The sequence below is a fragment of the Hippopotamus amphibius genome, chromosome 14, assembly GCF_030028045.1.
Source record: "Hippopotamus amphibius kiboko isolate mHipAmp2 chromosome 14, mHipAmp2.hap2, whole genome shotgun sequence".
NCBI lineage: Eukaryota > Metazoa > Chordata > Mammalia > Artiodactyla > Hippopotamidae > Hippopotamus > Hippopotamus amphibius.
In genome coordinates this window covers 75,435,753-75,680,227 of record NC_080199.1, presented here as the reverse complement: position 1 = coordinate 75,680,227, position 244,475 = coordinate 75,435,753, and the positions used below count along the sequence as shown (strand labels likewise).

General features: G+C 43.3%; 3 protein-coding genes across 9 annotated transcripts; 2 read left to right on the top strand and 1 right to left on the bottom strand.

Moving 5' to 3' along the window:
* Positions 1 to 65,607: 65,607 nt before the first annotated feature.
* LNX2 (ligand of numb-protein X 2) lies at positions 65,608 to 149,449 on the bottom strand. 7 transcript variants are annotated; one of them, XR_009049069.1, is made up of 11 exons: positions 148,192 to 148,330; positions 109,315 to 109,836; positions 98,700 to 98,926; positions 97,590 to 97,789; positions 92,105 to 92,473; positions 88,651 to 88,791; positions 84,835 to 85,012; positions 79,337 to 79,568; positions 69,757 to 69,915; positions 67,460 to 68,045; positions 65,608 to 65,849 (listed from the first exon to the last, which is right to left on the bottom strand). XR_009049069.1 is itself a non-coding variant. In XM_057707855.1 (11 exons), the coding sequence occupies exons 2-10, from the start codon at positions 109,719 to 109,721 to the stop codon at positions 67,910 to 67,912; spliced, it is 2,049 nt and encodes a 682-aa protein (XP_057563838.1). In that variant the 5' UTR covers positions 109,722 to 109,836; positions 148,192 to 148,330; the 3' UTR covers positions 65,876 to 66,808; positions 67,902 to 67,909. The 7 variants fall into 7 exon arrangements, 4 of the variants coding, with proteins under 4 accessions (XP_057563838.1, XP_057563836.1, XP_057563837.1 ...); XR_009049068.1 differs by having other exon boundaries at positions 65,806 to 65,846; XR_009049067.1 differs by lacking the exon at positions 65,608 to 65,849 and adding an exon at positions 65,876 to 66,808.
* Positions 149,450 to 149,550: 101 nt separating this feature from the next.
* On the top strand, positions 149,551 to 151,115 carry LOC130835945 (DNA-directed RNA polymerases I and III subunit RPAC2). The gene is made up of 2 exons (XM_057707856.1): positions 149,551 to 149,683; positions 150,541 to 151,115. The coding sequence occupies exons 1-2, from the start codon at positions 149,658 to 149,660 to the stop codon at positions 150,914 to 150,916; spliced, it is 402 nt and encodes a 133-aa protein (XP_057563839.1). The 5' UTR covers positions 149,551 to 149,657; the 3' UTR covers positions 150,917 to 151,115.
* On the top strand, positions 149,553 to 190,932 carry LOC130835947 (protein POLR1D-like). Its single transcript, XM_057707857.1, has 3 exons — positions 149,553 to 149,683; positions 173,497 to 173,571; positions 189,408 to 190,932. Exons 1-3 carry the CDS (start codon positions 149,658 to 149,660, stop codon positions 189,673 to 189,675), a joined length of 369 nt encoding a protein of 122 aa, XP_057563840.1. The 5' UTR covers positions 149,553 to 149,657; the 3' UTR covers positions 189,676 to 190,932.
* Positions 190,933 to 244,475: the final 53,543 nt, after the last annotated feature.

Sequence of the window (244,475 nt, the reverse complement as noted above, 5' to 3'; positions counted from 1 at the left end):
GCTACCTGCCAGCATCCGTTTTGCAGCCCCTCTTGGAAGGTATGTGTGGCCAGAGTAGATGATTTGGGGTGTTTTCTAGACTGCCATTGTGAGATGCCTCAACGAGAGAGGGGCTTTAACTGTTCCTGGAAGGAGAAGAGCAGAAAAGGGTGGGTGTCACAGAAACCCCTCAGAGAGAGAAGCAGGTTCTTTTCATCTCTTCTTTTGAACTCTGCTTTGACCTCCAGCTAAAATGGGACCGGGTAGCTTTTAAAGAATCGTTGAGAGTCTTGGGCTCAGCTCCAGTGGGGGCCGACTTTGAAGACCCTTGAATAAAGATAGTAAAGCAGGCAAGTGGCTCTTCCAGGACCCCTCCCTGTGTTTATGGCCTCTGCTTGCCAAGACACCCTTCTTGGTTTGGGGAGGGAGTAGACTGCGCCCCAAAGCCCCTGTAGACTGACTGATGCGGTATGTGCGTAGAAGAGGACTCTCAGAAGTGTATAGAGCTTTCCCAGTTGTTACTGTTTCTACCTATAATTTACCAAAAAGACAAAGCCCAGAATGTTAAGGTGAAGCTCCATGATATGACTCGAATCCTGGTGACTCTAAAACGTCTACATTTTCCACCACAGGGTAGTTTCCACGGTATTTTTCCTGGTTGGTCACTGAGCGACACATTTCCTCACACAATGCAGGCATGGATGTTTTTGCTCTGTTGAAGGATTGAAGGAGATATTCTGCCCCTCTCCTTGCCCGTTAGCTTTCAAAGTCCGCTCTCCCCACTGATGGGGAGGGAGGCACAGTTACTTAGCCCAGGTCACTGAGGTTCAACGTATCCGTGCCACAGTCGTTACTCTGGGGGTGATTTCTCTAAAAGTTGTTAACACTAGGCCGTGTCTTCATGTTGCCACAGTGACCGCAACAAATTATGAACCTAAACTGATAACAGTCCTGTGTTTATTTTGAAGGGATGTGGGTGTGGCAAAGCCTGTGTGGGGTCAAATACATGGCCTGTTCTTCAACAAGTAGTTGTTAACGGATGGTAGGTAGTTTACATACCCCTCCCCTTCCTCCATTAGGCTGTAAACTCCTGCCAGGACAGTTTTGCTAAAACAAAGGAATGGGCGTCTATTAGGTGTGAGAGCCTCTGCAGTGCAGACTAAATCCAGTGAGCGCTTTGTCTTAAGTGGCAGCCACTTTCTTGTCATGGTGCCGTTTAAAGTGGAGAGGGCCCATGCTCTGCTCTCCAGGGTAGGTGTTTACAAACTCGGCGAAAGGGACAGAAAGCAAGTGTGTGGGGGGCTTTGGCCGATGTGGGGTGACTTCAGAACCTCCTGAAGATGCTCTCAGCTCAACACTGTGTGTCTGTTCCCATAACACATGAAAGCTGGACGCTTTCTTGCGGAATCGCTACCCACATCCCCAGGCAGAACTGTGATTAATCCGTTCTAAATAAGTAAACGTCTGTACACTTAAAAAACAAAACTCTAGGCAAGGAGGTTCAGCCCTCCATCAGTGTCTCATTTCATTGTTTGAAAGGACTGACGGAATCTTCCTTTAAGTAACCTAAACCCATCGTGCAGCTGCTTCTGCTGCTTACTCAGAAGAGCTGAAACATCTGGTGACCAAATCTGTGTTAAAGCCCTTCACATACTCTCAAACTGTTATTAGATTCAGAACAAATGTATCATGTGTAAAATTTCCCATAACATTAGACTCTTTATTAATCATTTATCAAAAGTGATGGCACCAATGATTTAAACCTGACAGTCGTTGGAAATGAGCAAAACAAGTTTGTCTAAAATGAATGACGTGATGATTTTTTTAAAAAATTGCTCGGTCTGCTAAATAAAAGGATATATACCAGAGATCCATTTATCTTCAGTGAAAAGTCTCTCGTGCAATGGAATGAAGCAGAAAACAGGTTCAGAAGTCTCCCTGGGAAAAATAACAGGGCCATATGTTTCCATTTCAAAGATGTTAAGTTCGAGAGTGAGTCAGTTAACTTTGGTCATTTTCAAACACTTAATGAAAATAATTTCCGTTACCATCATAAGACGTCACACAGAAATACAAAGAGCTGGTACAGGAGACCTTACGAGTCGTGCACTGTTTCCTGCTGTGTAAATCAAAGCGAAGCAGGACCCAGTCATTAGTGTTCTGCATTATAAAGAAAACCCAATAATGTTTTGAAACACCCTCATGAGATCTTCTAGTTGCAAGGCTATTTAAGGAAGGCAGGACTAAGAGCAAAGATAATGTTAGTGACGAAACAAATTTTGTACTCTCACTGTTCCCCATCTTTGAGGGAAATGGAATTAAAAGCAAATCACTCCATCTTAGAAAGTTGTCAGATGTGGAGTTTCACGTTTACTGTGCAGGGAGGACTTTCCGCTGTGCATTTCCGTCATTATTTGGCTGCGTTCCGCCCTGGAAGTTGCTAGGCTCCACTGCAAAGATTTTAAAGGCTGTTCTGCGGGCAGCCTCGGACGTATCCGTTGACCTTGCCGAAGTGGAAACGAAAGCTCTCAGTTTTTCTTTTTTTTTTTGCAACAGTAAATCTGCCAATTTTACAGTCAGTTGAACAGCAATAGATGAATTTGTTTAAAGTCTGCATTCACAAAGAAAACCTGAACTTCAGTGGCTTGAATGCCTGAAGCTGCAGCGCGATCGTGGAAGGGCAGACACTCTTACAACTTGCTCTCGGCCACTGTCACCTGCTTCTCCGCACAGGTGCTGACCCCTCGGGCAATCTGGGGCCTCCTGATGGGGGAGCAGGAAGCCTGGGCCTTTGTGTGCTACAGAGAACGCTTTTCCAAGGACTGGGCCAGTTTTCTCCAGCAGCCACAGGAAGCAGAAGAAAGAAGAGGTTAAGGGCCAGCACCAGGGTCAGAATGGGTTAAATTTGGTTAACATCAGAGGTTATAGCTTTTAACAAGAGCTTCAAGAAAACTTATTCGAAGATGCAATTTGTTTCTTCTTTGTCAACTGTCATTTTTTTTTATCCTATTGATAGTGACAGCTTAACAAAGTTTTTATGTGCTAGAGGTTTTCATCCTTTAGAGGATAAAAGGACTGTTCCTAAAAAGAGATGCAGGTGGAGAACTTTATAAAGCTTCCATGACTTTCACATTGAGAGCTTTAAAATAGACTCCCTGCTTGGCTAAGTCAAAAATAATCCGTGAGGGATATTTTAAAAAATCCCTATTAGAAATGGAGGACTGCTTCAGCAGTCAGGTGCGGAGGCTCAGATTTCTAGAAGTTTCTTTGTGTGAATTTTGCTTTCAGCCATTCTAGGACAGTTTTCCCAGTTATACGAAATTACCAAAGAGGCCTCCTCTGAACTTCCCATACATGTATTTCTTTAGAGCACCATACTGGGCAGAACTGGTTGTTTGTTGTATTTCTGTGGGAGCAAAAGAGATGGCCACAGATTTCTGTACATGCCCTATAAGTTCCTATCATTCAGTTAGTCCATGTTTTCCATTCAAGGGCTGAAATGTTCTGGAAATTGGTCTTTCAAAGGAGGGTCATGTAAGCTCTAGCTTTTCAGTCGGAAACCCATACCTTTCAATAGGGATGATTACCCAGGACCGATGCTGAGCATCCTGCATCGTACGAAGGCGTTGTGTATTATTTAGCTGCAATTCTGCCATAAACAAGAGGCTTGACTTTCTTTGAATGAGTTTTATATATTTATTTAGTGGAGGTTTTTTGTTTGTTTGTTTTGGGGGGCCGCACTGTGTGGCACGTGGGATCTTAGTTCCCCCATCAGAAATCAAACTCATGCCCCCTGCATTGGGAGGGCGGAGTCTTAACCACTGGACCACCAGGGAGGTCCCTAGCGGTGGTTTTAAAATGCTCAACTTGGGTCTGCAGAGCCGGGCTTTCTGTGCGATGTTCGGCAGGGTAAACGTAACCTACACATCCAAGTGCTGTCCTGTAACATGCATTTGACAGCAGGACAGTTTCAGGTATGGTGAGGACTCATTTTATTTTTTGGGAAATTAGATGTTTTGTATGAGAGAATCTTCCAGATACCTAAGCTTACCTCTCAGATGAACACAAAACTTCTTACTACTATGAATAAAAGTATTTTATATAATGTATTACAAACTTTATTGCTTTCTGAAACATGGTGTAATGAATATTGTTTTCAAGAATGGGAGTATCATTGTGACTATACCTCGTCATACGGTGGTATATCAGACAGTCCCATTGTACTCAGTGCCACTACCTACATGGTCCTAAAGAGATTTGTGATTTTCCTCTCTATAGATTTTCTTACTCCTCTCTTGTCAGTAAACTGCCGGCTACCCCTTGTTGCTCTAAGTGCCTACCAAGCTTTAATAGTCCTCCCTACCTCCTAAAGTTCTGCTCAAGGTCAAGTTTGATCTCACCTGGCCTAATGCAGGGGTTACTTAAGGGGACCTGTAGCTCCCCATCCCACCTTATTCCAAATCAGCCCACACACTGCGGCCAGTATAACCTTGCTTCAGTAAAGCTCCATGCACACCAGCCTTCTAGCAAGGCTGCCAGAGAAACTGCTGGCAATTCCTCATGGCCTGCGTGCTGAATCGGCTGCTCTGCCCAGGTCCCTTTCTCAGTCTCTGCTCCTGGACACGACCCCTGAGAGGGGAGCCCTATGTCCAAAAGTCCCACCCACGTGCCCTCTCCTGTTCACAGCTGATTGGACCAGGGCAGGAGCCTGACCTACGGGCCAGCCGTCCACACACCATGACAACTTGCAAGGTCAAATTGGGAGATTTGTTGGCTATCAGAGGGCACTTGGGCAGAGACACTAATTGGATATCCTCTTTCCCAGGTTTTAGCTGAGCACATAGCTGCCCAGGATAAAGACAGAGTGTGCAGCCTCCCTAATAGACAGGTGTGGCCACATAAGCAAGTTCTGGCCAATGGAATATATGCATATATATTTATTGCCTGTGAGTCCTGGGAAAGTCCTAGTTTTTGCCTGTTATCCTGGTATAATTATTAACAGCATCCTCTTTCACTCTCACAAGCGTTCCAGTGTAGACAACATATGACATGGTCACCCCAAATAAGCAGATGTGATATGCACAACTTCCAGAAAGTTCTCTCAGGTGGAGACGTGTGCTCTTCTCCCCTTCCTCCCTTCTGCGGGCTCGGAGGTGCACATGACAGATGGAGCTTGCATGGCCTCCTGGAGCATGGAAACCGTGCATGGTGGAGCTCGGGCCCTGATTACGTGGCACCCCGTGTCTCTGGATTCCTGACTGTGAGGGAGAAACTAACAAGCTTTTACACTGCAGCTGAACCTACTCTTAACCAACATGCTGCTTGACCTAAAAAGCCTCATAAAATTTATTTCACGATGCAGGCCAATGCCACGTGCACACTGGAGTCTTCATGCGGATGAGTCGCCCTGCAGAGAGAAGTAGGACCATGAACTAGACACGCACCAAGGCCAGACTGCGGGGCCCTGTGAGGAATGGGGTAGGAGCCTTCATTTCTAACCTTCCACCTCCTGTCCCCCGGGGGCCACTGGGCTTCATTTCCTGTCTTCAGATTAGGTGGATTTTCTCATGGTAACTGTTGGTTGCTTGAAACCAGACATCTTTACAGCTTTAACCCTCTTCACCCACCTCTGCTGATCAGCCAGACGACGACTTGCTGTTCCCTGTGTTTGTGTTTCTCTGCCTCTGCCGGTTCGTGCCCCACCCTTTGCCTGGAATCCAGCCCAAGTACCCCTCTTCGTGAAGCCTTCCCTTAGTTTCTCCCTTCTTCGAACCCTGTCATTTCACGTGTGTTTATTCTGTGCCATTTGTTTTTCTCTGCCTCCTAATGTCGTTACATGAAGGTTGGCATATCCTGTCCTCTGCAGGGTCAGGGCCTCAAAGGCACGGGCCTTTTCTCCTTGTGTCCTGCAGAGAGGCCAGCATTTGTTTAATGCACATTAGGTATTTGTTGTGGGCTGTGAAACACACAACCAAGCCTTTTCAGATGGTCTCTGAATAAACTGTAGGCGCTTTGGTGCAGGATTTCATGTCTTCTAGAGGCTTCTCTGTCCTCTGCTGGCTTGGAGTTGACAGTACTTAATAGGAGACCACTAGGTGTTGGATTACAGTTTTAGGAGAAAACTTTCTAGACCACTTGGGAAGTTCTCTGTGGTTGGCATCTTTTGTTGAAGTAAACTTCAGTGCTAAGTAGCATGCCTACTACTGTAGTAATTTTCAGCTGCTGAACTAGAAGCGCAAAAAGTCTAAACAATTTATGAAGAAAATCACAGAGAAAGGGTCTATAAGGGAGTAACAACGAGGTCTCTGGATTTCCTTGTGTTAATCACCATGTTATGGACTCTATAATTGCAACTGATATTCTGTATAATCAGCATAAGAATTGTCAAAGGATTGTTAAATGATCACACATGCGGGCTGGCCTTGCTGCCTGTCACACAGAAAGTTCACAACGAAGTAGAACTCCCAGTCTCACCACCTCTCTGATTTTCTGGACGTGACTGATGGATTTTTACGACGGATGTGATCAAATGTTTTGGTATTAATGCTCACAGTAGAAAACAGACAGCATACGACGGATGCATTGTAATTATAACCGCATCTTTAAATGGTCACTGTGAGAGCGTGCGACAGAGTCATGGGGACTGATGAAGAGTGTGTGCACCTCCCATTTCTGATGCATCATTTATAGGCTGTAATTGATGGCCTTTGACAATTTTTAGTGCCCTTTTCACACTCAACCATCACGTCAGGACCCACCGGTGTGGGTGAGTCTTTTACACTAATAATAAATTACATCATAAAAGTTGCCACCGGTTTTACTTTACTGTTTACAAATTAGAATGGATTTGAAGTTCCTCCTTTCGTAATTGGCCTCCAGCTCGCCTGCTCTCTTGAGTTGGGGCGAGATGGCTGCCGAGTTACAGCTGGTACCACAGCGGCTGCATCTAACCCCAAACCTGGTCAGGCCAGGCCCTCGCCTCTCCCTGGACGCCCCGAGCGTGGCCAAGGCCTCACACGGGGGCTTCATCATGTGTGCATGTGGGGGGGCTGTCCCAGAGGGTGACACCTGCTTTCCCAGGCAAAGGCACAGGCGTGGAGGAAAGGACACAACTGGACTGAGAAACATTCATACTGTGAACGTGACAGAGTCAGAGAAGAAGACGCAGGACAGTGTGGATTCTGTGTGGGTAGGAGGCCTGGGGAGCCCGGTGGCAGGCGGCTGGGCCAGGAGGCTGAGCAGCGGGAGGGCAGACCTGGGCGCAGGTGACAGGTGGGCTGGTCTGACTCCTTGGGAACCTCAGAAGCATTGTGGTCAGTGAAAGAAAAGACACTTGTTTTTCCATTCATAAGAAATATCCCCAAATGACAACTATATGGAGACAAAAAGCAGGCAGTGCGTGTTTAGAGCAGGGGTGGCAATGGGAGATAATTGTAAATAGGAAGAGTTTTTTTTTAAGTGATGGAAACGTTCTAAAATTAGCTTGTGGTGCTGGTTGCACAGCTCTGTAAACTTACTAAAACCCGCTGAATTGCACACGTAAAATGGGTTTATTTTATAGTACTTAAATTTTATAGTATGCATTGATATAGATCAATAAGGCTCTTTTTTAAAAGCCAAAGGAAATGTTATTTTAATAATAATTAGAAAAATCTAATTATATAAAAAGATCATTTTACCAAATTTCTATTCTTAGTATCTCAATGACCTGTTAAATGCCCATTGGGATGTTAAATTTCAACTGCATTTTTATTTTCCTAAAATTATTATTATGCAAAAAAAGCAGCTTGTATTTATTTCAATTTATGTGGTATTAGATAGGAATATATTTTTTCCCCAGTGAGTCAGTATTCCATGAAATTGAGGGTGCTCAGATTTTATACTTTTGCCTTAACAATTACAACATACAGTTGTAGCAGAATTTTGATAACGTTTATGTTTAAAAAGTATCATAACTTGAAAGCATCATTGGGTTACTGCTGACAGACTACTTTTATTAAGTAAAATTTTGCATTAGGTCTTGAATCAGTTTCAGTGAGAGAGATTTTATAAATTCAGCCTGTGTGTAAATAGAATTTCTTTTATAAATTAACCTGTGTAAACAGTAATGCACGAATATAGATTTCTTGTTTTTCTCAGCAATTGTCTAAGATAGTCTCGTGAGAGGAGGCTGTGCTAGAGCTGACCCTTCATATTCAAAGTGTCTGAGTGTCCAAGGTGCTCTGTAGAGAAGCCGGATCTGGACGTCAGTCTTGCAGATCCCACGAGGATTTCTGCCCTGTCTCCACACTCGTTGGGGAGAGTCTTGTCTCGCCGGCTGGAGGGTCTTCCTTGTGGTGTTACTGCTGAACCATTCTCACGTGCCCTGAGGACCCCATGCTGAAAGGCAGCCAGGCTTCCGAGGACAGGAACTCAGCGGTGTAGTGAATTGTGTCCCTAGTTCCGCGACAGACGACCCGTGGGCTTCCTGAGGGGGGCAGCACACACAACCGGTAGCAAAGCTGCACGCGAGAAACCGTGCGGGAGGGCCTCTGGCCGCAGAAAGGATTTGTCAGCCAAGCACCAGCAGTCAGAAGAAGGCCCGGGACAAGGGAGGTGCACCGGGGTCTAACAACCCTGGAAGCAACTTCCCAAAGCCCAGCACCTGGAGTTAATGCCACCGCCCCTCCCCGCGCCCCCGCCCCAGGCCAGGGGATGCCCTTGGGGCGGCCCTGGACGTGGTGCTGTATTCACGGGCCATCTAACCTGCAGCTTCAGCTCCTTCTTGGAAACGACACTGTAACTCAGCCCCACCCGGGGGACCCAGCCATGTGTACAAATCCGGGAGGGGCCTGAGTGCCAGCCAGCTGGGGGCCCACAGCAAGGACTGCCCGGCCTTTCCCATCCTGCTCCTCCTGGCTGTCCCGGGGTGCTGCCCCCCCCGGGCACCTTGGCTTTTCCTGCCTCCGAGACAAGGGCTGGGTGCGAAGTGCTCTGCGAATCCTTCCTTGACGTTCCTTTTCGAGGATGCCTCCTCGCTGGTCTTACTGAGGGAGTGATTCTGTTTGTTCCTGTTTTTTTTTAAGCTCTTAATTGGAGTATACTTGCTTTACACTGTTATGCCAGTTTTTGCTGTGCAACAAAGTGAATCCGCTGTATTTATACATATATGCCCTCATCCCCTCCCTCTCGTGACTTCTTCCCACCCTCCCTATCCCAGCCCTCTAAGGCATCCCCCATCATCGAGTTGATCTCCCTGGGTTATGCAGCAGCGTCCCGCTAGCCATCTGTTTCACTGGGAGCTGGGATCTGTTCTGTTTCTGAGAAAGAGAATTCTGAGTCAGAGAACTGAGCCTCGACAGCCAGGCGTCCTGGTCTGGATGAAGGCCTCCTGCAGATCCCACCCGGCCCTCGCCTGAAGCCTGAATGGCTTCAGGGCTCTGTGACTACTCATGAGATACTACCTGGTGTGTATACACACGTGCGTATGTTTGCAGCTTACTGTGTGTGCCAGCCACTCCTCTAAGCACGTTACATCTATCGACTCATGTAGTTCTCATAAAAACTCTAAGTACTATTCTTATTCTTATGTATTCTTTCCTAAATAAGGATGCTGAGACAAGAGAGGTTAAGTAACTTGCCGAAGGTCCCACAGCTAATTAACAGCAGAGCTGAGATTAGAACCCAGGAAGTCTGTCTCCAGAGTTCATACTCTTACCTGCTGTGCTACAAATGAGAGTTAAAATAATACTGTGATGTGTTGTTTATGGGATAATAATCATAGTGACATTATTATTAGCATCAAATTGAATAGATACCTAGGTCTTACTTAGAGTTATAATCCCAGAACTTCCTGCACGTCTCAGAAACACTATAGGGAGGGGATACTAAAAGTCATCTACTAGAGAGGAATATCTATAAGTACTTTATATTTTATTTTCAAAATTCTTTGTTTTCCGTGTGGAGGGCAGAGCTCCAGTGTGAGGTGTATTTGCTAACTCCATCTTTTACCTCCCATGGCTCCTTGAGCAATTAGCTTTGGCTCTCTGGACCCTTGCCTCTTCATCCTTAAAATGGGGTGATATTGTCACAGAGGCACAAGGGTCAAACAAGATAAATTAAAATATTTTGGAAACTATAAAGCAATATAGAACGATAAGATATTATTCATCTTCCGATCCCAGGTCCCTCGGAACACGTATTTCTGAGAATTTTCAGGCTTCTGCACATAAACTGGAGAGGAGGGAAACTCCGTAAACCAGTGCTGCTCGCGGTGTGGTCTGCGGTCCAACCGTGCCGGCAGCACCTGGAAGCGTGTTAGAAACGACACTTCTCCATCTGCTCTCAGAGGTGCTGATTCAGTAACTGACGGTGGGCCAGGAGCCCACCAATCGTGCCTACCAAGCCCTCCAGGTGACTTCAATGCAGCCAGGGTTTGAGCAGCACTGTCGTGGGGCTTTTTCTTTCCCTCTTCAGCAGATATTCATGGAGCATCTCTGGAAGGGGCCAGTGGCCGTGTTGGGAGGAACAGACACAGGCGCTCTCCTCGAGGAGAGCAGGTCCTTCTTGATGAACCTCTTCTCATCCTTCACGATGCTGTTCAAGTCCCCCAGGGGAACCCCACAGCCCTCAGAAGGTAGACCGACGCCTTGTGGCCATACTGGCGGGGCCCGCATCTTCACCTGCACCCCCATGCCTGTCCTCCCACCTGGGGGCCCGGCCTGCGGGTTGCTCTTCGCAGCCGTCCCGTGTTCCGTGTGGCCTCCGGGCTCCTGTGCCCGCTGGTCTCTGCCCGTGAGGCCTTCCCTCCTTCTCTTTGTCCTCCACACGGTCGGTCACGTGTCCGTCCCTCTGCAGCCCCTGTGTGCCTCCACTGGGCCTCTCTCGGGTCAGGGTGAGATGTTTTATGTCTGATTTTCCCCCAAACAAGAAATCTGTATTTTAAATTTCTAGAACTCCAGAGCTTGATAACGTTCCCTGAGGGAAGACGGGAGCGACGTGAGGGAGGGGGCAACGGGGGTGGGGGCCTTTGCCTTTTTTCTTCGGAAGGCGTCCCCTCTGTTCACCTCTTGTGCAAACAGGATGATTTTGTGTTTGTGGGGAAGTGACTTTTGAAAGCCTGACTCTTGAAACGACCTGCAAATGTAATTAAACTCAGTAACTACTTCTTGCGTGTCTGCTACACGTACGGCAGAGTGGTGGCTGCAGTGAATGGTCCTGAGAGCAGAAAGACACAGCGCCCAGCACCCCCAGTGAAGCCAGGTGACCACCGCTTCACCAGGGTCACGAGACTCAGCGGGAAGGTCAGGAGGGCAGTGCCGGGAGAGGCAACAGAACGCGGGTGATGAAGGGAGGGCCCCAAATGGGAGCCGTTCCAAGTCCAGGTGGAGATGGGTGTCTGCCCAGGCCTCCTGGGAGGGAAGGGGAGGTGACCGTCTACCCGGGCGGCCTCGTCTGTGTAGGGTCAGTTTCCCTGGAGCAGGCTGCCCAGCACACAGGAGCTTCGGTCTATAGTGCAGGAAAACCCTGCCCCCCCAGCCCATCCTTACCCTCCTGAGGGTTGATAACAGTTGTTCATGCAAGTTGATGTCCGCCTCTGTGATTGCTGGACGTTCAGAATCTGGGGCCCAGAGCCAGGAACGCGGGATGGCACCCTTTCAGAACGCGGCTTTGAGAGAGGCTGGTTTTGACAGTGGGCCCTTTTCACAGCTGCTTGCTCTGGAAGTGTCTGCAGTGTCTGCTGCTGCCCCTGGGACGGGGACAGACTCAAATGAGAGGCTGTAACCTCTGTCCTAGGAGGGGGACACCACGCGTTTCTCCCTGGGCGGTCTCTACTGGGTGTTTTCTTACCCGAGGGCAGCTGCCTGGCAAAGTGGGAGAGGGCGTGCATTTCACCCGTGGGTGAAACAGGGCTTAGGCCCTGACCTTGCCATTTGTATGCTGTCACCTTGGGCGAATTGCGGACCTTCTCTGTTTTCTTACTCCTTTGCAAAATGAGGGTAATGATTTTAGTTGGCAGCTGGCATGTCTCCTGTATATTAAGTGCAACAGTGTCACCGCTGTCACTGCTTTAGGATAAACTATTACATGAAGTGCGGCAGGATGGTCCGGATCAGGGTTTCCGTGAACTGGTGTTGTTAGAACCACCCTCGTAAAATCGTTAACCTTGGGTCGGCCCCATGGCAGCCCAGGTTGGGGGGGCGAGACGAGGGCGGGGCTGAGAGGGAGGTGCATTCACACCTGGCGTCCCTGTCGCCGCCTCTCCCCATCTTCACGCTGCCTTCCCCTGTAATTCTCCCCTCCCCCCCACCTTCTCCTCTCTCTGCACGTCTATACCCAGGGAGCATTTCAGGTCAGTGTCCGGGGAGAAGGTTTTTTGATTAGTTGATCACTTGGAACCCTCCGGAAGACATTCTTAAGCCTTTGCAGCCCTCCTAAACGTAGGGCTGGTGCTGCGGCCCTCTGCGAAGTCCCCTGTTCCTTCTGGAAGTTCGCAGCTGGGAGCCGTGGCTTGGCGTGCAGCCCTGTAACAGTGCAGTCCTGTTTGTGCTGTTTGGGGCTGCTCTTTTGTTTGGAGGTGGGAAGCGGGTGGAGGCTGGTCGGGGGGAGGTGTGGTGTGTGGAGGAAACGGGGGAGGCAGGAGGGGCTGGGGTTGTGTGATAAGAGAGAATTATATTTCCAGAAGCACTGAGGCTCGTTTGAAATATTGATTCCTTCAGGGAGGTCACAGCCCAGCCTTTGTGATGCTTTCAGAGGGGCTATTTATACACTTTGGTCTCTGTTTCAGAGTTGCCTCCTCTGCTGGTGACACTCTGGCTTTGCTGAAGTAGTATTTAAAAAAGAAAGTATAATTACTAACGTCACACTCAGAACAAAGGCTTTCACATAAGCGTCTACGCCTGCTGCTCTGAGGGGAAGCTGGAAACCTCTTCATCTCTAGGGAAAGCACGGTTCTTGGAATAAAGTAAATAAGGACTTTCGTGCCCTTGAAACCCATCATATCTTGAGTTTTGGGGCCCATATAACAACTTTTATCCCTCATCCTTCTCACACACCTGGGGAGAAGATGTAGATGGAAATGTTGGATCTTAGAGCAACCTTTCCTTCTCACGCTCCTGAACTCTCTGCCTTCCTCCCCATGCCTTGCTCAGCAGTTGATTTGCCAGAAACCTGGAGATTTAATATCAGATTCTCCGAACATGCTCTGTCGCTCTCTGACTGCAGCCAAACAGGAGACCCCAAGTGACATCAGCATAAGAACCGTCCAGCAGAGCCCTGATCGACCCTTAGAACCAGGAGAAACAGTGAAAGGCTGGTCATTGGAAGCCACCAAATTATGTGATTAGACAAATATTAAGGAAGCAGAAATACTGCTCTTTTCAGAAAGCAGAAAGGTAATAGTTATCAAAACCTAAAACGCTATTTATATCCTTTGAAGCAGAAATCCTACTCCTCTAATATCCTAAAAGAGTTATTCAACAGGGCTTCCTAGGTGGTGCAGTGGTTGGGAATCCGCCTGCCAGTGCAGGGGACGCAGGTTCGATCTGTGCCCCAGGAAAATCCCACATGCTCCAGGAGGATCCCACATGCCACGGAGCAGCTGGGCCAGTGCACCGCAACTATTGAGTCTGCGCTTTAGAGCCTGTGAGCCACAACTATTGAGCCCATGTGCTGCAACTACTGAAGCCCATGCACCTAGAGCCCATGCTCTGCAACAAGAGAAGTCACAGAAATGAGGAGCCCGTGCACCACAACGAAGAGTGGCCCCTATGCGCTGCAACTAAAAGCCTGGGCACAGCAAAAAAGACCCAAACAGCCAATAAAATAAATAAATAAATAAATAAATAAATGTTATTTAACAAACAAAAAACTGTGTGCCTGCAGTGTCTTCATTGTAGCATTATTGTTTTTTAAAAACTTACAATGTAATGCAGCAAAAATTAATGCAGGCTCACTACATTATGATACACCAATACAAGGGGATGTTGGTCTGCTTTCTAAAATGACGCAGTAGCATCCCTGATGCAACTCAGTTGGAACTGGCAATAAAAAAATTACATACATTTTTGAAATGTTTATTTCTACTTAATATATCGTTACATGTATTTGCTGGCCTTTTGCTGTAGAGCCTGAGCCTTTTTTGAGTGTGAACCTGCCGCCTGTATCTATTTCAACGGCCTTTATTTTTAGGGACTTGCTCTTTTGGAGATTTGCAGCTTGGTTTTTACTCTCTGCATTCACATATCAGTGGTTTATTTACTATTTAGTTCAATTATGTAATTATGGTATCAGGTATGACTGGCAAGAACAGATCTGAGGATAAGCCAACTGCCTTTGGGTCAGAGAACCATCCCGGGAAGGGCTGAGGAGCCCAGCCGCTGACCCCGCTGTGGGCTCGTGTGTGGCCATCAGGGAGCAGGCGCGGCGTGGAGCACGGCCGGGCAGTGATGCTGGTTAAGTGGAGGGCAGGAAAGAGGCCTCTGCTCTAAGTGTGAGCCGTACATAAGCATCGTACATAACAGTACCCAGGAGCACCTCAGTGTTGAGTTAAGAAATTTTAGAAAGTGTGAGTATACGATAGCAAAAAATAAGTAAAAATGTGATCATGTGGACAACGACTGTGACAGCATCTCTCAGTAACCCAGTTCCAGGGGCAAGGCAGAGCAAGAATGCTCGTCTGTGTGCAGTTCATCAGAGCTGAGGACGTGGAGGACTTCAGAGCAAAGCCAAGGGAGAACAGTGCTCACAGGTCTGTTAGGACCTTAGGAAATGAAGTCATGAAGGTCCTAGAGGTAGTTTCCTTAGTGAATCTTTATTTTGCGAAGCATCAATGTGGCGAGATTTCTTTAGGTAACAATGCCTTTTCCCCTAGCTTTCTGGGTTTGTAAAGTGTAATGTTTCAGTATCCCCTAAACAAACGTTACATCCCTTTCTGACATCTAATTAATCACAGGACTTATTCCTGGTGATGCATTGTATCTTTTTATACTTTTTGATAAAGGAGAGAAACTAGTAGAGTCTAGATCATCTTTGCGATGAAATAAGGATGGTCAGGATGGAACTTATAGTTTGACTTTGGAGGGTATTTTTATGTTTCAAAATAAATTTTTTTAATGTTTGGATAAATCACTACCTTTAAGCCAAATGGTGAAAATAAAATCATTCAACACTGAATTCATGGGCACCCACTAAGTGCCAAACGCTGTACTAGAAGCTGGGCACATGGCACAGAGGGCTGTCACGGGCCCCGCCCAGGCATGTCAGCTGCCCCACCCCACATTTATGGGCGGGGAGACTGACGCTTGAAGAGGATGAGTAAGTGTCTCAAGGTCGCGCCAGCTGGCATCTGCCGTTTCATTGTGATTCCTGACATCACATTAGGAAGGTTAGTTAGTCAGGGAAGCAGGGAGGAGTTGATTCCAGCCGTACAGCATCCTGGAAAAAGCAAACTATGGAGACAGTGAAAGGGGAAGTGGTGCCAGGGGTTCAGGGGAGGAAGGGATGGATAGCGGAGCTCAGAGCATGCTTAGGGCAGTGAGAATACTCCGTGACACTGTGATGGTGGAGCCATGCCATTTACATATGACCAAACCCATAGAACGTACACCACCAAGAGTGAACCCTAATTAACCTGTGGACTTTGGGTGATGACGAGGTCAGTGTAGGTTCATTGATTGTAACATGTGCACGGCTCTGGGGGGTGGGTGTTGACAGTGGGGGAGGCTCTGCCTGCGTCGGGACCGGGAAGGTACGGGAATTCTCCTGTACTTTCTGCTCAGTTTTGCTGTGAATCTAAAACTGCTCTAAAAATAGTCTATTAAAAAAAACCCAAGTGTGGAGTTTGAGTGAAATTAGTCAAGTCAATGTTTTAAGTTTGGGTTAGAATCTTCTGTGTTTATTTTTTTTTTTAATAAATTTATTTGCTGCCTTGGGTCTTTGTTGCTATGCGCAGGCTTTCTCTAGTTGCGGCGAGTGGGGGCTACTCTTCGTTGTGGTGCACGGGCTTCTCATTGTGGTGGCTTCTCTTGTTGCAGAGCACAGGATCTAGGCACGTGGGCTTCAGTAGTTGCAGCACATGGGCTCAGTAGTTGTGGCTCACGGGCTCTAGAGTGCAGGCTCGGTAGTTGTGGCTCACAGGCTCAGTTGCTCTGCAGCATGTGGGATCTTCCTGGACCAGGGCTTGAACCCGTGTCCCCTGCATTGGCAGGAGGATTCTCAACCACTGTGCCACCAGGGAAGCCCTGTGTTTATTATTTATGCTCAAACATACATGTATGACATGTGACATTCTCAATCAAAATAATCAACAAAAGAGGAAACAATTCAGAAAAGATGAGACCGCAAGCCACCCTACTCTATGGAATAACACAGATCTGAATTCGGCTACCCACCCACTGCCACCAGCATAGGGCCAGAGGGAGAGGCATCTGTCTGAATACAGAGAGCTGAGGCCCTGAGTGTGACTGGAGCCCCGCGGAGGACTTGAAGTCTGGGCCAGGGTTCTTGGCACGGTCTCTGCATTGTGGCGGAGGGAACTCTAGGGGCTTCCTGGGTCACCTAGTACTTCGTGGGAGCCTCAAGGAAGAGCAGGCCTCCCGGTGAGATCCCTGGGTCCCGCAGCGTGGGCATCCCTGGGGGCTTGTTGGATGCAGGGACTCAGGCTGTACCCCAGACCTGCATGATCAGTCTGCATGAAGTGTGAGCCGCTCTGCTCAGGACTCACCAGGAGCAAAGCAGAGCCTGCAGGTAAGGGCTAGACCAGCATCCCCCACGGTGCTCCCTGACCTTCCACAGCGCCCATCTCCATGGGGCCCGATGACCAGGTGGCGTTAACCACTGGGCGTCCCTGTGGACGGCCGCTCTGGGGGCGCAGGAGGCCCTGGATTTCAACACTGCCCTGTTTATTGGAAGCCACATCATCCTTCTTGCAGTGGCTGCTGTGAGACTTACCCCTGGAGCCTGGCTTTGTGTGGGCACAGAACCCAGGAGCTGAAACAATCTTATCGTAAGACACTGAGATTGTTGGGTGAAAGGAGCTTTTGATCTTATCTGAAGAAGGCTCGTCTGAGTAAACTGCTACTACTAGAGATGTCTGCTCCTTTAGATTAAGTTTCCTGTGGCCCTAATTTGCAACTCAGAGCTCTGTAGTGCATCGTGGTTTACGGCTACGTTCCTCAAAACCCTCCTGAAAACAAGAAGCCCCTCTTAACCTGTACACGTAGCTCGAATCCCTCCCCAAATCACCTCTAATAATAATTATGCCTCTTATTAGTGCTTGCCAAAGATCTCACAGCTAGACGTGATGGAAGTGGATTTAAAGCCAAGTCCGACCCCAGAGCTTTTGACCATTACGCTGTAATGCGTCCGTGCATGTGTACCTGGCACTGTGCTAGGGTCAGAACAGGTTTGCTCCCGTAAGTGCCCCAGGTTGTCCTGCCTCTTGTGTGCAGTGGTGCTTCTCGGGGAGAGAAGGATGGTGGGAAGGTCCTGAGGCTCTGGGTACCTCATGCCTTTGTGACCCTGAACCCCCACCTCACCTCCATCAGCAGCCCCCCCCCGACCTCATTCTCAGCCGTAGATGCTGATATTAACAGGAGCAAGCGTGCAGAGGCAGAGGGTGGGGCAGCAGCTGGCAATCCTCCCAAGAGGATTTGGCATTGAACGTGGCCCCTGAACTGCTCCCACCATGAGGAAGGCCCATGTGATGGTGGAAAGTCACCAGTGGTTTGGGGCCTCCGCTCCCGTTCTCCCCGGCACTGTTCTCCGCAGGCTGAATTCAGAGCCCAGCACATCTGACCAGGCTCCACAGAGAGCCCTGGGGCGTTACCGGGCAATACGAGAGCAAACACTAGTATCTATGCAAACACGCAGGTGACTGAAGGATGATGGTTGTGATTGGAGACGCTGGTATGGAGCTTGCAAGCGTTGGCCGGCGAGGGAGAAACCGGGAACTTGTTTTTCTAGATTCAGACACTTCGTTCAGATTCAGGTCTGACAAAGGAAGGCTAGCTATGTGGGGCATCTCCTCTGGGATTTCCTCTTCAAATATCAGCCAGCCAGCTTCCTTCTATGCAAATCATTTTGAGCATTTGTCCTGCTTTTCATTAGCATAATCTCTCCCGGGCCATCACCCAGGCCGCTCTCCTCCGAAACATTTCACAGGCAAGAAAAGCTCAACAGGGGTGGGGGAAACACTGCACCTTTGTGAAGAAGGTAGAGTTTTTATTCTGTCTCCTCTGGCTGATATTATATTATTATATGCTGTGTCCAGATACAAGAAGCTTTTTCAGTAAAGAACAAAATTAACAGAGTCACAGATGTAGAGAACGGACTTGTGGTTGCCAAGGGGGAGAGGGATGGGGGAGAGATGGAGTGGGAGTTTGGGGTTAGCAGATGCAAACTGTTGTATATAGGATGGCTTAACAACAAGGTCCTACTGTAGAGCACAGGGAACTACATTCAATACCCTGTAATAATCCATAATGGAAAGGAATGTGGAGGAAAAAAGGACAAAATAAAGCTGAGATTAACTACTTCTAGATTAAAAATCCCAGAATCTCAAGGGAGAGCTGAATTCTCTCTGCAGCGTGCTCTACACGAAGCTATGTTTGTTATCCCGGTGATGGGCCAGATACCAGGTAACACAGAAAGATAAATTGTGCAGGAGATGTGCTCACTGCAAAAGACACATGTTACTGAGGACCTGTGTCTTCCAGATGGAGGATTTATTCCAGTTGGAGAGGGCTGGAGGGGTGGTTTCCACCACTACCGTCTCTCCCGGGAGAGTGTGTTTTATTTCTCCACCAGGTAAGGTAGAGATGGACGAGGGGTGGGCACCCCACAGCCCTCTTCTGCTGCTGCCCACTTCCCCCAAATGCCACCTTTTCACAGTTTGTCACTCACTTCATGTGCACACATGGGCCACTCTTTTGGATTCTGTATGTGATACCCATCAGCCTGTCTCCAAACCCGTTTGTTCTTTGTACCAGTGCAATACCAGCTCTTAGTAGACAGATGTGAGACACTCAATCAGCATGCCTTAAATGGAATTAATTTCATGCTCTGAGGTGGGAGGTACAGATTTTCTGATTTTGGAGAGCCTTTGTTTCTCAAATGATGAAAGCGAGGGTACAGAACCACATACCAGATAGAAGCTCAGCTATGAACACACACACACACACACACGCACACATACACACACACACATGCTTGTGCACACATGCAATTAAAAAAAAAAGGCTGCAGACTATTGGTGTTAAAAAAGATTATCTCCGGGTAGTTGGAATCTAGCTTCTTTCTCATATTTTTTCAAAATGGCTATGGGAATCTACATTACTTTTGTAATCAGAAAAAAATAAACATTTTATTTCTTCTATAAAAGTACCCTTGACACCGGTTAATTACGTAATCAGGCAACATTTTCAGAGGATTTAATGAACAGCTTAGAGCAAAACCTCGGAGAAATAGCACATGAGGTCAATACTTGAGGTTTGGGAAGAGACACGGTGACAGGGCAGAAGAGAGGACCACGGCCCTGTAGGACAGTGTCACAGATACCACAGCTTTCTTACTGTGTGTTGAGCTAAAGAAGCCAGACACGAGAGTGTACATGGTCTGTGGTTTCATTTATGTGAAACTCTAAAACATGCTACAGTAAGCTATGGTCACAGAAATCACTAGTGGTTTCTGGGGAGGGCTGTGAAATGACTGGGAAGAGGTGCAAGGAACTTTCTGAGGGGCTGGAAAGGCTTTTCTGTCTTGACTGAGTGGCTTATGGGTTATAGGTTATTAGCATTTGCTAAAACGCAACCATAGCCATAAAGAGTTAAAAAGGGAATTTTAAAGTGTGTATTTTGTGTGAATGTGATACAGCAAGTTTTAAAAAGGACATAAAATTAACATGGACACCTGTCTCAAAAAGGGAAAAAAACCCCAAACCCCACCTGAATAGACATCCTGACTTGTAATTCACCTGAAAACTGCATCAGTGAATTAAAGGAAAAGCTATGGGAACCAGAATCCAGAGTAACCAATACTTGAATATTAGGACTTTCACGAGGAGAGAGAAAAGAATGAATAGAAGAAAAAGAATCAATGAAAATATGTCATTAATTTTTTTATAAGCAGAAAGGTCCCATTGAGTGCCAAGTAGGAATAATTTTTTTAAAAAAACCAAACACCTAGATATAGTCTTATGAAATCTCTCAATTCTGAGGTCAAAGAGAAAAATTTACAATATAGAACCCTCCACCCCAAAAAGCAATGACCCTCATAGAAAAGAGAATCAGGCTTCTTACCTGCAACGTCAAGTGCTAGAAGAGAGTGAAACAGTATTCCCAGGGCCCTGAGAAAGAACTGTGGGTTAGACTCCATTCTACCCAGTTTGGCCTCACGTGTGAGGGTAAGAGTCACGGTTGCTGGACCACCCACACATCTCCTGTGCTAACAGCCAAACACAGTTATTGAGAGTAGATCTTAAAAGTTCTCGTCACAAGAAAAAAAATGCAACTATGTTTGCTGACAGATGTTAACTAGACTTACAGTGGTGATCACTTTGCAATGTATAGAAATACCGAATCATTATGTTGTGCACCTGAAACTAATACAACAGTATCTGTCAATTATGCCTCAGTAAAAAACTAAACGAAACTAAACAACCTCCAGGAAGTAAGTGAAAATGCACCAAAATAAATAATTCAGGAAAGAATGAAAGTAAGAAATAGCGATTAACAATAAAAGCTGTCATTGAGTTTAAATCATTATTGATAAACAAGGTTAAGTTCAGTAGATTTTTTAAAGCATTCTTAAAATAGAAGGGGCATAATATAAAAATTAATAATAGCATAAACTCAAACCTTTAGATGATTTCAACAGAGGTATTTCAACCCAGGGAGGGAGGTAGAAAAGAGTAAAAGTATGTTAAATATTGCACCTTTTATGAAATTGGAGGAATTATATACAGATTGTTTAATTCTTGACATTGATAAAAAATACATGTTCATATATATTTGTTAGAATAGAAATAGCATTAAAAAAACTTCCAAAAACTGGGGCTCAGGGGAGAAGGCTGCATTAGATACTTTTCTAAATTTAAATAATTATTTACACTGAGTCTACATTATTTCTGTAAAAATAGTTTTGATTCTTTTTTTGCTCTTAAGATTCTTCTAAAGGCTTTTAATGAGTTGTTAATTACAAAAGTAACACATGCCCACTGGAAGGATGTGAATTTCTTTTATCTAGGTAAAAAGTATAAAGATATTTTCATTTAAAAAATTGTGAAAAATATTTTTTGGTTGTATGCATAAAAATTGGAATGTGTCTCTGATTATTTTATTAGGAGAAATTCCTGGAAGTGTTATCAGTGAGGTCAAAAGGCAGGGACAGTTTTAAGGCTCTTGAAAAAAATTGACAAGTTGTCTTCCTGAAACATTGTACCAATGCATGTTTTAATCAGCAGTGTGTAATAATTATTTCATTGACTCTTCACCAATATTGCATATTTTAAGTTTTAAAAACTTACCCAACTTGCAGAAAAGAAGGGTATTTGAGGGTAGAATTTCATTAATGAGAAAGTCAAACATTTTTTTCCAGATGCTTGTTTTGGCTATTATGAATCCATTTATCTGAAACTGTAAAATAGCTTTTGGCTATTGATATTATTTCCATACGTTGTTGTACTCTGTAAATCCTTTGCTCATTTTTCTAACAGAAACTTAATATTTTTCTTATTGATTTTTATGAGCTCTTCATATGTGAAAGATACTAACTCCTTATCCTAGTTAATTCAAGTATGCTCCCAGTTTTCCATTTGCTTTTCAATTGTGCTTTTTGACATGCATTCACAATCATTTCTCTTAAAATTTTCTTTCTTTATGCTTCAATAATTAAAACAAATTTTTAATTTCCAAAAATTAAAGTAAAAACATTTTTAATTGTCAAAAATAATTTGTTTTAAAATTAATTATTTTATGCTTAAATGTTTTCCTGCTTTATTGAGATATTATTAATGTAAAAGATATATAAGTTTAAGGTGTACAATGTGATAATTTGACACACATTTATTGTGAAATGATTACAACAATGTTAACACCTCCATCGCCTCACATGATTACCGTGTGTGTGTGTGTGTGTGTGTGTGTGTGTGTGTGTGTGTGTGGTGATAACATTTTTAAGATCTACTCTCTTAACTTTCCAGTATATCATACAGTATTGTTAATTATAGTTGCCATTAAATGTTTTTATCCATTTAGAAATCAGATATGTATATTTCTCATGTCTGTTTGTTTGTATCTTATTCCATATTTCCCCCAAAATAAGTAATAAATTTTACAACACTGAAACAGATAGTCCTGAGCTCACATCCTGGCCCAGACATGAATTCTGGTGTGACCCTGGGCAAGTTACTTCATCTCTCTCTCCCTTACATAGTGGTGTGTATCTGTTACTCCCAAATTCCCAAGTCATCCCTCCCCTCTTCCTCCTCTGGTAACCATAAATTTGTTTTCTATATCTGTGAGTCTATTTCAGTTTTGTAAATAAGTTCATTTGTATCTTTTTTTTTATATTTCACATGCAAGTGATATCATACATGTATTTCTCTGACTTCACTTAGTGTCATAATCTCTAGGTCCATCCATGTTGCTGCAAATGGCATCATTTCATTCTTTTTATGGCTGAGTAGTATTCCATTGTGCGTGTGTGTGCATGTGTGTGTGTGTGTGTGTATGTACCACATCTTCTTTATCCATTCTTCTGTTGATGAATATTTAGGTTGTTTCCATGTCTTGGCTATTGTGAATAGTGCTGCTGTGAAATTTGGGGTGCATGTGTCTTTCTGAATTAGAGCTTTGTCTGGATGTATGCCCAGGAGTGGGATTGCTGGATCATATGGTAATTCTATTTTTAGTTTTTTGAGGAACCTCCATACTGTTCTCCATAGCAGCTACACCAATTTACATTCCCACTAACAGTGTAGGAGGGTTCCCTTTTCTCCACATCAGGGGCTGTATCTTTAATAAGTTCACAAAATGGAAACCCCTGGCCACAAATACCTATTCTAAGTTTTGATCGCAAATATCTTCACAAATAAGACAATTTTAAAATGTTTTATAACATGGTATAACACTGTTATTCTGGTGCTTACCAGGAAGTGGAGCTGACACTTCAAATTGTAGTTTATTCACCAGAAATGAGGACTTCTTTTTGCCTCCTGTGAGGATCTGTGACATGGTGACAAGACACCTCAGCACTGGCCAGAACCACAAAGCTCCACATTTTTGGATCCATGTGGATATTTTAAGAATAATCCCCGACCTTAAAAACCTTCCCTCCTCCAGGCCCAGCTCCTGTGGCCCTCCACGCCCTCCAGTACCCTCTGCTGTTCTGCACTCATGTCGTTTCCTCTGGCTCCACCTTGGTGAACTCCTTGTACCTGAGACCCAGCACCATGTGGAGGAGCAGGCGCTCCCAGAGGTATGTCTCCTGACATCCCTTTGAACCTTTCTGTGTCCCAGGCCTGTATGTCTCTTTGGCTGCAAATAATAGAATATTTACTGAATGGTTCTTTTTTTTTTAAGCTTTTTATTGGAGTATAATTGCTTTACACTGTTGTGCTAGTTTCTGCTGTACAACAGAGTGTATCAGCTCTGTTTATACACATATCCCCTCCCTCCCGTGACTCCTTTCCACCTTCCCTCTCCCAGCCCTCTAAATCATCACCCATCATCGAGTTGATCGCCCTGTGTTATGCAGCAGCTTCCCACTAGCTGTCTATTTTACATTTGGTAGTGTATATATGTCAGTGCTACTCTCTCACTTCCACCCAGCTTAAACCAGAAAGATAAGTAGTTTCCTTAAGAAGCAGCAAGGTGCGCAGCATGGGGATTGGTTGGCAACTCAATGACGTCATCAAGGACCCCTTCAGCCATCCGTGGTAGGTCAGGTGCATTTTGCTTCGTGGGCCCCGCCCCTTCAGCCATCCGTGGTAGGTCAGGTGCATTTTGCTTCGTGGACGCAAGCATCATTTTCTCATTATAACATCCAAGCACGAAGGACGGGGGTCAAAGGTTTTATCTCCTTCCACCTCTCTCTCTTATAGAAGCGCTCCCCCCGCGCTCCCCCCACCCTCCCGATAAATTTCTCCTTATCTCTCACTGCCGGCCTTAGGCCACGTGCTCCCCTTTAGATTAAATGATGGCAAAAAGAAGAGCAGATGGGCAATGGAGGCTCTTAGAACAATGGCCCGAGCCCACCATTGACTAGACAACCTGGTTTCGTGTGCAGGAAGAGGGGGATGGTTACCTGGGAGGTAGGTCACCAACAGCACCAGTCATTGCCCGTTAGCTGTGAGTCACTTTCCTTCATGCCTTTTCCTTGCAGGTGGACCAAGCTTCCTGAGGGCAGCAGAGGTCCTGCCTTCTGTGTCTTTATTGTCCCTTCTTGGATTGGCCTGTCCAAAGGGAGACTAAATAGATGTTATAAAAAATAGTAGTGTTCTGGACTTCCTAGGTGGTGCAGTGGTTAAGAATCCACCTGCCAATGCAGGGGACACGGGTTTGATCCCTGCTCTGGGAAGATCCCACATGTTGTGGAGCAACTAAGCCTGTGCGCCACAACTGTTGAGCCTGTGTGCCGCATCTACTGAAGCCCACGTGCCTAGAGCCCATGCTCCACAACAAGAGAAGCCAGCTTGATGAGGAGCCCGTGCACCACAATGAAGAGTAGCCCCTGCTGGCGGCGACTAGAGGAAGCCTGTGTGCAGCAACGAAGACCCAACACAGCAAATAAATAAATAAATTAATTAATTAATTAAAAAAAAGTAGTGTTCTGATGGAATACTACTCAGCAATAAAAAAGACAAATTATTGATAGACAGAATGACATGGATGGATGTCACAGATGATGTTATATTGAGTGAAAGAACCAGACACCAAAGAGTACATTCTGCATCGTTCCACTTACATGAAGATCTAGAACAAGCAGAAGTATTTTTAGGGGAAAAAACTCAGAACAATGGTTACCTCTGAGGAGTGTGGGGATTACCCAGGAGGGGATACAAGGAAGTGTTCTGGGAGAAGGGACGGTTCTGTCTCGTGACAAGGTGTGGGTTGCAGGCTGCGTTCACTCCAGCCGATGCACGCTTCACCGTGGTCCTGAGTGGGAGGAGTGGGGGACGTACAGATGAAGCAAGCACGGCAGATGCTGCCCATCATTGGAGCTGGTGGACAGGAACACGAGGTCATCATCTTTATTCTGTTTATTTTATACGTTGAGTTTTTGAACAATTTTAAAGTATTTTTTCCTATTTCCCTCGTTCCAACTAGGTCTTTAGTTTGCATTTCCTCTCTCTGAGGCTTTTCTCCAGAAAAGGGGCTGGTCAGCAGCCCTTTGCTGCCTCTGGCATCCACGGACAGGAGCCTGGTGTTCTAACCATGCGCGTCTGGGCTGCTGGGCAGAGGCCAGGGTGCAGACTGCCTCCAGCACACCCTGAACTCTGCCTGTGCAACTTGCAGTCCGTGGTCAGCTTGAGGCAGAGATGGTGGCTCCTCCATGTGCCCAGGCCCCGAGCACAGAGCCCTGCCAGAGGGTGTGCCTGCCAAATGCTTGGGGAATGAATAACTTAGTAAGTTAACAGGAGAGTTAAGCCAATAAGTTATCACTGTAACAGGCTATAGACTTTTCAAAAATTAAGTGTGTTGTAGGCAGAACCCAGGTTATAGATGGACTGTACTCCAGAGATTCATTTGTCAACTGTTCGGATTTCTTGATTAATTTCTCCTGAGTGGTGGAGTTTCTAGATCAGTTACAAAAGATGGTGGCCTATAGGTCACAACATGTAACATCATCTCCATTGAAAAATGCATTTGAAATCCAACTCTGGAAGAGTTTGCTGCCAATGTACAAATATTCAGTATTTACTGAGAGGCAATGGATCCAAGCAAGCAGACGAAAGAGCCTGCGAGAAGCTTCTCCTCTCCCAGCCTGGGTAGATGTTCTGTCTCGTGCTCCCTTGGTGCCCTGTCCCTCTCATCACTGGGAGGAGGGAGTCTTCAGAATTTCTACGCAGAACACGGCTAGGAGGCCTTGTCTAAAGCAGTATTAGTTTATTTTAGATCGCAGGTGTATTTGGAGTTGCTTGCAGGGGGTTGCAGAAGCCCCCTACTGCACACCTTGGTGCTGTCACTACTCGTATATGGCAGTTGTTATGATTGCTTTAAAAATATCTATCTTCCCCAGCAAAACGCCTTTCTGGTGGGACAAGTATGGTGTCTAGTTTTCCCGCCACACTGGGAGAGCATTCAGGAGCTACTGTTGCACGCTGAATAAGGCACTGCTGCCTGAGGGGGGCCTGCAGGGGCTTCTGGGTTCCCAGCAAGATGCGCGGCTGGCGGCTGGGCTGGGCCTCATGCAGGGGGCACTGGTATTAAAGGAACGCTCTCCAGGTGATGGAGGGGGACCTGTAGCCCCCTGAATAGTCGCCATGTGCTACGAGCTAAAGGTCTAATGGATGTTATCTCATTTTACTCTTACAAATTATATAAGGGAGAATTACATAAATATCCCCATTCTACAGCGGAGCAAGCGCAGGCTTGGAGTATGGCCCTGCTTGGAGAGAATAAAGTCCATGAACTCACTTAAGATACCTAATACGAAGTGTCAGTCGACACTTTCAATGGAGAGCTTTAGAAATATGTCTAAGCCTTGCTGATCCTTTGCAGTCCCTTTGCTTCCTGCAGGATGAAAAGGGCATGTAGGAGCCATGTGGATGGTGGGGAAGAGAAGAGAAAGTCAGTGTATCAGAGGAAACTGTGAACAGACGCTAGGCTGTGTTTCATTCTATATTTATTTCCTAACTCATCCCAGCCCAGCAGCTGAGCTATTAAAAGCCTGCAGTGTTGGCTGGACGCTTGGGCCTCTCTTACACTGGAAGTATTTCTTGGTAAAATAGCAGCTGTACATGCTTCCCACAGAGAAGGACAAGACTGCCAGCCTGGGAGCGGCCTGAAAGTTTATTCAATTCCTGCATCCGAGGGTTCTTCCGCCTCTGCCATTTTCTCTTTTCAAATCCTATAAAGGTAAGGTAGGAGCAAATGTTACTGTAATAGGGAAAAACCCACCACAGCCCAACCCTTGGGCCTGTGGTTTCAATAATTAGCTCAATGTGTTAATGAGAGTCTTCAGGGAGAACTGCATTAATTAATGGGTGAATTTCACTGTAATAAATGTATAGGCAATTTGCTAAATGCAAATGGCAGAGTCCACCCTGATGGTCTACCTAGAGCCACTCAATATGGTAAGTGTCGGAGGAAAGTGGTTAATTTGTAAAATGCTCCATGATCCTGATTAGGAGAGAAATCATGCCGATGTTTGCTTTCCAATGCATGATGCGGCTCTCCCCGGCTGAGACCTGTCCTGCCCCCACCTCCATCCGGTCCTAAGGCTTTTTTTGCTCCTATTGTCCTGAATGGGGAGACACCTCTCTCCCTCCTGGCGGGGCTGGGCAGGACCTCCCCTATTTGTGGGCTTTCTCTCCTGGTTTCTAACCCCCAGCCCAGCCCAGGGGTCTTTACCTCCTATTTCTCTGAACACTGTAAATGGTCAGAATGTGGTCCAGGCGAGATCAAAACACTGTTTTAGAAAAGATGCCTTCCAGGATATGTGACACTGTCCAAAGCCACCATTTCCTTAAGAAATCATTTGCTAGTAGTTGGTTACAGACATTTCAAAACACCAGGAAGGAGAGGGCACTAAGAGAAGAACTGAATTTCTCTCTCCTTTTAATTAAGCCTCTGGGTCAGGTTTGCATTTAGGCATCTCGGTCAGGCAAACCGGGGCTCCGATTTGGAAGTGTGTTTGCAGGCCTTCGGAAGTGGCTCCCTCCACAGCACTTAGTGAGCACTTTCTCGGACACACCACTAGGAAGTCACGACTACAACACAGTCTGACTGCTCTCCATCAGTAAACTCGAAAAATTACAAGGAGTCAAAATTCATTGCCACCATTATCTCGATGATAAATCCTCTCTGAGCGAGACTCAAATTAATCAGAAAACTCAGTTAAGAGGAAGTGGCTTGTGATTCGACGTTTTGAAAATCAAACTGCTGGGCCGTCACTGCCATTGCTTAGGGAAAAGGCCGCATGTTTGTACCTGGACCAACTGCTGCTTCACTGGGCGTTTCCCACGCTCCCTGGACACACTCAGTCCCCGTCGTGTGCCCTGTAAACCTGGGAGGATGTTCAGGAGACTGACTCGGAGGGGCTGTGAGAGCCTCCAAATGGACCCCACCAGCACATCTTTGTCTGACATCCCCCGGAGGAGAGGTGAAGCACCACATTCTGGGACACTTTTATGTACATGAGGTGGGACTCCCCCCGCCCCCCCCCCCACCACCCCCCACAATGAGTGGCAAACTAAGGCAACCAGATGTTATATTCTGATAAATAGATTCTGAAAACAGCACAAAAATCCAGGACAGTCACAGAACCTATGTGGTCCTGGAGTCAAAGGATTTTTTTTAAGAACTGAAATGGAATTTGGGATTCTGGAGTGTTCACAGCCCAGACGAGAAGAGGTGGCCTGGAGGGGTAGGGATACTTGCTCCAAGTCAGCTGGATAGAGTGGAAGGAGGCCCAGACCCAGGCCCCAACCTCCAGAGGAACGCAGCCATCTCCCTGACCCGGGAGGGGGCCGAGGCTGCCCGCTTGCTTTTTTCTCACCAGCCCGGCGGGGTGCACACTTCTGGGGCCTGGCCCTTCGTGCACTGGCCTCATGGCTCTAGGCCTGGCCGGAGTCCAGTGTTTGGAGGCTGCTAACTTTAGACAAGAGCAGCAGATTTAGCGAAGTGAAGAAACCAGAATGGCCACGCCAGGCCCCCAGTGGCTTAACCAGCTGTAGTTCGCGTGTCCACTGCAGCCGCCCTCCTAACGCGTGGATCCTGGGGAGGCCGGAAAGTAGCCGGCCACATCTCATTTTATTGATGCATGTGCGCTGAGAAGAGAGGTGCATGCCTGACTCCATTCCGTGACACGGGTTATCGGGAGTTGAACACTTCAAAAAGCAGCGCTAAGGAAAGTCTTGCCAAGAGTTAGAAGAGAGAGTGTGTGAAGGGCTGCGGGCCCATCACCCCTCCTCCTTCCCCCTGGACCCTCCCACCGACAGGAACCAGATGTGCCCTGTCTTCTGTGCTATGAGAAAGCAAGGACCACTGACGCTCAGCCTCCAAGCGGGGGCTGTGTCACATGCTGGGTGGTCTGTTCTGAAAAGCCCTGGGGCCCGTGTGAGCGCTGAGAGGGAGACGATTGCTGTCCCACGCCTGGGCCGTGTTCAGACACCACGGAAACAGCATGGACCGTGTACACGGCTGCACTGGGTGCCCAACAGGAGATCTTCATCTCTTAGGTAATTCATTCACTTATTCAACAAATTTGTAACTGACCACCTTCTTTCCAACAGGCACTAGCGCTGGGGATAAGACAGTGAGGAATGTGGATGTGGTTCCTGACCTCACCGAGCATGCGGTCCGCTGGCGGAGAGCAAGGAAAGCAATAGTCTCCGCGGTAAACTGACTAAGTTGTCAGGTCCCCTTTGCCTCGTGCAGTCCACATACCCAGCACTTTGTTACGGTGGCTCTTGGGTGATAAGGGGACAGGTCAGTCTTGCCGAGGCCAGGACCAGGAGTCCAGCCAGGCCTCGGGCTCTAGGTGGCAGAGCGATCAAGGGTGGCTTACGGAGGCAGACTGCCCAGCTTACCATCTCATCCCTGTCCCTCACCAGCTGTGTGACCTTGGACGGGTCAACTGCGCATGTCTGAGCCTGCTTCCTCGCCGGGCCTCTGACGGGGCAATGCCTGCACTGGTGCCAGTGTCTGGCACACAGGGAATGGTGGCTGTTGGCTTGCCAAGAGTCCTTGGACAGAAATTTAGTTTGTTGAGGGCATTTCTGTTTATTTGATTAACAGTAAGAACAGTCTAGGCAGCTAGAGGGCCTGGGAGGCTGTGGGGGAATATGGTAGCAGAGTTCAAAAAGGAAGGCTGGTCTCAGGCAGGAAGGGCAGGCAGGGCAGTGGCTGCAGCACACGGAGGGGTGGCCTCGGACCCCAGGGCTGCCGCTGAGACTCTGTTCTGAGTTTCCTGAGACCACAGGCTGGGGGCGCACAGAGCATCAGGAGAGAGGGGCCTGTGTTGGAAGCTATTGTGAGTTCTGAAATCAGAGAGCTTTCCTGACTTTTCTGTCTTGTTCACCTTGAGGCAGAAAAACTAAACCGAGGTCACACTTACTCCTGTGTCTGAGCCTGACTATCCAGAGGAAGACAGGACTGAATGATTTTCTCTAATTTTCACTGGAAGCCATAAGGAGTGAGGATGCCTGTCCTGGGCATGTCTGTGGGAGAGTTTAAGTTCATAGTTTAGGTTTTAAAACTGCAATTTGAGCCCATTAGAGAGAGATTGGGCTACTGACATGCACAGGAAAACAGTGCATTAGCCTATTTCCTTCCCGTAAAGACCTGTAAAAGCCAGTGTGATTTTTGCAGAATGAGGTTATTGCAGCCAATAATCGGCTCGGGCAGCACCAGAAGCCCTGAAATCAAGCAGAGGAGGGTCACAGCAGGGCTGTGTGCCTGAGAGTGGGAGCTGGGAGCAAGGCTCTGTGCCTGCTGTGGAAGCTGAACGGATTTGTTTGGATACTGTCACCGGATGGGGTCAGGATCAACCCCATTTTATGGATGGGGAAGCTGAGGCTCAGGCCTCTGGGATTCAGCTCCCCAGCATTGGGAATGGAGCAGCTTGAAAGAGGGAAAGTTTCCTCCCAAACGAGATGACCCGGGTTTGAATTCCACCTCTGCACCCACTGGCCAGGTGACCTTGGGCATGTTCTTGACTTGTGGGACCTCAGGTTCCTCATATAAGTAGGCCTGCCTTGCGGGGCAGCGGAGAAGGTTAAAACAGAAAATGCACCAGCGTGCTCAGCCCTGCTCCTGTGTCTTGACCTCAGAGCTTCTCCTGCTGCCCTTAGCGCAGTGACCTGGAGGGGACCTCAGTGTGCTCAGCACAGGTACAGGCACAGCTGCAGGAGGCCGGCGGCGGGGCTGCCACATCCGCACACTCGGGGTGGCGCCTCCCAGGCAGAAGGGGATGCGAGTTGCTGATGCTGCGCCAGGACTCTCCTGGCCCCTCCACAAAACAGCTGGGCGGGCTCGCCGTCTCCGCCTGAGCGTCCCCCACTGTTCTCACCTCCCAGCAGTACAGCTCCCCGCTAACACCACGCCAGTGGGTGGACCATCCAGGCAGCAGCACTTGCAGCCCACTTCCTGGACTTTCGCCTTTGGATCACTCGGCTTCCTCATCTGGAAGCAGAGGTCATGAAGTGGGGCTCACCCTTTCGGGAAACTTTGAGAATAATTAATCTAATTGTTTAGAGTGCCTTGAACTCTTGGGGGTTACCGTTTATCATGATCCCAACTGGGACAGTGGACGTAATTAACTCCCCATATAGTTTCCCCAGGAACCATGTTTTTGAAAACCATTATTTGTAGTTTTACAAGTTGGATGGCCCCATGCTGGTCAGCAGCCAGCAGGGGACTCTTGAAGCAAGCCCAGGGGGTCCTGGACTGGTGTCTCTGAGCATCCCAAAGGGGAACGGGGACATCCCGCCTCCTTGAGGGCCCTTCTCCCCCGTCAGTAAAACCATGGCAGCACAGACTTCAGAATTAAAGCGGGATCCTGTCTCAAAATCGCTCTTTCTTTTTTCTTTCTTTTTTTTGGGGGGGCTGCCTCGGGTCTTAGTTGTGGCACGCGCCGTCTTCATTGAGGCATGCAGAATCTTTTAGTGCAGCATGCAGGCTCTCTAATTGAGGCATGTGAGCTCAGTAGTTGTGGCATGAGGGCTTAGTTGCCTGGAAGCACATGGGATCTTAGTTCCCTGACCAGGGATGGAACCCGTGTCCCCTACACTGTAAGACGGATTCTTTATGGACCACCAGGGAAGTCCCCAAATCACGCTTCTTAAGTTGCCAATACCAGATGGCAACTGCACCCACAGGAAGCCCCCTTCTCTCCTTTTTCCAGGCCCGGGGCCCACCTGCATTTCACCTTTTCCCAAATCACTGTGGTCAGAAAACCAATTTTGATATTCTTTGAAAGAGCATTTATTTATTGAATGCTAACTCTGTTCTAGGTACAAAGGAAATGAGACATTATCTCTGGCTTTCATGTAGTCGGTTGTGGCTGTGGTCGCAGAGGGGGAAGCAGCAGACCATTTGGGGTGGGAGATGGGGGGGATGAGAGACGGGAGGGTCGCTTTGGAGACTAGGGTGTGGGTTTTAAGGGGATGCTGAGACCATCTTGCCTCCCTTGCAAAGTCTCGTGGCCCCCTGAGGGATGTCATGCCTTTTCTTAGAGGGGTCCGGGTTTTTCAGTCCTGATGCTGAAGAGAGCTATCAGTGACATTGAAGTTAGAAAGGCGAAGGATGCTCGCGGGGAGAGGGAGGCGGGAAAACGCACGCGCACGCTCGCACGCACGCGCACGGACCCTGAGTAGCAGCTCAGGTGTGGAGCCGCGAACTGGTCCAGTGGGAAGGGTACAGACGAGGGTATCAAGACACCAGTGATGGGCTGTCACCTCTGCCACGTGGACTCTGCTTCCCAGCCCACCGTCAGAAGAGTTCGTCTCCCAGGTCCCTTCTGCCTGATTCCATATTTTACGCTCCTCGGCAGGTATCACGTTTTGAAGCTCATGCAATCGCAGGTCTCATGTAACGTGGTTTGCTGTGCGCACTGCTCCTCTTCCTTTCTGGGTCCTCTTCGCAGCCGCTTCTGAATCGTTCTGTTATTGCTTGAACGCCTCACGTGCTCCGAGTTCTGTAGAGATCCGGCAGATGTGCGTGTGTCTCGTGTGTTGGAATCCTGAACGCCCGCGCCTCGTCTCGGCTGGGAGAGGGGAAAGGTGGCTGGGCCCGGCCAAGGGGCAGCTCGTGGGCGGTGTCCACGGAGCAGTGTGCGCACGTGCCGGGTAGCAGGAGGCCCCGCGGCTGCGGGAGGCCGGCCGCTGCCCTGGGAGGCCTCGTGGATCCCCTCCTGTGTGGTAACTGAGGGCACGCGGCTCCTGGCCAGGCCTCTGCCCAGGCAGAGCGTTCCGCTTGCCTCAGGCAACGAGGGGCTCGAGGGAGCGCGGTTGTGTGACTGTTTCTTCTTAATAAATCACTCAGTGCAATTGTCAGGGACGTTCTTCCCCATGACGTCTGATTTAGGGAAAGCAGACCTGGGCTGTGCACAGCCTTGGGCTCATTTGGTCCTGAAACAATGCCCCAGAAGCGATCCGTGACATAGCTGTGCTAGGGAGAGGGGCCTTCCGCGGTGCGGCTTTGGAGCAGTGGAAGAAGGATGCGGGGGCTCAGACCGACAAGGTATTCTTAACACCTCCGGCTGGCACTCCTCCGAGTCCAAGGATGCCGCTGCAGAAGGCTTCGCTGGCTGACGTCCCTGGCGGGGACGGGGGTGCCCTCCAGTGCCGTCCAGCTGGTGACTGTCCAGCTCATGGGAGGGTGCTCTCCGCAGAGCGGTTCACCTACGTGGTGTATTGTCCTGTTTGGAGCTCCTTTAAATGAACACAATCCGTGCCAGCACGGTTCTCTCATTGTTGCCCCGGGTCTGTTTACTCGCGCAGCTCTCTTTAGGGAGGAAAAGGCTGGAAACTGCATCCTAATGGCCCAATTAGTCCTGATGCTGTGCGGTGTTGACTGTTTAGTTACCACCATATTGTGTACAGAACTAATTGTGGTGAAAGCAAATGAATGGTCAGGAAACAAACAGGCTACTAGAAAATAATTACTTGGAGTGTTTCTCTTTAGTGCCTGTGCTGCAGATTTCATTATAGTCAACAGCCTCTAAGCTGCCCGAAATAGTGGTACTTGTCATTGTCATAGAAACTTGATAATGGCATTAATTTATCTTAATGGCCTGTTCTATTGTTATAAATAGTAAAATTAGCTTAAATTGTCTTGCTTTTGCTGGTTTTGGATGGCTGCGGAGGGCCCCACAGCAGCCGAGGAGCAGATAATTTGGTGTACTTGACAGATTTCCAATAATTGGTGATGTGGAACATGAGTAATGCTAGTACCATTAATGTTCATTTTCCCCTAACTTCATCACTGCCCTTTTCCCTTTTATCTTTTTTAATGTCCGGGCCATTTTTCTATATTTCAAGTGGAGCCACAGAGCCTATTCACATTCAGCCAGCTATTAACATTCTGCACATAGTGAACATCCCATAGAAAACAACTCTTTATGAAATGATGAGCCTGGTCGCTGTTTATGACAGAAAAACAGGCAGAAATGGGGGGCTTACTGGTATCAGGGCCTGGGTGTAATTAAGCCAAATGTAATTTTAAAGAAATTTAAATGTTTTCATTTTATGGCAAAGGTAAAATATGCTCCAGGGAGAATCAAAGAAGGTGTAAATGCATTCACCACACTTACTGCTCCCTTCCGCATCCCTCCTGTTTCAACTTCCCGGGGGCGTTTTATCAAAGGTGAGCAGGCAGCGTTCCCTAGCAATTCAATTCTAATTAATCCCTAAGAGATGTTACAATGGATTTCATTTCTGTAAGCAGATATGTTGACATAATATCTGGAACAAATGCACAGGCTATTTATTTATCATCAGAAAAACCCCTGTGATTTTGTTTGTTTGCTGTTAGTTCCAGATCTTTGTCTGTGTTTCCCCCATTCACTGGGAAAGACCACAGAATGAGTTGCTTCTGTCCCTCAGCATTTTCTAAGTGCATGTCCTCTTCTTTTGTGTCAGGGTGTGAAGACTCACGAGCAATAGTCTGATTAGAGCTTTTTACCATTTTACTAATGTACGTGTTATGGCTAACATGAAAAAAAAAGTGTGCACTGTTTATCCTGTTTAAGAAAAAGGCCACTGCAACTCCAGGTAGGTTTCTTTTTACAACCTGGGCAGAATAGGCACTAATTCTTAGCCTGAGTGCCGCAACCCATCCCAGGTTGAAACACCCATGTGGGTACAGTGAAAACATGAGCATGTTTGGTGAGAAATCAGCTTTTATATTATAAGCTGCATCTTTTAAAAAAGGGAACTTAACCAAAGAGAAAGATTGACTTTCTTAGGATGCTTGGTTCTCAAGATAAGGGAGATACTCCTTCCTGTCTCCATGCAAAACTCATCCCAGGATTGCATGGTTCTGTTGGGAGTGCCAAGGAGAGAAGATGCACTGAATTTTAAAAAATGAGACCCTGGGCATGTCTGACAAACCAGAAGTCCCCAAGATGATGACTTTCACACTGAAATAGCAAATCAACATTTAAAGAAATTTTCCTGTCCGTGAGACAAAATTATTTCTTTTCTCCACAGATACAAAGAGATTTTGTAAGTAGCCTGTTCAGTAAAATCACCCAAATGTACTCCTGAGTGTATATATGCCCAGGCCCTGCAAACTGTGGGGAGGAATGCAGGATAATGTACTAATAATGTGATGTATCAGAGGGGCAATTCAAAAAATATTTATCCTAAAGCAGAAAATGTGTCTATCTGCCTTGTTCATTTATGAAATAATAGTTTGGGGGAATTAGGTACCAGCTAAATCCCTTAGTCAATGTGGTTGGTTTCACCCAGAGTCCATTAGACTAGGTTATGTATCTGCTAAGGAAGACACAGCCTGTCAGCAGTGCATAATGGATCATGAAAGATAAATGGAATTAGGCAATTGAATAATTAGAGTAGTGTCCACCAGAGCGGCTCTAAGTAAAGGGCTGCAGGGATTTCCATTAGAAACCTCCATTTCAATGGTTAGAAATCCATCTGGGAAAATTTGGCTGGTGCTGAAAAGTTAGAGCCTGGTGGGGAACTAAGGGGAAAGAATCTCCCCCGGGAACGTCCTGGTACCCAAAAGCTGGTGTTGGGTGATTTAGGAGCCAAGATGCTGGAGAGACTTGAGCCTTGCCCCCTTCCTCCAGCTAAGTAAGTCTCCCAAGCACAAGATTCGTTGGAAATGAACATTTCGCTGCGGAGGGGGAAGTCTGGTCTGCTCCTCTGTCCTCAGGCTTGGAGCCCTCAGAGATGCCTTAGGGAAAAGTTGTGCTGTGAAAGATGTACCCTGGGATTGTACAGTAGACAACCTACACAACCGTGCTGTGCCACCATCCAAGGGCCACACCTCCAGCAGTTAGCAGGGTGGCTGGCACGTAGAGGCTGCTCAAAAATATCTGATGAATGAACAATGGATGATTTTGACCTTTGCTGAATTCAGTGAGAGACAAGAGAAGACAAATTGCAAACAGAGGTGGCCCCAGCCTTGACAGACGAGTAGATTTTCTGCAGATGCAGTATGAGAAGAGAGTAAAGTCTCTGGGCTGTTTTTAAGAAACCCAGAATGCATTTCCTCACTCAGGATTTATTGAGCAGCTACAAGGTGCTGAGGTACAAGATGAAATGCAGGCTCTTGTCTAAGGAGCTTTATGTCCACTGGGGGGACATCATGCTGGAAGAGGGGACTGTCCCCAGCCCAGGGAGTCTATGCAGGAGCCCAGTTGGCCTGAAGGCCCTGAGGAGTCCAGGCACATTTGTGTGCACTGGAATCTGCACAAACATTCAAATGCCTTTTTTGTCCAGCAGGATCTAGCTCTATTCTGAAAACTATTGCTGGAAGCAAAGATGGTTTTTATTAAAGGTGTGAATACGTATGGAGGGAAACACAGAATCCCCTGGCCTGGCTTGGCCTTTGATTGCCTGGGGAGCCTTGGGCAAGTCACTGACCATCCTTAAGCCCAGTTTTCTCCGCCTCTGTGGAGTTGACAACAGCCAGCTCTCAGGGTCCCGGGATCTAGTGAAGGACGAGGAGCCAAAGGGTGGCATGAACGTGGACTCTGAGTGGATTAGGTCTGGTTATACCCATTACCGTCCACTGGACACTCACACACGTCCATGCAGCTCTCAGTCGTCAAACACACACGCATCTTATTGTCCACCGCACGTGTTTGAATTTGGTCATGTTGCCCTATTTTATAGAGAATGAGACTTAAGAAGGTGCAGGAATTTGCGCCAGTCTGACAGCTAGAAACTGATGATACGGGTAGGACTTGAACTCAGGCCTGCCCAGCACAGAGGCCCTTGGGCCTTGGGTTTGTTTGGCCTGCACAGAGGGGAGGTCCTGCACGACAGGGGATGTGCTGGCTGCCTGCACACAGCAGCGTCCACGTGCAGAGCCCCACCCCACTGGAGGTACCCCCAGGCACGGTGCTCCCGGGGAGACGCTGCTGGGGGGACGTTCTCAGTGTGCGCGATCAGTCTTCTGCACGCTCTTCATCCCGCAAAACCCAAACCCTGCCATTCCCCATTCCCTTCCCCCCGACCCCCGGTACCCGCCATTCTGCTTTCTGCCTCTTATGAACTTGCCCACTCTAGGGACCTCATATGAGCGTGATCACACAGCATTTGTCTTTTTGTGTCCGGCTTATTTCACTGAGCATAATGTCCTCAAGGCAGACCCATGGTGTAGCCTGTGTCCAAATCTCCCTCCTTTCTGAGGCCGAGAAATGGCCCGTGGTGTGTTCCCACCACGGTTTGCTTATCCGTTCACCCACCGACGAACGCTCAGTTTGCTTCTACTTCTTGATTTTTGTGAACAGTGCTGCTGAGAACGTGGGTGTGCAGTTCTCTCTTCAAGACCCCACTTTCCGTTCTTTTGGGTATGTGCCCAGAAGTGGCATTGCTGGATCGTATTGTAACTCTATTTTCAATTTTTTGAGGAGCCTCTGTACGGTTTTCCATAGAGGCTGCACCGTTTTGCGTTCCCACCAACAGGGCACAAGAGTTCCAATTTTTCCACATCCTCACCAATACTTGTTATCTTGGTTTTTTGATTGTAGCCATGCTAATGGGGGTGAGTGGCATCTCATTGTGGTTCTATTTGTCTTTTTTTTTAATATAAATTTATTTATTTATTTATTTATTGGCTGCGTTGGGTCTCCCTTGCTGTGCCTGGGCTTTCTCTAGTTGCAGCGAGCGGGGGCTACTCTTCATTGTGGTGCACAGACTCCTCATTGAGCTGGCTTCTCTTGCTGTGGAGCATGGGCTCTAGGCATGCGGGCTTCAGTAGTTGCAGCACGCAGCCTCAGTGGTTGTGGCTCAGGGGCTCTAGTGTGCAGGCTCAGTAGTTGTGGCACACAGGCTTAGCTGCTTCAAGGCATGTGGGATCTTCCTGGACCAGGGATGGAACCCGTATCCCCTGCATTAGTGGGTGGATTCTTAACCACTGCACCACCAGGGAAGCCCTACTCATCTTTTAATACCTAGGTTAAACCTCTTCTCTCCTGCCAAAATTCCCCCACCTTCTTCAGGCAGAGTGAGCATCCTGGGTGCACCCCGACACCTGTCCCTGACTCAATCAGGTTTTATGAGGGTCAGTACTTATTTGCTGTATTTATCTGCACCCCGCGCAGGATGTTGAGTTCCTAGATGGTGGTCCCATTAGATCAATGAGGTGTTTTCAGTGTCCTGTACACAATAGGTATTCTAGAAATATTTGCTGAATGAATTAAAAAATGTTTTGTCACTCATATTTAGTATAACATTTTGTTAATTCACTGGTTTTAATTTTTTATAGAGCTACACCTTACATAAAGTACACACATCTTAAGTGTACAGCTCGATGGATTTTTAAATATGTTTATACCCAGGTAACCATCTGTCCACATCAAGACAGAACATCCCTAGTCCCTGGAAAGTTCCCTTGGGTCCCTTACCAGTCAGATGCCCACTCTGCAGAGTAACTCCTGGTTTTATTTTTTAACGCTCGATTGCCCTGCCTGTTCTTAAATGCATATAAATGGAACCACAGGGTACCTACTCCGTCTTCAGTGTCTGACGGTCTCAGTCAACCGAGCATCTGGAGATTCGTGCTTGTCGCTGTGTGTCAGTGATGCATCCCTTCTCACTGCCGAGGAGTGTCCCATCGTGTGAATAACTGTGGTTCACTTAGCCATTCTCTTGTTGATGGACATTTGGGTTGTTTCCAGTTTTCGGCTGTTGTGATTAAAGCTGTTACAGACATTCTTGGGCATTGCAAATAGAGATGCTGTAAATGTCTTACACACATCTTTTTTTTATTTTATTTTTTATTTTTTTGGGGGGTACAGCAAGTTCAATCGTCTGTTTTTATACACATATCCCCGTATTCCCTCCCTCCCTCAACTCCCCCCCACCCTCCCTCGAGTCCCCCCCACCCTCCCCGTCCCAGTCCTCTAAGGCATCTTCCATCCGCAAGTTGGACTCCCTTTGTTATACAACAACTACCCACTGGCTATCTATTTTACAGTTGGTAGTATATATATGTCTGTGCTACTCTCTCGCTTCGTCTCAGCTTCCCCTTCACCCCCCGCCCCCTCCCAAACCTCGAGTTCTCCAGTCCATTCTCTGCATCTGCATCCTTGTTCTTGTCACTGAGTTCATCAGTACCATTTTTAGATTCCGTATATTACACACATCTTTTGAGGGATGCTTCTCTTGTGTTCTTATTTCTCGTGTGTCTGTGCCTTCGAGTGGAACTGCAGGGCCACCTTGTACACACATGTACAGCATTAGCAGTTTTTCAAAGTGCTTGAATGAATATACACCCCCCAAACAACGTACGAGAGACCCAGGTGTTCCCTAGCCTCACTACACCTGACAGTGTGAGTCTTTTGACTTCAGGGATTCTGGTGGTTACACATAGCTTTTTCGTGATCTTTTCCCTAATTTCAATTTTTTCTTTGTTACCAGAATTTGATTTTTATAGTTAAAAATATATTTGTCACAATTCTGAAAAAGAATATATTCTTTTCCCTTATAGGTGGTTACAAAACATTGAGTAGAGTTCCCTGTGCTAGACAGTTAGTCCTTGTTTGTCTGTTTTGTATATAGTAGTGCATCTGTTAATCCCATCCTTCTAATTTCTCCCTCCCCCTCTTCCCCTTTGGTAACCATCAGTTTGTTTTCTATGTCTGTGGGTTGCAGCAGGGCTTTTGAAGCATACCTATCCAGCACTGGGGCGAAGCCCTGTCCTCACTGCAGGGTGAGTGGAGCAGCTGCGTAGGGTCAGGAGGCTGGGTGGGCATGGGCTGATGCTCTGGGGGGGGATCCCACCTCTGCCACCAAAGCTGCTGTGTCGCTTTGGGCATGTTCTTTAAAGCTTTTGTGAATGGGATTGCCTCATTCGCCCTGTTTTCTGTTTCTCTCTTGTATATGAGAAGGTCATTGCTTGTGGTGGATTTCTGTCACAGCATGTCACTTTTGGAAACCTGTTGATTATCTCCAGTAGTTTTCTGTTTGGTGAGGGAGATAGCAAATTATAGTGGGTCGAACATGGGCTCTGGAGCAGACAAGCCAAGCTGTAAATATATCTCCTCTTGTGACTCATGTGAGACACTTGGGGCAAATTGCCATCATCTCTGAGCGATGGGGGTAGTAAAAGCTAGGGAGGACTTGTGCTGGAACTCTGAAACTTCTTTCTTTCTAAAAAATCACACAAGCCGCTGGGTAGATACCCAAACGAATTAAAAGCAGAGTCTCAGAGATGTTTGTACCTGATCTTCACAACAGCATCACTCATGGTGACCAAGAGGTGGGAGAGCTCGTGTCCATGGATGATGGATAAACGAGGTGTGGTCCATCCACACAATGGAATATTGTTCAGCTTTGAAAAGGAAGGAAAAGCATGGACGAAGCCTGAGGACATTGTGCTCAGTGAAATAAGCCAGTCACAAGAGATGAATACTGTATGATTCCACTTACATGAGGTACCTAGAGTCATCAGATTTGTAGAGAAGGAAAGTAGAGTTGTGGCTGCCAGGGGCTCGCGGTGAGGGGGGTGGGAAGGAGGGCTGTGTTTAACGGGGACAGAGTTTCACTTTTGCAAGATGAAAGCATTCAGACATGGATGGTGGTGACGGTTACACAACAATATGAATGTACTTAAGGCCACTGAACTGTACACTTAAAAGTGGTCAAGATGGGAAACTTCCTTATGTGTATTTTATCACAATTTAAAAAATAATTCTTTTTTAAAAAATCATACAAGCTGGCGTTGGCGTTCTGGAAACACACCCTTAGCAGATGGGAGTTAGCGCAATGAAACGCATGCCATGCATCCAAAAAATGCAGGGCTCAAGTCCACGAACAAACGTGTGATTGTGCATGTCTGATATTGCCTGGTCTGTAACAAAAAGAATGGTATTGACATTTGCTTCTTCCTTAAGTTAGTAGGCTGGGGGGGACGTCAGTCCTTCCACGGCCCACAATGGGGTGGGGTGAGGGGTACCGTGTGAGGAAAAGGAGGGTAAGAAGCTGCAAGTGTAGGATAACTGTGTTTTTGACATTAACAATGGCAATATGAACAGGCAGCGCTTAATGAATCTTTGTGCTAAATGTTTTGAAATCATCATTTTATTTACTGTTCACAGCAACCCATGGGGTAAGAATTATTCCAATTTCCCCAGCAAGAGGCTTAGGACATCAGAGAGAAGAAAGCAGTGGTATATTTGCTGTTCCTGCAAACAGGCCTCTTCACCCTGCAGGGGACCCGACGTTGTTATTTCTGAGAAATTCTTACTGTTTTCCAGTTAAAGAGGACAGAAGGGGTTATTCTCTCCCAGATTCCATGGGACAGATGCCATTGAAGAAGGGCCTGGCTTGGGTCACACATCCTGTCCTGAAGCAATCACTACAGTCAGGGGAGCCAGAGTGAGATGTGGCCCAGTGAGAGATGGGGCCCTTCAAACACCTTCGTCTTGTTCCTGATTTTAAGGGAGGTATGTCTGGCACTTCAGCGATGGCCACAAAAAGGAAGCTATTTTAAAAGACCAGAACACATGGAGACAAAGTGAAGTTCATGGGTATAAAATCTCAGTACTGTAAAGATGTCAGTTCTCTCTGAATGAGCTCAATGCAGTTCCATTCAAAATCCCAACAGTCTTTTTCAAGGAACTTAGCAAGCTGAATCTAAAATTTTATGTAGGAGTAAAGAACCAAGAATAGACAAAGAATTCCTGAAGAAGAAAAACACAGAGGGACTTTCATATCAAATATAAAGTCTCATTATATGGCTGTTACCGTAGGAACAAAAATGAAATCGCATCCTTGTCTGACACCATGCACAAAGATTACTCCTGATGAAGAAAGACTTAATTGTGAGAGGCAAAACCTAAATAAATGAGTGCATCATTGTAACACAGGTGAGGAAGAATTCCCTCCAAAAGTTCCCCAAAGTACTAATTATAGATGAAAAGATCGGTAAATGCAACTACATTAAAATTAAGACCTCCATTCATCAAAAGACAACATAAAGGAAATTTATATGAGATTCACAGTGGCATCCTGGCTCCGCTCTTGAAATGGACAAAAGGACATTGCTGGGAAAAGTGGTGAAATCTGAATGAACTCTAGAATTTAGTTAATAGTAGCATATACCCATGTTTGTTTCTTCATTGTGACAAATGCTGCTTGGTAATGTAAGATGTGAGCATTAGGGGAAATTGGGTGAGGAGCAGATGGTAATTCCTCTGCGACTCTCCTGCAGATCTAAATTATTTTAAAACAAAAAGTTTACTCACAACCTGGGAATTGGTTTTTATGACATATGTAGTTAAATAAAGGATTGATTTTTTTTTAAAGATTGATTTTAAAGAACCACAAAAAATCATTCAGAAAAAATCATACCACCCAACAATAAAATAGGCAAAAGTCAAGAACAGGTATTTTTCAGAAAAAGACAAGTAAACAGTAAATAAATTTAAGGCAAGATGACAATCTCATCTTAGTAAGCAGATGATTGTCAATTAGTGCTACAGTGACATCTCATCTCAACCAGCTTCTTGTAAACTGCTGGTGGGAATGTAAAATGCTACAGCCACTCAGCAAACGAGCTGGCAGCCCAGCAATTCCTTTTCCAAGCACATGCCCTAGAGTCACTCTTGCTTTTGCACCTGGATGCCAAGAGGCAACTGGAAGGATGTTTGCAGCAGCACTGCTCCTGATAGACAAAAACTAGAAACAAATGGAAGGTCTGTCAATGGCAGAATGGATAAGTAAATCACCCAGTGGAATATTATACAGCAGTGAAAATGGAGGACTGTCAAGAATATGCAAAAATAAGGATGAACCTTAGAAACAATGCTGAATCCAAAAAAGGCTCAGATGAGACAACATATGGTATAATATTTTATGAAGTTCAAAATCAAGCAAAACTAAACTTCATATTATAAAACTGTATAATAAAAAGTAGAGAGTTGATAAACAGAAAATTTAGGATGGTGGTTACTCCAGAGCTGAGGATGAGGCAGGAGGATGGGTTCAGGGAGGAACACTGAAGTGCTTTTAGTGACTTTGGTGACAGTCTGGTTTTGAGGTCAGGTGGGTTCATGGTGTTCATTTATTATTATGTCTCATGTGATCATATGCATTATTTTGTAGCTATTAAATGTTACCAATTTTTAAAAATGTAGAGATAGGTTAGGGACTTTGTGGTGGTGCAGTGGTTAAGAATTCACCTGCCAACGCAAGGGACATGGGTTTGAGCCCTGTTCCAGGAAACTCCCACATGCTGAGGAGCAACTAAACCCGTGTGCCACAACTACTGAGCCTGTGGTCTAGAGCCTGCGAGCCACAACTATTGAGACCATGCTCCGCAACAAGAGAAGCCACCGCAACGAGAAGCCCTCACACCGCAGCGAAGAGTAGCTCCTGCTTGCTGCAACCAGAGAAAGCCCGCGTGCAGCAATGAAGACCCAACTCAGCCAATAAATAAATAAATAAAATTTTTTAAAAAGTAAAGATAGGTTAAAGAAAACAAACAATGGACACAGCAAGCATGTTTGCCAAGATTCATGGTGACAAGGCTTTTTTCTTTTTTTTTGTTTTTAAACTCTAGCGTTTCTAGAGGAAAATGGAATCTTTGAAAGTCTTTGAGAGACAGTGGAATATCCACGTCTTCTCAGCTGGGACTGATGCGAAGAATGTAGAAAAGACGGCTGATCTTAATGTGTCTAGAGGGCAGGGTGGGTGGATGCATGTGAAAATGCTATTCCGCTTCCCAGCTAGCCTTCACTAAGAATGGTGAGTGCCTTGGGGATGCCGAGGGGGGGAGGGACACTGCCCTGCACACAAGGGGCTGGTAGGGAGCAGAGGACACCCTCCACTAGGGAAAGAGCCAACAGAGCCAGAGACAATCATTTTGGAACACAGGGAGGTGATGTTGTGCCCTTTGCTTATCCCTCAGGGCTTTCCCTCAGCCTGGGATCAAGCTCACTTCTCTGGTCCTGGTCCCCTTCTGTCTGGGGCAGCTTGGCCACTGTGCCTCCATTCTTCATGTGACTCTCATCGGGAAGTTCCTTGGTTCCTGGACCTTACCTGAGCTCTCCTCTCATTTGGGCTTTTTCATACTCGGTCTGGAATGTGTCCCAGCACATGCTCTGTCCTGCCCACTCACTCAGTCTCCTTCAAAAAGGAGCGCTCCAGGGACCCTGGGCTGCATTAACTTCTGGCGGCATGCCTCTGATGGGGGCTGCACTCCCATCAGCTCCAGGGTGACAGTATCTGTCCTGTCACCCGTGGGATCCCCAGCAGGGCCTGGAGCACAGCAGGGGCCTCATCAGTGTTTGCTGGATTAACTGCATGTGTGTCTTAAGAGTTTCATGCAGTTACAGAGGGAGGGGTGATAACCTGTACTTGGAGGGAAGAGGTGGAGGCCTTCCTGGAGGAAGCGTGAGATGTGAGGACACGTCCGTGACTTGCGTTAGCTCCCAGTTACCAGCGCGCTTGGCCCGAACTGCAGGTTGTCCTCAGTGGCTGGGCTGTGTCTACCTGTGGTTGCCACAGTTTCTTTATCCACTCATCCATTAATGGGCACTTAATCGGTTGCACCAATTTACATCCCCACTAACAGCTTACAGGGGTTCCCGTTTCTCCACATCTTCACTGATTCTTGTCTTTTCCGTATCAGCCATTTTCCGTGTGAGGTAATACCTTGTTGTGATTTGGATTTGCTTTTTCCTGCTGCTTAGTGATCTTGGGCATATTTTCGTGTACCTGTTGGCCAGCTGTAAGGAGGGTTATTCTTACTAAAGCATCTGCACTGTGCCAAATGCCTGCTGCAGTCAAACCTTGGGGAAATTCATAACCACCTCTCACTAATTTCTCCAGAATCTTCTACGGTGTTCTAGGTGACCTGTTTCTGTGTCACTCACCCTCTTCCTAGAGTCACGTGGCAAGTGCAATTCAGGGTGAAAGTGTGTGAAAAGACACAAGGAAGGTGGCTTGTATGACTGAGCTTCTTGAGGAGAGGAGGGGAGAGTTTTCTCCTCTTACGCCTTTGTCTTAAGATGACATGTTCTTTTAGTCTTTATCCCTCTTTGCTTTCTTTTAACCACCAGTGCCTTGTCTAACCTAATTTTGAAATTTCTCCCTTATGCCTAGACCCTGTAAATATAAAATCCATCCTCCCTCCCTCCAAAAGTGGGCAATTCGGATTTGGTGGAGAAGTCAGAACTGCATATGCTGAACCAGAGCCCCCTCCCAGCTGGTGATACAGACACAGGGGCTTGGCAGCAGGGGTGGGAGGTGACAACTGATGGGAGAAAGGGCGGAGACACCCCCATCACGAACCTGTAAGTTCCATTCCCGAGTCTCTTGGGGCGGGGCCACCTAACCCGCAGGTCAAGGTCAAGTTACTTAATTCTACATCTGTCAAATGGGAGAGAGAATACTTACTTGCAGGGTTCGCTTTGCTCTGGGTCAGTAGATTGAATTCCGCTTTTATCTCTGTTGCTTTGCAGCTTAGTGTCTGTAGAGAACCCAGCCTCACTGAACTTGAGCTTCTTCATCCTCAGATGAGGAGGTCCATCTATATGCGGTGCCGAGTCCCACGTGCGAGGTGATTTACCTGCGCTGTCCGTCAGAGGAACGTGCGGACTGAGGTACGGTTAATCATTTGTTAAATAGTTGAGTTTTTGTTTTGGAGAAACACCAACTGCACAGAGTGTATATGAGAAAGGTTTGCATTGCATGAATTATTTCCCCATTTGAAACCCGGAATCTCGCTCAAATGGCTTCCCAACCCACATTGTACTGAAGTATCCTGTTTGTTGCATTAACTATTCACAGAGTCAACTGGGGAACCGCTGTTATTAATTTCAAGGGAAAGCTAAAATGCAGTTCATTTTCTATAATTGCAGGCCCGCGGTCTAAAGAGCCAGCAAAAGCTTTTAATCTGAGGCATTTTTAGAGGAGTATGATCAGAATTACATCGAACATCTTTTGAAGGTACATAATTATGAGAACCTCAATAACACTGACATTCAAAGAGCCCGAAGCATGGATGCGGGGAGCTCGCAGGCGGAGAGCAAGGCAAATTGCCGTCTTAGTTACTGGTGATGGAGAAACGCCCACGGGGAAGGTCGGCAGTGCTTGCACACCTTGCTTTTCTATTTTACTCCAAAGATGGGAGCTCGTCATCCCGCATGGGAGGGGGACATAGCACGGTCGTCCTATCTGTAAGGTGGTTGCAGCCTCGGAGAGCCTGCTGGTGGGGCTGCAGCCGGCCTCGCACCCTTCCCGCGGGGCGGGCGCAGGCCCAGGGCGCACGGGCGCGGGCGGGCGCGGCGCGCGGCCGCCAGGAGGCGCCAGAGCGTCTCTCCGGGAGCGGCCGCCCCGCAGCCCCGCCGCCCGGCTGCGCGCGCACCGCCCGGCCAGCCCCCTCCGCGGCTGCCCGCGTCCAGACCTCGCCGGGGTCGCGGCGTGTGGGCAGGGCTGGCGTCCGCTGGCCGCAGTTCCGCGAGGACAGCGCTCCCCTCCCCTTCCGCCACAGGAGGAAGGGCACTAAGAGGGCAGGGACGGGGGTCAGGCCCCAGAGGCAGCTCGGGGCCAGCAAGTGATGGGTCCCCGTAAACCTACAGTCCGGAATGAATGAATGAAGTGGCCTGAGGAACCAGAGCAGTTTTGGGGCTGGGGAGCGATCGCACTGCTCCAGCCTGGCCTCGGCTGTCACCGCGGCTGGACGGGTAGGAGGGGGCATTTTACCACCCTGCCGCCCGGGAGCTAGGAGGCAGACACTCACCCCCCACGGGTGCTCAGGGGAACATGTTTTCCAGGTTGAGATGCCGCATTGCTGCAGTTCTCCAGATCTTTTACTGAATTTCAGTGTCAGGGTCTCAACGTGCACATCTCGGAGTTCTGAAGTACACTTGAGGCCTTCTGCCAAGACATGCAACATCAGCACCAGGCGCAGGAGCTGAGAAGAGGCCTCCAAGGACGTTCTATTCAGAAATGAAAATGGAAAAATTTGACAGCAGAGAGCTCAGATGCAAAGGATGAGGTGGCCTTAGCTGGCTTGACTACGAACCAAGAACACCACTCTTTTTCAAAACCAAGGATGAGAGTAGATCACAACATAGATTTAGCATAGTTTGCAATTTTGCAGCATTCCTACTTGGTAGAGCTTTAACTCCTGGCCTTTCCAAGGTCCAGCAGAATACGATAATATTTTAACTTTTCTTCTGACTTGGCACCTTATGCTGTAAATATCCCACAGGGCAAGGCTGTCTTCCTCATCCTCATGTTTGTTGAGTGAATGTTGACCACCACGAAGCACTCCCCATGAGGAAGGCAGATGTAAAAGGACGTCGAGAGCAATTATTTCTCCTATGTCCAAGTTGCTAATGCAACGCACGGAGGTGGAGTCTGTAGCAGGCCTTGGGCAGGGACAGCCGGGTGGGGCTTCTGGTTTCTGGTGTGTATTTTTCCATTTGCCAGTTTTGTGCAAATAAGTAAGCCACTTAACCTGTTTTCTTCACCTGTCATGTGGGAATAATCTATACTGAACAGACCTTCTAAGGTTATTATGAGGATCAAAGGGAAAATTTGTAATGAACACAAAAAGTGTGAAAGTAAAGCTGTTGGTTGTATGCAGTGCTGCTGGACAGATGTGTGGGCTTATGCCATGGAGCAGCTAAGCCCATGCGCCACCACTATTGAGCCTGAGCTTTAGAGCCCGTGAGCCACAACTGTTGAGCCCATGTGCTGCAACTACTGAAGCCCACGTGCCTAGAGCCCATGCTCCGCAACAAGAGAAGCCACAGCAATGAGGAGCCGGTGCACCACTACGAAGAGTAGCCCCCACTCACCGCAACTAAAGAAAGCCCGCACACAGCAAAAAAGGTCCAACACAGCCAATAAGATAAATAAATAAATTTATTTAAAAAAAAGAAAAAGTAAAAGAAAAAGAAATGATGCCCAAATAGGTAAGCGAAAGTAAAGAAATCACACTTTTGTCTGTCAGTCTTTTTTTCTCTCTCTTTATCTTTCTGTTGGCTGTGTTGGGTCTTCATTGCTGCGTGCAGGCTTTCTCTAGTTGTGGCACACAGGCTTCTCATTGTGGTGGCTTCTCTTATTGTGGAGCACAGGCTCTAGGCACACAGGCTTCAGTAGTTGTAGCATGCAGGCTCAGTAATTGTGGCTCGTGGGCTCTAGAGCACAGGCTCAGTAGTTGTGGTGCACAGGCTTAGTTGCTCCAAGGCATGTGGGATCTTCCTGGAGCAGGGATCAAACCCGTGTCCCCTGCATTGGCAGGCGGATTCTTAACCACTGTGCCACCAAGGAAGCCCTCTTGTGGTTTGTGTACAGCCTCCTCGTACTGATTTCAAACCACAGGGGTCTGGCCAATGACACCTTTTTTTGTCACCTCCAAACTCGGTTGGTTGGTTTGTTGCTATTGTGCTATTTCTATTATGGAACGTTTCAGACATGCCCTCACTCCCTTCTGTTCCCTTATTCCCATTTGCCCTTTGTTGGCCGGAGGGTCCCATTCGTCATCATTTCACCCATGAGTGCTTACACATCTGCCAGACGTCTTGCAAGAGCAGCTTCCTCAGCGGCCTGCACCGACTGACTCCCTCATCCTCGGCCGCTGGTCTTCCCAGTCCTGCCCCGCCGCGGAGCCTAGTTTCTTCAGAGTCACAGAGGACGGCATCCAGAGACCGCTTCACAGTCTCATCCTCAGCCCCCGACCCTGCGGGATGGAGCCCGGTGAGCCAGGCACCGTCGGATGTGGCGGCCGATCCCCAGACCCGAAGGCGCTCACGGCCGCTGGGCACGCGGCCCGAGGAGGAGCCTGCGGTCAGAGGGCGCAGCCAGGGGCAGGCGGGGCCGCGGCGGCGGGGGTCAGCACTGGGACGAGCGGTGCTGGGAGGCTGGCTGCCGCTGGCGCTTGCGCTGGGCTGGAAGGGTCGGCAGGGCTCGAGAGGCTGGGTGCGCCTGGCGAGCAGGGCGCCCGGCGTGGGGGAGCTCAGCGCCGCGTCTGCGGGAGGTGCCACGGGTCTGCGTGACTAAGGTGCGTGAGAGGACCTGCCGATTCGTGCATCGTGTGTAGGGAAACACGCACGGTATGGAGAGTAAACAAAAGCTTGAGTTCAGGGGACCCTCTGCCATAGATAACTCACTTGGAACGCGCTTCTTGACAATTCCCCGGGCGAGTGAGGGGAGCCCGCATCTCTTGGCATCTGCCCATAACTGCAGCCATCGCCTCAGCACGGTGTGCCAGCCGCCTCATAGGCCCCACCTCCAGAGCTGGCGGCCACCTAGCCAGCTGAGGAGTCTTCTCCTTTTACAGATGAGGGGCTGAGGTCCCAGGTTAAATGAACTGCCCCTGCTCTTCCTGGCTGGTTAGAGGCTGCCGCAGATCCAGGCCTCTCTGGCTCCATCCCCTGTGCCAGGCAGCCGGCCTCCCTCGAGATTAGTGTCCTGTACCAGCGCCTCTCTCGGTGCTCCTGTTACAGAGCCCCAGAAAAGGAGCGGGGGTCCAGCGAGCGTGCCACGAGCCCGGCCGTTGTCCTAGAGTGAGATCACCGGTGAATGGGACGGGAGCGTCTGGTAGTCGGTAAACAGTCGACACACACACAATCCGACCTGCAACAGCGACCGTGTCTTGCCTCTTGTGCCTCCTTAGAGAGACCTTCCCTGACCGCCTCTCCCACCCAGTTCATTTCCATCACACATTCTCCATGTACCTGGCTTTATTTTCTTCACAGCATTTATCACCATCTAAATTTATGTTCTTTCTTATTCCCCTCTGTATGATGTCAGCTCAGGAGGCAGCGTCGTCCTGGTGACTGATGGGTTCCGAGCACAGTACCTGGCACATGGCAGATGCTCAATAAATATTCTCTGGGTGAAGAGAGGAATCATTGAGTGTTTTGTGTATTGTACTTGCCTGATATTCATTTAGATATTAAAAGTAACAAATGAAGAGATCCCCCCTTCCAAACTTTCACACTGTACTTGGGAAAAGGGACAGGGGCAAACTACTAAAAAAAAAAAAAATCATTTACACTTAGAAATGAAGTAGTGAAGTCCCTGTCATGGGAGCATTCAAGCAGGAGTTAGATGACCATTTTATAGAAGTGATTCCCATACCAGAAACATGGATAAGGACCTTCCAAATTCCAAGGTTCTATAATTTGCAGTCAGTGGTGGGGACGGTGTGGGTACTTGGTTGTCACAAGATCACATTCTTTGGAATGACTTTATGGATGAGAGTGAAACGGTGGGTAACCACTCATTAGATCCATTTCACCTGTAACCTGTCTTCTCGCATCAAGATCCTTTTAATTGTTGCAGCAAAAGACTTGCGTGTCCTCCATGTGGCTCTATCCTGAACAGTAAGATGTTTGCCTGAGTTGTTTTCTAGGACCTTGGAGTCAGCTGAGTCTAGTTCAGACGGAGCCTGTTAAGACTAGGTAGGACCACTGACCGCCCAACCAGGTAGGCGTGAGTGTCCGCTGGGAGACTTGTTGCAGTGAGAGGTCGGGAAACCCCACCCTCAGCTGGGCCAGGTGCCTCCAGGTTTGAGTGCAGAGGACTGAAGCTTAGTTACGCCTGCGCAGAACCGAGATGACGCATCTTCTTCCAATCACCTGTCCCCGCCCCCCACGCCCTCCGCTCCCCCAGGCCCAGGGCGCCTGCGTCTTCATCCCTCATCCCATAAATACCCCCGCCCCTCGCCCACCCGCGAGCAGGTTTGAGGATTGTGCCGTGGGCCCTGCGCTTGGCTGCTTGTGAGTAAACCCTCTTTGCTGCAAACCTCGGTGTCCCCCGAGTTGTGGCTCCTGGTGGTGGGCAAGTGGACCCGGTTCCTTCCGCAGCAAGGTGAGCCATGACCTCCTTTTTCCTCAGACATTCACTGATTATCCGCAGGACAAGCTTTGCTCCCTGAGCACCCACCGCTGTCCGCAGGCTGGGGCCTCGGGAGCAGGAGGCCAGCCCGGGCCCAGGGAGGGCGTGACTCTGCACAAACTGCCCTGGGAGAGGCGGGGTGCGGGGCGCCCACCCCATCCCACGACCTCACACACGCTTGGGTTGGTTCCGAGTCGTGGGCAACAGAGGACTTTTTCGTAGCGTCTACGCAAAATAACTCTATTTTTAACAGCTGCGTCCGCCCTCAGACCCTCCACGTTGGGTAATGGTTGCTTCTCTTCCATCGCAGTCTTAGGCGGTGGGTCTCGCCAGACCTCCCTGCAACGAGTGGTCAGTCTGCGGGCCGCCCAAGGAAGGGTGGTGGTTGGATTCACCCTGAAACCCAAAGCTCTCGAGGAAGCAGGTGAGAGCTGGTGGGAGTTCGCAACGAGCCCCCCTTCAAGCGGGCCTTGCAGGTGAGCCAGTGGACAGAGCCGGGGGGAGCCTCTGTGCTCGCAGGCGGCGCGGGGGGTGCCCCGGGCCGCGGGCAGGTGGTGGCAGGGCCCCCGCGGGCTGGGCTGCTCGTCGACTTCTGCGCTGGTGATGTTTCCGCGTCTCTTACTGAGCACATCCCTCCTAGAGCGCTTCCCTGTTGCCATAGAAACTAATTGGTATCGCCGTTAAATGGCATAGATTTACACTGTAAAATGGCAAAAGAGCTTTCTAATAAGGACCCCGGAGAGCTGAAACCTTCCCTTCAGCAGGCAGAGAGACTGAAGAGAAAAAGCTCACTTCCTGAACTCTCAGCCCCTAACCGGGCAGCGGGGCACCAGGCCGGTGTCACCTCTACGGCGTCGTTTATCGCTACGTGTGGACAAACAGCCGAGAGCCTGGGTTATGAAAGACGAAGTCAGGTGTTATCAGGCAGTGACCCAGAGCCCATCTCTCTCTCATGCACACAGTAGGTGCTGGATAAATTCTTGTTTAAACGACCACATGGAAAGGAAACACGTCCATTGCTTGAACGTGCTTGGATATTTTTTTAAGGCAACTTAAATAGTATACGTCAGCATGCAGCTTAAACACCCCACCCTCCACTTATTTAATACCTTGACTTCACTTGGCACTTTAGAATAGTTATCTTACTTAAACTGTTAGCTTTTTTAAAAGAAAATAAATTTATTTATTGGCTGCGTAGCGTCTTTGTTGCTCGCGGGCTTTCTGTGGTTGCAGCGAGCAGGGGCTACTCCTGGTTGTGGTGCCTGGGCTTCTCTTGTTGGGGAGCACGGGACTCTAGGCACCTGGGCATTAGTAGTTGCAGCACATGGGCTTAGTAGTTGTGGCTCACAGGCTCTAGAGAGCAGGCTCAGTAGTTGTGGCACATGGGCTTAGTTGCTCCATGGTATGTGGGACCTTCCTGGCCCAGGGATTGAACCTGTGTCCCCTGCATTGGCAAGCGGATTCTTAACCACCACGCCACCAAGGAAGTCTCACTCTTAGCTTTAATATTGCAAATTAGTTAAATCTGAACGAATGGGGAGGCACTTCCCTGGCAGTCCAGTAGTTAGGACTCCACAGTTCCACTGCAGAGAGCACAGGTTCAATCCTTGGTCAGGGAACTAAGATCCTGCATGCCCTGTGGTGGGAGCCAAAAAAAAAGTGAGATGGAGAGAGGGAGAGATTTACTCTGAACAAATGGGGTTTACTCTACCATACTGTGAGAGCTTCAGGCGTGATGAATGCAGTGATGTAGCCTTAGAAGCTATCCAGGTTGGTTAACTTCAAGTTTAATTTTAACCATCCATTTATCTGACTAAAGACTCAAATATTTGAGAAATAAAGCAACAACCCACTTTAATACACAAAAGAATGGAAATCAGGAAGTTGTAGCAATGGAAGTTGGAGGCACTGTGATCTTGTAGGGAGAAAACTGCAACAGCTGTGACAGAGCGAGGGCTCCGCTGTCTGAAAACCTGCTCATATGGCGCAATGTCCTGAGAAAAGGAACCCTCCAGATATGCCTCCCAGCTCTTCCTATGGGAGCTGTCTCTGGGTTTAACACAAGCTGTATTTGCTCTGAACAAGTTGCTGACAGTGATCTCTGCAACTGCCTTTTTTTCCTCCTCTGGAAAATGAAAAACTGCTTTAGTGACTCCAGACAGCTTGAAAACTGGCGACATGATGGTGACAGTGACACTGCATCCCACGCTGTCATGAAATCTCCCCTGACATCTGGGCTGCAGTGCCAGCCTCCCAGATCGTCTAGGTCAGTACGTTGCCTTTAATCCCACTCTGGTTTGTTTCCCACTTTTTTTTGTTTTTTTGAGTATAATTGCTTTACAATGTTGCGTACACAGCAGAAGTGAATCAGCTGTACACATACACACATCCCTTCCCTCTTGGACCTGCTCCCTGCCCCTCATCCCACCCAACTAGGTCATCACAGAGCACTGAGCTGAGCTCCCTGTGCTGTACAGCAGGTTCCCACTAGGTATCTGTTTTACACATGGTAGTGTATTTATGTTGAACCTAATCTCTCAATTCATCCCACACTCCCCACCCCACCCTGTGTCCACATAACCCTTCTCTATGTCTGCTCTTCTATTCCTGCCTGCAAATGGGTTCATCTGTACCATTTTTCTAGATTCCGCATATATGCGTTAATGTACGATATTTGTTTTTCTCTTTCTGACTTACTTCACTCTGTATGACAAACTCTAGGTCCATCCATGTCTCTACAAATGACCTAATTTCATTCTTTTTATGGCTAAGTAATATTCCATTATATATATGTACCACATCTTCTTTATCCATTCCTCTGTTGATGGACATTTAGGTTGATTCCACGACCTGGCTATTGTAAATAGTGCTGCAGTGAACGTTGGAGTGCATGTGTCTTTTTGAATTATGGTGTTCTCAGGGTATATGCCCAGCAGTGGGATTGCTGGGTCATATGGTAACTCTATTTTTAGTTTTTTAAGGGACCTCTATACTGTTCTCCACAGTGGCTGTATCAATTTACATTCCCACCAACAGTGCAAGAGGGTGGTTCCCTTTTCTCCACACCCTCTCCAGAATTTATTGTTTGTCGATTTTCTGATGATGCCCATTCTGACCAGTGTGAGGTGATACCTCATTGTGGATTTTATATACATTTCTCTAATAATTAGTGATGTTGAGCAGCTTTTTATGTGCCTCTTGGCCATCTGTATGTCTTCTTTGTTGAAATGTCTATTTAAGTCTTCTGCCCATTTTTTGATTGTGTTGTTTGTTTTTTTTTGATATTGAGCTGCATGAGCTGTTTGTATATTTTGGAGATTAATCCTTTGTTGCTTCATTTGCAAATATTTTCTCCCATTCTGTGGGTTGTCTTTTTTTGTCTTGTTTATGGTTTCTTTTTGCTGTGCAAAAGTTTTGACATTTAGTTAGATCCCATTTGCTTATTTTTGTTTTTATTTTCATTCCTCTAGGAGGTGGGTCATAAAAGATCTTGCTGTGATTTATGTCAAAGAGTGTTTTTCTATGTTTTCCTCTAAGTTTTTATAATGTCTGGTCTTATAGTTAGGTCTTTAATCCATTTTGAGTTTATTTTTGTTTATGGTATTGGGTAGTGTTCTAATTTCATTCTTTTACATGTAGCTGTCCAGTTTTCCTAGCACTATTTATTGAAGAGGCTGTCTTGTCTGCATTGTATATTCTTGCCTCCTTTGTCATAGATATGGTGACCATAGGTGTGTGGGTTTATCTCTGGACTTTCTATTCTGTACCAGTGCTCTATTCTCTTCCATTGATCTATATTTCTGTTTTTGTGCCAGTACCATACTGTCTTGATTACTGTAGCTTTGCAGTGTAGTCTGAAGTCAGGGTGCCTGATTCCTCCAGCTCTGTTTTTCTTTCTCAGGGTTGCTTTGGCTATTCGGGGTCTTTTGTGTTTCCCTACAAATTGTATAATTTTTTTGTTCTAATTCTGTGAAAAATGCCATTGGTAATTTGATAGGTATTGCATTGAACCTGTAGATTGTTTTGGGTAGTACAGTCATTTTCACAATATTGATTCTTCCAGTCCAAGAGCATGGTATATTCCTCTGTGTCATCTTTGATTTCTTTCATCAGTGTTTTATAGTTTTCTGAGTACTGGTCTTTTGCCTCCTTAGGTAGGTTATTCCAAGGTATTTTATTCTTTTTGTTGCGATGGTAAATGGGATTGATTCCTCTTTCTGATCTTTCATTGTTAGTTTCTGGGAATGCAAGAGATTTCTGTGCATTAATTTTGTATCCTGCAACCTTACCAAATTCATTGATTAGTTATAGTAGTTTTCTGGTGGTATCTTTAGGATTTTCTATGTATACTATTGTGTCATCTGCAAACCGTGACGGTTTTACTTCTTTTCCAATTTGTATTCCTTTTATTTCTTTACTGATTGCCATGGCTAGGACTTCCAACACTCTGTTGAATGATAGTGATGAGAGTGGACATCCTTGTCTTGTTCCTGATCTTAGAGGAGATGCTTTCAGTTTTTCACCATTGAGAATAATGTTTGCTGTGGGTTTGTTGTATATGGCCTTTATTATGTTGAGGTAGGTGGGAACTCTGCCTATTTTGGAGAGTTTTTATCATAAATGTGTGTTGAATTTTGTCAAAAGCTTTTTCTGCATCTAATGAGATGATCATATGTTTTTTTCTAAGCTCTTTATTGGAATGTAATTGCTTTACACTCTTGTACTAGTTTTTGAGGTACACCAAAGTGAATCAGCTGTATTTATACATATATCCCCATATCCCCTCCCTCCCGTGACTCCCTTCCACCCTCCCTGTCCTGGCCCTCTAAGGCATCACCCATCATCAAGTTGATCTCCCTTTGTTATACAGCAACTTCCCACTAGCTATCTATTTTACAGTTGGTAGTATATCTGCGTCAAAGCTACTCTCTCACTTCATCCCAGCTTTCCCTTTGCCCCCCCCCAACCCCGTGTCCTCCAGTCCATTCTCTGCATCTGCATCTTTATTCTTGCCCTGTTGCTGGGTTCATCAGTACCATTTTTTTAGATTCCATATATATGAGTTAGCATATGGTATTTGTTTTTCTCTTTCTGGCTTACTTCACTCTGTATGACAGTCTCTAGGTCTATCCACCTCATTACATATAGCTCAATTTCATTCCTTTTTATGGCTAAGTAATATTCCATTGTACATATGTGCCACATCTTTATCCATTCATCTGTTGTTGGGCATTTAGGTTGCTTCCATGTCCTGGCTGTCGTAAATAGCGCTGCAATGAACATTATGGTACGTGTTTCTTTTTGGATTATGGTTTTTTCTGGGTATATGCCCAGTAGTGGGATTACTGGGTCATATGGTAGTTCCATTTTTAGTTTTTTAAGGAACCTCTAAACTGTTTTCCATAGTGGCTGTACCAACTTACATTCCCACCAACAGTGCAGGAGAGTTCCCTTTTCTCCACACCCTCTCCAACATTTATTGTTTCCAGATGTTTTGATGATGGCCATTCTGACTGGAGTGAGGTGATACCTCATTGTGGCTTTGACTTGCATTTCTCTAATGATTAGTGTTGTTGAGCATCTTTTCATGTGTTTGTTAGCCATCTATATGTCTTCTTTGGAGAAATGTCTATTTAGGTCTTCTGCCCATTTGTGGATTGGGTTATTTGCTTTTTTGGTATTAAGCTGCAAGAGCTGCTTATATATTTTGGAGATTAATCCTTTGTCCATTGCTTTGTTGGCAAGTATTTTCTCCCATTCTGGGGGTTGTCTTCTTGTCTCGTTTATGGTTTCTTTCGCTGTGCAAAAGGTTTTAAGTTTCATTAGGTCCCATTTGCTCTTTTTATTTTTTTATTTTTTTGGGGGTACACCAGGTTCAATCATCTATTTTTATACACATATCCCTGTATTCCCTCCCTTCCTTGACTCCCCCCACCTCGAGTCCCCCCCACCCTCCCTGCCCCAGTCCTCTAAGGCATGTTCCATCCTCGAGTTGGACTCCCTTTGTTATACAACAACTTCCCACTGACTTTTTTTACAGTTGGTAGTATATATGTCTGTGCTACTCTCTCGCTTCCTCTCAGTTTCCCCTTCACCCCCCGCCCCCTCCCATACCTCGAGTTCTCCAGTCCATACTCTGTATCTGCATCCTTGTTCTTGTCACTGAGTTCATCAGTACCCTTTTTAGATTCCGTATATGTGAGTTAGCATACAATATTTGTCCTTCTCTTTCTGACTTACTTCACTCTGTATGACAGATTGTAGTTCTATCCACCTCATGACATATAGCTCCATCTCATCCCTTTTTATAGCTGAGTAATATTCCATTGTATATATATGCCACATCTTCTGTATCCATTCATTTGTTGATGGGCATTTAGGTTGCTTCCATGTCCTGGCTATTGTAAATAGTGCTGCAATAAACATTATGGTACAAGTTTCTTTTGGGATTATGGTTTTCTTTGGGTATATGCCCAGGAGTGGGATGACTGGATGATATGGTAGTTCTATTTGTAGTTTTTTAAGGAACCTCCAAATTGTTTTCCATAGTGGCTGTACCAACTTACAGTCCCACCAACAGTGCAGGAGAGTTCCCTTTTCTCCACACCCTCTCCAACATTTGTGGTTTCCAGATTTTGTGATGATGGCCATTCTGATCGGTGTGAGGTGATACCTCATTGTGGCTTTGATTTGCATTTCTCTGATGATTAGTGATGTTGAGCATCTTTTCATGTGTTTGTTGGCCATCTGTATGTCTTCTTTGGAGAAATGTCTCTTTAGGTCTTCTGCCCATTTGTGGATTGGGTTATTTGCTTTTTTGGTATTAAGCTGCATGAGCTGCTTGTATATTTTGGAGGTTAATCCTTTGTCCGTTGTTTCATAGGCAATTATTTTTTCCCATTCTGAGGATTGCCTTTTAGTCTTGTTTATGGTTTCTTTTGCTGTGCAAAAGCTTTTAAGTTTCATGAGGTCCCATTTGTTTATTCTTGATTTTATTTCCATTATTCTAGGAGGTGGGTCAAAAAGGATGTTGCTTTGATGTATGTCATAGAGTGTTCTGCCTATGTTTTCCTCTAGGAGTTTGATAGTGTCTGTCCTTACATGTAGGTCTTTAATCCATTTGGAGTTTATTTTTGTGTATGGTGTTAGGAATTGTTCTAATTTCTTTCTTTTACATATAGCTGTCCAATCTCCCTAGCACCACTTATTGAAGAGGCTGTCTTTTTTTGCATTGTATATTCTTGCTTCCTTTGTCAAAGATAAGGTGCCCATATGTGCTTGGGTTTACCTCTGGGTTCTCTATTCTGTTCCATTGATCTACCTTTCTATTTTTGTGCCAGTGCCATACTGTCTTGATCACTGTAGCCTTGTAGTATAGTTTGAAGTCAGGAAGGCTAATTCCGCCAACTCCATCTTTCCTTTCCAAGATTGCTTTGGCTATTCAGGATCTTCTGCGTTTCCCTACAAATCATAAAATTTCTTGTTCTAGTTCTGTGAAAAATGCTGTTAGTAATTTGATAGGGATTGCATTGAATCTGTAAATTGCTTTGGGTAGTATAGTCATTTTCACAGTACTCATTCTTCCAATCCAAGAACATGGTATGTCCCTCATCTATTTGTTTCATCTTTGATTTCTTTCATCACTGTCTTACAGTTTTCTGCATACAGGTCTTTTGCCTCCTTAGACAGGTTTATTCCTAGGTATTTTATTCTTTTCTTTGCAATGGTAAATGGGAGAGTTTCTTTAATTTCTCTTTCTGCTCTTTTGTTGTTAGTGTATAGGAATGCAAGAGATTTCTGTGCATTAATTTTATATTCTGCTACATTACTAAATTCATTGATTAGTGCTGGCAGTTTTCTGGTAGAATCTTTACGGTTTTCTATGTATAATATCATGTCATCTGCAAAGAGTGACAATTTTATTTTTTTTCCAATTTGGATTCCTTTATTTCATTTTCTTCTCTGATTGCTGTGGCTAAAACTTCCAAAACTATGTTGAGTAATAATGGTGAGAGTGGGCTCCCTTGTCTTGCTCCTGTCCTTGGAGGGAATGCTTTCAGTTTTTCACCACTTAGAACAATGTTGGCTGTTGGTTTGTCATATGTGGCTTTTATTGTGTTGAGGTAATTTCCTTCTATGCCCATTTCCTGGAGAGTTTTTTTTTTTTATCATAAATGGATGTTGAATTTTGTCAAAAGCTTTTTCTGCATTTATTGAGATTATCATATGGTTTTTATTCTTCAGTTTGTTAATATGATGTATCACATTGATTAATTTGCGTATATTGAAGAATCCTTGTATACCAGGGATAAACCCCACTTGATCATGGTGTATGATCTTTTTAATATGCTGTTGGATCCTGTTAGCTAGTATTTTGTTGGAGATTTTTGCATCTATATTCATCAGTGATATTGGCCTGTAATTTTCTTTTTTTTGTGACATCTTTGCCTGGTTTTGGTATCAGGGTGATGGTGGCCTTGTAGGATGAGTTTGGGAGTGTTCCTCCTTCTGCTATATTTGGGAAGAGTTTGAAAAGGATAGGTGTTAGCTCTTCTGTAAATGTTTGATAGAATTCGCCTGTGAAGCCACCTGGCCCTGGGCTTTTGTTTGTTGGGAGATTTTTAATCAGTCTCAATTTCCATACTTGTGATTCGTCTGTTCATATGTTCTATTTCTTCCTGGTTCAGTCTTAGAGGATTGTACTTTTCTAAGAATTTAGCCATTTCTTCCAGGTTATCCAATTTATTGGCATATAGTTGCTTGTAGTAGTCTCTCATGGTCTTTTGTATTTCTGTGGTGTCAGTTGTTACTTCTCCTTTTTCATTTCTAATTCTGCTGATTTGCATCTTCTCCCTTTGTTTCCTGATAAGTTTGGCTAATGGTTTATCAATTTTGTTTATTTTCTCAAAGGAACAGCTTTTAGTTTTATTAATATTTGCTATTGTTTCTGTCATTTCTTTTTCATTTATTTCTGATCTGATCTTTATGATTTCTTTCCTTCTGATCACTTTGGGGTTTTTTTGTTCTTTCTCTAATTGTTTTAGGTGTAAGGTTAGGTTGTTTATTCGATATTTTTCTTGTTTCTTGAGGTAGGACTGTATTGCTATAAACTTCCCTCTTAGAACTGCTTTTGCTGCATCCCATAGGGTTTGGGTTGCTGTGTTTTCATTGTCATTTATTTCTAGGTATTTTTTGATTTCCTCTTTGATTTCTTCAATGATTTCTTTGTTGTTTAATAGTGTATTGTTTAGTCTCCATGTGTTTGTATTTTTTACAGTTTTTTTCAGGTAATTGATGTCTAGTCTCATAGCATTGTGCTTGGAGAAGATTCTTGATACAATTTCAGTTTTTTTGAATTTACCGAGGCTTGATTTGTGAGTCAAGATGTGATCTATCCTGGAGAATGTTCCGTGTGCACTTGAGAAGAAAGTGTATTCTGTAGTTTTTGGATGGAATGTCCTATAAATATCAATTAAGTTGAGATGGTCTAATGTGTCATTTAAAGCTTGTGTGTCCTTATTTATTTTGTTTGGATGATCTGTCCATTGATGTAAGTGGGGTTTTCAAGTCGCCTACTATTATTGTGTTCCTGTCGATTTCCCCTTTTTTGGCTGTTAGCATTTACCTTATGTATTGAGGTGCTCCTATGTTGGGTGCATAGATATTTACAATTGTTGTATCTTCTTCTTGGATCGCTCCCTTGATCATTATGTAGTATCCTTCCTTGTCTCTTGTAGTGGTCTTTACTTTAAATTCTAATTTGTCTGATATGAGTATTGCTACTCCAGCTTTCTTTTGACTTCCATTTGCATGGAATATCTTTTTCCATCCCCTCACTTTCAGTTTATATGTGTCCCTTGGTTTGAAGTGGGTTTCTTTTATACAGCATATATGAGGGTCTTGTTTTTGTATCATTCAACCAGTCTGTGTTTTTTGGCTGGTGCGTTTAATCCATTTACATTTAAGGTGATTATTGACATGTATGTTCCTATTACCATTTTCTTAATTGTTTTGGGTTTGTTTTTGTAGGTCTTTTCCTTCTCTTGTGTTTCCTGCTTAGAAAAGTTCCTTTAGCAATTGTTGTAAGGCTGGTTTGGTGGTGCTGAATTCTCTTAACTTTTGCTTGTCTGTAAAGCTTTTGATTTCTCTGTCAAACCTGAATGAGATCCTTGCTGGGTAATCTTGGTTGTAGATTTTCCCCTTTCATCATTTTAAATATATCCTGCCACTCCCTTCTGGCCTGCAAAGTTTCTGCTGAGAAATCAGCTGATAACCTTATGGGGATTCCCTTGTATGTTATTTGTTGCTTTTCTCTGGCTGCTTTTAATATTTTTTCCTTGAATTTAATTTTTGTTAGTTTGATTAATATGTGTCTTGGTGTGTTTCTCCTAGGGTTTATCCTGTATGAGACTCTGCTTCCTGGACTTGGGTGGCTATTTCTTTTCCCACATTAGGGAAGTTTTTGACTATAATCTCTTCAGATATTTTCTCAGACCCTTTCCCTTTCTCTTCTTCTTCTGGGACTCTTATAATTCTAATGTTGATGTGTTTAATGTTGTTCCAAAGGTTGCTGAGACTGTCCTCAATTCTTTTCATTATTTATTTTGCTTCACAGCAGTTATTTCCACCATTTTATCTTCCAGCTCACTTACCTGTTCTTCTACCTCAGTTATTCGGCTATTGATTCCTTCTAGAGTATTTTTAATTTCAGTTTTTGTGTTGTTCATCACTGTTTGCTCTTTAGTTCTTCTAGGTCCTTGTTAAATGTTTCTTGTGTTTTCTCCATTCTATTTCTGAGATTTTGGATCACCTTTTAAAATAGTTAGATGAAAAAATACATTAGGAAAAATAAAAATATAATTGAAACAACTACAATAAGGTAAAACAAACCATAATAGAAAAAAGGAAAAAAAAAAAAAGGGAACAAGCCAAAAGGAGCAGAACAAGAAGTATAAAGAGTAAAATAAAATTAGAAAAAAGATTAGAAAAAATAAAAATATAAGTGAATTAGCAAGGTAAAACAGAACCACAACCTAAAAGAAGAAAAAAAAGAAAAAAAAAAAAAAAGAAAAAGGGCTGGAAGAGGGAGGGGATATGGGGATATATGTATAAATACAGCTGATTCACTTTGGTGTACCTTGAAAGCTTGTACAAGAGTGTAAAGCAATTATATTCCAATAAAGAGCTTCAAAAAAAAAAAAAAAAAAAAGAAAAGAAAAAAGCGCTGGAAGAGGCCTTGGCTGTGGGGGGCAGAGCTTAGAGGGGTGGGACTTAGGCAGGGGTAGGGCCTAGGCTCAGGACCTGAGAAAGGCAGGTTGGCCTGAGGGGGGCTGGGTGTGGAGTTCCAGAGTTTGGAGGTGAGGCAGGAGGCGAGGGTGTCGGCTGGGTTTAGGCCCAGGGTAGTTGCAGGGGGCCTGGAGGGTCACGAGTGGAGGTGGGGCCCTGGGTGGGGGTGTAGGGGCGGGGCTTAGGCTCTGCGGAGGGAGCCTCCAAGGGCAGAGGGTTAGGCCCCAGTGGTCCTGGAAGTTGCTGGTCAGGCTCCCTTCCGTTCCTGCGCTCCGCCAGCCTCCCCTCAGGGGTGCTGGTTCCATCTGTCTGGCCTTTACCTTTGCTCCCCCATCCTTCCCTCCCTCTCCCTCAGGATCCATGGGGCTGGAAGGGGCCTGGGGGCAGGGGCTGCAGAGATCAGGCCCGGGTGCTCAGCAGGCTCCTGGGGGCCCAAGAGGGCAGGGGGAACGCTGGCCGTGCCCCCTTCTGATCCTCTGCCCTCCCAGTGGTGCCCCATTCCCCTCCCCGGCTGTGGGACCCCTTCCCTCCGCCAGCCCCCTCAGGGGCGCCAGTCCCGTCTGGCCTCCATGTCTCCCTCCCTTCACTCCCCCCCCACCTCCTACCCAGTCGCTGGGGATTCCTCCTGTGCCCCACCAGGGCCTGGTAGGTGCCCTAGCTGTGCAGAGCCGGGGACTCTGTGTCCTCCTAGTCTTCCATCTGGACTCCGCCGCACCCATATTTTTTTGAGGGTATAATTGACTTACAACATGAGCTTCGGTTGTACAAGATTTGATATTTTTATACATCCAGAATGACTACAGTAAGTATAGTTAATGTCACCATACAGAGTTACATTTTTTTCTTGTGATAAGAACTGTAAGATATAGTCTCCCAGTAACTTTCAAATATGGTGCAGTATCAACTGCAGTCACCATGCTGTCATTCACATCTGCATGACTTATAACTTGAAGGTTGTACCTTTTGATCCCCTTCACCTATTCCGCCCCCCACCCCAAACCCTCTGGCAATGTTTTGAGATCCCACATATGAGAAGGTTTGGTATTTCTCTCAGACTTCTCTCACTTAGCATGACGCCCTCCAGGTCTGTCCGTGTCATCCCATAGGGCAGCATTTCTGTTGTTTACATACACCACAGTTTTATACACTCATGGTTGTTTCCAGATCTTGGCTACTGAGAACAATGCGGCAGTGAACACGGGGGTGTCAGTAACTTTGCTCCATGTGTCCCTTGTGGGATGTTATCGTAATAAGAACTACTACGGACTGTGCTGGTGTCAGTTTTTCTGTATTTCACATAGTTCAGAAACTAAATCTAAACAAGTCTTGAGTTTTCAAAACAATCCTAATGACTAACTGGAGAAGATGACAAGGAGGAATGACAGCACTGGTCGCCACATGAGACGGCAGGGGTGGCCAGAGTTGACAGTGCAGAGGGGACAGAGCTTTTGGGTGGAGAGGGAGGTTAGAGGGAAGAGTACCTCATTGTGAAGAAGCCAGACACACGTGGGTTAGGTGGTCAGAGGCAGCATCAACAGTCATAAATCCTGTGGGTTTTTTTTTTTTTTTTAATTTTTAGTATTTATTTATTTGGCTGTGTTGGTTGCAGCACGTGGGATCTTAGTTCCCTGACCAGGGATTAAACCCACGTCCCCTGTATTGGAAGGTCGTTCTTAACTACTGGACCACCAGGGGAAGTCCCCATAAATCCTGTTGACTGTACGTACCCTCGAAAGGACACGAGGGAAATGGCACGTGGTGCTTTTCCTACCCTAAACCCATAACCCCAATCTAATCATGAGGAACAGCAAATGCCGATAGAGGGCGTCCTACAAGGTCCTTGACCATCCTCTGCAACACTGTCAAGATCCTCATAAACAAGGAAAGTCTGAGAAAGTGGCCTCACAGCCAAAGAAAGCCTAAGGAGACAGGACAGCTGGTGGTCACGTGTCCTGGATGGGACCCTGAACAGAAAAGCACAGGAGGCCTTGCTCCTCTCTCTGGAGTACCTTGGGTTCTTCAGAAGGTACAGAATGTGATAGTTAATGTCCCGTCTTAAAAACTGCTTGAAACAGTGGTAACCAAGCATCTACCTGACAAGCTTTCCTAGTGTACATTCATGACCATAAAAATGCAATGTAATTAACTCTTCTAGAAGAAAGGTGCTTGCCCTGAGAGGTTGATTACGATTTCTCAAGCTGCTGTCACTTGAGCCAAGCCAGGGCACAGAGACACAGGAGGGCGGGGTTTAGAAAAGAGGCTGGGCAGGCAGAGGCAGGGCCTTAGGAGCCTCTCAGGTGGTGCTAGGCCCGTTCTCAGACACGCGGAATGGCTGAAGACTCGTAAATAGTGAGGGTGTGGTCAGTGATGACTAGGCTTGGGGTTTAGAAAGGCTACTCTGATGGCACGAGAGTCTGGACTGAGTGGAAGTAGGCAAATACACGGGAAAAAACACCAGTTTTGGAGGACTGAGATTTAGGGGCCCTAAAGCAACAGGACGCTGAGTCTACAGACTGTGGGAGCTCAGACTCAGGGCACTGGGGGTGTTCAGAATGGTAAGGTGGCAACCAAAGACGGTGCTTAAAACTATGACAGCAAGTAGTTGACTGGAGCCAAAATAAAGTCCAATATAAAGGCCTGCCTGAGATTCATCTCAGGGAGGGTGATTCTCTTGAAAGTGGAGAGGGGAGGTGAGACTGGGCAGTGTTCAAGCGATGCCTGCAAATATGGGCCCACGTGCACGTGCAGAGAGGGGAAAGCACGACGGGGTCACCGCAGGGCACACTGCCGGCAAGCGTGGAAGTGGGCCTGCGGGCGGGTGAGGCTGCAGAGCCGCCAAGGTCCTGACTGGGGCTGGACCACAGGCCTTGGTTTGAGCTTAACTTATCAGGAAATCAGGAGCTAACTTTCAACTAAAAAAAAAACCTTAAAAAAAGAAAAACCCCAAAACACGGAGTGAGCACAGCTCTACAAGAATACAGATCCCCGCGTTAAGACTGCCTGACAGGTGCTGTGACAGGAAGGGGTGAGGAAACCAGCGCTGTTGTCCAACAGAAATGCAAGGTGAGCCACACAGGTGCAGTAGTTTCCTAGTAACCACAGTAAAAGAGTAAAACGCTGGTGAGATTAACTTTATATAACCCAATATATTCAAGGTATCAGCATTTCCGCACGTGACACTAGTCACACTTGTGGTGCTCAGAGGCCACCATCTGGAGGTCCCTGCACAGGCTGACGTTCCGACAGCCAGTGGGGAAGGCACGTCTCCGGCCTGCACCAGTGAGAACGAGAAGATGGAGTCGTGATCCCGAGGCTTCACGCCTGGGCCAGTGCGGTGATGACACAATGCCATGAGTGGAAAAAAGGAGCACGTGTGAGTCAGCTTCTGCTGTGCAAGAAAAGAGACAGTGTCGCTTTTAAGGAAAGGATGATTTTTATTTCCATCCTAGATGATTATCACACCATTATTTAAACAATCTGAAAAATCCTGAAGTAATTTAAACTGAAGGCACAGAACAAATCAAAATGTTTAACAAAGCTTGAAATGAGAGAATTCAAATATTTCAACAATGACAGTAACTTATGAACAAGTTTCCATCACCAAATACCGTTCTGACCAAAAGCTATAGTCTTCTGTAATAAAACCAAATTAGCTTAAGCTGATTTTCACGATAAAAATGTTGGAAAAAGTTGTCTTTCAAAGTACTCATACACTGCCGGGTTTGCTGTAAGCATTTTATCTCTAACAAAGTGGCAGTCAGGATATTTGCTGATGGAGGCCCACTCCCCAGAATGATGCATTCTTACAAAATGTTTCCAAAAAACCCAGCAAAGTAGGCTACAAAATTCTACTCGGGGAGCAGGAGAAAAAACGTGTTCCGCGTCAGTTAGAATAACAAAGCACTTCAATACCAAACGGGTTCACAAGCCAGCCCTCACACAGCGCTGACGTGCTGCGCAGGGCCGGCCGCCGTGCCTCGCCTCACTGCTGATCACGTGGTGTCGCCAAGGGGTGAACAAGGCCGGAACGATTATCGTCGCCGTTCCTTATTTAGTCGAGATATGTTTTTAAAAAATCATTAAAAAACTAACTGGAATAATCTGTGACACGTTACAGAAACAACCCCAGCAATGCAATTGCTAAGTTTTAAAATAAAGCAGTCACGCTTCATAGTATACTGTAGTATCCTGAAATACATTCTCTCATCAACACCATTTATTACTAGAGGTCACTCGTAAATTAGCTCGGATTCTGAACTAGGTTTCTAAGTGAAACTTTTTTCAAGTATGTGTAACATTCACAAGGTAAAGACGTCTCTTCCTTCTTTGCGTTCTTGCCATGAATAGCTGATGATTAAAGGACAAACAAAACAGGCTGGTCAGTTTGCAAAAACATGAGACAGTCGAGTGACCAAGGACAGACTGGAAAGTTTTTTTAAAATCTGGAATAGTAGCTTTCAGATGTTAATATCTTTCACACTTTTTCCTGAAATAACTAAGTAGAGAAATAAAGGGGAAAAAAAGCGTTTCTAAAACACTCAAAAAAAAAGGTCTATCCTCTACTTAGCTGTGATATATATATGAGTGTGCATTTAACAGCAATATGGTTTTATTTTTATCATCTAATATAATTGCATAAATCACAAAAACACTTCCAGCCAAGTTTGCTGATAGGAGTATAATACAAACTCTAGAAAAACGATTTCTTAGCAAAAACTGCTTCAAAATTTTCCTACATAACAAAACATTCCTTTAGATATGAACTTTAATGCTTTTGGACTGTTCAAGTAAATGCAGCTTTTAGCATCTCCAGCACTAAACTATAATTACCTCCGAAATTCCTTTGTCACTGGATAGATAACATTATCTTTTATTCTCTACTGTTCTAATAATGGTGCATTATTTTTAAAAAAATCTCTTTAATGGTCTCAGACTTATGTCTTCATCTATGAGTACTGAGATTAAAGTAGAAATAAAATAAGCCAGAAAAAAAATCACCTTATGAACAGTACGAAGTTTTGAAATGTGGCACCGATGTAAACTGGGAAAGGCTTATCCAAACTAAGAATGCATCCGTTCACAGCACACTGCAGTCTTGGGCACGTGGAACTCATTCTATGACTCAGTTATTGAATACAGAGCCACCGGAAGTCGTTCGACAGCCGGCTGGCTCACAGTCTGGGCAGACTTCATTGTTTATTACAGCTCACAACCGAGGATCCGAATTCTAAAAATGTGATCTCACAGGGGTTATTGGAAGATCAGTTCTGAGCTGAAAGAAACGTGGCAAACTGGAGGAAACCTTCTAAATAACAAAAGGACAAGCCTAGTGGTTTTGGCCCTGTGTATACCGGCTGTGTCAGCAGCCCTAGCAAACAGAAACCAAAGGGTTTTCTTTCCAAGACCTGAAAAATGAAGATGTGTTTGACTTAAAACCAACTTTGAAATCTACACCAGGCTGCCAGGCCAGCAGATGACGGTCAGCGTGACTTTGTTCCTCTGCTCCTTCAGCATGGGGACCAGCGCCGAGTGGCTCATGCCCACAGTGGACAGCCCGTTTACGGCCACGATCATGTCTCCACACCTGGGCAACGACAGACAGAAACCGTCAGTATTTTCACAGCGTTGAAGACTTATCCTGAGGTTTGTTTAGCATGAAACCCACACTTAACCATTAACTGTCAATGATGAGCCTGTGTTATTTACTTTGAGAAACACCCGGGGTGATTTCTAAGCCTGTCCTGGCTTTCCCTTGCCAGTCACGGACCTCGTGTGCCAGCCTCGCCTGTATTGGTGGATGGTTTCAAGGGCAAGCAGAATTTTCATCTGAGCTTAAGCAGTATGTGGTTCAGAGAATACACCTGCTGCCTCTTTTAAAAATACCAAGTGATACATTTGGAGGGGGCGGCTTATTTTCATTGTTCATTTTTACCGCTCATACACTCGAGGGGTCAATTAAATTGGAAGAAGACTGCCTCCTCTTCCAGCTCCGGATGCTCACTGTCCTCCAGGCTGAGTCACCACAAACGCATGATGACTCTGGACCTTTCTATGCTTGGAGATTTTTAGTCTTTAGTTTGAATATGAACATGCTGCTTTATTGTGAGCTACTTCAATTTCTTTTTGGAGTAAGTGGAAGTTAATTAGTTTATAATTTGCTTGAGACCCAGAGTGGTTGAGTACTTTGGCTAAGAGAAAAGTTAATCCCCCCCCCCGCCCCCGTCTTTCCTCCTAAAATAATGATTTTTTTCCCCATCTGTCAGGATAAGACTGACCTGTAGCACACTACCCCTGATCAGCTTGTCCCAGTACTCTGGGGCTGTCACTTGGTGTTTGCAAACAGTGTAACTCCCTGTTTGTGCAGCACTCTGACTAGGATGTCAGCATCCACGTTTTTCCAGGTTTCTTTCATCCAAAACTAGGCACTTGTATAATCTCTTCCTATAACACCTGTTTCTTCTCATGGTGCCTGAGCTTTCAAAAAAAGGTGGCACAGAGGTCGAGAGTGCTTTCTGCCCAGTGGTGACAGCAGCAGGGGGGGAGTGGCTGAGGCTCTGAGCCACACAGTCCTGCTTTAAACCGCTGTGAGCCACTTCCCGCTGTTTGACTGTGGGCAGGGTTTTAACCTGTTGAAGCCTCAGTTATCTTGCTTATTAAATAGGAACAACAACAGCCCTGAGCTCAAAGGTTGCTGAGAAGGTTCAGTGACCTGTGCCCAGCACCTAGCCCTGTGCGTGGCGTGCACAGCACCCATGCAGTGTTGATGAAGACTTGACACACATGCAAGGCCCTGTGACAGCTGCCAGGGGATAACAAGAAACATGTCCTCCCACGCGGACCTGCACAAATTCAGTGTTAGGCTGACTTAAGTGCTGTAGAGAAAAAGTTGCCTAATGACAGGCCTGGACCCAAGTGCTCAGAGCAAGTTGTTACATCACAATGTGTCCAAATGACTCAACTTTATTTTATTAATCTAATAACAGGCACTAAACCTATGCGTGCCAAGATGGTAGAGGTAATGCTTCAGTCTAGCTCAGGGCTGGCAAACTGCTTCTGTAAATGGCCAGGTAGTGGATAAGGTCCTCAGGCTCTGTGAATCACTGGTCTCTGTCACAGCCACTCAGCTCTGCCATCGTGGCTCAGAGGCGGCCACGGGCGATATGCAAACGAGTGAGTGTGGGCATGTTCCCTGAAAACTTTATTTACAAGAAGAGCTGGATTTGGAGCTGACCCTGGTCTAGACCGTGTCCGTCACAATAAACACGAAGCACATAATTAAACATAACAAGACTCACTTTAATCTTCCATCATAATAAGCAGGAGTTCCCAAGACAATGGTTTTAATGAAGAAAGGCTGATTGGTGTGGTTCTCTTCATATCCGCCAACAATGCTGAAGCCCCAACTTCCCAAGTAACTTCTTCGTAAAACTATGTCATGGCAGCTGTGAAGGGTACTATAAACAAACACAGACATCAATAAAAATTAGTGTGAAGGCTTTTTATAGCCTGTTCATCTTTGTTATAACTCCACACCATGTCATGTGCATCACTGCTGGGGAGCAACACACAACATGCGGCAACTTCTCATCTGGTCTAGTTTCTCAGCTCAGCGATAAGCATTAAGAAAGGCTTCTGGGATGGAGAAGAGGCCTGCGCACTGGCCTGGTATCTTAGGACAGTGTAGGTGATTTTCATTATTCTGAACCTTCTGCAAAAAACAAAACACAAAACAAGCAGTTGTCTGGTTCACCCCAGCAAATTATGGTGGAAGGGCCTCCCTCTTTAGGAAAAGCAGAGATGCTACCCTAGCTTACAGACCTTCTGACCCACAACTGTTGAATATAGGTTTGCATACAACAGAGACCTCTGTGAATCCACAAAACAGTGGCTGTTTATTGACAGGTATTCTTTTGACACAGGTGGGCTCAAAAATAGATTTTACTATCCTGTGTAGTTTTTAATTTTTTTATTTTTATATCGGGGTATAGTTGATTTACAATGTTGTGTTTCAGGTGTACAGCTAAGTGATTCAGTTATACATACACATCTATTCTTTTTCAGATTTTTTTCCCATATAGGTTATTATAGAATATTGCAGTTTCCTGTGGTATACAGTAGGTCCTCACTGATCATCTATTTTATACATAGTGGCGTGTTTGTTAATCCTAAACTTCTAATTTATCACTCCCTCCAAACTTTCCCCTTTGGTAACTATAAGTTTGTTTTCGAAGTCTGTGAGTCTATTTCTGTTTTGTAAATAAGTTGATTTGTATCATATTTTTTTTTTAGATTCCACATATAAGTTGATATCATATGGTAATTATTTCCCTACCTGACTTCACTTAGTATGACAATATCTAGGTCCATCCATGCTGCTGTAAAAGGCATTACTTCACTGTTTTTATGGCTGAGTAGTATTCCATTGTGTATATGTACCACATCTTTACCCACTCCTCTCTCGATGGACATTTACAATGTCTTGGCTATATGGGTTTATCACTGGGCTTTCTATCCCGTTCCACTGATCTATATTTCTGTTTTTGTGGCAGTACTGTAGTGTTTTGATGACCGTAGCTTTGTAGTACAGGCTGAAGTCAGGGAGTCTGAGTCTTCTGGATCCTTTTTTATTTATCAATATAATTTTAAATTGAAGTATAGTTGATTTACAATGTGTTAATTTCTGCTGTACAGCAAAGTGATTCAGTTTTACATATATACATTCTTTTTCATATTCTTTTCCATTACGGTTTATCACAGGATATTGACTATAGTTCCCTGTGCTCTACAGTAGGACCTTGATGTTTATCCGTTCTAAGTATAAAAAGTTACATCTGCTCACCCCAACCTCCCACTCCCCACCCCCACAACCACCAGTCTGTTCTCTGTGTCTGTGATTATGTTTCATAGATAGGTTCATTTGTGTCATATTTTACAACAGATTAGTATGATAATCTCTAGGTCCAGCCACATTGCTGCAAATAGCATTATTTCATTCTTTTTTATGGCTGAGTAGGATTCCACTGTATATATGTGCCACATCTTCTTTATCCATTCATCTGTTGGTGGACATTTAGGTTGTTTCCCTGTCTTAACTATTGTGACTAGTGCTGCTATGAACATAGGGGTGCGTGTATCCTTTTGAATTACAGTTTTGTCTGGATATATCCCAGGAGTGGGATTGCTGGATCATATGGTAGCTCTATTTTTAGTTTTTACAGGAACTTCCATACTGTTCTCCATAATGGATGTAACCAATATACATTCCCACCAAACAGTGTAGTTGGGTTCCCTTCTCTCCACACCCTCTTCAGCATTTATTGTTTGTAGACTTTTTGATGATGGCCATTCTGACTGGTGTGAGGTGATACCTCATTGTAGTTTGATTTGCATTTCTCTAATAATTAGTGATGTTGAGTATCTTTTCATGTGCCTATTGGCCATCTGTATGTTGTCTTTGAAGAAATGTCTATTTAGGTTTTCTGCCCATTTTTAAATTGGATTGTCTGGGGTTTTTTGTTGTTGACTTGTAAGAGCTGCTTATATATTTTGGAAGTTAAACCCTTGTAGGTCACATCGTTTGTAATTATTTTCTCCCACTCTGTAGGGAGAAAATTTTCATTTTATGGTTTCCTTTGCTGTGCAAAAATTCGTAAGTTTAATTAGGTCCCATTTGTTTTGATTTCTATTGCCTTGGGAGACTGACCTAAGAAAACACTGGTATGATTTATGTCAGAGAATGTTTTGCATATGTTCTCTTCTAGGAGTTTTATGGTGTCACATCTTAATGTTTAAGTCTTTAAGCCATTTTGAGTTTATTTTTGTGCATGATGAGACCTGTGTATGATATAACTTCATTGATTTACAGGCAGCTGTCCAACTTTCTCAATACTGCTTGCTGAAGAGATGGTCTTTTTTCCGTTGTATATTCTTGCCTCCTTTGTCAAAGATTGACTATAGGTGTGTGGGTTTATTTCTGGGCTCTCTATTCTGTTCCATTGATCCATATGTCTTTCTCTTCAGGATTACTTTAGCAATTCTGAGTTTTTTATGGTTCTATGTGAATTTTATTATTCTAGTTCTGTGAAAAATGTCACTTGATAAGGATTGCATTAAATCTGTAGATTGCTGTGGGTAGTATGGCCATTTTAACAATATTAATTCTTCCAATCCAAGAGCATGGAATATCTTTCCATTTCTTTGAGTCATCTTTAGTTTCCTTTATTCAAGTTTTATAGTTCTCAGCATATATGTCTGTCACCTCCTTGGTCAGGCTTATCCCTAAGAATTTTATTTTTTGGGGTGTAATTTTAAAAGGTATTGTTTTCTTAAAAAATAAATTTATCTATTTACTTATTGGCTGTGTTGGGTCTTCATTGCTGCACACAGGCATTCTCTAGTTGCAGTGAGTGGGGGCTACTCCTTGTTGTGGTGCACAGGCTTCTCATTGCAGTGGCTTCTCTTATTGCAGAGCATGGGCTCTAGGTGCACAGGCTTCAGTAGTTGTGGCATGTGGGCTCAGCAGTTGTGGCATATGGGCTTAGCTGCTTCACAGCATGTAGGATCTCCCTGGACCAGGGATCGAACCCATGTCCCCTGCACTGACAGGCAGATTCTTAACCACTGTGCCATCAGGGAAGTCTCATAAAGGGTATAGTTTTTTTACTTTCTCTTTCTGATATTTCATTGCTGATGTAAAGAAGTGCAACTGATTTCCAAATGTTAATTTTGTATCCTGCTACCTTGCTGAATTCGTTGGATCAGTTCTAGTAGATTTTGTGTGGAGTCTTTAGGGTCTCATCATACACAAAAATAAACTCAAAATGGTTTAAAGACTTAAAGACTTCTATATATAGTCTCATATCATCTGCACATAATGACAGTTTTACCTCTTCCATTCCAATCTGGATACCTTTTATTTCTTTCTCTTGTCTGACTGTTGAGGCTAGGACTTCCAATAGTATGTTGAAGAGAAGAGACAAGAGTGGGCATTCTTGTCTTATTCCAGATTTTAGTAGGAAGGCTTTCAGCTTTTCACCATTTAGTATTATATTGGCTGTGGGTTTGTCATAAATAGCTTTTATTATATTGAGATATATTCCCTCTATACCCATTTTTGTAAGAGCTTTTATCATGGATGGATGTTGAATTCTGTCAAATGCCTTTTCTCCATCTATTGATGATCACATGGTTTTCGTCTTTTCTTTGGTTGATGTGGTGTATCACATTGATTGATTTGCATATGCTGAACTATCCTTGTGAATGTGGGATGAATCCCACTTGGTCATAGAGTATGATCTTTTTTTATGTGTTATTTTTCTTGAGAATTTTTGCATCTATATTCATCAAAGACATTGGCCTGTAATTTTCTTTTCTGGCTGTGTATTTGTCTGGTTTGGGTATCAGGGTGATGGTGGCTTTATAAAATGTTTTTGGGAGTGTTCCCTCCTCTTCAGTTTTCTGGAAGAGTTTGAGAAGGATCAGTATAAGTTCTTTTTTGTATGTTTGGTAGAATTCACCTGTGAAGCCATCTGATCCTGGATTACTTGTTTGTAGGAAATTTTTAAATTATAGATTCTATTTCACTCCTGTTGATCAGTCTGTTCAAATTACCTATTTCTTCTTTTATTTTTGTTTGTTTGTTTGGCACACAGGCTTAGTTGCTCCGTGGCATGTGGGATTTTCCTGGAGCAGGGATCGAACCTGTGTCCCCTGCATTGGCAGGCAGATTCTTAACCACTGTGCCACCTAGGAAGCCCCCTATTTCTTCTTGATTCAGTTTTGGTGGGCTGTACATTTCTAGAAACTTGGCCATTTCTTCTAGGTTGCTGCATTTGTTCTCATATAACTGTTCATAGTATTCCCTTATGGTTTCTGTGTTTCTGTGCTATGAAGTGTTATGTCTCCTTTTTTACTTTTTACTGTTTATTTGGGTTTTCTCTCTTCTTCTTGGTGAGCCTGGCCAGAGGTTTGTCAATATTGTTTATCCTTTCAAAGAACCAGCTGTGGGTTTTATTTATTTTTTTCTCTTCTTTTAACCTCTGTTTATTTTCCCTCTCATCTTTATTATTTCTTCCTCCTGCTGATTTTAGGTTTTATTTGTTCTTTTTCTAATTCTTTTAAGTAGTAGGTTAGGTTGTTTATTTGAGCTTTTTCTTGTTTTCTGAGGAAGGCCTATATTGCTCTGAACTTCCTTGTAAGAACTGCTTTTGCTGCATCGCATAGATAGTGTATAGTTGTGTTTTCATCGTCATTTGTCTCAAGGTATTTTAATTTCCTTGTTGGCCCACTGGTTTTTTAGTAGTATATTGTTTAGTCTCCATTTATCCCCCTGCCCCATTTCTTTTTCTGTGGTTAATTTCTAGTTTCATGCCATTGTGGTCAGAAGAGATGCTTCAGATAATTTCTATACTCTTAAGTTGGATGAGGCTTGTTTTGTGCTCTAGTATGTGGTCAATCCTAGAGAATGTTCCATGTGCACTTGAAAAGAATGCATATGTTAGTTTTTTTTGGATGTAATGTCCTGAAAATTAAGTCTAACTGTTCATTATGTTGTATCATTTAGGATCTCTATTGCTTTACTGATTTTCTGTCTAGAGGATCTGTTCACTGATGTGAGTGGGGTGTTAAAGTCCCCTACTATTATTGTATTCCATTCAGTTTCTTGCTTTATGTCTGTGAGTGTTTATGTACACTTATGTTGATGAGTGTAAAATCCTCCTGTACTGACCCTTTTGTCATTATATGGTGTTCTTCTTTAGCTTTCTTCATGGCCTTTGTTTTAAAGTCTATTTTGTCTGAGTATTGCAGCCCCTGCCCTCTTGTCATTTCCATTTGCACAAAATATTTTTCCATCCCCTCACTTTCAGTGTATGTGTGTCTTTTGCCCTAAAGTTGGTCTCTTGTAGGCAGCATATTGTAGGCTCTTTCTTTTAATCCAGTCTGGCACTGTCTTTTGATTGGAGCATATAATCATTGACATTTAAGGTAATTACTGATAGACTTGTATTTACTGTCATTTTAAACCTTGTTTTCTCATTGGTTTTATATTTCTTCTTTGTCCCTTTTTCTTTTTCCTTTTGTGGCTTGATGATTTTCTTTGCATTATACTTACGTTCTTTTTGGTTTCTGTGAATCTGTTGTGTTTTGATTTGTGGTTACCCTGTTTTTCAAGTGTGTTACCCCCTTTCTATGTCTATTTGCCTTAGATTGGTAGTCATATATGCTCAAACACATCCTAGGGGAAAAAAAACCTACATGTTCTTACTCTCTTCTGCTGCATTTTATGATTTTGCTGTTCGCTTTTACCTCTTCATGTTCATCCTTTTGCTATTCACTATATCATCACTTTCACAGATTTTTTTTTTTTTAAATCTGTGTACTGGCTTATTTAATTGATTTACTTTCCACTTGTGATTCTCTCTTTTCTATAGATTCTTACATCTTTTTTATTTGGAGAAGACCTTTCAATATTTCCTTTAGGATATGTTTAGTATTGCTGTATGCTTTTAGTTTTTGCTTGTCTGAGAAATTCTTTCTCTCTCCTTGTATTCTAAATGACAATCTTGCTGGGTAGAGTTATCCTAGGTTGTGTATTTTCCCCTTTCAAGACTTTGAATATATCTTGCTGCTCCCTTGTGGCCTGCAGTGTTTTGTAGAGAAATTAGCTGATAGTCTTATGGGGGTTCCCTTATTATTAACTCTTTGCTTTTCTCTTGCTGCCTTTAGAATCTTCTCTTTAACTTTTACCATTTTTATTATAAGTCTTGGTGTAGGTCTGTTTGGGTTTATCTTGTTTATCCTGTACCTGGTATCTGTTTCCTTCTTTAGGTTTGGGAAGTTTCCAGCCACAATTTCTTCAAATATATTTTGGGCCCATTTTCTCTTTCTTCACCTTCTGGAATTCCTATTATAAGCAGATTGGCACACTTTATCTCATAGGTCTCTTATATTGCTTTCATTTGGCTTTCTGTCTGCTGTCCTCACTGGGTCATTTCCATTATTCTGTCTTCCAGCTCACTTATTCATTCTTCTGCATTATTCATTCTGCTGTTTACTGCCTTTAGCTCAGCTTTTGTCTCTGCAAATGAGTTTTACTTTTCTTGGTTCCTCTGTTTCTAGTTCATCTTTATAGTACTCTGCATTTCTGTCCACAGCCTTTCTTAATTCCTTTAGTATTTTCATTATCTCCTTTTAAAACTCAGTGTCTGTTGGACTGAAGAGGTCTTTCATTGTTTGTTCAGGGAAATTTTCTTGGTCTTTTAACTGGGAGTGATTCCTCTGCTTCTTCATTTACTTATATTTCTCTTACTCTGAGTTTAGGAGAAACAGTTATCCACTGTGGTCTTCCAGGGCTATTTATATGTGGGAGCATCCCCATGTAGCTTGTGTGGGTTTACTATATCTGGTGTAAGAGCTGTTTTTAGTATGGATGCCTGTTGCCTCTCTCCTCAGCGTGTACTAGTCCTGATCCCCTTGACTGGTGCAGGCGTGGTGGCTGATGCCTGGTCCTGGGGCTTTCAGCAGCAGTGGTGGCGGAGGCACACCCCAGAGCACACGGTGGGAGTGGAGGTGGCTTGTGACCACTCCTGGAGCCCATGCAAGCAGTGTCCTGCCCTCTGTGAGTATGCACACAGGGAAAAAGGCTACAATAGCGGGTCCTGCCCTTCCCTTTGCACATCCCCCAAACAATGGTGCCTGCCTCAAAGGTGGCCCAGGCTTCCTCTGCATACACCCTCAGTTGCAGGTGCACCAGATTTCAGCCCACCCCTGGCTGCTTCCACACAGCCAACCCCAGTCCCCTCCCCAGGTCTGATTTCTGAAGCCCAAGTTCTAGCACCCACCTGCACTGGCGGGTGCACGTCTCAGGCTGTGGAGTGCAGGGCTGTGGCACTGTCTGTGCAGTCTTCCTTCTGTTCTGGCTGCCATAAAACCACCTGCTGCGTTCTCCCAAGTTCTAACGCTCCCCTTCTGTCCCAGTCGATCTCCCTGCTGGTGAGGGGGCCTCCCAGTGCAGAAACCTTTCCTCTTTCACATCTCCCTTCAAGGGTGCAAGTCCTGTCCTGATTCCTTTCTTGCTTTTATTTTTTTCCTTTAGTTCTACCTGGTTACATGGAGATTTTATTGTCCTTTCAGCAGTCTGAGATCTTCTGCCAGCATTCAGTAGACATTCTGTGAGAACTGTTCCACATGTATCTGTGGGAGAAGGTGAGCTTCACGTCCTACTTCTCCACCATCTTGATCACTTACTTGTTTTTCCTTCTGAGGATTCCTTTGGCTATTTGGGGTCTTTTATGTTTCCACACAAGTTTAAAAATCTTTTGTTCTAGTTCTGTGAAAAATGCCATTGGTAATTTGATAGACATTGCATTGAATCTGTAGATCGCCTTGTACTATACTATGTATTTCTCATCTAAAATCTTTGTTACTCTTCCTGGCACATCAGAAAATGCTCTGAACACAAGGAAGTGCTGACTCAAGACTAGCCTGGAATAACAGATAAGGAAAGCTACAAGAGGCATGAGGGTTTCTCCAGGACATCGCTGGTCTTGGCCTGTCCAGCAGCAGAGGTGGGGACCCGTGCTTAGCATGAGGGCACAACTTCACACACATTTTGGGATGAGTGTTTAATAAGATCAATTAGGTGCCTTCTGATGGCATGTCTGTAGGAGCTGAATAGCAAGCATTTAAATCTATGTTGACTTTTTAATGGGGAAAAATCAGTTTTGGTGCACGGAATAAACATATTAAGCAGTTAATCATCTTTGTCATTAAAATCTCTCTCCACAAGGGCCCTATAGGTCCCTGAAACAGTAATTCTATTACAGTTTTAGGCCTTCTTAGTTCTTTTTTTTCCTTCTTCTTTTAACCAAGAGGATAAGTCATCAAGTTAAATTAACAAATGAAATCCAATAATACCCTGTGAAATGTGAAAGTACTTTGTAAACCATATAGCACTACATAAATGCTAAGTATTATAAATTTATGCCAAATGAAGCTAGATGGCTCAGAAACTCGGACTTTTTTTTTTTGGCTGCATTGGGTCTGTTGCTGTGTGCAGGCTTTCTCTAGTTGTGGTGAGCAGGGGCTACTCTTTGTTGCAGTGTGCAGGCTTCTCATTGCAGTGGCTTCTCTTGTTGTGGAGCATGGGTTTCAGTAGTTGTGGCATGAAGGCTCAGTAGTTGTGGCACACGGGCTCTAAAGGGGGTTAAGAGCAGCCAGTCCTGAACACCAGTGGTCTGGTCTAAAGACTCCTTATGTCCAATAAAAACTCAGCTTTATACCCCTTTTAAGGAAGAGTTAAAAGGATTAAGAAAGGGCTTTTAGAGATGTTTCTGGGATAGGGAAGGCCCCCATACTCTGACCTGGTTTTTCCACTGAAAAATGTACATAGGGACCTCCCTGGCAGTCCAGTGGTTAAGACTCTGTGCTTCCAATGCAGGGGGTGCAGGTTCAATACCTGGTCAGGGAACTAAGATCCCACATGGGAGTGGCACAGCCACAAATCAATCAATCACTAAATTAATTTAAAAAATGCACGTTAAGTCTAAGCATATATCAGAGTGAATGTTGGTAAAAGACAGCACTTCTAAGCAGGAGACTGGCCACCTAATTCCATGGCTGGCCCACTTGGCAGCCCCTATTAGGAATGAACAGAATAGCTTTATTTTTATAAGCAGATTTTGTAAGTCTTTTCAGCTTCGTTCTTATTATTAAATTTACCTTTTTAAATATAATAGCCTAAGAAAAATTAACCTGTTTTGAAGTTACTTTTATTGAAGGCCTTTTTTCCTCCTCAGTGAGTTAATTTGCTGTGCTACACCCTGATAAAGGTTGTAATTATGATTTTCCATAAAGCAACAGAAAAGCTGCCAGTACCTGGGTAGCCCAAGCCACATGACCCAAGATGGGGACCAGCTGGCATCATACTCATTCTCACTGATGGTGTTGGGCTGCTCATCTGGGCCCTGGGTGGCCTCCTCCACCACCTGCACCTCCAGTGCTTTCAGGGCCACCGTGGGGGATGCAGCGCTGGCCTTCAGCATAGCCACAGCCTCACTGTGACTTAAATTGGTCAAATCAATGCCATTGATATTCAACAAGATGTCACCTGTTCAAATGAAGAAACAAGAAAAATGAGCTACCAAGTGATCACTTCCGTGTGAATCCTATAATCTGTAAACTAATCAACAAAGGTTAGTTCCAAAAACTCAGATAAGGTAAAAGACCATTTATCTCTTCTTTATAATTCTTAGAATACTCTGGAAAAATCCAATTCATGGACAACACTCCAAAACAATTCAAAAATTTAAAGTAATGTCATATATAGGGAGAGGGGTAGCTCTGGGAGTCAACGGGGGCCCACAGCATGAGCCCTGGTGCCGCCATGGGTGGGCCCTGGGCACCCTTCCTCGTCTTAAAACTGTTAATAAAAACAATTTGATATTTCGCGGTTAGAAATGAATTTTAGTATATTCTACTTTATAGTGATACAGTTTGATACATCTAGAGGGCCCTGCATAGTTCCCTCAGTGCAAACATTTCAGAGTATGTAGAGAAGACATCCCTGGGCCTACACACAAAAATGAAACTTGTGATTTGAACATGTCCTGCTTGAGGAAGAAACAAAGTGTTTGTGGCTCTGCCAAGTAATATAATAAAGAAAGAGCGATGGGGCTTCTACAAAAGGTCAGGAAGGAAAGCATCTGTTTTACAGGAAGCACAGCATTTGTTTTATAGGAAGCACAAATGTTTGTACTAAGAAAGCCCACAGAAAATCCTCCTCGCTGGATTCATCATTTATTTCTCAGATTATTAAAGCAAAACTTTCTCTTTGTAGAAAACTTTGAAAACATAAAATAACAAGAAAGGAATAAAATTAGTTCAAATTCCACAATAGGACAAATAACTTAAAAAAAAAAAAGCCTTATAAAGATTTAATACAAATGCCATTCAGTTAAAGTCTATAATTTTATGGTTTTATAGTCACAGTTATACAACCATCATGTGTCATTTTTGAAACATTTTTACCACCACTCCCAAAACCCTGTATCCATTAATCAGCTTCCTTCCCTGAGTCCTACGCAACTACTAATCTACTTTCTATCTCTAAAGATTTGCCTTTTATGGATATTTCATATAAATGGAATCATATGTGGTCTTTTCTGCCTGGCTTCTTAGCATGCTTTCAAGATTCATTTATATTGTAGATGTGTGAATACCTCATTCCTTTTTATGGCCAAATAATATTCCACTGTATGAATAAATCACATTCTCTTCATCCATTCACCAGTAAATGGACATTTGGGATGGTTTTACTTTTGGCTGTTATAGAAAATACTGCTACAAACCTTCATGTACAATTTTTTTGTGAACATATGTTTTCATTTCTCTAGGACTGGAATTACTGGGTCATATGATAACTTTAACTTCTTGAAGAACTGCTAAACTGTTTTACAAAACAGTTGTACCATTTTACATTGTCACTGGCAAATATTACTGTTTCAGTTTCTTTACATCCTTGCCAATCTTTGTTATTGCTTTTTTAAAGTCTATTCATCCTACTGATGAATTTGCATTTCCCTAATAACTAATGTCACTGAGCATCTTTTCAAGTGATTATTGGGCATCTGTGTAACTTCTTGGGAGAAATGTCTATTCATATCCTTTGCCCATTTTTAAATTGGGTTATTTCTTTTATTATTGAGTTATAAGGGTTCTTTAAGTACTCTAGATACAAGCCCTTCATCAGATACATGATTTACAGATATTTTCTCCCATTCTGTGGGTTATCTTTTCACTTTCACCATCTTTTCACTTGATGTATCCTTTGCAGCAGAAAAATTTAGTCCCATTTATCTATTGTTTTTTAAAATTTTTATTGAAATACAGTTGATTTACAATGTCATGTTAGTTTCAGTTGTATAGCAAAGTTGATTCAGTTGTACATATATAAAAATACACTTTTTAAACATTCTTTTTGATTATAGGTTATTACAAGATATTGAGCATAGTTCCCTGTGCTATACAGTAAGTCCATGTTAGTTATTTTATATATAGTAGTGTGTATATTTAACACCAGATTCCTAATTTATCCCTCCCCTCCTTCCCCTTTGGTAACCATGTTTGTTTTCTGTCTGTGGGCCTACTTGTTTTGTAAATAAATTCACTTGTATCATTTTTTTAGATTCCACATATAAGCAATATCATATGATATTTGTCTCTGACGTACTTCACTTAGTATAATAATATCTAGGTCCATCCATGTTGCTGCAAATGGCATTATTTCATTCTTTTTTTATGGCTGAGTAGTATCCCATTGTATGTATGTACCACATCTTCTTTACCTATTCGTCTGTCAATGGACATTTAGGTTGCTTCCATGTCTTGGCTATTGTAAGTAGTGCTAAAATGAACACTGGGGTGGCTGTATCTTTTCAAATTATGGTTTTCTCTGGGTATATGCCCAGGAGTGGGATTGCTGGATCATATGCTACCTCTGTTTTTAGTTTTTTAAGCAATCTCCCTACTGTTCTCCACAGTGGCTGTACTAATTTACATTCCCACCAACAGCATAGTTGGGTTCCCTTTTCTCCATACCCTCTCCAGCATTTGTTTTTTGTAGACCTTTTAATGATGGCTATTCTGACTGGTGTGAGGTGATACCTCATTGTAGTTTTGATTTGCATTTCTCTAGTGATGTTGAGCATCTTTTCACATGTCTTTTGGCCATCTGTATGTCTTCTTTGGAGAAATGTCTATTTAGATCTGCTTTTTTTTATTGGGTGGTTGTTTTGATAGAGCTGTATGAGCTGTTTATGTATTTTGGAGATTAATGCCTTTTCAGTTGCATCCTTTGTAACTATTTTCTCACATTCTGTAGGTTATCTTTTTGTTTCGTTTATGGTTTCCTTTGCTGTGTCAAAGCTTTTACATTTAGTTAGGTCCCATTTGTTTATTTTTGTTTTTGTTTCCATTACTCTAGGAGATGTATCCAAAAAGATACTGCTTCAATTTATGTCAGAGTGTTCTACCTGTTTTCTTCTAGGAGTTTTATAGTATCCAGTCTTACATTTAAGTCTGTAATCCATTTTGAGTTTATTTTTGTATATGGTGTTAGAGAATGTTCTAATTTCATTCTTTTACATGTATCTGTCCAGTTTTCCAAGCACCACTTATTGAGGAGACTGTCATTTCTCCACTGTATATTCTCACCTCCTCTGTTGTAGATAAATCCACGCACTTATGGTCAATTAATTTCTAGACTATCCTGTTGCATTGACCTATATGTCTGTTTTTGTGCTAGTATGATACTGTTTTGATTACTGTAGCTTTGTAGTATAGGCCGAGGTCAGGGAGCCTGATTCCTCCAGCTCTGTTTTTCTTTCTCAAGATTGCTTTAGCTATTTGGGGTGTTTTGTGTTTCCATACAAATTTTAAAATGTTCTGTAAAAAAAAAAAAAAAATGCCATTGGTAATCTGATAGGAATTACACTGAATCTGTAGACTGCCTTGGCTAGTAGTCATTTTGACAATATTGATTCTTCCAATCCAAGAACATGGTATATATTTCCATCTATCTCATCTTGGATTTCTTTCATCAGTGTCTTACAGTTTTTGGCATATAGGTCTTTTGCCTCCTTAGGTAGGTTTGTTCTTAGATATTTTATTCTTTTTGATGCACTAGTAAATGGGATCATTTCCTTAATTCCTTTTTTGGATCTTTCATTAATACTGTATAGAATTGCAATAGATTTCTGTGTATTTTGTATCCTGCTACTTTACTGAATTCTCTGATGAGCTCTAGTAGGGTTCTGGCAGTGTGTTTAGGATTTTCTATATATCGTATTGTGTCATCTGTGAACAATGACAGTTTTACTTCTTTTCCAATTTGGATTCCTTTTTCTTTTTCTTTAATTGCTGTGGCTAAGACTTTCAAAACTATGTTGAATAAAAGTGTGAAGAGTGGACATCCTTGTCTTGTTCCTGGTCTTAGAGGAAATGCTTTCAGCTTTTCACAGTTGAGTGTGATGTCAGCTGTGGGTTTGTTGTATATTTTTATGTGTGACCCTATTAATGTGTGATTGGATTCAGTTTGCTAGTATTTTGTTGAGGATTTTTGAATCTATGTTTATCAGTGATTTGTAATTTTCCTTTTTTGTGGTACCTTTGTCTGGTTTCAGTATCAGGGTGATGGTGGCTTCATAGAATGAATTTCAAAGTGCTCCTTCCTTTGCAATTTTTTGTAATACTTTCAGAAGGATAGGTGCTACATCTTCTCTAAATGTTTGACAGAACTCTCCTATGAAGCCATGGGGGCCTAGACTTTTGTTTATTGAGAGTTTTTTTTAATGACAGATTCAATTTCAGTACTTGTAATTCGTCTGTTCACACTTCCTATATCTTCCTGGTTCAGTCTTGGGAGATTGTACCTTTCCTAAGAATTTGTCCATCTTTCTAGGTTGTCCATCTTATTGGCACAGAGTTGCTTGTAGTAGTCTCCACTGTCCTTTGTATTCTGTGGTGTTGGTTGTAACAACTTCTTCATTTCTAATTTTACTGATTTAGGCCTTTTCCCTTTTTTTCTTGATAAGTCTGGCTAACAGTTTATAAATTTTGTTCATCCTTTCAAAGAACTGGCTTTTAATTTCACTGATCTTCTCTATTTTTGTTTTTATTGCTTGTGTATTTGGTGTATTGTATCTAAGATAACCTTGATTAATTTATTGCCTAATCCAAGGCCATGAGGACTTTACACTTGGTTTTCTTCTAAAAGTTTTAGCTCTTACATTAGTTAATTTTTGTATATGGTGTGAGGTAGGGCTCCATCATTTTTGGAAAAATAGCTTTTAAGACTCACTTTTCCATATGAACAAACCAAGTGAATGGAGAATGCTATTTTTACCAGTACCACCCACCCATACAAATTATATAGTATTGATGGGGGGCGTGAAACTGTGAATGAATTAATCCCTAAAACCACTATCTTTTTGTTAAGCTTGTCTTCTATGAGCCTCCTCCCACCCATACACTTTTTTAATAGGCAACCAGTGTATTTCAATGCGATGATCCTTCAAAGTATCTGGTCTGCCACAATGCTGGAAGCATAAATGTCTTAGAGAGTCTTTTCCAACATAAAATAATCCAACTGACTAAGTAACTGTTAGAAAGTAAGAGAACCATTATTCAGCAATTTTCCTTTACATTAGGCATTTTTCTAATCTTATAGAGAGGCTTTATGCTTCCATTACGTAAGGGGCATTTTAAAGGATTTTAAAAAGCCATGTTTAATAGAAAACTTTGTAGGTATTCTTTATTTTTAAAAATGTGAGTTGAATTTGGGAAATGTGGTGAAACTGTCCAAGATCCTAGCTTACCTCTCTTGATTCTGCCATCACGTGCAAGGCAGCCATGAGGTGGCACACTGGTCACAAAGATGGGCAGTTCCCCACTCTTACTTCCTCGGCCCCCAGCTACTGTCATTCCAAGGGACTCGTGTGGTTCCTTCTTTACAGTAATGTGTTTTTCTTGGCATGTAACACACTGGGCAAGATCCTGAACAGGAGAGGAAAAATTTATTGGATAATGCATAATACAGTTGAAGTAAAGACAGCTGAAGTAAAAATGTAATGTGGCAATTATAAAGTCATTTTTAAAAAATCACTACAGAACTGAAAGCAATACACAGTTCTTCACAGGCACATGAACCCTGTCGATCACAATGGCGAACTCTGAACTACTGAATTATCACATGACAAAAATGGAACTGAAACTCAGAACTGCTGACATAGGGAAGTCAAAGTAAAATAAGCACATCATTTGTATAATTACCTTGAGCTCGCAGATGGGATCAGTTCTAAAAAAGTAAATAATGCATTTGAATTTTAAGATTTTGAAGCGAAGCCAGTTAATTTTACTTCCATTTTTCTCCTATATTCTTTTGAGAGAAAAGTTGGCAAGAGTAGTATAAAAATGTGGATTTTACTAGCTGCCAGAAAAAAGCTACAGACCTATCTTTTGATTCTTACTAACAAGGGTTATCAGAGCACTCAGTCATGAAGCAGGCGCAAATCTACCTTCACAACTTCTGTGGAAAGCTAAAAGGATATGAAATACTTGAATTTTTGAAGTTAATAAAAGGGAAATAAATCCCCAACAAACTATATTCTCAGGGGAAAGCTATTTTATTACTGAGATACTCATGGAAATAAGAAAAGGGGCATCTAAAATACCACTTTTCTTTTGAATTAGAATTCAGTAAAATCAAGGTGTACCTATGCAACATGAATATTAAAATAACACTTATTGAGGGCTTACTACATGCAAAGCTCATGGCCTTACATGCGTCATTTTATCTTCACAGTATCCTAAGCATAAGTACTATTACTGGCCCCGTTTTATGGATGAGGAAACAACTTAGGCCATGTTGCTTGCCCCAAATCATACAACGTATAAGTTCCTGCACAGGGATTTGAGCAGAAGCAAATATGTAAACATATGCTTTACATATGTGCACATAACACGGTGTCTACATATTGTTTATATGTACCCACACCACACAAATACTATCCTGTTAAGTGTTAAGAGTGGACGCTAACATCTCAAAAGGTTTCCAACATTTGTCAACTACGAGAAACGTAGGTAATAATTAACATTATTAACAATATCAGCAACAGAAATATGAGTTACATTTACAGAATTATAACATTCCTTTAGTGACATTATTTGAAAGTGTTGACAAATCTGTTAATCAGGCCCTGAAACTGCAGGCCCATCTCCCTTTCTCTGGTCCTGGAATCCATGTACGCTTGAAATTTTATTAAGGGAACTACTTGCAGTAATAGCCTAGCATTCCTGGAAACTGTTGTGACTTAGTAGAAAACTTGGAAATGTCTTAAGGCAGTCTCCTGTTTCAAGGTATGAAATCTATCTCCCTATCCTTCAAAATTGGGCAAAACCCACTTTATTATGAAGACAACTCATGTAAACTGAGTCTTGAGTATATTTATAAGCAATTTTGGCTTTCGGGTATTTTATCAATTAAAGGTGTTTTTATTCCTCTAGATGGCTCAGATATACACATTTTTTTCCCTCAGGAACCAAACCAAACTTCAAAGATTATATTTGGTATACTTCAAGGAAAGTTCTAAATAATACAAATGTTTATCTAAGCAGCTGCTTAGAGGCCTAGTAGCAGGCTAATGTGCACAGTCATGTCTAACGATGATTAAAATCATCTGAATGGGTTTTTTTGGTGAATTTGTTTGTTTTCCCTAGAAGACCCTTATTTTTCCAAATCAGGATTTTATAGAACAAATGCAGTATATTACAGCACGTAGCTAAGACTTAAAAGTACATTTCATGTGGCTGTTCTAACCAGAGTTGCAGAGTACACAGAATAGGAAGAAATTCAGCATTCTTATTTAAAACACTGTCACATAAAACTGAAGACAGTATGAGATAGCAGAGTTAAGAGAGCATATGTGCCCCAAATAAGCAGAGTTCTCTATATGAATGTTGGAATGACTAAGTACAGTTTTTAAAATTGTTTTAAAATTGTCATGGAACTCATATCTCAAAGTATTGTAAAATTCAATGACAAAAGATTCAATAATCAATTTTTGCCTTATAATTCTTTAAGAATATAAATGTAATGCATAAAGCAAGTACAAGCCATATGAAACAACTATTCAAAATTCCTATTCAAAACAATAGCTCCTTTTTAGGGACCTCCCTGGTGGTCCAGTGGTTAAGAATCTGCCTGCCAATGCAAGGGACATGGGCTTGATCCCTGGTCAGGGAACTAAGATCCTATATGCCACAAGGTGCTAAGCCCACGCACCACAACTAGAGAGAAGCCCATGTACTGCAACAAAGATCCCACATGCTGCCACTAAGACCCAGTGTAGCCAAATAAATAAATAAATAGTAAAAAAACAAACAATAAAAAACCAACAACTCCTTTTTCATAGTCATCATCATGAAGGCAAAATTACAGGTTTCCTTCATACATTTCAGTTTCAGTTCAGAAATGAGAACAAGTCTGTGGTTACAATTTCTTACGAGTATTTATGAAACCAAAGACCAGTGACAAGTCTGTACTTAAGCTCAGAAAACCAGATAAACCTGATGGGCCAAAAATACTTGTGCCTTTAAGGGATGCTTTCTTAGGGTACCTGTGACATTCCAAAGGTAAGTATTCTCTCACATACTGTACTTATGCTAAGGCGTCATTTTAGCACATAGGGAACTTGCTGTGGTTTTAAGCAGACCAATAAATGTTTCTGTTTCGTAAAGTAATTTTACTTAGAGTGACTTTGGAGGCTCATATTTAGCTTATATTTTCACATAGTTGAGTAAATAATATTTAAAAAATCTCAGCCTGGGACTTCTCTGGTGGTCCAGTGGTTTAAGACTCTGGGCTTCCACTGCAGGGGGCTCAGGTTTGATCCTTGGTTGGGAACTAAGATGCTGCAAGCCATCTGCTTGGCCAAAAAAAAAAAAAAAAATCCCCAGCCTACCAGAAATTGAGTTCAAATGAAGTAAATAATATCAAGAATGAACTACCACCCTTTTAAAATTTCTACAACTAAAAGTGAAACAGTATCAAAATTCTCAGCGCAGGTAAACGACCTCGGTATGTATTGTACAACCAGTGAAATATTGAAGAAGCAGGGAAAAAACTCCGCATACAGGAATTTTAAAAGATTTGGGGTAGTCTTCCTATATATAACATAAAAAAATGCTATACATGTAGCTATTGAAATTTACGGGTTATATGTTTAATATTCACATATCTAATTCTATTGTAGGCAAGCTACCCAGTGGCTAATAAGTATAGGCTATCAATCATTGTCTTCATTATGCTTTTTCAATTACATAACCAACTATTACATTTAAATGAGCAAGCCAAGACAAACCCCACTTTCAAGCAGAACAAACAAAAGATTTTTCTGGATGATTAAACACTTCTCATCAAGGTCCCTGGCAGAGGGGCCTTCCCCACCAAGAAACTACTGGCCGAGGGACTGACGTGTGGTCACTCTCTGAAGTAGCAAAACACATACACTGCATATCCTAACACCTATGTGCATCTTCCCCAACAGTTAACAGCCCTCATTACAATCTTACCAGCTTGTAATAATCACCCTTTGAGGGTGGGTGAATTGAGAACCACAAACAAGGTGCCTCACCTTGTGTGAGCTGGGTCTGTTGTAAGGCGGCGGCTGTGTGTGGTGCTGGCTACTGCTCAGAGTTCCTGCTTCTCGGACAGCGTTTCCAGGCTGGGGTTTCCCGGGTCTAGCAATTGTTAAGTTCACCCTCTCTCCGCTAGCCTGGAGAAGAAACACAGACTCATTAACAACGTTCCTTATTCTGCAGAGCACAGGCACGTCTAATCACTGCGCCAGCGCCTCGCAGTCATATGAGGAAGGGAGCTCATCTTATGAGCTCATGTTTTAGGATGTCTGCAGCTAAAATGCACACACACAGCACCTGGACAGAGCCTCCCCAAGCCCACCTCCAAAACAACCCAGACAAAGCAGTCAAACTGCCCATGTTCTTCTCTTCCCATGATTTCTTGAAGGGTAACTTTCTTTTAAAACTTCTCTGCCCCTTCAAGTTTGGCCTTGGTGTTGTGAGGGAGAGAGCAAAAGAAAGAATATTAGAGGAAGAACTGATTCTAAACTTGATTAAAATCCATTGCGACTTTAAAAATAAATTCCATGGTGGCTACTTTGGAAGTAAGTATCAGCAAAACCATGTGCAGCTTTGTTTCTGTTTGATATAAGTTTAAGTCAAAAACAGGACATCAGCTTAAATAGTCCTGGAAAGAATGATTCTAGAGATGCTGTAATAATAAGATTAGTATTTATATACAGTGTGTATGTTGCAAACACACCTGTAAGTGCTATGTTATCTCAGAGGTTTGTGACTGTCATTTTCAACTTAGAGGCCCATTATCTGCATCTGTACATATTTTAAACATAGATACACATCTGTTTTTAAAAGTCATTTATCTTTGCCTTTAAAGCACAGGCCTGACTTATTTGAAGCTGACTCTCGGTCATGACCACAATTTCCAGTTGCATTATATTCCCAAATTATGATGGCCTGCTTTCAAGGAATTGTGGTAGAAAGTGGAGACCTCTCCCATTTATAGTCAGTAATGCTAAGAAATCTATCTTCAATTCCTTCCCCCAGTTTCACTGAGATAAATTGACATACATCACTATTATTTTTAGTTCTTAGAGAATAAATGATAATTTTATGTCCAATTGAAAAACATTTGCTTATTCAAACATTTTATTCAACTAAGTTTCAAACAAGTTCCTCAAAATAACTGAAAGAAGAACAATATATGGCCAGATTCCCAAAGCACAGAGTCTGGGTACTTGACCTAAGGGGTAAATACCAGAGTAGAATGTTTAGAATCCTGATATTGAAAATTCTGACACTTCACAGCATTTAATTGCACTGTGTGAAGTGGTGAGAAGCTCCATTTGTGACTTTATTTCAACAGAGTTAGTTTCATTACTGCTTACTACCTCATAAGCACCAACTACTCTAATTAGTATTTCAGCTTCACTGGAAAACCCCTGCGTATGCAAACCTACTGACAGAAACAAATCCTTATAGAAACAAATAGAAATGAATCTTTCCAGTGAAAGACAAAATTCTGTGCCTGTGATGCAAGTGGAAATTTAGGACTTAAATGATGGACCAACATTTAGGTTTAGGCTGACTTTAAACAGAATGCACATCTAACATATCAGGGTTTCAGCACAGCAAAAAAAAGTTTTGTTAAAGTCAAGATTTTTAAAAATGCAAGATGTCCAAATAACAATACCCTTAAGTCATAAGTTGAGTGGTACATTCTGGTGCTGGAAGTATAAATTAGTATGATCTGATCTCTCTGGAGGGAAGTTTAGCAAAATGTCTTAAAATGAAAACAAAACATGAAAGTCTGTCAACAGGAGAAGACTGAGTGAATCACCTAATAAAGATCATTAGAAAAAGTTGCAAATTCAGAATTTATAAGATAAGCGCATGTTTAAGTATTGTGTAGATGTGTATCTATCTGTGGACATATACACTCAGAAGTTTGTAAGGATGTCCTCCAAACATTAATGTTGATATATTGGGGGTTTTAGGTTGAATTTGATTTTTTCTTTATTTTCAGTATTTTATCTCCAGTGTGCTCCTTTTAAGACATGGAATATGTTATTTTTATAATCCTCAATAAGCCTTTTTCTTCCCCCCCCCAAAAAGAAACAAATTGAGCAACTTGAGTTGTCTATGGTTTGGGAAAAATCACAGCACAAAATATGATGCAACTATTTAACTATTTGCATTATAAAAATGCAAATATACTATCATGAAAAGTTTTAAATGTGTTTTCTACATTTATAACTATTTTCCACATTTTGATTAGAAATTAATAAGGACCATCTGTTTAGGAATTAGCATACTTTAACAAAGCCTGAAATATATAGTCAACATATTTCTCTTCCTTTCTATCTTACTGATCTGACTTCTCACTTCATAAAGTCCACTCAACTCACCTACTTAACTTTAACAAATCCCAATCTGGATTAACTACCCCCCCACCCAATCCCCACTCTTAGAAGATGAACTTGTTCTCAGCAGTGCAGCAGCTGGCCGCCATCCACAGCTAAAGCTCCTGGTGCCCCGAATGCTGCCTCTGACTCGAGGGAATTTCAAGGTGTTCAATTTCTTTATGCCTCAAGTCTATGAAATAAGACCAATACCCGAGCCTCCTCTCAATGCGATATGGCGCTGTGTGTGTGTGCGTGTTTCCTTCAGGCTATATTGAAGCAAAAAGTGAAAAAGAACAGGTTAAAGGGGAGTGAGACTTTGGTTTTCTTAGCATTAAAATCTCACTTTATTTGATTCTATGTATATATATATTTCATGACTATCAACCTACCTTCATTCCAAATGTTCAGTTACATTAACTAACGCCTGGGTTCCACTGTAGTGTATGTTGTGCTTACTCTACAGCCCCTGTGTTGCTCCACCCTCCTGTAAGACTGCAGGAGACATCCACATTAAATGCCATGACATGCTGCAGAACCGGAAGAGCTTTTCTGGAGAGTTTTTAATGTATCTGTTTTGATGCTCCTAGTGAAAGCATGTTTTTTCTCTAATAATGACTACCTTACTTCCAGAGATACTGTGAGGACAATGTTATCTATTTGAAATGCTCTGAATTCCTTTTTAAAAAAAAAGGCACTACAGAGATAAGTTACTCTGAATAAACTCACTCCCCTCTTTTTTACGGGTTGTCAAGTGCAGGGGAGTGAAGAGACCAGGCGGGCCATAGCCTCAGTGACCACAGCTCCTTAGAGTCTCGCCTTCTCCCTTGGGAAGTGTGGACATCACCATCCGCCACGTGAAACCGGGGCAGGGCCTTTACTCTAGGAACAGCCCGCCTAGAAGTTCACTGGTGTGCAGACGACAAGCAGGTCGCCTGGAATGAGGGCAGACCAGTGTGGACTGTGACGAGTTCGGCAGCTGTGCTTCTTAAATACCTCCTGGACCCCCGTGGTACCTGCCAGTGAGAACCAACGCTGAGCCAGGCCGGGAAGGCTGAGCGTCTGCAGTGGGCGCGGGGCGGGGGCTCACCTGGATGATCTGGGCAGCCAGCTCGGGCGTCCCGTGCTTCAGGTCGTGGCCGTTGATGGCCAGCACCCGGTCATTGCTGCTCAGCCTGCCGTCCTGCGCCGCCAGCCCCCCTTCCAGCAGGTCGAGAATGAAGACGCCCGGCTCATCGGTCCTTCGGACGAGCTTGATGCCGAGCTGTTCCACAGAGTCCCGTTTAAGAAGAACCACCTGGAAGACGTCCTCCCGGGGCGAGCCGGCCTCAGGGTGGCTGTGCGGGCGGCTGCCGAAGCGCCTCTCGCGGAGCACGGTGAGCTGCAGCGTGCTGCAGGGCCGCGACAGCACCGCGCGGGCGTAGTTGTGGGACACGCTGCTGATGTTGCAGCTGTTGACCTGCGGAAAGATGGCGACCAGAGCGTGACGACCTCCTCTCTCCCCGGCCTGCAGACATGTCTACGCAACGTTTCTGAAGGAAACTAACCTTGCGAAAACGACACACAATCTTCACAAAGAAAACCACTCCAAAGACATTTTAAAATACAGAGTTCTTAAAATTAACTTACAGTGACTAGCATTAAGTAGAGAATAGTAGTTAAGATCACAGGCTTTAATGATAGTCTTGAATTAGGGTCCTTGGTTGTGCAGCGTAACTGGAGATAATCTTGGGCAAATTACGGAACTTGTTTCCTCATCTGTAAAATGTGTTTACCATCCACTTCTAGGGTCAGGAAGAGCCTGGCTGGACAACATCAGCTATGGCAAGTGCTCATGAAAGACTACTTCTAGTGGAACAGAAACTGAAGTTCTACTGGATTACAAATTTGCTTTTCCAAATGAAATACACTTCAGCTAGAGGAAATAAACTGAGTTTTGTTTTAAGGACAGTGGCACATCCCAAGTATACAACCTTATTTTAGATGAGTGACTTTAAAGAAAAGCAGATAATCATAATTTCACTCTAATTCTTTGGTACACAGGGTAACATATATCTAATAAAATAAGCATAACTTAACACTTACAGAACACTTATTAAACTTTATAACCTGGAAATAAGTATAGTGACTGATCCTTGGACATGTAACATGTAATATCACTAAGAAAATACACCCAGCTTCAATTACTTACCTAGAGGAAGGGATCTGCACACTTCATAGTATTTACCACAGTAAGAGTCCCTCTGAATCTGCCTGAGGTGAAAGTGCGGGGAGCCGGTGCTTTGAATACCGGTTGACAGGCTCTGGGTGAGGCGAGTGTGATCACCTAAACTCCTTAAATGTTTTTCACATGAATCTATGTGAAGCAAGACCAACCCATTAATCCAGGGTTGATAGTTTTGAACATTATTAACTTGAAAGTTTGTTGATTTTGGCCTGTTGACATCTTTAAAGATTAAATCATCAAATACACAGATGGTACCATGTACAAACTTGCTATCCTCCCAAGCCTGCAACATCTATTTGGTAGCCATCCAAGCCCTCGATAAAAACTTTGAATAAATACGGGGTGAAGTACAGAATTAACGCAGTTTCTAAGAAAACTAGCCTGACATGAATCAATTAATCAAAAGTCATAACTGCTGGCTATCCAGCTAAGAGCTACCTATCTTAGCCTCACATTTTTCCTTCTTATTTTCAGACATATCACAAATGACTCTGGCTGAAATCCAGCTGCAGCTGTGTGCAAGCATATAGCCTCATGTTATCCTTGTGAAGTAGGTGTGGAATATTCCACAACTGGAAAAAGATTTTTCCTTCATGAACATGTGGTTGCTGGTGAAAGGCAGAGAAAGCAGAGACTAAATAAAATACTGTTTCTAGGCTTTGTAAAAACAGCACCAGCATAGTAAACTCTACCACTTTGGCTAAATGTGTTTTGTACCAACGCAGTCAACACATGGCTGTAATTATTTTCCTTCAAAACTGAACATGCCTCTTATCACTGATGATGGATCAAATGGAAAATACCCATTCTTCATAATGCTCTAAAAGTTACATTATCTTTAACAGTGACACTGATGTAATTTATAACAATAGTATTTTTTTCTTCAAACTGCTCAAAAGGCTGCATCACAAAAGGCCCTGAGGGTATATGAGTCTCCTCTTCAAAGAGGCTATTTAATAAAATAAGGTGTGTGTGTGTTTAATGTGGGGAAACTAAAGCCACACCCTGTTACTGCATATAGTTTGCTAAAATAAAAGCACAGGCTTGTGGAGCTCTCTGGTCTATAAATAAACCATCTTAATGACTCAGGTATTTTCAGATTGGCTCACCATATTATTTATGTAGCTTATACAAACTTGGGAGATAACCAGGTGGTAAAAAATTCCAAGCAGCCGCCTTTCCCAGTGTTTACTTCTGAATGACCATAGATACTCCACTTTTGGGTGAGGGGTGTGGCTTTACTTACCAGCTCCAGCACACCAGAGGCAAAGCAAAAGTTAGGGCCCACAGCAGGAGAGAGCCTTTCGAATTCACTAACCAGGTTATATGTTCACACTTTTCTTATCCATGTGAATCACTAAACTGGATTTAAGAAGCCCATGCCTAGAGCTACTAATATGTGTGCCTCCATAGACAACAGCAGTGCCTGGGAGTTTCTACAACATAAATTTACAGCTTTGACTTAATTCCCAAAAATATAGTCAATAATTTCAGGTAACTACCATTTTATTTGAGTTATAAGGATTCAAGTTATGTTACTAAATGCAATTCTCTAAAATAGAAGAGTAAAAAAAGCCCACTGCTGAAATATATTAGCAAACAAAGCCTGAAAAATTATTTGACCTCAACTGTATTCAAAGAAATGAAAATAAAAACAAAGCATTTGTTTTTACCTTTAAAATTTAGAAAAAGAATGAGAAATGTATAAAAATGTTAATACCCAATGCTAGTACATCACTGGTAGCAAAAAAGAAAACACAAAAATGAATATACACTTAATTACTAGAAAGGCTGGAAGTGGGAGAAAATGGGAGAAAGAAAGAACACTATGTAAGCTGCAGAAAAGGGCAACCTGGCTCTCCTGGTCAGACCACCCAGGTGTCAAAATGTCAGGGCAGCCAGCAGACTCGGACTAGGAGCTGGAAAGTCAGGAATACAGGGAAGGTGTCTACAAGGTTTTCCCAGCCTCGTGCAGCTAGAATACTAATGTCATAAAATGACAGCAAATACAGTACACAGCTAGCTGTTACTAGTAAACAGTGAAGAGCTAGCTATGGTAGGATTAGGAAGCTGATTTTATATAAGCGGGATGGTTACGCTTCCTGTAACCCCTATTTCTTCTTAGTATTTAGTAAAAAAACAAAACGCTGCTAGAAGTTCAGTCTGTGTCAGCCTTGCTGAGGGCAGTGAAGGAAGGGTTCGCGGCCCCAGTGTTAAAGTGCGAGTAACACACGTAGCTTAATAAACGTCAAGCCCGGGAGGCAGCATCTCAGGTAGCCCTGGGAGAACTGTTCTGAGGAGGCGAGGTGGGGAGCCAGGTTATACAGACGTTTTGTAACAAAGGGCAGGTACTCTGAACATCAGAAGGTTAACTAAAGGAAAACCAGATATCTCAAGTTAAGGAATACAGCCCTTTTCTTTGCATGGGAAGATACAAGAGTCTGGGCTCACTGAACTCACTCCTTTGATGTGCACCTCAGCTGTCTGGGATCCAGAGTCTCCTCAGGGCTCACCCTGGGGAGTGGCTGCAGTCTGATGGCTGCTGATGGCAGCTCTTCTTTCCTTCCTGAGTTCCCTCAGGGCTCACCTCCCAGCAGGAGGGCTGCAAGCCCTGAGACTGTGACATCCTTTGTTTACTGAGATGGCAGGAAATACTCCATTTCTCACACACCATGAGGGGCAGCATACAAGAGGGAGTAGAAAAATTCCTAGAGGTTCCAAGTTTTGTTTTAATAAAGGAGATGGCTATTCCTGACAGATGTTACGTCCAAGTCCACCCTGACTGATGCAGCAGGTAGTTCCTGTGCTTATGGCAGGCACAGCACTATGAGAAATCCGTACCACAACCTGCATCCTCAGCGTGGCTGCAATCACCACAGAAAGACAAGTCCATTTAAGCAGTTCACTTGATTATGTGCCAAGTGGTGAAGAGTGAAGCAGTGAGTGTTGTCAGTAATTCAAATAAGAAGCGGTCAGAATGGGCGAGAAGCAAAGCTGAGCAAAGTTTTAAGGATGAAGCTGGATGATCTAGTGCTATGGGACAGGCCGGAATGTGGGAATAAACTGGAAGCAGGAAGATCGCCATGTCTGGCTTTTCCACAGGATTATAAATTCCACGAGGACTGGGGAAGTATTCTGCTCTTAGGCGTACCCTCAGCGGCTAGTACAGTGCCTAGGACATTGTAAGCATGAACAAGCTGCTATGTCTGAAGCAACTAGGAAGGGGTAAGATGGAGATGACAGGCTGTGTGAGAGACCATGGAGGACTGTGAATATTAATCAGCCTGGATGTGATGCTCTAGTCATATCTTCCCAAGGAAAGCAGAGTTACAGATGTATTAACCTGGCAGTGATATTGGATTGAAGAGCGGAGAGCTGGGCGGCAGGGACGTCTGGTAGGGTGTGTACAGAGGCAGACACGAGCAGTGGAGGCCTGGACTGAAGAGGGAGCAGGGAGAGTGGGAATGGGGGGTCGGGGGTGGGGGGCGGTGTCAACAGATCACAGTGAGGACCAAACAATGAAGCCGAGGAGGGAGGAGTCCTAGCTTGGGTTCCTAGAAGACGGTTTTCCTTGTTATGAGTATTTCTTCTCTCTGCTTCTGGAGGTTATTATTTCCTTTAGCTTCAACTATCGTCCACACTTATATGACCCAAACATCCAGGCCAGTATCCACAGAACGCAAGTCCAATACAGGAGAATCCTCACCTCCCGCTTCCCCTTAGTGCCACACGCCCTCTCAGAAAACATCATCTTGTCCCAAGCTAGTTCTTTTGGGGGAGTAGCTATTTAAAGATCATCTTCTGAAAGAGAAGAAGGTGAGGGTAGCACTAAGGTTTAATGAGCGGAGTGCACTAGGTTGCTGAGGAGAGACGGGTATCATCTCTGAATTCAAGCTTAAATCCCATGGTAAAAATCTGTAACTAGAGCTACACCGTCTGTCTCTTCCAGATGTTAGTAATCTGTGCAGTAGAGAAAGATAAACTAGACAATGCAGGTGACGGATGGATGAGAAAACTGGACTTGGGATAAGAAGAGGTCGGCATGGATGGGGTGGCCCTGCACTAGTCAGCCCTGGAGACCAAGCTGGGAAAAGCCTACCCGGCCCCAAGAGCCCAAGCACCACATGCAGTCACACGCAGGACTGGAAATAAGGTAGGGAGAAAAAAATACATTCCACGTATGTGGGGAAATGAGAGAAATCACAAATAAATTCTGACCTGTTTTGCATAATAAAATAGTAAAACTAATCTATACACAATTCAAGTTCCACAGTACCACAACATTCTGTTTTAAACTTATGAATAAGAACAAAAGAGCGAAAGTTAAGAGAGTAATTAAAACAGATACCTGAAGAATCTGGTCTCCAGCAAGGAGTCTTCCATCTCTGGCGATTACCCCATCCCGATAGACTTCCTGGATAACGATGTTGATCAGTGGTGTTTCGTTGCCACCCACAATGCTAATTCCTAGCTGAATGTAAGGGTTAGACCGGTGAATTTCAATTGTGGTGATTTCGCCTTCTGGTAAACTAAGTGGCTGCTGTGTGGCTGGCCAAGTTACAAGTGAGAGAGAAAAATAGATGGGAAGAGAAAAAACATTTTATATTTTGGTTATCTTCAGGTTAATAAGTCATCTTACATTAATAGATGATAAAGAGCTATGCAGTACCACTGGATAAGAAAAACAGAATGACCAAAAATATCTGTATGTTAAGATCATCTAAACATTTCTTCTCCCAAAGGTGATCAGTAAATTATCACACATAGCTACTACGCAGCAGATCGCAAGGGGTGACACAGTGATCTGATGAAGAAATATTAAGAGAATGTCATCTTGACCTGAGAAGTCTGAACAGTGGAACAAGTGTAAATGACGCAGTGTAAAGAAAAGATGACTCTGCGGTCTGTGATCACAGCGGGTGAGGGAGGAGCCACACAGGCTCTAAGAAGGGGTGGGTCTTGAAAAAGGGTTATGGCTGTGGCAGGGAAAATTTGAATTTGTAGTAAAATTTGGAATTTGTTCAAGAAAAGTATACTTAAAAATAAATAGAGCTGACCAGTTACTCTCAAGACTCGGGTCTCTCCTGTCACAAACCATCACACAGCCTGTCACAGGCATTTCGTCAGTTAATGGATGGAAAGGGTCTGGCACTATGCCTGACACAGGAAGCACTTAATTTGGGGTATTATTTTCGTTGCTCTCGATGTTGTTTTCTTAGTCAAGAAGCACCAAGTGTTTGAACACAAACACACAAGAAGCAGGTTAACCACCCGTGAAACGGACTAAACAGAAGAGGGAGAAGGGTCACCTTCCTCGGGGTAAGTTCTGTGCTCTGCTTCTAAACTGCAAACTGTCAGACCTGTACACTTAAAAGGGTGTGGTATGTGAATTGTATCTCAACATTAATTTTTTAAAGGGGAAAAAATGCATGTTGGGAGAGCAGCGGGCAGCACATACTGTCTCCAGCGGGGCTCTCCTCGAAGGCGGGGTTGTCCAGGCCAGGCTCCTCTGTCCAGGCGGGGAGAGACAAGGATGTCAGGGTCCGCCCTGAACAGTCCGCTTCAGGTGATAAAGTAACTGGAAGATCTATGACCGCGGTTCCATTTTCATTCTCAATCTCTGTCTGAGTTTTACTAGTTTTCCGTCTCTCTAGGGCAACTCTCTGATGCGAAGCTCCAGGGCATCTAGAAAGAGAGCATCAGGTCACTTCCAGATGATATGAAAGGAAAAAAAAGTGATTAATAGTTTGTATCAAAACAAAACAGCAATGGCTTCTATGCAAAAAGCACCTAGAAGTACCCACAAGCAGTACATAATTCTGATCTTAATTTCCACTCAAATAAAATTCTTACCACTCCACAGAGCAAATTTAAAACAAGGCATCTGCCCAAACAATGGTTTGGTATAATATCTCAAAGAATAAATACTTCAATAAGAACTGTCCTCAGGAATATATTAGTACCAGAAACACGCAAAGTATAGTACACCAGCACAGCTGTCCCTGCACTGTGAGAATTATCATGGGGTTCTGATTACATAACCCTTTTTACAGGTGAAACGGCTGGACCACAGTAGTGGAAACCAGCATCTTCCTCCACAAGCCCCATGTCTTGCCTCAGACCCTGAGCACCCCTGTGCCTCTGCTCTCGCAGCCAACGCTGCACATCACCCGTTAGTGGGTGGAAATACATCTGAAGCTTTACCTCTTGCAGGAAAGCACAGCAAAGGCTCAGATAACTTACTTTATGACAGAGATGGAAGAAGAGGAAGACATATCTTCTGGTTTGTAAAATCAGAATGGCAACAGTGGACATGTTGCACACTGTGAAACTTGAAGAATATATTTCTAAGTACTGAATGGTAAGAATGTATTTATAAGCACGAAGAAATAAGAACTATTAACTTGCTTGTCATTACTTATTTAGGCAAACAAAAGGGGCAGATACATGCTTGTTTAAACATGTAAAGAATGTCTTTATACACAGATGTTAGAAATGCTGCAAGGTGCCAGTTTCTTTCCACCTGACACCCTGACTGGACAAGGTGACAGATAATACCCAGTTTGAGGAGCGGGAGGAGGAACTGGGGATTTGTGAGGGAGAACCAGGCACACACTCCTAGACCCCGACATGACTCCTCAGACCCTACCTACTCTCCTGCTGGGGTAAGAAGTTTAGGAAAGGATGGCGACAGTCTTATGGCTAGGGATGCAAACCTGCACTCAATAACAGTACTCTTAAAATTCTAAAATTTCAATCAAAATTAAGTATAGAATTAAAGTCAATTAAAATTGAAAGCTATTCCTGGGAGTTCCCTGGTGACCTAGTGGTTAGGATTCGGGGCTTTCACTGCCATGGCCCAGGTTCAGTCCCTGGTCAGGGAACCAGATTCCACAAGCTGTGTGGTGCAGCAAAAATCAAACAAACAAACAAAAAACCTATTCCTTAACAATAAGAGTAATAAAATTTCCCTCATACACTACAGATTTATTTTAGGTCCTGGATTTCAAGTTCTTGAAAAAGATCATTATGAGCTTTCTTCATTCAACCCTCTCTCCTGACTTGTTTTCTCTTCACCTTGCTAAGAAGGGGGGCCACTGAGTTTCCTCTGCGCATTGAGGTGTGACACTCCAGGGAGTGCTTCTCCAAGGGCCTGGCAAATGTTCTTGAAAATTATATCACTGAAAAAATTGTTTGTCAAGTAAGCAGATTTAATTAGAAATGTCTTTTTAAAATTAATTTATTTTTATTGGCTGCACTGGATCTTTGTTGCTGCACATGGGCTTTCTCTAGTTGTGGCGAGTGGGGGCTACTCTTCACTGTGGTGCTCGGGCTTCTCATTGCAGTGGCTTCTCTTGTTGTGGAGCACGAGCTCTAGGCTCTCAGGCTTCAGTAGTTGCAGCTCTTGGGCTCTAGGGTGCAGGCTCAGTAGTTGTGGTGCATGGGCTGTTCCCGAACCAGGGCTCAAACCTGTGTCCCCTCTATTGGCAGGCGGATTCTTAACCACTGCGCCACCAGGGAAGTCCCAGAGGTGTTTTTAAAATATTTTGTTCAATAAAAAAATTGACACAAAAACTGAATCATAAAAAATACTTATAACTAACAAGATAGGTAATGATTTAACTCTCAAAATATATATCATACACAAATATCTACATGGCCAATAGCTAGTTTTTAATGGAAAAAAATGACTAGGAACAGGAATTGAAGAGGAAATACCAACAATATGAACACCTGGGAATTAGCCTAACAAACAACTAAAAAATCCTTCAAACTAAATAACCATAAAGGCTAAGATAGTTATTAAACATGGAAAAACAAATTTAAAAAGCAAAACTTAAAGTTGTTAGAGAGGTAAAGAAACAGGTATACTTAAATTCCCAGTAGGATGCAAATATCTAACAGGAATTAAAGATATTAAAAGTGATATCATACAAAAACATGGAAGAATGGTCCTACCCAGGAATACAGGAAGGTTATGGAGGGAACCTTTGGGAACGCCCATGTTTAAACATGATGAAGCATCTGAGCAGACTGAGATAGAACACCCAGGCAAGAGTGTCAACAAAAAGCTGCCAAATGTGCAACTGCCATAAAGGGGCAAATAAGATAAGGGCCAAAGCAGAAGGTCATGGTGACCTTAGAAAGAACACCTTCAATGATGAGGGCAAAAGCCCAGCCTATAACACAAGCAGTTCTGTCAACAAAATACACGCATTCCACAACAACTGCACACCAAACTCACAGGGCTTAGGGGGAAAGAGGACGGGGACAGACCTTTCAAAACTGGGGCATCTGGTGCTGGGGAATGGCTGCTAATGGTACGGGGCTTCTTTCTGGGGTGCTGACGTGTTCTAAAAATTAGACTGATAATGGATATACAATTCTGTGAATATACTAAAATCCACTGAATTGTATGCTTTCTTTTTATATTTATTTATTTTATATATATTTTTTTGGCTGCACTGGGTCTTCGTTGCTGCTCACGGGCTTTCTCTAGTTGTGGCGAGTGGGACTACTCTTCATTGTTGTGTGCGGGCTCCTCACTGCGGTGGCTTCTCTTGTTGCGGAGCACAGGCTCTAGATACACAGGCTTCAGTAGCTGTGGCATGTGGGCTCAGTATTTGTGGCTCGCAGGCTCGAGAGTGCAGGCTCAGTAGTTGTGGCGCATGGGCTTAGCTGCTCCGCAGCATGTGGGATCTTCCTGGAGTAGGGATCAAACCCGTGTCCCCTGCATTGGCAGGCGGATTCTTAACCACTGCGCCACCAGGGAAGTCCCTGAATTGTATGCTTTAAAAATAGGTGAAGTCTATGGTAGGTAAAATATATGTCAATAAAACTAACTTTTATCACGTGGGGCTTAATCTTTTACTTGAGGGTTTAAAGCTACTTTCTAACAGAAAACAAAACAAAACAAAACAAATCTAATTTTTAAACAAAAGGCGATTAGAGAATGGGTAGATGAGAGCAGGCTCGGACAGAGAAAAGCTCCTGACCACAGACAGCCCAGAGCCACATCCCTCAAGTTTGTAAACATTTGGAACTGAAGAGAAAGGAAGAAACCAGTATTTGCTGGGTGTCTAACTTGTGTCTGTCACAGTGTAGACTTCATGTACAGTATTTCAATGAATCCTCACAACTGCTCTATTATCCCCATTTTACAAATGGGAAACTTGAAACAACTAAGCCAACATTGCGTAGTTATAAAATTACGGAGCCCAAATCCAAACAAACTCAGATCTGATTTCAAAGATGCCTGCTCTCTACACTGGATCATACTGAGCTCATTCTCATGGAGTTCTTTTTCTAGGCCTTCAGAAAACATAAATTGAATTTGTTCCACAAACTCATACTAGAAACAGTCATAGAATCTAGAGTGAGAAAGGCCTTGGCGATCATGAAAACACAAACAAAAATCACAAACAACAAAAACCTATGCATCTTTTCAGATGGAGCGTTTAACAATAACAACACAAACAGCAGCCGGCATCGGGGCTGTAACTCGGAGCAGTCAAGCAGGTGACTCCATGCAGCAGGAAGCTCGTATGGAGGCTGCTGCATGCGATTAAAACAACAGAAAAGAAGTGCACGCAACACTGAATGAGGTCAGGGTAGGCATGGGCTCAGCCATGCAGGTGGAGTGGAGCCCTGAGACAGTGGGCTGCCCTTAACAAGGGCACTGGAGGCGGTGTGACCTGCCACAGGCTGAGGGCTGTACCTCCTCAGGGAGGGTTCTCTACATGCAGGTGTGTTTTAAAATTTTTCTTAAACAAAGCCAAAAGGCTCTTGCAGCAGCTACAGCCAAACTGAGGGACTTTTCCTTTCCCGCCAAAGGTTATAATCTCATTCCACTAGTCTGCTCTCCTTATGGAGGAAAATGACATGTGAACTAACCTGATTTATGGCATAGTGGCCTCATTCCCTGATACAACGATGAGTCACATTAGGAAACAGACTGTGACAGAAAACACTGTATTTATTATTGATAGCAATATCAGTAGTGGTGGTGGTGGTGGCAGCAGTAAGGGTAGAGGTAAAATAAAATGGTGCATGGTAAGTCCAGCATAATGCCAGGTACTTAATGAAACTCAAAGAATATGAGCAGGGACTTCCTAGGTGGCACAGTGGTTAAGAATCTGCCTGCCAATGCAGGGGACACGGGTTTGATCCCTGTTCCAGGAAGATCCCACATGCTGCGGAGCAACTAAGCCCGTGCGCCACAACTACTGAGCCTGTGCTCTCGAGCCTGTGAGCCACAACTACTGAACTCCTCGCGCCTAGAGCCCAAGCTCCACAACAAGAGAAGCCACCACAATGAGGAGCCTGTGCACCACAAAGAAGAGTAGCCCCTGCTCGCCACAACTAGAGAAAGCCTGCATGCAGCAGCAAAGACCCAACGTGGCCAATAAATAAATAAATAATAAAAATAAATTAATTAAAAAAAAAAAAAACCCACCAAAGAATGTGAGCATCTTAGACCCAAGAAAAATGATAAAAATAGTTACGGATTGTAACATGCAAAAATCAATTTAAGTGACATCAGTGAAAATGTTAGATTAAGGGTATCTGAAAAGCCTCTCCTCCACAAAGCAATGCGAACACTGGCAAAAACTGTCAGAATCAACTATTTCTGAGCTCTGGAAATAAGCCAAGGTTCTGTAGCAATCTGGAGTGCATTTATTTAAGAAACGTGGCTGAGTCTTGGTAGAAAAGTGAGCTCCGTAGCATTTGAACTTGCCCCATTCCCATCCCCATCTCCCCCAGTAGCCTGGGAAAGCAATGGCCCACAACTGCAGTGGAAACAGGAAGCTGGCAGCCACTGGAGGGGCAGACTGGAGCATCTGCAAAGCCCCATCTGTAGAGAATGGTCATTAACTGACCTGCTGGTTCCCTGGAAGACCTTACTTGCAAGGCTGTCTTTATCTGATCTGACTTGGGGCTCACCCAGTGCAAAGGCATTTGTTGGGAAGGAAAAAAAACGGCACTTGTATAAGACTGTGCTGCCTGAGATAGACAAATGGAAGGCTAATCAAACAGTTTAAAAGGAAAATCTAGGGAATGAAAGGTCCAGGGTGTTGCAGATGTAGCCCACCATGCACACAGAGCCTTTTGGGGACAGTGGGAGATTTATTGGTCACAGGCATTTAAGAAATTCTCTGTCCAATTAGCTGATTCGAAACATCACTGAACAAGCAATAATAAACAGCAATAAATCCTGAAAAGAAAGAAGAATCTGATTTGCAGAGCTGCCACATTGTTTAAAATGTCCAGTGTTCAGTATAAAATTAAGAGACGTGCAAAGAAACAAGTAAGTATGGCTCACATATGGGAACTGTCCCTGAGGAAGCCCAGACACTGACCTTACGAGAAGATGACTTAAATCAGGCGTTATAAATGTGTTCAAAGAACAGAGGACTCCACGTCAAAAGAACTATAAGATGAGAATATCTCATCAAATAAAAATGCCAGGGGCTTCCCTGGTGGTGCAGTGGTTAAGAGTCCGCCTGCCAATGCAGGGGACACAGGTTCAATCCCTGGTCCAGGAAGATCCCACATGCCACGGAGCAACTAAGCCTGTGTGCCACAATTCAAAAATAATAGTCTAAGACTTCAATATCCCACTTTCAATAACGGAGAGAACAGCTAGACATAAAGACAAGAAAAGAGAGACTTTCACAATATTATAAATAGACTAGAGCTAACAGAAATCTATAGAACACTCCACCATCAACCGCAGAACACACATGCTTCTTGTGCACAAATACAGTATTTTCCAAGACAGACCCTGTGCCAGGCCATTAAAATAAAGCCTCAATAAAATGTAAAGTATTAAATCACACACACGTTCTCCAAGAACAGTTCACACAACATGGATCAAAGACCCAAATGTAAGAGCTAAAAGCATAAATGTCTGAGAACACATAGGTGTAACACTTCATGACCTTGGATTAGACAGTGATGTTTTAGCTATGACACCAAAAGCACAAGCAAAGAAAAAACAGATAAAACGGACTTCACAAAAGTTAAATTTGTCCTTCAAACGGCACAGGAAAATGAAAACACAACTAACAGAATAAGAGAAAATATCTGCAAACCATATATTTAATAAGGGCCAGAATATAGAGACTGCTTACAACTTACAAAAAGACAAACAATCCACTGTAAACCTGGATGGATGATGTTAAGCATTTGTATGTGTGCTTATGGGCCACGCAAATACCTTCTCTGGAGAAACATCCATCCAGACCCTTTGCCCATTTAAAACTGGATTACTTGACTTTTTGTTGAGTGGTAAGAATTCTTTACATATTCTGGATACTAGATTCTTACTGGACACGATTTATAAACATATGTCTACTCTTTATGTTATAGAGGAGAAAATATGCTGGTGAGAATGGGCCAAACAGCAACTTCTCTCCAAGTGAAAATGGGAATTTAAAAGAGCAATCTTGTCTCAGCCTACCCTGACCCTCAAAGTCTTCAAAACCATTTGATGAACTAGAAAAGCTCTCAGCACAGAAAAAGACTGCTTTAAAGGTTTTCTCTATATTGTACAAACTTTTTAGAACACTGTCAACTCTAAGTTTTAAGAGGAAAAGAAAAATGGTTCTGAATTTTGCCATAAACTAGGGCACAACTGCTCAATTTAACAACAAAAACACCCCAAGTTATCATTTACAATTATCATAAGCTTTAAATGTTAAATTGCTGAGGATGAGGCAGGGATGAGGGGTAGAGAGGGGAGGAGGAATGCTTTATAGTTGATGTTGCTTGGCAGAATTTCACAAAGCAATTACTAAAATGTTACATGTGTCATACAACAACAGAATATTTCTTAAGGGCTTTAGTTTTCCTTCCAAAGATGAGCACTTTCCCATGTCTTTTAAAATTCTTCATTGTTTTCCTAATATATAATCAGTTAATAACTAGTAATTTTATTTAAAAACACAGTCATCTTTCATAAATGTTTTACTTTTAGCTATAGGAGAAAATGTCAGCCGTTCTCAAACTGAAGCAGATTTCTTAAGAGTAGAATTTTGTTCAAATAGGGAAGGTAATTTTAAACTCAAAATTACCAGATTTAACAAACTATTCCTAATGCCGTATTTCTACTAATAATTAATATAATCATAATTCTGTGTCTCATGACATCACTCTTATTGCTACTTTCTGTTGCTTTTACATGGCTGAAAATTCTTTGTCCTTTTCCCATGAAAGGAAACTTAGTTCCTCTTCCCTTGAATCTGGGCAGTTATGTGACTACAGCATAAGGGATGCTATGTGACTTTAAGGCTATATTATACCAGGCTATGCAGCTTCTTGCCTTATTTACTGGAACCCATGGAAGAACTTAAAATACCCTGAGGCCATCGTGCTGCAGAGGCCACCCATAGGCTCTCCTGTGGACAAGTCCTGGCTGAGCCCATGCCTCTCATGACCTCCATCAAGGTGTCAGACACGTGAATGAAGCTGCCATCTTGGAAGTAAATTCTCCAGTTCCAACTGCTGCAGTCCTGGGCTTTCAGTTCTTCTCAGCCGTGGCCCAGATGGGACAGAACAGAGACAAGCCATCCCTACCGTACCCTGTCTGAATCCCTGACTCACAGAATCCATGAGCAGAATCAAGCACTCACTGTTTTATGTCACTATATTTGGGGTGGTTGGTTTCTCAGCAATAGATAATCAGAACACAGAATAACAATTTAATTGAACAAACATTAGGTAAGTGTCAACTTTCTAATTTCTGTAATCAATAGTTACTCTTAGCTGTTTACATCAAGCAAGTCACCTCATCTTTTCAAATCATTCACCTTTGTTAATGTATCTTTCACAACAAAGGCCTAAGTAAGACACTTTGGAAATGATTAAATTAGCTCAAATATTAGTAAGCACACTTGGAAGATGGAACTTTCAACTGGACATAACTGCTCAGCTTTTATCAAACTATAAATGAAGGGACAGTTTGCAGTTCCCAAGTTTTTACAACATCAACATAAAGAGCCTGATAGAAAATACTACTGATACTTCAACTACATATTAAATTCTTGTATGCATTTTAGTTAAGTAAATATTCCTAAAATAATTGTAATTTTAATCTCACTGCTATCAAAATAAACTAAATTGAGACTCTGTTCAGTTCCTATAATACCCCAAAACTGATGTTCATAAAAGAGTCACAAAAGAAACTTATCTCCTAAAAAGAACAGTTCTACCGAGAGAAATATGAAAGCCTAAAATCTTCTTCAACCTCAGCCACAGCTAGGCCTAACCCGGAGAGAAGATTCAAAAGTTTGGTGTCAATTTCCAGGAAGTCTCTGTACCATGTTCAGCTTCTATGCCTGCTGGTGACCAAAGATGCACAAAAACCTAACTACATGCATTTCCCAAAAGTCTATATATCTATCCTACTCTTTTTTCTTACTCTTAATTTTAGAAAATGCAGCTTAAGTTTAAGCAATTTCTCTATACATTTTCATGTTTCTGACATTTTAAAAACATCTCATTCTTTCTCATAAATTTAAATTATTTCTAATGAGTACACTCATTTTATAGCACTGATATTCAGGAAGAGAATCAACATGTATACTCATGTATATATGAAACTTTTACTACTACATAACAGCAGAGAACATGATTCACCCTGCGGTAAGGTCAGCATGTATGTTAGAACGGCAGGCAGGAAGACTGAAGTTTAAGTCTAACCATGCCATCACTTATCTCTAAATCGTTGTGACTCAGTTTCCTGATTCATAAAGTGAGGGGTTGAGATTAGATTCAACTCTAGGATTTCAAGTGTGAGTATAATGACAAGCTGTTCTATATCAGACTTATACTATTATTTCTAAATCCAATATATTGTATTATACTAAGCACTTTTTTTTCACAGCAATTAAGATTACTGCAGATTTATACTGCACAAATGGCTAACCTATGAAATGTAGAAATCAATATTTATTTTGGTCATTTTATGTGATTCTGTCTACAAAAGAGATGAGTTTTAACCCTTCCCAAGGGTATAAACAATTGTAAAGATCGTCTTTTATCAAATTATAAAACTCACTAAACAATCAGCTAAATAGATTACTTCACCTTTTAAAAAGCTTTTGTAAGCAGAACAAAAATCCCCACTAAACGTTTTAAAGTTTCCAACCCCTAGTTCTTGTTCAGTCTAGTTCTTAAACACAGAATTTTACAAGATCTTAACAAATAAATCACGCACTTCCCTTTTGCTGCCCGTCACAGACTGAATTTTTACACATTGAAGGTTTCTGGCAACGCTGTGTGTTGTCAGATGATGGTTACCACTTCCTAGCAATAAAGTACTTTTCAATCAAGGTATGTAAATTTTTAGACCTGATGCTATTGCACCCTTACTAGACTACAGTACTGTACAGCGTAAGCAGAACTTTCATATGCACCAGGAAACCAACAAATTCGTGTGACTGGCTGTATGGTGCCGTTTGATACTTGCTTTCTTGAGGTGGTCTGGAATCAAACCTGCAACATCTCCGAGGTGTGCCTGTACCTGTTTCCATGTTGCAACAATATTATCATTTTTAACAGCTGCATATGCATTGATGTACTATTGTATTTTTAACCCTTCCCCTACTTTCAGGTAATCAGATTGACCCCACATTATGGAACTCTGCACAGTGCTGCAGCAAACATCTTTATATGCAATTTTTCCTTCTTTTTGATTATTTCCTTAGGATAATAAGCCAGGTAAGAGGACACTGACACTTACAGTTTTTGAAACAAACTGCAAAACTTCCTTGCAAAAAAAGTCTATCATTATATCCTGCTACACATGTGAGTATAACAACCTCATATTATACCACCAAAAATACGGATAGGTATAAAATGGTACTTCCTGTCTGTAATTTTCATATGCATGTTTTTGATAGATAATATTACATAACTGTTCCATATAACTTATTTATCTCCTGTATTCTATTTGTCCATTTACTTACTGATGCCTTTGTATTTTTTTTTATCAAGTCTTTATTCGTTTGAGCAACCTTTTTATAAAACCTAAAGTTGCTTCCCTTTCTTTCCTTCTTTTTTTTTCTTACCTGTTTTTAAGATGTGCCTCCAGGTCACAGCGCTGCATCACCTCTTGGCACACTGAAGAAAACGGACATGAAACTAATAATTTGTCCAGAAGTTTATGAACCAGAATGCTAGACTTCTTACACAACTTAAAGTGGAGTCTCTTCCGGTCCAATGGACAGAAATCTTTCTCTTGTAGGAAGTTTCTGAGGCACTTGCAGCAGAAGGTGTGTCCACAGGGGGTGTCCAGTGGCTGCAGCAGAGGCTGAAGGCAAATGTGGCAGACCAGGTCGTCATCCACTTCGTCCTGGTAATTGTATAAGTGGTTTTCTCGTGTCCAGTGCTGCTGGCCGCATTCAAAACACAGAGGATTGAAGGAGGAGGAGGAAGTCTGTTCCACAGACACCATCTCGTCACTTGTTGTTCCCATTTTGAATCAACTGAAGCAGTTTCTCTATCTTCAGACGTTAGACTTTCACTAAAGGTTTGGTTTCCTTTAAAAGACAGTGATGTTTCTGACTAAAACCCAGGTCTGTTTTTCTAGACTAAACAAAACAAAAGTAATTACTATCAATCAAAATAGACTAAAAGAATCAACATAATATTACCAGTTAACTTCTTTTTTAGTAAAAAATTAAAATTTACACCAGGGAATAAATTAGTCATAAAAACATAAAAATGAAATTAACTAGTTTGCTTGTTGGCTAAGAAGAATGACTTACCTTGCCAAGTTCTTGGTGAAAAAAGAACTCAGGATTAAAAGCAAAGATGTCCTATTAATATGTGGTATGATACAGGAAACAATTTGTTCTATTGACTGAAATCCCCCAATACTTCATTGCTTAAATGGTAGTTTTAACGCCAATTAATCTCTGTAGTAATGATAATAATGCAATGTGAGGTATGTGATATAATACATTTGCATTTGCCAACCCAGTCATGGTTCCCTGCTTCTGACTGATTTTACACATTTATGGTGCCATCCCGAAGGCTGCGTCTTTGAAACGCAGTCTCAAGGATAATTCAGTTTCTTAAAAAAATGACCTTTGCTCTACACTGTTTGGGAAAAACTGGACTTCAAAATACATATGTATGATTTGAATACTCTCTCTCTATAACACAGATTGTAGAACGACAGATCAGATCTGCACAGCATATATAAATAACATCTCTGCATACTCCACAAACTTCAATACTATTTTCTGTCATTAAGAGAAAAAACCCACTAGAATTCAATTAAATAGATAAGGCATGCTATAAATGTCAATTCCAGCTCATAACTATTCCACACTCCCATTGGTTCTGGCTTACTCAGAGCATGGGAGAGACACAGCGTGAGTGTGAGTGTGTGTGTGTGTGTCCTCTAAGACAGCTGCCGGCTCCAGTTTAGTGCAGGGCTAGCAAGGAATGCCTCCCCTCACATAAGGGTTTCCATACCTCCTGCGGCAGCAGCAGCACCAGGGGTTAAAAAATCACCTCCAAAGGCAGCCGCTATATTCATTCTGAATATTTACAGTCTCTGGTATGTGCCAAACACTAAACAGGGAGAGGGGGAGGCAGGGAGAAGACCGTTAAGAAAGCCCATTGCTGGATCATATGGTAGCTCTATTTTTAGTTTTTTAAGGAACCTCCACACTGTTCTCCATAGTGGCTGCACCAATTTACATTCCCACCAACAGCGGAGGAGGGCTTCCTTTTCTCCACACTCTCTCCAGCATTTATTGTTTGTAGATTTTTTGTTGATGACCATTCTAACTGGAGTGAAATGAAATCTCATTGTGGTTTTGATTTGCATTTTCCTGATAATTAGTGATGTTGAGCACCTTTTCAAGTGCTTTTTGGCCACCTGTCTGTCTTCTTTGGAGAAATGTCTATTTAGGTCTTCTGCCTGTTTTTTGATTGGGTTGTTTGTTTTTTGGATATTGAGCTGCATGAGCTATTTGTATATTTTGGAGATTAATCCCTTGTTAGTTGCTTTGTTTGCAAATATTTTCTCCTGAAACTAACACAACTTTGTAAATCAACTATACTCCAATAAAATTTTTTTTAAAAATATGAAAACTCAATGTACTCAATATTCTAAGAGAGTTGTGCACTGGATGCTGTGTGAATGCAGGGAAAGCAGAGGTGAACTGGCATCTAACTCAGTTTGGCTTTGTGGCCAGAAATACTTTCAAAAGGGGACACAACACGGCTGCTGGGCTGTGACAGGAAGCACTGGCCAGAGAGGAAAACAAACAAGGGCATTTCGGCTACGTCACGGCCTGAGTGTTGCACAGCCATTTGGGGATGTAGTAGGTGAAACATCTGAGGTGAGAAAATGAACTCAGGGCAGGTGAGGGGGAAGACATTCTAAACCCTGGGGTCCTGCACCAGATCAGAAAGAGCAGACACCATGACAATGCTGTTAGCATTTGTTCAGTGATGAAATTCTCTTCAATCATATGTATATCTATTTGCTATTTTACTTATTTGGAGCATTTATCAGAAAAACAATATTAACGTTTTAAGAGATTTAACAAGAAGTGCCATGAATTATGACGGGGTGGGACAAGATTCAGATGACACGGTTGACTCAGATAAAGTGTGTTTTCAAAAAAACTTAATAAAATAATAATAGCAGTAGCCTGTGATAAAACCTATCAGTACAGTGTTAAGAGAGCAAACAATTCCTGTATTTTGTAACTCAAGGGGCTTACTCTTCGCTCTCTGAGTACCATAACTTTTGTCAGTCCAAGGTATGTGAGATTACGGAGAGAAACATCACTTATCTCAGGCAGACTGCTTCAATCCAGGTATTTTAATACAGAATGTCCACAAACTCTTGTTTCCTATTCAGTTAGCAAGAAAATTCATATATCCCTTGCTCTTCTTTGTGTTAGTATTCTAATTTTTTTCTCAAGAATATACACTGCAATTCTGGCCTCCCACATAATGACTAAGGAAGCATTTCTCTTAAGACTATTATATTTTAGCTCTTTTCTAAATCTCTAAATAACTTTATTTTCACATCACACAATATTTGCACAAGGAAAAACAGCATGTTCCCATTTAAAATACCAAGTAAAAATGAATAAATAAAAATAAATAAAATAAAATAAAATACCAAGTAACAGCTGCACTATCAACAGCCCTGAAATGCCTGTGTTACCATGACACACACATTACATGAAGACGTATCACGGGTAGATCACTAACGTCTATATAAATATTGATTAAAGAGTTTCAATTCCATATCCTCTAACTAGGTAAGAGCACACACCCTGGAGCCAGTCTGTGAGGGTTCAAGTCCTCGTTCCGTCACTTACCAGCCCTGTGGCCTGACTGAATTTCTCTGTGGCTGCTTCCTCCTCACCTGTGAAATGGGGGTAGTAACAGTGCCCATCTCAGCGGGGTGACACAAAGAATTAACAGGCATGTAACAGGTGCTATATAAATGTCAGCTACTACTACTATTGCTAAAGATAAAGAAACAAGTGTTCAGACAGATTTTATGATTTGACCAAAGCTGCACAACTTATAATGACTCAGTAAGAGAGAAGGAAGATAAATCCAGTTCTTTCTTGTTTCAAAATAACCCAACGGTAAATTAAGTAATTATAGGAAAGAGGAAAGGTGTTTCATGAAAGTCCTAGCGTATGAATTTTGTAAAGACAAAGGCAGCCTAAGCCTGTTTTTCCAATCCCCAATGTCTCCTCCCAGCCCAGGCAGGTGGCTTGATTTCCACTTTGTGAGCAAGTCCACTCTGACAGCTTCTCATACTGATGTCTCTCCTTAAGCTGTGAGCTCCTTAAGAGCTGAGTGACCAGCTGGGTGACAGAAGTTAGGTGGCCAGAAACACATTCACGTTATCCAGGAGGATATGCCCATGTTTAATTTTGATTTCAGAGATTCTATTAGCACAATTTGAAATACTAAAATACAAGTTAAATAAATAATAGTCTTAAATATTTTCTAAAATATAAAGATAACATGTAGCATTATATGTATCTTTACAAGCCATATTATCTGCGTAGCTAATATTCCAGGATCACTAAACAGATGGATGCTATTAAATTGGCTGGGAGGCAATTCCCTGGCAGTCCAGTGGTTAGGACTCTGTGCTTTCACTGCCAAGGGCCTGATCAGGGAACTAAGATCCCATGAGCTGTGTGGCGCAGCCTAAATAAATATGCAATTGTCTCATACTTTCTCTCATTTAAAAAATAAATAAATTGGCTGGGACTATTACAACACATTTCAAACAACATCTTGAAAGGTAACCAGTGCAATGGAGAGGGAGTTATGAGACTGTTTACTACCTAACTCCAGTTATGATTAACGTGCTTGCTTTTCCTGGTTTACGAGACAAGACTATCCTGCTACATCTTCAAGACTCCCAGAGGCAGCTACAGTTTTTCACAGTTAATTTGCACACTCCCAAACTATCAGATCACTTCTCTTAATGTTACTTTTGACTCAGGCTGAAAGAGCCCTCACTGGCCCTAACCTAGGAGACCCAGCCTGGATAGAAGATGATGAGGTAAGGGTTACAAGCAAAGTGTGGTCAGACGGGGAGCACTCTGGTTCCTCTGCCACACCAGTACCGAGTCTGGGGATTCCTTTCCTTGTGCATCCTGGGGATTCCTTTCCTTGTGCATCCTGGGAAAGTCCTACTCATGCCTTAAGTCTCAGCTCCACCTCCACCTCCTCTGTCAGATCCCATCAGCCTCCTTTCTGCTCTCTGTTCACCCCTCTTCCCTTCTGTTTCTGCTGCTTTTTACACACGCCTGCATCTCACCAGTTACTCTACCTGTGCGCTTGCTCATATATCTGTCTTCTTGCCTCTTGGAGGGTAAAGATAGTATCTTCTCTCTCTCTTGTATTCTCAGGTCTTGGCATGCATTATGCAATAATAATAAAAAAAAGTTCTCAGGCTCATACTGGAGGCTGCAATGTATGAGTCCTGAGATGTATTACATAACCATGTAAGTGTATGAGGAAAACCTTGCACATTACTTTGTGATGCTGAAAAGCAGTCAACATACTGGATCCCGCCCTATGATTATAGACAAACTAGGAATAAAATATTACTTCCTTTAATCTTCAAAAGTCTGAGGCAAAAAAAAGGCTTTTTTTGCTTAATGACGTCAACACAAGAAAATTTTTACTGTATATGTTACATATCAGCTTTCATAGCCACCTTTGTATGAAGCAGTGGTTAACTTTTACACCTAAGGATCCCTTTATCCACCCTGGGCAAATGTGGCTGTTTCCTAAAACAAAACAAAAACAACCAAAAAATGAACTACCATACAACCCAGCAACTGCACTCCCAGGCACTTATCCCAAAGAAATAAAAACTTATGTTCGCACAAAAACTGGTACAGCTTTATCTATAATGGCTGCAAACCAGGTGGGCTTCAACAGGTGAACAGTTAAACAGACGATGGCACAGCCACACCACACGACACAGCTCAGCAATAAAAAGGAAGTGCTGACACGGACGCCAGCCTGTATGGACCTCAGGGAATCATGCCGAGTGAGAAAGCCGACCTGAAAGGCTGAATATGATATTATTCCATGTACATAACACTCTTAACATGACAATGTGATTAAGTAAATTAATTAAAATGTTTATTCATTTGTTAATAAAACAATAAACCCATTACATGTTAACATTTTTATGAAAAATAACTTTTTTCAAAATAAAAAAAATATAGTGTGGAGAGAGGCATTGTTTACATAGAATGTATTTTGCAAATTTGGAGTCTCAAATATGTTTCCACTTTCAACCTTTTGTGAGATCACAGGTCAAGCTTCCTCTGGAAAACTCTACTGAACACTCATGAGAGAATGAGAGTGAAAAGGGTAATGTCTTGGTGTTAATGGGAAAATAGTTTTGACCTTGTGGATCCAATGAAAACAGGGGGTCCTGGGTCACACGTGGACAACTGGTACAGAACACTGAAGGGTTCTGACACCCCTCTTCCACAAGAAGCGGTACCAGTCAGTAACCAATATGACTTGTAAAAAAAAGACAAAAACTGAAAAAAGCAAAATGTGGAGGTGAGCCCATACTAGAGGGGTCTGTCTTTCTGGCAAATGAAGCTCTTTCTCCAGAGCCTTCTTCCACTGAAGAAGTATATCTGGATATTTCACTATACAGGAATATTTAGCATACTATATGATACACATAAATTCTACTCTTAAATTAATCAAAACTTATTTCCTACTGCATGTCATGAGGAAAACGACCAAATATCAGTTTCCAACAATTCCACATCTATAATTTATAATTCTCTCATTGTCTACATAAAAGTGTAATTCAGCACACTTAGCTATTTGTCTCCTATTCCTTTTTATCAAGTAGAAATATTTGAAAAACCATTTTAAAATTCTTAAGATGCTATTTGTAGTTAGATGTACTCTAATAATCTAGAAAATTAATAAGCTAAGCAAAAAATGCTAGAAGCTATAAAACTTAGGCTCTGAGCTCCATGCCAGCTGGGTAACTAGGTCACTACACAATTCATTTTCATTCGCCACATGTTTACCCAGTGTCTACTAGATGCTGGTATTATATAGATACACTGGTGCCTAGGCTTCCTGTCTACACAATGTCAGCTTTGCTTAAATAGTAATTAACCACACATACATACACACACAGAGTTTAGATCTAGCTCCAAAATTCTCATGATTTTAGATCTTTTTACATACAATAAAACATTGACTGATATGTTGTATTTACCTTTTAGTCCTGACATCTGTTGTTGTTTTTTGATAACTTTAATAATCTCCTAAATATTTTATATAAAGGAGGTTAAATTGTGGCTGGTAGAGAATTTACAAATTTCAAATGTCCTGCTTTAGTTCTTCTAATTTTTTTTTAAGCTCTGTATTAGAATATAATTGCTTTACACTGTTGTGCCAATTTTTGCTGTACAACAAAGTGTATCAGCTGTATTTATACATATATCCCCATAGTTCTTCTAATTTTGAACCACTAAGCTATGAGGAAAACCGTTTTTTTTTAAATGCAAAAACCAAACTGGATTACCTACCCAATTCCTGCAGGCTCAGAGTTATACTGGAACCATACTTCTAAAAATTATATTAAATTATGTTACCTTACAGTAATTTAAAAACAGAATCGATATAAAACTATTTCAAAATGGAAATACACCATGTGGAATGCCAAACATTTCCATACAGCTAAATACCTAGACAGACCTCCACCAATAAGAAAAGGCCTCTGTGGGAAGGGCTCTTCCAAGAAGGATACTCCCACAGCAAGTGACCTCCTCTCAGCAGGGCTCCTCATCAGCCAGCAGGGCTCCTCACCAGCCGGCAGAGCTGGGGAAATTTCTAACATCTTAAAGAATGCCACAAATTCATAAGAGTTGCACAATACATTAATGATGTGGGAAGTAGTTTTCATTAGTTTAGTTTTATTGCATGCCATGTTTACCTGCTGGATATAATTTTAATACTTCTCTATATGACACTCAAAGGCAAGGGTTCTGATTTTAATAAATTAATCTCTTTTCTTCTAAAGGATGAAAGCTTTCAAACATTTAACTTCTTGCATAGTAAATTTAGAAAACATTTGTTTTCAAGTGATTGATAAATTCTTATTTTCCAGGTCTTTTCAGTCTCTAATTTCTATAACTGTGGAGCAAAATCCCTCCACAAATGCAATTATCTAAGGAAGTAAAGGGCATCAAAAAGAGCACTGGCTGTGGGTTCAGCATTTGGCTCCACCACGAACTCTCTAGCAATGTGACAACATACTGCCGGCACAACAATTAAAAGTTTACAAACCTCAACTTCCTCGTGTTAGAAATGGTATCTTGCTTGTGACAGGATTACTAGGAAGCTAAAAATGTTACAATGCCAGAAAAACTTCTCACAGACCACAAGGCATTATAACACAAACTTCTGACTAGATTAATGACTGGAAAGGACGATGTAGATAAGAACAGACAGCCGTGCTGCTGGGTGGCCCAAGCTCCTTCCACGTCACAGGAGGCCTGCGTCTGATTCTCGGCTGTTAGATCAACAACCAGGCCACCAGCTCAGCCCTTCCCCTCTCTAGACTCCACTCTCTGTGCCTACAGACCAGGGGGCCAAACCAGATCAACTCTAAAGTTACTTATAGACCCCCAATTCCATGACTCTAGAAATGTGCTTCGAGCACACATTTCCCCCCAAAACAGAACATTTTTCTTTACTATTATCCAGCATTGTGTTTACTATAAAAATGATCTAAATCCAAAGCTTAGCGGGGGGGGGGGGGCTGTTGTGTGTTTCTTTTTTGTTTTTTGATTTTGTTGTTTGATCTTCATAGTACTAGACACTCTCTTAAGTTCCTGACCTCAAAATGTCTCTTTTTGAAGACGAGTGTATGTACCAGAGAGGAGGGGAGGACACGTAACTGAACCTCTCGTATGTCTGTTATGGTGGCACAACATACAGTACTACAGGCTGTAAGACAAAAATAACTCTTCTTAGTGCTTCCTGGATAAACTGCTATTTAGGAGATGCTGCCACATCTATCTGAAAGACTAACTTGGTTAGTTTGTTTTCTTTTTTAAAGGCAAGCACAGGTAATTGTCGTAGTATAAATAGATGGTTTTAGATGGCGGATTTTGCTCCAGAGTCAATCTTATATTTTTCCATTAAAGAAATATCTAAAGTTACAGAAAAAGAACAAACTTTTCAGTCTTACTTCCTTCAATAACTGCAAAGAAATCAGCAGGACACTGCTACTCTGTGATCAAACCCGTACAATAAAATAAATGAAGTGGAACTAAACCATAGTCAGGATAGGTTTTATGGTGGTGGTATTACTAATAATTAAGATTCCCAAGCTTCATTATCTTAACTATTAGCAAGATATAAGAAATATAAATGCTGCAGCTTTCCAAGCTAATTACGAACACTGATAATTAAAAGAATAGATATTATTTAAGATGCTCAATTTTTTCCAGTTATAATTTAATATATATAAAAATGATCAGCTCAAGAATGACTTTGGACCAGACACAAAGGACCATCACCGAGTGGCCAGATCTTGTGCTTTCTCAAGACCAGCCTAACGGGCAACGGTGTCAGGGGTAAGGACCAAAGCCTTGTTGGCCTTGGTATTTATCCAGAAGGATTCCGTGGGTTGCCAGAGGTCCTCCTAATTTATTAAAATGAGTTGTTTGAGTTATATACAGTTCTAATACTGAGAAAAATTACAAGCGAAATCCTCATATAATGTAACTGATTATCCAGATTCAGATATATCACAGACAAAACAACCCTTTAAAATATAAATGCCTGTGTTACGTGATAGGAAATACAACATTTCTACTAGAAAGCCAGAAATTATAAGGTGCTGTACTATGTTAAATCATTAGGGTGCTCAACAGTGCACCCTAGATTATATTAGTTTCCCATATTTCAGAAACTGAGTCAAACAAAATCCCAGGTTTTACAGGTTATGTAGTTATTACTTGCCTTTTTGACATTTCTACTAGGAAACTTTTACAAACAAAATATTCAAGAGCAAACTAATTACTCATCTCCCTAACCTTCAAACCTGACTTCCTTTTCAATCTCCTATCCCCTTTCCTTTCCCTTCCTTTCCTTCCCTTCCCTTCCCTTCCTTCCATGCATCCATCTATCCGCCTGTGTTAGTGAGAATCTCTTATGTGCCAGGCACTGTTCTAGGGCCAGGAGTTCAGCCCTGAACAAAAACAAAAGCCCCTCCCCTTGTAAAGCTTACATTCTGGGTGGGGGTTGGGGAGAAGACAGACAACACACACAATAAATAAAACACTGGGAGAAGGATGGCTTTTTAAACAGGGTGAACAGGGAAAAACTCACTCTGAAGGTGGCACTTGAGTTATTGCCATAAGGACATAGCTAGAAAGCCATGTGGTTAGTCGGTATAAAAAAATGAAATAATAAGTATAAAGGCCCTGAGCTGACAATGCGCCTGATGTGTTCAGTGAATAGTCAGGAGGTCCGCACGGATGAAATGAACAAAGCAGAGAGAAGGAAACGGATCAGACCGGTAACTGGGGCTAACTAAACCCTATAGAACTTTGGCTTTTACTCTGAGTAAGAATCCTAACAGGATCGCTCTGGCTGCTACGTTGAGAATAATCTGAAGGGGTCAAAGGCAGAAGCAAGCAGGAGGCTACTGAAATATTCTAAGTGAGAGGTGCCGATGGACTGAACCAGGGTGGACACAGCTGGGGCAGTGACTGAGCTCTGGGTCTGTTCTGAAGGTAGACGGGTAGCATTTGCTGGTGAGTAAAACATGTGCATGGGATGCTGGCGACGGGAGAAGTCAAGGAGGACAGCAAGGCTTTTGGTCTGAACTGAAAAGACAGAATTAATATACCTGAGATGCGAAAGTCTGTAAGAGAGTAGGTTTAATGGGTATGGCCAAGTTCAAACAGGTTATATTTGAAATGCCTGTTAGACCTCTGAGTAGACACATGAAGTAGGCAGTTAAGTATACAAGTCTGGTTCAAGGGAGAGGGCTGGGTTGATGATATGAATTTAGGAAGCATCGGTGTACCGATGGTATAGAAAGCCATTAGACTGGGAAAGATCACCAAACGAGACAGATGAGTGTAAGCAGAAGAGAAAGGGGCTGAGGACGGGGCCTTGCGGCATTTTCATTATTATGAGGTCTGGGAGATACCGAGGAACCATACTGAGCAGGCGTGGTCAGCCTGGAAGAAGGTGACCAGGAGAGGGTGGCGTCCAGAAACCAAATACAGAAAGTATCTCAAGGAGGAGGGAATGATTAGCCGTGTCGGATCCGGCAGGCAAGTAAAATAAGATTAGGACTGAGAATTAAGCATTGCATTGGCAACACGGCATTCACCAGTGACCTTGACACAGAGTTTCTATGGACTGGTGAGAGCAAACATTTCCTGGGAAAGAATTCAAGAGACAACTGAGAGAGGAATTAGAGCACAGACAATTCTTTTGAGAAATTACGCACTATGGTAAAGGAGAATTTTGTATTCTGGGAGGAAACGAGACTCTAATAGTGATCCCGCCCCCAACATTTAACAAAGGCGAAGATGTACAAGTTTACTATTTGCTTCTATACAATTTGCTTCTATACACATCCTTAGTTCCTTTCCTCTCGCGTCAGACCTCTCCCTCTGCTGTCTGAGGGCTAATTTCACCCCCACCTGGGCTCAATATTCCATTCCTTTGGCAACCTTTGTCATTTATTTCATCTTTCTTCAACCTCTTTTCCCCCTCCACATAAAAAAAAGTTCATGTCTCAACAACTTTAACAATGAAAACAAAATATTCTTCTACAATTACTACCATTTCCCCCACCTTCATTTCACCTCCAATATGTCTGAAACTTAAGACCATGCTTGCAGTCTCCCATCCCTGATCCAAAGGGCTTCTACCTCCACCAGCCTAGCTGGCTCTACCGTGGTCACGGGCCTCGTGACTGGCTGCCAAATCTAATGGTCACGTCTCAGCTGCAAACCCTGCTTGGCCTCTCTGCACCGGCACTGATTTCTCTCCCCTGGACACTCTTTGCTCCCTTGCCTTAATTATATCATGCTGCTCTGGTTCTCTCATATTACTTACCACTCTTTTGTGATAGCTGTCCAAGTTTTTCCTTTAGGCAAACTCTACACAATTTAAATTGTTGGGCCAAATGAAGTCTTCTGATTCACTTGAATAAACTGCTCTCCAAAATGGTGAACAAAATTTTGATTCCTACTAGCAATGCCAGTATGCTAACTTCTCCCAAACTCTTCTAATCCTGGTTGATTTTATTCTTTTTAAATATTTATAAATCTGACAACTGAAAATACAAAAATAACATCTCCTTTTTTTCTTTAATTTGCATCTCTTTGGTTCTAGCTAAATTAAAAGTAGATTATCCTTATTTCTCTTGTGAAGTCCCTCTATATCATTTTTTTTCCTATTGAAGAGTAGCATTTTCCTTGACATGAACTTATATTAAGATAATCGTTTATCACATTATTATAATTACTTTTCCTCCTGTTTGCCTTTTAGTTGTCTACTGGCATAAAGAAGTTGTCAATTTCATGTAACTGAATACATTCATCTTACCCTTTAAAAATTCTTCCACTACTCTTACCCCATCCTCCATAACAAGATGAGATGACGATTTGCCTCTATATTCTTCACTTGCACAGATAGTCTTTTTTTAAATGATTACACTCTACTCTGACTGGAATGCAGTTTGAGAACAGATCTTTCTCTCCTAACAGTTAAACAATTATCCTAATCCCAGTACATCTAGCTCACACTAATGTTCAAAAACCATGTCATTACTTCCCTCTAAAGGATCCTATCACTGTAGCGGCTAATGGCCCTTCTATACTCCCAGCACGCTGCAGCCAGAGCCAGAGAATCCTGTGTCTCTCTCACCCTGAGCCTCATTTTCCACACCCAGTCACCAGGCTCCTACTGACTCTGCCTCCAGCACACGTCACGTACGCCTCCTCTTCCCTCCACCCCTACCACTACTCTGTTATTTATTGCACTTGTTCATTTAGCCATCACTCAAGGTTTTCCAGTCTTCCTCCTCTCCTGTCTACCTTTTACAACACTGGTTTCCAAGCACCAGTGACACTATTTTCCCGGCTGAATACTCTTCTGTAGCCCCCAATTGTTTCTGCAAAATGAAAACCAAAGTCTCAAGCTGGCACTTAAGCCTTCCAGATCTGGCTCCTTTAGTTTCATTTCCTGACACCAATTCTACACATTCCACACTTTGGCTAAACCAAACTACTTACAACTTCTGACCTCGGCATGCTGTTCGCTCCGCCTGGAATGTTCTTCCTACCTTGCTGGTGTGCAGAACTCGCAGCCATTTAATGGCCAGCTCAAGCCAACCCTCAGCTACAAAGCTCTTCCTGATCCACGAGAACATAATTACTTATTCTGTCCCTTACATCACCACGTTATTATTATAGTCACTGTTCGTCGCTGCTGTGGTCAGCAATCACTTGTTTGCCTGAGTTTTCCCTGCAGATTGGATGTCCCTTTAAAGACAGGAATCAGACATGTACACACTGCTGTATTTAAAGTGAATAACCAGCAAGGACCTACTGTAGAGCACAGGGAACTGCTCAATATCCTGTGACAACCTAAATGGGAAAAGAATTTGAAAAAGAATAGACACGTGTATAACTGAATCACTTTGCTGTACACCTGAAACTAACACAACATTGTTAAACAACTCTACTCCAATTAAACAAACAAACAAACAAACACACAAAAACACAGGAATCAAGCCTCATCTCTGTAACCCTAGCATTTGGAGCATGTCTGACACAGTATGTGGTTGATCTCAACAATCAAAGAGGGAATGAATGAACAAATCTCCTCAAATTTCACCTGCCTCACCAAATCCTGACTCTACCCCTAGAATTTTTATTCCCACTGCCTCTGTCCTAATTCAGGTTCCTGTTACTTCCTGATTATCTCTGTCTGTCCTTGCACCTCTCCATCACAAAAGGTGATCTCTTAACAAACAACTATGATTCTATCATCTCCCTCCAGAAAAAAAATGTGGTTCTAGGAGACAGATCAGGCATCTTAACAGCACCTGTCTGTCTCTGTCATTCCCACCCTGACATCCCACACGCTGTGCTCTAGCTGGATGCAGCTCCAAACCACTCACCCATCACGTGTACCTCGCTGTTCCTGCCTCGCTGTTCCTGCTGATCAGGAGAGTGTCTTCCTGCCATTGCTCCTTCCTGTCTCCCTCTACTTCCTCCTCCTCCTCTCACCTACTTGTTCCTCCCCACCCCACACACCACACTCCCCCTACTCTCCTCACCAAGTTCTCCAGGCCTCCTTTGTGTTATACACTTCCTTATCTTCTTAAATAGAAAATACTAGACAAATTTTTATCTAATGATTCATTACCATAAATATCTGAGTCTTCCACAAACAGCACTATAAATGAGTCAACTTTAGTTTTTCGTTCTTCTGCCACCCCCCTCAATGCTTGTCACCTGTTACTCCCCCCCCACTTGTCATTTGTTGCCGCTAATCTGCTCTAGGCTGGGCACCCAGATACCCCAACTTATTAGGAACCATGTGTTAAAAAGGAGCCAATGGTGAGGTTTGGAAAAGGAACAAAGTAGTGGCTTCAGTGCTGCAAATTGGACACATCTACGGTGGTCAACAGTCTTTTCCATCACTCTATCCAAGTGCATAAGACCAAAATGACAACTTTTAAATTTATGGTGAGATATGTAAGTGCCAAATAGATGAGATGAAAGAAATCTGATTCTCACTTGCTAGTGAACCCCCTACTCTGGATTCCACCTACAACCTCTTGATGGTCGTTTGTAGAGTCACCATTCATCAACTCAACTTACTTCTATAGCATTTTACACTTTACAAATTTACAGGTTAGTTTTACTTGTAAATTTGACCTATGTGATTTACCATTCTTAGATACAACAAAGGAGAGAAATTACGGGAAGAAGAAACTATCTTCAAATCATACTATAGCAAAGGGTTACTTCTGGAAATTCTTCCTGTATGACATTCATTTTAAAATATAGGATGTAGGTTGTTAGGTTTCTCAAAGACTGACAGTTCTTGAACTTGTCCTTAAATACTGTGTTTTGTTGTCCTGATAGAGGCCTCCAGCTATGGATAAATTATTATGAGCAGGTCTTAAGAAGTGGTAATAATTATCATTGGCTATTTCAGTGGTTTTATCACTAATATTGAGACATTTAAGCAAGGACAATCTAAGAAACAAGAGATTTCACAATTCTTAACTGTCCCTATATCCTAGCTCTAAATAAAACATAAAATCTAATGGTCTTGTTGAAAGAACACTTCTTAAAATTTTAGAAGTAAATTGTACATATAAAACAGCTACTATCTGACATAGTCACTTTCTACTCCTCCAAAATTTATATATTGTTGTTTCTTTCTTCAAATTTCTCTATTTAGGGAGCTGAGTTAGATTTTTTTACTTTAAATTATCTGTTGCTTAGTAGTCCAATATGAGAAACTGTTCCGTTTCTAGAAACAATCTGATTTAATCTGGATTTAATCTATAAACGATTACATAGACACACACAAACCTTAACATTTTGAGGGGAAAAATTATGAATTAGGATAGATGTTCAACATAATCTCGTTCAAAATAAATTAAACAGAACAACATTTTTCTACAATTACTGGAACCTTATATCATTTGATGTACTAAATACTATATACTCAGAGTTCATCATAACACCTTAGAAATGCATCTTCACTCTTAAGAATGCCTATTGTCTTGACCAGCAGGAAACCTAGTTCAGGAAAAACAAAAGATATGCATATTTCGTAGGTCTTTACTTAAGAAATATAGAAATTTTAAAATTATACTTTCCTTAAAAAAAAAATCAAACAATGGATTCACACAAACACTATTTCATGTTACAACCTATCTTATACTCACATCATTTCTTGTTATTAAGCATATCCTAACATGTGGTATAAATGGCCAATACCATGTGCTCATTACTTTGCTAGATGCTGTGTCCTTCTAGCTATATTTTACAGTAGCTGGAGAAGTACAAAAATACACATGAAAAAGTACTGTGTGGTGGATGTATGTATGGCTGGCTGGATGTGGGGGAGTGATGTGTACAATATGTAAAACGTTTTTTAATCATATAACAACTTGGAATTAGGCTTAGTGCAATTACACTAAGGATATGTATACTATTTTTAAAGTAGATGAAGCGCTATTAACTACTCATATGTAAATAGAAAATATTAGCTGCAGTGTGCTTCAAAATTGAAAAGGGCAGTAGATGAGTCAGTCTTTATACTGTATAATTCACAAATGCCTCAGACTATGAATATCGAATTTCGAAGTTAAAGGAGAAAAAGATATAAAAATATTACTGAGTATATTAACTTCTGATAGAAAAAGAGTTAATATAAGTGAATTATTGATTTTTTTAGAACATTTTCAGGGCCCCCCTGGTGGCGCAGTGGTTAAGAGCCTGCCTGCTTATGCAGGGAACACGGGTTAGTGCCCTGGTCCAGGAAGATCCCACATGCTGTGGAGCAACTAAGCCCGTGTGCCACAACTATTGAGCCCACGCACCACAACTACTGAAGCTGGCGTGCCTAGAGCCCAGGCTCCTCAGTGAGAGAAGTCATGGCAGTGAGAAGCCCGCACACCGCAATGAAGAGTAGCCCCCACTCTCTGCAACTACAGAAAGCCTGTGTGCAGTAAGGAAGACCCAACGTAGCCAATAAAAAAAAAAAAAAAAAAAAAGAACAATTTCCCTCAAACACATATCATCTTCTAACTGCTATCTACCCAGGTAATTGACTCTTTTTTAGTGGGGGGGGATGATTATGTTTATCATTTTAAAATATTTACTTAAAGATTTTAAAGCCATATATTATACCCATTTACATCAGTTAATTATAAATCACTGGCCAACTGGTCAAATAAAAAAAATGAATTACGTCAGACCTTAGTATATTCTATAATTTAAAACTTAGTGTAATATACAGAACATTAAAAACAGTACTGACTGGGATGGGCATCACAGGTGACTTACTTTCTTATGTTTACCTTTACATATTTTCAAAGTTTTGTAAAAGGGCCGTGTGTAACTTGTATAATAAAAATCAAGTTTGTTTATTTAAGAAGCAATGCACAGGGACTTCCTAGGTGGCGCAGTGGGTAAGAATCCGCCTGCCAATGCAGGGGACACGGGTTCAATCTCTACCCCAGGAAGATACCACATGCCACGGAGCAGCTAAACCTGTGAGCCACAACTATTGAGCCCATGTGCCACAACTACTGAAGCCCATGCGCCTAGAGCCTGTGCTCTGCAACGAGAGGCCACCGCAACAAGGGGCCACCGCAGTGAGAAGCCTGTGCACCACAATGATGAGAAGTCTGCGCACCACAATGAAAAGTAGCCCCTGCTCGACACAACTAGAGAAAGTCCCTGTGTAGTAACGAGGACCGAACACAGCCAACAAAATAAATAAATAAATAAAATTTATATTAAAAAAAAAAGAAGCAATGCATAGTCTCCAAATAAATAAAATTATGTATGAAACTGGTCAATGAAGAAGGGGAAAGAAAGAAAATAAGAGCACCTGCACAGGGATGGGGCACATGCGGACAGGTGTCCCTTGCTCCTGGGCAAGTTCGCAGGCGTCCCACAATTCAATGGTGGGCGCACACCGCGGCTGGAGTGTACACATCTTCACGATCTCTCTGGCATGATTACTGCCTTCATATGCCAAACAAAAAGTGACTGTACTTAAACTTTCTCAAAAGTGGGAGGTTTCAGTAACATATCACATAAGGTGTTATATGGGGATTGGTTAGACCACAAAGAAGATTCCAGAGGAAGGAAATCAAAGAAAACGGCAATTTCCTACTACAGGAAGCTCCCTATCTCCATAAATGATTTGTCCACACTAAGAGAACACCACTCCATGCAGCCAGGCACACAACTCTGACCAGAACCTATCCTTCCACACCTCCCTGGGATAAATAAACTGTGGAGGTCCAGAATTAGGCCAAACACTTAAGATTAGTGCCAAAAGAATTCATTCAGTTGTATCTTATCTTTTTACATAAAAGGGACTCACCAGGTCTGTGGAATTCTATCTGTGAAATGGTCTCTAAGACCTAAGGGTCCTATTTTGACCCTCTCCATGCCAATGAAAAGCCTAATATAACAGTCAAGGGAACATCTTTGATCAACTCAAAATGGTTATGAGTCGACATCATACCCATATGATGTTATACTCCAAACACTGACTTTTTAGCCTCTTTACATCTCAGATATAACTGCAACCACCTACTGTTACTATTCTTGAACCATTCCAGTCCCTCTAGCACTCATCACCAACGGTCCAATGACCCGTAATTAATCTGCACCATCACCAGAATTCCCACATTTCAAATAATGTTGCCTAACTACTCCTATTAAAAACATATATAAAGTGTACATATCTATATATATCTATATATCTATATCTATAAAGCTACCAATGAGGGCTTCTGCTAAGCATGAAAAAGCCAGGTTTTCGAAGGTAAAGGTGTTAAAATGGTGGCTGTCTATTTTATTCCAAGTTAAATAAATCTACCCATATACAGAAACAGGAAGAAACTTCTTGGCTTCTGAGAAATTTATTAGTCTCTCAAAATATTATATGAGGATATTGCTTCCGAACGGATCTAGCATTTCATGGTCACTGATATTATACTGTAGTCAATTAAACTGCGCCCAACAAATATTTACTGAGTGCCCACTATGTGCTAGGCTGGGTACCTGGCAAATAAAATTGAGTACCTATCCACAATTCTATTAATTGAACAGATTTAAGTCTGTTTATTTAAACATATTATGTATGTTTCACAATAGTTTTCAAGAGAACAGAATTGATCAAAATTAGAAACAACAAAAGAAAAGCTTCAGTTTTATTTGTGGCTCTTGGCAGATAAAATGTTTTCAATGTATACCCTTTGCATTTTAATTCATTTCACTCGAGTGTGGAAAACAGATGTTCAAGTTAAAACGGTTATAAAAGAAAATCTTTGGCTTAGAGAACAATCTTAAAGCAAAGGTCAGAAATCTATTACATAAAAATATTTTCAGTTAAATATTTATATACTTAATTTTACTTATAAGTTGTGAGGATGCCTTTTAATTGACATGATTATTGAAGTTCTAGTACACAGAGTTTACAGATTCATTATCATTACAAACTTTCTACTTTTAACAAAGCTAAATCAACTTCATTTCTAAAAACAAAAACAAATCCTAAAGGAAGAAATGGTGAAAAGGAAAGGATCCTATGAAGGTACATTAAACATACATGTAAGGGCCAGCCCTAGAACAATTCTGTCTCATATATTTTGTTTTCTTAATCATTTTTCTCCTTTTCTATGTCCTTTCCTTCCTCCATTTCAATATTACCTTCTCTACCCTTATGTATTTCTTTTTCAAACAAAACTTCTTTAAGAAAATAAATCTCAATCAAGCGATCAGTATATGATTCATGAAAATTAATATACTACCTTGTTCTAAGGACATTTTTATATAACAGAAAACAAAGTGGCACATTAAAGGAATGAATCTTTAATTAGTTTAAGATACCGACAAAGAAAAACATTTGAATGGAGCTGACTTAACAGGGAGACTTCCCAGCAAACTCATAGTATAATATATAGATAGATGGCCTCTTTGTCAAGTTTAACCTGCCTGCATGAACGTGATTCTCTATAGGTACCTTCCTCCCCTAAATAGGCATTTTTCCCTCAAAAATAATCAGGCTTCAGTCAGCCTTCCTGTTTTTTCCACTCTCAATCATAAAATTCTCTATCATTAGATTATTGCTAGAGGGAAAAACCTGTAAGGCCTGATTATCAGAAATCAACCTGTCCCATTTACGGATGGCCAACCTCCCTAAAACCACGTCTTCCTAATTTCATGATAAAGTAAGGCACCCAGTCAGGTCAATACTCTAAGAAGATGGTCCCTTAGACACACTGCTATCATACACACACGGAGAGGCAAACGTTCAGCATAAGGGTGTCAGGGTTAGGTGGACTACAAGAACAACAAAGGGAAAAAGAGGAATTTCCACTGTAATCATTTGGAAAAGTTTCTTAGAGAGGCGCTCTGGCTCAGAAACAACAGGGGGTCTCCATGGGAAGTTATGGGAGCCAAGGGACAGGAGCTTTAAAGAGAAAAGGTGTTCTAGGGAGAGCTGAAGCATGATACGTGGGTGTACATGTGTGAGGGGGTCGGGGGACAGACTGATGGACTGTGGTTCAGAGAGAAGGCTGGAGGGATGGCTACGCCACTGGAGAGTTCTGACTCAAGACTTGATGTGCGCAGATCTGTGTGTCTGGTATAGGTAAGGGGTACGGCCATAATGAAGGAAGTTATTACACTGGTCAAGATGAATAGTAGTGAGAACTTGAACTAGGGTATAATGTCTAGAAACAGTCAAAAGAAGAGTGAATTTGAGCAGCACTTTATGATGTAGAAATTAAAGAAAAAAGGAGCAAGAGGGTGAAAGAAGGGATTAGCATACCAAAACCATCACAGACACATGCAATAAAAAAAGACCTGTAAGTGAACTTTTCTCATATTTCCCATCAAAATATACCTACATTCCCTATAATTCAATGTTAGTTTCTCAGTCATAAATAGAAGAATTTCCTGGTGTTTCCCAAGTTTACTGTCCCATTTAATATTTTACTCTGTGAATTATATTCTGTTGAGAAATAAACTGTCTTTTAAGATTTACAAAAATAAGTCCATCCTCAGGAGGAGATGTAGTGTGCTTTGAACAACTAGGGCTCTGGGCTGTACCATCCATAAAGCTTCTTCCAGTGCAGACACTCCTGGAAGCACTGTAAGGAGTAGAGGTGCAGGTGTTTAGAGGAGGGGAGTCTCACCATTGTTTAAAACTAGAAGGCAGCAACCATGGTCAACACCTATGGAACTAAGGCCCACACCTGCCCGAAATGTCAATGCCCAATAACCTAAAGGAAAACACAGTGTAGTCAGAAAAAGACTGAGAGGCAGGAGACTAAAATGAGAACAAGTGAAAGGAACAAGAACATGTGACAGGACAGAATACTGGGATTTTTATGGTTAGACAAAAGGTGATGTGACTGATGTCATAAAAAGACAGTGTAAATTAAACAGGGACTCATGAGGGCAATTTTGACATCTAAAAGGAATGGGTTTCAGGAGATAATTATAACAGCTAATATTCATTGAGTGATTACTTTATATCAGGCATGGTATTAACTAAACTGAGGAATTAGATTTAATTCTCATGATAATCCTAAATTTGATATCATAGCATTCCAATTTTTCAGATGAGGAAACTGAAAATAAGAAATATTAAGTAAGTTGCCCAAGAGCCCAAAGCTAGATGGAACCACAATTCAAATCAGGAACTCTGACTCCAGAGCTATAATTTTTAAGGTACATACTGTACTTAAGTACATAAAGTAAATATGTAGAGGTTGCACACACCAAAATATGTGCATACCCATATACATATATATATATATATACATATTCAGGCATATACACAAACATACAGGTAAACACACGCATACAGACCCATAGGAAAATAATTTATCTTCTGTTGTTAGCATCAGGGAGGCTAATTTTCAGAAGAAAACACATACCACTATTTATAGAAGGGACAAAATGCTTCTTACATGGACCTAATTTCTTAATCTCACAGGAATTTCCCACAATTTTTTTTCATTTTATTTTTTACTGTGATAAAATGAAGTCTTAAAAATTTGACATTCCGGGAATTCCCTGGCAGTCCAGTGGTTAGGGCTTCATGCTCTCACTGCGGAGGGCGCAGTTTCAATCCCTGGTCAGGGAACTAAGATCTCAGCAGCCACGCAGTGTGACAAATAAATAAATAAATTCCTTTTTACATCCACAAAATTCAAATAACTTTCTGCTTCTGCATTCAGATATCAAAATCAATTTGAATAAACATAAAACCATATAGCGTCTCAATTTGAGCTGTCCATCAATCTCTCTCAAATCTTCTCGGAAAACATTCACTTATATTTGCCATGGGGCACAAAATTTTTACAAAGCTCTGAATGCAACTTCTTAAATAAAAGGGTATCCAGTTGGCCCTCTGCAGAGGCAGGTTCCACATCTGCAGGTTCCACATCTGCAGATTCGGATGGAAACTAACCAACGCCGGATGGAAAATATCCAAGAAAAAAATTCCAGAAAGTTACAAAAAGCAAAGTTTGAATTTGCTCCAAACAGGCAACTATTTACATAGCATTTACATTGTACTTATGACTATTTATATAGCATTTACCTTGTATTAGGTATTATAAGTAACCTAGAGATGATGTGAAGTGTATGGGAAGATGTGCATAGGTTACATGCAAATACTACGCCACTTTGTATCAGGGACTTGAGCATCCTGAGACTGGTATCCTTGGTACCTCGAGGGGCCTGGCAACAATCCTCTGCAGATATGGAGAGACTACTGTATAAATGCTTTCACTCTGTTTAAGGCTTTCTTCCTAGGCCTCTAAGGTACAAGAGGAGACTTTATGCATTGCAACAACACTGCCATGCAAGGCCATCTACTACTACCTTGTATATTAATGTTTCAAGATCTATATTCCTGTTTTTTGTTTTTGGCCAATGGCTCTGGGTTATATAATTTGGGATACAATTGCCTCTATCCCTACTAGCATCCTCAGTGCAACCTGAACTTATGATTCCTAGCTAGAGAAGTTCACTTCCCTTACAGACAATGTAATTATGTTCTAACAATGTAAAGGTCAATTAGCAATACTTATTTACCAAGCATTTATTAGGAAAGAAAATAAATGGCAGACGATACAAATGGAAGCAAACAACAAAGGCATCTAGTAGAAACAGAACAGCCCTCATGCTTTAGCAACTCTTTTGCTCTCCAGCAAGCTATTTTAATAAAAAGGAAGAGCTTCAAAAGAATACCAGAAAAAAAGTGAATAGTTAACTTTCCGTCAAATTAAATTTTTACACTTGGGATCTCAAACTAGAGAAACACAGATCTAAATATTTAAATTTCTGGGTCTCGGTTAACAGTGGCAGCAAATATCACCCAGAGACTATTACAGCAACCCAAACAATCTTTTGGTTTCTGTTTCCATGGAAACCATCTAAAGGAAGAAAACCTAACAGTAAAATGTATTAAAAAAAAAAAAAAAAAAAACCCACTTCATCTTGTTGACCCCTTTCAGTTTACTAAACACGTCACATAACAGGAACATAAATTAAGCAACGGAAAATTCACAATTCATTCAACAAATATTTGTCAATCATGCTGCATGCCAGGCACTGTGCTGGGGGCTGGGTCACTGCGGAGCCCTCACAAAGCTTGTCTAGTACAAAGACACTAAGCAGCCAGGGACACAAACATACATAAGCCAGTGAGAGTACATAATGCATTATTAGGAAAGCATAACAAGGAGGGTCAGAGTAAGCTTCCCTGAGAACGTGCTGTGTTAGCTGAGACTTGAAAGTCAAGGAAACAGAAAGAAAGCTCATCAGAGGGCTTGAGGAAAGCTGAGAAGTCGGCAGAGATACGATTGATTCACGAAGCGCCATGGACAATGTTAAGGACTTGGGTCTTTATACACGAAAAGCAGCAACTGAAGGGTTTTAAAAAGGAGATTGATGAGATCTGTATTTCAAAAACTTATTCTGGATATACTGAGCTAAGAATTGAAGAGAAGACTTCCCTGGTGGTACAGTGGTTAAGAATCTGCCTGCCAATGCAGGGGACATGGGTTCCATTCCCGGTCCAGGAAGATTCCACATGCCGCGGAGCAACTAAGCCTGTGTGCCACAATTACTGAGCCTGTGCTCTAGAGCCCGAGAGCCACAACTATTGAGCCCGTGTGCTGCAGCTACTGAAGCCTGCACGCCTAGAGCCCGTGCTCTGCAACAAGAGAAGCCACTGCACTGAGAAGCCCGCGCACAGCAATGAAGAGTGGCCCCTGCTCGCCACAACTAGAGAAAGCCCGCGTGCAGCAACAAAGACCCAATGCAGCTCCCCCCACGCCCCCAAAAAAGAATTAAAGTTTGAAAGAATGGAGGAGTCCAGTTAAAAAGCCAGTAGAGCAGTCCAAGGGAAAAAAGATAATTTGAACTAGGATGGTGGGAGCGTGAAGGGAGAGATCTGAGAGATTCAGAAGGTTAGATAGATGAATTAGACATTGTGGGGGAGTGAGGGTGAGAGAAAAAAACATCTGGGTAACTCCCAGGCTTTTAAAACAGAAAGCGGCAGTGCCATATGCTAGGGTCTGGTGGAGGAGAGATCATGACACAGTGTATGTATTTAGCCTGTAAGAGACATCCACCCAAACAGGGGTGTCCAGGTCTGGTGATGAGAGGACAGGTCCGCACAAGGGAGATATGTTCGGGAGCTACTAGTATAAGGAGGTACTGAGGCTACGGAAGGTAGGTATGAGGCCGTCTAGGGGGCAGAGTATAGAGTGAGAAAATGGTAAGGACCAGTAAACATCAATACTTACTGGTTTCATATTCTGACTTGTATTTTGTAACAAACATTCAATGTGGATTGTGAAATATAGCTCAAGAGTAACATAAAAGAGTATAATTGATCTTGATCTTATTAAACATGCCAATCTAAATATTTTGCTAGCGAAACAGAATCAGAATGATTATCAGGCAGATAAGGACCAAAGAGATTCCTAAATCATATTATAAGACTGAGATGATATAAAAGAGTCACAGAAGAAAACTATTTGGGGGGAGTGTCTTCCTTCATGATTTGACAAAATATATACCTGGTTGTTTCAGATACCATAACATATTCAAAATCAAACCCAAGATCATTTTCACCAAAACTCAGTCTCCCTCTAGTGAATGGGCTCACCAGCACTGGCCACGCAGGCACGGAAGTCAGAAACTTAGAGATCATCTGTGACACTGCCCTCTCCCTCACCTCCCACATCTGGTCCTTTATCAAGTCCTACCAATTTCTCTCTGCATAATTTTGTTCTGACTTGACTTTTACTTCTTACTACAATCCTCACTGTTTTCATTTCTCCAATCCACACATTTTCCTATAGTTCCTTTAAAGTGTAATGTGCTATTCTGACTAAAGACCTCTGCAAATATTCCACCTGCCTGGAATACTCTTTCCCACTATCTTCTCCTAAATAACTCTTTGTCTTTCGAAATGTGATTCTTTAAAAAAAAAGAGGGAAAAAAAATTCTGTATGGCACCCAAGAGTCTGGTAGGTCCCCTGCTATATGGTCTCATAACGCCCTATACGTTTCTCACTAGCACTTATAGTAATCATTTGCATGATTATTTAATATCTGTCTTCCCCATGAGACTGGAAGCTCTGCGAGTCCTGGGCCTGTTCAGCATTACAGCCTGTGCACCAAGCACACTGCTTAGCACAAAGGGAATGATCAATATTATTTTCAAAATGCGTCATTAATTCTAAACCACTGATAAATTACCCAGTATACAGAAAGGAGAGAAAGAATTTAGGCTAAGTTTCTAACTCCAAGTCTTGAGCTCTTAAACCTTGTGTCACACTGACTGCCTCTCTAGGTTGAGACAGGAGGGGCTTGGTTGACAAAGAAAAAACAAAGGGATCAAGGGTCTAGATCAGCACTGTCCAATGGTAATACAATGGGCAGCATATATAACTTACAATTTCTAAGAACCACATTAAGAAAAAGGAAACAGCTGATATGCATTTTAATAATATATATTATTTAACCCAATATATCCAAAAGTATCATTATCGCCATGTAATTAATATTTTTAAAATTAATGCGGTATATTACAGTCTTTTCCCATACTAAGTCCCTGAAATCCAGTGTGCACTTTATACTTACAGCACATCTCAACTGGGACTAGCCACACTTCAAATGCTCAAGAAGCACGTAAGGCTGGTGGCTGCTACACTGGACAGCAGAGATACAGGCGTCCATACCTACGTGAGGATGGAAAGTGTATCTGACAGAGAGAGTCCTTCTCTCAAAGCACTGACCATCTAACCAGCAGATAACCGTTACATAATGATAGAGTCATGGAAGCCTAAGTATACTATCACTCAATAAGAAAAGAAGCCCTGAAGCAAGGGCTATACATGCTGGGTGATGCACACTGGGTGGGCGTCTCTGTGCAGGATGCTTCAGGCTCCTAGTAGAGTGAAGCCAGAGTTGTCACTCAAATGGCAGTTATTACAATGATTCATATTCACGGTTCTACAAATTCTGCCCATTTACATTTCACAACCAAAAGCAGGGCAGTATACAGTGAAAATATTAAAGCCTTCTAAATTACTAAAAACAATTTAGTTCCCCCCCCCACATCTAACATTGTATTCTAATTAAATTCAAGGAAAAGACTGCCTTTCCCCCACCCCCTTTTTAGAATAAAGTCCACATACTTAACACTTCTCAAAATGAAAGCTACTCTAAGAGTGCCCACTACAAACATTAATACTGTAAAGGTACAACATATAGAATTGATGAACACTGTAAAATGCACTAAGACACTTCAAATCAGCAAGCAGGTCTGTTAAACAAGTAATTTTTCATTCGTGTAATTTTTACTATCATATTCCCATCTAATAACCAAGCTTTTTAGCAAAATGTAAAATATACCAAACAGCTATTCTTCCATGGTTGTACTATATTTGCTAGATCAAAGGAAATTAGAAAATGCCCCAATTTCTCTTAAGCCATCGTAAAGAGAACTGAATTTTTATCATGTTTAGCATTCCCTTTAAAAAGGAATAAGCAACACAGTCATGATTTATAGTTTAAAAACAAAGTTCAAAGAATCTTCTTTTTTCTATAATCATATTCAGCAGAGAAAACCTCTGAATGGTAATATTCACATGTCCTTCAAGAGAAACTATTTTTTTAAGGTAATGTAATTCAGGTGAGACCAGCAAACAAAAGACAACTAAGTTAAATTTCAAAAAGTCTAGCAACTTAACACAAATTCTGAGCTAATTTAAATCAAGGTACAGAACAGTATGTGTTTAAAAATGTCTGTCTATATAGATACACACGAGTTTATATGCACAAAGCACGCCTAGAGGGATATACAAAAAACTCCTAATGGTAGTCAACTCTGGAGGAGCTGGGTGGCTGGAAAAAAGGAGTGCAAGTCTCACACTTCTTAAGCATCTATTTGTACAGGCTGACTTTTATGTGTATGGGGGTATATACCATGGCGGGCGCACGTACAAAAGGAAATAAAGTAGGAGGCAGAAATTCTAGCAGGCAAGCTTGGTTCTCACATGAAATTAAAAAGCTAGGCGAACAAACAAGATGTCCACGTCAAAAATAAAACAATTTTATGCAGCACTAAAAATGAAGCAGTATGCCCAAGATGATGCTTTTTCTGCTTGAAAAATAAATAAGTAACAAGCCTAAATATTACATATCATATTTATCTATAAAGAGACTTCACACCCTAAAAAAGGGAAAGATGCAGTTACTGCTGCATAATAAGAATCTTTTTTCGGGACATATAACACAGCTTATACCTATTCTATTCAAACTCTTTGAAATGTCCAGGGTTGTAACACTTTTCTAAGCATCAATTTAACATACAGCTGTAATAACACCAGCAGATACAAATTTGTGTTTTCTTGCACTTACTTGCATTACCGCTGCTCAAGGGAAATCTACTATTGCATTCTTTGTTTCTAAAAATGCACTACAACGTCAACTGATGAGTCATGGGTCACACTCTAAATTTTTAAGTACCAAAGAAAGCAGGGCACAAAAGTCTTACACATCAATTGTATAGACTGTCTCATCAGCTGAGTTACAAATCAAGAGTTCTTTATAAGGTGACACAGACGATAGTTTTTTGAAGAGACGTGAGAAACTTTAAAATAAAACTGCAAGGATTGATAAAGTCATTTTCCCTTGGTCCCTCTCCTAATAACTGGTAGGGCTTTGTTTTTCTTAATTCAGAACATACGAATACTAACTCTTGTTGAGATACTGACAGGTACAAACTAAAAAAAGTCTCAGCTTCATGCAAAGCCAAATTATCTGAGAAATGATTTTCTGGATGCCTTGCCTCTTCCCCTCCTTCCTTCCTTCCTTCCTCCCCCCTCCCTTCCTCCCTCTCCCCTCCCTTCCTTCGTTCCTCTCCCCTCCCTTCCTCCCTCTCCCCTTCCTTCCTTCCTTCCTCTCCCCTCCCTTCCTTCGTTCTTCTCCCCTCCCTTCCTCCCTCTCCCCTTCCTTCCTTCGTTCCTCTCCCCTCCCTTCCTTCCTCTCCCCTCCCTTCCTCCCTCTCCCCTTCCTTCCTTTCTCTCCCTTTCCTTCCTTCCTCTCCCCTCCCTCCCTTTCTTCCTCCATCCCTCCCTTCCTCCTACTTTTGCTATTTAGTCATTTCACTGAGGAAGAAATCTCCAGGAGAGGGTATGAAAGGGCAAGAAACAGAGATAGTGCTGTTTGTGTCTTCCTGCCAGGGTTAGCTAAGGTTTTCCTGGTGAAAAAGACAAACTAATAGCTGAAATAGCTGAATCTGAGAACGAGCTGCAGATTTTAGTCACCGCTATAACAGATGGCTGAGATCCAACCACACTGTCTTATTTTCTTCCTATCATTTGCCTTTGTCCTTCTCAATGATCTGCTCACCTGCCCCCACCAGCATGTAAACTCCATAAGAACAGGGATCCCACTTGTCTTGTTCACTGAAGAGTCTCACCATCTAGAATGATGCCTGGCATATAACAACATTCAAGAAATATCCAGTGGGGAGAAAAGACACATAATTATTACTTCGCTATCCCCGCAATCACAAAGATGCTGAAATTTGTTTTCTCTTGAGACTGCTCTTTACCTACAATTTATAATAATAATCATTAACTTTTGCCTTGCCACAAAACTCTCTCTGCTTATGCTTTATCATTTAAATATCATATGTACATCAAAATATAGCAGTTGTAATGAAACTGTACTCTGATTTATCTCAATGTCTGCTTTTTTCAATTTTCTATTATCAAATAGATATTCTTTAAGATAGAAATGTTACTACTTTAAAATTGAATTGGAAATATTAAGTACATTAAGCTTTATCTCCCAGATAGATATCTTTCCATAAATTCTAGTATACTTTGAGAGCAATTTCATTGTTTTTTTATTAACAGAGCAATTTTGTTTTCAAAAGTTTCAAGTAACCAAAAGAGTAATTCTTTACAGACACATAAAGAATGCCGTACTATGAGTAAGCACTTTAGAACTACTTAACAGTCTACTTTGCTTTCTTCCAGGACCAGGTTTGATTTACTGCCTGCGAATCCAAACTGTAAAGAAAGAAAATTAAGCCATGCTGTCACACTTGGAAAGACTAAAATTACACTGAGCAACTTGATAACATGTAAACCTTTTATAAGAAAAAAAGTTAATACACATTAGTTGAAGGCTGAGATTTTTATCATCCTTCTGTATCCTACAAAATGGATTCATTACAAAAAATTTTAGTCCTTTGTGTAAATAGCTGGCATACCATTAAAACTCACCATCCAGACTCACAGGATAAATCCTGAAAGCTTTCTTAACGTTATTATATACCTTCAAAGGTGGACAAATCATTCAAATATGCTGACAAATATATTCCACACACCTGGAAAAAGAACAGGTCAGAGACCCAGAAAAATTACATCTATTTTTAACAAACTCTGAAATTAGTCTATTGAAGTATCAATTAATGTACCTCATCTATAATGAAAGCGCAGAGCCTAAAATTAGAAAAATTAATGAGATTAATTAATATTTCATGAGATCTAATTGCTACAGATACTTTTGAAATCTTACTAAATGGCCCTGAAGGAATGGTCTTAAAAGGCAGACTACTGACCACACGCATTACCTATTTAGTAGGAGAGACACAGGATGCAACCACATGCAGTCTGAACCTGGCTTCTTCCCAATCATCTTATTTTTTAGCTTCAGCTAGCCCTAGACCACCGATTGTTTTGGTGTCTCACAACTATAAGAAACAAAAAGGAAGAGAAACTCACACTAGAACATGCTACAGTTGCCCTCTGAATAACGAGTGGGTTGGGGTGCCAGTGCCCCACCCCCCCCTGCAGTTGAAAACCCATTAAACTTTGCGGTGGGCCCTCAGCATCTGTGGTTCCCCAAGCGCAGGCCAGGTGGTACCGTAGCACTATTGAAAAGAAAAATCCACATATAAGTGGGGCCACACAGTCCAAACCACTGTTGTTCAAGGGTCACCTGTCATTGTGTCATTAATCAATGTCATGCATTCCCCCCAAATTAAAACCATTCCATGTATTTCAGACCTTTCCCTCTTATTCACATAAAATCCCAGAAATATGTTCAAAATATTTTGCTTGGACCCTTACACCATATCCGAAATCTGACTCAAATGGATTTAAGAAAATATAAAACTCCTAGAACAAAACATAGGGAGAAAGTTTCATGACACTGGATTTGGCGGAGATTTCTTGAATAGGACACCAAAAGCATAGGTGACAAAAGCATAGGTGATGAAAGCAAAAACAGACAAATGGGACTATATCAAACTTACAAACTTCTGCACATCAAAGGTCACAATCAATGAAGTGAAAAGGCAACCTAAGGAACAGGAGAAAATATTTGCAAATAATATATGTGACAAAGGGTTAATAGCTAGAATATATAAAGAATGCCTACAAATCAACAACAAAAATAACCCAATTTAAAAATGGGCCCAAAACTTGTTAAATAGACATTTCCCCAAAGATGATATACAAGTGGTCAACAAGCACACTGAGAAGATGCTCAACATCACTAATCATCAGAGAAACACAAATCACTACACACCTGTTAAGATGGCCACTATCAAAAAAACAGAAAAACAAGGTTGAGGAGGATGCGGAGAAATTGGAACCCTTGAGTACTGTTGTTGAGATTGTAAAATGCAGCAGATATGGAAAACTATATTGGAGTTTTCTAAAGAAATTAAAAGTAGAACTACCACATGATCCAGCAATCCCACTTCTGGGATTGAAAGAACTGGGATCCAAAAGCATTGAAAGCAGAGTCTCACATTCATTGCAGCACTATTCACAATAGCCAAGAGGTAGAAACAACCCAAATGTCCACCAACAGATGAATGGATAAACAAAATTTGGTATATACATACAGTGGAATATTCAACCTTTAAAGGAAGAAAATCCTGCCACATACTACAACATGGATGAACTGTGAGATCATTATACTATACTAAGTGAAATAAGCCAGTCACAGAAAGACAAATACTGTATGGTTCTAATTACATGAGGAATCTAAAGTAATCAAATCCACATAAACAGAAAATAGGATAATGGTTACCAGGGGCAAAGGGGAGGGGAAAATGGGGAGCTGTTGTCACGGGTAAAGAGTTTTAGTTTTGCAAGATGAAAAAGTTCTGGAGATCCGTCGTGCAACAATGTGAATATACTTAAGACTACTGAACTGTGCACTTAAAAGTGGTTAAGACGGTAAATTTTATGCTTTGTTTTTTACCACAATAAAAACTGAAGCAGTATAAAATATTTTTTCATTATTATTATTTTGATAAGGTTCCTTTTACTTTACCCACTGAAAATTTAGCATTTGCATTGAGATAGACTACATGTGTAAAATACAGTTGAGTCCTAACACAAGTTTGAACTGCGCAGGTCCACTTACACACAGATTGTTGTCAACAGTAAATGCTACAGTACTAGCTGCTCTGCATTTGGCTGAATCATCAGATGCAGAGGAACTGTGGACAGGGAAGGCTGATTATAAGTTACATGTGGACTTCTGACTGTGTTGGAAGGTCAGCGCCCTCAACCCCACACTGTTCAAGGGTCAATCAACTGTATAACCAGATTTCAAACACGTAATATAAAAAAAGTCAAGTATCTTATTAATAATTTTATATTGACTACATGTTAATACATTTTGAATATACTGCTTTATATAAAATATTAAATTTCAAAATATTTTGTTATGCTTTAAGAATAATAACTAGAGTGGCTGTGGGGTCAATGGAGCATACTTACAAGTGAAAAAGCCAGCAGGGAGAGAGATTAAATAGAGAAGGGAGTTAACTGATGAAGCTCTCCTAGAAGAGACTTTGAAGGATGGGATCAAGGGCACATGTGGAAAGTGAGCCTTCAACAGACCTGAGACTTACCTAGACAAGCTGGGAAGGGGACGGACTGAAATCTGCTAGATCAAACCAGATCCTCAACAACTTACCAGATTATCTGCAGGCTGCAGAAGTGGGGATTGATAAAGGGTCTGTGAATGATGAGGGTCTAGAATAATCCGTAAGTGAGGAAGAACAAGATCCTGATTAGGGCCAACAAGGCTCACATGACCTGGCAGCCCTATCTACCTCCCAGGCCCCATCTCACACCACTCTTCCCCAGCTCTCTACCACTTCACCCTCCTGCAAAGTGCCATCCACCTCTGACTGCTTCCTCTGAGAAGGGTTTATGTGTATAACATCTACTCAATCAGATATCTGTGCAAAGACAGCTTCCTCAGGGCAGCTTCAGGGGCACTCAGCTCCCCAGGGACTCGGTTAGTTCCCCCTGTTATATCCCAGACAACACCCCATGCCCACTGCTACCCAACAGAAGCAGGATGTGAACCACATGCGCCACTTTAAATGTTCTAGTAGCCACGTAAATCAACTCTTTTTAATAGTTTATTTAACTCAATATGTCCAGGATATCATCATTTCAACATGTAATCAATATAAAAAAATTACTGAGCTATTTGAATTATTTTACCCTTTTTGCTACTAAGTGATGTGTAGTGACGCAGCACATCTCAGTTTAGACCAGGCACATTTCAAGAGCCGCACATGCAGCTGACCACACTGCCGGACAGCACAGCCTACACTACACATGTCTTCAAAGCACTTACATACTTTGTAACTATGATGTGTGCTAGTACTGGATGAAGGTCTATCTCCTCTAGAATGTAAGCTCTATGAGGACACCCCTGCCCGCATGGATTCTCACTCAGTAGGTGCCAAATAAACATAACTGACCAGAGGAGTGCAGGGGAGGAGCTGTCTGAGAGGCTACTCCCTGCACTGAGGGCCTGGCCTTCTAACTCAGGGAGAAGTGGAGTTACTCCAGCAGGGCTGTCATCTGGCAGGCACAGAACACAAGCAAGTGCAGAAGAAGCAAAGGTGCCAGTGAAAGCATATTCCAGGTGCTTAAATATAGATCCCACCGATGTTAATACCACAGAGAATAGGAGGTGGGGTGGCATAAAGGGATTGGCAAACTGTCTCTGCCCGAGGAAGGGCATCGAAAGAGCAAGAGTGGGTGTGAAGAGTGGGTGGAAGGACAGGCTAGGAGGCTGCAGTCTGAGAACAGGGTATATACATACAATTTAACGTCACTAATGTGGAAAACAGGGGGGGATGTCAAAATACAGTGGAAGTGAAGGCCATGGAGCTGAAGAGCCAAGCTACTAGAAGTCAGAGGTATTCGTCACCCTGCTCTGAACTGATGTGGGGTGGCCATGGTGGGCTGAATAGGGATCTCAGTTCCTCGAGCGGGAATCGAACCAAACCTTAGCAGTGAAAGTGCCAAATCCTGACCACTAGACCACTGGGGACTAGTGGCTAGAAGCAGGGCCATGGCTCTTGTCTTCATTGTAAAAAATGAGTTTTAGCAAAGAGATGGAAAATAGTGAAACAGGCAAAGTGTTTATTAGATAAGTACATGTGGATAGACACATGAGCGGGCCCAGAGAAAGTGCCACACGCCTTTGGGGTGGCTGAAATTGCTTATATAAAGGGCAATTTTCCAGATCTTTTGTTTTCCTCTGGCCAATCATCTTGCTTTGATCCCTTACTTGGTCTGACTCAGGGCCCTCCTTGTGTGCACGTGTATCTTTCAGCCAAGAGGGATTCCAGCGTGAGGGTCTCCGGGAGGTTGGCAGGACATATTATGGGCTAGCGTCCCCTCCCCTGAGGTCCCTTTCTGCACATGTGTAGTCTGACAGGTCGCCCTGACCCCAGGAATGAGAAATACGTGGCCTCCTTACCTAAGCAGGGCTGAGCCCTTCTCTGCTCCTGCCATGACTGTTATTTGGAAGTGACCACAGGAGACAAAGTCCAGCTGCTTGTCCTGTTCCTGTTATTATCTTTGTCTCAAAGCGTAAACAGGAGGCTAGTCGTAAATGTCTAACCTGGGGCCGGTCTATCTCCTGCCTTAGAATGATTAACGCGGTGACTGAATGTCTTTTAAGATTTTAAGTTCTCCAAGGGCAGAGACAGTGTTGATCCCATCATGCACGCTTAAGTGCTTGCTGAATATAATTAAATTGGAAGTCAAACTGCAAACATTAAAATCATGTGGAAGAAAAGTCATAATAAGACAAATAAGTAGAACTCCAATTTGTTTGTTTAATAATTAAGTAGTTTAACTGAACAGGATTCAGAACTCTGATAAAGGATTAATGTTCAATACTGGCAGCCAAAGTCCCAGCTTTGAGAGGCGAGTGGGGGAAGGAGTACAAATACATACCAGACTTATTTCACTTTCACCTACAAAACAAACTAATAACCATCAGAGCCTTTGGAAGCTTTACTAAGGCCAAGTACACCTTGTTTTACATAAGATATAGGTCCTCATAACTTAGTTATGCACATTTTTTACGATGGCCCCTATTATACACTTTAGGGCAATTTGTTATTTAAAAGAACTCTAAGATTACTCTTCCAATAGAGAAAAAAATTAAAATCTCATTTGTTTACATAAAAGTGGTATGCTTTTTAAGTGGACACAGGATAGTTTATAGTATACTCATCTATATAAATAAGCACATAAACACACGATATACATAAAGTTTTACTTGCCTATTGCCTATTTCTGCACTTGTTTCTATTTCTCATTTCTCCTTCCCAGTCCAATTTTGAGGAAAAAAAATCCCCCCCGCCCCCCCACATACTTTCTCCACTGAGGGATCCTGGTTATCAGAAGTAACCGTATTAAATCTCAAGGCTGGGAATATAAAGGTATAAACTATGCTTGACCCTCTCTGCCCACAACACCTCTTCTGCTCCTATCTTTTCACCTTTTCTCCTCAATCTCTCATCTGCTCTGGAGTTTTGCTAATAAGAGGACAGTTATGATACAGCTATTGTCACTAACTCTGAACAAAGCAATATCCCTACATAAGTCTGTTCCTCCCTACGACACCCCACAACTACCACAGTGAAGGGGGAAACGGAGGGAATCATGCAAATAACTACAGCAGCTGGCACTGAAACCACTGAATCACAACAGCCATAAATTCTGTTACAGTTCCCGTGTCTTCCTTTAAGAATACGAAGTACTTTAAGCTTCTCTGGTGGCTCAAATCCCTCTTTTGTTTTCCCTCTGGCGGATGATTGTTCCAAAGATTGCAATAAGTCTGTGGGCCAAGGCAGATCAAAGCCAATGGATCCAATTCACTTATTCATGCACACATTAATATTCATGGTTCCGGTGCTTGGAGACTCTCCTTCAGTGAGCAAATCAGGATCCCTGCTCTTACAAAGCATACATTCTGAAGGATAGAGCCTTCAACACCTGCCTCTTCAACCCAAATATCCTCGGAAGAGCACCCCTGGGAGAAACAAGCCTGACCACGACGACGTCATCAAGCTTCCCTCACCACTGGGTCAGCCATGAAGAAAACAGAAGACAGCAACACACCGGTGTTCACTGTGGATGTCAAGGCCGACAGGCACCAAATTAAACAGGCTGTGAAGAAGCTCTAGGACCCTGACGTGGCGAAGCTCAACACCCTGATGTGGCCTGATGGAGAGAAGAAGGCATATTGTTCCACTGGCTCCTGCCTATGACGCTTTGGATGTTGTAGACAAAACTGGGATCATCTAAACTGAGGCCAGCTGGCTGCTCCCAAACATCAAAGTTTCCACTATAAAAAAAAACCAAAAAACAAACCTCAAAACCCCGCCTCTTTAAAAACACACTAACTAGATGCATTTATCATCATAATGTACATTACAAACATTTGCTTCTTAAAAAATTCCTCTTAACAACTCTTTAATACACAAAATTGCCATTTCTTCTATCTCCAATCAACCAAAAAATGTACATAACCACAGATTTTTCTACTGTTTTGTACTTTCTCAGAAAAAGAGACATATGACAGGAAAGCTAAAGGGGGCTTATTTTGTAAATCTCCCAGGCCCCTTAACAGGGCCATTTTAAGTCTGGCTAAGTCTGCTACAACTATAATTTTACATGCAAGATATACACAGATATATATAAAGTATTTTTATATGTGTGCCTATATAATTTTAGAACCAACATTACTTCCTATGTAAACCTATGAAATGAGACATTTGATTCTTCCAGAAACACTGGATTTTGAATAGGAAGGTGGGCCTAGAGTGAACTTTAGCCCCATAAACAGGAAAAGTTAAATGCCTCTGCATAACAAAATTAAAAAGTACCTGGATTTGGGGGGAGCAATCAGAAAGGAGAAGAGGAGAGGGAGAAGGGCACAGAGCCAGCCTGAGTATAGGAGCCTGGCGTTCCCTTGGGATGGTGGCCAAAATGCATTTTAAGGCTAGAGATGCCCAATGTCCGACACCAGCACTCCTGGCACTGTCACATATAAACCTCTTCTCTGTCCCCCTCCCCCCAAATCTTCCATAAAGCTGACCATACCCACAAAGGCCTTATGTGAACTCATTTCTTTTTTTTTCTTTTCCATTCTTTTCTAGCTCCTGCAGACACATCTATCCAACAACTGCATCACAGACCTCTCAACCACCCATGAGCACCTCAATGGGTTGGTCCAAAACTATGTATTGTCCCTTCCGCACTCCTACCAACTGTTTTTAACTGTTCCTTCTCATAACTTCCAACGTTCCACTAGCTCATTAACGTCATAACCACTACAGGAACAACTAATATTTATTGAGCACCTGTAATGTGCTAGTTACGCTGCCAAGGGCATTATATGCGTAATTTCATTTGATCCTCAAACCCTACTAGACAGGTATTTTGTTTCCTAAATGTTAGGAAACTAAGGTTCAGTAGTAGTAATTCTAAGCATAAGTGATGGAATTCAATCCCTGTTCTGACTCCACAGCCAGCTTAACTAGTATATGCCAATGCCCCCAAGTCAAAAAACCTGGGAATCACCCCTCTCATTAATCATATGTAGTCAGTTACCTAGCCTAACCAATTATACCTCCTAAATGCCACATCATCTCTACTTCCAGCGCCTTCACACAGAATAACAACTAGCATCTACCAAGTCCTTCCTATGTGCCAGGCACTATTCTAAGTAACATACATTTTCTCAAGTTTTATCCCCCAAACCCTATGAAATGAAGAACCTAAGGAAGACAGAGGTTACATAATGAGCGACAGAGCCAGACTCTAACTCGGACAAGAAGAATCCAGAAGTGCTGAGCACTTAAACCCTACAGTGTAACAGCTCCTACTCTGTCTCCCTACCTCCCATCTGGACCCCCACCATCCTTCAGACTGCCACAGATATTCTTGTGGAATGTACATGTTATCATAACGTTCTCCTGCAGCTCTGTATCACTGATTGGATAAAGTTGAAATTTCTTGTTTTGTCATACAAAGTCCTTCATGTTTCTGTTCAAGTCAGTTCAATAAATATTTGAGTGCCCACTGTAAGCGAGGCAAAGTGCTAAGTGCTCTGAAATGAATAATACAGCAGGCCCTGGCCACGACTCTAACCCCAGACATCATGTCCTTCATGCAGAGTAACCACAGGCAGCTCTCATAAAGCAACACCTTACACACTAGTGCCTTCGCCTAGAACAAAAATCTCTCAGTAGTCTGAAGAGTTAAGTGCCTGTGTGATGCCTTCCCTAACAAACTGGAGGCAGAAATGCTTCCTCTTTTAAGTTCCTACAGCACCTGTTCAAACTGCTTTCAGGTAGCTGGTAGAACAGAGGTACTGATCAGTTTCCAAACAATACCATGAGCCAGTTCAGGGCAAGAGCTGACCCCTGCCATCCACGTCTGGCATGCAGAAGACACTCATTTGCAGAAGACACTCTGAATGAATAAATAATGAAAAATGTAAAACCTGATAAGAAAAAGAGAGGAACAAGACAGAATTAGGCATGCTAACACACAGGTGCGTCAAATTAAAAGGAATGTTATTCTACTTTGCTTCCGATTTGGCCTACATTTTACTCCTATGGGAAAACTCACGTGTGGGACTTGGACAAGCTAAAAAGCCAAAAACTTGTTGTTCATGGCTCAAGAAATCTCTGGCAGGCCAAAAAGAATACTAGATCAAAGTCCATTTTCTAAAGGGGTGTGGAGATGGGAATCAAATCTATCCAAGCAAATAAAATTTATCTACTGAGACCACCCGTCGTCAGTGCTGTGTCACAGTACGTGAAAGGGAAAAAAAAAAATCAAAATCTGTCCTGGGACGAAGGCCAATTTACAAATAAGCACCACTGCTGCAAGAATGTGAAATTCTTAAAGTGAAGAGAGTTCCAATAAATCGGCGTTCACAACTGTTTACTCCTCCTGAACCGCCACTGCTTTTCACACAACTTCGTTTCTGTGATTTAAAAAGAAAGCATCTACACAGTTAAGGCTACGCGTAAGTGTACTGTATGGCTCCTGGCAGATACGAATGTCCTGATTCATAAGCTTACATGTACACAGAAACATCAGAAAAAACACTACATCTAAGTGGAAGGTCCTTCGTCTAAAACAGGGCATGAAGCTCTGAAAAGGAAGCGATGTCTTTCCTGAATGGAAATGTGCGCGACTGCTTCCACGTCAAGACCCGAATGTTGAAACTGGTCCCTCGAAGATGTCCAATCTCTCTCCCACCCCGTCCAGCCTCAGGGGAAAGGCGAGAATTCACAGGCAACAGGCTGGGGCGCAGGGGACGATCTCTCCCCGCGCCTTTCCAGGGAACAAGACCGAGGCAAGGTAGCCGGTGGCACTCTCCTTCCCGGCAACACACACGCAGGAGCGAAAACCTCATCCCCACCTCTCCCCTCCCGAAAACTGGAGCAAACAACGCGCACAGCGGCCGGACGGCGGCCGGAAGCACCCGGCGGCGGCGGCGGCGGCGGGGGACCGCGCTCTCCTCCCCCGGCGCCCCGCCGCGCGCGCCCACCTCCCCGGACCAGCGCGGCCGCCCCACGCGCGGCCCGCGGCCCCGCAGCCCGGCCGGGCGAGGAGAGCGCGGGGGGCGCCTCCCGGCCGCCCCACACCCCCCGCCACCCGCACCTGAGGCGCGACCGGAGCCGCGAGCGGGCGCGGGGTAGGCGGGCAGAGCAAAGTTACTCACCGCGGGAGCGCGGCCGCCCGGGCGCGTCCGGCTCCCGGCGCCGCAGCCCAGCGTCGGCTCCGCTCCCGCGGCCCGTTGAGGGAGCGCTGGGCCAGCCAGCCTGCGCCCCGCCGGGAACCGCCGCCGCGGATTTCCTGCCAGGGAGCAAACTCCGGCCGAGACTTCACTTCTCAACCGCCCCTGCTGCCTTCCCGCGGGCGAACACCAGGGCCGAGCCGCGCCACCCGACAAGCGCCCGGGCCAATCGGCGGCCGCATGGGGCGCGAGGGGGCGGGCCAGAGGGCGACTCCGCCTATCCGAGGGCGCGGGGGGCGGGCCGGGCCGGGGCCGTCGCTCCGGGTTAGAGTGAGCCCGCTCCGCCCGCCCTCCCCCACCCTCGGCCGTCCACGCCGCCCGGCCGCCTGCCCCAGGCCAGGGAAGTGCCTGTGCGCTCCCCGCCGACCGCGCGAGGAGCGGGCAGCAGCTGGGGGAGGCGGTGGACGTCTCAGAGGTCGGGGGTGGGCTCAGGAGAACAGGTGGCGCGGGAAGACACAACTGTGGGCGTGCCGGGCGAGGGGACCGCGGGGGTCGAGGGCCGGGACCGGGGCCGACCGCGACGAGGAGGGCGAGGGGAGTAGGACCGCCGGGGAGGGAGAAGGGTTCTGGCGAAGAACACCTGAGCGGACGGAGAGCAGGGAGGTACGGAGGGAGAAGGAGGGCGGAGAGCGAGTCCGGGAGATGAAAGGTTGCCGGGGCGGGGGCGGGGGCACCTGGGAACAAAGGTGACGGGAGGTTCCGCAGGTAAGGAGGTTTAAGAGGCCAGAAGAGTAAGGGGGAAAGGACGTCCAGGGCGAGGCAGGACGTACTCCAGGGGTAGAAGAAGATCCTAGAAGAGACGGGGTGGGGCGTGGGGAGCGGGGGCACTTTCCTTCAGAACTCTCACTCCTCCCCCCACCCAGAGATGAACAACAGACGCTTGCCCTTCGACCCAGTTGAGCCGTGCAGCTACACGATCCCGGGTCTCACCCATCCTGTTCTGTGGTGAAATTCACCAAAGTTTCTCCGCTGCCGTTTAAGTCTGTTGTCCCGGGAAAGCCCCCCGACCCGGCCCCGGGAGGTGGGGTCCCGCCTGGGATAGATCCCGTCCCCCAGCGGGCCGGCCCCCCAATTAGGAAGGTGATCTGGGGGCGGCAGGTAAGGCCCCGCCCCCTTCGCCATCACCTGGGGGGACGGCGCCCCGCGCCGAGCGCTGGCGCGCACCGGCCGGGCTCGGGGGTCCGTGGGCGCGGTTGCGGGGCGGGGCCTCCACGCCCCGCCCCGTGGCCGGGCGCCGCCGCGGCTCCACCCCGCTCCTTCCGTCCGCACTCCTTCCGTCGGTCCGTCCTTCCTTCCTTCCTTCCTTCCTGCTGCGCCCGCGCGCTTCGAGGTATGGAGCCGAGCCTCCGGTCGGCCGGCACCCCCTGAGGATCCCGGAAGCCGCCCCCGCCATGGAAGAAGACCAGGAGCTGGAGAGGTAACGGCCGAGGAGGGGGGCGGGAGGAGCGGGCCGCGCCCTGCCCCGGGAGCCGGCGGGCGGGCGGCCGGGGCCTCGGCCTCCGCGGCCGGGCCTGGCGGGGAGCACAGGCGAGGAGGGAGCGCTGGGGGGAGGAGGGGCCCCGAGTGGGAAGGGAGCGGGGGAGACCTGGATCGCTGGAGCGGGGGCGCTCGGTACGCTAGATATGAGGGAGGGAAGACGAGTTGTGAGACCTGAGCTCCGTCCCCAAACTGCCCACCCCCATTTAATAGAGCTGACGGGCGCCAGGCCAGTTTCCCAAGCGGTGGGGTTGGCTCGTCGGCCAGGCCCGAGCCCCTTCTCTGTGCCGAGCGCTCGCTGATCCACTTTGTGCGCCGAGTGCTCCCTCTCCCTCCGGCTTGGCGACTCTTCTCAGACTTTCCGTTCTAGTGTCCTTATCCCCGGCAAGCGGAAGCCATAGTTGGACCTGCGCGCTGATGATCTTTAGTTTCTATTTTTATAACAATCTGCGCCTTTCAGCTCCCTTTCCATCCTTTAGCAGGGCCCGCCCTTTTTTAATCCTGTCCCTTTCTTGTGACTCTACCAAAAAGAATATTTTAGCAGACTTTATTAAGGACACTCCCCTTGTGGCCACGTGAACGGCCAAATGGAGTAGAGAGGAATTGGAGACAATAAATTATTTACTGGTAGACTGTGTGGAGGCAGGAAAGTAATAAAGGGCTAATGCTAATAGTTCTGTGTAACTGGAGTGCATTAGAGTTAATAACGTGTTGCAGTTGTGATGTAGTAGTTGAGAAAAAGCTAGTTACAAAACCATATTCAGTATGATCTCATTTTTATAAAAAATATGTGTGTAGAAAAATATCTGGATTGAAGACCTCAATGGCTGAAGGCGAGAGGAAGACAGCCCTGGAAATGGTCCAGGCAGCTGGGACAGATAGACACTGTGTGACATTTGTATTGCACGAGGAGGACCATACCCTAGGAAATTCTCTTCGTTACATGATCATGAAGAACCCGGAAGTGGAATTTTGTGGTTACACAACAACCCATCCTTCAGAGAGCAAAATTAATTTGCGCATACAGACTCGAGGTGCCCTTCCAGCTGTCGAGCCCTTTCAGAGAGGCCTGACTGAGCTCATGAATGTCTGCCAGCATGTGCTTGACAAGTTTGAGGCCAGCATAAAGGAATATAAGGATCAAAAAGCCAGCAGAAATGAAGCCACACTCTAGTCCCTTATGCACTATACAGGGAGGACTGACCTCTAAGAAATTCTGTTCGTGCTCTTGCAAAACCCAGAAGTAAAAGTTTGTGATTACAACATGATGTCCTGCAGAAAGGCCTGCTTCTAGCTCTTAACTCATTTCGGCTATTGGAGTCCCTGCAAGAAACTGTATTCTTCTAATAAATTCCCTCTTTTATTTAAACTGATTGGAGTGGTTTCTGTTCCTTTGTTGCCTCTTTTAGATTTGGGTTTTTTTTTTTTTCCTTTTAATTGAACCAACATTGAAAGTGAGGAAACTATGAGATAATCCGGGGCCTAAACAAGGACTTTGATTAGGGGAATTAGAAGGAATGTGCATGCACACCTGTGATTGGGCGAGAGAGAGAGATGCAATAGAGCATGACCCCAGATGGGTTGTGGATGGTTTAGAAAAGAAAAGTGGGAGTGAAGGGAGGACTTGGCCTCTTCCTGGATGTTTTTTAGTAATTCATGAGAGAATTGCATCCTTTGCTGTGATTGGTAGATTGGGCAAGGGTGGGAAATGATTTGAAAAACTGTGAGAATTCTGGTTTCACGTGAGAATGTTAGGTAATGTCAGGCTCCATCTTGATGGCAGCATTGATAGGATAGACTCCAGCTTAGTGCTTAATTTCAGGACACTGGTATATTATAGAAGGGGAAAACTGGGATGACCAGATAACAGTTTCAGTCCTTGGGTAGGTGTCTCAGTATAGCCCAGGGTTACATTAAAAGAAACAGTATTTGAGAGAAAGTAAGGACAGGGAGGAGGAAAACTGCATGTGGGGAAAATGATTTTTTGGAAAACCTAAAATATTAGTGAATCACACCTTTTAAGAGCTACCCTATTTACCTCTTGAACCTTGTGCTTCACACCTGTCCTACCCCTGTCCAATTTGACCTTTAATTCACCCTAAACATCTGTCAGCCTTTGAACCTGAGCACCCCACCCCCAGTACTCTGGGAGGGGAATCTGCTTTAGGTATGGAAGCAGAGAGGATCTTCCAGAAATTACAGGAAGAGAAGGAGCTGGCAGTGTAAAAAGAAAAAACAATCTGGGGGAATAGAACTTGCAAAAGTCCTGCAGCAGAACTCTGGAAGTTTGAGGAATTAAAGGTCTTGAAAGAAGATTTGCATATCTATAGCAGGGCAGGCAAGGAGGAGAAGGGCCTCTGATAGATTCCAAAGGAAGAGCTTTGGGGTGGGAAGGACTTTGGAATGGATTGTAGAGAGGCCAAGGTAGAAGTAGATAAACTTTGTAAGAGCTGAAGTGGCCTGGAAGGGCCATAAGCTAGTGATGGAGAAAAGAGTGGATCTGAGATATGTTTGAGAGCCAGACTGGTACAGAATTGGTAGACCTCAGGAATAGGATGTGGAAGGTGAGGAAAGAGAAGGATGCCTCCTATCAAGGTTTGGGGCCAAATTACTGAAATGGGAAGCAGGGTGGGGGGGGGGGGGATTGTTGGGAGGTGGAGAAGGTGACTGGAATCAAAAGTTCCAGTCACTTACTGAATGAGTGGGTCAGTAGACATGAATTAGAGGCCATGAAAGAGATTTAAGTGGAGATAAACTTTGAGTTCTTGCAACAAAGATGAGGTAGATGCTTAAAAGCTGGAATGTGATTAGGAGGAGGGCTCAGGGCTTCCCTGGCAGTCCAGTAGTTAGGACTCCACACTTCCAGTGCACTGAGTATGGGTTGGATCCCTGGTCAGGGAACTAAGATCCTAACATGCCGTGCGGCACAGCCAAAAATTTTTAAGAAATTAAAAAAGAATAGGGCCCAAGCCAAGCCTTGGACAAGCTCAGTATTTAAAGCTTGGGTAAAAGAGCAACCAGTGAAGTGCTGGGAATGTCTGTAGAAAGTTGAGTTGTGGAAGCAAGGCTTTCAAAGAGGGGAGAATGATGAATGAGTCACATGAGGACAGAAAAAATATTGGTTGGAATGAACAGGGAGGTCGTTGGGCAGCTGGCACTGTTAGTTTAGTGCCTAAATAGGCTGGACATTAACACTCACAGAAGAGTGGCTTAGTTTGGGTTTTTCAATAAGGAAAATACACTGTAGGACATTGAAGACTAAAGTTAAATGGGAGCAGGAATGGATGGGGAAAGATCAGAGTTAAATACCTGTGAACCAAGATCTGTCAGGAGATGAAAGTTGAGTTTCATTATGGGCATAGTGGTGTGGAATGGTGATAGCAGACTGAAGTAATCAGTAACAGTACACAAGGGAGATGCACCCACTGGTGACCACCCGCCACATCTCATGGCTTCATTGCTTCTAAAAGGATTTATCGTCACTGATGATGTGGCATGCAATCTTGAATCCATTTAGGGTAGATGTAAACTCAGGTTCATACAAAATACCTTCACAAGGCAGATGTGTGAAAAGAGAAAACAGCAGCACAGGCAGGATAACCGAGAGTGACTGAGATGTGGGAGGAATCTTTGCAGAAAGTCGGTAGGAACCTAAGGGAAGGTGGAATTGGTCTATGAAAAAGTGAGGGAGATATGAATCATACACTTTATATAAACTGAAAAAACTTGATCCGTAGCTCTGATTTGCTAACAGCATTTCACTCAATAAAATAATATCAATGGTTCAAGCTCAGAAATTCTGCTCAGCTATCAAGTACTATGCCTTTTAAAGAGCCAATTATTAAATAAAATTATATACCAAAGGCTTTTAATATATAATAATTTGAGTACTTGCCTAGCACTTTTCATTTTCAAAGCACTTTATATTATATATTTATAAACTTTATAAATTGCATATAGCTGCAACATCTAAGTGTTCTAATTAGTTGTTATAATACATAGTGCCTATAAAATCTCTGGAGAGGAAAAGGTGTCTACATAGAAAGTGGTCCAGTCAGTGTCATTCTGAACCAAAGAGTGTCTAGCATTTCCAGAAACATGAAAGCATACCAAGTTTTACGGTCCACCATTCCCCACCCTTCTTTTTGTTTCCCTTAAACATTTTACTAGGACTGTAAATGGTCTCCAGATCACTAGACAAAAGTCATCTTTTCTGTTAGCAACATTTAGAGTCAGAGACAATCTCTGTACTATTCCTCAAACTGGGCTTCTAGGAAATTTGCCCAAATCCACCAGTCTGCTTTCAAGTACTTATAAAGAACCCAAATCCAGCTCTTTTGTGCTCAAATTCTTAATGTTGGTTTCTCTTATGCCATTTGGAAATTTATAAACTACAGTCACTGTGTAGTCTGTATTTTTTTTTTTCATAATGAAATTCCTTCCAAACCTAGATTTTTGGGTCTCTATCAAATATGTACCTAGTAGTGGAAAGAGTCCTGAGAAATGGTGAAGATAAGAGAATGAGTGTCCTCCAAAGCCCTCTGCTTGTGAAGAGGGCAAACGAACTGTACTCGTGAAAAAGGTATCAAATTGCATTTACGACCAAGTGCCCTAACGCGCATCGTAGGGTATTATCTGCTGAATGCAGAATGGAATTGGCAAGGGACACTCTTGCAGCCAAGATTGTTTCGTGCGCACCCACTCTGCCAGCCACCGTCCTAGGCACTGGAGAAGGCAAACCATCGGGCAGTCTGCCTTCCAGTAACTCACAGAGTACTGAAGTAGGCAAACTGGTAAAAGAAATAGTGTTCTGGGATAAATGGTTTCCTTTTTGCCGGTGTAAAGAAGCCATTCAAGATTCTCCAGCTAGGGAATGTCATAAAGCTTTCATTTTTTCTGTCCCATGCCTGTGTAGAATGGATGAGCGGAAGGAAACATCGCAAGACAGCAGGGAGTTAGGGGGCATTTGTAATAGTCCAGGTGGAATGTAAGGAGGGCACAGTTGTAGGAGTGGAGGAAGCAGATTCTCTGTAGGGGTACAGGTGAGAGGGGGTGAGCATGGCCCCACATCCATGTCTTTCAACCCCTTTGTTTTCCTACCACTCCCTAACAACCAAAACCTGTACGTCTCCTCTCCCGGACCTGTCCTTGCTAATAGGAGTTCACCCTTACCTCCTTCCCCTGCCTGATCAGAAGAATTCACATCTTTAACAAGGTCGCATCTCCAGGGCTATGGATGTGGAAATTGAGGGTGAGGGGAGGAACATCAGGCAGTGAGCTGACCCACTCTTGCTACCCTCTGCCTGCACCAAGCGGCTGTCCTCAAAGGGAGCGTCGCATTCATTCATTCATTTGTTCGGCAAAATCACTGAGCATAGCTAGATGCAAGGACGGCTTAGGTAGTTAAGGAGGGCTTTTCTGAGGAGGTGACATGTGAGCAGAGAAAAGACAGACTAAGGAAAAATGAGAATATGTTCAGAATTTTCTAGAAGAACTTAGATTATTCAGCAACAAAAAAGTAAAATGATGAACTTTTTAAAGGAATAAACTTTCAGCATTGTATGTGTGTGTAGGTTTTATCATTGCCTACATTCATATCACTTGTCTTTAATCTGTATATGTATTTACCTAAACAGAGTAAAGAAATTTGAGTTACTGTGTGGGACAATAGGATACAGTAGGAGTTTGGGATTGGCTAATAGATGTGTGTGTTTTTAGGAGAGTTGATCTAAATTTTGGTTTTCATATTTTTGAGAGAAGCATATCTTTCTTAGGAGCAGAAGTGGATGTGCTTGGGACCCTGCACATCTTGAATTTCAGGCTAAATAACTGCGAGGCAGTATAGGATAGGAGTTAAGGGCTCGCACTGTTGGAATCACACCACCTGAGTCTTGGTCTTGGTGCTAGACTTTTTAGCTATGTGACCTTGGACAAGCTGTTTGACCTCTTTGTGCCTGAGTTTCTTCTGTAAGATTGGGATAACTAATACTTACCATATAGGGATGTTATAACTATCAGTTTAGACAATATAGTCAAAGTGCTTAGGACAGTATCTGGCCCATACAGCATGCTCTCATTGTTAGCTATTAATATTACATCATTAATTGTGTTGAACAAACTAGTTTCATTCATATTTCTTCTGGGTGAAAAGTTGAAAAAAAACCTTCGTGCCCTCTTATTTTCTTGTTTACCCTGGCTCAGTGCAGCACTATAATGTAAATTTATGGACTCCTGTATGGAAGGTTATCAGTCTGCTAAAGCCATTGCTTTTTAAAAAGATAGCTTGTAATAGCATTCCTAATATAACTGAATATAGATTAAAAATAAAAGATAAATGGATTGTGTTTCTCTTCACAAAGAAATTAAGATTCTGATGGAACATTCATATTCTTCCTCAAGCTTCAAGACAAAGGTTCAGGAGGAAGGAAAAGCAAGTTCTATAGCAGATGGATACCTGGTTGGGGGCCAGATATTTGAATACTGATAGGAAGTTAGGGCTCAAGCTATGTCAGCTAAGCATGAAATTGCGCAAAATAGAATATATTGGTACTTTATCTACTAATTCTCAGTAAATTCCGTGTTTGTTATATAAGACTCTTAATAAATGTCAAAAAGAAAAGTTGCCTGTGTGCTTTTCTCAGTTTTCCATGCTGACTTGGTAAGGGTCAGACCTCAGAGCAATTGTAGGTGACGCCTCAACCAATTCTCTAAAAAGGGCTCCTAGAGAAAATCAAGCTGCCCAGAGCATCCACTCAGACAGGGGCTGGAACACTTGGCTTAACAACAGTTTGGGGTTTGGAGGGGGCTTTTTTAGGTTTTTGGTTTTTCTTTTTTAAGGGTGAAATAGGCTTTCTTTCTAGGGGCTTCTTTCGACAGTACTGTGTGGAGGTGAAATGTTAAGGCAGAGGGTCTGGTTTGAATCTCTGCTTTCCTGCTTCCTAACTTGCAGATGTGGGAGAGCAACTCAGCCTTTCGGAGCCTCAGTTTCCTTATCTATAAAACTGAGCTGATAATAATACCTACTTTGTAGGGTTGCTGTGAAGAATAAACGCAGTAAAGCCCTTAGCACGATTCCTAGTACAGTTAAGTACTCAAACATTAGCTGTTGCTGTTACTGTTGTCATGTTGGCTCTTGTTGAAGGCAGTTAGTGGTGGCGAGAACAGCAGCCTTCTAGTACTGGGCACTCCTCTATCCGTGGGAGTCCCTGCCTGTCTCTTCTTTCCGCATCGCCAGCTGAGACATCCGCGCACTGGCCTCGGCACTTCTTTCAGTTTTGTCCAGCTTGTTCCTGTTTCAGGGCTTTGGCACTTGCCTTTGACTTCCCCAGCCCCTCTTCTCCCGGGTCTTCACATGGCTCTCTCTTCCCAAGGTACTTACTCAGAGGCCATCCTTAACCACCGTGGCAGTTACCTGTTGCTGTATAACAGATTGTCCGAAAACTAAGTGGCTGGAAACAAAAAACATTTCTCACTATTTCTTTGGGTCAGGAATCTGGTTGGAGCTTAGCTGGAGAAATCTGACTCAGGACCTCTCACAAGGCTGCAAGCAAGGCGTCACCTGGTCTGTAGCTATCTCAAGGCCTGAAGGGGTGATTCACTTCCAGGCTCGCTCACATGGGATGGCCTTGCGCCATGGCCTCTGCCTTCCCCCAGGGCAAGAGATCCAGGAAAGAGGGAGAACGCAAGATGGAAGCTCAGTCTCTCTATACCCTCATCTCAGCAGTGTCAGCCCATCACATCTGCCCTGTTCTGTCTGTTAGAAGTGAGTCAGTAGGTCCAGCCCACACCGAGGGGAGGGGATTGTATAAGGGCAGGAATACCAGGAGATGGGGATCCTTAGGACCATCTCAGAGGCTGCCTAACCTCAACTGCCTTCTCCAAGATAACATGTGTGTCTACATCCAGACCTCCATTGCTTTCTGTCTCCTGACTTGGCTTCATTCCTATACAGTCCTCACTGTTAACTGATGTTATGTTATTTATTTATCCGTTTATTGTCTAACTGCACTTGAATACAGGCTTCCAGAGGTCAAGGGCTTTGTCCTTATTTGCCTTTGTATCCCCAGCACTTATAGCCATGCCAGGCACGCAGTAGGCTTTTGTTACTCCTTAGTTGATGAACGAATGAATGACTGTGTGTGTGTGACTTAGTGTCAGTGTCTGAGCATGACTGCCACGGCAGGGAGGGAAAACTGCAATTGCACTGACATTATTTTGCACACTCATTAGCTGACACTTGCACACTCAGCCACCACAGTAACAAGCTCCAAGAAGAAAAGGAACTCTTGAGTGAGGCAAGGAGGCCTGCCTGTCCTGTGGCTTCCATGGGAGGAAGAGCTAAGGCGATGAGCATCGTGGAGCAGCTCAGTGAAGGTGGCTGTACCTTCTAATCCATCTCACTGATGTCTTCTATCGCCAAGAGCCTTGGATACTGACATCCTGTACCACCTCTATCCCATGTGATGTTTGTTATCTTCTCTCCTATTGGTCTAAAATAAAAGGTAGCACATCTCCTGCTGAAGGGTAATCAAAGGACATTTTGATTTTGCAGTAACAACTGTATGGAAGGGTGACATGCATTATCCTTGAGATCTTGTCCCCACAGAATTCTAGTGGAACAAGCATAGAATTATTATTTTGGGTACCACGAGGTGGAATTCCAAGGATTTGATTCTAAGGTATGCTGTTTTTCAGTGCTAAATACTACATCCATTTCCTGGCCAGCTGTCTGATAAATCTGTGCCATTCATTACAAGTAGCCTTGCTTTGGAAAAATACAGAATATATACATTTTTTTCCAGCAGTTATTTTAAAATCCTACCATGGACCAGGTACTGTGGATGCAAAAATGAATCTCATTTGGTTTCTGCCTTCATAGATTTTGCAACCAGGGTAGACCATGGAGCTGTGTATTACTGAACGAAAGGAAAGGTCATTTCTTCTAACTCTTCCACCTTGTTCAAAACTGTAGCCCCTCTCCCAGCACCTCACCCTGCAGTATTTTTTTAATATAGCCCTATTACTTTATAACATGTTGAATTTACTGCATTTATTCTATATGATCTGTTCCTCCCCCACCCCGCCACACGCATGTCCTATAACGTAAGCTCCGTGGGGGCAGAGACTTTTGTCTGTGTGCTCACCCTGGAGCAGTGCCTGAGCCCCAACAGGTGTTCAAAAATATTTATCATGTGAATGAATAGAAGGTGGACTCTCTGTGGTTTTTAATTGAATATCCTAAGAACTGAATTTGAATTTGTAATGCTGAAACAACTATGCTATAAGCTTCGGGGTTGAAAAACCACAAGTTTGTAGTTAGTTGTTTGTCTTTAGCTGCATACTCTGTCCACATGGAGATGACAACATGCTCAGACCTGCACGGCAGAGTTCACTAGGCAATGGTGGTCATGACCAGAGCAGGCAGAGATAGAGTGCCAACTGAACATCCCGCACAGTCGGAACCATATGGATCTTACACATGCATCGACCAGGTGGTAGGGGAGCCCATAGGGGCCACCTGAGCTAAGAAAAGTGGGCGATGTTGTTTCCTGTGGGTCTGAAAGGCCAGGAACGGTTCCCGCTGAGTGCATCTCACAGTTGTGAGCACTGACCCCCAAGGCAGCCTCTGTTGGTTTTGTGAGCACCTGCTGTATTTTACATACCTGCAGCATGGTTTCAGATTTGAGGAGTTCACTGAAAAATAATATTTCAAAAAATAAAATCTAATAGGGTGAACTAATGTGGAGTTGCATAGTTTTATTTTGCCATTGAAAATGAACTTTGTTTTGGTTGGAAATGGTGAGAAATCCCAGGCTTTATACGGGCTGATAGCACAGAAAGGCCTACCGTGTGTGTTTTCCAGCACCATCAGGCAATCCGCCAAGCAGCTCAGTTCTGACACTGCCTGCCTGGGGATGGTGTCAGAGCTCACGCAGTCCCGCAAGACTGCACCTACCCACCCCCACTTCAGATGCCAGTTGCAAATCCAAGTTTTTGTCTGTGCTTCTGACCTGCTGGCTGCAAATGGGAAGTTCTCATGATCCATCCCTGGGCTCATTTAATGTGTTAGAGTGGCTCCTAGAATTCAGAGAAACAGTCACTTACTTTTTATCAGTTTACTATAAAGGATACAGATGAAGAGGTGCCTGGGCAAGGTCTGTGGGAGGGTGTGAAGTTTCCACACCCTTCCTGGATGCTCCACTTCTCAAATCTCCACGTGCTCACCACCCAGAAGCTCTCCACACCCTGTGCTTCTGGGTGTTATGGAGGCTTCGTTGCACAGGCAGAATTGATTAAATCATTGGTCACTGGCCGCTGAACTCCATCTCTAAGCACTTGGTGGGTTATTCTGGCGACCAGCCCCATCCTTAGGTTACCCGGGGACTGTCCCTAAAGTCACCTCATCAACATAATAAAAGACAGCTTTATAGCACTCATCAATTAGGAAACCCCCATTGTTTTAGGAGCAGCTGTCAGGAATGGGAGGAAAACCAAGCATATGTCTCTTACTATAAATCAGCATAAGACTAAAACAGAATTAAATGAAGCATTCTATAAATTGACATCTATTATGCCATTTTTATCACATTCGCTCCACAACAAGATGCAGAGTTTTCTCTTGGATCCTCAGAGGATTTGGTCCACAACTCTAATTTCTCACCAGCATACTTGGTAAATTATATGGGATCTCAGAATGAATTTTAATTGGAGCTTAGATTTCAAGATAAGGATCACATATCATTGAGATTCCTCATCAGAGCCTGGTCTGCTTGCTTACTCTGTGCTGCATACTTGAGCACAAATCCTGGTGTTTAGAATACTTAACAGGGTTTTTGTTTGAAAGTGATTAATACATAATTGGGGATATAAGTGTCAATTATCATCTCATTCTCTGAAGATGAAGAAAAAGATTAAAATCATCAAGTTCAGTGTCTATCAAAGGAAAAGAGTTGGGTTTATGTTCTCCATCAGAGCTTGTAATCTAAGGACTCAATTCTACAGTTCTACAATTGTTTTCCTGTTTTTTTGTTTATTTGTTTACAGGGCAAAAACTGTACTTTGTCATTAAATGGGTGGGAAAAAATGGATATTCTAGAGCGTTTGTGATTAGAAACTATTCTGCTGCTGGCACATGAAAAGATGCTCAACATCACTAATCATCGGGGAAATGCAAATTAAAACCACAGTGAGATATAGCCTCCCGCCTGTCACAATGGCTGTCATCAAAAAGACAAGAAATAACAAGTGCTGGTGGGAATGTGGAGAAAGGGAACCCGCCCACACTGTTGGTGAGAATGTAAATTGGTACAGCCACCATGGAAAACTATAGGAAGTTTCTTCAAAAAATTAAAAATAGAACTACCATCAGCTCAGCAATTCCACTCCTAGGTATTTATCCAAAGAAAACAAAAACACTAATTCAAAAAGATACATGCACCCCTATTTCACTGCAGCATTATTTTCAAGAGCCAAGATATAGAAGCAACCTAAGTGCCCATCAATAGATGAATGGATAAAGAAGACGTGTATATATACACAATGGAATATTACTTAGCCATAAAAAAACAGTCTTGCCATTTGCAACAACATGGATGGACCTAGAAGGTAATATGAAATAAGTCAGACAGAGAAAGACAAATACTGTATAGAATCTAAAAAACAGAACAAATGAACAAACATAACTAAACAGAAACATAGTCATAGATACAGAGAGAAAAACAGGTAGTTGCCAGAGAGGAGGGAACTGGGAAAAGGAGAGAAATAGGTGAGGGTGATTAAGAGGTACGAACTTTCAGTTACAAAATAAATGTCAGGTATGAAATGTACAGTGTGGGGAATAAAGTGAAAAATTATGCAATATCTTTGTGTGGTGACAGGTGACAACTAGACTAGACTTATGGTGATCATTTTGAAATGTATAAAAATACCAAATCACTGTTTACGCCAGGAACTAACAGTGTTGTAGGTCAATTATACTTCAAAATCGAACAAACAAAACTCATAGAAAAAGTGATCAGATTTGTGGTTTCCAGAGGCAGGAGGGGAGGGTAGGGGGAACTGGATGAAGGTAGTCAAGGTGCAAGCTTCCAGTTTAAGATAAACAAGTACTAGGGATGTGATGTGCAGGATAAATACAGTTAACACTGCTGTACCTTATATACGAAAGCTAAGAGTAAATCCTAAAAGTCCTCATCACAGAGGACATTTTTTTTTTCTGTTTTTTCATGCTGCATCTGTATGAGATGCCAGTGTTCACTGAACTTCTTGTGGTTTCATGACACATGTGAGTCACATCACGTGACGCATCCTAAACCTACATCGCGCTGTGTGTCGATTATATCTCAGTAAAACTGGCAGAAAAAAGAAAGAAACTATCCTGCTGAGAGTGTCAGTCTTTAGAAGTGTCAGCCTACAGGTGTGTCGCTGCCTGCTGCCCAGACTTGTAGCAAGCAAGCCAGGGGTTCCCTTTCTGTTTTCTTGTTGTAATAAGTGGGTCCCCATCTGGGAGCAGTGTGCTTCAGAACAAGCCAAGACATGAAGAATCCAGCTAGGCTTATTCCTATCCAAAAGCAGACACGTAAATGTGACTGTAAAGTAAGAAGACTAGCCAGGTGGAAAAACCAGTCTAAACCTCCTTCAAGGTAGATGATGTTTTTCCCATTTATAGAAAAAGAAACAGGCCTGGAGAAGTTAAGTAACCACCCTAAGGTTGTACGGCTAGTAAGTGGATATGAACCCGAGACAGCCCGACCCTGGAGGTTCAGCTTTCTATGTCCGTGGTGTGGCCTGTTACCTGCTGAAGGTTCACAGGAAGACAGGAAAGCTTTGCCAGAGCATAGGCTCCACGGAGATCCGTGTGAGAGACAGAACTGTTGACCAGTAATCCTTGTTTATTTCTAAACTGAGATTGAAACATGTTGGAAATGGGGCTGTTTGCTGTAAATCTTAACCATGAAAAGAGTCACTGAGTTAGAGATGATCTGGTCGGGAATCTAGATACGGGTTTACTGATACTTGGTTCATGAAAATATCATTTCCATATTATTAAACTTCACTGGCGTCATCTTTAAATACATTAATTTTTTTAAAGAACTTTTATTGAGATATAGTTGACATACAATAAACTGCATATGTTTAAAGTGTACAATTTGATTTTTTTTATTAGTGATGTATATATGGCAATTGCAATCTCCCAATTCTAAATATATTAACCTTTTAATCAGTGTTATGCCAAAGGAGCACTTGATCATCCTCAAAACACAGAAAACATTTTCACGGATGGGATAAAAAAAATAAGGGTGTGTGTGAGCCGAGAGGACTCTGGATGCAGAGGCAGAAATGTCCAGGTTAGGTCAGGTGTCCCCTGACAGGCTGACCCTGGACAAGGCAGCCTCCCCCAGCCTCAGTGGCGTAACACACACAAAAGGAACAATAACTTCAAAGGTTCTTCTGAGGGTCAGTGAGATAATATGTTCTGCTATTAATCACTGCACGTGATAGATTCTGTGGTACAGTATTTTTGTGTTTCAGTTAACATTATAACAATAGTAAAGACTCATTTAAAATTCTTCTTAAGATAATACATTTGTTCAGTGCTTTGTAACTACAAAGTAATAATATATATAATTGTGTTTGATCCCGATACAAACTCTGAAAGGGTAGTAGAAATATCTTCATTTTATAGCTGATGTAACCAAGACGACAGAAAAATCACAGAGTTGGTAAGGGCAGAACTGGGATCATCCTCTCTCCACTGCATTGGGGCCGCTTCCTCATTTTTTTAAGGTGACTTGAACCTGTCCTTTGTTCCGACCTAGAAAGTGGGAACTGCCGGACCCCTCTTCTAAGAGCATGGAGAGACGTGGTAGAGGATGTATAAGGGAGAAGAAGGTTTGGGTCATTCTGCTCAGCGTGTGCCTGTATCGCTCACATCCGCCGGGAAGTTGCCCAGCTGCTGACTTTGCACGGGGCAGACCTGATTCCTGAATGAACACAATGAATTGTTGGAAAAGCGAAGAACCAGGACCACTGGCTCTCTTTTTGTACATGTGAGATGGGAGGCTTTCGTGTGATTTGTTTCTGATCATGCATTTCACAGGTCATGGCAGTGTGAAGGAATTCTGACTGGGGGTCTGCCCATCTCCCTGTTAGCTCCTTAAAATCTCACTCGGTTTCATCAGAGGATCTGGTAAGCTCTGTCTAGCAGGCTGGTTATTTTGATGTCAGGTACTTTATATACAGGAAAGTTCTTCTGATTTAACCACAGGAAGATAGAATTTCCTTTATATTATTTGCACCGATAAAATAATCCCTGAGATTTTCATCACAACAGAATTATGCAACAGATAAAAATTAACATTCTGGAAGTTTTTCTTTACAGTATAAATGAAAGAAGGAACTATTGAGGTTAAAAAAAAAGTTTTGTTTCGGCAAATTCAGATACCTAAGTGAAGCGTTGTCCCTCCCAAGGAACATCCACACAAAGAAAGCACCCTCACTGCTCCTCTCTCTCGGTCCTCGCCATGCATCTTTGAGCCAGGGCTCAGGCTCATTTTATGGAGAGGAAACGGACTCAGAGAAAGTACTTTACTTGCCCAGAGCATCTGGGTGGTTAGTGGAGCTGGCTCCCACTGGCCCACACTGTTCTCCAACATAAAACACAGTTTCCATAGTAAACGCTTTTGACCTATCATGCTTTGAAGTTAATAATTTAGGTTCTTTTATATAGGTTTTCATTTTTATATGATTAAGCAATCATAGCAGATTACGTCAAGTAACATTGTCCGGGCTGAGTTTCAGTTGCACTACCCCTGAATGCAGCCAGGACCCAGTTTCCTGTAAACCAGCGCTGGGTGGGGTCTTCTTGTGCGCTTCCTAGCACAGTCACAGACACCCTGTAGAGCTGGTCCTTGCAACGCTGTACTCTAAAGATAATGACCTCGGGCTTGAGCATCTTAATGATGGTCTGTCCCCTCCTAATTTCTCTGAAACATGCCATCTAGGTTCTGGGGGGAAGAAGAAATGTAATTGTGAATTAAACCCCCCCCCCCCCCCCCCAAAGTCAGGTAACTATTTAGTTTTAGGCAAGCTATTAATCTCTCTAAACCGTAATCTCCTTGACTTTATGTGATGTTAAATTAGATAACCTCTAACAGTCATCTACATTTTCATGACATAGTATTCTATTTAATGGGTCTTTACCTGTACATTTAATTCATTTTGGTTTCTTTCCTTGCCTACTGTATTAAAAAGAACCTTGTAAATACTTGGGTTTGAGGCCTCTCTAGGAACACCAAGTGTTGTAGGAATTAATACAGAAGTTTAGCATATGGCCCGATTTCTATCAAGCAGATGCTAAGAGAGAATTGTGAATTTAGGGATTTGATATTTTAGATGAGCTGTGAAAGTATGGTCCTGAACATTTGTATTGGAAACGTAGCGCCCTTTTCTGAAAGCATATATCACACCTTGGGGGCAGGCCAAATGACGCTGTTTGTATAATCAGCGCGATCTGTCTGAGAATGTCCCCTGCCGTCTGAGGGGGCATCTAGTCTGTGTTCTACACAGTTCTCAACTCTCCACTAGCGCTGCCCCGTCCAGGTAAACTGCAGCTGCTGTTCCATCCCTAGAAATGGATGGTATTTCAGCAGCAGACAAGATGGTTCTGAGATGTGCAACTACTTGAAGCATAATAAAGGGACAGGAGAAGACTGTGTTAAGTGTTTTGATATTTTGTAAAACGTACAGTGAAACGTTTGCTCCAGAACAAGCTTTCACATTTCCCCTCTTGGCTACATCGTCACTTGTAAATAATTTATAAGTCTTGATAATGAAGTGTGACCTCGGGGTTCGCTAGTTCTTGACCATCTTGCAGCTGGTTTCTGACACCAAAGTCACCAATTGTTTTATTTTCTATGGATTCTTTTGGCAGTTGATGTATGGTTTGTATGGTCTGATATAAACCTAAAGGTTGAATTAATCAGTAATGGAATTTTCCATGCTTTGGGCTTTTCTCCTGCAGCGATTAGTCCCCAGGTGCTGGTTCCTAGCCTTTGGCCATCTCTGCTGCCTTTCTAGTGGTCCCTCCTGTGCTGTTGAATTCAGCATCTATTAAGAATGTGTTTGCATTGCAACAGAGTCTAGGACTTCTTGCCAGCTATGAGGGAAGCCTCTCTGGGGTCTTAATAAGTAAATGTAAAACCTTACTTGTGCAGTTTTGGCTGACTTGTTCAGTGAGCCATCTAAGTTCAGTAGTCTTTGAACTTCTATAAACATTTTTCTCAGAGGGGTGGGGTGGGGGGAGGGCCTGCACTCTGTCTCGTCAGCTCTTGCCTTGTACTGAGAGGCCCCCAGGCGGCCGGCAAACCTGTGCTGGTGGCTAAGGAATGCAGGCTTCCTCTTCCTCTCATCTCATTGTGCATTGCAGGACTGCTAAGAATTAGAAGCATCAATATGTTTTCTTCCTGGGTTCAACATTGCTTCATTTGGTTGAAATGAAAACACTTTTTAAAGAGTATGAATTGACTAGGAAATCCTACACATGCTGGAACACTCTATCTTTATTTTTTCCATTCCTTGGCTCTTAGCTCTAAGTATAGTTTATAGTCATTTGGTGAATCAGACACTGAGATGTATAAGGGGCAGACAGCTTGTTTTCAGCAGATTTCTGCAGCCTTGACGCAGCTGGAGGAAATGGCTTCAGCAGGCTGACCAGGCTTTCTGCTGAATAAGCCATCCTTGGGGCTGAGGTCCAAGGACTCCAAGACTGTCTGAAGACAGTCTGCAGAGAACCACAGATCTCTGGTATGAAATAAAGCTCTTTTAGGATTAAGAGAGTGATTTACAGACCACGCTTTTGGTGAGGTGGTTTTCTGGTATGTGGTGTGTTTATCAAAGGACAGTGTGCCAGATGCCAACCCTCACTAAAGAAAGCTGTAGAGGCAAACCTTAGAAAGGCTTTATATTGTGATGTCTTCTTCTGTTCAGTTGTGATGTTTTTCTTTTTTCTTTTTTTTGCATTTTGAACAGCTATTTGGTGAGTTAGAATTTTAAAGAGATAACTAAACTGCTTTCATTGAGTAAGAGACCTCAATAATTATTTTGAGCTTTACATTCCTTGAGTTTATTTCTCCCAACTAATCTTTTAGTAGAACATGTATATACTTTTTACACTTAATTGACCTATCAAACACGCGTTGTTCCTGGTGTGGTATAAGTCATGGGCTTTTCTATTTGGAGTCTTCCATTTTCCATCCCCCCTACCTCCACAAAGTTTTTTTAGTAAGAGACGCTTTGCTTTGTAACTCATACCCAATTTACCATGGCACAGTTAACGAGGTCTTAGAACATGAACTGAAAATGAATCACTGTATTTTCTGCATGTGACTCAATCCAGATTTAAGAATAAATATTTGTAGAAATACTTACTACTTTGACAATGAGGTGATTTCATGATGAGGTCATTCCTCTGGTGAGGTGTTTTATGACCTGAGAAATAAGGTTTCCCCCTAAGAGCTAAACTGTTAGGAATCGGCCCACACATTACCTGAAGAAGTCATCTCACTGTAATAATAACCCACCCTCAGAGGTCACGTAGGATGGGTAGCCGTGGACAGTTGAGAATGTCCAAGTCCAGGTGAAGGGACAGGAGTTCTGTCTTCACCTCATCAGTGCTTGTCATGACTGCAAATAATCATGTTAAAGTGTGTCACCACCCCACGCCTTGCCTCCCTCTCACGCAGCTCAGCTGCTGGGAGTCTGTCCCGCCTTCACCACAGCTGTAGTGTCAGGGTCAGTTCAGAGTCAGCTGCCCGGGTTCACATCCCAGCCCGTTTTTCCACTTTTTCTTATTTTCTCCTTATCAGTGAGATAGCAGTTGCCTAGAGGAGTTGTGGGGATTAAGTGTAAGACACATGGAACATAGATACTGCTGCCATCATTATTTTTCATCATATCCCCAGTGGTGCGTATTAAGTGCTTATTACATTGATATTCAAAGGAGAATGTCCTTGAACCTAAGCAGCCCCACATGTCTCAGACACGTGCAGATCTTCCATCAGTGCAGTTCCTAGCCCAGGAAACACCCTCCTCATGTTTTGACCTGCGTCCTTGAATGAAAGGAAACCATGGGGTCCGTGGCGATGGGGGGCTGTGCCCTGTTGACTTCAGAGCGGATACCGCTTCAGAGTCCAGGAAGGATTTGAGCCGTACAAGTGTTTAGAAGAGAAAAGACACATTAACTTGTCAAAACCTTATCAGCATGAGAGCAGGAGGTTTTTCTATAAGGAAATATTGTTTCCCAGTAGAGCTAAGCTTCCATGTGCTTGCTTGTCTTGGGATTTTAGTTCAGTGTTCTGGAGGTTCTCATGACTTAGTTCAGTATGACTACTTATGCTTGAGACTAACAATTAATGTTAAATCAGATTACTCATACATAAGTATGTGTGTAGGTCTTGAAGAACATACAAGAAGTTTGATACGGATTCATTAATCATTTTATAGGGAAACTTTAAAACATTCAAAATTTAGGTTTTCAATTTTTTTACATTTATGGTAATTTAAATTTTGACAATATATTAAGATTTGGTCCATGTTGAATACAGTTGCAGTTTGTTTTTTAATACTTTAGATTATTACAGTCCATAGAACTTACTTTATGTGAAAATCTTGATTATAACAATATGATTAGTGATTCTGGTGATCAAGGCAAGAAAATTAATTTTATGGAATAAATACGTGTATATGTATAAATTATGTGTCTTTATATATTCACCCATATATTACCAACTCATTAAGAGAATAATCAACGTGTAGAAGAAGTTGATTCTTTTATCTCATATTCTGGTGATTTTCTTTCCTTCTCCCCGCCCTGCCCCGGGCTGCGTGGCATGTAGGATATTAATTCCCCGACGATCGAACCTGCGCCCCCTGCATTGGAAGTACGGAGTCTTAACTGCCAGAGATGTCCCTGATTTTCATTTTTTAAAATTATGGCTTTACACATTTTTTTGAAGTACAGTTGACTTACAATTTTATAATAGCTTCAGGTGTACAAAATAGTGATTCTATGTTTTTATACATTACAAAGTGATCACCATGATGTTTAGCTACCGTCTGTCACCATACAGAGTGTACACATTTAACATTTTTATTGTACTGATGGTAGGAGGAATGCATATATTTTATTTAATGGTTTTTTTTAATGGTTTTATAATATAACTTAAATATTTAGAAATACGGTACATGGGCCTTTATTTGCCCTTCGGTGGGCCTGAAAGAAAAGAGTGATTTCATTTACTGATGTGGCGCTTGGGGGGGAGATGAGGAAGGGCTGGTGGAGAAGGAGCGTCCGGTGGTGAGGGTGTGGCTCCTGGGAGAGCTCTGTGCAGGGTGTAGCCCAGGCAAAGCTCGCCATGCACCTGATGACAGGTACGGCGCTACCGTCCAGCTGCTGTCCTGGCCAAAGTGGGCTTCTGGACTAGCAAAGCTAAGGCCCTCGAATGTGATGTCTGACTGCTATAATAAAAATACCATAGACTAAGTGGTTTAAACAACAAACATTTATTTCTAACAGTTCTGGAGCAGGACATCTGAGATCCAGTTGCCAGCAGATTTGGTGTCTGGTGAGGCCCATCTTCTCCCTGTGTCCCCGTGTGGCAGAAAGGAGGAGAGAGCTCTCTGGGATCTCTTTTATAAGGGCACCAGTCACCTCCAAGTCCCCACCTCCTAATACCATGACATTGGGGGTTAGGATTTCAACAAGAAAGTTTGGGGGGGGGGGGACACAAATATTAAGTCCATAACACTTTCCTTCACCATTCTCAAGAAAGTATATGTGGATGTCTTTTTCTGAGCAATTACTTGATATTTAGCTATTCTGGTATTATTTCTTTTAAAATTTCATTTTCTTATATTCGTCATTATTTAATTTCTTTTCATTTTAGTTGCCTTAAATATCTTGCTACCTCTATACTGATATACTTAACTCTCAGTTGATTTATGTGAATAAAAAGGACCACAGACCCAGATAACTCAAAACTAATTTGTTTGACTTTGGATTTTAAGATGATTTTGCACCAGATTTGTGTTCCCACTCAGGTTTTATTTAAGCTGCTATTATGATCAGTTTATGTTCTGTAAGCATGTACCAGCTGGCTAATGGGATGAACAGGCAGGCCTGAGGAAGCTGAACTAGGACGGAAAATTGGCTGTGGATAATACACACATGGATCATTGAAAAATGATTGTAGTTTGTTCCCGTGCCCAGAAAACTGTCTGCTTAATGACCTGGCTTTCTTGGACTTCTTGTTTGCACTCAACTGTTATTCTAATACAGTGAATTTGTTTTACAAAGAAACCTTTAAAGGATCTAAGTATAAAAATTATGGTACTTAAATTTGTGTCTGAAATTTACTTGTTCAAGTCCTTGTTGCACTTAGTTCTTATATATTCTCCTACTGTGTGCTTTTCCTGTATTTCAATTGCAGTTTGCATTTCTTTGTTTCATGATCTCATTAAAAACTATCTTGTTTCATGATGCTGATGTTTCATAATCTTTGATAATTTAAGTATCTAGCCTCTGTGATGATGTGCAGTAGAAACTGACCTTGTTCTTTCCTTACCCAAGAATTCATTAGCGAGAGTTCAAGGGAAAACAACAGAGGCTACAAGAGTGAGGAAAACTGACTTTCTGTTTTTTTTTCTCCTTGATTTTGAAGGTGACGTTATTTCAAGGACAAAACATATAATTGTTAGAAGTTGTGTTTTCCTGTTTGGAAGGAAAGCCCTGTCGAAGGAGCTTGTGCAGAGTTGGGGCGGGAAGCAGCAAATGCGCCACAATCCTAGGACAGAGTCTGCGCCGCCCTCTGCGCCTCCCGCCTCTCAGGTTCTCTGTGAAGGAGTGTGGAAGCAGTGGCAGCTCTGGCAGGCCCTTTTTTTTTTCCCCCATTTACTTTATTTTTTGCCTTTTAATGATAAAGAGAAAACAGCTTCTCCAGGACTTGCCATGCAAATGTTTATGAAGGAGACAGGAAGTATGATAGGAAGATGAAGGGCAGGCAGCCTTAAACCCATCCTGTCCTTTGGTTTTGTTCCTGCCCCTGCTGTCAGTGTCCCCCGTACCTCCTTCCTCATCTGAAAACTGTTCGTGATGACTATGTTGCCATGTTCAGATAGGACAGTGTTTTGTAAACCGTAAAGCTCATACCAACATGAGTTGTCCAGACAATTACAAATGCGTCACTGGGTACGCCCCAGTCATAGGAGACCGCTGGGCCTGGGTCGCACCCCGTCTGCAACCCACCTGTCACCATCTTTCATCACTGGTGAACTGGTTCACCCCAGGCAGTCTTTCTCATACTTATACCTTCTTTTCTCTTGGGTTGTCGTTGTAAATCAGAAGGTATCCTTCATCACTGCAGATAAAGTTAGTAACAGCACTGGAGACAGTTTGAAGTGAAATCACAGCTACAGCAGAATCCACGTCCAACTGCATACTCTGGAAGGTGCCTAGACTCGGCCTTCAGGATCTCCGCAAGGTTCTTGACCGAGTATTGTTTCCTGCAGATGTGCAGCATTCCAACTGTATTACGACACAAACTGGCTTTTGTAGGCACGTCTAGAAAGCTAGACAAACATTTTAACAATCTTTACGGGAAAATGCATGTTTTAACAGTTTTTATGGGAAAACACATTCTGGTTCATCTGTAACTGATGCATAGTTTGTTCATAATTGGGGAAGTGCCCAAGCAAGTTCTTTCCCTGATGATTTTTAACTGTTTCTGTTGTCAGGAGACAGGACATTTGGGTGGATCCAAGGACAATTGATTTCCTGGTTGGTTTTTTTGTTTTTTGAAAACTACTACTTTAATTGATGGGAAGGTGGGAATGTATTTGGAATATTTTTACTTTGATTTTTTTGCTTACATCTATAAGGGTGAAGAAGGACCTCTGTTTTGGAGCCAAATAGGATAAGTATTTCCTGGAATGCCCCATGAGACAAAACCCTCAGATCACATCAGCAGGATATGTAATTATTTTAAAGAGATGGAAGAAGGCTATGTGGTGTCAGATGCACTTAGCATTCCCGACAAGGGAGGCTGGGCTGCGACACCCGATCTGATTGAATCCAGGGGTAAGAAAGGGACAAGTTGGTCAGTGTCTTGGTTTTTCATCGACCAAAAGTGGGCCCTCCCAGGATGGATTAGAAAGTGTCCAGCTGCTGAGTTAGCTGAAATGGCATTTTTTTTTTTTTAAAGATCTCACTATTAATAGGAGCTTATGAAAACGTGTAAGTTATAGAAAAACAGCCAGATATACCTGTTGAGGATTAAGAAGGTGGTGAAATAGTTTGAAAGAATACTACTAGAAACATGGAGGTAAATACCAGGAGAAACAGATAAAAAGGAGTTGAAATTGGTTTTTTTGGTGGGTAGGGAAGGCTGATGCAGAAGACTGCTGTATTTCATTATCAGTCTTTAAATAATATTTTTCTCTTTAAGCTATGTGCATGCTTTGATAAAATAAAAATCAACACAAAACATTCTTATAAACTTAACAGAAATGGTAATCTCATGGAGAACTATGTTAACTGTACCTAGAGTAGTATACAATAGTGTAATTAAATATGTAGAATCAATATATAATTATCCAGTTTAAAACTCAGTGATTAGATTTCTAGTTCGGTCTTTGGACTGTCTTTGTGTGCAACACTCTCTTTTTCTTAACTATATTATTGATATATCATGGGTAATATTAAAGTCAGGGATGACCATGGTCCTGTCATGCTACCCGTGACACCTTGCACAGTATCTTATATACAGTACAGTCTCAGAGTATGGTTCATAATATGTTGTCTGGGTTTTTTAAAAATCTCTTTCTAAAAATTACACAATACAGATTCACTCTAGGAAAAAGAGAAATACAGAGAAACAAAAAAACTAAAGATCTCCCCCAAATTCATCATTTCGGTAACATCCCTCCAAATATTTCCCTGTGCAATACATACATGTAAATAAATTTGAAATAAAATTATCCTGTGCACACTCTTTTGTTCCCATATGTGTATACTTAACATGTTATGAATGTCTTTTCTGTGCCAAACATTTGTCTTCATGTCTAATGATGGCCTGCTCTTCCGCTATGTGGATACGCCATGATTTATTTAAACAATCCCTTTTTAGTAACCATTTAAGTTTTCTATTATTTTTCTTTAGCTGTTAACAGGTTGTTGAATGAGTATCTTCGTACATATAGTTTTGCATACTCAGTTGAATTTTTCTTAGAATAAGGTAGAATTTTTAGGTCAACACGTATGTCTTATTTTAAAGGCTCTTTGTCCTGTTGCCAGTTGTCCTCTGGAAATGTTATATCAGCTTTAGTCCCTGTTAGTAGAGAAAAGAGTACCCATTTCTTTCGTCCCTCACTGTGTGTGAGAAACAGATTTATCATTGTCGGGTTAATTAGTATTTCTTATGAATAATAGTGCATTTGAACATTTTTAATGTGGATATAATTTGTCATTTTGCCTTTACTATTCTCGTCAGTGTTTTTCCCCTTTATGGAAAAGGTTTCTTTTTCATTTTTGTGTATTCAAAACGATCAAACATTTAAAAACATTTTTAAAGTTTCTCCCCCAATTTTGAGGTTTTATGCTTCAAAAGCTGTTTCTTTCCCAGAATCACATATGTGGAATACACTGATTTTCAGAATTTAGTGGGGTGACTGCCTCTCAAATTTCTTCCTTTTTCCCACCAGGAAAGCAATAGAAGAACTGCTTAAAGAGGCAAAACGTGGGAAAACAAGAGCAGAAACGATGGGACCTATGGGTTGGTAAGTTCTTGAGTCATCTTCCTTAAAATTTAAAGACATACATGTATTAAAGAGGAAAGTTCCTTTAGCATATAGAGAGAATGTAGAGCCGTGGATGCAGAGGAAATCACCCTGAGGCAAGTGGTGGAATAAGGACCCTGCTGAGGGCTGTGGCCACAGAAGTGGACAGAGGGATGTGGACAGAGAGCACGCATCATGGTGTTACCTCCCTTTGGTCCACAGCTCTCCCCAAGAGATATGGCGACACTGCTGTGCCGAAGGCCACCCGAGTGAGAGTAATATTATGTCAGTGTTCGTTGTTTAGGAATTTCTGTCTTAATTATACTCCTCAGCATATTAAAATTTATCATTTTAAGTATTTTGATTTTGTGACATTTCAGCTATGTAGAACTAAAGTTTACCTTTGCAGTTTCTATACAAAACAGAGCTTGTTAAAACTTAATAATATAAACAAAGGAAGAATTTAACCTTAAGAATCAAGTCTACTATTCTAAGCATTACTTTAGCAATAGCATTCGCATCCAATAAATGTGCTGGCTTAGGTCTTTTATCCACAATTTAAAATTCACTATAATGGAGTATTGTGGGCGGTTAACAGCTGTAAAATGTAAAAATGGGACAGGAGTAGAAGGTAGATCTCTGTGGACTTGACTCTTAGAACCAAGCACAGGGTTTATGTCAAATATAAAACAAGGTTAAGTCAAAGTTAAATAAGAGGGAAAAGGCAATTCCTAAAAATCAAGCAACATAAAATAAATGGACCTAAATAAGCCATTCAGTAGATGGCTTAGGCACACATAGAGGAACTATTTCAGGGGATCTGAAATTTGACTGTATTTCCAAAAGACAAAAAAGAACTAGAAAGAAATCTTAAATTATTTCCAGTCATCACATTGTTGGTAATAATGTTGACGTTGTTATTCTGAAAATATTATGTAGTAGGATAAAGCAAATAAGTAAATACTTATTTGTTATAGATACCAAGAGTTTCTGTAAAAGATACAAATACAAAATCAAAGACATAAAAATCTATAATCCTACATTTTAATTGGAAATAACAGTATGAAGTTGTGCTAGATTTCCTCTTTAAAGAGAGAGAGAGGAGCTTCCCTGGTAGCACAGTAGTTAAGAATCCGCTTACCAATGCAAGGGGCACAGATTCAATCCCTGGTCCTGGAAGATCCCACATGCTGCAGAGCAACTAAGCACGTGTGCCACAACTACTGAGCCTGCACTCTAGAGCCCGCAAGTCACAACTACTGAGCCCATGTGCCACAACTACTGAAGCCCACATTCCTAGAGCCTGTGCTCCGCAACAAGAGAAGCCATAGCATTGAGAAGCCCGCGCACCGCAATGAAGAGTAGGCCCCACTCTCCGCAACTACAGAAAGCCCCTGCGCAGCAATGAAGACCCAACGCAGTCAAGAAATAAAAATAAATAAATAAATAAATTTTAAAAAGAGAGAGAGAAGCTTTTCTAGCTCTGTTCACGGAGAAGTCCTGGAAACAGTGATTGTGGTAAATATAATGCCATTTCTCACCAAAAGAGGACAGAGATCCTTAGAGAAATAACTGGCTGCAGACCTGAGGCTATGCCTGGAGTTAGCCAGACTGCAAACTAGTTGTCACAGCCTCCAGGACTGCCCTCACTCTTATGCCAACTGCAAGTTCAGGGAGTTCCCAAAACTACCCTCAGCTTCAGTAATTTGCTAGAACATATATAATTCACAGAAAGCTATTATACTTATGGTTACAGTTTATTACAGGGAAAGGATACAGATTAAAATCAGCCAAAATAAGAGATGCAAAGGGCATAGTCTCAGAAGGTTCCAGACACAAAGCTGCTGTTGTCCACTCCCTGTGGAGTCAGGACACACACATCACCCTCCCAGCATCAGCATATGACAGTGTGCTTGGCATAGTGACAACCAGGGAAGCTCACCCAAGCCTCAGTGTCCAAAGTTTTTATTGGGGTTCCATCACTTAGGCGTGACTGATTGACTGATTGCTCACATGGTTGGTCTGGTCTCCAGGCTGACCAATACCACAGTTACCCAGATTCCCACCCTAAATCACGTGGTTTGTCTCTCTGGCATGCTAGCCCTCCCTGTTAGACTGTCAGGTGTGGCCAGCTCCACCCTAAACAAAGAAGTTTCTACCAGATATGACATTTCTATCAGGTGTGACGTTGCCTCCCAGAGCTGACATTACCTCCCAGAAGCCAGAGCAAAGGTCAGACCCTCTGTGGCCAAACTGTTTACTGCGTAGTCAGGAAATGTAAGAAGCAGAGCCAGAAAATCTTACCATATCAGGAAGTAAAACTGTCACAGTCTACTGTAGTCATGTCAGAAAGACACAGGAAGCAACTTGAAAGGCCTCCCACTAGTCAAAGATGGGATAATTTAATCATCAAAGAATAAAACTATAATGAATGACATACCTAAAATATGTTACAATCCGTAAGGTCATAATAGTAATCACATCAAGAAACTTCATGGTCCCTTTTGGACAGTGCTAAGGAACCAAATCATTGTTCATAAAACTGGTAAACAGTGAGGAAGAGGCAAGCGTTTATCCTGCTCCTCATACACATTTATACATCACAGTTACAGAACAGTTGAGGAAAGAAAACTCCCTGATAGAACTGCAACTGTTAAATGTAGGACTGTAGAATCAGACTATCATCATTTGAATAACAACTCAATTATAAGCCAATCTGATTTATAAATGGACAAAAGATTTGAATAAACACGTCACCAGAAATGATATCAGATCGGCCAATAAGCATTTGAAAAGATGCTCACATCGTTATTTACCAGGAAAATGCAAATTAAAACCACAGTTACTTATTCACTACACATGCACTAGATTGGCTAAAATAAAAAAAAGCTGACAGCACCAAATAAAGAGGACTTGGAACAACTAGAATGTTCACATATTGTTGGTGGAAATGTAAAAATCATACAGCCACTCTGGAAAACAATTGTCAGTTTCTTATAAATATCCACTCACCATACAGAATTCTTCTTCTAACCACTTACCAGAGAACCGACAATGTAAGCCCACACAAAAATCTGTCCAGCGATGTGCACTGCAGTTTTATTCATGATAGCTCGAAAATGGGAACAGCCCAGCTGACCATCAGCTGATGAGGGGGTACACAGCTGCGATGCCCACACATCCCATACTAGGCAGCACGAAAAGGAGCAGAGCGGCTGATACGCGCTGCAGGCGTGCATCTCAGAAACATTATGCTCAGTGGAAGAAGCCAGACTCAAAACATTACACAGTGTAAGATCCCATTTATATGACACTAGAAAAGCCCAAACCACAGGGACAGAAAACCACTCACTGGCTGCCAGGTGATGGGAGTCGAGGGACTGGATTTACGGCAGAACTTTTCTGGGTGATGGAAACGTTTTATATCTTGACTGTTGTGCTCATTACATGACTACACACATTTGTCAAAACTTATCACATTGTTTACTTAAAAGGATAAATTTTATTCTGTATAAACTATACCTTAGTAAGCCTGATTTAAAAATAAAAAGAATGTCATTATTCTACAGTCCCTAATGGTAGACTGGATCTAGGCAAAGATCATCAACAGCTGCTAAATCTATCAGATGAGACGCTCACAGCGAACTTTCTGATGAGTGGATCAGGCCGACGACACCTGGACTCGTCCATCAATCTTTGTACCACAAGAAGATGCAATAGGAAGAGGGTACCACCACTTATGAGACATCCTTGTGAAGAACTTGAACCTGAATCTAATAATGTCTCTCATTAGAAATACTAGTTTTCAGGAAATAGAGATCAGAGGAACATATTAAATGACACTATAGAGATAAAATCACAAAAATCAAAGTGGGGAATTCTACAGGACAAACAAACCAATTTTTTTAACAAATGAATTGCAAGGAGAAAAGAGGAGGAGTATCCTATAAACTAATAGATTTGAGACACATCCAAGTGTATACCTTGTTTGGATCCTTATTGAAATGGATTGAAACAAGGGTATTTGATGATATTAAGGAATTAATTCTGATTTGTTTTTAGGTATGATAATAGTATTGCTGTTATTTTATTTTTTAAAAGCTGTTATCTTTTAGAAATGCATTCTGATGTATTTATGGATGCAGTGGTATAAGATGAAATGATCCAGTGTGAGTCAATCTGTGTGTAACATTTGTAGTCATTTTAGATTTCAATGAAGTATCAACCTCCTAGAAGGATGATGGTAAAAATTTGGTGAGATGTGTGAAAACACTCAGCATGGCTCCCTGCAGGGAGCAGTCAGTTACTAAATGTTAGTTAAATCTGCTCTTAGCTTCTATTTGTTTGTTTAGGGCCATATAAAGTGCCACCTAACTGGTCTGGACTAAAACATGTGTTCCAGATGTACCAGACCAGATAGAGTGAATATCGGTGTCGAGCCCAGTTTCAGACAAAGAATGCTCATTGAATGGTCAATGTTTTCTACCATTTCTATGAATTTTTCCTCAAATACAGTTTTTTTCATGTGTACATTTAAATGCCCTATTTTAAAATATCCCACAGAATTTTTAGATATGACATCGCTATTTTTGAATTGCAGTTACAAATTTCAGTTGTCAGTGACAGAATTATAATTTAGTTCCTTAAAAATTAGAAAGTTGTATTTCTATGAGTAAGCATGTACTTTTTTCTCTAGTTGGAACTAAGAAGGAACACAGATTTACTGGTTGACTGTTCCAGTTAAATACTGATTCTCAGATCTCCCATGTATATATACAATATAAGCACCTATGTGGTTGGCTTTTTTTTCCTTTTTACCTTTGACCCCCTTGACTCCCCAACCCCTGCCCCTGGCAATGACCAATCTGTTCTCTGTTTTCTATGAGCTGGATTTTTTTTTTTAAGATTCTACATAATAAGTGGTATCATATGGTATTTGTCTTTCTCTGCCTGACTTGTTTCACTTAGCATAATGTCCTCAGGGTCCATCCATGTTGCCACACATGGCAAGATTTCATTCTTTTTTTATGCCTGAATAATATTCCGCCATATATTTATACCAGAATTCCTTTATCCATTCACCTATCAGTGGACATTTAGGTTGTTTCCATATCTTGGCTGTTGTAAATAATGCTGTAGCGAACATGTGGGTGCATATATCTTTTCAAATTAGTGTCTTCTTTTTCTTCAGGTAAATACCCAGGAGTGGAACTGTTGGATCAAACAGTAGTAATCTATTTTTTAATTTTTTGAGGAACCTCCATACTGCTTTCCATAGTGGCCGCACCAAATCACATTCCCACCAACAGTGCACAAGTGTTCCATTTTCTTCACGACCTCGCCAATATGTGTTACGTGTTATTTCTTACTTCTCTTGTCTTCTTTCCAGCCCTCTGTCCTTTAGCGAGGAGAGATAAGGTGCCTCTACTCGTATGAACTGCTTTGGGTTTTGGTGTAAGACAGGACCTTGATCTGGCTGACAGTAGTCATTAAGCTAAATCATAAATTCAGATGACTTGACAAACGGATAAGAAAACATCCGTCAGGGTTTTTGCCATATGAGTGTTGAGGATCGCTTGTTTCTAGGCAGCTCTCCTGATGGAAGTCATTTATCCTGACAACCGGAGAACTTTCAAAGGGTGAAAGAACTAGTCTGTCAGCATCAGCTCTGCTTTTCCTATGGAAAGTGGCCATATGCATAGGCCAGCCTGAGATTTGTGGGGCACTGACTGACCTGCTTTCTGGTCATCACAACAGTTAGACTGGCAGTTTTACAGGATTATCGAGGACCTGGGTTCCTGCCAGTTTTCCAAATCTCCCAACCAAAGGGTGTGATTCTTTTCCACATTTTAGTCAGCAGAAAGGAAGAAGAGGGAAAAGAAAGCCATGCTCCCCCCCTTCAAGGACACTTCCCAGTTGTTTGTGCCATTTCTACATGGACTCCATTGGCCAACATTTAGTCTCATGTCTACACGAGCTACAAGACCAGAATCTCAGTCCTTTTTTCCCAGTCACGTGCCAGATAAAATATGAGGTTCTTTTACTATAGCAGAAAGAAAGAATGGATATTGGGGGGCAACTAGCAGCCTCTTCCCAAGAAGGGAGGGAGAAGCAAGTTGAAAAGAGAGTAAAAGATGCCAGACAATGTAAGACACTCCAGATTTATAAGCAGTGAATCCTGGGAGAACAGGATGGAAACTGACACTTTCTCACTAGTCGACAAGACAAGCATTCTGCTGACGTTTTTTTCAACTCTCTTATAACAGTGGTTCCAATTTTTTTTTGGTCTTTAGGCTCCTTTACACTCTTGAAAATTACTGAGGACCCCACAGAACTTTTTTATTACATGGTCTATCAGTATTTACTGTATTAGAAATTAAAACTGAGCAATTTTAAACTGTTAATTTATTAAAAAATAATAAACATGTTACGTGTTTAGATAATTTTTTTATAAAAATAGCTGTATTTGCCAAAGTATCTATTCAATAGAGTGGCATTGTTTAATATTTTTACAAACCTCTTTAATGTCTGGCTTATCAAAGACATCTGCATTTTCATATCTGCGTCTACAGTCAGTCTTTTGTAAAGTGTTATTTTGGTTGAAGTATATGAAGAGACTGACCTCACACAGATATGTATTTGGAAAAGGAAGAAGTACTTCAACAGCCTTTTCAGAAAACTGTGGTATTCTTTTATACGGCATCACAACTTTGCAAGTAACCTCAACAAGTGGTAGTTTCTTCACGTTCTTTTTGGTAACGTGGGCTGTTCCTACGCTGTTACAGTGAAATCCCTTGGTCTACCTTGCACTGTGCCTGCATCTTCCACTCCACTTGCGCGTGGTTTTGTAACATCATGAACTGGTCATCTGGAAAATATTGGTTCACTGAATTATGAAGCTCCTCCAAATGTTGACACATTTCATTGCATAATATTTTTAAAGCACATTTGTTAATATCACCACCAATCTCATCAGAAAAGTCGTTTAAGTGTTTGGAAACTGTAAAGTTCACTGTTTTCCAAAAGTCTGATTTTCTTTCATTTGAAAACTCCAGCGTTATCATCAGCAGTGAATACTGGGAGTAGTTTTTGTTGCAGTGACGACTCACTCACATCTGAATAAACAGCGAGGTCACCCTGCAGTTCAAACAGTCGCACAGAACTTTTCCTTGAGGCAGCTTTTGGTCCAGCACACCTAACAAGGACGGGCTCTGGAAGGAGGTCTGGCCCACGGAAAGCCGTGACTTGCTTCTGCCCTTAGTGCTGGGACAAAGAACACCTTCCCCATCCTGCTCATTCTGGGGGACACTTGATTCTACATCTGTTTAAATAAGTGCGTGCGTGTGTGTGTGTGTGTGTGTGTGTGTGTGTGTGTAAGTAAAACTCGTAACCACTAATCTGGTGGTTCCCAAATTTACCTGCACATTTGAAATCATCTGCGGAGCTTCCAAAAATATGAGTATCTGTTTCCCACCATCAAAGATTATTAGTTTGAGGTATGGCCTGAGCTTTGGGGTTTTAAAAAGATTCCCAGGTGATTCTAAAGTGCATGCAAATGTGAAAAACTATGTTAATTCCTATTTATTAAAAAGAACGATACCAACCTGCTCTGCAGAATTCAGAGCGTTCCCACACCCCTCCCAGGAGCAGACGGGTGGCCAGGTGGCCAGCCACAGGAGTCCCAAGACCAATCTCTGTCAAGTGGACAGAGACCCAAAAGGAGCAGACAATCGATCAGTTACTAGTGGGCGATGGTCTGCATTTCTAAGCATCTAGAAGATCTTTACACTTGCTTTAAAATTTGAAATGGAACCAGAGTGAGTGACATTCTTTTTTCGTCTTGGATATTTCATACGTAAGATTTTAAGTGAGGCAGTTGAGCCGTTGCCCAAAAGAGATTGCTGAACTAAAGAAAACGCAAGTGGGTGCCATTTTTTGTATTATAAAGAAGGAAACCACTTGGTGCTATATACTTCCTTGGATGTATTTCAGCAAAAGAATCTCTTGAGAAGCTGTTCTTGACAGAAGCCTCAGAGAAGCTGAAATATTGGGCCATGTGACTTCCTTTCAGTCAACATAAAGGAATTTATAAACACAAAGTTCAGAAATTTGCCCAGCTCCACTGTCTGCAAAGCTGTTTTTATTCTGGTCACATTTGCTTCAGCTCATCTTAGGCCAATATCATGCCCAAGTCTCGGGCCTGTGTAACTTCAGCCCCATACGTGGAGAGGCTTGTATTTTGGTACAAATTGTTCCAAAGATTGAATTTGACAGAAAATGATTCTTCTGTTTTCTTAACCCAGTTGTTTTAAGGGAAGTGACGTTTTGGGTGCTTTTCTGTTTGGGGTCAATCTGGGGATGGGGGGAGCACCAGCTACACTTTCTGCCACTTTACGTCATCAGCTTTTGATTATTAGGAAGCACACCACTGCCCGTCTTCACCCAGGCCCGTGGTGTCTTTATCCGTTTGAATATTCACTCAGTACCAGGCGGTATGTTAAGAGGCCAGGCATAGGCAGCGGCCCGGAAGCCTCCCGCTCCCGCCCTGGAGCTGCTGGCACACAGGTGGACGTGCACAAGCCTGCGGGGAGCGCCCGGCCGCGTGCTGGGACTCGCGGGAGGGCAGGGAGGGCTCTCGGTTCACACTGACTCATGGGTGAGGCTCCTGGCCGTGTTTCAGGGCCGCAGAGGCCTAGAGCCTTTACTGTACAGTTAAGGAACGTAGGGCACAAATGGGTTTCCTAAGTCCCCAGCTGGTTAACAGGGGCCAGATGGTTCCTTCATGTCTCAAGCCTAATGCCCTGCTTCCCTTCGGGGGCTGCTGTCTGTCCGCACAAAGAGCACCGGGCGTCCTGTGCCTGCTTCCTGTCCGGTTGTGAAAGTGGATCAGGGACCCTGAACGTGCTCTCGCTGGCTTACACGGCCACAGAAATGACCTGTCCTGCCGCGGGAGCCAGGGGCCGGGGTCGTGGCCTGTCCACCTTGGGGCCTGCTACCCACAGCCCTGCTGACGACCCTCTCCTCGTCACACCTCCTGTTCCTCCTGGCCGTCTCCTGAAGAGCACAGACAGACAGGCAGCCTGCTACTTAGTTTTGCTGCAGGACCTAGCATATTGCCTTACATATGAAGGATTCTCAGATTTTTAAAAATAAACACTACAGACATATATGTACATATACATCAACTGTTTTTCATTACTATTAGGTGTAGTGTTGGAGACGGAACATATTGAAAACCTGCCTCAGGACTGTGGAATGCAGAGTAATTAAGGATTAACAGTGTAGCTATGGGGATTATAACACTATAAAAGAACTGCTCTGGTGGCTGAGGCATCTGACTGCCAAATGATAACCTGTGGCACTGCGGGTAGTTATGGTGATTATAGCGCGTTAAACAAGATGAGCTGTAATCAACCACAGCATCAAGATCAAAAGTATTACCTGTGGGGCGTCCCTGGCGGCGCGGTGGTCAAGAATCCGCCCGCCAATGCAGGGGACACAGGTTTGATCCCTGGGCCGGGAAGATCCCACATGCCGCGGAGCAACTGAGCCTGCATGCCACAACGACTGAGCCTGCGCTCTAGAGCCCGTGCTCCGCAACAAGAGAAGCCACTGCAGTGAGAAGCCTGCGCACTGCCACAAAGAGTAGCCTCCACTCGCCACAACTAGAGAAAGCCCACGAGCAACAACAAAGACCCAATGCAGCCAAAAATTTTAAAAAAAAAAAAGTATTACCTGGTTCCTCGGATATTGGAAGTGTAGCTGTGCTTCTTTGTACAGCTGTTACTTTAGATGTACATCTGTGATCATGTAAAGAAATATGCAGAATGGAAGATAAAATGCCATTTTGCTGGTGTGGAAAGGGCTTTGGCCGAAGAATGAAGGAATGAATTGGGGCGCAATGTGTTGAACCTGCTTCCATGATCCCAAGGCTCTATTTCCCTAAACAGAAGAAGAACCAGAATTTCCCACTGCCTGATGTACTTCACACATATCCAAGTCCCGTGTCCAGGGAGTTCTGTGCCTTTGCCCTTGTCTGTGACAGACTCACCTGGGCTCCTTCTTAGCTGACTTGACACTGTGTACAGATCTGCTTCTAGGCGACTGTCCGGAAGGGAGCAGCCCCTACGACCAGCACGCTGACAGCTTTTCACCTGCGGTTTCCTTCCCTGCCTGCTCTGGGCCATCTGCTTACACCTCGGGTGCCTTTTTCTCATCTGCTCCTTCTGTCCCAGCTGGGATGGTGCTGGGAGGGCGGACCCTGGTTCCAATCCCAGCTCCGCATCCTACCAGCTTGGGATTGTAGATAAGGTCCTTTGCCCCTTGTGCATCTGTAAGAGAGGAGATGGCGGGAGAGAGGAGGTGAGGTGACGTTGGTACCGTGAAGGCACACGGAACTGCTCGTCAGCGTTGGTCAGCATCACTGCCGCCACTGTTACTGGCTAGTGGTCATGTCACCGTTCGACGGGTCACACTCACGACACCACTGTGGCAGGTCTGAATCTGCATGTTAGATATCACTGCCTCTTTCAGCGGCAGAGATAAGAGGATTAAAATCAGAAAGAAAAAAACTACATCTATCTTCCCTTTCTGTTCTCTAGGTTTGTTTTATTTTACTTCATTTTTAGAAAGGATTCTTTATTTTATTTGTGTATTTTGTGGCTGTGTTGGGTCTTTGTTGCTGTGCACGGGCTTTCTCTAGTTGTGAGCAGGGGCTACTCTTTGTTGCGGTGCATGGGCTTCTCATTGCAGTGGCTTCTCTTGTTGCAGAGCACAGGCTCTAGGCACGCAGGCTCAGTAGTTGTGGCATGCAGGCTCAGTTGCTCCGCGGCATGTGGGGTCTTCCCAGCCCAGGGATCGAACCCATGTCCCCTGCATTGGCAGGCGGATTCTTAACCACTGCACCACCTAGGAAGTCCCTCTGGGTTTGTTTCACAGTTTACTGTTTTTCATACGTTGAGTATGATAACTGCAGGGGGAATGCCTCATTTTTGCAAATTATGTTACACAGCGTTAAACGTGTGCCTACTCAAGAGAAAGGGAAAGTTGGCTGGAAAGCTTACAGTCCTGGCCTCGGTCCATCTCAGGCTCTCTTCTGAGCTCACAGCTTTGAAAGGGAAGCGCATCGCTTCACTTTTTAGGTTTAATGTGGATAGAATGCCAGGTCTTGAGTCTGCAGTGCTGTCATGGGTACTTTCTAGAGCAGTTTTAACCAGTCTCATTCTATTTAGAGTTTTACATCCATTTATGTTGTTAGCACCTTAAATCTGGCTCTTCTCACATAAGCTAGCATAACTTGCCAAAATCAAAAATGAACCGAAAACAAAAGTAACTAGCCAGCGTGAGAAAGTCAACACCACATGGGTCGGAGCTCCACAGGAAAGCAGCTGCCCATCCTGTGGCCCCCACCCCACATCCTTGGGCACAGCCAGTGACACAGCCGGTACAGATGCGCCCAGCAGCCAGGCCCGTGCCCCAGGGCTCAGGCTTTTGCCTCAGTGCTGATAGGAAGAAGGCTTCAGGATGGTTGAGGATCTAAGGCTGGTTTATCATGCCATCTCAAATACAGAAAACATGGCACTAAAAGAGAGCCGAGAAACAAGAAGACAGCAGTGAAATAGCTTCGTAATGTGATGAAGACGAGGAAGGTCATGTTCTGAAGGGTCAACATACAGAACGTGAGCAGAGACACTCAAAACTGAAGGACCTTCGAGATCACCCACTTACTCCGGCCTCTAGTGTTATTTATCTTGAGGACTGTCCACAGACAGTTTACAGAACATTAGGAAATGCAAATTATAAGCTCAAAGGTTCTACCCAGTAGCCCACTGACTGATATCAATGGAGAACTGAGACATCCTGGAAAGAGAAACTTGCAGATGCAGAAGTTTAACCATTTTAAGTACCAAAACTTAAAAACTGTAATAACCATTTTTATGAACATTTCTGTAAAACATCTTACTAGTTTTTTCCTGATGGCTCAGGTTTTTTCACTTTTTAATCTTTTTTTTTTTCATTGAGAAACAGATATTCTGCTCTGTTCTTGATTAACTCATTATTCCAGGTGATTTGAGGCTTAGTTGTCTTGAGTTTCCATCATGGACAAATCCCTGATATATTAACTCGAGTGCTATATATATTCTTTTTCATGAAGGGAGAATGAACAGTAATAATATGGGTCCACAATCCTTTGTTTAAAGCCTTGAATCCAGATAAGTTTCTAAATTTAGATATTTTCACATTTCAGAAAGGTACTATAGCACACACAGCAGGCATGACAAATGCCCCAATGGTATCTGTTCAACACGTGACCGTTTCCTCAGCAAAGCATGTGAATGCTTTACCCTAAACAGGACACAGACTAGAAATAAGTGCCCAGCGTCAGGTTAGGTCAGGTCTGGCTGCCAGACGAGTTGTCATGTCAGAAAAAGAACTTGGTTTTCAAATTTTGGAATTATGCATAAGAAATCATAGACCTGTAGATAACATTTACTGAAGATGTACTTACTACATGCCAGGCACTGTGCTAAGTGCTTTAGGTGTCATCTCATTAAACCCTTGCAACAGGTGGATACCTCTGCGACTTCCATTTACAAATAGAAAAGTGAGGCACAGAGGCACAAAGTAAGCTTCCTGTGGTCACAAAGCTAATTAAGCTGTAGGACTAGGCTATGCACAGAGCCAACCTCTACTAAGTGCTTGTTACCTATCAGGCATTGTTCTGAGCACATTCTCACTCCTTTGATCTGCATCCAACCCTCTAAAATAGCCACTATTATTATCCCCATGTAAGAGATGAGAGGCAACAGGGAGATTATTTAACAAGCCCAGGGTCCAGTCTGGTAGACAGCATGAGTCCAGGGTGCATGTGTATACTGTGCTATGTGAGTCTGTAGCCATAAAACAAGTGGCGGTGAGATTCAGCAAAATTAATTATGTCATAGGCCAGACCACCTCCGCCACTGATTTCCTCCAGTTCAGCACTGATGTTGTTCTCCTTATGCTTCGATACATTCAGTGCAGATTGTATAATTTCTTCATGTGGAATCATTTACCAGAGTCCCTTCACGTCTGCCCTCCACTGCTCCCCCCCGCCCCCCACCGGCCCCTGCATCTCATTGTCCTGCCTTATTTATCAATGGAGTGTGGGTGAGCACGGGTCACCATTTCCAAAATGTGTGCTGGCGTATCTTGGAGGAGTTGCTTGCATACCTCCCCACCCACTACCCCTCCCCCAAGTAAACCAAGCTCTCTCCAGGCTATCCTTGACGTTTCATCTCGAAGGTGAACACAGCCTAGGCACGACCAGCATTAAAAATCTCATCTTTGATGCGAAAAAGAGATACAAAGGCCAGTTTCCTTGTGGACTTTTTTCTAGAAAACCACCTCATTCTAGACCAGCCCTTTTGGTCCCCATGTTGACTCAGTGGGTTCCACGAGCAGCGGGAAGCCAGGGATGCCTCCTGCGACACGGCCCCCACTCGCAGCGTCACCACTGCAGTTCTCTAGCCCAGGAAGAGCTTTGTGCATCTTGGGCAGGCACATGGTGTTAGAGATGGTCTCACGTGGAAGACAGCCAAATACAGTCGAATTTGCCAGGAGTTTCCAGAGGTTTTAATATCTTGGGTTATTGTCCCATCTGCAAGAATCATCTTCCTTATTTGTTTAATCCGGAGAAGAACAGACCAGTTTCACCAGCATGGATGACCCACTGCACTGAAAATGCCCCCGGAATCCTCTGTGGCTGGCTGCGCCGCACCAGCGGCTCCCAGCCCTGCCCAGGAGAGATTGGTGGTCCACTGCTCACGAACAGATTTGCTCCCACAGGAAGCCCTGGGCCGCAGCCAGCAAAGAGGGGCACCTGGGCTCTTTACGTTCCGTGTCGAAGGGCAGCCCCTTCCCTCAGGCTGGTGGGGTTGCGCTACTCTGCAACATGCGCGTGTCGTGCTCTTCTGAATCTTTACTGAGCTTGCAGCTGCGGTAGTTCAGGTGCCGTCACCCAGTCTGTGCCTGAATGCAGTGACATCCCATAAACCCTGAGGTCAGAGACCGGCCGTGCCTCCTGACTGCACAGGTGTGCGGATGCTCTGCCTCCCGGAGGTGCACGCGGCTGTGCCTCGGGGCTCCGGAGGCAGCGTCCTGCTGGTGTGCTTTTCTGGAAGCTCAGCCTCCCCCAGCAGCACCCGCCGAACTGTGTTTTTGCTCTGTTGCTGCCTTTCTTCTCTGCTCCTCATGCTATTCACTGTGGCTTCTAAACTCCATCCGTAAAACCCGACCCAGCCCAGCCTCCAGTGCTGTCCCCACCGGAGGTTCCCGCTGCTCCCCGTGTCCTCCTCCTCCTCCTCGCAGCTCACTCCCCGTCACTCTTCCCGACCTGAGCCTTAAGCGCACACAGCACGTGGGCGCACACACCACTTCTGAGTCCTCTCGGGTACTTGCTCTATCCATGCAGGCTCGAGAGCTGCTTGTTTGCAGCTGGAGCCATTTTCTGTTCTTTCTTCTCCTTTTACTTCCAAGTTCAGCACCATTCTGGTTGCCTGAGCTGGCCTGACGTCCATACAAGGTACACTAGGCTGTCGACCGCTTACATTTCTCTTCCACGAGAAAGTCAGTGCAGTGGGGGTGCTGGTGGGTTGCTTCTGAGGGCTTGTGTGGGATTCTCCTTGGATCAAAGTTTAATATAAAGATGGAGATTATGGAATCCTACATTCATTTTTGCTTAATGCCAGCCACCCTGAGTAACATGATTTGGGAGATCTGTATCCTCCTTGGCTCGAGGCCAAGAGAAATATTCAGGTTTTCATTTGTGTGGGGTTTTCTTTTCAAAAATGAAAGATTTACTACCCCTGAAAAATAAAACAAATACTGAGTATGTAAATATATCTAAACATGTAAACTAATGATTTAATGAGTTACATCCTTCCTCCCGGGTGAACCTGAATCATGAAGCCCTGAGATGTACACTGGGCAGAGGTTCACCCGGAGGGCAGACGTGTGAACGATGCTCCCCAGCAGCGCACAGACCTGAAACAGAAAGTCCTGAAATGGACACTGTGTGTTTTTTAGAGAGTAAAAGGTGATTATTGCATTTTAATAGACTTCAGATATTTTTTTATTTCTAGAGTAGATCATCTAGCTCCAGTATTCAAGATATAGCAGGATATACTTTTTTTTGTTCCTCAGGGAGGGACTTATCCTTATTCTTTGATATTTAAAAACAAGCCACCATAAATTTAACTTAAAATGCAGATTCTAGTCAAATCAGGCATTTATGGTATAAGGAGATATTAATTTTAATAGTATATTAAATTAACATTAAATGTATTTATAAATGTATTGAATTAATTAATATTAATGTTGACTTTTATTTAATTTACTTAATTAAATGTCTTTAACCCCAGGACTTGCTGTAGGAGCAAATCACGTTCGTGAGCGGCGGACCACTGATCTCTTGGACAGGGCAGGCTAGGAACGGCTGGTTGTGAAACAGACAGCCACTGAGAATCTGGGGCATTTTCAGTGCAGTGGGTCATCCGTGCTAGTGAAACGGGTAATGTGTGTTGCGGTCAACAGCTGGACACACATTGTGGTCCTTGCTGGAAACGTTAGTTCCAGCAAGCAAGAAAGGGTTAGAGTCTTCAGATGAGGTTCGGCCAGTCTGTCTCCAGAATGCTCAGTGTCTTGGGTCTCCCCCTGTACTCAGAGTTTACACTAGGTGGCATGCAAGGGAAGCTGAACAAATTCAGAAACTCGAGTCTGTGGAGGCAGAGTGCTTTGGCACTTGCCATGATCTGGAGTCTGCGTTTGACTGGTGTTGCTTTCTTTTCTTCCTCCAGGATGAAGTGTCCTCTTGCTGGCACCAATAAAAGATTTCTAATTAACACAATTAAGAACACACTGCCCTCCCATAAAGAGCAAGACCACGAACAAAAAGAGGGCAGTAAGGAACCTGCGAAAAGCCAGGACCAGAAGGAGGAGAGCCGGCAGAAGCACAGAGCCCACCCTTACAAGCACAGTGTCCACGCCCGGGGCACCACCCGTCGTTCTCCGCCCAGGAAGCGGGGCAGCCAGGAGAAGTCCCAGAAGCGGTCCAGCAAGCGGTGAGGCAGGGACGTAGGGCGAGCGACACTGTCCCAGAGCCTGGGCCTGGGGTGATGCAGACACATGGCTAAGGACAGGCCTCTGCTAGCGGCGCAAACACCTAAGGGGGATTTTCCAGCAGGGCTGCTGTTGTGCCCACGGAAAGTCACCTGAAACTCCAAGGAGAGCGTTCAAAGGGGATGCTCTGAAGACGTCTTGGCAAGTTTAAGTTGCTTCAGTGGTGTAATATACTTATGTATTGTCTTTACTCTGTCTTGTTTGGAAGTTGGTTTCAAAACAAATCTAGAACTTAAAAGTTTTTAGCGCTTATTAAAATTAGTTCCACTTTTTTTTTTGGTGTACTGCACTTGTCCTTTCTCAAAATTTCTCAAAAAATAAAATACCTGTAAACCCTATACTTTACTTTTTTGGGTGACAAATTTAAATTTTAGAAATCTGGTGAGTAGCCATATTTATGAAAAGGTGTGGCCCTCCAAGGGCTAGAAATTCACCAAGAAACTCCAATAGCCCTGCACCTACTGTCCTTTAAGTGAACAATGTAGGAAAACCACAAAATCCTCTTGAATTTAGTGTCCCTGTCAATACCCAGAGGTTAAAAAATCATCTCCGTTGTTTCCTGTGCATTCTCAAACTCATTCCTGAGATAGAACAATTTTTCTAAACTTTGGGGAGAATATGTATGTCTTAAGTGGTGCTTTAAAAAGAACCTTCAGAAGTTAAAATGAACATTATTTTCGTGCTGTCTTATTTAGCTAAAGACCTATGATGCCACTCTTAGTATAGCTGTTTCAGAAATCTGAATTTTAAATAAAAGTTTGTTTACAATGCCTTTCTTTGTTTTTTCAGTATCAGTGTGGCTCTGTTTTAACATACAATTATAAACTTTTCAAACCTATATTCTTCCTTTCCTACTCAGGAAAATGTCACCAAGCACCCTCTTCCCCCATCCACAAAAGGAAGAAGAATCTAAGAAGAATCTCTCTGTCTATAGCAGCCCCCCCCCCCGCCCCCAATTTCCAAAGCATCCAAGCTTATGCCTGGCTGCTTCCAGATAATCACTCGACACAGCCCTGCTCCCTGCTTCCTGGCAGCCGAGAAAAACCCTTTCTAAGTGCTAGAAAGGAGCACATCCGCAGAGCTAGCTTTGGGGTGTGCTGAATGGGCGCGTACTGCTCCCCCCGCCGAGCTGCACCACCACACCTGCCCAGTCGCTCTGAGCCCAGAGCTCAGGGGCCCAAGCCCAGAGCTTTCCCACTCTGCACCCTTCTCCCTCAGACCCGGCCTCCCCCCATGACTTCGTAGAAACACCCTCTCCTTTCAGACATTGGAAAGGAATCACTGGGCTTATGTGACTTTATCCAAATCCAGTTATTCATTAGCCTATATCATTTGTGCTGAATTTGAAATGTTTTGTATTTAAATACCGATCAGAAGCAGCACAGAGTGGTGGTTTTTAAACATTCTTGTTCTAATTAAGTAAAATAAAATTGAACTGTATCACTTGTCTGTGTGCTCTGTGTTGAGAGCAAACTGGCAAGCTCGTTCTTCTTAAAAGGGGGTGGACATAATCAGCATGTTCTTCCACTCAGACGTAAAGGAAGCGCTGTAGCCTCATCACACTTCGCTTTCTCAGGCAATCGTGTTTAAGGACAAGTGTTCCACAAAACCATTTTCCCTTTACAAACCACTGTTCCACTTCTGAAATTTTTATTAGATTCTTTAAAACTTTGATCAGAAGCAGCCATCGCTTCCTGTATTTAAATGTCAAGAGCAAAGTATCCATCCGTATTCCATTTGTACACAGTAGATGTCAGGGAGAAGCTGGTCCAAAGATGCACCCCCAGCGACCTCCTGCTTCTGCGGGTGACACATGGTCACGGCGGAACCTCTGAGAGATCACATAGCCCAGGACAGAAGGTGGAGGGGCTGAATCTCAGCCCCCGCCCCGCCGCCACTGGCTCACTGCAGGGCTTCACCTGGGCCACTTCTCTGCACGGCACCCTCCTCACCTGCAAACTAAGATGTTTGCACTGGGGCTTCTCTGGGGGGGGCCAGCAGTTAGGACTCTGTGCTTCCACTGCAGGGGGCACAGGTTCAGTCCCTGGTTGGGCAACTGAGATCCTGCATGCCACGCGGTGCGGCCAAGAATAAAAAAGTAAATAAAATAAAATGTCTGCACTGAGCCTCTGGTTTTGAAACAAGTAGAGACAGAAGTGCACATTTCGTCCTAAGCTTAGGAACTGCATTTCATGCCCCCACTAGAACGCATCAGGAGGTAGACATACGTGCAACCCAGCAGAATTCATTTTCTTTTTCACCTTGTTTCAGAAAACATTGTCTCTAAGAAAGTAAACGAGAAGCCACGGTCTCGGCCACGTCCCACCACCTGCTGGTGGCCAGTCTTTCTGAACAGCCCAGACACGGGGAGAAGGAGCCAGGGTGGGTAGTTTTACCAAGAGCAAGCAGGCTACGTGCTGAGGACGTTTCCTCAGGCCTGATTCTGGAAGGTGGCTGTGGAGTTTTTGATTTCTCTGTGACTTTTTTTTGGCGCGGGGAGAGGGGTAGATAGATCTCCCTCAAATCTACAAGGTGGAATTTACCGTTCCTTCACTGATTACTGATGTGACTTAGCATGGCACTCACATGTTTACGTTATTACATAATATCTGTCATTCCTAGAAGTCTTGCCACTGTCTTTGGACCATAAAGGGTATCTGGTGGGTATCAGTGCTTGTGGAATCGGTGTTACCTGAGGGGAACTTCTGATACAGTGAAGCCTCGCCGCTTTCCCAAGGAGTATTAAGCCCACAAGGTATTGCAGGCTATCCTGGAACCTGCGTGGACAGGATCATTTACTGTCCGTCACCTATGGGCAAACACTGTTAGGTCCTTTCTCCCCCAGCTTGACTGAGATATCCAGTATTGGACATACAATACTGTGTATGTTTAAGGTGTACAATATGATGATTTGACACAGGTATATACTGTGAAGTGATTACCACGGTAAGGTTAGTAAACACATTCATTACCTCAGTTACCATTTTGTGTGTGTGTGGTGAGAAAGTTAAGATAGGCCTTTTAAAACCCCCTATCCATGTGGTTATCTTACAACCCTATGGAGAAGGTGCCATTACTCCCATTACAAATAAGGAAACCTAGGAGAGGCTTAAAGTTTGCCCAAGGTCACGGAAGTGGCAGAAATCCTATTTGAAGCCAGGACTGCCTGAATCAAAAACCTATGTTCTTTCTTCTACCTTATGCCAAACTCAGCTTCCACAAAACACAGGCCTGGAACATCTCAAAACACGTATGGCCCAAGGATTCCCAATTTAGGAGCCTAAAGAACTTTTATAACCAGTGCATCTCATTGGTTAAAATTTACTCCTGGAAGACCTGAATGCAGAAACCCTGTGCAGGGAACACTTGCGCTGAAGCAGCGTTTCCGAGGGCCAGTTCACAGAGCCATCTAAATTCAGCGGTTAAACAGCGGCCGATAGAATGTACCTGGGGAAACTAAGCTCTCCATGTGAAGCACATATTTTAGGTTGCTTTACATTTCACCTCTTCTTTTTTCCACCCACAAGAATAGCAAGATTGGGGAGTTAAAAAGTCTTAGAGGGGCTTCCCTGTTGGCGCAGTGGTTAAGAATCCGCCTGCCAATGCAGGGGACACAGGTTCAGTCCCTGGTCCGGGAAGATCCCACATGCTACGGAGCAACTAAGCCTGTGTGCCACAACTACTGAGCCTGCGCTCTAGAGCCTGTGAGCCCCAACTACTGAGCCCTCGTGCCACAACTACTGAAGCCCACGCGCCTAGAGCCCGTGCTCTGCAACAAGAGAAGCCGCCGCAATGAGAAGCCTGTGCACTGCAATGATGAGCAGCCCCCGCTCTCCACAACTACAGAAAGCCCGCACACAGCAATGAAGACCCAACAGAGTCAATAAAAATAAATAGAGACAAGAGACAATAAATGCTGGTTTGCAAGCAATTTAACTGCACTCTAGAACAAAGCTGAAGAATGATTATAGGACTACAAAATAAATAGCCCCACCAGGCAAACTTCACATTGTCTGGTACCCAATTCAAAATTAGCAGACATGCAAAGAAGAAGAAAAATATAAGCCATCATTAGGAGACAAATGAATCACCAGAAAATGATTCAGAGATTCTATCAGAGATGACAGAATAACTAAAGACACTAGCAGTTCATATGTTCATGAAGCTAGAGAAAAGACTGAACATGTTAAGTAGAGATACAGGAGACATAAAAAAGACCCAAATCAAGTAGAGATGGAACTACAATGTCTGAGATGAAAAATATATTGGATGAGATTAGTGGCAGGTTAGACACTGCAAAAGAAAATATTAATGAACTTTAAGACATAGTGATAGAAACTATTCAAAATAAACTACAAAGGGAAATATGATTTAAAAAAAAAAAAAAGGAACAGAGCATCATTGAGCTCTGGGACAAATTCAAATGACCAAACATACTTGTAACTGGAATCCTCAAAGACAGTGATGGATAGAGAAAAATTGAAGAAATAATGACCACAAATTTTCCAGATATAATGGAAAGCATAAATGCATGGACGCAAGAAACTCAGTGAGTTTCAAGCATTAAAAAAAAAAAAAAATGAAGAAAACCACACTAAAGCACATGAACATCACACTGCTTTAAACCAAGGACAGAGAAACTGTATTAAAAGCAGCCAAAGAAAAGAGACAGTACATTCAGAGGAATGAAGGTAAGATCAAATCAGATCTTGACAATGGAAGCTACAAGACAGTGAAATAATATATTTAAAATACAGAGGGGTTTCCTTAGGTGGCGCAGTGGTTGAGAATCCACCTGCCAATGCAGGGGACACGGGTTCGATCCCTGCTCCTGGAAGATCCCACATGCCACAGAGCAACTAAGCCCGTGAGCCACAACTACTGAGCCTGCGCTTTAGAGCCTGTGAGCCACAACTATTGAGCCCATGTGCTGCAACTACTGAAGCCCATGCACCTAGAGCCCATGCTCCGCAACAAGAGAAGCCACAGCAATGAGGAGCCCACGTACCACGACGAAGAGTAGCCCCCGCTCACAGCAACTAAAGAAAGCCCGCGCACAGCAAAAAAAGACCCAACACAGCCAATAAAATAAATAAATAATTTATTAAAAAAAAAAAAGAATAGCCCCCACTCACTGCAACTAAAAAGAAGAAAGCCCATGCACAGCAAAAAAGACCCAACACAGCCAATAAAATTAATAAATTATTAAAAATAAAAATACAGAAAGAAGGAAACAATCAACAACCCAAATTTTTACCCAGTTAAAATATCTTTCAAAAGTGAAAAATCCTTGCCCACGTCCTCATCCTCACTGTCAGGGAACCACCCACCAGCCCCTCCTTGCACACTGAGTTTTATGACCCAGTTCCCTGCTGCAGCTGTCGCCACCTTGAATCCCTTGTGAGGACATGTGACAGAAAAGAAATGAACATGGTTCAGATAAGGCACTGTGGTTTCGATTTTTTTTTACACACTGGGTTTTTTTTATATATATATACTTTTTTGTTACAAAAGTTATACACTTTTAATTTTTTAGGAAACTATACCAAAAGAAAAGAAATGTACAAATTACACTCTGCCCTTTACTCTTACTTAATATTGAAAATTCAACATTCTTCCCCATAAGATTAAGGATGTCCACTTTCACTACTTCTATTCAGTGATATCCTGGAGTGCAATAACTCAAGAAAAAACAACAAATGGCATTCAGACTGGAATGGAAGAATGAAAACTTTCTTGATTTGCAGTGGACATGCTTTTATGTAGAAAATCCTACAGTAGCTATAAATAGCTGGCAGAACTATTAAGAAAGTTTAGCAAGGGGGCAGGATACAAGATGAGTATACAAAAATTAACTGTACTCCTAATACTAACAACAAACAATCAGAAAATGACATTTTAGAAAAATGTAAATAACATCAAAAATGTGAAATACATGGGGGTAAACCTAACAGAAGATGTACAAGACCTGTACACTGAAAATTTCAAAATATGGCTGAGGAAATCCAAGAAGGTATAAATAAATGGAGATAAACACCATGTTCATGAATTGGAAGAGTCAATATTTTTAAGACATTATTCTCCCCAAATAGTGATGAAATAAAAATTCATATTCTAAAGAAAGTCAAGGAAAACTTAAACACAAAAAAATTTTCTCTGCCCTTTGGCCTCCTCTCTCCCCTCTACTGTGCTTTGTGTATCTGTATTACGTATCAATCAAACCTCCCCATCAACAGAAATACTTGCCCAACATTCTCCTAGCACAAATAAGACAACTCCTTAAAAGATAAACACTCCTTCTCCATCTTGTAAGGGGTCATAATGACCCACCACTTTGAACTTATGGATTTGGATTGTGCAAACTGTCTACATCATTTAACGTACAGCCCTCTGTCTCAAAAACCTACGTAACTGTGCTTTGACCTCTAATGGGCAAAATAGTTCTTGGAGCTTTCAAAGAGGCTGTTCCTGGTTATGATCCTCAATTTGGCTTGAATAAAATTTTTTATTTGTTTTTTAGATCGACTGATTAATTTTTGGACAATAGGCATATAAATCCAATGCAATCCCCATTTACAACTAGCAAGTTTAACAAATTCCTTCTAAAATTCAAAGGGAATGCAAAGGACCTTGAGTAACCAAAACAACTTTGGAAAAAAAAATGTTGGAGGACTTACTCTACCTCAGTTCAAGGCCTATTATAAATTTACAGTAATTTGGAGAATGTGGCACTGACACCAAGGTAAACAAACAGATCACTGGAACACAATGGACAGTCCAGAAATCAACTGCACATATACGTTAAATGGACTTTTGACAAAAGTGTAAAAGCAAGTTAGTGGGAGATGGACTTCCAGGATGCTAGAATGAGGATGATGGAATGAGGAACTCTGCTGAGGGGCTCCCCAATGAAAACTGTTTAGGAAATAACTATGTAAAGTCTCTAGAAATGATCCTAAAGGCACTGCAGCAAATAAAGAAATATCTATTTTTTAAAAATCAACAAAAATTTGGTAAGAACAGTGAGAGTCTGTGGTTTTTTAAATCAAAACCACTCCTTCCTTCCTCCCTCCCAGCTCAGCGGGATGGAAACTCCACTCCAGACTTGTGCAGCCAAGAACACAGGTCTCCCTTTGCCCCCAGCTTTGCTCCCCAGCGTCCAGTGGGTGGGCTGTTCTCCCAGAAGGGTAAGACGTCAGCATGTCTCATCCTGTCCCCAGCCACCTGTTGCTGCCAGAGACTAAGTTCTGAGCAAGCGTGGCCAAGAGGTTAGGCTCCCTCCTCCCACCTAGTTCCCACTGGTGGAACACAGGCTCTACCTTGGGCACAGTGCCACCGGGAATTCTGAGTCCCTCATCTCCCCTGCCCTGGCTCAGAAGACAGTGGTTGCAGGTCAAGAAGACCTAAAGCTATTGCACCCCCTCCACTCATGCTCAGTTCCTAAGATGAGGGTGTAACTCAGAAAGAAGCACACCATTGTCCACAGCCCCAGAGCCCTGGCTCAGAGACTTTTCCTGGAGGAAGAAGCAGGCCATAAAATAGATAGCTCCTAATCTCTTCCCAAAGAAACTGACTGCAACAGAACACGGAGATCAAACCTAATGATGCACTCAAAAACAGTGGAGATTGTGGTGAAAGATAATTGAGAGGATATTGGTAGATTTGTTGAAGATACAGGCTAAATTGAAGACTGCTAGTTTGTAGGAGAGAACTTGGGGTGAGGGGTGGGGGGGGGAGTAGCTCTCCTAGGATAAAAACAAATATGATATCAGAAACTGACCTCAGGAGCTATTCCTTCAAAGAAGCTAGAACTTGATTGGTTTAGTCTCTGGAACAGTTGATACCCCAGAGCATTGCTGAAAATAGAAAATAGAGCAATTATCTCACAATTTGTGGAACTTAACAGCTGGGTGTGATCAGGGGGAAAGACAGCTAAAAAGAGCCCTGCCAAGGCACTGTCATTCAGGGTGGCTGTGGCCACACCCAGGCTGTATGCAAGTGGTTGAGAAGCAACATCAGAGGTTTAACACTGTGTGTGTGTGTGCACCTATAAAATAGACATCACTGAAATAAAAGCTAGTCATAAACAAGTAATCAAGCAGACAGTGGTGGCTGGGGGGACCAGAACCCAGAATTGCTATTAAAAATTATCAAAAATGTCCAATTTCCAACAAAATGTATGAGATATACAATGAAATAGTAAAATATGGCTCATACACTGCAGGGGAAAAAAAGCAATAGAAATTGCCTGTGAGAGGGACCAGATGTTGGATTTAACAGATGGAGACTTCAAAGTAGTTCTAAAAATGTTCAAAGAACTAGTGGAAACCATGATTTACAAAATAAAGGAAGGTATGCTGACAATGTTACATCACATACCTAGTATCGGTAAAGAGATAGAAATTTTTTAAAAGAACTAAAGAAAAATTCTGGAGTTGAAAAGTAAAATTACAATTGAAAATTAACTAGAGAAGCCCAACTTCTTGCGGAAGAAAGAATTAACAAACTTGAAGGTACGTTGATAGAGATTATGCAAGCCAAAGAACAAAAAGGAAAAAAAGAATGAAGAAAAATGAACAGAGCCTCAGGAAATGTGGAACACCATTAAGTACACCAACATACATGTAACAGAAGTACCAGAAGAGAAGAGGGAGAGAGAAAAAATATTTAAAGAAATAATGGTTGAAAATGTTCCTAATTAATTGAAAAACACTACTGTACACATCCAGGAAGCTCAACAAATTCCACAAAGAGATCCACAAACAGACATATCACAGTAAAAGAGCTGAAAGCCAAATACAAGGAGAAAATCTTGAAAGTGGCAAGAAAAAGAAAAATGACTTGCCACTTGTAAGAAATCCAATAAGATTAGCAATTTACTTCTCATTGGAAACAGTGGAGACTAGAAAGCAGTGGGATAACATATGCAAAGTGCAAAGAAAAAAATAACTGTCAATCAAGAATCTGATATCCAGCAAAGCTATCTTTAAAAAATGAAGACAAAACAAAGACATCATCGGATAAAAAAAAGAGAGAGAGAATTTGTTTCTAGGACACATGCCTTAATTTTTTCAGGGTGAAAGCAGTGGCCCCAGAGGGTAATTTGAATTCACATTAAAAAACCAAGAGCACTGGTAAAGGCAACTATGTAACTATAAAATACAGTAAAAATACATTTTTATTCTCCTTTCTCCTCTTAAATTATTTGAAAAGTGGTTGTATAAAATATGTATACAATGTCTTGTTGGTCTTGTAACATATAGAAATGTGGTGATTTTGTCAATAACAATGTAGAGGAGGTGCGTGGGCACAAAGCTCACTGGACTAAAACGACCCCAGAGAGTGACCTGCATTCAAAAGAACAGACCAGAAGAACCTGGAATGATATGTAGGAACGTTAATATGACAAAAGTTATAAATATATTCTTAGTTGACACCAGTGCCACTTACTTGGTTCTGAACACCACATCAGGCAAACTGGGTCCCAAGAGCTGTAAAATTATGGGGGTATCAGGGAAGGCCCAAGAATGGGCATTCTTAGAGCCACTAGATTGTACATTGGACCAACACACACTCACCTATTCCTGCCAGTACGTCCCCAAATGTCCTGCACCCCTGCTAGGAGAAGATATCTTACATAAACTGCGGGCTGCTATCCACCTAACGGGAGACAAACTGGAGGCTGGCGTCCCCACAGACAAAGGGCACAAGATGACAATGTTAATGGCGGAGGACAAACCTCCCCTGGCGGAGGACAAACCTCCCCGGACAGAGCAAGTCGAGCTCCCTGGAGAAAACGCCGAGGTCTGGGTCCAGGGGCGGGTTGGATGAGCTGTAGGAGCCAGTCCCATGACAGTCCATCTAAAACCAGGACACGCATGGCCCAATAAAAAACACTCCCTCTCAGGAGGTCTTGTTGGGCACTGCCCGCTGTGATATAGGGCCTAACTGACCAGGGCCTTACCAGACCATCCAGTCAGCCTGTAATACCCCCCACTCCCCCCGAAAAGAAACCCAGTAGGGCATAAGGGATGGTACAGGACCTCAGGGCAGTAATGAAGCCACTGAGGATACACACCCAGTGGTCCCTAAATCCTACACCCTGCTGGCCACTCTATGTCCACCAGGGCCTAATATTCTGTATTAGATTTAAAAGACGCCTTTTTCTGTATTCCATTAGCCCAGAGTCACAAGGAATTTTTGCTTTTGAGAGGCAGGACCCAAACACAAAACTAAAACGACAATACTTCTGGACAGTCCAGTCCCAAGAATTCAAAAACTCCCCCACTGTCTTTGGGGAAACAGCTAAAGTCCTAGAAGATGACATTCTAATAGCCAAGGCCTACGACGGAGACCTCTGAAAAAATACTGTAACCACCCTGAGCCACCTAGCCAAAAAAGTGTCCAAGAAAAGGGCTCAAATATCACAAACGAGGGTCACCTACATGGGCTGCATTCTCACAGAAGGTCAGGGAAACCCACCCTAGGAAAGGTAAGAAGAGTTTGCAGCCTCGCCCCTCCTAGAACTAGAGGACAGCTTAGGGGTTTCCTGGGGGTGGCTGGGTCTTCCTGCTTATGCATGCCTGGCCGTAGTCTAACAGCTGGGCCTCTACATGAAGAGCTGAAAGGGAAGGATGATGATCCTTTTGAATGGAATTAAGAATAGGAAGGGACAGGGGACTCTGCTCAATATTATGTAACAACCTAAATGGGAAAAGAATTTGAAAAAGAATAGCTACATGTATACGTATAACTATGTCACTGTGCTGTACACCTGAAACGAACACAACATTGTTAATCACCTATACTCCAATATAAAATAAAAAGTTAAAAAAAAAAAAGAATAGGAAGGGGCCTTTCAATAATTGAAAAAGCAATTACTTCAGGGCCCTGTCCTGGCCCTCCCAGATTTAGCTACTTCAACAGAGACCTAAGAGGCCATGGAGGGGTAGTCAATGAACACGGGCAGTACTTCTTTCCCTAACTGCAGCTTGTCAAGCCATTAGAGAGGCTTATCAAAGAAGCCACTGCAGGAGGGAAGTCCTGTGTAATTGGTTAGCTGGGGTGGTGGTAACTCCTGGCATGAAAAGTATAATCAGTGGAATAGTTGAGACAGGCCCCACATCTGCATAAGGAACAAGCCCAACACCTGATCCCCCTACCAAAGCCCCCAGATAAGGCCCATTCAGACCAGAGGCGCATATCCCGGAGAAGGCTGGCACACTGATTTCACTGCCATGCTGAGGGCTGGCAATTTCAGGGATCTCCTGGTGCTAGTAAACACATTTTCTGCGTGGGTAGAAGCATTCCCGTTAGAACTGAAACAGCAGCAGAAGCAGCTAAGGCGTTAGTAAAAGAAATAATCCCCAGGTTTGGGCTCCCAGGATCCCTACAATGCAATAATGGTCCAGCATTTGTGTCTCAAGTGCCCTGGGCATAAAACAGACTTTGCACGCAGCCTGGAGACCCCAATCAACGGAGAAAAGAGGTCCAATCAGATCTTGAAATGGGCCTTAGCCAAGCTATGTCAGGGAACTCCAACTGCCCTGCTTCACATGAAGTTAGCCCCAAGGGATACGTTAAGTGCCTTTGAACTCGTGTACGGTAGACCCATTTCCTAAACTGGGGAGAAGGGACACTTTAGCCCCCTGAAATTGAACAGCTCAAGTGTGCCCTCCAGGTAGGAGAAACCAGGAAAGCTCTCACGGAATATAGGGACCAGGTGCTGCCCACACCCACTGACCCAGCCTCCACCCCTTCCAGCCAGGAGCCTGGGTGCATCTAAAAACCTGGAAAACCAGCAGCCCGCAAGCCCAGCTCACCCGAGTGGAACGGACCCCGCTTGGTGACACTCATGATGTGCTCCGCCCTGACGTCGCCGGGGTCACTCAGTGGGGACACTGCACTCAAGGGAAGAGGCACCCGAGCCCCAACCTCCAGAGAGACAACCGGGGCCACAGCCCCCTCGACTACTCGTGCAAACCACTCTCTGACCTGGAGCTACTCCTCCAAAAACCAAGCAAAGTGCGACCAGGGGCACTGAGGCCCCGCGGCGAGCCTCCGCACCAGGGCCTAGGACCTGGAGACCTGCCTTTCCAGGAAAATGTGACCGGTGACCATTACTCCCGTGTGACACTTGGGCACGTATCTTAAACGGTCTGGAGGTCTTCGTCTCCAAGAGGTTAGACAAATGGGGGTGGCTCAGGGAGACGGTCCGGGTCGAGGCCTGGGGGCCACCACGCAGACCTCAGGGCGGCTGGGGGACAACAGTGCCCGCACCACCCCGCACGAAGCCTCTGCGCCCTCAACAATGAGGAGCGGGACGGACGGCAGAGGAGGGATTCCTCACCAGCAAGGCCCATTCGCACTTCTCAGAAAATGAAAACAGAATCTGGGTTAAAAACAATAAAGTCTGACCTGTTGTTTCCTCTTCCTTTGTGCTGAGTCTAGTTTCACTGGCTCCCGTGCAGGAAGGCCTCGCACCGCGCGCTGCAGACCCGAGGCCCGCGTGCAGAGGGGCTGGGCCCACCGCTGCACGCCTGCGCTGTGCGGAGACGTCGCACGTCGCGCCGGCGTGGCCTGGCGCGTGAGCCGTGGCTGCGCATGCGCCTGCGCCTGCGCCGGAGAACCCCGCCCCCTGGCTGCGGCCCGCGGAGAACCCTATAGAGCAGCCCGCCCGCAGCCTGTCAGGAGAGCGTGTGCTCTAGAGCCAGCGCTCACACCTGTGCCTTCTCTGATGGAGGAATAGAGCTTTTCTTTGCTTCTGAACCCTACTCGGTCTCGTTCTGTTGGCACGAGTGACACCAGGCAGGAGGACCCTTGTTGGGGCTGACTTGAAAGGGTCAAGTCTTCTATTCCCACCTGGCAGTAGTGAGGAGGCACCCTCCTTCCACTTCTGGGGTGGTGTGAGATGAAGCCAGCTAAAACATAAGATTTAAATAACTACCAAAGTCTCATAATATAATATAATACTACAAATTCCCAGGTCGCAATAATAAATTGTTCATTATATCAACAACCGGGAAGATTTCAAACTGAATGAAAAAGACAATAGATGACAACATCAAGATAACATAGATATTAAAATTCTTACAGAGATTTAAAGCAAACATCATAAAAATGCCCCAACAATTACAAGCAATCTCAAAGTGAATAAGAAAATAAAGCATCTCAAAAAAAAAAAAAAAAAAAGAAAGAAAGAAAGAAAGAAAAGAAAAGAAAGAAAAAAAGAAAATGGAGCATCTCTGCAAAGAAATAAAAGGTATAAATAAGAACCAAATAGAAATGACAATAACCAAATTAAAAACTCAGGGACTCTACAGCAGAGCAGAGAAGGCAGATGAAAGATTCTGCAAGCTGGTAGATAGAACAGTACAAATTACCCAAACTGAACAACAGAGAGAAATTTTTAAGGTAAAGAAATGAATCACCAACATATTCCTGGTGGGAATGAAAAATGACTTGTCATAAAAAAAAAAAACTACATGCAACTACCATATAACCCAGTGATTGCACTTCCAGGCATTTATCCCAGAGAAATGAAAACTTCTGTTCTCACAAAAACCTGTACAAAAATATTTATAGCAGCTTTATTCATAATAACCAACAACAGGGCCAGATGTCCTTCAGTGAGTGAATGGTTAAACAGAATGTGGTCCACCCACACCACAGACCACTACCCTGCAATGGAAAGGAACAACCTTTAGACATACACAACCACCTGGTTGAATCGCCAAGGAATTATGCTGAATGGAAAATCCAATCCTAACAGGTTGCATATTATATTATTCCACTTATGTAACATTCTTGAGATGACAAAATTATAGGAATGGAGAACAGATTAGTGGTTGGCAGAGGTTTTAAGGAAAGAGCAAGAGTGAAAAGGATAAAAGAGCGACAAGGTGATGAAAATCTTCTGTGTCTTCACTGTGTCAATGCCAGCGTCCTAGTGGTGATACTGTCCTGGAGTTTTGCAAGACGTTACCATTGAGATAAACTGGGTAAAGGGAACATGGAGCCTCTCTGTATGATATCTTATGACTGCATATGAATCTACTTACCCCAAAATGAAATGTTTAAATCCATTTGTAAAAAAAGACAAATCACAGACTAGGAGAGGTTATTTGAAACATAACCAAGAAAGGATTTGTTTTCAGAATTTATAAGGAATATGTAAAAATCAATAAGAAAAAGACATAAGTAATAAAAAAGAAAAAGACAATTGTAAGTATAATGTGGAAACAAATATGGCTCAATGTTAAAGTTTGATAAAGCTGGGTGGTGGGTCTGTGGATGTTCCTTACATGGTCCATTTCCTCTGTTTGGAATATTCTATGTGTGATATAAATGACAATAGGTCACCACTTCTTTATGACCTGTTTCAGAGCAGTCACAGAGGAGGGATGCTTGAAATATCTCAAAGAAGTGGTGCAGTGCAAAGTTTTCCAATTTCTGTTGCTGGAAATTTTGGTAAATTGATCTTCTTGCTAAGAGGTTGAGTCATTTGAGTCATAGGAAAGACTAAAATGATCTCTGATCCACTTGTCCATTTCCAGGACCCAGAGGACTTTTTCAGTGAAAAGGATGCCACATAATCTTTTTTTTTTTTTTTTTGGCTGTGTTGTGTCTTCATTGCTGCATGCAGACTTTCTCTAGTTGCAGCAAGTGGGGGTTACTTTTTTTTTTAATTGCGGTGCATGAGTTTCTCATTGCGGTGGCTTCTCTTGTTGCAGAGCACAGGCTCTAGGCATGTAGGCTTCAGTAGTTTTGGCACATGGGCGTAGCAGTTGTGGCTCACAGGCTTAGTTGCCCACTGCATGTGGGATCTTCCCAGACCAGGGCTCAAACCCATGTCCCCTGCACTGGCAGGTGGATTCTTAACCACTGCATCACCAGGGAAGCCCCACGTATTCTTTATTTTATCACATATGCTCTTTTTTATTTTCTATAAATGAATAATACCTCAAGTAACTAATCATTTCCATAATTAACTCTTTTCAAGTACCTCCTAAGTTTTATTTTCATCCTTATAATCTTGTAACTTTCAATAAAAACACTTATACTTTTCCTTCAATAGTGATGTATATGTTTCCTTGAGAATAAATAGATGCAAATTTGTATCACCGACATAAAAAATGAATATGTACTAATATTATTACCAAAATGACACTTCAGAAAAATCTTAGTGAGGTTTTTACCTCTTGCTTGATGGCTTTTTCTCCCATTCCGTGAAGAAAAATCACAATTCAACAGTAAATTTAAAAACTGATGACCACTCCTGAAGGTGGGCATAGAGGGAACCTACCTCAACATAATAAAGGCCATATATGACAAACCCACAGCCAACATCATTCTCAATGGTGAAAAACCGAAAGCATTCCCTCTAAGATCAGGAACAAGACAAGGATGTCCACCCTCTCCACTACTATTCAACATAGTTTTGGAAGTCCTTGCCACAGCAATCAGAGAAGAAAAAGAAATAAAAGAAATCCAAATTGGAAGAGAAGAAGTAAAACTGTCACTGTTCGCAGATGACATGATACTATACATAGAAAATCCTAAAGATGCCACCAGAAAACTACTTGAGCTCATCAATGAATTCGGTAAATTTGCAGGATACAAAATTAACACAGAAATCTCTTGCATTTCTATACACTAACAATGAAAGATCAGAAAGAGACATTAAGGAAACAATCCCATTCATCATTGCAACAAAAAGAATAAAATACCTAGGAATAAACCTAACCAAGGAGGTAAAAGACCTGTACTCAGAAAACTATAAGACACTCATGAAAGAAATCAAAGATGACACAAACAGATGGAGGGACATACCATGTTCCTGAATTGGAAGAATCAACATTGTGAAAATGGCTATACTACCCAAAGCAATTTACAGATTCAACACAATCCCCATCAAATTACCAATGGCATTTTTCACAGAACTAGAACAAGAAATTTTACTATTTGTGTGGACATGCAAAAGACCCCGAATAGCCAAAGCAATCCTGAGAAGGAAAGATGGAGTTGGTGAGATCAGGCTTCCTGACTTCAGGCTATACTACAAGGCTACAGTGATCAAGACAGTATGGTACTGGCACAAAAACAGAAATATAGATCCATGGAACAGGATAGAAAGCCCAGAGATAAACTACAGTCAACTAATCTATGACAAAGGAGGCAAGGATATAGAATGGAGAAAAGGCAGCCTCTTCAATAAGTGGTGCTGGGAAAACTGGACAGCTACATGGAAAAGAATGAAATTAGAACAGTCTTTAACACCATACACAAAAATAAAGTCTAAATAGATGAAAGACCTAAATGTAAGGCCAGACACTATAAAACTCCTAGAGGAAAACATAGGAAGAACACTCTTCGATGTAAATCACAGCAAGATTTTTTTCGATCCACCCCCTAGAGTAACGGAAATAAAAACAAAAATAAATAAGTGGGACCTAATGAAACTTCAAAGCTTCTGCACAGCAAAGGAAACTATAAGCAAGATGAAAAGACAACCTTCAGAATGGGAGAAAATATTTGCAAACGAATCAACAGACAAAGGATTAATCTCCAAAATATATAAACAGTTCATCCAGCTCAATATCAAAAAAAAAAACAACCCAATCAAAAAATGGGCAGAAGACCTAAATAGGCATTTCTCCAAAGAAGACATATGGATGGCCAAGAGGCACATGAAAAGCTGTTCAACATCACTCATTATTAGAGAAATGCAAATCAAAACGACAATGAGGTATCACCTCACACCAGTTAGAATGGGCATCATCAGAAAATCTACAAACAGTAAATGATGGAGAGGGTGTGGAGAAAAGGGAACCCTCTTGCACTGTTGGTGGGAATGTAAATTGATACAGCCACTATGGAGAACAGTATGGAGGTTCCTTGCAAAACTAAAAATAGAACTACCATATGACCCAGCAATCCCACTACTGGGCATATACCCAGAGAACACCATAATTCAAAAAGACACATGAACTCCTATGTTCATTGCAGCACTATTTACAATAGCCAGGACATGGAAGCCACCTAAATGTCCATCAACAGATGAATGGATAAAGAAGATGTGGTACATATACACAATGGAATATTACTCAGCTGTAAAAAGCAATGAAACTGGGACATTCTTAGAGACATGGATGGACGTAGAGACTGTCATACAGAGTGAAATGAGTCAGAAAGAGAAAAACAAATATCGTATTTTAACACATATATGTGGACTACAGAAAAATGATACAGATCAACCCATTTGCAAGGCAGAAATAGAGACACAGATGTAGAGAACAAACATATGGACACCAAGTGGGGAAAGCGGGCAAGATTGGGGGGGAATGAACTGGGAGATTGGGATACCAAATTGTACAATCTAAATATATGCAGTTCATTGTAAAAAAAAAAAAAAAAAGTATTATGTGGTACCAAAAAAAAAAAAAAACCAAAAACTGATAAGCACTAGTCCCACGCTACACTTTTATATATCTGCATAAAAATGTTCCCAGTTACTTACAATTTTATTGCAACCTTGTATAAAAAGGCAAGTATTCAAGCTACCGATTTTTTTACTTACAATATTAATACAATGTGCCTAGATGTAGCTTCCTTTATATATTTCTTGTTTGGGGTATATTGAACCTCTCATAACTATGAATTTATGTATTTCCACAGATTTGGAAAGTTTTTTTCCCATTGTTGCTTCAAATACTTCTTGTGCTTCATTTTCTTTGTTTTCCCCTTTAGAGTTTCCAACTCCACATATGTCAGATGTTTTCATTATTGGTCCATAGTCTCTGAAATTCTGTTAACATTTTTTTTTTGAGGGGGGAGAGTTTCCTTTTCAGATTGAATTATGTTTTTTAAAATATATTTATTTATTTATTTATTTATTTATTTATTGGCTGCATTGGCTCTTTGTTGCTGCATACGGGCTTCCTGTAGTTGCGGCAAGCGGGGGCTACTCTTCATTATGGTGCACAGGCTTCTCATTGTGGTAGCTTCTCTTGTGGCAGAGCACAGGCTCCAGGTGTGTGGGCTTCAGTAGTTGCAGCACATGGGCTCAATAGTTGTGGCACATGGGCTTAGTTGTTCTGCGGCATGTGGGATCTCCCTGGACCAGGGATCGAACCCCTGCCCCTGCATTGGCAGGCGGACTCCTAACCACTGGAGTTGAGAGTGGTTAGGCACCACCTAGGAAGTCCCCAGATTGAATGATTTTTGTTGTTGTTGTTCACTCTTCAGAACAACATAGTTAATATTTTTGGCTTTATTGAGATATAGGTTAAACTGCATATGTTTTAAGGTGTAATTTGATAGGCTTTAGCATATATTTATACCAATAAAACTTACATCCATCATCAAGTTAATGAACCTATCTATCACAGAGTCTTCTCACGCCCCTTTTAACCCAACATCTTACACTTTTCCACACCCTCTGTCCCTAGGCACCACTGATATCCTTTCTACAACTATAGATAAATTTGCATTTTCTAGAATAAGGTTGACCACGTATTCTTCCAAACTGAGAAGTACCCCACAAACATGGGGCCCGTCCTGATAATGTTATCACAAGAAGAACGTCGAGATGATTTCCTCGGTTGCACTAACCTGGAGCTGCCTCTTGACAGTCCAATGTGAGGGACATCTCAGGGGAAAAGGAGAAGCGAGCTAGTAGGGGACTGGCAGGACTGGAGGGAAACGGCAGCGGTGGTTTTGTGCAGGACCACCTTAGCTAAGCTGGAGCCGCGTTTCCCAGAATTCCCTTCCTGTTTGGTTCCAGGTTAAGGCTGGTTACAGGAAAACTTGTGTGTGACTTGAAAGGGGAAAGTGAAGCTGCATCCTCGCAGCCCAGGATCGAGGCCAAGGTCCAGGTGCTGCCGCAGCGCCTGCCGGTGCCTGCTGGTGTCCCGGCCTCCTTCTCCGGGTGGGACAGCAGCTGGGCCTACAGCTCCCCAGCTCCTCGGAGTTCCGGGCCAGACCCAGGTGCAGCTCAGTAAGGAGAGGGCCAGCTTCTTCTGCAGGTCGCCCAGGCCATCCAGCTGAGGGACACACACAGGTTCCGGTTTGTGTTCATGGGTTCTGGTTGGCTCTTGCAGGTCTGGCTTGTCTTGCTCTGTTCTGCGTCTGGCTTTTTCCCTGACAACCAGCCCTGCTGACCTATAGCAAGGTTGTGCCCACCACCGGACAACAGAGGCAAGCTTCCCATGGACACTTCACCGGCTCTCACAGCTGTAAAAAGTCCAATGCCCACAAAAGTCCTTTATTCTGTATCACTCATCATGGCTCTGCTTCCCCAAATGAACCCTGAGTGATAGAGCTTGGCCTGCTACAATGACCCTGTCTGATTGACAGGGGGAAAAGGCCTTTTTCACTCCTTTGGAAAAGAAAACTCCAAGAGATTAGCTTACTTTAAAAATTTACAGAGTTCTCAGCAAATAAGTGGATGTTCCTTCTCCCACGAGGTAACACGTAAGGACCTCAAACTGATCTGACACGTGTTTCTGGGTAATAGCTACTGGATTTCCTTTTAATACTTTGCAAAAATTCTAGACTTTTAAGAAAATAAAAGAAGTCAACCCACAATCAAAGTGTAACATTAACCTCAAATTATTTTTACTTAGCTATATCTCCCCCCCCCCCCCCCACCCCTTACAAAGCCACTTGAGCAATCCCATTTGGCAAGGGGTATTATTACAGTTTGTAATGCCCAACATCAGGGCAAGACTTTTTTTCTCTCTTTTGTAAAATCGATTTGAGTTATTTACAATGAACTTAAAAACCATGAACTTTAATGAAAAAGCTTGACAGGTTTGATGTATGATAGACTAAAGTTTCAAAAAAAAAAAAAAACCTAGAAAAAAAATTTTTTTTTCTTTTTGGCCGTGGAATAAAAACATGGGTCTAGCCACTCAGTCTCTTCTATGAGAGCAATGAAATAGAGTTGCCCGGTGATTATAAAATTTCTACAGAAAACTACTTAACAAAAGAGATGTAAATGTTTTTCCATCAATGGAATAATGTAGCAGGAGGGGGTTGCGTTTTTCCCAACAAACAGAATCAGTTTTTGTGTTTGTCTGCAAGCTAGTTACTGATTATATTACTCAGTTTATTCTATCCGGGTAGCTCCTAATAATTATTTTTCAGGAGAAGCACAAAATAGATAAGGTACAGGACATCTTTGCAGAAGAGTCTGTATTCTGGCCATTGATGGCCTGACTTACAGGGTGTTTTTCGACCCACTCCTTCAGACCTTCCACTGCATTTCTACCCCAGCTCCTTGTTTTGTTCATGCCTTTGCAGTAGTTGTAAGCAGTTTCTCAAACATAATCTTTAGCCAGTGTTTACTTTGACCACCGACTATTGATTTAGAAGGAGCTCCTTTTTCAAAGGAAATCCCTCCACTTTTCTTGTGCCTACAGGCAAGAGAGAATAATTGTCAGGGCACCCGGGCCTGTGTGTTTAGAGCTTTGAAATGATCACAAAATTACTTTTCCCCTTTCATTTATTTTCTTCTTAAATCCTGTTTTACAGCAATCATTCAAATGACTTCACTACATGGTCAGCCAAATAATGGCTTTAGGAGGCTGGCTATTTTAAATAGTGGGGACTAAATAGCCACTTCTCAGTACAAACCTTTTAAAAAGTGTTTGTTTAATGAACAAGAAAGGTTTAGAATATGAATGAAAATGTGTCAAAAATACAATTACACTTTTTATAGAACCCTTTTATGTAAGAAAAATGTACATTTTGTTCCTTGTTTATAACTATCTTGAAGACTGTATTTGTAAACATCTCTGCATGAAATAAAGAGGAAAACAACAGGGCAAGATTAGAAATGAAAACATTTTTTAAAATTATTAATAACATCTACCTAATGCCTTACTAATTAATACTAAATCATTGACTTTGCAATATAAATATCAAATAATTTACTTAGCTGGGAGAATTCCTACACCCTGTGTCCTATCCCTTTCATAAACTCTTTGGCTCTATTAAGTTTATTCTTTGTGATGATGTCATTCTTTGTCTGAGTTTAATATTTAAACTGCAGAAAGAATAAAACTTCACTTACGCTAAATTAAGTTAGGCTTTTCTTTGGGACTTCCTAGGTGGCGCAGTGATTAAGAATCCACCTGCCAATGCAGGGGACACGGGTTAGATCCCTGCTCCAGGAAGATCCCACATGCTGTGGAGCAGCTAAGCCCATGTGCCACAACTACTGAGCCTGAGCTCTAGAGCCCGTGAGCCACAACTGTTGAGCCCATGTGCAGCAACTACTGAAGCCTGTGCCCCTAGAGCCCATGCTCCACAACAAGAGAAGCCATCGCAATGAAGAGCCCATGCACCACAATGAAGAGTAGCCCCTGCTCACCGCAGCTAGAGAAAGCCTGTGTGCAGCAACAAAGACCCAATGCAGTAAATAAATAAATAAATAAATAAATAAATAAATAAATAAATAGTTAGACTTTTCCTTTAATTGGGTAATTCCTGTTCAACAGTCTCTCCCTCCCCAAACAATGACAACAATATCAAACAACAACTGGATGCTTTGTGAGAAGATGCTTACTAGCTGGGCTTGGGAGGAGATGGGCTCTGGGAGCCCTTTCATTGCTGACTTGACTCACAAGTGCTAGGATGTCCAAGAGGGTGGTAAAGCTGCTAAAGCTGGATATACTCAGATATATTCAGGAGGAACTTAAATCATTGATTAACTTTGTCATTTAAAAATTGGGGACTTCCCTGGTGGTCCAGTGGTTAAGAATCCATGCTTCCACTGCTCGATCCCTGGTTGGGGAACTAGGATCCCACATGCCACATGGTGCAGCCAAAAAAAAAATGTATTAATTTTTTTGGGGGGGGGAATACTGCTTTGTTTGGAAACTATCCAGATGTGGGGATAATGCTAAAATTAGAAAATCACCATTTGGCACTAATTGTTTCAGTTAAGAATCATAACAGCTGCAAAAATTTGTGGGCAAAAACAACATGAGAAAAAAGATATCTGCATGGTTTCAACACATCTCCCCCAGAGGATACTCATTAATTCCAAAGGGGAAATAGTTAAATTCCTGTGGAGAAGCCTGGCCTCACTGATAGCAGCTCTTTCACCCTTTTCCTGTCTGCCCATTTCTGTTCCACTCTAACCTTGGAAGAACCTAATTAACCTGTTGATTCTTTTCCTAGATAAAAAGAAGAATGAAGAATTAAATATTCGGTTTGTTTGTTGGTTTTTTTCCTGCAAGATAGCTCTAGTAGCACTTAGTTGCCTTTAATTTCATTGAAACAATTTTGTTAGATTGTATGTAATAGCTGTCGTATCTACATGCATTAAAAAAAAGACGTCAAAATTGGTGAATTTTTGTGTAGCCATTTTAATATTGAAGATGGAAGAAAAAAAGCAACATTTTGGCATATTATTTATTATTTTGTATTATTTTATTTATTTATTTCAAGAAAGGTAAAAATGCAACTGAAAAGCAAAAAAAGATTTATGCAGTGTATAGAGAAGGTGCTGTGACTGATCGAATGTGTCAAAAGTGGTTTGCAAAGTTTTGTACCAGAAATTTCTTGCTGGACGATGCTCCACGGTTGGGTAGCAGCTGAGGTTGATAGCAGTCAAATCAAGACATTAATTGAGAACGATCAACGTTATACCACTAGGAGGATAGCCGACATACTCAAAGTGTGCAGATCAAGTGCTGAAAATCATTTGCACCAGCTTGGCTTACTGACTCGCTTTGATGTTTGGGTTCCATGTAAGTTAAGGGAGAAAAAAAACCTTGACCATATCTCCACATGCGATTCTCTACTTAAACGTAATGAAAACAAATTGTAACGGGTGATGAAAAGTGGATACTGTACAATAATGTGGAACGGAAGAGATCGTGGGGCAAGCAAAATGAACCACTACCAACCACACCAAAGGCTGGTCTTCATGCAAAGAAGGTGATGTTGTGTATATGGTAGGATTAGAAGGGAGTCCTCTATGATGTGCTCCTTCCAGAAAATCAAATGATTAATTCCAACAGGTACTGCTCCCAATTAGACCAACTGAAAGCAGCACTCAACAAAAAGTGTCCAGAATTAGTCAATAGAAAATGCATAATCGCCATCAGGATAACCCAAGACCACATATTTCTTTGATGACCAGGCAAAAACTCTTACAGCTTGGCTGGGAAGTTCTGATTCACCCGCCATATTCACCAGACATTGCACCTTCGGAGTTCCATTTATTTCAGTCTTTACAAAATTCTCCTAATGGAAAAGATGTCAATTCCCTGAAAGACTATAAGAGGCACCTGGAACAGTTCTTTGCTCAAAAAGATGAAAAGTTTTGGGAAGATGGAATTATGAAGTTGCCTGAAAAATGCAGAAGGTAGTGGAACAAAAGGGTGAATACGTTATTCAATAAAGCTCCTGGTGAAAATGAAAAATGTGTCTTTTATTTTTACTTAAAGATCAAAGGAACTTTCTGGCCAACCCAATAGTTGAAGAATGACTAGGTCTCTACCCTCCGCAGTTCCCCTTAGCAATCCTGCAGGCAGGTCATGCGGGCAAGATAACAGCTGAAAGGAGAGTCAGCCAGTCTGCACACAAAGGAGAAGGATGCAGAACCCGACCTCCTGCCTCGATGATGCACCGAGATTCTCCCCCACCCCTTTTTCCCTTTAAAAACTGTCACGGCTGAGCAGAAACTTTGGAGTTGGTCTTGGACATGAGTCCACCTTCTCACCAGATTGTCGGCTTTCGGCTTTCCTGATTAAAACACCTTTCTTTCCTATTGACGCTTGTCTCTTGAATTATTGGATTTTGAGCAGCGAGCAGCTGAACCTGAGTTTGGTAACATTACCACCTGAGCTGAAGGTCAAGGTTAACTTACTAATCAGTGAACACAGCAATACGTGTGCTTCCAAGGACATGCAGCAATTCTCTGGTAGTCCTACCACAAGTGTGCAACTGAATCTGGTCATGGAGGAACATCAGAAACATCCAAACTGGGGACTGTTCTACAAAATAGCTGGCTTGTACTCTTCAAAAGTGTCACCAAAGACAAAGATCAGCTGGACAGTTCCTGATTAAAGATGATCAAATAGACATGAAGACGAAATGTAATTAATTCACTGTGGAAATTATCACCTGCATCTTATTGAGGGGGCACAAAGTCAGAGAGGTTCAGAGACTGGCCTACAATGTCAGTTTATGATGTGACCCAATCCATGGAATTCAAACAGGGCAGAACAAAAGTGATTTTTGTCAGAGGCAACACTGTGTAGTACGGACCTGTGAGTTTTACAGAACAAAAGTCATGGACTACTGAATACTGCGTGTTTGGCAATGTATAGGCTAAGCAGGGAAGTAGAAAGAAGCGATGCACAAAGGCGAGAACACCCGAGGAGTTTTCCCTGCCACTCCCTCCACCAGCCCCATGGATGCTGTGACAGTTGATCCTTGAGTGGAGTGAGGGTACCACACTATGTAAGGATCAACATCCTCCTGTAATAGCAGCACTAGTCACAACCGTCAAGACATGGAAGCAACCTAAATGCCAATGGACAGGTGAATGGATAAAGAAGATGTGGTACATGTATATAACAGAATACTACTCAGCCATATATGTATACACACACATTCTTTTTAAAATATATATGCATATCTGAATCACTTTGCTATACAGGAAAAATTAACACAACATTGTAAATCAACTATGCTTTGATAAAAAAAAAAAACACTCTCCTGTAAATAAAAGATGTCATATATAGCCTTTATGGTTTGGTTTTGTTTTCCTTTTCTACTGCATCAAACTCTATCATAGTGGGCAATTTAAAGAAAATGAACGTGTCTTGCAAACTCAGATATTTTGGTATGAAAACTGATATACAAAATGTTTTATGGCACTAAAAATGAGGTTTGTGTTCATTTTTTTTTTCATTTTCATATATCCCCCAATGCTTTTGAATGGTGCAAAACAGCTGATACTTCTTCAAATAATTATTTCTGAGATTTCTAAGATGCATGTGCTTTTAAAACATTAATTTCCTCTATTTTATGAGCTATATTACACATTGTATCTTATAAAGAATACTTTTTAAAATGTGCCTGCTTTTTTGGAGTTAAGATATCTAAATCCCAGCTGGGCTGTTGACACGGAACAGGCTGGGTCCTGAACATGCCAGGTCAGCTCTCTTCTGTGTATTACTGCTCTCCCACAGGGCCGGTGTGCTAACACAGAAGGAGCCTGCACTTTGAAGCTGGACAGACCTAGCTCTGAATTCCAGCTTTAGTACTTCCTATGAGAAGCTGGACAAATGATCTTTCTGAAGCAGTTTTCTAATATGGAAAATGAGGATAATGCTTACTTCTCAGTGTTATTGTGAGGATTAAATAATGCAGATAAAGTATCCTACATAGAGTCTGATACAAAGGACAAAGGTAATATTAGTTTCTTCCTTCTTTTCTCTTCCTTATAATCTGTGACTGGAACAATTTATATGTCCAATTAGCAAGGAGATAGCCTTCAGGCTGGGTGCTGGGCTCATGAATGATTGCTACATCATTAAAACCTGGTTGGGACTTCTCTGGTGGTGCAGTGGTTAAGAATCCACCTGCCAATGCAGGGGACATGGGTTCCATCCCTAGTCTGGGAAGATCCCACGTGCCGTGGAGCGACTAAGTCCATGTGCCACAACTACGGAGCCTGTGCTCTAGAGCCCGTAAGCCACAACTCTTGAGCCTGAGTGCCACAACTATCGAAGCCCCCACGTCTAGAGCCTGTGCTCTGAAACAAGAGAAGCCACCGCAACGAGAAGCCTGCGAACCGCAGCGAAGAGTAGACCCCTCTCGCCACAACTAGAGAAAGCCCGCGTGCAGCAACAAAGACCTGATGCAGCCAATAAATAAATAAAACCTAATTAATTAATTACAACAGGCCATGCATGGATAATAATGAGGATTATCTTGAACTCTGAATTATGATTAGCCCAATTCTGTGTAACTGAGGTCCAATATAAAATTATACATGAACACGTGTTTAATCAGTTCTCCTTTAACCCGAAAATTTAGCATTTATGTTCAAAAAATGTTTTTGAAATTTTGCAAGGTCAGAAAGCGTAGCTCTGGGAATTCACATGGAAAAAGTTGACATAGATTAAATATACACAGAACCCTGTAAGAAGTGAATAAGTACATGAAAATTCATTAGCCTGGTATGAAAAGTGAACTTCATCTATTTTTGTAATGTCCAACCATGAATTCAGTAAACTAATACGATGGGAGTTACATTCATTCACTCATCCCACAAATATGTATTGAGTGCCTGCTATGTGACAAATCTGTTCTCTAGAAGACAGAATAGACCATTGATTTGGGGAGATGGAGGTCATTGATAACCTTGAAGAGACCAGTATCAGTGGAAAGTCGAAAATGAATGTCTAATTGGAGTAAAGAGAAAATAGGAGATCAGGAAGTCAGGACAGTGAGTATAGGACATTTGAGAACTGTTATGAAGGAAAACCAAAATATTGGTTATAGCTGGAAAAAAGCATGGAGTCAAATTTTTTTAAGGTGGAAGATATCACAGTGTCTTTGCAGGTTAAAGGGAATGGCCCAGTGGACAAAGAGAAATTAATGCCACAAGAAAGAGGGAAGTTTAAGAGCCAAGACTTAAAAAAGCGAGAGGGAGTGGAGTTCTGTGCAAGTGGAGGTGTTGGCTTTAGGAGCTGAGGAAAGGCAGTGGATACAGGCAGAGACAGGGGTCTGCTGAAAGAGACGGTCATGGGAAGGTGAGGTCTTTTTTATCTGCTTCTATTTTTCAATGACGTTATAGAAATACGGAGCTAGGTCAATATCTGGGTGTGTGTGGATGGGGATTGGAGGTCTGAGACAAGAGAGGAGGGTGTATGGAAAAGCCGCTTTGGAGAGCAGAAATCCAGCTTGATAAAGACAGGGAGTGGGATGGCTGCGTGGCGCCATTCGTGGTCATGAATTTAAAGTGAGACCTGTCTGCGTGGTGTGTGCTCCTTTGCAGACAGATTCAGCTGCTCCTGTGCCCATCCAGACAAGACAGATGGCTGGAGCTGAGTTTGATTTTTTTTCCTCCCAATAATATAGGCAATTATAACGGAGGAGAAAGAAGTCAAGAGTCTATCCCACAGATTCTGCCCTGCAAGAGGACACGTTGGCGCGACTGACAGGGAAGGAGTGTTGAGGTCCTCCTGGGGTTGAAGATGCTGGAGTGGGGGTGTTAGAGTCAGTGGCCAGCTGGAGGGGGAGGGGTAGCGGGTGGAGAACGTGGCTCGGCAGGTGGTGCAGTTCTCAGCGAGGATGAGGGGAGACCACACGCAGAGAAGCTGCCACGGAGCTGAGAAGTCGCAGTGTTGACTGCAGCATCGACTTGGCTGCTGATGCAAGAGTGCTGGTGAGGAGATAAACAGGGTCCCGGGGGCCAGAGTCCTCAAAAGATGAGGGGAAGCACCGGGAGACCGCGGCTGGGGACAGAGGCCGATGGCACGTGAGTCCAAGGAGCTGGAGGTTGGAAGGAAGAGAGAGGAAAAGGCATGGGAGAGCCGAAGAGAAGAGACAGCATCTAGGAGAAACAGTGGAAGCAGCGTCCTTGGGAGGAAGCCTGGTTTCAGCTACAGCGAGAAGGCGACTTAACACGTTATGAATCAAGTTAGTATGAGATGTCTGACATTTTAAAAACGGAAAGAGAAAACCTATATAAGAGTGGAAAATATAGGCATGCTTCTGATACACGTTAGATAAGCTTTGTTCCATCAATTTCTAAAACTTTGTGTATGTGAGTGCGCGCGTGTGTGTGTGTCTGTGTGGTGTGTACTAGGTACAGACATAAAATGCATTCCTTACTGGGGGTTGGAGTCGAAAAATGTTGAAAGCCACAGCACTGGGTGACTAGAGAACCCTATGAGGATAAGAATATGATGATGCATGACTCGGGTGGCCTGGAAATAAGGAGGGAATTGAGGCGTGATGGGAATAGTGATCCGTAAGGGAGACCAAGTCCTGAAGCCCCAGGTCCTGGGGGCCTGACCGAGGCCAGTCTCTCACCTGGGCCCAAGTTCATGTGACAATCTGGGTATCCGGTTCAGTGGCACCAGCAAGAGGCAACAGAAAGGCTCCTGGCATCTGAGCTGCTGTGCAGGTGGGGGCTGCCTCCTGTGCAGCTCGGGCAGCTGTGCTGGGAGCACGGGTCCAGCCGTGTCCTGGTGGGTTTACGTTCAGGTGGAGTGAGGCTGGCCTAGATTTGCTTGGTCCAAGAAGTCTTCATCAAGAAAAGTTTCATCCAAAACTGAAAGTGATACAACCTGGGGCCTTGTCAGTATGGAAGCCTCAAGAAATGCTCAGCTCGACTTCATCATGATTAATTAAAGAGATAAACATCCAGGAACAGCAGCAGCACAGATGCACTGATTCATTTTAATAGATTGCTACTAAATTCAAGGTTTTGCTAATGCTAATTTTGTACGGACTAGTTGAGTATTTTCGTTCTACTAGCCAGAACTCTCCGTAAGGAGATCATGAATGTTAATTCAATCTCCATAAATATAAGATTTTTAAAAGTGACACAACGGCTGACTTGGCCTGAAACTTTTCTTTTAGCCACAATCACCTCAGCTCATCATTGGGTCCTGGTCACAAAGAGGACCAACAGGACTAGAAGGTGATTCAGGGCAAATCCATCCCCAATAATGAAATTTAAAAAAATGTAGCATCACCTTTCTATATGAAAGGCAGGATGTTATGGAATTTCCTTCTCTCTCTTAAGGAAAGATAATCCCCTGAGTGACGCTTAAAGGTTCCCCACAGGAAATACTGTAAAAGACAAAAAGCCTAATGACAGGCCTAGCTCATGCCCGTTCCACTGGAGGCATCCGTCACTGTAAATAATGACTTGCATTGAGGTCGTCCTCTTTAAGCTGCAAGTGGATGTGTGTACCAGGAGTTCACATGCATCGCTTCCTGTGGTTTTTGTGACACACTCAGAGATGGGCTTCACAGATGACTGAGGTGAGGCTAGGATAGGTTCTTCCATCATCCAGTCAGTCTGTGTGACCCGTGCTAGGCCCAATGCGGTTCCGGTGGGGAATGGGGAGTTCCCGCTGACTCCTCGGGACCTGCGCTCCAGAGGGAGGACTCGCCACACTCGCCAGAGAGTACACGCTCTGGCCAGACAGAGCCCTCTCACCCCAGTTCCAGCTCTAATTCCAGTGTTCCTCCCTTCTGCAGTCCTACCCTTCTTGGCGAAAATGGACAATGAATCCTATGATTCTTCTTTGACTTACATAGTGCTTTTCCCTTTATGAAGATGGAAGGAAAAAAATGCATTTCTCCAAATCAAAACTACAGTGAGAAATCCCGCCTCATACCAGTCAGAGTGGCCATCATTACAAAGTCTACAAATAACAAATGCTGGAGAGGGTATGCAGAAAAGGGAACCCTCCTACACTGTCGGTGGGAGTTAGTGCAGCCGCTATGGAAAACAGCATGCAGGTTCCTCAGAAAAGTAAAAATAGAGTTGCCCTATATGATCCTGCAATCCCACTCATGGGCATACATCCAGACAAAACTCTAATTTGAAAATAAGCACTCCTATGTTCATAGCAGCACTATTCACAATAGCCAAGACATGGAAGCAACCTAAATGTCCTTCAACAGAGGAATGGATAAAGATGAAGTACATGTATACAATGGAATATTACTCAGCCATAAAAAAGAATGAAATAATACCGTTTGCAGCAACATGAATGGATCTAAAGATGATCATACTAAGTGAAGTCAGAAAAAGACAAATACTACATGGTATCACTTATATGTGGAATCTAAAATATGACAAAAATGAACTTATCTACAAAACAGAAACAGACTCACAGGCATAGAGAACAGACTTGTGGTTGCCAAGGGGGAGGGGGTGGGGGAGGAAGGGATTGGGAGTTTGGGGTTAGTAGATGCAAACTACTATATATAGAATGAATAAACAACAAGGTCCTACTGTACAGCACAGGGAACTGTATTCAATATCCTGTGATAAACCGTAATGGAAAAAAACATGAAAAAAATGTATATGTATAACTGAGTCACTTTGCTGTACAGCAGAAATTAACACAGCATTATAAATCAACTATATTTGAATAAAACCAATTTTTAAAAATGCATTTCTCTTTCCCACAAATGCCCAAGATGGGGATGAAAGATTAAATCTTCATTTTGCAAAGCTTAAAAGTCATTGTTTGATGGCAGGGAAATAGGAAAGTTAGGACTTAAATGCTTTCTTGCTTTGGGACTACTGTTTTACTCCATTTAATTATGATTACATTTGGCTACAATGTGATATTTACGTGAATTTAGAGTACTGAACAGTCCCTCTGTTTTCCTATGGCCTGGGTCCTGGATGTTTACAAAACTTCAGCTGTGTGTTTCTGAGAGACAGTCGCGCTCTTAGAGGTCCAGGTCTTGGCCGAGGCCCCTGCAGAGATGCAGGGAAACTAGAGACAGACAGAGACAGAGGACTCCAATCTGCGGTCACGCTTTGCTGTAATATCCAAAAGCAAAACTCTTTCAAGCATTAAATAGTGAGTGTTAAACACAGATTCCAGAGCCAAGATATCTACCAAGTGGGGACACAGCGACGTGTGTTTCTCATCTAAGCCGGGCAGGGACCGGGAAAGATTGTTGGACATGTGCTGATTTGGTTCCATTTTAGCCATTTTCTTCGTCGGTGCCTAATGAGTACAAACTTCCCCAAAGGAGCTAAGGTTCACTAAAGCGTTGCATCCACAGGGGAGGGAGTGGGAGGAGAGAAACTGGTGGAGGGAAGCCCAGCCGTGAATTGTTCCAACTACATCTCTGCTCAGTGTGTCAAATACATTCTGGAGGCAGGTGCTCGAATTCACAGGCTCTTTAGAGAGAATTTAGCAGCCCCAGGAATATATTGGTTAAGAAGAAGAAGGGGGGGGGGCGCAGGGGGAAACACACAGCTTCAGCTGCTAGGAGGGAGAGAGCTAATCGCAGAAACTTCTCTGCCGGGAGAGGTGCAGCTGTCAAAGCAGTAAGGTAAATGAGTCTCAGGCTAAAGTGGATTTTGCAGTAGAACTGCGTTCTCTGATAAATAGGGGAGCTTGAACTCCAGCACCATCCCGCTATTCCGCAGTAACGCCCCATTTTGGCACTGACTGGGTGGTCTTAAGCCCACTGCCACCCTGGCTACACCAGCCACACCAATCAAGGCCCCGCAGCTGAGACCCTGGCTGACCTGCCTCAGGAGCCTTTTTCAGACTCCAATTCACTCATTTGTGTGGGATGCTTTTTTTGCTACTTTATTTATGGGATTACATAAATGAGCCATTAAAAATGTAAATCTTCAGGACGGTGGAATAATACAGCTTTAAACAATCAGCGTGAGGCGGTACAGGACAGAAACAGCCCTGCCCCCGCGCTATCGCCCCATCGTGACTATGGCAACGACAGGGGTGAAGAGAAGGACAGAGGGGAGAGACATCAAACATCCCGCATGGTGGCTGTCCCTGGCACCAGGGAAAGATTAGGGTGGTTTTTTTTAAAGGAGCGTTAGAACAATAATGAAGATATGCCGTTATAGTCAACAAAGGACGGCGCACCCCTCACAGTGCGGCTGGGACACCACACGTTTCAGAAATTTCTCCCACCTCGTGGCAAAGTATTTAACCCTTTTGTGGCTTTTTTGCAGAACCAAAGAAGAAAAGGAAAAGAAAAGAGGATGAGCTGGGACAGAAGCACTCTCTTTTCCTTATCTAGCTGTGATAGTTTTAGATTAATTTTTTCTTTTACTCTGTTCCTACAGGTGAATTCTATGGGGTCCTTCCATCCACGTAGTCAGGCCAGAACCAGCGCTGCCATCTTTCTGCTCGGAGCAGAGCACCCCTGGAGGGCAGGAGGGCCGATGTGTGATGACCTGTTACCTGGCGACGTGGGGTTCCCCCACTGCAGCGGGTCCTGAGGCCCCTCTGTAAAGTTGAGAACCACCGTCCTCTGCTAAGGTCCCCGGCGCCGCCTTTGCTGTCACCATCCTGCAGCTCCGACACGTAGAGGGGGCAGCATGTTGGTGAGGGCATCATGGGGAATACGTAGCATGGTGGGTGAGAGAGAGCTGTCCCTGGCAGAGCAGGTGCGCCAGGAAGAGCAGACTCTCCCACGCTCCATGCGCAGACACCCCAGTCAGCAGGTAGAAGCAAGGAGCCTCTCACACCATGTCCTCTTAACAGTGGCCTCTTTAGTACCCACAGCCTAGGAAGGTCGGGTAGCTTGGGTTACAGTTATAGCTGCCCCTGGTCAACGGTGATCAGACAGGTCCCAGCTTCACGTCCTGGTCTCCTGGGCGGCCTTTCTCTTGGGGCCGCTGGTCGTGTTGCCTCTGTGGCTGTATCCCCCACCCCCCAAAATTTAGCCTTTGTCCCCACAGTCTTCATCGGCTTCTTCCCCATCATGTCCTCAGAAACGTCCAGCTACTATCCCAAAGAAGTGGCTTGGAGCTTTCCAAGATACAATCATTTTCCTCCCAAAGCCAGCCCAGACTGGGGAGCACAGGCCCAACTCATGGCTCTTTGGGGAGGTTGGGGGTGGGGAGGTAGATACACAGCAAACGACCCCTCCCGTCCCAACTCCCTGAGGGCTCCTGGTCACGGAATTCTTAGAACTCCAAACTTGGAGTTGACGACAACTCCCCCCGCCCCCCGAGAAGGGGTTCTCAACCTTCGCTACATGCTGGAATCATCGACAGGCCAGCAAAAATTATTGAGTCCTGGGTCCAGCTCCAGAGATTCTGATTTGATCGGCTGGGGGAGACCCACAGCATCAGCTGTTTGTGAAAGCTCCCCCAGGGCTGAGGGCCACTGGTCGAGACATAATGCCGCCGAGGAAGAACTGTCTAAATGTATACAGTGCTTTTGATCTTAGATGTCACAGTGACGGGGCGGTCACAGTTTAGGACCGTTGGGTACAGAGTGGCAGAGGGGTGTGGACGGTGTGCAGAGTGGGGAAAACCAGGAATCTTTCCGATGCAAATGGGAAACGGAGATGGATGTTGCCTCTTTGTTACAGCACAAGAAAGACCTGGGCGCGTGTGTGTTATGTCCAGAGAGGTTCTCAGTGGGGACAAGAGGCGGCGTTACGGCTGCCATAATGGATTCTGAGAGTTTGAAACAGCGGTGTTGGTGGATTCTTCACTTGTTCCTTCCACAAACATGCGTTGAGTGACTGTCGTACTGGCCCTTTGCTCAGCCCTGAAGATGCAGCAGAGAACAGAAATCTTCCCTCCTGGAGCTATGTTCTAGCAAGAGACACAGAGATGATACAAGCAGTGACCCCAATCATTATTCAAATGACAGTTTCAGTAAGAGCTGTACGAGCTGTTGTGCAAGTGTGTCTCAGGGTTGGGTCTACACCCCGCTGAGTCCCTGTCCGGCCTTCCATCCCACAACCTGGACTCATTCTGAGCACAGAGTAGGACATACTACGTGACATTGAACTCATGGGGACAAATTCTTGCTGTTAGCTGAAGTGAATTTCCACATCAAGAATTAGACTCAAATAGGTTGATTTCTTATTGCTTCTCCAAATCTCAAGTTGGAGAGAAGGCTTTTGGGGAAATGATATTAAAAGCGTGTGAAATGATATCTGCAGACAGAACCCTACAGAGTCAGACTGACCAGCTGGGTTAACCCAAGTGAATCTGAACTAACAAAGCCATCACAAAGCAACACGAGTTGGGAACAGTACTGCTTAGGTTAAATCCACGTACACCAAAGAGGCTCTGCGGGAGAAATGAGGTGGGTGGGTGTGTGTGTGCGTGTGTGTGTGTGTGTGTGTGTGCGCGCGCGTGTTGGGGAGGGACCGGATGGATGAGGAGAGCTGACAGAGAGGGAAGAGGGGAGGAAGGCTGTAGTCCCTGCCGCACCCTGCTGTCCCTTCCCCTCCATGGCCTTGGCTTTGGCACTGTCCTTTCCCACTGCGGTTTGAAGCTTCCCCATTAGCCACAGAAACGTGGTCCTGCCCACAGCTCTTCCCCAAATCCACAACTGAAAGATGCTCCTACACTCACAGAGGACACACACATCACACAGATAGGACGGACGGCTCACAGGGACACGACACATTTTCAAGCTGCACATAGTAAAAGAGAGTCCCAGGTTAGGAGTGACCATAGCGAATCCTCAATCTTTTAAGTGAGTGCAGGACTATGAAAACTGCCACATGATTAAAGTCATATAAATAGGCAAATAAAGTGGAACAATAAGCTAGATATGATCTGGAAAAAAAAAATGAGCACAGGGAAGCCAGGCTACAGAAAATCCAGAGGCATTTTCTATTTTGTTTTGGAATGCAATTTTTTCCATATTAGACTCATTACAGCAGATTGGGAGTCTTTTGAGGGCAGAGACTATGATTAATTTTTTATTCTGGAAAAGAACTTGCTTATAATAGGAATGCTGCACTAATCTTTGCTGCATAATAATTATTAGAGAAATGCAAACCAAAACTACAATGAGGTACCACCTCACACCAGTCAGAATGGCCACCATTAAAAGTCTACAAATAACAAAATGCTGGAGAGGGTGTGCAGAAAAGGGAACCCTCCAACACTGGTTGGTGGGAATGTAAATTAGCACAGCCACTATGGAAAACGGTATGGAGTTCCTCAAAAACAAAAAATAGAGTTGCCATGTGATCCAGCAATCCTACTCCAGGGCATATACCCGGAAAAAACTGCAACTTGAAAAGGTACATGCACCCCTATCCTCATAGCAGCACTATTCACAATAGCCTAGACATGGAAACAACCTAAATGTCCATCGAAAGATGACTGGATAAAGGAGATGTGGTACATATATACAATGGACTATTACTCAGCCGTTAAAAAGAATGAAATAATGCATTTGCAGAAACACGGATGTACCTACTGATTATCATACTAACCAAAGTATGTCAGAAAGAGAAAGACAAATACCATATGGTATCACTTATATGTGGAATCTAGAATACAACACAAATGAACTTATCTATGAAACAGAAGCAGACTCGCAGACATAGAGGACAGACGGGTGGTTGCCAAGGGGGAGGGCAGGCAGGGGGGTGGATTGGGAGTCTAGGATTAGTAGATGCAAACTACTATGTACAGAATGGATAAACAACAAGGTCCTACTGTAGGGCACAGAAAACTCCATTCAATATCCTGTGATACACTGTAATGGAAAAGAATATGAAAAAGAAGATATATGTGTATAACGGAGTCACTTTTATGTACAGCACAAACTAACACAACACTGTAAATCAACTATACTTCAAAAAAATTATGTTAAAAAAATCTTAGCTGCATAAATTAGAGATTTACTTACTCAGAAATTTGTGGGGAAAACTAAGGATTAATGCTCCAACTATCCTGAATTCTTTATTTCCAAAAAGCCTTCTATTCTCTCAGACCTCCACACTTTTGTGCATTTGGTTTCATCTATTTAGAATTCTTTTCTCTATCATTCCTGTCCTCTCTTCCTCCTCCATGACCCAAATTCCAAACTGCAGTCAGCCTCCAGTTTCAGCGGGGTGATGTTCTTCCCACCCTCACCGGCAGACAACCTCTCTGTCCTTGAACGCACCTCATGCACCGGTGCCACGCTGCTGAGAAGAGCGGTCTCCCCACCGCAGTCTATGCTCCATGAGTCTCTGGGCTGTTTTTACCTCTTGGCCTCAGTGCCCAGCACTGTGCGACATTTAGCCGATAAAGTTTCTGCATAAATGAATGAGTGAATGCAGAAATAGCTATTAGTGAAGGTGTACCTAGTTAAAAATTAACTTAAGAATCCCATCAGTTCTTAAGTACGGAAGTTATTGGAGAGTTTACTTTTACAAAGCGTTTCGCTTCCCGTTTTAGTTTCAAGTGAATTTTAAATAAATGAGGGGGAGGGTGGGGAGAGAGGATATTTGGGGAGTTTGGGGTTGACAGGTGCACGCTGCTATGTTTAAAATGGATAACCAGCGGGGACCTGCTGGGTAGCGCAGAGAGCTCTGCTCAATACTGTGTCATGACCTGAATGGGAGGGGAGTTTGAAAAGGAATAGATGCATGTGTCTGTGTGGCTGAGTCGCTTTGCGGTGCACCTGAAACTCACAATGTTGTTCGTCAACTATACTCCAACATAAAAAGTTAAAATATTAATAAATAGATAAAATTATTAAGATAATAAAAATAACCAGCACATGATGGTACTTGCTGTGTGCCAAACTCATCTCTAAGCACTTTACATACAGAATATTTTCTACACCGGACTTTATATTTGACTTACAGTCTGGATACACACACACACACACACACACACACACACACGCACACACACACACACCCCATCTTCTGATGAGAGGAAACGATTATTTATTGTAGCTTAAATATATTAATACAGCTAATCAATTTATTACAAAAATCAAAACCATCATGTGTGTTGGAGAAGTTTTCCCGCTTAAATTTACAGCTTGTTCGGATGTGATTTTTCTATGCAACAGATAATGCGAAAAGAGCTAGGAAACAAATGCTGTGGGTCTCAAAGAAAGATGGTTTCCGATGAAATTGCTCCTACAAACGCTGCTTTTCAATCTTATTTTCTATAAGTTGGGGCTACAGAGGGAGGTCAGGATAACTTGTCCAAACTCCATGACTAGAGGCGAACGTTTTCATTTTCTAAATGTTTTTCCGTGTTGAGAGAAATGAAAACTTCCTAATTATGAAAATCACCCTTACAAGGTCTTCTTATTTGCAGGTTGGGAAGCATTGTTAAGTGATGTGGAATTCATAGGTTCAAGTTTTTATTGTGAGCTGAATGGTTTACAGATTGAGAATTAGGCTCACATTGATTTCTTATTGCTTCTCCAATCCTCAAGTTGGGAGAGAAGGCTTTCTGTGATATGATATAAAAAGTGGTGTCTTCTGCCAGAGTTGGGTACATATGATGAAGATGATGGTGGTGATGATGGTGATGGTGAAGATGGTGGTGGTAAAAAAAGAAAGAGAGGAAGAAGAAGGGGAAAGAGGAGGAGGAGGAAGAGCAGAAGAGCTACCAGTATAGCTGTTGTTCACACATCCCCATGACGCTGCATTTATTGGTTAACCTGATGACAACATTGATTATTTTTCTTAATACTAGCAATATTGTGAAATGACAGAATATTCTGAAAGAATTTCTATTTGGTCTTTTGTGCCAAATCAGGAATTTTCACCTGGGTAGCAACCTGTTGTTCTGTTCATTTTTCTGGGCCCTAAGCACTTGGCAGGCAAAACAAGAATTCAGATCTGTAGTGTTTTAATGACTTCAGCCGCAGGGTTCTGCCCAGAATTTCTCTGCCCCTTTCCCACCGAGAAACTTGGATTGATGTTTTTAGTTGTTTACCCAAAAATGAATGAACGAAACCTAATGACCACATTGCCTCTTCTTTCTTTATCGCTTACTGTTTCGAGGCAATCAACATTTTAAAAGTTACCATCAATTCATCTTCTATATTTTGTCTTCTTAGAGGCAAAAAAAACCAAAACAAAACTAAAGCCCACTAACTAGTTTAAAAAGAGATGATACAAACAAAGCAGGCTTTTTCCTCCCCATGAACTGTGTATATAATTACTTGAATCACGTTGAATTTCACCCATATGCTGGGGAAGGAAAAAAAACGGGAAAAATAACTACTGTGAATTCAAACTGCAAGTGAATGGAACCGGCCTCATTCATAAATGTCATATGAAGCTTTGGTTAAAAAGGCAAGTCTGTCATTCCACGGACAGCAGCTGTTGTTATGTTGAACAAAATGGATACAAATGGGTATTATTTTAAAGTGAAATGCTTAATTTCAGGCCTAACAAGCACACTGTCCTCTGTGTGATCTCCGGTAGAGGGCTTGGTTGCACAGGAAATCAACCTCACAGGCTGCGGCCGACCAGCCCAGCAGACACCCTGGCAATGTTCGAGTTACTATGGCAATCACAAAATGGGAAGGCCTTTTCTTCTTTTCCCCATCTCTGCATGCAGCCTCAGCCTGCTCCTGAATAGGCCACATCTGCAAAAAGTTTTAACACGGTACTCAGATAAAGAAAGGATCCCAAAAATGAGCACTGACCCGTCTCAAAAAATGTTGCAAATTTTACACACAAGAACTGGGGAGCTGGGCCACTTTGCACAGGTTATGTCATGATGCAGACACAAAGGGATAAAAGCACATGAAGGCTTTGGCTGTCAGATATTGAGAGGAGGGAACAGCAGAAGTAAATGACAGCTTAAATGCAGATGTAAGGAGAAAAGTCAAAGATGGGTGACAGAAAGTTACTGGTCAATGAATGAGGGAGAAATTTCAAACACACACACACAAAAACAGACAAAAGGGTAAAATACAATAAAATCTATCTATAGAGATTTACTGAGAAAACCCCCCAAAGCATATTTAGCAAATCTTAGAGCTATGAAACCCTGTGAAACCAACACATGGCTCTTCCGACGGGGTTTTGTAGACTTTCAGCATCCCACCACTGTTTCCACGCAACCTGCCAACAGACCAGGGTGTTTTCAAACAATGGCAGAGCTCCCCCGGGAACTGATAGTTTAAACACAGCTTGGAAAAATGGATGTTTGCTGATAAAAACTATATAAAGACAGGTATCGATGATCTTTGGAAACAAGCCTTTCTTGGAATGGAGGGACTGACTTACATTAATTCCTGAGCTGTTTTAGGCGGAAAAGAGCCCCCCGCCCCACAACCTCCACTTCCCTACACACTTTAAAATTTGACACTTAGATTTTACTTGAATCTACTCATCTCTCCCGGGGTTCAAGGTGATGGGCAGTATCCCAGAATGGAGCTCCCCGTCCCCGCCCTTGGCAGGAGGGGCACCATCTTTAGGCTTCAGAAGGACCTGGCTCATTCCCCCGTGTTGCTCCCCCACCCCCACCTCTCCATCGCCACAGGGTCAGGGAAGATGCATTCCTTCTCGAAAAATCCAAGTGTCGAGAAGAAGCAAAAAATACTGAAATTAATCTTCACTTCTTCTAACTTAAAGAGCTATTCAGGGCGTGAAAGCAGTTGGAAAAGACTTGGGTGGGTAGCGGACTGAAAAGTCGCCATTTGCAAGCGTTGAAACTTACAGGGAAGAATACTTTTAAATAGCATGAACTCCCCACAAAAAGTCCACAGCACTGAAAGGCATCCAGAGTCCAGTAAAACTGACACAACATTTCACATTCATTGACTCTTGTTCTTTTGGGGGAGTCTTCATATGAAGAGAAAGAGACAATGGCAGACAATACTGCTACCTTATCAAAGTTCATTCATGCAGCTACTTCAAATACTTTTAACTGCTTGTCAATAGGTCTTGCAAGTCTCTGAGATTCTAAACATTCTGTCACATTTGTGTACTAACCACTTAAAGTTCTGCTAAAGCTTTGTGACCTGGACTGCCTCCCCTTTATGTGGGTCAAAATGCAAGGCGAAGCCATTGTGTTCAACGGCCTTCATTAAATTCATTGATTTGACCTGTATTTTAAAGACCAAAAGTCAAATGGAATGGGAAGTTAAAGTTCCCATACAAAAATCTTCTCCTGGCCACTCATCGGCTTCCTTGAACTCTGGTGTGGAGGCAAAGGACGTTTTAGGGCTGTTTGATGTCTGGCTTGCAGCTAGACAAGCTTTTTGGAGAAAAGCTGGAGTTTGTGTTTCATTTTACGCAAGGATGAAACAAACGCTAAGTTTGAAGGAAGCTATTGTCTTGAACTTGATTTTCTTCCCGAAGAGGTAGTTTTTTCCGCGTTATACAGCAGCCTTGCAAGGCTCTGCTCTGCGCTGCTCTGTGCTGGAGTCTCTGTCCCTACTCAGAACTCTCTCATAGTGAGTTGTCATTCTTTGAGTCAATATGCACTTTTGGACTTAAAATGAGCTTAAATTATCTTTTGGACATTTTGAGGCATGTCAACATTTCAAAGCCCTATCTTTTTCTTGTGAGTGTTTTTATGGCAAAAATGGCCAGAAATAGTGTTCATTTAAAGTGGGGTGGGGTGGGGTACAGGTGGGAGGTGGGGGGAGGCATGAGAAGAGAAGGAATTTTCAAGTTAAAAAACCAGAAAAGTGCCCTTCAGCTACAAGTCCACCTTAGCGCGCTGTTTCTCCCTCTCCCTCTCCCTTTTAGCCTTCATCATTGCCCTACACTTTCCAATTAAAAGGAGAAAAACCATCCACCTATTTCTTCATAGACAGACCACACAAATCCAACTGTTGATACCACTTACTAAATACCATAATTCTGGAGACTTTTTTTTTCCGAACTAATTCCATCAACACAGTAGGGCTGGGAGAGAAGATACCAGACACCAGTGACGCGTGGTGAAGTCTGAGCCTCAAGGAGAAGATGTGCCCGAGGAAGCAGAATGAAGTGGACCCTGAAGCTCCATGTCAAACCGAGGGGGAGCCAGGAAGCCCGGGGGGTGAATGAATTCGCTTGTAGAAACCACAAAACTTCGGGACACAGTTCTCGAAAGTCACAGAGAAATACCTCTGTGCCCAGAAAGCTCACTTCTAACTGCTGCTGGGTGTGATGAGAGTACAGTGATACAGCATCTTTGTTGAAGGAGATGTTCTCATCCTCACTTGACAAAGGGGGAAATTGAGACTCAAAGGTCAAGTAACTTTCCAAGGTCATGCAGCAAATAGATGGAGGAAATGAACCCAGATCTGTGTGATCACAGATCCCTCTGAGGGAAACTCTGCAAAAATCTTCCAGTCCCAAGTTGCTATGAATCTGTGAGTTTGGCTGAGAGCTATGAAAAGATATATTAAATTAAGTGTTAATAAGCACTGACCGGGGGTTATTGCTGTAAGATAAGAAATATTTTCCTGAGACTAACTTTTTTTATATAAATTTATTTATTTTATTTATTTTATTTTTGGCTGTGTTGCGTCTTCGTTGCTGCGCGTGGGCTTTCTCTAGTTGCGACAAGTGGGTGCTACTCTTCATTGTGGTGCACGGGCTTCTCATTGTAGTGGCTTCTCTTGTTTCGGAGCACGGGCTCTAGGCTCTTGGGCTTCAATAGTTGTGGCATGTGGACTCAGTAGTTGTGGCGCACGGACTTAGTTGCTCCGTGGCATGTGGGATCTTCCCAGACCAGGGATTAAACCCCTGCATTGGCATTGGCAGGCGGATTCTTAACCACTGCGCCACGAGGGAAGTTCCTTGAGGCTATCTTTTAAAGTCGAATAAATATATCTCTTGGGACAGATGTAAATAGTAGAGGTCAGGAGGGTGGGCCAATAAAGTGAAGTGTTCGCTCTGCTTTCCCTCAGGGAAATCGCACCCATGTATGAATGCCCAGAGTATGGTCCCCAGCACTGGGTCAGAGGGTGGTGAGGTGAACCACGGGGAGCGTGATCACGGCCACCGCCCCAGGCCTCCTCCTCAGGCTGTTTTGCTCTGCTTACCTGAGGACTGTGGTCTCTTTACCCCCGCTTAAGACAAAACCCATATTGACATTTAACATCTCTGGAAAGTTACTGCCTTTCTTTATATTTTTTCCACTGATCATATTTTTTCCTGGAACAGAGTTTCGAGTTCAATATCCATCTTTTAGAGATGAGGACGCTGGAGCTTAGGGACCTTTGGGTCTTCGTTTATTTCCCTCCATGGTAGGCATACGGCCAGGAAGTTTCTGGGACTTCCCTGGGGGTCCAGCGGTTAAGACTTTGCTCTTCCAATGTAAGGACGTGGGTTCGATCCCTGGTGGGGGAACTAAGTCCCACATGCTGCACAGCGTAGCCAAAAGAAAAAAAAAAAAAGGCAATTTCTTCCCTTCCTGTGGCTGAATGAAAAGAGTTACCATTGTTTTTGTTCATTACTAATTTAAGAAATCCAGGGCCAGGGCCATCTCCTCACTTCCAGAGGCGTCAGGCTGCCTCCCTGGTGGACTCCAATGCAAGACCATCCCAGGGGCCCTGGAGGACAGAGCCTGGGGCCAAAGAGGATCATTCTTGAGCCTTAAAATCCAACAGAATTTGCCCTGCTTGGTTTTGGACTTACTTGGGACCCCTGACCTCTTTCTTCTTTCTGACTGTTCCCTTTTAGAACAGGAATATCTATGCTATGCCCGTCCGACTATTGTATTTTGGAAGCACTTAACTTACTGTCCAGTTTCACAGGTTCACAGCTAGAGAGAAATTTTACCTCCGGGTGAATCATATCTTGAGTCTCACTCATACCTGATTTAGACAATATTTAGATGAGATTTTGGACTTAGAGTTGACGCTGGACCAGGTTGATTTGGGTGCTGTTGGGATGGGGTGAATGTATGTACATGCAAAGAGGACATGAACTTGGGGGACCAGAGGGCAGAGAGTTATAGGCTGAATTGTGTGTCGTCCACACCCCGCCCCCGCCAGATTTATATGTTTATGTCTTAACCTCCAGTACATCAGAATGTATCTGTATTTTGGAGACAGGGACTTTTAAAAGATAGTTTAGTTAAAATGAGGATGAGCCCTAATCCAACCATATGGGTGTCCCTATAAGACAGGGAAATTTGGACACAGACACACACAGAGGGAAAACCATGTGAAGACACAGAGAGAAGATGACCACCTACAAGTCAGGGAGAGAAGACTCAGAAGACAGCAGCCCTGCCATCAGCTCAATCTCACCCTTCCAGCCTCCAGAACTGTGCTCAAGTCAATTTCTGTTGTTTAAGCCACCCAGGTTGTGGTACTTTCTTTATGGCAGACTTCGTAAACTAATACAGTATGATTCCAATGTTGCAGGCCAACATTAATTTTTGTTTTGGTTATTTTTATCATTTTGGCTGCCATAAAACAGTGCAGACTTATATCGATGACATAAAAACCCTAAGAATTTTTTACATAAGGTGCTCACGGTATATAATAAAGAATGTGGCCTTTGTCCCTGGTTCCCGATAGATGACTTTTAAATCCTTGGAATTTTTTGAGTGATACAAGTGTCTTTGCGAAACCCTCCTACAGTGTTGGTGGGAATGTAAATTGGTACAACCACTATGGAGAACAGTATGGAGGTTCCTGAAAAAACTAAAAATAGAACTACCATAGATCCAGCAATCCCACTCCTGGGCATATATCTGAAGAAAATCATAATTAGAAAAGATACATGCACATGTATGTTCATTGCAGCACTATTTACAATAGCCAAGACATGGAAGCAACCTAAATGTCCATCAACAGAGGAATGGACAAAGATGTGGTATATATATATATAAATATACAATCGAATACTACTCAGCCGTAAAAAAGAGTGAAATAATGCCATTTGCAGCAACCTGGATAGACCTAGAGATTATCACACTAAGCGAAGTAAGTCAGACAAAGACAAACATCATATGATATTTGTAATCTATATGTTGAATCTAAAAAGATGATGCAAATGAACTTATTTACAAAATAGAAACAGACTCATAGACTTTGAAAACAAGCTCATGGTTACCAAAGGGGAAAGGTGGGGGGGAGGGATAAACTAGGAGTTTGGGATTAACATGCATACAGTACTATACACAAAATAGGTAATCAACAAGGACCTACTGTATCACACAGGGAACTCTACTCGATATTCTGGAATAACCTATATAGGAAAAGAATCTGAAAAGAATGGACATATGTATATGTATATATAATTTAATCACTTTGCTATACACCTGAAACTAATGCAACATTGTAAATCAACTATATCCCAACATAAAATAAAAATAAAATTTTAAAAAATGGGAAGAAAAAAAAGTGGCTTTGCTTTTCCTGGTGAGCCCTTCAACCACACCTGAGTTTATGCTAATGAGGTGACTCAGGACAGGGACTGGCCAGCCCAGGAGGACCAAGGGTTTGACTAGAGGGTTGGGACTTTGAGCCATGTGACCTCCTGGGAGGGGAGGAGGCCTGGAGATGGAATTCAATCACGTAGCCAGTGAGACAGTCAGTGATGCCACCTACACAGTGAAATCCCTGAATGCTGTACAGTCCCTGGACATGGAGGCTTGGTGAGTTGCCTGGCTGGTGAAAACGCTGATGTGCCAGAGGGTGGTGTATCCTGATTCCAGAGAAAGAGGGCGGGAAGCTCTGTGTGCAGAACCCTCTAGGACCTCACCCTCTGTGCCTCCTCACTTGACCGCCCTGATGTGCACTGTTCATAATAAAACTGTAACTGTAAGCATAAGCATAGTACTTTTCTGAGTTTTGTGAGTTGTTCTAGTCAATGATCAAACCTGAGGGGATCGTGTAAACCCCCAAATGTAGAGCCAGTTTGTTGGAAGCGTGGGTGGCCTGGGGAACCCTGAACCTGCAGCTACCATCTGAAATGAGGACACTCTTGCGGTGACTGTGCTCTTAACAGAGTCTGCACCAATAAGGCAGGGTATCCCCAACCAGTACTTACGCAGTTAATTTTCTTAAAATATTGTTCACTCCTTTTATTCAGACCGTAAAGTTACCTCTGGAGAAAATATTTCAATGCAGGAAAATATTGCAGAGAAAATAAAAATTGGCTATAATCCCTTAAGACTGAAAGAACCACTGCTAAAATTCACTCTATTTAAATGCCAGTCACCTAGCTAGCTATCTATCTGCCTAACAAAACTGGAATCATTCCATATCTTGGATTTGTAAAGTGTGATTTTCACTCAGCATTATGTTATGATGTTTTCCTGCATTGTCAGAAATTCACCAGAGACATTTTTAATGACCGCATAATTTTCCACCCCATATATGTAATATTATATGTATATAATAATCCCCCTTTTCGACATTTGTTTATTCAAATATATTTGTTGAGCATCTTCTATATATTAGGTACCAGCAATATAGTCATAAACATGACAGATCAAGTCTTTGTCCTCCAAGAGTTACCACTCCAATGGGTGAAATATTTTAAATAAGCAATTATATATATAATATGGTGTCAAGTTATGACAGCTGTATGAAAAAAGATGAAGCAGGGAGCTCTAGGTTAATATAATGGATTAAAACACATACAGCCAATTTCACCTCTCTGGAAACACCACTAAAACCACATAAAGTGATTTTTCTGAGACATAACCCTGTAGAATCCAGGAGAACAGGAGATGAACAAAAGTGAAATTAGAAGTTGTAAACTGGGGACTTCCCTGCTAGTTCAGTGGTTAAGACTTCGCACGTCCACTGCAGGGGGCGCAGGTTCGATCCCTGGCTGGGGAACTAAGATCCCGCATGCCAGGCGGTGCGGCCAAAAAACAAACAAACAAAGAAGCTGTAAATTGGAGAGACAAATAGTACCAAATGCTGGAAAACTAAGCAAGCTGGACCCCCACATCTACTAAATTTGTATCACAGAACTCTGAAAAGGGACAGGGAGTAGCAGCACCAGGTATCTCCAGAACTGGGGGTGAAGGAGAGACATTAAAGAGGACAGGTGAAACCACTTAAGAAGCAGCTCTCTCCCAAGATCCCCACACCCATCTCACTCCACTTGGCATCTACCCTGTCCTGTCATAAAAGACTAGATGTTTGCAGTGTGGAGAGTCACTCTGGACAAGAGGACATGAGACAGTGCGATTCTAAGAACGAGAGGATCAGGTAATCTTGTACTTAATGAATGCCAGATGCTAAAGTTTCAGCATTCACACTCCGCCCTGCTCCACTGCACACACCCCGCTGCACCCCTCAACCTTACCAGTTACATTCTCTCATTTGGCCAGACTCTGACCCTCCAGACAGCAGACTGGGAAATCTTTTAGCCCAAGAATTTAAAATAAAGATACTGACATTGGAGGTCCTTCAGCAACAGACCCACCAAGATCACCAAAAACTCAAAGTCAATAAGTCCACTCACAGCCAGAGCTTCCAAAGAGCTTTACAGACCCAACTCTAAGTCACTAGCAAACATCAGGAATAGCTGACACCCAACAAGGCCCCAAAATAGGAACATCATCTGAAATGAAACAATCACCAGGAAGAGAGGAAATCTACAAATTTATCTGAAGATAAAATAGTAAACAAAACTGACAAAACCCTCGCCGCCCTTGTGAGCCTAAAGGCTTGAAATAACCCCAGGAGGGACTTACTGGCGTGTTGGGCAGGATGGAGGCAGGGAAGAGTGAGAGCAGGTCAGATTCTGCTATATTCTTGAGGTGGGACTAATAGGATTTGCTAATAAATTCCAGAATAAGCAGAATATGAAAGAGGGGAATTAATGGTGAGTTCTGGATGACGCCGAGAGGAGAAAGAATGAACACTGGAACATGGGGGGACCTCTAGCATTTGACAGGCCTGTTACACATTCAGGCAGAAATGTCATTAGGCAGGTGGATGCAAGTCTGGAGTATGAGGGAGACGTCCAGGCTAGAGACAAAAATTGGGGAATCATCATTTCTTCCTTTTATGCCTTTCCATGCCCTGCTCTCTGGATCAGCTGAGGACATCCACTCCATCAGATGGAAGTACCCTGCTTCGATCCAGAGGGAACTCATAAGCAGGAAATACAGAGCAGCCCAATCCCTACTGGATACCCAGGACCTGGCCCACACGACAGCCCTGCCAGGTGCCCTGGAGGAGGACATGGGCTCCTGCAAACTCACGGGGAAGCGGACGCCACTCTCTCCTCCTTGGGGCTATCACCTGACACTGACAATATTGCCCTTTTCTTACAAAACTAATTTGGGGCTTGCTACTCAGTTTTTCAAAACTAAACCAATATACAAGTGGGGATACGTACACAGGCATTAAAACATCAGAAAAGCAAGGGAATGATTAACCTACTAGCGAGGATACGTGTAAGTCTGGGAAGGGGAAGCACGCAGCTGGGAGAGAGCCCAAGGTCCTGGCAATTCGCTGCTCCTTAGTGGGGGCGACAGGCACGTTGGTATTCACTTACGAGGTTCTTTTAATGGTAAATATACATGTATACACTTCCATATGTGCTATATTTCTCAATTAGAAATACTTAAAGGGAGAAATGGAGTAGGGTCAGGGGTTTGAAGCACGATGGAGAGGGGGCTGTTGGAGATAAGGTAGTCAGGGAAGGCTTCTCGGAGGCAGTGACTGCTGAGCAGAGACTACCATGAAATGAAGGATCAAGCAATGCAAAGGAAGCTGGGAGGAGAGGATCCAGGTAGAGGAGAGCAACTACGAACGTCCGGAGGTGGGAATGAGCTTGATGTTTTCAGGGAACAACACCAAGACCAGTGAGGGAGGCGGGGACTGTAGGTCGGAGAGGAGGCTGGAGCCAGACCGCGTGGGATGAGCTGGCAAAGAATGTTAGCTGTTAGCATCAGCACTATTTTTTACTATTGATATTATTCCCAGCGGATGGAAGGCCACTGGAAGGTTGTGAGCAGGGAAGGGAAGGGATCTCGCTTCTGTTTTAGAAGCTTGACTCTGGTTACTTTGTGGAGGGGAAAGAGATGGTAGGGGTCCAAAGTGGAAGACAGAGACCACTTCAGGGAAGCCACTGCAACCCTCCCAGCACACATTTAGGCTGTTTCGGCTGTTTGGCTGCAATGAATGTAACTCACATTTCCAGTCTCCAAGTGGTAACACTAAAATTTGTCGCTTAATGAGCTCTATTGATAGCCTACCCCAAATCCATTTTTCCCTTTACCTAAGAGATCTCTATTTTTGGCGAACAATTCTCCCCTTCCCTACACAATGAAGTGGAAGCAAATCCCACCCTCAGCTTCACAGCAGACCCTGCGTGGTCTGCGCAAACCAACAGGGAGGGTCCTGGGCTGTCCCTTGAAATGTGGTTCCAGCCAGCGGAACGCGGAGGAGCATCAGCTGGGACTTCCGCGAAACGTTTTCCAACTCTTGGAAAAAGAGCATCTTCTTTTTTCATCCCGGGCATGACAACATCCAGAAAAGGGAGGCCCATCTCTTTCTGGGCCTTCAGCCTGAAGCACAGAGGGGGAGGCAGAGGCAGGAGAATCGGGGAGCAGCCATGCTGCGGCCTCGACAGGTCCCACCAGGACCCGCTCCACCTCTGGTCTCCTCTGAGTCCAATAATCGAAGTCCTTAACGTCGAGCCAGCTGAGAACAGGTTTTCTGTCCTTTGCAGCCAGAAGTACGCTAACCAATAGGGTAACCTCATTCTGGAGGCTCAACAGCCCCTTCCAGCTGGTCCTCAACTTTGAACCTCTCTTCAAAGCCTTCTCCTGGGAGATTCCAGGGAGTGGTTTACATGTGCTGGGGGACGCTGGCACGCTTTTCCCCTTTTCCATCTTCCTGATGGGTGTCTGTTTACTCAGGGGTCCTTTAAGGGAGGGTCTTCAGCATGCCCACCGCTGCTGGTGTCCCCTGTGACAACTGACCCCCCCCAAGCCTCCATATCTTGGTCCTCTCATTGCATCCATTGCCGGAGGCGGCAAGAGGCCCCTCCAGCCTTCAGCGCGAGAGACACCAGGGCCCCACATCCTAAGAAGAAAGGGAGAGCACATCTTCTGCCACATGCCCTGGCATCAGCCTCTGGCCCAGACACCTAAGCACCCAAACCTAGCAGGGTAACCATCCCTCCCCTCACATCAACTTTTCCAAAATATATGTTGGGGAGGGTCAAGACACTAGCCTCACCTAGACGTTCAGCAGAATGCCAGAGTCTGAGCCCCAATTTAGGGTTATTTGGAACAACCTTCTCTATAAGCTTAAGTTTTGTTTGCATCTCTGTTTACCAGTTTTTTTCTGAGGACAGGGTCTTAGAAATGGAAGTAATAATATTCTCTCGGTAAATACTGACACATTTTGAAATATTTCCCAGTATTTAAGAGGACACATCTCTCCTTCTTGTTTTAGTCTGGATTCTCTGAGAAGCAAGTACCAAGACAGGATGCACTGCACAAGAATATTATCAAGGGAAGTGAGAGAAACTAGGGAGTTATCCAGGGAAGGCAGGGAGGGCTATATCAGGCCATGCTGCAGGCCTGACCCCGAGTGAAGGGGAGAGGAGGGAAAGATAGGATGGAATGGAAGCATCCTGGACTGCTCTGGAGTCTAAGGAAGGTTAGGAAAAGCTGTCCTGGAGTCTTCCAGCCAAAGTCAGCTGTCGCTCTCAGAAGAAAACATAGGGCTAAATCTCATGGCCTTGGATTTGGCAGTGGATTTGTAGATATGACACTAAAGCACATGAAGCAAGAGAAAAAATAGGCAAGTTGGACTTCATCAAAATTAAAAACTTTTGTGCATCAAAGGACATTATTGAGAAATTAAAAAGACAATCTATACAAGGGGAGAAAAATACTTACTAGTCATAAACTTACCTGATAAGGGACTTGTATCCAGAATATGTAAAGAGCCCTTGCAACTCAACAATAAAAAGACAAATAACCTGTTAAAATATGGGCAAAGGATCTGAATAGACATTTCTCCAAGAAAGATATACAAAAGGCCAACACTGAGATGTCCAACACTGTTAGTCATTAGGGAAATGCAAATAAAAACCACAGTGGGGTACCACTTCACACCCGCTAGGATGGCTACAATTTTTTTAAAAAAGGAAAACAACAAGTGTTGACAAGGATGTGAAGGAATTGGAACCCTTGTACATTGCTGGTGAGAATGTAAAATGGTTCTGCTACTATGGAAAACAGTTTGATGGTTTCTTAAACAGCCAAATATGTAATTGCCATATGACCCAGCAATTCTATTCTTAGGTATACGAGCCAAAGAATTGAAAACAGGTACTCAAGCAAGTTCATGTATACATGTGATCACAGCAGCACTATTCACAATAGCCAAAAGGGATAAACTGTCCAAATGTGCATCAACAGATAATGGACAAATTCTGGTATATACATACGATGGAATGTGATTCAGCCATAAAAAAGACTAAGTACTGACACATCCTACAACACAGAGGAAGCTTGAAAACACTACATTAAGGGAAAGAAGTCAGACACAGAAGGTCACAGATTGTATAATTTCATTTATATGAAATGGCCAGAATAAGAAAATCCACAGAGATACAAAGCAAGTTGATAGTTTCCAGGGACTGGGGGGGAAGGAGCAATGGGGAGTGATTGTTTCATGGATACGGATCTTTCTGGATTTTTTCTCTGGACACCATAACTGGAGAAGCACAAGGATAGAGAGACTTGATGATGACGCCGTCAGCAAATTCTACATCCCACCTGTGTAAAGAAAGTACTATTGCCATAGCCATCGGCTTCTGCTCCAAACTCTCCTCTGCTTCTCAGGCATCGAGCATCCTGTAAATCAAAGCTATTAGGACTCAGGCTGTGGAGTTCCCTAAAATAAAGCCCAGGAAGAGAGCAGTAGGCTGGAATTTGTTTGCTTTTCCTCTCTCTAGATCAATCAAGTGAGGAGTCTGGTGAACCACCAGGTTCTACACAGCCTTCTAACAGCAATAGAGGGACAGAACTTGAAGAAGCGAGGGTGAGTCCCTGTGAGGGCCACCACCTCCACCGCTTCTGCTAGATCAGGACATGCCTCACCCATCGCTCAGAGTCTTCTCAAGGAACTCTGCTGCAACAGTACATACCCTGCGCACTGCAGAACCACGTGAGACCCCGTGCTCCAGCGGACGGGCCTTTCCAGGTCTTGAATTTACAAGTAGTGAGTTCTTAGTGAGTTTTAATGAGTTCTTCTTTCTTCTGGTTCTTACCTCTTACAACACAAAGTACATTCATCCCTCTCATCCGTCTCCCCCTACGTTGATCTGGCGCCCTGACTGCTCCTGGGGCAGAGTCAGATTGCCCATCTACGTGGACTCAGTTCCTGCAAGGCCAAGGGTGGCTTGTCCTAAAGCCCTAGGGTCATTCCCCATCTCTCCTTATGCAACATGTTGGGTTTGGGGGACTAGACGTGCTGCCTCAGAGACCCAGCCCATCTTCCAATACAGAGCAAAATACTGGACGGGCATGTTCTCTTTTTTATTTTTTATTTTTAGAAATTTTATTGAGGTATAATTGACATACAATAAACTGCATGCATTTAAAGTGTACAATTTGATACTTTTTTTTTTATTGGCTGTGTTGGGTCTTTTTAATTTTTTTGCTGTGCGCGGGCTTTCTTTTTAGCTGCAGTGAGTGGGGGCTACTCTTCGTTGCAGTGAGCAGGCTCCTCGTTGCAGTGCGCAGGCTCCTCTTTGCCGTGGCTTCTCTTGTTGCGGAGCACGGGCTCTAGGCACGTGGGCTTCAGTAGTTGCAGCATGTGGGCTCAACAGTTGTGGCTCACGGGCTCTAAAGTGCAGGCTCAATAGTTGTGGAGCACGGGCTTAGTTGTTCTGCGGCATGTGGGATCTTCCAGGAGCAGGGATCGAACCCGTGTCCCCTGCATTGGCAGGCGGATTCTCAACCACTGCGCCACCTAGGAAGCCCACTTTTTTCTTATTAGTAATGTATATATGGCCATCCCAGTCTCCCAATTCATCCCACCCCAACACCCCCCCACCCCCCACCCCGCTTTTTCCACTTGTCCGTATGTTTGTTCTCTACATCTGTGTCTCTATTTCTGCCTTGCAAACCGGATGATCTGCACCACTTTTCTATATTCCGCATATATGCGTTCATACACAATATTTTCTTCTCTTTCTGACTCACTTCACGCTGTGCGACAGTCTCTAGGTCCATCTCTGTCTCTACAAATTGGACCAGCACGTTCTGCTGGGCCCTGCCGCTTTGGCTGAGAGACACGCAGTTTGGGGGCTGGGACCTGGCCACTCCCAACCTCTTAGGGCCAGCAGATGCTGCCTCCGTGTCGTGACATTTGCCACCAAAGCAGGCGCAGGGATCTAGTCGCTAATTGAATGGCCTTACACTTTCCTACAGGCTTGTAGAAAAATGTCTCCTTATTCTTGTCCTTCTCGTCCTGCTCCTCCAGAAACGGCTTTACTATCAGCAAGAATTCAAGAGGCCTCCTGGCTCTCATGTGGCCTGAGCCTCCTACAGCCTTTCACAGCGCACGTTTCCTGCCATTACTCACTCCATCTGGGCCTGTTTGCCAGGCTCCCAGGGTTCAGTATCTTCCTCCACTGATTTCAGCAGCTTCTTAGCCTCAACATGCGGGCCATGGTTGTTTTTTTTTTATATATATATAAATTTATTTATTTATTTATTTAATTTATTTATTGGCTGTGTTAGGTCTTTGTTGCTGCACAGGGCTTTCTCTAGTGGCGGCAAGCGGGGTGCGTGGGCTTCTCATTGTGTGGCGGCTTCTCTTGTTGCAGAGCACAGGCTCTAGGCATGTGGGCTTCAGTAGTTGCGGCACATGGGCTCAATAGTTGTGGCTCACAGGCTCTAGAGCGCAGGCTCAATAGTTGTGGCACACGGGCTTTGTTGCTCCTCGGCATGTGGGATCGTCCTGGAGCAGGGCTCAAACCCATGTCCCCTGCATTGGCTGGCAGATTCTTAACCACTGCACCACCTAGGAAGTCCCTGGGCCATGGTTTTTTTTTCTGAAGTGTTTGGATGCATTTTCAGACCTATAACATGAAAGTCTCTGCTTCTCTCCACATGTTGCCAAGTATCTTGCTGGAGTCACTGGTGACTCTGGAACCCAGGTGACTTGGGACTTTGTCATGTTCACGGAGGCAGAGATGTGTTTTAGCCACACTCAAATCCCCCTCTCTGGGAGCTGGCCTTGCACCTCTGGCAAAAGAGCCTCGCGTTTAGATCCCTCGAGGATTCTACCAAGGGCTGGGGGCTCCTGACAAGTACTTGGCCCTTTGCCCCCTCGTTCCAAATGCCCCTTGCAGAGCTGCAGGAACTGGGCTGGGTCTGCCCGCAAACGCCATCAGCCCAAGTAGACCCTCTCTTCTTATTTAAAGGAAAATTCCACTTTCTTTAGACCTTGTTCGCACGTGCTGGACTTTGTGTTGGACGCAGCCAGGACTGAAAAATGGGTCCTGCCAGTGATTCTAAAAGTAACTGCAACACTCCTCTGCCCACCGCCTGCAGCCTGGCTAGGAGGTGTCCTGACCCTCCTTAAGGCACCGTCTGAGGGGCCGCTAGGTGAGCATGGGCCCAAGCCAAGGGGGCTTGCAGGGGAGCTCCAGAAACATAACTCAGGTTTCCAAGGGAGAAGAGAGACTCGGAAGAGATTGTAAAGTGCTATCAACGGCCGCTTCTCACTCCTGGACAGATACCTGGGTGTCCTCACAAGGACACTTGCACTGACCAGTCCTGAGGCCCGACCCAACGGTGACCCTTTGGTCCTTTGGGGCAGTGACCGAGTCCTCCCACTGCTCTTCTGTTTCTTGTTTTGCAAACCACCAAGGAGAAGAATGTGTCTCAAGTGTCTCCTCCTGAAATTCCAGTTGGCTCCGTGCCCCGGACTCCGTCTCTGCCCCCACCCCGTCCCACTTCCTGCAGGGAGACCCCGCCCAGCTTCCGGCGGAGGCCAAGGGTCCCTGTGCTGACCTCTCTGCCGTGCGTGGTGTCATCTGCCCTTCACAACAGCCCTGTGAGGACGTAACACTATCACACCCATTTTTTGGAAGAGAAAACTGATGCTCACACAGGTTGAATAATTTTCCAAGCTCACCAACGACTGATTAATGAACGTGGGAAACACATCCTGAGTCACGGCCTGCACAGCCGGGGTGCTTACCAGCACAGCCGTGGGCCCGTCCCTCTGCCTTCAGAAGTCAACCCCCCACCCGGGCCACCCCTCAGCCAAGGTGAACTCCACTGTCTTTGTCGGCGCCCTGTCACCTCCACACCCAGGGCCAAACTCCGCCCAGGGCAAGAGAGCCTCTCCCTGCACCAGGGCCTCTCGACCTCGACCTCGGCACTGCTGAGGCGTGGGGCCGGGTCACTCTTCGTCGTGGGGGTCTGTCCAGTGCACTGGAGGATGGGTGGCGGCATCCCTGGCCCCCCCATTCCATCAGGGGCAGCCCCCCACCCCGGGTGACGAACAAAAATACCTGCAGACGGTGCCGACGGCTCCTGGGGCCATGCGGGGCTGAGAGACTGGCAAAACTCCCTCCTGGCTGAGGCCCACTGCCCCCGGGTACTCGTCCTGTCAGCTGTCTCTCTGCTTCTGAGCTAGGGTTCCTGAGAAATTAAGATCTCTGAGACAAAGCCTGTCCCCACAACGGCCCTGCCCAGGCGTCCCATCACCGTCGCGGTCCCGTGTGCTCCGTGACGCACAGCCCCTTCGTGGGGAACTCAGGTGGTCGCGGCGGACTCCGCTTAATCATTGGTCAGGTTCCCTTTCAAGAGACTGTGCACCTGAAACTCCCTGCCCTTCCCCACCGCTGCTCCCCGCTCCCCGGCCCAGCCTTCGGGAGGAAACCCCTCCATCCCTCACCGGACAGACAGATTCCCCGAGCTCACCCTGCCCTGCTGGTCTGGGATGCCAGATTCCTGGTGGAACACATTTCCCCAGGAGGCTGTGAAGAGTAATTTGGGGTCTCTTGTTTTTTTGTCTCTTCACCACTGACCTTCAGTGGGGAGCAATTCCTCGCACCAATGCCCACTAACTGTCTAAAGGGGAGCTGGTTCCCGGGTCTCTAGGGTCTGCCTGGACCCTTTCTCTTCCCCGGTCTTGAGGGATGAGAAAGTAAAGAGTGAGGCGCAACACCATGTCAACACCATTTTCTTTTCTCTTCTCCTTAAAACCACTTGAACCTTTATTTTGAACCAGTTACAATGCTCTGTATGTGCTAAGCAAAGGGTGCTTTACAAATATGAACTCATGAACTCTGGCAGCCACCTGGACCCCACCCTCCCCCAGATGATGAGGTGAGTG

Bases quoted from the DNA above. Each gene is read 5' to 3' on its own strand.
- LNX2 (XM_057707854.1), bottom strand. From the start codon at position 109,721: ATGGGAACAACAAGTGACGAGATGGTGTCTGTGGAACAGACTTCCTCC. The intron at 92,474-97,589 runs GTATCTGTTTTA...ATCTTTCCGCAG, and splicing joins CTGGAGACCAGATTCTTCAG to GTCAACAGCTGCAACATCAG. The intron at 79,569-84,834 runs GTAAGCTAGGAT...TCATTTGAACAG, and splicing joins TGATGGCAGAATCAAGAGAG to GTGACATCTTGTTGAATATC.
- LOC130835945 (XM_057707856.1), top strand. From the start codon at position 149,658: ATGGAAGAAGACCAGGAGCTGGAGAG. The intron at 149,684-150,540 runs GTAACGGCCGAG...ATATGTGTGTAG, and splicing joins GAAGACCAGGAGCTGGAGAG to AAAAATATCTGGATTGAAGA.
- LOC130835947 (XM_057707857.1), top strand. From the start codon at position 149,658: ATGGAAGAAGACCAGGAGCTGGAGAG. The intron at 149,684-173,496 runs GTAACGGCCGAG...TTTTCCCACCAG, and splicing joins GAAGACCAGGAGCTGGAGAG to GAAAGCAATAGAAGAACTGC. The intron at 173,572-189,407 runs GTAAGTTCTTGA...TTCTTCCTCCAG, and splicing joins ACGATGGGACCTATGGGTTG to GATGAAGTGTCCTCTTGCTG.